Genomic DNA, 288,358 nt, shown 5'->3' on the forward strand with positions numbered 1-288,358 from the left:
GTCCGTCAAAGTTTATCTAAACAGCTTTTTAGGTCTGCGGGCTTCCTCAAAGAAAACAGAGAAGTAACTAAGATAAAACAAAAACAAAAAGAGTGATTTTGACATGATGATCTGCTGTTTACTGTGGGCACAAGAGGATACTTTTATGAGCCGAAGCACAGAGAGAAACAACTTCTACAGACGGCGACTCAGCGGGAAGAAAGAGAGGGGAGAGCAACTTTAGTGGAGATTGCTTAGCAGGAGAAATCCTGAGTTATCTGGTGGTATAGGTGTGGAAACTTAACCATATAAAGCAGATGGGTTTGCCAGACTCCATCTCTATCATCAGGCAAATCCATCTTGAAAAGCTCCAATGAACAACGTTTGTGCCGCATCGACACGGTTCAGACCAATCGGCATCAAGGAGAACGAGGAGGTAGCTGTGTGTGTTCTACACATTGGAATGTAGTTTGGCAACACTCACCAACTTAGCAGCATCAGTCAACAATTAATAAGCGATAAAAACAGTCACCCAAATAGTAAAATCAGTTTAAATAAAACCCAATACCCCTTCGCCCAATAAATGATCGTCAAATCTCATAAGTAATCATTCATTTGTCATCCAGGTAAGTTTATGGCTGTTGCTTTATTCAGCTGATAACCAGACAAGCTACAAGTTGAGGTGAAAAACTTAGATGAAATAACTACTTTTGGCTTATTTACTTCTTATTTCCTCTGAAAGCCTGCAGACCAAAACAGCTGTTCAGATATATTGAGAAACCCAAACCCATCCTATTTGAAGAGGCAATTCTCACTGAAATCACTGGAGGCTAATGCCACTGCTGTCACCAAGTGCCTTTAAAACCCCAACTTAAAAATACCAAAATATCCCTTTAGGTATGTAGGCTGCATTGCTGCCATTCTTGGCCAAGTCCCCCTTGAAAAAGAGATCTTTGATCTCAATGGAGCTAGCCTGGCTAAATAAAGGTTAAATAAAAAATAAAAAATAAAAAATAAAATAAAGGCTGACATGCTTTGTTTTTTCATTATTCCAGCTCATAGAAATGCTAAACCTTTGTGCCTGTTGTTGGATAAGTTTGTTAGGTAAAGGATTATAGTCAAACACAAATGTTTGACAACAGCATGTCTCAAAATGATTTTAGATAAGAACAGCATGTGAAAAATGAACATACGATAACAACTAGTTTATCTTGTTGTACTTGATGATGCTTGCTTTAGAAGGCAGCTATAGTTTATTTGTGAAGCACTTTTTAGAAAAACAAATAAAAGTGCTTCACATAAAAGAGAGAGCACTTCCAAAATCATTCACACATGGCATGATGTACAGACAGACCAAACTAACTTAGGAAAATCACTGACATATATGCCATGCAATGTTTTTTTCTAGAGAACACAGTCTCTAGGTTCAGATTTGTTTGAATCCTACTTGTGCAGATTTTACTGAAGTTTCATTATTTTTCTCCTAAACAAACACTCCTTTAATTGTGTTGTTGGTTGATTTCTGATGAAATACTCTGTCTATAAGGGAACTTGGCTGGGCTTCCTTCCCTGTCATCAGGCTAAGCTGACGTGATGGGGCTCGTTTGAAATCAAATTTCCACTTTAACTGGGACGACTGACACATGCGACATAGTCAATCTATGACAATCATTTGCAGAAGACAAAATGCAATTGAAGGTCAAAGTGACTGATCATACTAAGAATTAGAGCTACTATCAGAATCTCCTGTAAACAGAATTAATGTATATTACTGTATTTACATACTGACCAGTTTTCTCATACTGCAAGGAAATAAAATATTTGACATCCTGACTTTTAATAGCCAATCATATCCATCACTCTTGATCTTTTCTGGAGGAACTGTGATTACAAACCCTTTAACGGTCTAATTTGACTTTAAAGGTCAAATAGAGGCATCAGCAATATTGTCTGTCTGTTTCTAAACTAGATGAAACTCAGATGTTCAAGTTTCCAAAAACATCTTCCACACTAAGAGGGGTTAAAAAGATGAATATCAGACCCTAGGTGTTAATGAAAACAACTTCTTTTCCCCTGAAACTACAAGTGAGTTTAAAAGACAAGTTTAGAAATTGCACTTTAACTTTAAATTTCGGTTTAATATATTAATCCCAGAAGGGAAATTCACTTTTCTTATCTTAAATTTTGTTAATAACATAAGTCATTGAGTCATTCAATCACATTTGCAGTTTGTATGTAAGAACAATATTTGATTAATATTATAAATCAAGTGTGGTGTGAAAAAGAGAGCAGATTTTATCTTAAGGCCACATATCCAGCCCTATATTACAATCATCAGTTTTCTTCTGTATACAGTGGATCTCACTTCAGTTCCTTCCACCTGCATTTACAAAACGTCAGTGTTGTAGAAAAACATTTGGCAGGACCTCCAGCTTTTCTGGCCTCTACCCTGTGTACAGATTGATGTGTGTACCTTTATAAGAAAAACATACTTTGGCTACAGCTCAAGCATGCTCTCCCTGCTAGTCCAGCCTTATAGGTTGTGGTAATCCCTTATCTTAGTTGTCTTTGGCCTATTTGCCTCTGACAGTCCAGATAAGAAGGGAGGGAAAATGCACCTGCTCTTCCAGCTGAGCTGAACCACAGACTGTGTGTTACTTACCAGAGCTTGGACCCTGTCTTGATGCCGTTGCTGAAAGGTGGCATGGTCCACCTGCCCCAGCTCATGGGGGTCCAGGCTGATGAGCTCTGGCTGAATCTTCTCCAGCAGGGCCTTAACCTCCCACTCCTGCCTCTGCTTTGCGCTACGGTACGGGTTAGCATCCAGACCATCAAAGTTGGGCTCTCCTGCACCTGTGAGTTGAAATTGAAAGAGACCAAGATAAAGACATAAAACAGTTTGAAAGCTCTAAAAATGTAATGGCTGTAGTTGCTCGAGTATGGACTTGATGTTGGCACTGAGAGCCCCAAGGAATCTCAGTTAGGCCCCAAATAAAATACCCATTTTACAGCAGGAACAAGCAATCTGATACAAATTCTTTTAAACCCTGGAGCTCATAATCATCTCAATCAGCTCATCAAATACACAATCCAACAACTCCAAAATGCTCTCATGGACAAGTTGTGACCTGCACATTCACCACACTATGAAATAATAATGTATAATTATGTAACATTACGACGCATGAAGCAAACACTCAGAACTATTTCTTGAGTAAACCACTGGGCGGAGCGACACAGTGCAGCAGCCATGCCTGGAGTGTAGTTCCGGCTTTGCATTTAGCTTTAAAACATCTCCATCTCGTAATGTTCCATGATTATTTCATAGTGTGGTGAATGTACAGGTCACAACTTGTCCATGAGAGCATTTTGGAGTTGCTGGATTGTGTATTTGATGAAGGGAAAGCTGGAACACCGTCTGCTTACATTGAGTTGGCACAGCAGGTCTGAAGTCGGCAGCGGCCGATCTAAAAACAGCTTGCACTGACAACTGAAGGTAACAAACCCATTACTAAGACTACAGGAATTATGGCAATGGACGAATTATCCAAAATGTTTAAGTATCCCTTTAAGGCTTAGAGCTGCACATAATTAAGCATAACAGGGATGGTGTTGATTTGACTGACAGGCAGGTGCACTGCAGCTGTTCTCCAAGAGGTTAGGCTTCATTTTTGCCCAATTCATTGCTGAATTTAAACTGTTGGATTTATTTGTGTTGTTTCAATTGTTTTGAAAGCAGTCGGAAAGGTGCCAGACAATCTCCACGGGTGACTTTCAACAACTATGATAATCATATCACCTGCCTTAATGCCATCTCTATACCTGATTCTAGATTAATACAAGTAGTTGGGAGTCAGTACTGGTAATACGCTGACCGCCATTGTTAGGTTTTATGGTGCCTTTTCAGAAACCAGTTGGTGAAGGCAGTGAAACTCTTATCATGTTTTTACAGTCTATAATCAACAAGAAAGTGGAAGTGTTTTATATTATCATATTAACACTCGACTTTTGTCCAGCTCTGTTTTCTCCCATCAGCAAATCAACACCAAGCTTAAACTCCCATCAAATGTTCTAAATATGCAGGTATAAGGTACTTTACCTGGTACAAGCATGCTGGTGAAACCGTCTCCATGCCCCACCCCGAGGACATCCTCAAAGGGGCAGAACTGCAGCCCCCAAACAGTCCCCTTAACTCTGTGAGCCATGTAAGGCTTAGTCACTGGAGTGCTCCAAACGTCCCTGTAAATCTGCAGAGACAGTTTTCAAAGACATGGATGAAAGACACTGTAATGACTTTCTATTTTTCACTCGTTCAAACAAGTGACAGCTTCTCTTTAATGTGTACTTTAACGGAAAATTTTGATTAATGTCAACTATGCTTTCAGCGTTTTTCTTACTGATTCTATTTTAACCTTAAGTCACAACATTATTTCTCAGTATAAATATATATTAAGAACAAACAGAAAATGTTTTGCATCTGATGCAATGACAAAAACTGGAAATAATCACCTTTAAGTCAAAATTATTCACAAAACAACTGCAACTAATCAGTTTTCCCTATTAAACTTTCTGGATCCGGACTAGAAAATTGAGAAAATGTGACATTATTGTCCAGGACAAACTGGTAAGTATCATAAATTTAATCAAAATCTGAAAATTATGTCTTTATCAACTTACTTAAATTTTGCAGTTGCAACGAGGTTAAAATGTTGCAATATACTGAGTACTGCAACAACCAGTGAACAACATATGCACAGACACAAAGGCCAAGAGGAGCAGACAACTGGGACAATCAGTTTAAATTTCATATAAATAATGCCACTTTCATGCAGTTATTTTTGTCCAAATAGAATAATGATCTTTTCTTTCTATCTTTAACATTACTTTCATAATTTTCCCCTAATTTTCAACCCGAGTCAAATTATTTAACCACTTAATATAAGCATGTATCTCATAGGTAGAATCCTACTTGTAAAAAAGAGATACACGAAATGCATCTTTTCCTTTAGTCATCCTTCTGGGACAAATCATTATTCATGCAGTGTGGAAGTGATCTGGACCTGAACAATGTCTCCTGTGGCAGCTGACAGCAGCCCCTTCTGGCTCAGGGACAGACAGGACGATCCAGCAGGGAGGAAGTAAGACTTGAGGGGCTTGAATGCTCTAATGTCATACACTTTCAGCTTTTTATCCATTCCAGATGTTGCCATATACCTGCCAAGAGAGGAGAGCAGAATGAAAGACTGCTCTCTGGTGGACACTGGCATAAATGCAGTTTATAATGCTACTGGACATTTAACAGCACTTAGCCAGAGGTTGCACCTTGATATTTAAAATTTCCTCATGTACACTTTTTTAGAGGAAATGCTGGTGACAGCTGAGTAGATATAATTTCCTGAATTCTGATGCAAGGTATTTTATTTTCATTAGACACATTGTGTTTTCTTTTCTAGACAGAGGTGGTGGCCCCCTGTCAGGTCATGTATTAGCAAAATATCAAAAAGCTAATTATAAATTCAGAGGATCTCTGCATGCTTGCATGTAGTTGCAATCTCAGTTGATATAATTGAATCAGTTAACTAGAAGGGAAGAAAAGCATTTTGTATTGAACTAAATGAATCTTCCAAGTACAAGGGCCTTCTTCTCACAGCCTTATCATGTTGAAAGCCTGTAATCTAGATAGCTTTGACTGACACTGCTGCCAAAAAGCTCTTCACGTTAATATGGATGGTAAAACTGTGACAACATTTTTAAAAAATGAGAGAAAAAAGGCAGCCATGCCCCCTAAGAGGGACAAAAAGCTCTGAGAGTTAACTAAGGGTACTCTCACAACACAATCCAAGTACCATACCAAAGCCTATTTGACCCCCAAAGTCCACTAATTATGCATCCAAGTGTCCAGATTTTTCAGTCGTTCGGACCTTGTTCTAGCTCTTTTTTTTTGTTATAATAGAGAATAATTTATTTCTTGTGTTTGTTGAAAAATTCACAAGATGAGGAACTTCAAAAATAATCTCATATTAAATCACAATAGCAATGTTGGGGAAAAACAATCATAACTGATTATTTTCACAAATCGTTCAGCCCTAAAACCAACAATCACACAGAAGCGGGGTATTAGACGGCCTAGTATGACCAAAATGACTCAAAAAAAGCCACAAAGTGCATAAAAACTACTGTCATGCTGTCTTCCTATTCTCCATTGTGCTGACTCTGTGAGACTTTGCTCCTTGTACTCTGCAGGTATCATAATATGACTTGAAAATGAAATGCACATTTATGCCAGAGCAATGTATGTGCAGGCTAGCCTCAGCATTATTTCGAGCAACCAGCTTTAGTTCAAGTCTAGACAAAAGATCTGAATAAAGGAACTGTGTGAAAACATGGGGGTTGGATCAGACAAAAAAGATTAGTCTTTTTCTTTGAAAAGCCCAGCAGAGCTAACCTTGCAAAGCAGATGGATACGCCCATTTCCTTGATTTTCACTGGCGAATCCCTCTTGCAAAGCTCCCATCTGAACTGCTTGGGCCCGGTTAGAAAGTGACAGGACCAATCAGCAACTAGGGGCAGTACTTTCAGGCGCGGCAGAGTTGTGACGTAAACAAACAGCAGCAAGAGGCCGGTGCAATTATGGTGGAAGAGCTTGGCGTGGATGCTGCTAAAGCGCCAGTTTTATCAGAACTTGACGACATTTCTTTGTTAGAAGAGGAACAAAGAACAGCATTGAGTTGTTTTCTTTTCAAAAACAACAAAAGTCAAGTACTTACATGTCTATAGTCGCCATATTTCACATTATTCCTCGGTAGCTGTGCACACACAGCGCGATAGCGGCTACGTCACGTGTTTTGTTGCTCTGATTGGCCCGTAGAGATTTGACAGACAGAATGTTCATCCAATCACACTCTGAGTTTTTTTTCAAAGCCTCTGCCTTTTCTCAAATGTTTCCTATTGAAGCTTTCCCAGATGGATGTGTGAAACAAATCCCTCTGGTGTGTCAGGTTACACCAGAGCTAAATATGATGAATGCAGGCGCCACATACTGGACTTGAATGCACAGTGCCCGACTCCTCTGTACCTCTGGTTGTTCACTTTCTCTTGAGTGAAACACGCTCATGATCTCAGTTATATGTTGTAAACTAGCTTGTTCAGGTCACTGTTCGTCTAAGGTATAAGTATATTCAGGCCACTGAATATATATAAACATTAGAAAAGTCTTAGGGACGCCACAATTCGGTTACTGAAGGGGACTTGCCATATTAGAAACGCTCTCTAATCCCAACGTTTGGTCAACCTCAAACAAGGGAAAGAGCTGGAGCTGAGGCAGGGCCTCCTTATAAACGGCTACATGGTCAGTAAGATCAACCATATGCCCTATAAATAACTGTTGTCCTTCATTTAATCAACATGGATGAGGTAAAAATGTTTGTGACACTGTAAAAGTGGAGTGGTCCAAATGAATGATTTTAAGTGGAACTTGATCCACTCATAAACAACAGATCAAAACTCAGGACTGAACAGCATAGTAAGTGTTAAGTTTCAAAGATGACTCACGTGCCAGTCTTGTCTACAGCGACAGAGCGCACGCCACCCTGATGACAGAGCATCTTGACGAGAGCTTCTTTCTGGTTGGGTGACCAGAGGGTGACCGTGCCGTTGTGGTGGCCAAGATGAATGATGGCGTTATGGGGATTTTGGCACATCACGTCAAGTCGACCAGTCTTGGTGCAAATGGCTGCCACCTCCTTTCCCACAGATACATCCAGGTACTGCAGGAAACTCGTTGCACTCTGACAAAGAGAGAAACAACAGGGGAGTTACTAGAGCTAATAAGAGACGGTTCAATAAAGTCTGTGTTCAAGAAATTAACCTGAAAATTAGACTACATTTTTTCATTTGTAAAAAAGATCAGCCTGTTTTTTAAAACTATATTTCTATTATTACTGATGCACTGTTGAAAAGAAGGTTTTAGCTTTTATGCTAGTAAAACATTATGTTATGGCTAGAATTTTGTTAAAACAGACAAGCAATTTATATGTAAATCTTTAATGAACCTACCGCTGTGGCAAGCAAAAAGTGGTATGGGAGGAACTGCATACGAAGAACGTCATTGAATTTGCGGATACAGTGAAGCTCTATGCCATTGGAGTCATAGACATAGAGCCACTTCTTCTGAGCCACTGCATACATGGCTTCACTATGAAGCCACCTATATCAACGTAAAAATTGATTTTTATTTACAGAAAGACTGTACCGGGATCAGGTAGAGTGAAGCACGACAGTAAAAAACGTAAGCTGGATGACTTACTTTACATCATTGACCGACTCCATCACATTTATCTCACACATCAGCTGTTTGGATTGCCAGTCTATACAAGCAACATGGCCTCTCCTCCCACCGAGCAGCAGGTGACTGAAGTAAAGAGATCATAATGCTAAAAACTTACACACAGCACAAACATAAGACATTTTAAATCATAACTAAAACCAACGCAGCACTTTCTTTGAGCAGTGGAAGCTCTTTAAGGCAAACTTCTTTATGTTGACCTGCAGCAATGCTGTTTATATTGAAAAATATCTGAGGAATCCCCTCTATACTATCTTCATAAATATTACATTTCAAATCCATCTGGTGACTACAGCTGCGGGTGTAGTAGATGGAAATATGAAACACCAGGTGGATCCATACTGGCTCTGATTAAATGATAGTAACTACTAAATGAGTGAATTTAAGTTAACTTTAAATTTACTGTCAATCACTAAAGACAGAAATACATGATTTGTTATGGGAATGCTAAAGTGAAACAAATACCTAACTGTAATAAAGGGCTCTCACATGCAGGGGCCCTCCATATGCAGACACTTCATGCTAAAATAAGAATTAAATGATGCTGCAAAATTTTTTAGAGCCAATCAGGACAAAATTTGAGACTTTTGTCAGACAAAGTATTGACGATAGATGGGAAAAGGAGGGACATGTAAATCAAGACTTAGTTTTAAACACAAAAACAGTGTAGAGGCCTAACCAGGCAACATCCAGCTTGGTGGACGCTAAATTATACATGGGTTATTCATTTAACAAAAGGTCAAAAGATCTACTGGTTAAATAGGCTACACATCCCAGAGTTTTTAAAAATGTTAATACTTTGTTGGCACATGTTTAAAACAATAACATTGCTGCTTTTTCTGATCACATTACATTGACTCCTTAAACTGTTAAAGACAGCTATGGTGTATGTGGAGATCATATGGATTCATTATTAAAAATAATTTCATTATAAGCAGTTACAAAGTTGAATGATCTTTTCCTTGCTCAGTAGTAAACCATACATTCTGCCTTTTTCCCCCAGGCTTTACAGATAAAATCTGCTATAAAAAAAGTTCAACTCAAGTTTTTCATAATCCAACCAAATAAAGTTAACAGTCATCAAAGACATTTTCCTAAAAAGTCCATCCCTGATTAATTGAAGATTAGCAGTAAAGCAGAAAGATAAATCTTGTCTCTAAAGTTCCTGAGTGTAACTGAGCTTACAATGATCTTTTTCTTCTATTTAGATTATATTTTACATAGGACTCCAAGGTATAACTAACCAACAAATTAATTCGAACTTTCTTTTCTTTTTTTTAATAATGACATTATAAATTTGGAGATATTATGCTTTGTTATGTGAATTTATAAATGCAAACATTTGTATAAAGTCATTCTAATCATACATTTTTAATTTCTTTAAAATAATATTATGTATATCTTATGCATTTTCAAATATAGTATGTCTTTTTCTTCAATACATACTGTGTATTGAAGAAGTTATACTAATTGTATACTGTTTGAAATCATGTATTTAGATACACACCATTTGAGAAGAAAAAAGGAAAGCATGTATATTTTTGATAGAGGTTCAGAAATAAAGAATCGTTAGTAAAGAATTCAGATAAATATGTTAATCTTAAATTTATTATGCCTTTAAATGTATTTACTGTAAGATAAAAACAAATGGAAACGCGTTATTTTTGAACAATTTAAATGAAATTAATTGCTGACTAGGTTTATATAAATAGTTTTTTTCAATAATGTATTAGGGAATAGTGGGATTAAATGAGGACTTCTAAATATCTGAAGAAAATAAACCTAGTGTTTTTGCTCTTTTAAACATTTAAAATAATTGTTAATTTGATTAAATTCAATAATCTTTTGTTTTAATAACAGAGTGAACCTTTGAGAAAAGTTTATATTTTCAGCCTCTTACGTAAAAATTGCACAGATACTAAGCAACTATATAAGCTCAAGTAGGACTGAGTGCAGTATTCCATTTTTGTTGCCGTAGCATTGATAGAGGTAGAGATATCACTGTCTGACCTTTACTAGTACTGACTAACAGTTTTACTAGGATCATATTCTGGTACTGTTATGGCTGATTAAGTTACCTAATAACATTATTAGTAAAGTATTGTCCTATAATATGTGTTTGGTTCAAACCTCTTGCTCTGAGTCCTTATGTAACAGCCAATAATTAAATGACTAACAAAGGAGAAAATCTTTGCCAACATTGTTTTATTTGCACAGACAGTTTATACTAACCGGCCAGTCTTGCTGTAATCCACTCGATATGGACCAAACTGAGACAGCTTTAGGTTGAAATACTGAGGAAAGAGAGGAAGGGAAAAAACAATCAGAATAGGTGAATCAACCAGGGCAGTGACAACAGTTTATTTACATTTTTTTCGAAATGCTTGAAATTCAAATTTAATCATCCAAACATCATTTGTGCATGTGACTGATTCACACAATTACAACAGCAGGATTACATAAACTTTTATCTAAGTATAAAATGATCTAATTATAAATTAACTCAGGTTTGGCAGGATTAAAGAAAAGAACAGTCTGACACGGACAAAGTTGCCAGATGGCCCATTAAGTGAATAAACTAACTTTGGACCCTGCATTCATCAAGAACACCTCATTCTTTGTGAAGCCTTCGATGTTCTCAGAGTTTGTTACTGTGGAACACAATTAACTTTTCTAATCTTGTTCCATGAAAGTCTGTGAACCTGCAGCAGCACAGGTACCCAGCAAAAAATCCACATACATGTCTACACTACAATATCTGCACGGATAAATTCACTTCTTATAGCAGAGTAGTTTTTATACATTACACCTCATTAAAAGTAAAAAAGACGCACCTTTGCTCCAGATGTTATATCCACAGCATCTGCAATATCTTCTTGAGAGATCGTGCATGTGTCCTCATCTTCATCACCTTCCAAAAACCTGACATAGGGAAAAAAAAATTCTAATCAGCCCTTACAAACAGCTTAAAGCGACATTTCAAATAATTATGTCCTTCCTGGGCAATTTAGGATTCAATTAGATCACACAGCAGGCAGTTATTTTTTGCAGAAATTACCCAGCATCCTCAGGGAGTAGAAGGTCAAACCGGGCAGCTTGTTTCGTAGCCATTTCTGAGGCTTCTTCAGATCGGGTTATCATATCTCTCAGCTTGTAATGCCGGCGCCTCGGCTAGAAAGAAAAAGTAAAGAAGAACAATTTAGCTACTAGCAGCATCTAACTGCATTTGTTTGCTAGAACCAGCACAAAAGAAACATCTCTTACCTTTTTTGTTTTATCTTTCCTCTTGAACTTCTGGACTCTGTCTTCTGGAATAGGAGCAGGTCCAGGGAAAGGGTCTGAAATCTGAGGGAATGTGGACAAGAAGTACAAGAAAGAAACAGAATTTTTTGCTGACACTTTCTAGGTGAGGTATTGAAGATCTGGGATGTATGCTATCATTTATCTGGCTCAACCAATGAACATCTACAATATATGGACAAAAGAATCTGGCCACCCGCCAACTACGCCAACAAGAAGTGTAATGACATTGTATTCATATGCATGTAAAGTGCCATGCAAAAGGAATGGCTCCTTTTCTGATTGCTGATTATTTTTGCATATTTATCACACTTGAATGTTTTAGGTCATCAAAACAATTTCAATATCTCACATAGACAACCAAAGTAAATACAAAATGCAGTTTCTAAACGATGATTTTATTTAATTAAGTGAAACAAAAATACAAACCTATCTGGCCCTGTGTGGAAATGTAATTGCCCCTCTTGTTAAATCATTAAGTTAACTGTGATTAACCACAGTTTTTGGAAAGCTGAGTTTAATTTCACTGGCCACACCCAGGCCTGATTAATGCCAGATTTGTTGAATCAAGAAATCACTTAAATAGATGCTGTCAGACAAAGTGAAGTAGGCTACAAGATCTCAAAAAGAAACATATCATGCCACAATCCAAAGACGTTCAAAAACAAGTGAGAAGCAAAAAGATTGAAATCTATCAGTCTGGAAAAGGTTACAAAGCCATTTCCAAGGCTTTGGGACTTCAGCGAACCATGGTGAGAGCCATTATCCACAAATGGAGAAAAATGGGAACAGTTGTGAACCTTTCCCAGGAGTGGTCGGCCAACCAAAATGACTCCAAGAGCGCAATAATGACTCATCCAGGAGGTCACAAAAAAACCCAGAACCACATCCAAAGAACTGCAGGCCACACTGGCCTCAGTTAAGGTCAGTGTTCATCACTCAACCACAAGAAAGACACTGGGCAAAAATGGCACCCATGGGAGAGGTCCAAGACCAAAACCACTGCTGACAAAAAAGAACACAAAAGCTCGTCTCACATTTGTCAAGAAACATCTTGATGACCCCCAAGACTTTTGGAGAAATATTCTGTGGACTGACGAGACCAAGTTTAAACTTTTTGGAAGGTGTACAGCCTGTTACATCTGGCATAAAAATAACAGTATTTGATCAAAATACATCATGCCAACAGACAAACATGGTGGAACAATGAATTCTGCTGTCTACCAGAAAATGCTGAAGGTGAATGTCCAGCCATAAGTTCATGCCCTCAAGCTCAAGCGCTCTTGGGTTATAAAGCAAAACAGTGACCTGAAATATACCAGCAAGTCCACCTCTGAATGGCAAAAAAAAACCCAACAAACAAACAAACAAACAAACAAAAAAAAAAAAAAAAAAAAATGAAGGTTTTGAAGTGGCCAAGTCAAAGTCCGGACTTAAATCCAATTGAGACACTGTGGTGTGACCTTAAACGGGCAGTTCATGCTTGAAAACCCTCAAGCATGGCTGAATTAAAAAAATTCTGTGAAGAAGAGTGGGTGAAAATTCCTCCACAGTGATGCAAAAGCCTGATCACCAGTTATCGCATTTCAGGTTTTGCTGTCATGGGTGGCACAACCAGTTATTAGGTTCAGGAGGCAATTACTTTTTCACATAGGGCCAGAGAAATTTGGATTTTTTTTCCCCTTAATAAATAAAATCACAATTTAGAAACTGCATTTTGTATTTATTTGGGTTGTCTTTGTAAAATATATTAAAACTGGTTTGACGATCTGAAACATTTAAGTGTGATAAACATGCAAAAAAAAAAATCAGGAATCAGAAAGGGGGCAATTACTTTTTCACAGCACTGTATTCTTTTTCTTTTAGCCCGTTAGTTGAGATCCAGATGTTCTCTTTGTGTTGCGTGCTATCGGTTGATTTATGCTGAAAAAACCTACAAGCTGTGACGGTTGACATTATTAGAGTACTTGGCTGGGGCAATGTGATAAACAAGTTAGTTACCAGGAGGACAGATCTATAAGACCTTTCCCCGGTATTGTTATGGTAGACGGGATGACCGGTAGTGAATAAACATGTCCAGTCAAATCGCTTGGTAGGAATAAACTGTTGTATACTTTGACTTTTTGCATTGAACATTGTGAAAATCTGTTTTTCGAATAAATGCCACCGTTTTGACTAACACCAGACACATGGTGAGGAGAAAACACATCAGTCTTACCCCTGAAATAAACTTCTTTCCACCCTTTTCATTTTCTCCCTGTGGTCTTGTCTTTGCTTTTCTCTTCTTTTTCTCCGTCCGCTGCTGGGACTTTTCCCTCGGTTCCCCGTCTTTCACAACTTTATTTCCATCTTTTCCTTCCTCCTGCGGCTCCTGCCAGTAACGAGCTGGAGGCTGTTTTTTCGGCTAAAACAGAAACGACATAAAAGAAAAGACAGTTATTTCTTATGTATTTATTTCTTCCCAGGGAACAGTTAAACATGCTTTATATGGGCACTGTTTAAGTTAGCTGTAAGATGCTAGTGGACTACTAGCAAAAGCGACTCTTCGTCACACAGCTGGAGAAAAAACCACGTACGTCTTTGCCATCTTAATAAACTGACCGTTTGATCAAGTCACAGTAACGTCCTCAAATTTAGGATTTGTTTGTATTTACCTTCTTGTTTTGACCCACGTGTGGGGTTTCCACCGGTGCATCGTCGGGGGACGCCATCTTTGTTGTATACGTTTTTCACTTCCTCTGACGTCACTTCTGGAACGTTATGTGGAAATTTATTTAATATTTTGTCCGTGAAACTATTTCAGATCATTTATATCAAATTTCACTTTGATAATTGATCGACATAAAGTAAATAAATAAATAAACGAATAACTACATACATCAGCGTAAAAATATTAATTATACTGAAGTATTGTAAGTCTGTCTTAGATTATAAGCCTGTTTTTTTAAATTAATATGTTTGATTCAAAAATTAAGTTATTTACTTGATTTTCATCACTACAATTTTAAAACTTCCAGTTATTTCTTGTTGTGTTGTCCATGGATTCATTTATCCAATTTATACTCTTCTTTACTGATTTACACTAGTTTGTCTTTTAAGTTTGTTTAATTGATCACAAAATAATCAATACAATGTGTTCAAAAATGTATTCATCAAAACTATTACCTGTTTAGCTGCTCCACTGCACAAAGGAAAAAATAATAATAAAGATGCCTTTTTTTTTGTTTGTTTTATGAAAAATTGATTTAGTAATATTTGGATCCTTCCCCTAAAGTCTGATAGGATCATTGGATGCAAATATGATTTTAAGTATCCAGCAAAAGCATTTCCCAAAATGTGTCTCCAGCTTTTTGGGGTAGTTATTTGTTATTTTCAGCTTTTAAATTACTTAAATCATAGTAAATTAGTAAATAAATAAATGAAACTATGTGTAGTTCCTTTGAACTTGCGATTTGAAAATGCAATCTACATTTAAACCCTTGGCACTGTGAGATTGCAAATATTGAAAAAAAATTCTCACCGTTTTGTAACCTCTCTCTCTCTCTCTCTCTCTGTTACACAATGGCCTCAAAAATTTATTAAAATAAAACCATGTGAGGTTTTTGGGGAAAACCACCCCGTGGTGAAACTACTTTCAAATTTTGACTTCAAAAACCATGTGGCTAATGAGTCACAAGAAAGGACTTCCTTGGAAGAAGGTTGAATTTAATCTCTTTAGTTTATTAAAATGTTCCTTTGTGTGAAAAATTAATCTCAAAATGTTAGTTAAATGTAATGATGGAAAAATGTACCATACTACACTCTGATAAGATCTGAAAACTTATGAAGCTGAAAAATAGAAATCCTGGGAAAAATGTAATAAATACACATAACAAACAAACAAGCAAATAAGAAACATCAAATTTCTTACTCCACTGGCATAAGCACAATGTAGTCAGTTTTTACCCGTTAGTGTTCCTAATGCAAAATAAAAATCCAACAGATCAAGGCCCAAACACGAAAGCTCGAATCAAAGTTTTTTGAAAATAATCTACATGGTATTAGGCCTTTCACAAAGAATCCGTTGGCGTTGGGCCATTTAACAATATCAGTGCCCATCAATGTTCTCTGAGTGCAAATGCACAGTCTGGTATCATGCAGGCTGTTACCCTATACCCAGTGGATCACTTGCATTACAGTTGTTGGTAAACAGAGGGTAAGCATTGAAAGCCATGCCAGCTAAAAGGTTACAGTAATGCTGCAGACTTTTGCACAAATATGGCCATGCAAGCATCTGCAGCTTGTTCTTTGCAGACTCTTCGTATGTGAAGTATGCGTATGTGTTCAACTGTTGCAAAAACACTCATAGGCTCCAATTTCCAGTTTATCAAACTAACTTGAAGACTAACAAGGAATGAAAATAAATTGTATTCATTTATGTTAATGAAAGAGTACGACATAACTTGGGTTGGATGACTCTGCACCAGAGACAATGATGGGTCAGTGATGACTCACACTGGCGATATAGCCTCACATCTAGTCATCTTTAAACCATTTCTGTGTAGCTTTCACTGTACACTTCAGGTCATTGTCTTGCTGGGAAATAAATCTTCTCCCATGCCTTAGCTCTCTTGCAGACTGAATAAGATTTTCTGCCAGGATTTGCTGCATTCATTTTACCCTATACCTTGACAAGTCTTCCAGGGCTGGCTGCTGAGAAGCATCTCCACAGGATGATGCTGCCACCACCATATTTTAATCAAGCCAAATAACATATTGACCATGATTGATTTATAACATAAAAAGGGTAAAATATCCAATGGGGTGATTTTTTTTATAGCAATGTATCTTAAACTTTGTGTAATTGAGTGGTCTAATGATAATCTAATGCACCCCTATACCTCATGCAGTGCTACTGCAACCTACAAGCACATATACTTTGGATTGGTAGATATTGAGGAACCTTCATTTCTTAGCTCATCACAGCTCTGCCTAGTTGAATTGGAACTGTTTCAAAATCTTATGAAACTGATGAAAACTGTTGTGCGCTTTGTTTTCAAAGTTTTTTACAAATGAAAATCTAAAAAGTGTTGTGTGCAAAAGTATACAGCCCCCTGGAGTGGATACTTTTTAGAGCCACCTTTAGCTGCAAGTCTTTTGGGGTATGTCTCCACCAACTTTTCACATCTAGAGACTGAAATTTTTGCCCATTCCTCTTTGCAAAATAGCTCAAGCTCAGTCAGATTTGATGGAGAGCAATTTTCAAGTCTCACCACAGACTGGGCTAGTCTAACACATGAATGTGCTTCAATCTAAACCATTCCATTGTAGCTCTGGCTGTATGTTTAGGGTCGTTGTCCTGCAAGAAGGTGAACCTTCGCCCAAGTCTCAAGTCTTTTGCTGATTCTAACAGGTTTTCCTCCAAGATTGCCCTGTATTTGGTTCTATCCATCTTACCATCAACTCTGACCGTCTTCCCTGTCCCGGCTGAAGAAAAGCATCCTCACAGCATGATGCTGCCACCCCCGTGTATCATGGTAGGGATGGTGTGTTCAGGGTGATGCTCGATGTTAAAAGCTGTGTTAACAGAGATGTTTAAAGCTTGGGGTATTTTTTAATAACCTAACCCTGCTTTAAACATCTCTACCAGTTTATCCCTGACCTGTGTGGTGTGTTCCTTGGTCTTTATGGTGCTGTTTGTTCACTGATGTTCTCTAACATACCTTTGAGTCCTTCAAAGAACAGCTGTATTTATACTGAGATTAAATTACACACAGGAGGACTCTATTTACTAATAAGGTGACTTCTGAAGGCAATTGGTTGCACTGGATTTTATCCATGGGTATCAGACTCTAGATGGCTGAATACTTTTGCACACAACACTTTTCAGATTTTCATTTGTAAAAAATTTTGAAAGCCATGTATAATTTTCTTTCCACTTCACAATTATGTGCCACTTTGTGTTCATGTTACACAAAATCCCAACAGAATATATTTATGTTTGTTGTTGTAATGTGCAGAAATGTGGAAAAGTTCAAGGGGTGTGAATACTTTTGCAAGCCACTGTATCAGCCAACGTGCTAGGCTGGTACAAACTTCGAAGTGAATTCAATCACTACATGCAAAGGAGAGCATAGTTAATATATACTTAAAATTGCATCAATTCCAGTCATTTACACTGTTGCTGTTCAATTCTTCTTTAGTTTGCACTCCTAAATGGTAGTTCATCAAACAGGTAGTTGATGAACTACCTGTTGTTGTGCCTGTGCTCAAGAGACTGTACTCATATAACCTCAGAGAGGCTGAAGGTAGCTCGAGTGAGATTATGAATTGCCAGTAAAGAGTTTCCTGTCCAATTACTCCTGCTGTAAATCTCATAGACTGTAAATCTTTTTTTATGATGAACTAACATGCTGATAACCTATAACCAGTCTTTCAGGATGCTCTCAATCATGCATGGAGGCACACTGTTTGCATTAATGAGTATGGCGGTGTCTATGGGGGTCATTTTGGGACAAAAGTGTTTGAGGCTGAGAGATGAAAAATCCTTGTGAACCTACCGAAGAAAATCTAAAAGGGCTCTAAAATGATTGATCTGAACTGATCAGCTCTTTTGTTGTCACTTCAGTTCCTAGGTGAATATTAAGTGGATACTTCAAGGTTGCAACATATTCACATTTGTTTCCTCTGGGCCTTTGGGTTGACTTCCTTTGGTAAATGCATGCATAAAAAACACACACACATATGCTCACACTCGAACTCTGTGCAAAAGCACTTTCTGGAAATTGACCAAGAGTTTTAATCTGCAAGAGTGGTGCTTCATTCTGATACTACAGACCTAATGTTGCTTAGTTCAACAGAATACAGATTTAAATGTATTTTTGAACTTAAAAAAATGTAGCTTGCTGTCAGCGAGAAAAAGAAAGAATGCCAGATGGCTTTTGTTAAAACCATGAATGCCTCAGATGCTTCTCAAAGGGTGGGCAGTGTTTAAACAATCACACGAAATGTGTAACAGACACAAGATGTCTAAGGAAGACTATTTTAATTCTGAAGAGCAAACAAATCAGGGTGTGAAAAAAACTTTAACTAAGAATTATAAGATGATGCAAACACTTAGTAAAACCTAAATGTTTTTCTAACTTATTGGAGCAAGCCCCAGTATGTCAGTGTAAACTGGCCAGAGTTAAAGGGAAAGTGGCTTTTGAGCGACACTCCAAAAGGACGGGGAGGAGCTGGACTTTCATATCACATGTGTAATTGAGCCAGCAGTAACAGTGCACACAGAGTTATGTAAGGAGGCAGGAGAGAAAGGAGGGTCGCTTTTCCTAGAAAAGTGCAAGTGAAGACAAGAACAGTGCCAGCAGAAACACAACGGAGGAACAAGGATGGAGAAAACTTTTGATCCAGATAAGGTACATGTCTGTTTTATTCATTCTGAACATATTTGCTGTTTGCCTTACTTTAAAGAGGGTTTATTTCTCAAAAATGCTAAGCTAGAGTGATGAAATGTGGACATTGGCACAGACTCCAAAGATAGGCACTCCTGCAGCCAGGAAGTTTGATTAATCTCTCTCTTTTGTAATTCTATGCTTGGAATCTTTGGATTGTATTTCCTGTCTTTCTTTTTTCTAAAGATGGCTGCACTCAGACCAGAGCTGATCAATTTCCATGGAGTCTCAATGAGCCACTACTTTGTAGACAACTGGGAAAACGTTCAAAACTTTCAGGCTAGGCCAGATGACATATTGGTTGCAACTTACCCCAAAGCCGGTCAGTACTTGGGCAATAAAGTGTTGTGCATCAAAACACACGGGTATGGAGGTAGAGAGGTTCTAAACTTGATTGTGTCCTCTCTGTGTGTACATCTCTCAGGAACCACGTGGGTCTCCTACATCCTCGACCTGCTGTATTTTGATCAGACAGCTAAAGAGCGTCAGACGTCCATCCCCATCTATGACAGAGTACCCTTCTTAGAGATAGCCCTCCCATCAATGGATACAGGTAGACTACTCATTGTCAAGATTAGGGAACTTTGACCTTATATGAGTTTTACATCCGTTTTACATTCAAGTCACAAATCTCACAATGCAGACTTATCACGCTGTACGAGTCAAGAGACTCCTTAAGCACATTAAAGGATCAGAGTTTTGCTCACATCATTTTCCCCCTTTTGTTTCAGGAAAAGATCAAGTGGACAAGCTCCCAACCTCTCCTCGGCTCATTAAAACTCATTTTCCAGTCCAGTTTGTGCCAAAGTCCTTTTGGGAGCAGAACTGTAGGGTCAGCGAAAGCATCTTTTGCCACATGACACGTATCTACAAAATCACACACACGACATTGAGCAAAAATTAGGAAGTATCTTACCCGGAAGTGAAAAAAATAACAGTGTCCTTAGTCCTCAGCACATTGCAAGTTCTAGGACTGAGCATCTATACCCCGAATACAACTTAGCTTAAATGTATAAAATAAGGAGGCACTGATCAATAGTTAATTTTATGAATGAAAAGGACAATGATAATATGTACAATAAGTAGGTCAACGATCCAAAATGAAAATGAGATAAGACAAGTTAAAAATAGACATTTCATGATCAAAAAACAGTGATGACTGATAAACAGTGCATTCAGAAAGTATTCACCCTTCACTTTTTTCAGATTTTGTGTTGCATCCTCATGCTACAATCCTTTAAATTCATTGTTTCTCTTGAATCCTCCCAAGCTCAGTCAGGTTGGATGGGGACCGTCGGTGTACAGTCATTTTCAAGTCTCCTCAGAGATGCTGGATAGAGTTCAAGTCAGGGCTCTTGCTTGGTCACTGTAGTCTTGGTGATGTGCTTAGGGTCATCGTCACAGGAGGTTCTGAACACTGTGAAACAGGTTTTCATTGAGGATATCTCTGTACTTTGCATGATGCTGCCACCACCATGCTTCACTGTTGGGATGGTATTGGTAGGTGATGAGAGGTGCCTGGTTTCCTCCCTTAGCTTAGAATTGAGGCCTATCTCAGTTTTATCAAACCAGAGAATCTTGTTTCCCACAGTGTGAGAGTCCTCCTGGTGCTTTTTTTTTGCAAGCTGCAAGTGGGCTTTTGTATGTTTTGCACTAAGTAGAGACTTCCTTCCAGCCAGTCTGTCATAAAGCCCAGATTGACAGAGGGCTGTAGTGATGGTTGTCCTTCTGGAACTTTGGCCCATCCCCACACAGGATCTCTGGAGCTCAGTCTGAGTGACCATCAGGTTCCTGGTCACGTCTCCCCAGACTGCTTAGATTGAGCAGACGGCCAGCTCTTGGAAAAGTCCTGGTTGTGCCAAACTTTGTCCATTTGTGAACTATGGAGGCCACTGTCCTCCTGGGAATTTTCAATAGAGCAGATCTTTTTTTGTACCTTTCTCCAGATTTGTGCCTTGCAACGATCTTTTCTCTGAGCCCTGCAGGCAGTTTCTTTAACCTCATGGCTTGGTTTTTGTTCTAATATTCATTGTTAGCTGTGAGGCCTTATGTTTTTATTTTGAAAAGGTCCACCCTAAATACTGTGTATGGGTTGTTGCCAAGATAGATGTGATATTTATACTAAGCAATAAATATGTGATACAGTCTATCTGGCGTGTTGTTCTGCTACTGTAGTCCACTTAATACATTCATTTTCCCATTATTATTATTACGTTTTGATGTCTTTGTAAAGCACTAATTTTGGCTGTACACATAAACTTGCCTTACCTCACAGTGAGCTAAACTACCTCATTATAGGTAACAGGATGCAAAAGCAGATGGTACTATGACAGGTAGACAACTTAACAGAAACACTATGGTATGGACTTTGCTAAACACAGTGGAATTGTTGCACAGGAGGCCTTTAGCTCCTCTGGGAGATCAGTACTTTTGCCAGTAGGACAATAGGACTGAACGGTTGAAGGTATTTTATCCAGCTGACAAAAATGTTTTGGGTTTTCATCCACTAAAACTACATTAGAATTATAAAGTGCAAAAATGTGTTGAATATTAGCCACATTCTTATCAAAAGACCAAGAAAGACATACTACATGATTGCACGGACTGAATGCGCTGTTTCTGTTTCTCCCCTTTCAGATGATCTATGTAGCCCGCAATGCCAAAGACAACATGGTTTCCTACTTTCACTTTGACAGCATGAACAGTGTCCAGCCCCTGCCTGGAGACTGGAACAACTACTTCCATAGATTCATGGAGGGAAAGAGTAAGGCATATAATATATAAAGCTGATTTTATGGAACAATTGAGTCTACTTTAGCCTTAATGTGTCGTTTCTGTGGTCTCAGTGGTGTTCGGATCCTGGTATGAACATGTGTCCGGCTGGTGGGAGAAAAAGAAGACGTATCCAAAAATCCATTACATGTTCTACGAGGATTTGATTGAAGTATTTCATCTATTTCATCAGTTATTCATCTTTTCCAACTCAGACTACAGCTCTCCATGAGTGTGTTTCATACCATAACATCTGATCCTTTCACTTCTAGGACACTGGACGAGAAATTGACAAACTCTGCGACTTTCTTGGGCTGACTTCCTCTGTTGAGGAGAGGGAAGGAATTGTGGGACGAGCTCAGTTTAGTAGTATGAAAAAAGACAGCATGGCCAACTACTCCACACTTCCTGTAATGGACTTTAAAATATCTCCTTTCATGAGAAAAGGTAACTTGATAAATAAAACGTGGGTGATGTGACTCAGATTAGATCTTTACTCAAAATAAAAAACACCTGACTGACTCTCTGTGGTTTCTGCAGGAAAGGTCGGAGACTGGAAGAACCATTTCACTGTTGCCCAGAATGAAGAGTTTGATGAAGACTACAAAAAAAAGATGAAGGATCCGTCACTCAGGTTTCGCTCTGTAATTTGAAACCAGCTCTGAACAAGCTGTGTTCATGTGGAGACATATGACTGATGGACATGTTACATTACTTTAATAAAAGAAAATATAAATAAAATAGAAAATATATGTAAAGTCACCTCATATGTGATAGTAGGCAAGCAAAGTATATCATTTTATAATAAGCCTTGTGTTAGCTTGCATGTGTTTCATTAGAGACAAGCTGTAGTAGTCTTTTTTAATCTTTTATACTGACACTCTTGAAATCAGTCTGAATAAAAAATAGAGCTCATTCATCTCTATGTTATGGTTTTCAGTCTTTTCTTAGACCTTTTACATCAAAGTGGTTAGACTATGATGCATTTAAGTTAAAATCACTTTTCACTAGATATATAATTCCCTGCTTAGCATATGGCTATCTGGCGACAGATTATTGTGTTCATAAATGAATCATGCAGGCAAAATTCTTAATTTAAATGCTCTTTCTATGCTGCACAAAATGTGACAGTATTAAGAGGAATAAATCTTTAAATCTGACCATACATGAACAATCATCTTGCCACTTTTTTGTCTTTAATCAAGATTTTTTTTTTTAAGATTATTATCTGTCATTTGTTGAGAGTTCAGTTGCCCTGGTTCACCCCCATAATGCAGAACTCTACCCCCCAACCCCTGTTTCCAAGTCTAGCAGAGACCAGACCCAGTGCTCAGCAAGGCCAACTTCCACGGCATACTGGTTTTGAAACTCTGTTAATCTAAAACTGATCTCCACATGGTGTAATTACTAAAAATTAAACCATGTGTTTCTGGTTCGAGGATGTATTTCTCACAATGAGGGAGAAAGCTGTTAAAAGTGACCCTCTTGGTTCGTGCTGCAAACAAGTCCTGAATGCTTTGTGAGAAGCTTGCATTGTTTTCTAGTGTTATTATATATTTACTAGGTGGCATAGTGGTTCTACGCACACAGCAGGAGCAGAGGGATAGTGCTTTTCCATTGTAACTTTTTGCCGTGCTGATCCAAACCAAACCATGCTGATTTACTTGTCCATCACCAGTTTGACTCACTCAGTTTAGCCTCACTCAGAATGATCCTGCTCTGTAGCAGGGTCCAAGCTCTTCTGCCCGCCTCCAACCACGCCATGGTGATGTCTCACAGATGTGTTTAAGTAGCAACCGCTGCACCAAACTCTATTATATTTTGAAGAAGAAGAAGAAAAAACTTTGAAGTAGAAACAATGGCTAACACTGAATAAAACAACACTTGCAGAAGAGTAGCTATTAAAAGTCATCGACTCAAAATGCTGCGTCATCAGCTCTAGACATGCCCTAAAATGGGCTGTGGTTTTGGTCAAACCAATTTTGTTATTAGAAAGCTTGCTTGTGTTAACTTAGTGAATTTTGACTTGTTTAAAGTCATTATCAGTGGGAGACAGATCAATTATTCGTTGATTTGTCAATTTGATAACACTATTTTGGTTATCTTTCCATGCCAATCAGTTTGTTAGGCTAAATATGGTGCCATCTAATTCACTCTTAGGTATCTTTTTCTATATTCATGTTCATCCGCCTTTATGACAGTTGTGGTAAATAATCTTGTCTGTTAAAACTTTGATTAAAAACCTGTGGCTACATGAGATTTGAGTTTTACAGGGCTCATCTGACATGTCATAAGAGAAGAGAAATCTAAATGTACACACCTAGCCAGACAATCCATCATTTAAACAACTAGGAAGGTCACTGGAGCACAGGTCTCTACTCGCAATCTTTTGGTATTGTTTTGATTGAGAACCTCCTAGCAGCAGAATTTAAATACCCTGCATTATGGGTGAAATCATAAGACCTTATTTAGTTGTTCATGGTTTACAGCCAAACAGCAGGGAAGCTACTGTAAAAACAGATGATTTTAGATACTTTGTTGGGTTGCTGAAGCCAAGGGTTTATCCAGGGGGTGACCCAGGGGGACAATGCCCCTGGGTCTGGGCTGTTGCAAGCTTCTCGTATTTTTCTTTGCATGTTACATTTGCTTTTGTGAGTACTGGAGCTGAATTCTTCTTTTAAGTCTTTAAAATTAAACTAAAATGACTTACAGTATATGTTGCTATTCTATTGTGTTACTTTTAAGGGTTAAAATATGAATATACACAGGAAAATTTAGGAGAGTTATGTTTTTTGGTGTGAGTAAAATATAGCAGAGTTAATTATGCTCTGGATGGAGCCAAAATCCCCAAAAATATATTCTTAGTTAAAAGAGAGTTGAAGTTGAACAAGAATGTAAAAATTCAGAATCAGTCATCATTTCTGTAAGAGTCATTGCAGCATCTTTAACTCTGAAGTTTTTACTCTGAACCTGGATGTGACACTGGAAGCGTTATTTACCACGCCCCGTGTGATGAATGTGTTTAGACCAAATACAGCATCTGTACTGCATATTGAGACACCACGGTCATGTTGTTATGCATTGTTTTTGTCTTGTTTTGCATTTTTATGCACTTCTTTTGTCAGCCTACCTGAACATAAGAGTCACAACACTACTGGACTTGTTTCCCTCTTTTCTAATAATCCTTGGTATTACTGGACACTTTTAAAGATTAATTATCAATGTAATCCATTCGTTGCTGCAGCCCTGTAAAACGTGCTATTTAAAATTTTGTACTGAGTGCCAGAGAGCCATGTAGTCATGCAAACTGACGTAACCCATGTAAAACTATCCACTGCCCTTGTGTCTACCAAAATGTATGGCTACAGGTGTTTTAAGCCCCTGAAAAAACTACTTCCTGTTTCATGGCGAACAATGCATTGTCGCAACAGCATGCCATAAAAACACAGTTTTAGAGGGAATTGGGTGATCTAGAAAGAATGGCCCCTGTCTTTGAAGTAAAAGCAATTTTCTGCTCAATATTTCAAATCTGCTGATCCAGACACAACTCCCAACATACCTGTATGTCAAGGTTAGTGTGGAGAAGGTTTTCTAATATTAACAGCGGGGATAATACTAGATTCAAGAAATGTTTTTATTTGAAATTTGCTACGCTTAAAACTCATTTGTAAGGTGAATATAAGAAATTTTTATCAGCTGGCTTTGTGCACAAATTAATGTTTGACTGTTGACTGTCTTAGAAGTGCTGCTTTCACGTATGTGTATCAGACAATGTTAATGTTTGACTAGTCAGTATCAAGGCTGTTGACAGTCAAATAGCATCAGCATATAAGCACATCTACTGAATTCAAGAAGATGCAGAGCAGGATGTCTCAGTGAGTTCACATCAAATGGAATATTTTCAATCTGCTGACCCAGACACAACTCACAACCTACCTGTATGTCAAGGTTAGTGTGGAGAAGATTCTTTAAACTTGAATATTAACAGCAGAGATAATGTTAGGCCTAACGAAAATGTTAGGCTTTTTTAAATGTGCTACCCTTAAAACTTGTTTGAAAGATACTTAGCTGATCAAAATAAAAATTTTAAACTATTGCTTTGAGCTTCTTATGTTCAGGGTCATTTTAATCAATGGCTTCTACTCTATATAACATGATTATAAATCATTCACATTTTCATTTAACTGGTTTTGTGTTCTTCAACTTACAGTGCTTTAAACAAGCAGACAAACATTTGCTTATATCTCTACTCAAAAACCTGTTTTTCACTCTATCCTATTCAGTCTATGCACGACATTAAAGCTTCATTTATTCAGGATTTTAGGCTTTTTTCCCCTCAACTTCAAAAATTAGGAACATAATTTTTTGAGTTGTGTTGCACTGAATCTTAACTGATTTTTAAGTCATTCACTAATTTGTAACTCGAGTCCCAACGCTGTCATTTGGTGTGGCATGAGTATTGTTTTGTATAAGGAGCATTTACTCTTGTATTTTTTTTTCTACTATTTCTGTGGTACAATTTATTATTCCAATCAATTTTGTACAGCATTTCACTCTTCAATGTCATTGTTTGATTAAATAAAAATCAGGCATGGTCATTAATGATTCAATATATCTGAGATTATCTTTTGTTTGTATGAGGTTTAGCATTTGTCATGATCCCTCGATTCCTCTAACTTGTGTTGTTTTCAGTTTGATACACTGAAAATGTTCAGGTTTTTTGTTCACTTTCTTCGTGCATATTCATTAATTTATTATTTCTGTAGATGGATTCATGTCCTCGACCGGAGCTGTTTGATTTCCATGGAGTCTGGATGAGCCATCTTTTCACTGAAAACTGGGAGGATGTCCAAAACTTCCAGGCCAGGCCAGATGATGTTCTTATTGCATCATACCCCAAAGCTGGTTAGTAAAAGATAAACTGGAGATATAACACCTCTGAAATAATGATTTCTTAAATAGAAGTGTATGTGTAAATGTTTAACGTCTGATGAATTCTGTTTTAAATCTCCATCTTTATTTTAGGGAGCACTTGGCTCTGCCAAATCACTGACCTGCTGTATTTTAGTCAAACGACTCCAGAGCGGGAAAAAAAACTTCAAATCTATTGGCGAGTACCCCATCTAGAGGCCAGTTCCTGTTCCTGGATGAAAGGTTAAATAATGAAGAGTTTCTTCTCGGGATATTGGTCAGGATTTTTTACACTATTGTCAAAACATTTTGGCACTCATCTTAACAGCAGCATCACTGTTTTATAAAAGCCTGCGTGTCAAGAAATGCAATAACTTCACTAATAAGATAGTTTCTGATGTATTTAACCTCAGTAGCTTTCTGAGTGGTTATTAAAATCAGTAATATTACTTTTACTTGAATATACAGTGCTGTCTCTATTTACCTTAATATAGAAATGTAACACCAGGGTGGGTTGGTAAAATATGATTGTACATATGGATAGACTGTTTCAAAGAGAATCTGGCCAGTCCATCTACTCTGCAAGATTAAGATGACATCAAAACTGTTGACATGTGAGCACAGCGCTTTGAAAAAGTGTTTGCCCCCTCCTGATTTCTCATTTTTTACATGTTTGTCACACTTCAGTGTTTCAGATCATCAAACAAATTTTAATATCAAACAAAGATAACCTGAGTAAATTCAAAATGCAGTTTTACTGCTACATCCAAACCTACATGGCCCTATAAGAAAAAAGGAATTGCCCTCTTTTTTCTGTCATGAATTAACTTTGATTTACCACATTTTTGGAAAGCTGAGTTCAGTTTCACTATCCAAACCCAGGCATGATGACTGTCAGACCTGTTGAATCAGAAATCACTTAAAGAGGCTATATGTAACCTTTAGAAAAAATCAGTGTGGCGACAATGCCGGCCATTAAGCAAACTACAACAGTATTGTTTGCTTGTCCACGACAGCGCACTCCTTACACATGAACGGGCCTCTGGTTTATCAGCTGATACACATGCAGACCAAAGCAGCCTTCTCCATCGCCGTTTCTTTCCATTCTACACAGTGTAGCCAGGTATAAACAGAGTAGGGGGTGCACCTGACATCACATCCGTTGGGATTTCAAGGAAAATTTGGCCCAAGTTCTTTACAGATAAATGACTCAACAGGCTTATACAGGCAAACAAGGAAGAAATAAACACATTGGGATAAAGTGCGCACCAATATATACTCATAAATGGGAAGTGTGAAAGCAGAAAAACTTACATATAGCCCCTTTAAACAGAACCTGTCTGGCAAAGTAAAGTAGGCTAAAAGACCCCAAAAAGCAACACATCATGACACCATCTAAAGAAGTTCAAGAACAGATGCAAATATATCTGTAGGTCTGGAAAGTGTTACAAAGCCATTTCTATAGCTTTGGGACTCCAGCAAACCCAAGGAGAGCCATTGTCCACAAATGGAGAAAACTGGAAACGGTGATAACCACTGTTCCCTCTAAGGGGTTTTACTGTGCAATTTCGCACTGCTCTCCACCTCTCTGCGCAGAAGAAAAAAAGTTGTGTACTCAAATATCCCCGACGGGTTTTCACTGTTATTTTCTAATATGCACCGTGATCAAAGGCGCATTTATTCAGGCTAGCTAGTACTGTAGCCTAGAGTTTCTACCTCCATGGGGGCCTCATACCTGAGAAATGTAAAGTGCGACGCACTGATGGCAGGGCCTGATATTGACAGCCGCCGAATGCTGGTGGATTCCAGGAGGGTTCCTCAGTGAGGCACTTTGGTGAGTTGAATTTATTAGGGTCACAAACTCCACCTCACTGTAACTGTGCTCGGCTCTCAGTGTGTGGAAACTGGATACTTGCTTCAATGACTGATTTACACATAAAGGGAGGATTTTTTTCCAAATAACTGCCATATGGCAGAGTCTATCGATGCGTCCGTCTATATTTTATCATTACAGTACACCCTAATGATTAAACATCAGTATATGAGCTCATTATCAAAACATTTGATATGTGCCACGTTGCAGGAAATAATATAGATTCACTGTATATTGATAATTAAACAATCAAAAACATCATAAAATCTCCTAAATCCTGATAACCGATCAGCAGGGCAGTGAGAAACAGAGGCAGACAGGAGCCAGGATGAGAAAAGTTCTACAAGAATTAAAAGGACTTCAGCTGAAGAGAGTAAAGCTGTAAATTTCTCAGTTTCATCATTTTATTTATTACAATGATGAGAGTTAAAACAGCTGATATCATCTTTCCCACAAGTTAACTTAATTTAACACCTTCAAATAATCTATTATTTTAGATAGATAATTATTCATAACTTTTAACATTAAATGGATGTTTATTTTTATGTAAATACAGTGCTTTTAAAGAATGACTCTAGCTAAAATGATCTACCAGGACAGAGCTGATCTTCTATAATGGACTGATAACAAAAGGACTGAAGCCCTGATGTTTCTAACAGTGTGATTTCTCTGTAATGTGCTGTCAAATTTGTGCAGTCCTTTAGGAGACCTGACTGTGATTAGGTTGACAAAGCATGAGAACAGAGCATGTGTTTTGTCTCATTCATCATTAAGCTTTCTGCCTTTTTATATAAAACTAAAAACTTTGTTAATGTCTGTTTTCACCTGAGGAAAAATGCTTGTAAGTTAGAATCACAGTTTACATTTACATTTCAAAGGATTGTAAATCCTTGAAATATAAACCTTGATTATATTAAACAGGATTTCCAGACATCATAATTTCAGCTAGCTAAAACTGAGAGTGGCTTGTAAATGAATGAATGGGGAAATTCATGACTTGAACAGTGATTATTAATCATTATGCACTTGTAATGATATTTGGGGTTGGAGAGGTGATGCCATGGGGCTGCCATGTGGACATAGTGTATTCTTCAGATTTCGCCCACAGTTGATGAAGTAGGCGCTTAGGTGAGTCGAATGTCTGCTCAGGAGTTTTGAAAATTAGAGGGAACATTGGTGATACCCTTCCCGGTAGTGACCAAAATGACTCTAAGAGCGCACTGACAATTCATCCAAGAGGTCACAAAAGAACCCAGAACAACATCTAAAGATCTGTAGGCCTTACTGGACTCAGTTAAGGCCAGTGGTCAGGATTCAACAATAAGAGGAGACCGGGTGAAAGATGGCATCGATGGAAGCCACTGCTAACCAAAAAGAACACAAAGGCCCAAAAAAATCTTGGTGATCCTCTAGACTTTCAGAGAAATATTTTGTGGACTGATGAGACATGACTTAAACTTTTTGGAAGGTGTAAGTCCTGTGATATCCCAAACACACCAGCAAGTCCAACTCTGAATAGCCTAAAGAAATGTAGATTTTAGGGTTGTCTTGTCAAAGTCCAGACTTAAATCTGATTGAGACGCTGTGGCCTGACCTTAAACAGGTCATTCATGCTTAAAAAACCCTCCCATGTGGTTGAACGAAAACAATTCTGCGAAGAAGATTTACTCCACAGTGTGGGAGAGACTTTTGTCCAGATATTGCAGACGCTTGATTGTGATTGTTGTGCCATGTGTAGATTTAGGGGCCGATTACTTTTTTCACTTAAGGCCAGGTAGGTTTCGATGACTTTTTTCTTTAATAGATGAACTCATCGTTCAAAAAAGGAATTTTGCAGTTACTAAGGTTATCTTTGTCTTATTTTAAAATCTGTTTAATGATCTGAAATATTTAAGTGTGACAAAAAAAATATGCAATACATCATAAATCAGGAAGGGGACAAATACTTTCTCACAGCTCTGCATTTTTGAGGTAAGCATTGCAATTTAAGCATCAAGTACTAAGTAAAAATAAACACAAAAAGTCAAAACAAGAAGGTCTAAGCTTTCATTCAACGGCATGAAATTGACTTGTTAAACTCAGATTATTCATGACAGTGGTTTTATTGACCAGTACTTTGATTTCTCTTAAAGTTCATTCTGGTAAAAAAAAGTGACTGCTCTTTTACTTGAGTACAACAGTCTTGTACTCTTTCCACCTCTGGTATTTTGACAGAAAACTATGAGATTTACTAGCATGTAAAGTGCTTGATTAATTTACAGGCCCAGATTCACCTCCAACCTTATTCAAAGGGACAGACATGATAAACAATCTCCCCAGCTCTCCTCGGCTGATGAGGACTCATCTTCCTGTCCACTTCCTACCAAAGTCCTTTTTTGAGCAAAACTGCAAGGTCAGTCAAATGATCCTGGCTTCTAAGGCTAACACAGATGGGAATGTGAGGCCACTGGTCAGATTTTGAACAATTTTGAACTTTTTTTCCAGACTGGAAAGCTGGTTAAATCTTTCAGATATGACCACTAACAAAATAATTCAAGGTCGCTTGATGTTCATGTGTTATTTCTCATTGGTAGATCATTTATGTTGGTCGCAATGCCAAAGACAGCGTGGTGTCTTATTACCACTTTGAACGAATGAGCTTGTTATGTCCTGAGCCTGGAGACTGGAGCAGTTACGTCCAGAGGTTCATGGAGGGGAAGAGTATGTCTTAACACTTTAAAGAGGCTGTTTTAAGTAGTAAAATGTTCGCTTAATTGTATTGAACAACACTGAAGTGTTTCATGTGTTGTTTCTGTGTTGCTCAGTGGTGCTTGGATCCTGGTATGACCATGTGTCTGGCTGGTGGGAGAAAAAGAAGACGTATCCAAAAATCCATTACATGTTCTACGAGGATTTGATTGAAGTATTTCATCTATTTCATCAGTTATTCATCTTTTCCAACTCAGACTACAGCTCTCCATGAGTGTGTTTCATACCATAACATCTGATCCTTTCACTTCTAGGACACTGGACGAGAAATTGACAAACTCTGCGACTTTCTTGGGCTGACTTCCTCTGTTGAGGAGAGGGAAGGAATTGCGGGACGAGCTCAGTTTAGTAGTATGAAAAAAGACAGCATGGCCAACTACTCCACACTTCCTGTAATGGACTTTAAAATATCTCCTTTCATGAGAAAAGGTAACTTGATAAATAAAACGTGGGTGATGTGACTCAGATTAGATCTTTACTCAAAATAAAAAACACCTGACTGACTCTCTGTGGTTTCTGCAGGAAAGGTCGGAGACTGGAAGAACCATTTCACTGTTGCCCAGAATGAAGAGTTTGATGAAGACTACAAGAAAAAGATGAATGACCCGTCACTCAGGTTTCGCACTTTAATTTGAAACCAGCTCTGAACAAGCTGTGTTCATGTGGAGACATATGACTGATGGACATGTTACATTACTTTAATAAAAGAAAATATAAATAAAATAGAAAATATATGTAAAGTCACCTCATATGTGATAGTAGGCAAGCAAAGTATATCATTTTATAATAAGCCTTGTGTTAGCTTGCATGTGTTTCATTAGAGACAAGCTGTAGTAGTCTTTTTTAATCTTTTATACTGACACTCTTGAAATCAGTCTGAATAAAAAATAGAGCTCATTCATCTCTATGTTATGGTTTTCAGTCTTTTTTTTAGACCTTTTACATCAAAGTGGTTAGACTATTTATGATGCATTTAAGTTAAAATCACTTTTCACTAGATATATAATTCCCTGCTTAGCATATGGCTATCTGGCGACAGATTATTGTGTTCATAAATGAATCATGCAGGCAAAATTCTTAATTTAAATGCTCTTTCTATGCTGCACAAAATGTGACAGTATTAAGAGGAATAAATCTTTAAATCTGACCATACATGAACAATCATCTTGCCACTTTTTTGTCTTTAATCAAGATTTTTTTTTTAAAGATTATTATCTGTCATTTGTTGAGAGTTCAGTTGCCCTGGTTCACCCCCATAATGCAGAACTCTACCCCCCAACCCCTGTTTCCAAGTCTAGTAGAGACCAGACCCAGTGCTCAGCAAGGCCAACTTCCACGGCATACTGGTTTTGAAACTCTGTTAATCTAAAACTGATCTCCACATGGTGTAATTACTAAAAATTAAACCATGTGTTTCTGGTTCGAGGATGTATTTCTCACAATGAGGGAGAAAGCTGTTAAAAGTGACCCTCTTGGTTCGTGCTGCAAACAAGTCCTGAATGCTTTGTGAGAAGCTTGCATTGTTTTCTAGTGTATTGTGTTTCTCATTGCATGTTACATTTGCTTTTGTGAGTACTGAAGCTGAATTCTTCTTTTAAGTCTTTAAAATTAAACTAAAATGACTTACAGTATATGTTGCTATTCTATTGTGTTACTTTTAAGGGTTAAAATGTGAATATACACAGGAAAATTTAGGAGAGTTATGTTTTTTGGTGTGAGTAAACTATAGCAGAGTTAATTACGCTCTGGATGGAGCCGAAATCCCCAAAAATATATTCTTAGTTGAAAGAGAGTTGAAGTTGAACAAGAATGTAAAAATTCACAATCAGTCATCATTTCTGTAAGAGTCATTGCAGCATCTTTGACTCTGAAGTTTTTACTCTGAACCTGGATGTGACACTGGAAGCGTTATTTACCACGCCCCGTGTGATGAATGTGTTTAGACCAAATACAGCATCTGTACTGCATATTGAGACACCACGGTCATGTTGTTATGCATTGTTTTTGTCTTGTTTTGCATTTTTATGCACTTCTTTTGTCAGTCTACCTGAACATAAGAGTCACAACACTACTGGACTTGTTTCCCTCTTTTCTAATAATCCTTGGTATTACTGGACACTTTTAAAGATTAATTATCAATGTAATCCATTCGTTGCTGCAGCCCTGTAAAACGTGCTATTTAAAATTTTGTACTGAGTGCCAGAGAGCCATGTAGTCATGCAAACTGACGTAACCCATGTAAAACTATCCACTGCCCTTGTGTCTACCAAAATGTATGGCTACAGGTGTTTTAAGCCCCTGAAAAAACTACTTCCTGTTTCATGGCGAACAATGCATTGTCGCAACAGCATGCCATAAAAACACAGTTTTAGAGGGAATTGGGTGATCTAGAAAGAATGGCCCCTGTCTTTGAAGTAAAAGCAATTTTCTGCTCAATATTTCAAATCTGCTGATCCAGACACAACTCCCAACATACCTGTATGTCAAGGTTAGTGTGGAGAAGGTTTTTTATTGAACAACACTGAAGTGTTTCATGTGTTGTTTCTGTGGTCTCAGTGGTGTTTGGATCCTGGTATGACCATGTGTCTGGCTGGTGGAAGAAGAAGCAGACTTATCCACAGCTCCATTACACGTTCTATGAGGATCTGATTGAGGTCATTTAAATGCTTTCATATTTTTTTCCCCTCACGTGCATTTGTACGGGTGAAAATGATGTGAAATTTTACATATTACCTCTTTCTCAGGATACTGAAAGAGAAATGGACAAACTCTGCTGCTTCCTCGGTTTATCTCCTTCAGCTGAAGAAAAGAAAAGAATTTTCAGTAAAGTGCAGTTTGATGAAATGAAAACAGACAAAATGGTCAATATGTCCTCACTTCGCACTATGGATTTAAAGATTTCACCCTTTCTAAGAAAAGGTACAGTCTGTCGTAGAGTAAAAAACATGTAACGTGTCACAACTAAGATGTTCAGCCAAAATGTTTGACAAATTCTCTTTGATTTCTGCAGGAAAGGTCGGAGACTGGAAGAAGCATTTCACTGTGGCCCAGAATGAAGAGTTTGATGAAGACTACAAGAAACAGATGAAGGACCCCACACTCATATTTCACACTGTAGTTTGAAAAACAGATGAAAAAGCCATGTGGAGAAATATTTGACTGATGCATTAATGCAAATCAAAATATTTTAGTAGTTTTTAGTGAGATAGCTGAAGGGTTGGGTTTTCTCTTTACAGAAGGTAAAGGTTAACTCTATAATGTATGAGAGTAGGTATTCTTTTTGTAATCGAGTACTGTATCGATTAGAAATATTTCATACTCAGCATTTTTCAAATGAATAATTTTTGCCTCACTCAAGATGGGTCTCTTAAATGAACTACAGCTTGTCTATCTAAAATAGACATTATTGCACATGACACAAGTACATTTTAAAAAGTGCATTTAACTCTTATAAAACTGTATTTGAAGTTTGAGAGGAAAATGAGTCTAATATTTAAATTAAATATTAACATAACTAGATGTGGGGATCTTCTCCCAAGAGATTTTGAGTGCTAACACTTTATTTCTTACATGTTTATCATAACGTTTTCTTTATTTTTTGTAAAGGGCACCTATTTCATGAAATTATATAAACATCTGGTACTTTGTGCATGAGTGTAACATTTCTTATTCTGGCAATAAATAAAGCCCTATGTTCACACAGTGGTCTAATGATGCCTGAAAGCCCTACTCTTACATTACAGATATGCAGTCTATTTTTCATAGCATGTTTACATTTTATTTTTTTTTACCCACATATCTGCTTGTAAATTAACCCACTATAAAAATATGACCTTTTTATCCCATCTGACCTGAAAGGGGAACATATGTAAGGTGTACAGCTGCTTCTATGAGCTCTTGAATCCTGACTTTTTGATGATGGCTTTTGACCTATAACTGCCTCAGTCACTGTTTGTGGACATTAAGTTTCTGTTTGATTGGTATCTATTATCCATATGCAATCTTCATTAATTAATTGGGATGCCAAAGCCTTTTTAAAACACACAGTAACCATGTAGAAAAGGCCACAAAGCTACACTAAAGTTGTAGTTTCTGCTGTTCAATATGCAGAGATTGCTGTAAGGTTCTCTTAGTGAAGCGGGTGATTGGGGAAAGAGCTCCCCCTGCTGGCTACTAGCAAGTACTATCTGGAAAATGAGCAGTGCAGTGGAGAGTGCCATGTGGTCAGTGTGCTCTGGATGAACTCCATCAGAAATTCTCTGTGTGAATGAAAACAGTAAGTACTCATATGCTGTGATAAATGTGATATTGAGAGCTCTGTTGTGTAATTCTATGCTTGCTAACATTGTTTGGTGATGCATTAGCTGCATGCTTGTTAGCCAACATTGCAGCACAGGTACACTCATAGTTTCCTCAGTTTGCATGATTTGATTTTATGTACATAAGCTCTTGCTTTATCTTAGCTCTTTGTATATTATTTATGTAGAGGTGAGATAATGCATACTTACACATGGTTTCATGAAGTTACATTTGTTATGTTATATACAACCAAATCTAAATGCTCCTTATTGTCTACTTTGGAATATTCTGCCCGTAAGCACTGTTTTGACACCCTGAGTGAATCCAGTGAAAATATCCTCCAACCACTGTCCAAACAGAACCAATTGTTATTCATCCATTACATAAAATTGTCTTCCAGATCAAATGGCAAGTTCGCCTCCTCCCAGAAAATCATGCCTTGCTCAAGTTTGTTCAGTGAGATGCCAGCAAAGGAAAGCCTCCTGCAGTGTATGAGTGGCAGGTGGAACAATGTGTAGCCCCAGCTGTGCTACATTTGCCTTGCAGTGCCATGTCACAGATAACAGCCAGCCAGGTGAAGATGTGAGGATCTCAAGAAATGCTTTTATGTGAATAATTGTCTGCAGAGCATCCCCGCCATTGCTGAGGTGAGGCACCTTGTTGACAAGCTCAGAGCCCTTCTTGCCTCTGCAGGCTTTGAGCTGCGTTAGTGGGTGAGCAATGAGCCAGTTGTTATAAACCAACTACCAGAAAAAGCCCACTCCTCTGGTGTTGAGCTGTGGATAGCCCACGACAAGACAGATGCCCCAGAATCCACTCTAGAGCTAAGCTGGATTTTCCATAATGAAATGGCTATAAGCATTACCATGTTGATTATGGTAAACCAACGATGCACAACATATATAAGGTGCTGGCAAGTTGGTTCACTGCCACTCATTTTTTTTTCCAATTGTTTTCCCCTGAGAGTGAGCTCTTAAGGTGCCTGCTGTTGGAAACAATCCCAAGTTTTGGCAGACCACTTCTGGGCCCATTTCATCTGGCTGTATGTCCCAAGTCTAGAAGAAGTGTCAAGCAACATAAACCAACATTGCAGAGGACTGCTTGGCGATGATGACTGACCCACATCTCCCTAGGGCTCTTTGGCCAATCGTAAGGTGGGTGAAGACTCATTTCAGCCCAGATGGAGACATTAAGTCAGCTGATGTGAGATAAAGAAGAGGATTTGTACCTGGCCAGTTGCCAGACTGGTGGTCCTCCCTGCACTTCCTTCTGGAGAGGATAAGGACAATTCTACGCCTCCACCCTTAGCTGGAGATGGGAATCGAGAACTAGTATAATACTCTTATTGATAGTAAGTTACCTGTGAGCAGTTTTCTAATATCTCAACTACAGTGAAAGGTACTGTGCATAGAGGGGAAAAAACCCCAAAAGAAAAAAATGCTGTGTTACACTGATGTCCTTGTAAAGCTGGATTAATATTTAATCAGTCAGGCTGAAGGCTGACGAAATTCAAACAGCACCAGCATATAACCTCAATTACTGATTTTAAGAAGATTTAGAGCAGGATGTCAGAGTGAGTAGTTCGCATCAGGAGGAATATTTTAAATCTGCTGATCCAGACACAACTCACAACATACCTGTATGTCAAGGTTAGTGTGGAGAAGATTAATATTAACAGCAGAGATAATGCTAGATGAATGTTTGTATAAAAGATAATTTGCTACCTTTAAAGCTGATTTGAAAGGTTGGATAAGATATTTTTTATCAGCTGGCTTTGTGCCTCTTGAGTTAAGGGCCATGTTGACCAATGGCATTCATCTTATATTAAATGTTTTATACATCGTTCACAGCTTATTTGACTTGCTCTGTCTACTTGAATTGTAACTGGATTTTGAATTCATTCAGTGTTTTGTAACTTGTGTGCCCAAAATTGTCATATAGTGTGACATGAATATTATTTTATATAAAACGTTAATACTGTCAAAATTATTTGTTACTTTCTTTAGACAAGCACATCAATTTTTAAGTCATTACATTTATAGTATGTTTTTTTCATAATTATTAAAGTCAGGCATTGTCCTCAATCATTCAATTTTAGATTGTTGTTGAGGTTCCAAATTTGTCATGATTCCTAGATTCCTCTCACCTGTGCTGTTTACTGTGTGTTACACTGAAGATTTTCTAATTTGTTATAAAGGGACATGAAAATTTTCTTTATGTTTGACTCTTTTGGCCTCAACTTTGATCCTACATCATCAACTTTGACCTTAAGTAACTTCATGGGGTTTTACCTGATATGAATTAACTATTCTGGGTCATTCTGTCCAAGTTGATCAAGAAACAGATGACAAAGACAAACAAAAGTTTTACAAAGGTTTAAATTTATATCTTAGAGGTTTAACTGTTTACCTTATTACTCCTAAAGCTGATATCTTCACAAATGGCATCAGTTTTTAAACACTTTTACTCGTTTTTAGAAGGTAGTGCAGGACATTACAGTGAGTGTTACACAACAAACTCAATTTATCCATAAAGCTGATCCAGATTGTAACACAGTACTGTAAGTGTGGAGAAGGGTGCTTTAAACTTAAGTATTAACAAAAAAAGGTTTAAGTTAAGTTTTAGTTTTTTAGATTTAGAGGTTTCGTGACACTGAACCAAACAAGCATACTCAAATGTAGGACTCAAAAACACTGAGACAAAGTTCAAAGTCTATTTAATCACTCCAAGGTCAGTACACAAAAATTCACAAAAAACTAGGCAGAGGTATCCAAAAACAACAGGCAGAGACAGGGTAAATAAACTACAAAAACTGGTCAAAAACTAACTGGAAACACAAGCAGGTGGCTGGAGCGCTGACACAAAGGACGAGACAACCTGGCAGTGAAGGACAGGACAGGGACACATCCTTACGGTGCCATATACGTATCGTGCTAAAGCCCATTTGACCATCTGACCTGTCCCCCCTTTGGCCCACGCTCACACTGCTCAACGCATCCAGGCCTGAGCACGGATATGTCGTGCAACCTCATCACACAAAGCTTCCACTGTTGATGAATTCATACATGTTGATGACTCAGTATACATAAGTATTGATTTTTAGGCTGTACATAGCAACAGATTTATATGATATCTGACCTGACACTGGGATACTTCACCTGACCTTGGATCAGAACGCTACTTTAACAATACAGAGCCCATGGGGGGGGGGTTCATAGCAGAGCATATAATTTTGAGCCTGATCAGACTTCCAAGCACTTCTTCTGCTAAATGAAACACCACCTTTTGAACCTGTATGAGCCCCTACAGCTCTGCGAAATTTTGGATGCCTTTCAGTGCTGCACCAAACAAGCTCTCATGTCATACAACAACCTGTGTCCAGAGCAGGGTTAAATATTAAGTTGAAAGAGTTTATATCACTGCGATGAAAGCAATTTTAACAATCTGATGAGAGCAGGAAGTAAAATGCCACAGGATTAATAAACGATGTTCTGTTCAAACATCAGCGATCAAGATCACAATTTCACTTCTTGATGACTTGAAATAGAATTAGAGGGTTACTAATTTAGTGGATTATAGTTTGGCATTATAATTTCATAAAAATGAGAGGTTAAATCAGATGTGAGATTATGCCCGACACTTTTCTGCGTATTTGGCAGACTGTCCTTTATGCATGGAGGATGAAAGGTGTTTGTTAACCTGTGAGCTGCTGTTTGTGACTCAAACAAGGGAAGAAGTTTATTTCACAGACAAAAACAACCTCTCACATTCATTAAAGTCTGACTTTGCTAGAAACTGGTCAGAAATGTGGACTGGATTGGGATCCATTAGAACGAGGTCGTAGTGAAACTTTGCAAAATGAAATTCTTCAGCTCTGATAAAATCTTTGTAACTTGTTGAAATACAGTGATATAGTTCTCTCTATTTCTCAAAAAAAAATCCTGCTCTCTTTTTCTCTTTAGGACAGTGTGTCTTTTGAGCATGCAGCTGCTGCCTGGTGTGCTCTGTGCACTCTGAAGCAGTTCATTTTTTTGTTAATTCACGTTACGTCACATCCCTTCGCTTGTGCTCCTTCATTTGCATTCGTGCTGGGCCAAGACCCACCTCGTCCTTCTGTGCCAGGGCCGTGAAGCGTGCCACACCCAAGCATGGAATGAAGGCACTCTTATTGGTCAAACGTACTGGACTTTTGGGTCAAATGGGCCCAGGCATGGTACGGATGGCCTAATGTGTGTTCGCCCTAATGCTGCATTCCATTTGTCATCCTAACTCATATTCCAATTTGTTTTCCTAAATTACGACTGTAGGTGGCAAACTGAAAGTCTTCCAAAATTGTATTCACAACTTGTGAACTCATTCAATCACAGAATACCCTGACCTTGATGTCACAACATGGTGGCACAGAGCATTAAGTGTTGTAAAAACTTTGATTTTGACCTGTTTTTAAAACCTTTTGCTGTTTCTTAGTGCATTTTTAGAAATTGTAGACACAGCACTGTCCTGCAGTTGCATCTAGTGTGCAGCAGCCTTTTAATACATGAAGTACTGCGAAGTGTGTTGTTATAAAGGCCCATTGGCTAGCAACTGGTCAATGCTGCTAAAAACATTGACTGGCTAACACAAGAACAGCATCTATCATTTTTTTCCAACTCATCCTTGTTGTGACAATTGGAATGCAAACAATTTGGGAATCCGTTTTTTCAGATGAACAGGACGTCATTTCCAGTTCTAAAACCCAGCTTCCGAGGTGAATAGAACGCAGCATCAATATGCTGGGGGAAGGGAGACATTTACACACAGGTGAAACACATGAGGTAATCACAGATGCAGGGAATAGGTAGGATGGGCAGGAAGGAGCAATCTGAAGAGACACAAGGTAAGTATACAAAATAAAACAGGAAACGCAAGATAAGACACACACGGGACTAGAAAATAAGAATATACTAAAATTAACCTGTAGATGAGACTTTCCCAGAGAGGAGGCCAGTGGATAGAGTCAGAAACAGAGATGAAAGAATGGAGGGGAGTCCCATGTTGGAATGGAATCTCAGCCATCTTCTCCTCCACTAGTAAGTTTTAAAAATGTCTGTATTTCCTGCAGATGAATCCAGCTTCACGACCAGAGCTGTTTGATTTTCATGGAGTCTGGATGACCCACCTTTTCACTGAAAACTGGAAGGACATACAAAACTTTCAGGCCAGGCCAGATGATGTTCTTATAACATCTTACCCTAAAGCCGGTCAGTAAAAGAACCTTAAAGATGATATTGAAAAAGTGCATGTGTGTGAGGTTTGAGACGTCGTAGGTAATTGTTTGTCCCTATCTTTCTTCTAGGGAGTACTTGGCTCTGCCACATCATAGACCTGCTGTACTTTGGTCAGACAATTTCAGAATGTGATAAAACCATCCCGCTTTTTACAAGAGTGCCCACCTTGGAGGTCACCATCAGTTACCTGAGGAGAGGTACAACCACTAACCTGACATACTTAATTTCACCCTTGCAGTATTTAGAGCGGCTGCACGGTGGCACAGGGTTTAACACTGTTGCCTCACAGCAAGAAGGTCTCTGGTTTGCTTCCCGGTCAGGGTCTTTCTGTGCGGAGCTAGCATGTTGTCCCCGTGCATGCGTGGGCTCTCTCCGAATACTCCGGCTTCCTCCCACCACTAAAGACATGCTTGTTAGGTTAATTGGTGACTCAAAATTGGCCATAGGTGTGAATGTGAGGGTGCCTGGTTGTCTGTCTCTTTATGTCAGCCCTGCGACTGAGTGGCGACCATTCCTGGGTGTACTCCACCTCTTGCCCAATGACAGCTGGGATAGGCTCCAGCATCCCCATGACCACCAATGGGATAAGCAGTATAGAAAATGGATGGATGGATGTGTTTAGAGCTCTAAACATCATGGTCAGGAATTTCTGCAGCCAGATTAACCCTTAGAGCTCACAGCTGTTTGTTTCACCATCATATCTCGTCTGGACTTTTTGTCTTATAAAGCTTATAAAGCATTAGCCCTGTGGTGCACAGTCAAGCACCACACATCCTCGTTTCTCAGGACAAACTGGACTTTAAGAGTATATAATACAATAATGTCGCTTGAATTTTTAAAAAATTTATTGGACTCTAAAGACAAAAAAAAGAAATCAGAATTTGAAAATCACAGATTCTTATTGATAACACAGTTAACAATAACGACTAAGCCTTTTCTTTACATAGACTTGCTCTCCCATCTCTTGGGGAAACAATGGAGGAAAAAAAAACATTCTATGACTAATGCTTTTCAAAATATCTACATGTATACGTAGAAAAAGTCCATGCGATTTTTGCAGTTAGATTCATTTGTGCCATTCCTCTAAGCAGTAGAGATGCAACTGGTAGACTACACCTCCCACAATGCATTGCATAGCTACAAACATGGCGCTGCCCACTGAAGAATGCCAAAGTACATGATTGAAAATGGATTAAAGATGGATAAAAGGATGCTTATTATCAGATGTAATGCTGTGGATTTAATTTCCAAAGACCCCAAAAGTCACTAAAATGTCAGGCTCGCTACAACAGCGTCCTTTACAGCTATGGAGACATTGATGGTAGCAAACGAACGGCAAGTTCAAAAGTTATCATTTTTATAAACTGTGTCACTTATTGTTGCCTATATGACAATGCTGTCCTCAGAGACCCCGGATAATCAGCCAAGTTCCAGGCTCACTAGAAAATGTTCTGTAAGAGCTACGAATGCATGGAAGACATGATTAGAAAGGCACAACGAAGAGCTTTCATATGAAAAAAAAAAAACAACTTAGTGCCTGTGACTTACAGTTCAAAAATTACCAAGCAATTTACAAAGGGGTGTGCCTGTGGCATGAATCTCTGCTGTGTGAGCTCTAAGGGTTAAATGAAATATTTGGCTGGCATTAATTTGTATGTAAAAGATTGTGTGTCAAGAAATAAACTTACAATACAATCCTTCTCACTTACAAATCCCTTCATGCCCTTGCCCCTCAGTACCTCTCTGACCTCCCCAACCCAGAGCCTCTGGTCCTCAGAAAATGGTCTTCTCACTGTTCCCACTGTTCCCACCACCAAACTTTGCACCTATGGAGATGGAGCGTTCAGGACCACGGCCCCCATCCTCTGGAACACCCTCCCTGAAAACATCTGCAATGCTCCATCCTTGGACAAGTTAAAAACACTCCTCAAGCACCACCTGTTCACCACAGCTTACAGTCTCTCCTAAACCTGCCCCCTACATACACTCAACTTAATGTTTGTCTTTCATGTTGTCTTGTTTTCCACTTTTCTGTAAAGAGACCTTGGGTTTCATGAAAGGCGCAATATATATCCAAGCTATTATTATTATTATCAATTACTTTTGTAGTGATAATATGTTTAAGATGCATTCATCCCCACTGTATGTTAAATTATTAACTTACTTAACTTTTTAATGATTTACAGAATCAGATCCATCTCCAACCTTATTCAAAGGAACAAACATGATAAACGACCTTCCCAGCTCTCCTCGACTGATAAAGACTCATCTTCCAGTTCAATTTCTGCCAAAGTCCTTTTTTGAGCAAAACTGCAAAGTAAGTCAAATCATAACTACTAGGTATGCATAGTATGCACACACACAAATACACACATACAATGTTAACTGCTCAGCAGTTAGTGTGAAAACTTTTTGTTCACTTCTCTCTTCATTTGAACAACTGTCTAGAGAAGTAAGCGCATCAAATTTATCAGCTTCTGATGTGATCCCTTTGGTAAGCGCCCTGAAACAACCTTTATGCAACAGGGCAGAACAAGGACTGTTATTTTGATGAGGACTTTTAAATATGCAAGTGTAGCTTGAAGCACTTGCTCACCCCCAGAGACTGGTTTAACCACTGGAGCTGCTCCACACCTGAAAAAGAGGAGAAACAGACAAGGCAGAGATGCTAATGCTTTTAGAGAGAAAAACATGCATCAAACCAAGAAGCAGAGTTTGAAGAAGAGATGGGGAAATATCTGCATCTCACTGAGAAGTAGACTTAGAGGTAAGGCTGGGTATTATACCAGGATCTTAGAAAGAATTAGACTTGCATTCTTTTGTGAACCCCTGCTTTTATAAATTGTAGAATGTAACTTGGCATTGTCTTTCTAAACGAAGCAGGGACGTCCCTGAAGAAGACGTTTAGATTATAGCATCTGTTGCTCAAAAACCTGTCCTCTCAGTATTAACAAATCATTCACAGATGTGCAAGTTCCCCATGCCATAGGCACTAATACACCCCCACTCGATCACAGGTGCTGGCTTTTAAAAATCTGAACTACCTGACTGTAGATAGGTAAAATAATGCCATTTATGAGACACAGCAACAGTTATCATTGCTCTTAAACATTAAACCCATCTTGTGAACAGCTTACAGAAAAGAAATATTGGCACCACAGCCAAAATGATCTTAAATTTCATTTTAACAGCTGGTTAAGATTGGTGTTTGGATTGTTAAGATTACATATGTGAATCTCTCAGTTCTAATGAGACATTCGTTCCAAAACTATACCTGACAAATATGCCCACTGTTCCAGCTTGAAGCAAAGTCTGGGCTGAATGTCTGTGTTAGTTTAACATTACATGGACAGAGAACCTTTGCTTATACTTTTATTGAACATGATTGAAATATTACACCATGTTTCTTGTAAGACCTTTCTCTGTTAAAGTAGGGTTTTTTTTTTCTCATGTAGATCGTTTATATAGGTCGCAACGCCAAAGACAACATGGTGTCTTATTTCCACTTTGATCGCATGGCCTTGGTGCAGCCAGAGCCTGGAGACTGGAGCAGCTACTTCCTAAGGTTCATGGACGGAAAGAGTATGTGCATTATAGAAATTGTTATCATTTAGTTCAAAGATTTACTAGGTTCTTCATGTGTTGTTTCTCTATTGTATCGAGACTTTCTCTCCACCCCAGTACATAACATGTACGGGATACGTACAGGGTCCGTGGATACAACTTTAAGACACACTGGGTGCACGGTCATGCCCCACGGCTAATCTATAAAGCAATGGTGCCAGTGTGTCATCAATTGTTTGATCTCTACCTGAGTCAGGTTGACGTCTGTGTGAATATATGAAGAAAGCAACAGTAGTAGTGTGGGATTCAGTGTTATATCTGCTTACCTGTGTTAGACTGGGCATCTATCTACGGGCAGCCTCCATGGATTGCTGTTTCCCTTAAGCCAGGTGTACACTGTGTGATTTTCCTGTGATTCAGCCACGAATTTAGAGTCGCACGACTCACTCTGAAGTCGGACCAACTTTCAGTTGGACCAAGCATCGTTTGTCATGCTCTGTACAGGGGGCTACGATGGCCGGCCACGGCCTGACTATGACCTTAAGACCTGCTCCCAATTGGTCGGGAGAATTTCTGGCATGTTTGATATTGTGGTTGTACGACTCCAGACACTTCACAGTGAGAGCAGAAACACGAGCAGAATAAACAACGTTGGGGGTTTGTTTTCCTTTGTAAACTGTCAGACAATGTCCTCAATTACCATGACAAAAGCCGGAATGACTTTCTGATGTACTCCGCCATGATAAAAGAAATAAACAGGCAGGAAATATTCCTACCTGCAGACCTGCAGCTGACATAGATGTAATGCTATTTGTGTGTGAAACTAAGAGAGATGGCGGGAGAGATCGGGGGGGTGGGGGATGACTTGAAACACTTAACCCTCAGACCCTGAGTCTTTTTAAAAAAGGAAACTCTGCGGGTTTCTGGGACAGACTGTGAGCACTCAGGTTATGCACAATGGTCATGTGACGTAAGCGATTATGTCGCACAGTATGAGATGACATTCTGCCATGACTGTTGTATCGTCGGCTTGAAATCGCACAGTGTATGCCCGGCTTTACTCCATTTATGTCTGCACCATTTCTGGCAGCTTCCAGTAACAGTGCATTGTGAAATGGTCAGAATGGTGGCTGTAATCCCCATATCGGAGTATTGCTTATGGGCCATGAGCTAATGCGTCCAATGGGACCTGTGCTGAATGCAGATGTAAGTTGGCTAACAGCGGGAAGAACAGACATTGTTCCAGCCCAAATATGCAACAGCTTGCTGTTGTGGCAGGGCTCCCTTACCTATGTATTGCTCATGGTGCTGTGAGCTCACGCATCTAGGGGGTTCTTGCTGGTCTGGTGAGCTAACATGCTAGCCGAGAGGCTCCTTCTCTGAGAGGAAACTGGTCCAACACTTGGTCAGCTTCAGAGTCCAGGCTGGGCGCAGACAAGACCGGTTACAGCAGACTTCTCTCTCCCTTTGACAAGTAAAGGTTTACCCCCACCAGTGTATTTCTGGCGGTTCATGGGCTAACGCACTGGCTGGGAGGATAGCATGGTTGTCAGAGTAACAAAAGGAGAAGTGGAGAAAGGAGCAGATCCCTCTCTGGTGTTTGCTAGTAGCTCATGAGCTAACATACTTGACGAGGTGCTCCTATTAAGCGATAAAACTGCTCAAAATCTTAATGGTCCATTTCCAGAGTCCATGTTGGGTGCAGACAATGTGGGCTGAGACAGATGTCCCTCTCCCTCCTCTCATTTTTAGTGAATTAAAGTACCCTCACCAGCATATTGCTCATGGTTCGTGGGCTCATGCACTCAGGGGTGCATTCTGGTTTAACCTGGCTGTTGAAGTGCCCGCGGTTCGTGGGCTAACACTCTTGTTGTGGCTATCCAGTGTTGAACAGCAAAGGAGGAATAAAGATAATTGCAGATCCCCTCCCAGCGTTTTGCTTGCAGCCCTTGCGTAAACACACTGGCATAAAAACAAACTGTTAAAGTCCATGTCAGGCAGACTATGTCAGCTGCAGTTGGAGTCCCTCTTTTCCTCCTGATCACTGAAATAAAGTTCCCTTATTTTACTATCACTTTGCATTTTAATCATAATTTTCATTTCAATGCATTTATTGATTTAGAACTACAATAGAAACAACTGTGTACATATTTTTATTTTTATCTGTGCTATTATCAGCCAGTGATTATTTATTTTTAACCTTAATGATAATGATATAATCATTAGGAAAAAAGTCTACACGCACATCCAAACCAAGGTGTGCAGGTGCTGAGCCGAAATAGAGACTGACAAAGAACAGAAAGACATCTCACAAACTGCAGGGCTCCAAAGATGCAATTGTTTATTGCACCAACGTGACGTTTTGTGCAGAGTTGCTCTTCATCAGACTAACGGGACAAGTGCAGAGCGCCTTATTATATACAGGTGAAGGTAATCACATAGACAATCGTATGATCCGATCTATGAGTCATCACGTGAATATGTTTCAAGCACAAAAAAAAGAACATGTCAACATACAACCCAGTGACTATATGCAATATTTACAATTTTAATAAAATGTGAGCTTACCTTTTATTTTGCTCAAACAGCGCTCTGTTGATCCCTTGGCCTCCTTTCTTTCTTTAACTGACTGATGCTGTTAAGTGTGAACTTGTCTTAGTTTTTCACGCTGTTACAAACGTTATCAACATTCACATTCACCACTAACACTACTCTAGTCCTCTTATAGGTCGTTTCCACCGAGCAGTTCGGTTCAGTTCGGTGTGGGGCGGCACGCTTTTTTTTGGCGTTTCCATAGAGAAAGGGTCCCAAAAAAGTGAACCGTACCGTCCCACTTTTCGGCACCCTTCCGTAGGGGTGCCAATCTTACCTAACCATACCAAAAAGGTGGAGCTACACACACAACAATAGGGGCTGCACTGACGTCACGTCAGTGTGCGACTCAGCTGCTTGCCTCCGGGCTTCAAAGACAGAAGTCTGCTGCGAGAAGCGGGCGAAAATGGGAGAAAAATGGACCAATATCTGCCTAAATGGGAAATATTTGGACTTGATGGTGATCCGAACTGTTTCCTAGTCTATGGATGTTGGTATCTGGCCACAAGTCAGGTTTCCTGATGTTTAGCTGGATAATTTTAAGTACACAAAGCAGAGCCTGAAGGCTCACATCAGCCTGATCCATCCTCGCGATGGATGAGAAACTAAATAAATGCTTACGTTTTGTGAATACGAAGCCTTTGAACAGTTCATTCTCATCAGTAACTAGTTATTAATCTACTTCTTACATTAGGTAACCTGTGAAAACATCGCTCTGTGGTTGTTGAACGGGCTCGTAAAACTTCAGGCTGCAGACTATTTTAAAACGAGATCAGCGCACTCTGACTTAATCTAGCTTGATTTTAACACCAGCTGAACTTTTACTTTATTTTTAATGTGGTGAATTCTCACAGTACAGCTTTAAACTTTCATATTTTGTCGTATAAACTGTTCTAGACTAGATATATTCACATATTAACGTAGTGTTACAACTCAAACGTCTCTGTACACGTATTCCATCAGCTGAGGATCTTTACTGACAGCGGTTAACATCATTAAGATGTAATTGTTTTTTTAAAAGCACTTTCAGCTGAAATAAAGCTGTTTACTGCTTATTCCTGACTGATTTCTGTCACTCATCCTTTCTATAACTCTGCAGCTGGAACAGCTGACTCGCACTGTCTGTGACTTTACATGCATGCTTTCACAGCCCCGCCCACCCAAGTGAGAGCACGGGTGTCTGTGGAAACGCTAACTATTTTGGGGTTTAGCGTACCAAACCATACCAAACCGAACTGAATCAAACCGGACCCCCTGATGGAAACACGGCTTTAAGGTCCAATGGACGCACCGGCTTAAAATGAAACTTGTCAAAGTTGATTGTCGTTTTCACTTACCGACCTTCCCTCTTGCTGTGCTAAACAAGATTTCAGAAATTTAAAACCTAACTTGCGTGATGAGCAAAACTCCTGCTTCAGGTGTCACTTGTGACAAGACTGCATCTAGACCTTTGTTCCCAAGACAGGAAATCGCCAGTATGCGCTGTGTCATAGAGGCTTAAAATAGGCCTATTTAGTTAGAAGTAAATGAAAGAGCTGCATTTTATTTGATATAATATACAAGACTATCTCTACATAGCATTAAAAAAAATATTCGTCTAATGTAGAAAAAAAAAATCTTTTATTTCAAATTTGGCACAGTTTGGGAGGGGCAAAAGGGCAACATGTGGCTCCGGAGCCACAGGTTTCCGACCCCCAAGCTGAAGGATGGAGGTCACTTTCGTCCTTGAACTTAGCTATCCAGTGGGCACATCTACCGTTAGCACCACTAGGTGTGATCTAGCTTTCTATGTCTAAGAGATCACTGGTAGGGCATTGAGGGTTGGATATTACCCTCCCCAGGATCTAAAACCACAGGATCACCCTGGCAAGGATGAACGGGACTGCTTGCTTGCAATACCAGTAAACTCCTTGGCTATATTGGACCCTGTGCAGCCTGTTTTTCATTGCAACAGGCTACCCCCTGCAGGGATCCCAGAAGCCCAAGGCTCCAATATTTAGGTTGGTTAGCCTTAAGGGTGAACCGTGCAATGTCTTATGGCTACTCCCTGCAGTGAACTCAGAAATCCAAGGCTCCAACATTTGAGTTGGTTAGCCTTAGGGACGAACAATACCGTATCTTATGGCAACCACCAATGGCAGTGGACTCACCCCTCTTCTGCTCTCTCAGTGCAGCACATGTGTAGGTCTGTTATTCTTGATAAGAAATGAAGACAGCCTGTCGAGAGGAGATCCACACCCTGATTATTGGACACACAGGTTGTTAAGGAAGTCTGTACTACCAGCAGGACAAAAGTTAACCTGTTTGCATCTGGGGAGACATCCCTTGATGGCTCTTCTTCCAGAGAGCAAATAACCCTTTACTGGGATTGGCACATTTGTGGCCCAGGATTCTGCACTATAACCATCTCACCTTCATCCTGCTCCAACTACTCTGAAGGACCCTGTTGACTGATATTGGTGACACCTCTTCGTTCCACTTACTATGAGAAGTCCTGCATCAGAGATACTTGCAGGATTTCCTTACATTCATTTTGAGCAGGGCTATATCTGGTGGCCTGTCCCTGATAGCAACAGGATCCAGGCATTAGGCTACTAGAAGCTGTTGTGAGAATCATGCAGGCAGCTTTGGCACCATTACCCAGGCTGCTTGGAGTTAGACTCACTGAGTGCACTCCTACCACACCGTTCAGGATGGCCTACAGTTTTGCAGTCCTAACTGGAGGTTTGAAGCCTGCCATTAACCTGTGTGGTGTTCGGCATTGGGGGATCAGCACTACTGAAGACAGCTGGTCTTCTGTTTTGTGGTCCCTCAGTGATTCAGAGCTTATGCTGAACAGAATGGGGCTTCAGTCCCACCTTTGGGCTGCCTGAGTCCTCAGTGAAAATTGGCATCCTGCCTGGGGCCCTCTGGGATGGGGACATCTAATGGCTACGTCTTCTGCAGGTTTGCCAGATGGGTTGGGTGTGGTCCTCTGACCCACTCCAGCACTCTTACCCAGGTCCTGTCTGAATTCTTTCTGTCCCAGTTGGTCAAGCTCCATTTGCCCTTGTTTCACAAGGCTGGGAAAGGAGATTAGCAGGGGTAGTCTGTTCGTGCCAATCAGATTCCTGACAGGTTATCTGGTGTACATGGACCATATAGGAGTCTGATCAGCTCCTTATCTGTTGAGACTTGGGGCATCTAGACAGGACCTTGTTGAGAGTTGATGGTCTAAATGTGTTGTAGGGACTATCCAGCAAGCTAGATGTGTCCAGAGGGGCTGGTCCCAGCTGGAACTTGCTTTACACAAAGTGTGGATACCTAATGGGCCTCTTGACGACACGTGCAGCAGCCACATGGTGTTCTTGTCCTCCCTCCAGGTCCTACTATATTAATGTAGCAACCAGCCCTTCTTTGGGAGGTGGGGGCTTGGTGCTCTGCAGTGTTAGAGCAATATGTCCTCCCTTTGTCAGCCTAGCAGTTTGAGTTGACTTTGGTGGGTCTGCACATATTATGTACTGGGTTAAAGAACTATTCTTGATTCTGAGTAAGGAGACTATCTCTCCAACCTTTACTCCGCTCGGAGACAGGTTCTGATCAAACTATCAATGATTACGCGCCAGCGCAGGTGCTTTATAGATTAGCCGTAGGGCGTGACTGGGCAAACTGGTGTGTCCTAAAGTTGTATCCAGGGAGAACATATCCCGTGCATGTTATGTGCTGGGGTGGAGAGAAAGTCTCTTCACTTAGAGAACCACAGTTGCATCATAACCCCACGTTCTGTGGTCACAGTGGTGTTTGGATCCTGGTATGACCATGTGTCCGGCTGGTGGAAGAAGAAACAGACTTATCCACAGCTCCATTACATGTTCTATGAGGATATGATTGAGGTAATTCAAGTGTTTGTTTTATTTGTTTTCCCTTGGCTCCATTTTTATGGGTGAAAATAATGTTCAGTAGGATATTTGATCACTTTTTCCAGGATACTGCACAAGAATTCGAGAAACTCTGCTGCTTCCTGGGTTTGTCTCCTTCGGCTGAAGAAAAGGAAAGAATAATGAGTGCAGTGCAGTTCAGTGAAATGAAAACAAACAAAATGGTCAACTATTCATTATTCCCTGGGATGGATTTCACAAAGTCATCCTTTATGAGAAAAGGTACTGTAAGTAAAAACAGTGCATGACACAAAATAAGATCTTCAGTTGAAATATTTGACAGATTCTCTGTGGTTTCTGCAGGAAAGGTTGGAGACTGGAAGAACTATCTCACTGTGGCCCAGAATGAAAAGTTTGATGAAGACTACAAGAAAAAGATGAAGGACCCCACACTTATGTTTCGCACTGAAATCTGACTGCAAAAGCTGTTGACAGATTGATTTGTTGATAGATATACTGCATTTCTGTAAAAAAAAAAAAAAAAAAACATAGATACAGTGGGTATGTAAAGTATTCAGACTCCCTTAAATTTTTCACTTTGTTAATTTGCAGCCATTTGCTAAAATCATTTAAGTTGATTTTTTCCTTATTAATGTACACACAGTACCCCATTTTGACAGAAAAACATGGAATTGTAGACATTTTTGCTACCCTCTACTCAGTATTAAGTAGAAGCACCCTTTTGAGCTAATACAGCCATGAGTCTTCTTGGAAATGATGCAAGTTTTTCACACCTGGATTTGGGGATCATCTGCCATTCCTCCTTGCAGATCCTCTCCAGTTCTGTCAGGTTGGATGGTGAATGTTGATGGACAGCCATTTTCAGGTCTCTCCAGAGATGCTCAATTTGGTTTAAGTCAGGGCTCTGGCTGGGCCATTCAAGAACAGTCACGGAGTTGTTCCTAAGCGACTCCTTTGTTATTTTAGCTGTGCACTTAGGGTCATTGTCTTGTTGGAAGGGGAACCTTCGACCCAGTCCGAGGTCATGAGCACTCTGGAAAAGGTTTTCTTCCAGGATATCTCTCTACTTGGCCACATTCATCTTTCCTTTAATTGCAACCAGTCGTCCTGTCCCTGCAGCTGAAAAACACCCCCACATCATGATGCTGCCACCACCATGCTTAACTATAGGGATTGTATTGGGCAGGTGATGAGAGGTGCCCAGTTTTCTCCACACATACCGCTTAGAATTAAGGCTAAAATGTTTAATCTTAGGCCCCGTCCACACAGAGACGAAAACAACATATTGCCGTTTCAGTGCGTGTAAGCACAGAACCACTAGAAACAACTGAAAATGCTGTTGTGCATATGCCAAGCCTATATGTGGTGCTGCATTGCTGCCACTGAAATGCACCAAAAGAGGCAAACTGACAAACTTTATTCTAGTTGCCCTTCTGATTGTTCTCAATGTTGGATTTAAGAACATATGATGTATGCGTTTTGCGGTAGTGGTAAAGGAGCATAAGATTTTGCTGTAAAAGCCATAACAAGCTCAGTAGCTTCTGCAGGCCGAACACAACCCTGTAATCCACCCTTGTTGTTTTGGCCATACCTGCTCAGGCGTCTTAAGAGAGCTATGCTATGTGTGATGTAATTGTTTCAAGTTGGCCATCCACACAGAGATGAAACGGTAGTCGTTTACGGATTTGTACGTTTTCAAAAAGTAGCACTTACAGTCAACCCAAAATGCCCTTTCCGTGTGGATGAAATGCCGCTACGACAAAAAACTTTTGCATATACTTCTGAATTCATCTCCGTGTGGAGAGTGCCTTAGTCTAATTAGACCAGAGAATCTTATAGTCTGGGAGTACTTCATGTGTTTTTTGGCAAACTCTATGCAGGTTTTCGTGTGTCTTGCACTGAGAAGAGGCTTCCGTTGGGCCACTCTGCTGATTGGTGGAGGGCTGCAGTGAAGGTTGACTTTCTAGGACTTTCTCCCATCTCCCCACTGCATCTCTGGAGCTCAGCCACAGTGAGCTTTGGGTTCTTCTTGACCTCTCTCACCAAGGCTCTTCTCCCCCGATTGCTCAGTTTGACCAGACAGTCAGCTCTCGGAAGAGTTGTGGTCGTCCCAAACCAGAGTGAATTAGGGTGTGAGTTTGCAAAATATCACCGACTCCTCAATATGATGCTTCTCACACCAGCATCCACCAACACCACAATAAGAAGCATACAGAGGAATCATCAGCTTTCTGACAGTCAAGTTTTTTGTTTCATTTAATTATTGATCTAAAAAGAGGTTAAAAAAAAGTTATCAGCTGATATATATGGGTTATCAGAATTTTTAACTCCTAATATCAGCATCGGCCCCCAAAAACCCATATCTGTCAGAGCCGAGTCGTCTGAACTCACTCTCAAATAATCCATAAAATTACAAACATAACTCATGCATTCATCATATGTATTCTTTGATGTTATGAGTTGTGTTGTTCTTTTTCAAGATATTAACAAAGAAAAAAAGAACCCTCAATGTAATTGCATAATCTAAACAATCAAATAATTTATTTCTATTGGTGAGAGTTACACAATTTGATTACAACAAAATGAATGATCTTCAGTATTATTACCACTATACACCATTACTTTATTTGCAAGATTTTTCTGTTTTTCTTCATTTTTCTTTTTTCTCTCAGTTAGAGCTGTTTAATCATTGGATTTTTAAAAATGTGTTCTGTACATGTTTAATGCTATTTTTATGTTTTAGTTTGAAATACATACACATTCCTTTGTCTGTTACTGACACCTACTGGTGAAACTGTGTATTCAGCTAAATCGTCAGCCTGCAGTGTTCAAATGATTGAGACAAGCTCATGGGCTGCCAGAAACTGTTGACAGTATCAGTCACATGCAAGAGAGGATGTTTGTTTTTGGAGGAATATGGAAGACAGAAGGACTGTAGCAACTTCAACATTTCTGGTCAGAAGGCACACGTGGTAAGTGACTGTGTTTTGTTGTTGTTGTTGTTGTTGTTGTTGTTGTTTTGAGCATCTTTTAAGGTTTGTGATGTTGTGTTTCTTATGGCAGTATTGTTTACTTTAGTTTTTCACAGTGCTTGGTGTAAGTATAAGTACCTGTATAACCACCTGTCAAACATCAGTTGGAACGTGGCTTACCTGTACTGGAAGAAAAACTATGGGAGCAGTTATAACCTGTAATCTGTAAAAATGCCATTTGATACCCATTTAGCATTATATTTTCACTTCTTTACTTATAAAATCAACAGAAATAATTCAGTTACAGACACCTGAATGTTTTATAGAAAGCTTTGAGTGGGCTGCCAATGTAAAATAAAATGTGTTTATTGACTGTCCACATTTATATTTGAAGTTTCCTTCACATGACTTTGAGGTAGTCTTTATTACTTGTTAAATGAATGAATGAATGACAATGAAACATACATAGAATGTAAGACTGAAAGCTTGAAACAGCTCTCAGACTAAATATTCCATTAACATACATTATATGGTATGGACAAAAGTATTTGGTGACACCTGTTAATCATTGAATTCAGGTGTTTTACTTAGACTTGTTGCCACAGGTGTATAAAATTAAGCACCAATGCCTTTCACAAACATTTGTGAAGCAAAATGAGTCATTCTGAAGAGCTCAATGACTTTAAGCATGGTATTGCTATGGGTTCCACTTTTGCAGCAAGATGTTTTGTGAAATTTTGTCCCTGCTAGATATTTGATAGTCAACTCTTAAGCTATATTATAAGAAAGTGGAAGCTTTAAGGAACAACAGCCCAGCCACAAAGCAGAAGACCAGGTAAAATCACAGAGCCAACGACTGCTAGGACGAATAGCGCATAAAAGTTGCCAACACTGCATGCATATGGAGTGGTATAGAGCACACAATGCTATGTTTCCAACTTTTTGGCAACAGTTTGGGGAAGGTCCTTTTCTATTTCAACATGACTGTACCTCAGTACACAAAGCAAGGACTATAATGACATGATGATTTGATGAGTTTGGTGTGGATGAACTTGACTGGCCCGCACAGAGCCCTGACCTCAACTCCAAATAGCACCTTTGGGATAAACTGGAATGGAGATTGTGAGCCAAGCATTCTTGTCCGACATCAGTGCCTGATTACATAAATGCTGTGCAGAGTAAATTGCCACAAATCCCCACAGAAACACTCCAAAATCTTTTGGTTAAAAAAAAAAAGGGGGGGGGGGGGGGCATCTCAATATCAAATACATGTATTTAATACAACACATGCTGCCTGTCTTGGCCAGGACACTCTTGATTCTTAGTCCCACTTGGGAGTTGGGAGAAGATTTATTTTCAAGCAAGACAATGACCCGAGAGAAAGCTACACAGAAATAGTTTAAAGACAAGAAGATGAATTTTCTGGAGTGGCAGAGTAATTTTAATGCATGTAACCGCTGTCACAGCTAAGTTTCTGACAGTGTCACAGTATTAAAAAACTAAGACAATATCTTTTTGCTGGTTTTAAATTCTATGATCCTGGTCTTTTAAACTGTGTTTCAACTTAAGCATGCAAAACAAAATAACAGAGCCAAGGACTAAACATCATGGTTTTCTTTGTCGTCAAATTCTAAGACAACAAACACACAAATTCGAGAAAAAAACAACACAGTGTTACACCGATCTCTTTGAAATGGTGAATTAATGTTTGACTAGTCAAACATTAATTTTTTCAAAGAGATCGGTGTAACACAGTGTTGTACTGATCTCTTTGAAAAGATGAATTAATGTTTGACTAGTCAAGCTCAAGGCTGTTGACAGTCAAATAGCTTCAGCATATAAGCACATCTACTGAATTCAAGAAGACACAGAGCAGGATGTCCCAGTGAGTTCACATCAAGTGGAATATTTTCAATCTGCTGATCCAGATTCTTAAGTTCAGGGTCATTTTAACTGATGGCTTTTACCCTATTTAACTATTATTTAATAATATTGTCATAATATTATTATTTAATAATAATAATTTAACAATCATGCACAGGTTCATTAAACTGGTTGTGCAGGCTTCGGCTTACAATGCTTTGAACAAACAGACAAACATTTGCTTATATTTCTACTCAAAAACCTGTTTTTCACTGTTTCCTATTTAGTTTATGCACAACATTAACCCCTTAAAGCCTGTTGATACATACTTTTATGATACCTCTGTGTAAATAATATCATCAATAAATTACAAAAAAAATTCTGAATACAATCTGATAAATGATAAAAGTGCCCTTAAGTGCATTATCAGTTACCAAAAACACCTAATGTATCAAATGAGATCCAAAAATATATACGTTAAATTTTATGGAAATTTGGATTTTTTTGGATTTCAGTAGAAGGTGTAAAAAAAACATTTTAGTTCCAAATAATGAGAATTTTCTTATTATAATTTGTGTGTTCAGGCTTTAAGGGGTTAAAGCTTCATTTATTCAGGATCTGAATGTTTTTCCCTAAACTTCAAAAATTAGGATCAGAATTTCTTAAATTGTGTTGCACTGAATCTTAACTGATTTTGAATTTATTCACTAATTTGTAACTTCAGTTCCCAAAGCTGTCATTTGATGTGACATGAATATTATTTTGTATTAAGAGCATTTACTCTTTTTTACTCATTTTGTTATTACTTCCTTTAGATACAGCATTTCACTCTTCTAAGTCATCACATTTTTCCTTTTTTATCATCAAATTAAATCAGGCATGGTCATTTATCATTCAATATATTTAAGATACTTTTAAATTGTAAGGGCTTTGGAATTTGTCATGATCCCTTGATTCCAATAACTTGTGCAGTTTTCAGTCTGATGCACTGAAAATTTTCTGATTTCTTTTTTTTCACTTTCTTCATGCATATTCATTTATCTAATATTTCTGTAGATGGATCCACGTCCTCGACCGGAGCTGATTGATTTCCATGGAGTCTCCATGACCCGCAATTTTACTCAAAATTGGGAGGACATCCAAAACTTCCAGGCCAGGCCAGATGATGTTCTTATTGCATCATACCCCAAAGCTGGTTAGTAAAAGATAAACCGGAGATATAACACCTCTGAAATAAAGATCTTTTAAATACTAAAGTGTAAAGGTTTGAGGTTTGATGGATTCTGTTCTGAATCTCCATCTTTCTTTTAATGCCTTCAATGTTTGCATGCTTCTTTTCTTTAGGGAATACTTGGCTCTGCTACATCACTGACCTGCTGTATTTTAGTCAGACGGCTCCAGAGCGGGAACAAACCCTCCAGATCTATCAGAGAATTCCCCATCTAGAGGCCAGCTTCGAATTTGTGATGCCAGGTTAAACAATCAGACTTTTGGTCACATTTATCATCCTCATAACTTTAAGTGTATGGAGAAATTATACAGGGTCAATTAAATGAACTGTAGTACACTTTGAATTAGGCCATTATGTTGTAAAATGTTTTTTGTCAAGTGATGCAATCATGTTTTTTGATGCATTTACTTAATGTAAAGACAAGGGTCCAACTCCTACCTTATTCAATGGAACAGACATGATAAACAACCTCCCCAGCTCTCCTCGACTGATAAAGACTCATCTTCCAGTTCAGTTTCTGCCAAAGACTTTCTTTGAGCAAAACTGCAAGGTAAGTCACCTCATAATAACATTGAAGGTAACACTGAAGTACATATACAGACACATAATCTTTTCAAAGGTTTTAAAATTTAAATCTCATAAATTGCATCTAAACAAAATTAATATCATGCTTCTTGATAATTCAACTGTTTTTTCTAATCTAGATCATTTATATAAGTCGCAATGCCAAAGACAGCGTGGTATCTTATTTCCACATGGAACGCATGACGGTATTGCTCCCAGAACCTGGAGACTGGCGCAGCTACGTTCAGAGGTTCATGGAGGGAAAGAGTATGTGCTGACACTTTATAAAAGTTGTTTCCAGATTCATTGATGTCTGATGGCAAATGCCAAAGTGCTTTACTTTTGCTTCTGTGGTCTCAGTGGTGTTTGGATCTTGGTATGACCATGTGTCCGGCTGGTGGAAGAAGAAACAGACTTATCCACAGCTCCATTACATGTTCTATGAGGATCTGGTTCAGGTAAAATGAAATTTTGGGTGGGGGGGCTTTAGCCCCCTCACTTATGTTGTATCCTTGTGTCTGAGCTCCTCCCAGGGAGGAATGCAACAAAAGGACACAAGTACAAAGGATGATTATTTATCCAATGACAAATCCTTCACTGCACAGCTGATATAAGGAATGTTCAAGAAACCCCATATATATATTTTATTGGTATTTTGTTAAATTAAATTAAAAAGAAAACAACAAATGTCTACCTTATATGATAGACTTAAACTGGCTTATTTAGTTCTTTAGTCTTCCCTAATGTGGCATGGCTCACCAGCAGGTCTGTGGCTACCACACAGCTGATTCAAATTGCTCTGGCAACAGACTCAAACCCAATTTACCTTTGAACAAAGCCTTAACAAACCATCCTAACTGATTTGATCAATCATAGGATCAGTCAGAAAACACTCTAAATAAAACACAGCCATTTGAGAAGCACTCACCTGAAAATACCCACAGTTTTTCTGGAGCACAGTCTTACCTTCATCAAGCAGTATCTTTTGTAGCTCTGGGTCTCCTTTAACAGATTTTTTTATCCTGGGTGAGCCCCCATTTATGTCACGGCCTGGAGTGTGTGAGAGAAAAGGAGAGCATCAAATCTGTTTCTGATGTGTCCAAAAAAAGAGAAAAACAACCTAGACTGTGAGAGAAAAATGTGCTGCTTAAATCTAATACCTACATTGGCCAGATTTGACAAGTACCTCAAAGAATGTCAATAGGCACTTAAATAACAATTTTCCACAGTGTCTGAGAGGCACGGCATTGTGGGAAGGACACAATAACATGTAAAGTAATAAAATGAAAAGAATCCTGCATTTATATGGATGAAAATCATGTCTAATTTTATTTATTACAATGTTTTCAGGATACTGGGCGAGAGATCGACAAACTCTGCTTCTTTCTTGGTTTGTCTCCTTCGGCTGAGGAAAAGGAAAGAATTATCAGCAAAGTGCAGTTTGATGAAATGAAGACAAACAATATGGTGAACATGTCCTCACTTCGCACAATGGATTTCACAGTTTCATCCTTTATAAGAAAAGGTACAATGAGTCAAAAATAAAAAATAAAAAAACGTGACATCACATGGAAAAGATGTTCAGCTCAAGTATTTGACAGATTCTTTGTGATTCTGCAGGAAAGGTTGGAGACTGGAAGAACCATTTCACTGTGGCCCAAAATAAAGAGTTTGATGAAGACTATAAGAAAAAGATGAAGGACCCCACCCTTGTGTTTCACACTGAAATTTGAGACATTTCTGTAAATCAGGGAAATAATCAATACTTGTCACCTCTGATGTGAACTGATTTTTTCCACTGAGTCTCATGGTAACCCTGTTAGCTAAATATCTTGTTAGTCTGACTTTGTGCACTTAGGGACAAACTGTGATTATTTCATTGAACTGAAAATGAATTTTAATAAAATCATAGGGCTCAGGAATTAGCTATTGATATCAGAAGATTTAATGATTTCTCAAAAAATAAAGCAAGATAAATAAAACAATATTTAAATACTTGCATATCTGAATTTCTTAAATTGTACTTTTTGACAAACACTTGTACACAAATAATCTTCAGTGTAATCATCACAGTCCATCATTACTTTATTTGATTTTTTTTTTTTCAGAAAGATTTTCTCTCCCAACAGAAACGGCATTATTTCCAGTAAGTCTAAATGACCCACGTGTTCACACATTACTGGGGAAACTCAATCCAGTTCTGAACCTTAGTGTTCATATGATGTTTTTGCTTTCTCCTCCTCATCTTGCTCTCTCTCTCTGCTTTCTTCTCCTCCTCCTGAAAGCATTGAAGCCATGAACTATTTCCAGGTCTCTCCTGAGATGTTGGATAGGGTTCAAGTCAGGGCTCTGTCTGGGACATTCACAGAGTAGTCCTGAAGCTGCTCCTGTGTTTTCTTGGCTGTATGCTGAGGATTATCATTATATTAGAAGTTGAACCTTCAGCAGTCTGAGGTCCTGAGCTTTGCAAAAAAGGTTTTCATTGAAGATTTTTCTGTACTCTGCTCCATTCAGCTTTCCCTAAACCCTGACCAGTCTCTTGGTCCCTGCTGCTGGAAAAAAAAACCCCACAGCATGATGCTGCCACCACCATGCTTCACTGTTGGGATGGTATTGGGCAGGTGATGAGTGGTGCCTGGTTTCCTCCAGACATAACGTTTAGAATAAAGGCCAAACAGTTCAATCCTGGTTTCATCAGGCCAGAGAATCTTGTTTCTCACTGTCTGATAGTCCTTCAGAGGCTTTCTTGCAAACTTCAAGCAGGTTTCCATGTGTTTGCACTGAGGGTAGGTGCGCCCAGTAGCTCACCTTATTTGGGCCCGTGTATAGATATATTTCTATGCCATACCAGGGCTGTATGTTAACTTTTTTAGCCCATAGCATTGCTGCTTCAGAGGTTGGTGGTCTTGAGGCACAAGACAAAAACTTGTGGCACGAAACATATCACATCCGTTACATCTCTATTATCCCTAAATACCCTCTGCCATGTTTAGTTAGCTAACATACTTTAAAAAACAGCGAACATTAACAGCCATACATACAGTATAGGTGTCTTGGTGCTTGAAGAGGATAACTGCAATATGATTTCTAAAACAGACCTTGACTTGGAGTAGACAGTGGATTAAATAAGCACCATTCATGCTGCTATTTGTACCCGTAGTTCTTATGAAGTTTTAGGTCTGAACTAAATCTATCTGTACTGATATCAGCTAAAATGAATTTATAAATATTGACATATCACGCATCTCTAGTTAAAACTAAGAGTGTAAAAGTACAATACAGCACAATCCTCATGTTCTAATGTGGGCCTTATTTCACCTTATTTCATGAATTTACTAACCTCGCAAAGCAGATGGATATGCCCGTTTCCGTGTTTCTTACTGGCGAATCCATCTTGCAAAGCTCCCGTCTGAACCGTTTGGGCCCATTTAGAAAGTGACAGGACCAATCAGCGTCCAGGGGCAGTACTTTTGGACCCGGCAGAGTTGTGATGTATGCAAGCAGCAAGAAGAGGCCGGTGCAGTTATGGTGGAAGAGATTAGCGTGGATGCTGCTAAAGCGCCAGTTTTATCAGAACTTGTTCATTAAAAGAACAAAGAACAGGACTGAGTTGTTTTCTTTTCAAAAACGACAAAAGTTGTGTACTGACATGTCTACAGTCCCCATGATTCGCGTTATGCAGCTCTTGAGTTTACTCCTTTGGTAGGGGCGCAGCTCACTGGCGGCTACGTCACGTGTTTTGTTGCTCTGATTGACTCGAAGAGATGTGACAGACCGATCATTCATCCAATCACCCTCCCAGTATTTTTCAAAGGCTCTTTCCCAAACACTGTGTGTGAGAGGTTTCCCAGATGGATGTGTGAAACACATCCATCTGGTGTGTCAGGATATGAATTTACTGCAAGCCAATCAAAATCAGACCACAGGCCTCAGTTTGAACACCCCTGGTTTAAAGTAATGATGCTTAGGGAAGCAGATCTCTGACACTAAAAGACATCCAATAAAAACTGTAAAAGAGAACATCTGTTCTGTATACTGTGAAGAGCAAATGTATTGGGGGGGGGGGGGCTGTAGAAAAGGCCCCAGTGTTGCATTAATGTTATCATTTCTCCTGCTAAATATGCTGTTAGATTTCTGTAAGGTTACCTCAGTGCAGCAGGATTATTGGGGAAAGAGCTCCCCATGCTGGCTACTAGCAAGTAATACACAAACCAATCCTATCCACAACTCCTGCAGGCTGCATATGCGTCAGATCTGCATAATATGGCCCGTACAGTCTCTTTACTTTCCATGGAAAACTTTTTTCTTTAATATGAAACGGAGGTTGCAAGTTAGTTCTGTCGTTAATGTCGAGCACAATCATTCACACCTGACATGCGTTTTAATCAAATCACATGACTCACGTCCTCCTAAATTAGTGGGCTATTTGAGCTGCAAGATTTCCTGTCTCTTCCTCTGCTGCGCCTGGAACAACACTGTGCTCTCACCCTAGCGTCGCACTGTGATGGACGCCACCTTTGCAATAAGACGGTTTGTGAAATTTCATCCCTGCTGGATATTCCACAGTCAACTGTAAGTGATATTATTAGAAGGTGGAAGCGTTTAGGACTTGATTATTGTAATAGCATTCTCTACAGTGCATCCTCCAAAGTTCTCAATAAACTTCAATATATCCAAAACTCTGTTGCACGCCTCCTCACCCATACCAGATCCCGTGATCACATCACCCCCATTCTCCAAAATCTCCACTGGCTCCCTATCCCCTACCGATTTCAATTTAAAATCCTGCTCCTTACCTTCAAAGCCCTTAATGCTGTGGCCCCACCCTACCTCCCTGACCTCCTTCATCGTCACACTCCCACCCGTAGTCTTCGTTCTTCCGCCTCCACCCCCCCAAGAACCAAGCACCGAACCTGGGGGGACAGAGCTTTCTCCATAGCCGCCCTTTCCCTTTAGAACTCGCTCCCACCTCATATCCAAAACTGCACGGCCCTTCCTACCTTCAAATCACTCCTCAAAATGCACCTCTTTAGACAAGCTTTTAATCTGTGACTCTGATCTTCCTTTGTTTCTGTTTTGCTCGTGCTGACTTTGTCTGTTTTTGTGGTTTGTTTAATATGATTTTATCCTTTCTGCTTTGTACAGTGTCTTGAGTTTTATGAAAAGCGCTATATAAATAAAACGTATTATATTACAGCTCCTGTTGGTGTAATGGTCAGCCGGCTGAATAATTTTGTCCACACTGTGTACTTTATCTTTGTCTCTTGTACTTCTTTAAGATACGCTGCAAGCATTCAGAGCTGGTTTATAAACTAATTTCACTCTGGTTACTGAAGAATCTTTCCTTTATTAGAGAACACAAAAAGTCAATCATTTGTATGCATTATTTAATGTCTAAAACATGAGGGTGAATCCTTAAAATGTTAAACATAGACCACAATTTGTCCAAAAGATTTTTCACATAATGCAGTCATAATCATAAATGTAATCACAGTAAGTATTCTTCAATTAAAACCACCCTTAGTCAGTGACATAATCATGTAAAACATCTTTAAATGGCATTCAAGATTTTTTACATTTAAACTGTCACGTTTTGTAATATCAGTTGATGTTTTTCTTGAAGTCAACTTTATAAAGCACTTGAATTTCTTTAATTGAAATAGTTTTTAATCAGTTAAGATATCTGACTCTAATTGGTGATAGCACTGTAATTAAACTATTAATGCTTTATAATATTTTCTCTGGCACGGCCTGGAAAGGCCCTCTATACTTCTGTACGAAACTGCAGCATAGAATCTTTCATTTTCTGCTTGTAGAGTTCGTTGAAGCGTTCATCCTGGGCCACAGTGAAATGGTTCTTCCAGTCACCAACTTTTCCTGGAGAACACACAGGATCATTTAGGTAATTCAACAAAACCTGTGATCTTTTTTTTTTTTTTACCTTAAACTCAAACTGTACTAAACAACTTTAACTGTACCTTTTCTCATGAAAGGAGACACTTTATGATCCAAAACTGGCACAGAGGAATAGTTGGTCATTTTGTTTTTTTTCATACTGTCGAACGCTGCTCGAGTTATCACACTCTGCTTCTCCTCAGGTGAAAGAGACAAACCGAGGAAGGAACACATTCGGTCAATCTCTCGTCCAGAGTCCTAATAAAAAAAAAAAACAACACTCTGTGTCAGCGGTGTGAAACAAACCATAAAAGTGTTCACCTTTATCAAAATATTTAATCTTAAAATGCAATATTATTTCTATTCATACATCTCTATGTTGATTTTTGTCATATTACCATACAACTTCGTGATGTTCTTGGTCAACAGAACACTGAAAGGTTTCACCTTGCAGAAAGTAAGATAAGAATTGTAATACTGGTTTCATATTTGTTTAGTAAATAGAGCTTTGGGGCATTTAGCCTAGCATTAAAACTGGAACTAACCCAAATGTATAAAAAAACAACAATTTACACCTCAGCCATTCACAACTGACCACATTTTTTCTGATCAATCTCAACAAATATTGAAATATATAATTTCTCACCGCCACAGTGACTGCTTTATAATTTGATTTATGTTATCATTCTTATTTTCATCCTCCAGGTTTATTGAACTTTTAATCCTCCAGTTTACCACCACTCCACCAGATGTCCTCATACTTGACCATTTTCACAATGCCTGCCTTTTGTGCTGCTGACACACCTTAATTTCACATAAAATATTGAAGTATGTTCCCTTTTAATTAGTCAGCTGATTGCTTTGTACCATGAAATTCTTTATCTTTCACTGAAGTTGAATTTTTCCACACATTGCTCTAGCCCTAGTCCTTTAGACTTTTGGTCTGCATTATGTCCTCTTTTCATTTACAAATACACTTGTCCTTGCTGTTATGGTTTTACAGGGGATTATGCACCACTTTCCAAGTGGAGTCTCAGCTGCTTGTTTACAAATCACATACTTAGATATACTTCTAAGTTTTACCAAGCTTAGCCCCAATTCCAATTCCAATTAGATTACAAAGGGAAGGATTCTTGTCATGTTTTAGCTTATTTTTTTTTAAACTTTCTGAATTTTTGAGTCTTCCATTGCTGTATAGCTTATTGAAGAGGATGATAATGGAGAAAACTAACTAAGGCATTCTACAGAATTGTTAACAAAAATAACCAGCAGGTCAAATTAACTGAAGGTCTTATTTACTGAGATGGACTGAGGCTGCAAACAGCTCCAAAAATTGGGCATCATTTGCACCCACTATCTGTTCTGTCTCAAGATCTTATGCACAAAGCATTTAGCACTGTGCAAAAACTCATCCTGCTTAATGCAGTTGTGTCTTGTTTTGCACCTGAAAGTATCTGCACCTTTAGTACAGATGATAAGCTGGAAGGAAGGGAAAAGTCTTTTTTAAGTTTATTGTGTATTTCAGGCCTTTCCACACATGTGGATGAAGTGTTGAACCATTGACAACCCCACACTGATTTAACACCCAGTTACACTGATAATCATAAGGTCAAAATAATACAGACTTTATTTAGAGTTCATTTAGATCCAACTCATTCAGAGGCAGAATTGTTTTCTTGATCACTGGAAAGTTTGTGTGTCACATCTATTATTATACTGAAGTGCAGTTCCCACCAAGTCTAACAGATGAAGTTTATCACTCTGTTGGTGTTTGACAATAATGCAGTTTTTGCAGTAAGGCTTACCTGCATAGAAGGAGCCAATTTCTCCCCAAATGACTACATAACGTCTTTAAAAAAAATACATGTAAACAATACCCACACACAGAGTAGCTGCTTGCTCTGCAGCACTGTTGGAGGAGCATTTAACCTTATGCGTGTGATTTATAAAATACAATACATGGAGTCTCTTAACTCATTTGCAAAGGTTTAGCAGTTGCAAAAGCTGTGCAATCTTTCCCTTTTTATGACAAAATTAATGACAGACTTTTTAAGGTCCCTTTTAAGGTCTTTTTAAGAACACCTAAACTTACCTCAATCAGGTCTTCATAGAACAGGTAGAGAATCTCTGAGTGAGTCTGTTTCTTCTCCCACCAGCCTTTCACATGGTCATACCACGATCCAAACACCACTGAGGCCACAGGATATGTATTAGAGAACATTTAGGTTATGAGAGTACGTATGATTTTTAGAAAAAACAACCTAAACTGAGCTCACCTTTTCCCTCCATAAAATCCTGCAGAAAGCTGCTCCAGTCCCCGGGTTCTGGCTGGATCTTGTTCATTCGACCAAAGTGAAAATAGGACACAGCACTGTCCTTTGCATTGCGAGCGACATAGACAATCTAAAAGAAAAAGGAGAAAACAAAGAGAGCACTAAATAAAGGATTTATTATGATTTGGTATTGTTCAAAATTCACTTCTTTCCCCTGTTTTTAGTGCTTTATATGAATGGATTACCCTGCAGTTCTGTTCCCAGAAGGACTTGGGTATGAACTGGACTGGTAGATGAGATTTAATGAGACGGGGAGTGGTGGGCAGCTTTTCAGCCAAGTCTGTACCTGTGTAAACAGAAGCAAAAATCATTGGCTCTCTGCACATATAATTACACCTATCACACATACCAACATCATAATAAGATCAAACTGTTTAACACTGCTCTGAAATAGTTTACAAGGTATTTTGAGTTTATATACTGAAGAAATTATGTAACAATGACAGTAAATCATAGTAACACTCAAAGAAAATCTGATCTAAAAAAACATTACATTGTAAAAGTAGGTAGCTACTCTTTCCATTAACTCTGCACCTTGCTTTGGCTTTACAGAGCTAAAAGGTCAGTTTCAGCTCTTTGTTGGGCTTTCCAGCATGCATCTCCTCCCAAAAAATGTTTTTTTCTAATATAAAAGCACTAAAACGTTCTGCACAACCTGCTTAGCAAGAAGCAGCAGACAAAAGTATCTGTGACAGTCTCGAGCAGCATCTCATTTTAGAGTTTGCATCCTTAGAAGGACATGCGTTTTTATTTTGAAGTTTGATTGCAGCAGTTTGTCAAGGACTTTTATATTTAGAAGACTCCTTCAAATATGCCCTTCAAACGCATCCACAGGGGCGCCCCTGGCCAAAGTGAGGCCCTAAGCAGACTCTGGTATGACCCTCTTCACATAAAATTACCTTAAAATAACTTGGAAAATATATTACTACAATAATAAAAAAATAAAATGTCTTTGCATTAAAGCCTGATATAGTTGCAAAGATTCAATTCTCAGCTATAATTAAGTCTGTATCAAGGATAACATACCAAAAACTACCACAGACATGTGTCTTTGACCAAAACTAACTTTATCTGAAAGAAAGTCAAAAAAAATGATTATTGCTTTAAATGATATACCTTGTTGCAATAAATTTTTTTTCCTAAAATTTCCATCTGTTTTTTATTTAGAAATAATGTTCATCCCTTGGGGTACCTTAATTTCATCATAACATTAATCCTACTTTGTTAGCTATCTGCTTGCTCTTGCCCCCCTCATCCCCCCTCACACGCACCCCTGCAGGTCATACATTTTGCTTCCTTCTCTTCCTCACTGTGTCTCTGCTTCAGTGTTAGCAACAGTAGCCTTTCTTTCATTGAAACATCATACATCAAAAGTCTGCATTATTTGTTTTCACCTGCAACCTGATTTCAAAACAGCTGATTTGCGCGAGCAAGTTCGGCAACATCAATTAATTCCTGATCAGAACCAGCGTGGGAACTTTACAGAGTTTAATCATGAATTCACAAACTAAACAATGGTAATAAGTGACATTTGACAAGAGAGGATGCAGAACAGGAGGTGAACTTACAGGACAGACGTGATGAGAGTTTCTGTATAACAGAGAGAGAGAGCAGACAATGCGCGCACATAATTGATCACGGATGGCACCGATCTCAAAAAATAGATATCTTGAGGGTTAATTTACTAATGAGTGAGGTAAAGTTTATGTTTAGACAGTGTTGTATGTACAACCCTTGATCATATTTATCATACACACACCAGTCTGATGTTCAGAAAGAGAAAAAGAGAGAGAAGAAAAAACAGCTCAAAGGGATGCCCCCCCTGGGTGATGAGGCCCTACGCACTTTGCGTAGTCTGCGTATAGGCAGGGATGGGCCTGCACATCCAACTTTTTTCTGGGCCACAGTTTGGCATTCAATGCATCTTTTGTGGCTTAACATATCCAGAGAATCATTGTGTGCCAATTTAAATGAAAATGTGACTTTTCAAGCAACAGAGGATTACACTTTAAAATGCAAGTAACTGGTTTCAACTCAGTCAAAAAGCCACCAATACTGATGTCATGAAGGAGGCAAAACCCGTTACATACTGAATGTGTGCATCTGGACCGCAACACGGCTTGACTTTCAGTTTGTTTGCATGTTAACAAGTTCAGACTGCCTGCATATGCGGCACATCTCACGTGCCTGGTACACACAGCTCAGGCACGGAGCGTTTAGAGAATCAAGGTGTCATCTATTTTTTTTTTTGTGCTTTTATGGACCAAAACAGGCAAAAATGATGAATGGAAAGCCTTATTTACCTCATTGTAGCACATATGCAGATCCTCACACACATTGGTGGGATATGTTTAAAATGTGTTTCTCAATGACACTGATGAAGGTCACAAGCTTAAATGTGCCTGGTTTATGAAGTTGTTCTCTAAACTTCTTTTAGTAAAGCTTTCTGTTTCTATGTCAATAGAATATATTACAGGAAAGATAAAGAGTGCATGAGCATACTTCTGGTTTGTGCTTTTCAAAGTAAAAACCCAGTTTAGCATTTCTTTGAAGAAACGTCCTTGGTTTGTACAGAATGCTTCTATTTTGAATAGTTCCTAACATGCTTCCACTATACACTGAATCATGTCACTTGTACTGGGGGTTTATTGAGGTAAAACTGACAGAGAAGTACAGGGCTTTGACAGCAGGGAGATGCGTCCAACACCCAGCAAACTCACAGCTAGTGTAAAAGCTGCACCAGCAGGACGTGCACAGCAAAACACACAGCCAGTCTGAAATGGGCTCAAGGGTGGGAAAAGCTAATGATGCTGATGGGCATCCCCTGTTGACCAGACCATCTCAATTTACATTAACCTGAGGGGTCTACACAGTCTTAAAAGGCTGTGCCTTTCCCTGAATTGGGACACAACTATAGTTTCTCATCAGCTGCTGCACTTCCCAGAGTCTCCTGTCATTTCTGAGACCTACATAACACTGGAGCTGCGGCAACTACATGACCTGTTCTACTAGCTTGGCCCCTCAAGATTGTACTGAACTCAGCAAAACTACATTTGTTTTCAATGAGCTAATAACCTGACACGCCAGGTGGATGTCTTTAACACATCCATCTGGGAAACCTTCAATACTAAGCATTTGAGAAAGGGCAGAGGATTTGAAAAAAACTCGGGAGTGTGATTAGATGAACGTTCTGTCTGTCACATCTGTACGGGCCAATCAGAGCAACAAAACACGTGACGTAGCCATGACCGAGGTGCGTGTGCACAGCTACCGAGGAATAACGTGAACCATGGCGAATTAAGACATGTCATACATGACTTTTGTCATTTTTGAAAAGAAAACAACTCACTGCTGTTCTTTGTTTGTCTTTTAACGAAAAAATGTCAAGTTCTGATAAAACTGGCACTTTAGCAGCATCCATGCTAATGTCTTTCACCATAACGGCTTGTTGCTGCTTGCTTCCGTCACGACTGGGGCCACGCCTGAAAGTACTGCCCCTCGTCACTGATTGGTCCTGTCACTTTCTAACCAGGGCCAAACAGTTCAGATGGGAGCTTTGCAAGATGGGTTTCGCCAGTGAGAAACAAGTTAACAGGCGTATCCATCTGCTTTGCAAGACTACCGAAGTAATGGGACGCCAACAAACTGTAAAGAAAGAGTTTCTTCCTTCTCTTGCAGAAAGATGGACTTTGATTTCTAGCCAGTTTATTTTCAATTATGAATGTTTTGATTGATTTTTTAATATTTTTAATTTAAAGTATGTGTTGTTTTGTTTGGCCTATTCCAATGTGCTTTTAATCTAGACGGCATTGGAAATAAGGGAAACACCAATGTCCTTTTGAGTATAAATAAAGGTTTGAAACAGAGCCTTTCTCAAACCACTCCCTCCTCATTCACACTCATGCAAGGAGTGAACTTTGTCAGGCATCATATCTGAAGTGCCCTCGGTAAATGTGGAGGGTTGAAATACAGCTGTGGGCTTTTGGAATGAAGTCCCCTCACTCCCAAGGGAACAGGACCATCATTTAACGGTGATTTGGTGGCTCTACACTAAAACGACACAAAAAAAGTCTTTATAAATCAACTTTTATATACAGATTATGGTTCGACCTGACATTAGAAATTACTTTTTTTATCCAAGTTATCATAAACATAAGAGACTTCATTCATAGATCACAGATCCAGTCTGTGATGTAAACATTTTGATTTTTTCATCTTTTTGATAGTACTATTTTCTAAATTTGTAAATTGGTTTAAGTTTGTGCGCATGATCCCCATGGTGAACAATGACAGCTGTTACACAATCAGTAAGTCAGTATGGGTGTGGACTCACTGTTGGAGAGTTTAATAACACACTCTAACTCTGAGGTATTGGATGGCTCTCTAAGAAAGTATGCATACTGAGAGGAAGTGTTCAGAGAGCATTTGCACATGTCCTCAGACTTCCCCACCTTTTTAAAATCGTTATTCAGTGATACCATCCCCCGACATTCTTAATTCCACCTGATCACCTGTCACACCTTTACTAATCAATCCCATGCCTTACAACACATCATTTCCTTTTTTTTATTACAATGACCTTTCTATCACATATTCATGTGATTATATCAGGATGTTTCCCTCTATATCAACTACCTCCTGCCCTCAGAAACCTGTCTAACAGTTTAATTGGACAATAAACACTTTATTGTGTTGTTATGCCTGCGGCACCCCAGACTTTAAGGATAAAACACCTGGTAGACAAAGTGGATTTAGAAGCTCTTAAATCTTAGATTTCCTCAACAGTTAAAAAACAGAAAACAGAGCAAACAGTATGAATATTTTTTTATATTAGAAAGTTAGTTTCTGTAGTTGACAAGAATTTGGTCCTGTATAAACTTAAGCTATTCATGTGCAGTATTAGCAACTGGTAAAGTTTAAGTTTGATGCTTTAACCAACTATTGCTGGTCTCTCTGCTCACTTCTCTCAAAGATGATGAAATCCTAATGTTGTTGAGTATGAGGCAACAGTAGTGGCATCAGCCTCCAGAGATTTCAGTTAGCGTTTCCCTTTTAAGGTCAAGAAGCCAACAAAAAAGTGTGTGTTCCACAATTAAGCACAGATTACTACTGTATTTACAAAATCTGTCAGCCTTTTGATCATATCTAATTCATGGCTGAGTGCATGTCTAAAACAGCCCTTTGTCAGGACTTTGCACATTGTGTGAGGTAAATCTGTAATTGAGGTGGTCATAAGTATGCACTATGGTCATAATTAAGAAAACATAAAGACAAGGTTCATGTACAATTTGTTTTTCTTGAGTGTTTTTCTATTTTGCTACAATAATCCACTCACCTGAGAGGTGTGATACAATAAGAGCCTGTACTCATTTATCACATAAATACTGCAATGAAAGTTCATTTCCAAGTGCACAGCTGTAAACATAACACACTGGCAAAAAGTGCCGCTTCAGGGTTGTGACCCAAGATTGGTCCTTTTATTTGTGCATGGAAAAGATATCAAACATAAAGATAGATTTAAACCCACCTGCAAAGAGTGAGGGCACAGAGATCTCCAGAAATGGTACCCGCTCTTGTATAGGAACGGTCTCCTGACGTTCTGGACATGACTGCCCAAAAAAGAGAAGGTCCAGTATGTAAGAGACCCATGTTGTTCCTGGAAATACACAAATTATGTCTGTTCAGTGACCTGAATATCAAAAATACCTTTTCTCAGTTGATGTAATCAAAAATATTTTAAGTACACTAAGAGGAAAAAGTTACACTCTCTGTCACCCACCTGCTTTAGGGTAAGTAGCTATTAAGATATCACTGGGTCTTGCTTGAAAGTTTTGTATGTTGTCCCAGTTTTCAGTGAAGTATTTGGTCATAGAGACTCCATGAAAATCAAACAGTGTTGGCCGTGGTGGCTGCTCCATCTGTAGAAATTAATCATGTATCAGAATTTTGCCTGCATACACAATCATACTGGGGATGCATGATATTAGATTTTTGCTGATTTAGGATATCTCCACATTCATTTTAGCCATTGCTGATATCTATACTGATCTGTATAGTTCAGTGCTTCTTCTCCTCTCACACTGGTGTGCCCCCTGTCTTTGAAGACGGGCCTTCTATGTCCTTTAATGGGCATAAAAAAGGTGTTTCTCTATGTTAATTAGGAGCTTAAGAGCACCTGGAAAAATATTGTTCAGATATTTGTGAACGAGGCCCATCGTTGAATCGTTGGAGCTAATCAGGCAGTTCCCTGAGTAAGATGTGTGCCTTTACATATAAAAATCAATGCTGGCATCAACACAAATATACATGAAATAGTTTTGGGATGTAATTAAAAGCTTGCCAATTATTACTTATAACTTTAAGCAAAAAAACAGGAAAAAATCACAACACAATTCACGGGCAATCTTTCAAAAATCTCTTAAGGATAATATTTAAAAAACAAACGTTTTAACTTTAAATCATACTGTTACCTTAATTGAGCGTTTCAGATTGGAGTAGGCTGTCGAAGCTCATTTTACTAATATTTTACCACAAGTGGTTTTTGTCTGGTTCAGTTTGTTGCGTAACACCCTACACAACTTCCTGAAATAATCTACTTTTTTGTGACTGTACCATCGCTAAGCTTAAGCAAATATTCAAACCACTGTCATGAGAGTTATATTACAACATAAGCTGAACATACCCAGTCTTTGCTCGCGTGAGTCGACTCGATGAAATTCGGAGATTCAGAGGAGACAAAAAGAGTAAGCAACTTTCTGTGCGCGTTTACAACAACAATGCTGGTACTTGCGTCATTTGACGCTTCTTCCGTACAAAATGAAACAAGTCAAGAATGATGAAGAGGGACACTTGACCTAAGCCCAAAAGAGCGGACCCCAGTACAGGAAGCATTTTATCCCGAATGAAGTATTTGGTAAAAGCCCTGACAGACGTTATCCGGTTAATTCGGTAGTAAAATTTAGTCTGACATGAATCCTGCTTGCTCCATTATGACAGTTTAGATAGCTCACTAGGAAAACTAAGCAGAAAATTAAATAAGTATAAAACAAAAATTCAAAAGTAAACATTACTGTGGTGAAATTGTGTCAGTGATAAAGACATAGCATTACCTTGCTATGAGGTCCCCTGCTCTGTTTTTGCCAGAGGAGACCCACTTTGCCAGAGGTTTTCAAGAGTTACTGCAGCTCATCATATTGTGAATATTTCTTTCTTTCAAAATTGTAGTTTAATTTGTGTAGTGACCAATAGAGACACTCGTGTTATATTTCAACGTTTATGAGTTTAATTAATACTGTCAATTTTTTATGCATTTTCTTTTACAGAGGTGTGACCTCACCTGAAAACCTGGTTGGAGATCTATTCTATTGTTGTTCTTGCCAACAAGGAAAGACCATATTTTACTGTACAGCTCCTCAGTAGCTACTTAGTACTCAGAAGTTAAAGTAAACTTTAAATAAGATACTGGTTTTACTTGAGTTGATCTACAGACCAATACATTTGACTTAATTAAATTTAACCAACAGAACTAAGCTTTGACTTTAGCAACAACAGTCTTGTAATTTTTCCCCCTTTGTTTGAGAATCATAAAAAGTAACCAGCACAAATAGTGAAGTTTTAAGCTTTGTTTTATTGGAATCCAGACATGAAACTCAGCTAGAAATACAAAACAAAGTTCAATGAGCATAATAAACATATTAATATAACACTGTACTGTTGCACTGTGACAACAGACTGCAGGGGGCACAAAAATGCATTTTCAATGGCACATACTGCATCGCAGAGAGGACAACATGGGCACCGGGAGTACCACCCTGGGCAAAAAGGAAAACAGGTCATACCATAGAGTGAAATCTTATGAGTTTGTTGGAATGTAGACAACAACATAAGGCCATTGTACTTGAAATACTGAACAAGTCAAGCATCACACATCACTGGGAAGGTACTCAAAGTCACTTTAAGGTGACTGGAAAATAACAAATGGACCTGTTCTTATCAGGGACTGAAGTTGGAAGTTATTTTAAGTTTTTGAAAATATTACATCTTGAAATATATATCACAAAGTATATGCAACAAACACTGAAGATGACATTCCTGCAATAACTTTGTAAGAGACCCTTCAAATCTGATGTAAGAACAAAACTTTTCAAATGTAAGAGAACCGAGGCAACCACTGTGCTTTTGTAAGGATTCCTAAATAGGTTGAGAGTTGGTAAATGAAGTGTTTTTGCCTGTTATTTCCAACAACTCTGTCATTATTACATGAAAAATAAAACAATCAAAAATCGTGCTTAATTTCATCATCAACTTTTCATTTTGCACAACTTGCATCATAAAAATACTTTAACTATCCAAAAATGTCCTTGATAAAGCCTCTGTAAGTAACGTTCACAACTTTACTTGTCCTCAACAGGCCACAATCTAACGTCAAAACAGCAAAACTTTCTGCACAACTCAGACATTTAAGCAGTACCGCTTTGGATTGTCTTTCACAGTAAGAACTACAATGTTTCAAATACACCTTTATTCATGAACATCAAAAATAATATTATTTACACTGCTGCTTATACATCAGATAATTGAAATATATATTTTCCTATTAGGTAGTAAAATACTTCAGTCTAGTGCTCAGGCTGTACTGTTTAGTGCTCCATTACTGAGTAAGGTCTAATATATCTGAGGTTCATGCCAAGCCAGTCCTGTAAGGTGCAGCCTTGCAAAGCTGTGTAGCATCTCAACTGTAAACAAACTGATTCAATGCAACTAACAGGATCATGACAACATTTAACACTCCTAGACAAACTCTACAGAGATGCAGTCAGAGACTTTCATGGTGCATGACTGTTCTTTACAAAAGCTTTGACATACATCAAAATAACAAGATGGGATGCATTATTTTGAGAGGTGAAGCTTGGCTTTAGAATTAATTTCAGCTAAAAGCCCAAGCAACACTCTCATATGTGTGCCTGTTGTTTCTTCAAGGTATAAAACCAGTTTAACATTAGCAGACAATGCAGACAGGACAACAGAACAGCATGTTAGGAGCTTAATCTTTTGCTGAGTCACTACGATGCGGGTAAGACGCTACAGAGGGTTCATCCCAACAAAGGGGTTTATAGACTTATAAAAATAGCACAGAACCAACCAAGTATATGTATGGCACATGTTTACATCACAAACCAAATTGAAATGTGTAAGACAGCAAATTATCACTACAAAACCCATGAAATTCACACTTGTTATGCAAATACTTCTCACAGAAACAATAGAAAAGGGACCCACAGAGACTTAAAACCATGTTTGTCTTTTAGCCATCAAACTGGATGAGACTCTCAGACTGGAGCTGTTCCCAGACAGGGAGTTTTGTACCTAAAACTAAGACAGTATGATACTAGACTACAGGAATTCTTTCTGGTGTAATGTGTTTGCTTGGGAGAAAATCAGGATGAGAAATGGAAAAATAATGTGTGCTTGAGAAATAGATGGGAAGAGTTCTGAGTTTGATCTGTGCTATATCGCCCAGCTTTACTCCTAGAGTAAAAGTATACCATATCTGTTCCAAAAACACAGCTGTTTAACCCTTCAACAAGGTAAAAAGCATCTAAGAGATATCCTGTAAGGTCATCACCTAGAGACACTTTGAGATATTTCCCTTGTCTAGACGGTTCAAAGAGTCCGACATGTGTTGAAGGAGGTCTTTGTTAGGAACAGTATTTGTTAAATAGGTGCAGTCATTGGTCCTCATGTTTAGAGTCTGGTTCATAGATCGATTATTTCACTGCTGACACTGGCAGAGTCATCATGCCTGCTGACCTCCAGATAACTCCGTGAGCCCACGGGCCTCCCAGCCCTCCCACGCGCCCTTTCTGAGTCTGGAGTGATGAAAGGCCGTGTATCATCTACTCCGTCGTCCACCAGATTCCCTGTTGATGTCGTGGAGGGACGGAGTGACACAGGACAGGACACCGATGAAGGGACGCTTCCCATAGTGTTCCTGTGACCCTGGTGGGAAGGTGTTGGGGGTGCAGTCACCTGTCTGCTGGGCACACTGCTAAGAACACTGCCCCCCAATGGCATGGAAGACTCTGTCGGGGCCTCGCTGCTTTCAGATAGCAGCTGAGGATCACTGTTCCTACGAAGCCAGGGCCCCTGGCTGACCCCTGAGCCTGGGGAAGGGGACTGTGAGGGTAGGTTCAGAGGATGAAACAAGCTCCCTCCTTCAAGCAGGTGCTCCCGGTGCAGTGCTTCGTCAATGCTGCGGGTCAGATCAATGGGGGATGGTGGCCTTAGATCAAACTCATAAAAGGACAGAGAGGTGTCCCGATCCTGATCCAAACTTCCACTCACTGAGCGCTGGGGGGGGCGTCCAATGGCCTGCAGTCTCAGCAGGGAGCCTGTGGATCCGTCAGATATGCCTCGTTCTGCAGAGTGACCCCTATGGTTGCGTCCCCTGTTGCTGTCTTTGACGCAGCGAGGCTGGGCAGGGGGCTGCTCATGGTTCTGATTCCTGATCAGACTCTTACTGATGTCAGCTCCTGGACGCTCCTGACCAGCCCAGTTGTTAGGAACCTCTCCAGATCCTCCCCCTCCTCCTCCTCCACCTCCTCCTACCCCATTGCTATCAGACTTTCTACAGGGCTTTCCTCTCAGGCTCTGAACTATCTTAGACCAGCAGGTATGTCTTTGGGCGGAGCCTTGAGACTGGCCAGGGGACGGCAGGTCTCCTGCTGCTCTGCCTTCTTGACCAGCCTCATCTCTTCCCCGGCATCCTTCAGGCCTCCAGAACATCCAGGAACCCAAGACAAGCAGGGAGAAACCCCAGGCCAGTTCAAGAAGACGAGCCCAGAAGTGCACCAGCCACCATCCCCAGTTAAAGGTTGTCCAGTCCCCTAACAGTCCATAGAGCCACAGGGTGGCATGAACATGCAGCCCACAGCACACTGCCCCTAGAACTGAACCTACTGCCAGCACTCTCCCCAGGCTCACCCCCATTCTCCTTCTCCCAGTCCAAATCTTCCTCTGGGCCTCTTCAGAGCCTCCAGGGTAGGGATTTAGAGGGCAACGTAAACGTGGAAAGACATAGCAGAGAAAGCCCAGACAGAGAATCAGACCCCAGCACAGTGACAGGACCTGAAGTGTGACTGGCACTAAAGGGGACAGGGCTGGCGAAAGCAGATCAGCTGCCAGCAGCAGGGTACATTGCAGCACAGCTAACACGGCCACAAGAGGAGGACGCTCCAAAGTCGAAGGTAACGCGCTCACTCCTTTCACCCTCATTGCAAGCAGTGCCAGGGCAGCTTGTGCCCACACAAGCAGGTGAAGAGGCAAGTTGTAGAGGGCTGTTACTGCAGGACGGGGGAGGATTTTCCTTGTGCCATATGGGTCGATCAGAAACAAAGTCGCCCTAAGACCTCCGACCAGAAATAACAGAGCATTGGCGAGTGCAAGAGCCCCCCTATGAGGACAGTTCGCACTAGGGGATATGGTGAGGCCAAGAGCAGCTCCAGCAAACAGGAGGAGGAAGAGGCTGGCTGAGCCATACACGTGCAGCTCCCAGGCAAAAGCCAGAGTTCGACTCAGGTCATTCCAGTACAGAAACGTGATATTAGGCGAGGGACTGGGACTAGGTGTGGGGGCTGGATTGAAAGTGGAGTGGGGAGCTTGGTGAGGATGTCCTAAAGGCATGGAACGGTTCCTCTGGATGATTCCAGTCTGATATGTTGGGCTTAATCTGGTCCTGGCAATGGGTGCAACAATGGTGGCACGGAAGGACGAGGTCCCTATAAAAGAGAAAGAGACAGAGTTTAGAGGTTTGCATTTCACATTTTTAAAGTGAGTGTAAATTTGTTTCTTTTGTTTGAAAAGCAACAAAAATACTTGAACTGCTGTTTGTGCTGTGATGGCTATGTGGTAAGGTAGGTAAGGTAGAAAATGTCTCCATGCTGGCTCTTGGATGCTGGAGATCACTGGTCACCTTTCTGAAAGTTCCTTTCTAGGACTAACCGAATGAAACACTGGTGAAGGGGGATCTCACTTGACAAAGGGCCGTCTTCTTGCTGCCCATCTGTGTTCACTGTTGACTTGTGGGGGCCAATATCAAGGGCTTAACTGTAGTCAGGGAGCTTCACACTGAGCACTTATACTTTTAGTAATCTTGTTACCAATCATTCAAACAGCAGGGTTATAGTAACAAAAGGACATGAAATTATATTTTACAGCCACTAGAGGGGTGTAGCTCACCTTCATAGTCAGGAGATGAACTGTTTAGGCTTCCTTGATCATTATTGCAGCTTACACAATGACTCAATGTCCTAGCTGTATGCATTTGTTACAGATAGACCGAATACAATTAGAGCTTTAAGTTTCATTATCTTGTCTGTTGCACATCCCTATTAAGTTTGAGTTAGTTCATCTCCTTTCTCCTCTTGTGTCCAGTTAATTTAGTTTAGATAAGTTAATATGCTGCTGTAAAACTGACCAAAATCACATATATTTAAATATCTATACATTTTCTTGATAATTTCACCAGAAAATGTGAAAAACATCACATAGATTATATGACTAAACTGATTTAAGCAGAAAAGGCTCACAGATGCACGAAAGTATAATAAAAATGTTATAAGGTTATAAACATGACCACAAATCACACCTATTTTACTGTTAATACCTTAAAGATTTCTGTAAATTAGTTAAATTTACCAGTGGATTATTCTTTAATTTTTTCACAAACCTGTGGTAGCATTCAGCAACACTATAAAGTACTGTTGTCCCACATTTTAATGAGTTATCTGTCAAGAAATACCCTTAGTACGACTTGCTATATGAGTTGGCCATAAGTTTTAATATAAACATTTTACACCCCTAAAAAGGCATATGACCATTTATGGTGTCACCATTTTTCACCATAAAATTCAGTTATTGCTATTGCTATTTATAATGTGTAAGTTTACACACTTATCGTGATTGGTTCATGGGCTCAAACGGCTCTTGCAGCCAATCCATGGAGGCTTCCATATTGAAATCGCAGTCTCAGCTGAACCTTGGCTAAACCTAATGGCCCGCCCACTAAGCGCAACTTCCTGTCAGCCTGCTAGCTAGTATTCTGGTTGACAGAAACATAGCCTCTGCCTGCCGAGCTATCTGTCAATCAAATGAGACGCGCCAATCAGCTTTCATCCTAAATACAATCCAAACGATCGTGGTACAAAAAAATTCACCCCCCATACAGTGGGAGCACAATAAGACACTAGCTAATGAGACACGTTTGGTGTTTTGAACCAGGCTGTAAACCAGTCTATTTCTAGTGTCAAAACCGGCTGTTTAACAGGTGTCCAGACGGGACTTCTGGTGTTCCTGCAGCCAGCCTCAAGTGGACACTCACGGTATGGCAATTTTTTGCACTTCCACATTGGCTTCATTTTTCAGGACTGGAGGTTGCTGCTTGGATTAGTTAGGATTGTAGGGGAATTCGGTTGGGACCAAAAGAGATGTTAAAATGCATTTTGCATGTTCTGGAGGAAACAGGAAGTTCAAGATGCTCTGGGCTACTGCTGATTGGACAGATTGCGTGATGTCACTTTAAGTGATGTTCACTGATCTGCACTGATTGGCTGAAAAAAAATCTACGTGACCATATATGGTTACTTGCCCCATTAAAGGGTAAGACACACAGGCCTTGTGTAACAAAAAAGTCACAATCATCTGACAACGTACTAACAGTTTTTTTTGTACATATTTAAGCCAGAGCATAATAAGGTATTGCTTTAATTTGCATTTAAGAATTGAAAAGGAAATGATCTAGAAACAGACTATTCACTCATGCCATTATACACAATCAAAGACTAACGTTGACTAGAATGCCCAAACACCAAATGAATGATGATAAGTAAGAAACCCATTATGCTGGACAAAACTTATCGAAATAACTGAGTGGTAAATTCGTTGCTTAATTAGATTATGGAAGGGAATATCTAAATTATGTAACATAAAACAGTGTCAAGGTGCATCCATGTTCAAAGAAACAGTTGGTTCAGATCTTCATTTTACAATCCATGACCACCTCATAAAAAGAGCATTTGATGTAATATAATCTTTCATGGCACTAAAGGTCACCTTACCTTGTGTGAGATCAGTAATTAAACAATAAAACAAACAGGTCATGGGACAAAACACCTTGACAAAGTATCATCTAAACCCTTTTCTTTCTTTTCTCTCGCTCTCATTCCTTCATACTTCTTCTCTCATGCTCTCACATACTTCTGTTTGTTTAAGGCACTCCACCGTATCCTCCTACAATACCCTGGAAACACCCAACACCATTATAGTCATGGGCCTTTCATCACCAGGGAACAGCAACAGCTTAAAAAAAGGTAACACATCAGATGTGAACAGGCACAAAATGATCCATTTTAAGGCAAAGAACACAAAAATACAATGACTGATGGGGTACTTTAAATAAAGTGGTTGCTAGAGGGTGTTTATCTAGAATCACATTGAGGGAATTGTTTTACTCAATTTCCCTGCATGTTGACTTGATGGATGGTGGAATAACACGATTAATGTTTAACCATCAGCCTTTTAGAGGACTCAAAGCCATCCTCTCTCCCTGTAGAAGACATCTATAAAGCTGACACACTGACTAATGACTCACTCCAACATGTGTTTCGCCTCCTGGCACCCTCCCTCGCTTCGACCCTCATATCACTGACACACACGCACACACTGATTTCACTTAAAGCTAAAACTGCACACATATCACAGACACACTACTTTATTTATTTTAAGGTACGTTTTACTTCCTTCCCTTCAACTTTTTCTTTTACAGGAGCAAAATCCAGACACATTCCAGATGTTCTGATCAAATTTCACAGCTGGATACACTTAAACCAACTCCTACCCTTGACTTTTTTCACTTAAACACACTCAAATACACGCTGCTTTTACTGCCTTATATGTCCACATGTTGCAAAGTACAACAAAAATAAATATCCTGTTCCATCTCAAAGGACGCACATTTATTTATGACGCGGATCCAAATGTGGACACATGTATGTATGCAATGCAAGCTGGTACCAACATGGATCCAGGCTGTTTCAAAGTAAAAGCTTGTGCTCATGGAACAAGGAAGCCTGAATGGCATTAAGATGTTTTTCTCATGATATCTTAGAGACTGCTTCATATGCTCCATGTGTCATGCTTTTCCTTTTTCCTCTGCTTTTCCCCCCTCCCTTCATCCCTTTCTTCTGGCATCTGGTTTTCATTACCATCCCCACTCCCTGCATTTCTATGCTCATACCTTTCCTCTACCACACTTTCACCCATCCCAACTACTCTCATCTGTATTCCCCACAGTCTCTGTTCAGACCCTTGTGTCTATCTCTCTTTGCCTGGCTGAGATTCTTCCCGCCCCCTCTTGAACTCTCCCTTTCACCTCCTACTCAAACTTTCTTCCCTCGCTGTGTCTACCCCACACAGCTACCACCCCACTTTCCATGGAAAAAGTTTGTTTCTTTCCCCCTTTGAAGCTGTGTCCAGATTCTTCCAGTAAAAAAGTAGCAGCTGCACAAATATTTCCATTTAAAATTGTCAAAGGGATAAAGGATGCTCTTAAACAAGTCAAATATGAAGAATGAGGCCTTTATTTTTTTATGTGGGGTACATTCTACTAGGTGATCAGGACTGTTTTGGGTCTGATCCTCCAGAAGAAGACTATTAAACCTGTTGTTATTTGTTGTCATGTGTGGGATCTCTCTAAGTGCGTGCCAGGCTTTACCTGTCTTTGACGGCTGTATTGAGCCGGTTGTATTCCTCCCATGATGTGCTGTTTTGTTAGGTTGCTGCATTGCTTTGACGGATGTCACCACAGCCTCTTGTGTCGCTGTGAGCTTCCTGGTTGTAGATGCGGTTGTTGTTTGCTGTGTTGTGGTAGTGACTGGTTGTCCTGCAGTCTGTGCCAGCTTATCAGTCGATCCAGTGGTGGTAGTTGTTGTTTGGGGTAATGCAGCAGATTCCTGTTTCGGAGTAACTCTGGCAGTGGGAGGAGTGACTGCAGTCAGCTCACCTGTAAAAATGGTGAAAAGACTTATTGGTGTCATGGTGTATAGCAGGGGTGATCAACTACATTTTTACATGGACCAGCTTTTTTTTATAGCAGATACTTTGGGGAGTTGACATTCAAATAAATTTAAATTAAAAAAAAAACATTTTGGCCTATATAACATTATTGTATCAGTATTTTTGAAGCTAATATGCACAATCAGGAAAAAGGTCTGCTGTTTTGATTCTCAGGCAGGAAAATTTTACTCTGCAAGAGACCTATGTGGACTGAGAGGTATGCGTTTATTATGCATCATGTTTACTAGGGGTGGATGATCATTGGCCTGGCCAGTGATTGAGGCTGATATTTAGCATTTGGCTGATGATCTGCATTTTATCTTACAGGCAATTGGTAAAATTAGTCAATAAAAAAAGCTTGATTTTGATTCTCTCACCAGATGTCCTGTATACAACACCGTCTGATTGGCTAGATATCACATGAGTATTAGCCAATTAACACTTAAGCCTGGGTGCCAATGACACAGTGAGCTAATGGCATCAGTTCCTGTTGTCCTGCTGCTACTGTGTTGCTACGTGCCAATTCTCATGCTGATAGAGCTAGGGCTGAATTGTTTATTCTAATGTTTTTGATAATGCAATTTTATTTTGCCAAATTAAGTACATCTTGCATGCCATGATATACTCATTGGTTCTAAATATTGGTTATTGGTCTCATGGACTACTAATACCGGTATCAATATCAGTATGGGCTGTGAAAAAACAATATCAGTTGACCCCTAATGTTTACCAGTAATGGCTGACAGGTACATTTCTGTAAAAAATGAATCCAACATTAAGCCAAACCTGTTGCAATGTCAATCGTCTGGTGTTGATTTAAGAAATAAACCATCTTTTTTCCCTCTTCCCACTTTCTAAATCATATCATCGTTTGGAGGCCAGATGGGGAGCTCTGGGTGCCTTATAACAGTTGATGATCACTGATGTATAGCAGAGATCCTTCAATAGTTGCCCTTTGGCCAGTGTAAAATTATGGGAAGGGCCCACATGGATCCTTACCATAGTTTTCGAAAATTAAATAGGTCATAATTTTATACAAAGAGTCAAATAGAGTAATTGTAATTAAATTTGACTGCTTTGCCTATTTTCTTCCACCTCTACACACTGTCTTTTGATTTTGCTTCAGTTTTTGTAGTCTTGCTTGAAGCAGAATCTGAGAATGTTTAATACTCTACCTTACTATATATTAGAATTATAAAATAATGGTAATTCAGGCAATCACTGTCAAGTAACTAAACTGTGAGGGGCAGCACTGCTAACTTAAGCCCCCTTCCTCACGTCAGCTTTGCACCATTACAGTCTTAAGTGGGTTTACAAAATGTGTTTCCTTCTCTTTAAACTAGTTGGCTAAACACATTTATAATTTGTGGTACCCGATGTGACATTATTTGCCTCGAACATCCCTTAATAATAAGTTTAAAAAGTTGTACTTTGGGGCGCCAGTAGTCGAGTGGTTAAGGCACATGCCATGTACGCAGGCGACCCGGGTTCAAGTCCAGCCCGTGGCACTATTTCCTGCATGTCTCTCCCCGCTCTCTCCCCTGTTTCCAACTCTATCCACTGTCCTATCAAATAAAGGCAAAAAGGCCAAAAATAAATCTTAAAAAAAAAAAAAAAAAAAAAAGTTGTACTTTAATTTGCTATAGCCAATCAATTTCATACTGCTGGGAGAAATAATCAACACTTCACAATTCTATTATTTAAGTTTCCTGACAAAACTTTAATTTTCCTTTTCTTTATATTCCACTTGAACTCATCATCATGACATTTTATTTACATTCACCTAATAGTTATTTTAATGGGCTGATTTTTCAACACATCATAAGTGAAGGTGAACTAGTTAAGTCAACTACAGCCGGGCATACACTGCAAATTTTGTGTCGCACGACTCACTTGGAAGTCGCACCGACTTTCTGTCAGATCAGGCAACTTTTGTTGTTTGTCGACACCCAGCAACAACCCAGTCACAGCCCAACCAGCTACTCCCAAATGGTCACATGGATTTCTGACATGTTTGATATTTTGGTCATATGACTCCAGACACTCCCCCAGTCAGAGCAAAAATGCGAGCGGAATAAACAACTTTTTTCCTTTGTTAACTGTCAGACTGACTGGAAACACTTCATCCTCAGTGTCTGAGACTTTTTATTAAAAGGAATCTCCGTGGATTTCTATCACAGTCTGATTTCACTCGTACAGTGTGAGCCCTCAGGTCAGGCACGACCATTGGACCGTATAGTGTGAGCACATGCGCGATGGTCAGACGCACAGTATGAGTTGACAATCTGCCACGACTGTTGTAGGGTTGGCTTAACTAACATCTATCCTGCTAATTTCAACACAGATTTCTAAAGCAGACTCATATTTTTAACCACGAGGACTGACTACAAAGTTTGGGAGCAGTCTCATGGCTTTTTGAGCAGATGCAGAATGTAACTGTCCTGCAGCAGCTAATGACAATGCTAAGTCTTTATGCTAGTCAAAGCTGCAGATGCAGATTTTTTTTCCCGAATCTGAAAACAGCTGATGGAACTGCATTTTGGTTTGAGCTTCACAATGCTGATGTTCTTGGAAATGGAGTTCCCCTCTCTTTCTGCAAAACTGATGTTTGTGCATTAGCGATGTGTGTCACAATCCCAATTTCTAATCAGTGGGGAATTACTCAGATTTTCAGCCCATATTTGGATCAGTACATGTCTGAATTGCACCAAAAGTTCTGTGCAGAAACAGTTATTTACAAATATGCATATCTTTACACTCCTGGTTTCATTACAGTGATATCTTACCTGTTAACACTGCCTGAGGTGTAGTCTGTGTTATTACAGGGGATGGTGTGACTGTGCTCTCAGTCTGTAGCGTGGTAGAAATATTGACTGTTGTGAGAGCAAACAGGCGAGGCTTTATGTTTGGACTGTCTGTTGGTGGCGTTTTCACTTCAGAAACTTCAGAAACCGATATTGCAGTCTGTGCATTTGGTCGATACTGTGCCATTTCATCATCAGCTGTTGGAGGAGGAACAGGGGATTCCTCCATCATGGTGGGACTTCTACCTGATCCTAGCTCCTGTGAATCACCATCCTCTGTATCTCTGTCAGACCCCTTCTGTGGATTTCCTGCTTTCACAGGTTTAACACCTGCAGACTCAATGACAGCAGAGGAGGACAAAGTGGGCGCAGGTGGAGTTAAGCCCTTTGTAGCCGTATCTCCTGTTGCTAAAGCAGTGATCATTGCTAAACTAGCTGTATCAGTCCTAGGCCGGGAGGCAGTCGGTTGAGTTAAAACTGGTCCAGTGCTGAGGTTCTGTGTAGAGAGAGACGATATAAAAGTACTAGTGGACTTTGCTGTAGGACGGGATGTTCTTTGCCCCTGTGTCACTGCAGCTGAAGTTGTCACTCTGTCCCGGGATGAAGCTCTGATAGGCACATCGCTGCGCCTTCTGGGAGGCAAAGAAGGCCAGAATCTAGGACTCTCTTTGGTTGGCTGAGATGATGAGTTAGTCGGGAGGTTTGAAACAGAAAAGGAGGGGGATGAGCCAATGATGGTCTGGGCATCTGAAGGATAAAGGAGGGAGAGAAGGAAGCCAAGGAAGAGGAGAGACGTGGCCATGGTCTGCCTCCGAGTGGTTGGCAGTGACTGGTCCCTTTAGCTGTCCGTCTGTGTCACACCATTCTTCCACTGGGCTTCTGCCGACAAAGAAAACAAAACAGATTTAACCATTTAGAAAAGCTAATAAGTACAAAAAGTTCTGGACACAACTTGAAACCTGTTTTAGCTCAGACTCTGAATTAATTCAGGAAAAAATCAGCATGAGTTCATAATGATGTCTCATAGGAGCGTGTGCGGAAGCAGGCCAGTGCGACTCCTACAAGGTTTTAGCAGACACACAGGGTGTGGTAAGGTGTACAGTTACAGCATACATGGCACAAATGACGAAGCACACTGACGCATATAAAGACAAGAGCTCAGTATGTTAGTTATATAACAAGCAAAAGCAAAATGAACCAGACAAAAATTGCAGATGGTTTTCTTTAGAGGCAGATGGACACATTCACGTTTTTGATCACTATCCCTGCCTGGAATATTATTTGCCTCATCTCAGGTTTCTTCTCTTCAGGAGTCCTACATTTTTTGTTACGTCTCATTTTGATGCAAGTTTTGTTTGACTCATAGATGCCACAGCTGCAACACACAGAGTGGTGAAGCTCCAAGAGACCAGTGACACGCGGAAGCCTCCAGGGCCCCTGAGGATTACGCAATCCCACGAGTCATCTATCTAAACAGCTGTCGGTCGCATACCCTCTTCTCCTCGACATGCCCCTCTTATCAAAAAAGAAACTTTTTTTCCACTTTTTCAACCTCTGACTAACATGAACCTCACTCCAGTTTCCACATATGACTCACTGTGGGAGATAACCTTGAAGGGGAGCAGCCGGGATCATGCTGAAACTTCCGCTGAAACAGGAGGAGGGAATGTACAGAATATAGAAATCAGTGCCTATGGGAGAATTCATTGTGCTGCTTATGACTCATCGAATGCCCATTCACAGCAGCAATGTTAAGCTATCTGAAAAATCCCTGCCGCTGCACACTATGGTTAGCATGTACTTGTCATGCTCATGAACACGTACAAAGTAAGAAATCTGTGTGAGAGTAACATGCTTTAGTACAGTGCCTATATAAAGTGTTCATCCCCGTGGATGTTTTACCCTTTTATTGATCTTATAAATCAATCATGGCCAATATAATTTGGCTTTTTGACAAAAAAACTCTTTAGTGTCAACGTGAAAACAGATTTCTACAAAGTAATGTCAAACAAAAGTATGTAAGTGACTTGAAAGTGACTGACCTAACTGAACAAAGGACCAGCCAATTTGTAGTTGTTATCTTACAATTGGCGAAATGGGTATCACCTGAGTGCAGTAAATCCGTCTTAAGTGATTGTAGTGTAAAGACACTTGTGTCTGGAAGGTCCAGTCACTGGTTAATCAGCATTCCTGGCTACCATTACACCATGAGGGCAAAAGAACACTCAAAGAAAAAGGTTATTAAAAAGTGTAAGTCGGGGGATGGATACAAAAAAATTTCCAAGGGAGTGAACATCCCCCCGGAGTTCAGACAAATTCATCATCAAGAGGGAGAGATGGGGGAGACTCTGTGTACAACAACTGTGCCCCAGGTTCTTCACCTGTCAGAGCTTTTAGGGAGAGTTGCTCATTGAAGAAAACTCATACTAAAACTCAGCTAGAGTTTGCCAAAAGGCATGTGGGAGACTCCATGGTCAAGCAGAAGAAAGTTCTTTGGTCTTATGAGACCAAAATGGTGCTTTTTGCACAGTAGACACAGTAGCCCACAGCAACATAATGCTGTGGGCTGCTTCTCAGTAGCCGGCTTGTAAAGGTAGAGGGTAAAATGACTGCAGCAAAAACAGGAAAATCCTGGAGGACGATCTTATTCAGTCTGCAAGAGAACTACGGCATGAAGGATGATTTATTCTCCAGAAAAACAGTGGCCTGAAGCATACAGCGAAAGCTAAACAGAAATGGGTTAAAGACAACAAGGTGAATGTTCTGGAGTGGCTGAGTCAAAGCACAGACATCAATCCAAAAGAGAATTTGTGGCTGGACTTGAAAAGGGCTGTTCATGCCTGATCCTTGTGCAACCTGACAGAGCTTGAGCAGTTTTGCTTAGAAGAATGGAGTAAAATTGTAGTGTCCAGATGTGCAAGCCTGATTGAGACCTATTCACACATATTCAGGGCTGTGATTGCAGCCAAATGCACATCTACTAAATACCGAATTGTGTTTTTTTTTTTTTTTTTTTGGGGGGGGGGGGCCAAAAAGCCAAATTAAAATGACCATAGTTGATTTATACTTTTTATAGGCATTGTAAGTGAGTGTGCACAAGGAAGTCTTACTTAAGGTATTTAAAGAAATTAGTGCACACAAGTCCAGTCTCATTTGACTTTTTAGGCTTGTTTTGTATACAGCAATGATTCGTTTTCCATTTTTACTGTTGATATTGTTACACAAGAGCAGCTGCAGAGAAAAACCATCCATGAGTGCAGTAATAGAGGCGGTAGTCTATCTCAATCTCCACCTACTCACAGAAGCTGCTGTGTCTATTTTCTTTTGTCTTTGCCAGCTTTTCTAATCCAAGTCTAGTAGGCTATTGGCCAATCCAACACCTGATTAATCACTTTTTTCTCTCTACTCTTGTTCACCTTTAGAGATGTTTAGTTCAACACGGTCCAACAGCATGCTCCTTGGCTACAGAAAGATAAGAAGGTAGAAATAACAAATACAGCATACACAGAAAAGAGGGGATAGAGAGATGGCAGGTTGGAGAAGATGGAGGAGGCACAATGATGGTAATGAAGCTGACAACGGAGGGTACAGCGTAGGGAGGGAGCAGGAATTGAAGCAATTGGTGACAGAATTAAAACTGAGAGGAGCGTTGGAGGCAGTCAATATTAGCAGCTGTGGAGATTGCTCCTAGATAGAAGCTGACAGAAAATAAGAAGAGAGAAAGATGTAGTCACGAGGAAGGTGTATTTCAGGATAAGCAGGTTTGTTGTGGTCAAAATGAAGACATGGTGGTCTGTCCGGGTAGTCATGCAAGGAAACTGAGCTTGTTTCACCCTTCCCCTGAGGTTAAGAGGCAGGTGGGAAGTCGTTGGCAGTCATGGATAAACAACTTGACTATTGAGAAACTGCTTTGAGTCAACAGACCCCTATCTTGATCCAACATATTCCAGCATGCCTCAGCCAACGTATTTGTAATAAGAATGAGATTAATGAGCCTGATAAGGTTTAGTGAAAGGATAGAGACATGCTACTGCTGTTCTGAAAACGCTGTCATCATTAATCTCATCTACACATGGGTCATAAGCACAGACATGCAGCCACACACGCTGGCAGTACACCAAAATTTTGACTGGATTTGAGCAATTTGGCCTAATTTTCCCTTGTGCTCCTACAAATGGAGTAAATTTAAGCTGCTTGGTGGCTCCATGTGCAGTCTAAACAACATGCCAAGCACACACAACCACATACTACAAAGACTAGGTCAGTGTAATCAGCTATTTTTGGCATTTGCCTTTAAACATGAATGCTTGTAGTCGACTAAACCACGCCATTTCATCTACATCCAGTGTAGCAGGCACAGACGTGCTCACATATAAGACAGTACGACCCTTTATGATTGTCCCAGAGGGAGAGGGCAGATGGGTGCAGGGTCAGTGAGAGTATTTTTATCATGTTCAGCTCCTCTGGGTGGATAGGCGCATCACTCTGTATTATATGAGCGGTTTGCATGCTGTGTGGATGTCGTCACCCTCTCTCTCTCTCACAATACGTTCTTTATCCAGAGCAGGAAATGCCAACGGATAATAACCAATATTGCAGCTGCAAGCAACAATCTGAAGATTACTATAAACTCCTTGCCCACAGCACAGACTTGGGGGTTACACAATAACATGACTCAGTGCAACACAGCTGCTACTTATCTATTTATCGTAACACTACTGATGTCATGTCTGCACTAATGCATTAATATGGACAGCGAATGCCTGTTTAAAATAAGGAAACGCAATGAGGACATTGGCTGGACGTTTTTGGAGGGTAACCTTTTTTTCAAACGTGCTCCCTCTTCTCAGCCAGATCCTTAAAAGTCTGGCAGTGAATATTTTCCATCAATTTGTGTGAATGTTTCCAGAGGTAGGCCTGAGTCTGTACATGGACAGAGGGATCTATGTCTCTTCAGCAGAGACTGGTGGAATGTACACTTGCCTACATGAGGACAAGATATCCATATTTGATGAACAAAATATATCTTAAAGTGATAGTTCTGTATTTAAATTTAACACTTGAAACATGTCTAAATCAGTCCACACTACATGCAGTTAAACTACACTTTTGTTCAGTATTTCACAATATGACAGAGCTGCAGTTACTCTTGAAAATCTGTTGAAAGGTGAGTCTTCTCTGACAAGAACAAAGCAGAGAGTCAGCCTCATAGCAAGGCGATTCATACTGATGCAGAATACACACTAGGGGTCCTCCAGGAGCACCCAAAGTCACAGATGGAAACTCAAACTCTGTGGGTAACTTCACTCATAGTGCAAATGGGTCCCGCATCAAAAACAAGTCTTCATCAATCAATACTTAAGAAGAAGTAAAAGTAGTGATTTCAAAATGTATTCAAAAAATTACAAGTACCCAAAAGACTACTCAATTACTGTAATTAGAGTAAATTCAATTAGCTTCTTTCCACCCCCGACAAAATGAATGGTGGTAAACACGAAGGACAGAGTAGACAAGATACAATAAATGTAAATTTGAATGGCTATTGGGATCCAATGGCCAACAAGGTAATCATAGAAATGATGACTCGTCTAAACAGGGTTCAGCATCATAACATGGTAAAATAGTTGTAGGTGCATGTGTGCACCTGTTTAGATTCTCTCTGTCAAACTGGACCAACCATACCATCTTGTTCTTTACATAGTCTGAAGTACAAAAGACAACCATTTTTCTATCAGTGTTTTCCAACCTAATGCCAAAATACTCTCAGGGTTTGTTTTCACCCAAATGGGGTGTGTTCAGTCTGTAGAGCAGGAAGTGACATCTAGGTCTGCTCGGTTCTGATCATGACATTGGTATTAACAAGCAGAAGATAATTTACAACATTTACTGTCACACAACTATTTGTTTACTTACTTTTATTTACATGCCCCTGTGGTTTTTAGGTTGAGCAAGTTCACCTGACACTGCTCAAAAAGACTCACATTTGGCTGGTGGCAGGTGCTAACTTCAAATTTGTTTGAATTATGCCTGTTGTATAGTGATCCCTGCTGGGGTTCTTTCTGTAATGTTTCCAGTGGATTGTTGTTTTTTTTATGTGAGACACATTTGCTCCATGGGTGAAGTTACCCGCTGAGTTAGAGGTTACGTCTTTGACTTTAAGAGCTCCTAAAGGGTGCATATTCTCCATCAGCATAAATTGCTTTGCTATGGCGTTGACTCTCTGCTTTGTTCTTGTCAGAGGAGACCCACCTTGCCACAGATTTTCAAGAGTTACTGCAGCTCTGTCATTTTGGGAGATATTTAACACTTTGAAAAGTTTAGTTGAACTATAAGTAGTGTGGACTGATATTGAGTGTTAAAATTAACTATATGAGCTTAATTAACTCTGTAAATTTTGCTGTGTATGTTATTTTTTTAGAGAGGTTTGACTTTACCTGAGTAACCTGGTTGGAGATCTTTTCTCTTGTTCTTCTTGCCAATAAGAAAAGATCATATTTTACTGTATGACTCCTCAGCATCTACTCATTACTCAGCACTTAAAGTAAACATGAAATTAAATACGTTTCACTTTCACTTGAGTAGATTTATCAACCAGTACTTTTACTTAAGTTGAATTACTGTAATTTTACTAGTCATGTACTTTTCCCTCACCTCCGAGGGACACTTTGAAGTTCCACTCTTCCGTTAGTGAAGTTCAACAAGATAAATCAAAATAAGATAGCACCTTCTGCTGGTAAGAGCGAGTATTGCAATATACATTATGGTTAAATAGATTTAAATTTTCCACACTGTATCAATTTTAAATTGTACTGCAAAGTATCATTACATCCCGTCCAAAAGATGTTACAGATTTCAACTACAAGCCTGCAAACCAAATACACCATAAAACTGAATATTTGGCTTGTATCGTTTCAAGGCAGCCATCCAATATTTATTAAGAGTATATAAACCACAGTTAGTGGCTAAGAATGCTGCTATCTTGGTATCCATCAGTGCATGTGACATACACCTGTGCATTCAGTCAGAATTAGTGATTTTTTAAGGATATATTCTCAACGGAGTAACCGAGACCTGACCTGACCTGACTAATACCAAATGTCATGAAGTCCCTAGTATAAGGAAAGTCACATATGACCAGAGGGGCTCTCAGCTGAGAAGGAAAGCCTGTTTCATGGCCACAAGGAAGAACATGAATGGGTGAGGAGAAAATAAAAGAAAGAAAGGACAGGAAGAATCAGATTACAACGTGAGAGAGATAAAGCAGCAACATTTTTGAAGTGAGAGCACAAATAGACAGACACAGAGGGCCAAAGATAAAGAAAGAGTAAAGACTGACATAGGAAAAGAGTGGAAAAGACAGACACAGACTGGAATAAACCAGCAGAGAGCTGGGTGTCACTGTAGTCTTCACTGCAATGCTTCCTCAGCCCAAAAGAGCAGTGAAGTATTACTCGCCATGCAGATGTATAACTTGTTTGTACTGCGCTATGCAGGGGGAGAGGTGAGACTGTGAAGCCGTGTATGTATGTGAATTTGTGTGAGGACGTGAGACACACTGTGAGACAGAGAGAGTGGGAAATGGGAGTATGTGTGGTTAACTTGGTATGCGGATAGTGGGGGAGGTCGCTGAGTTGACCGTTACAAATTCCACACCTTGAAATAACATATGGATTGTAAACAGCACTCAATATGCTCTTACTTATTTATTTAATAACAGCATCTACACTAAAATCATTCCATAAAACAGGAACTGGAAGGAAGTTTATTTATATAGCATGAGATATATGAGCTTCTCAATCAAATTCTAGATTCTCAAGAAAGTCTTTAAGCAAGGTCACCCAACTTGTACACCTCTGCCTCAGACCAAAGCTGTCCATTTAGCTCTTAAGACAAACCAAAGCCTGTTAAAGATGCCTCTCTCGTGGCACTTCACTGCCTCAGGGGCTGCCAAAACTCCAGCAGAGCAGCCGACCACACAGCGAGGGCATGCTGTATGAAGAGGGGAGGCTCCAGAACCAATCGTGATCCCCAATCCCCCTGTTGAAGAGGATGTCCAGCTTGAAAGTGCTGAGCTGCAAAACATCTTTGAGTGATGTTACGCCCTCATGCAAGCCACAGATCAAAGGCTGAAGGTCAGCCTTTAAGGGTGAAGCATTTGAACTGCGATGTGGATATGCCACACACACATTCTTAGCAGACAAAACCCTCAGCATTCAGAGGTAAAACACAGGCTACGATTGGTGAAATATGATAAGTGACTGGGGACGGAAAGTTCAGCAGATGGCTTGTATTGTCTCCCCTGATTTGGTGGATAATGATTGATCAATCACACAGTCCCACCCAGAAACACACCCTATGAGATGGTAAATCTTGGGACTGACATAGACAGCTGCAAAACCGCTTCAAGCCACAAAAACACTCTCAGTAAAACAGATTACAGGCATGATAAGTCATAACTGTGTGTCTGCTCCAAGGAGTAAACCACAGCTCAACTTCAACCCAAGACTCACACTGTTACAGCTGGCTGCAATAAAACGCCTGCTGTGTTAAATGGGGTGTTGTGTGGCAGTCGTTGAACTTGCAAACAGATTGTATGTGCATAAAAGCAACAGCATTATTTTGTAGACCTCCCTGTGTATCACATTATATTAGCCACAGCCAAATAGGTCCAGTGCCATTAAAGAGCTTAGAGACACTTCATGTCAAGAGCTTAGTGGTTTTTGCTTCACGTGATTTATGTTTTAGTTTCCATTCTGTTCAGGACGGTCTGTTCTGGGAAGTGTGTTATGTCTGTGTTAACTGGAAGGTTTTCCATAATTTAGCTCTGCTGCCAGCTTGAAAGTATCTGGCCAATCATGTGTGATTGATAACTCCTTTTAAACAGGATTTAATCATATCTAAAGAGGTCTAAAAGGGTACTCACAACTTAAGTATGCAGAGGATGATCACCTGTTCTTACACTGATGTACCTATAAAACCTTGTGTTCAAGCAGTCAATAAATCTCTCTTGCTTTACACATGGGTATGGCTTTTCTCTATTGTTAGTGAATCATGGTGTGCTGTGTTTCTTTTGAATCCCAGTCAGCTGGCAGAGCTCTGCCTTACATCCAGTAATACCTCAGACCAGCTTTGTCCATGCACTCCTCAGTGAGAGGCACATTTCCCCTCCTCCTTCCTTTTTGCAGCTTTCCACAGCTGGATGCGTTCAAATAAGGCACAGGTGTTTTCAGATCGTCTATGTGTAGCATCAGGTTAAGGTCTAGCCTTGCAAATAAAACACACACCAACGAACACAGAGACATGGTTAACAGCACACGTGCCAGCAGTTGCCAGACTGGTAAATAGATACACATTCACTCAATTGTCAACATAGGCGTGTTGAGTTGCAATGCAAATTTGTGACACACATGAGCTGCCTACTAAGCGTGGTTTAGTTTAATACAAGAAAGGGTGGTTGAAAAGCTATCATGCTGAAATAATGGAACTCAGAGGGTCCACTTTCTGTAAAACTTGACTTCAGAGGTGAATATTATTCATAGAAAAACAATTGAGACCACCATGAGAGCAACTTAACACTATTAAAACTGGTTGTTTGGTGTACTCAGCTGGCTACCTTTAACAAGCTAAAAGGCTAGCTTTAGTAAGAGAGTAGCTACTTTGGTGTAAACTCTGTTATAGTAAAAATATATTTGTAGGTTGCCTTGAGGGTGAGTGGTTAAGTAAGTTAAGCAGAGAGATATTTTCTCACTTGGCCAACCATCAAGCAGAAGCCGGACTTTGTAATTCATGAGATACGGAAATGACAAAGCTTTTGCTAACATTCATGTTTTACTAGTTTTCATGTTAATTAGTTTTCTATTCTATTTTTCATATTAAGCTGGTTTTCATGTTTTGCTAGTTTTTGTCATTCTTGCTAGTTTTCATAAACATGTTAACACCATTAAGTTGCTCCAACTTCCGATGTAAGCTTGACTGTTATACAGTAATTTGACAAAAACAGTGTAAAAATGTTCTGTTCTTTAATTTTTGGAAGTGCTGTAAATGCTTTAATGAGAGAAAAGGGATTACCTTGCGATTTGTATAACCTATGTGTAGCTTGCTATGAAAAGTTCCCAACCACTTTGTGTGTTCATATCTCTAATGAAGCACTAAAATATTCTTGGATATCCTGGATTTTAAGTGTTTACCTTTTGCTTGTTTTTAGTTAGCAAGCCTGCTTGTCCACTTTAAACTACAACGCCTACAATTAGTTACTTGGCCTTAACTCTATAAAAAGTTTTAAATTCATTTTCAATTTTAAGCACTTGATTACAGCAAATATAAAAATATGATAGCCTGAATCTAAATGAAATGTCCCAAACACTCAAATGTTAGCCTACAAGAAAAAAAAAAGGTGGGACCAGCTCTAAAGTGTGGGCCATGCCTTTTTGCAACATGTAGGGTGTACATGTCCATGGAGAGGTAACACTGATCTCACAGATGTATCATGTGTTGATGGGGTTTCTCTTTAAATTTGTGACTTTAAAGTTAATAGCAGACAGGAGTATCCTAGTATCCCTGAATTCAACCTATGTGGGCAATTCAAAATCACAGTGTGATGCCTTGCAGCGTTGGTCTCGAAAACGCACTGTGTAATTTTAGGCTGTTACTATCCTAACGGCAGGAAGACGTCGTGATGGCTTCACTTGACAGGCTGTGTTCTGCCCTCTTAAGCTGCAAGTTCACTTTCTTAAGCTCTCATTCATTAATCAGGCAGCTACACTTCATTAGGAGCCCACCGGTCATGAAACCCCGTACCGGTGAAAATATTAAACGTCTGAGTGAATTTAACAGCCTCTAAACCTGAACTATCGACTGACAGTTGACACGGCACAGGTAGAGACGACGTCACTGCGCAAAGTATAGCCGCATAGCAGCCACTCTACTACAGTTATCTTAAGTCCATCTGTTCTCATTAAACATACCTGCAGGTCTATGCAGCTCCTCGCCGATGGCGTCCTCTGCGGCAGTATATGAGGATTAGGGATGTACAGGGAAAAGGAGTATCCTTAGTCCAGGTTTGGCGCTTATTTCCCGCTGTGTACAAAGCTTAAGATCCCCCGTGGAGGTGAACACACTCTTCGCTCTCGAAATACTGTGAGGTTGTGATCAGCAGCCTTGCTCTGCCAGCCTTCGAGCCGTGAGCGTTTACAAAGATGTACGCCCCCTCTAACTGCTCCATCTCTCTCCACATCTCTCCCTCCTTCTCATTTTTTTTCTTACTGCCGGATGTACACGATTACCTTTCTACCTACCTACTACAAACCTACCGACTGGCACGTTTGTTGCGTAACAGCACAGCAGTCCGGCACGCTCTTTCGGACTGGGCACCCTCTCACCTTATATACCTCTCCCCAAAGCAGCTTTCTCATACGGAGCCTGGTTGGAAATATGACGACACTGGCATTGACATCATCACACAGCGTGCAGCGTTACTATCCAGGTTCTGGGGTTTTTCTATCAGATTATAGCTGGGAATAAGCTGCTATGCTAGGGGCAGGGTGGTATAAGTAGTGTGAAAGCAAAGTCATGTGGAGACAGGTGAGGAGGCACCTGACATTTCTGGCTCAGTGTTGCAGCAGTAGCGAGGACAATGAGCTGGGAACAGAGCGGTGCATGAAACTCTAGCTCCCTGCCCTCTAACCAGGGTTTGTTGAGGGGAGAGAGCCAGCCCGGGCCAAGATGATACTGCTCCTCATGCTGCACCTTGGCTCAGTGCCTCCCTTTCATCCCCTCTGTCTGATTGTGTCCCTGTCTTGCGCAAGAGACAACAATCTGACTTGGGCATGCTGTAGAGACCGCAGCTTTGCATATAACTAAAAGAAAACTGACTATATGAAGGCCAGTTACTTGGTAAAGAATGAATCATTAATCTCTGTATGAGCCACATTCATAATATCGTTGCTAGGTACACCTAAGTCTTAAAATAACCAGTGCAGCTCAGAGGATTGTCCTAATGCCATTACATTACTACTGAGCCAGCAGCACCAGTAAATGATGGGTGGAGTGGGAACACTTCATGATGGTAATCACATTACTGCACATGGATTATGACTTATTCCATAAATAGGGTATATAGAGCCAGATACTTAAAGACACAGATTAAATGGAAAATTCCAGTGAATGGATGTTTATATCATGTTTGCATTTTCTTAGTGTGTACAGTGTTTGTAATAGGAACTGATTATTACCCAGTTATGCCTCTGCAGTAATAATAATGTAATCTACTGTAACACATCCTTGAATAATATTTGAAAATGTTTTCCTTATGGTACAGTAGTAAAATAGCACAGGGGGAAAAGCTGGGAAGAAGAGAAGTGGATGTTTAAAAAAAGAGAAAAAGATGCATGTCCCAAATGTCAACAGAAGAAAAAAACATATTTTCAGCAGTGATAGAGGGTGATAGAAAAATTGAAGTATTTGTCTGACTATTTAATCGGCAACTTCACCAGTTTTCCAGTCCTTTCTAGACTTATTCCAATTAGAAAATCAGATGCTTTTTAAATTAAGTGGGGTTTACTTTGTACAGTTTCCTGTTCCATTAGGCAATTATGCTTATTACAGAGTGTAACTGCTATAAATGTGCACATAATAAAGCTACATCTTACTCTTTACATTAAATATCAAATAGTGTCCACTGAAACACGTGAGAGACACTGTGGTAAAGTGGAAGGAAGGTCTGTGGTCTGATTGGACCAAAATGGTGCTTTTTGGCCATCAGACAAGATGCTATGTTTGGCAGACATCAAACACTGCACATCACCACAAACACGACATGCCCACTGTAAAGCACAGTGGTGGCAGCATCATGCTGTGGGGATGCTTTTCTGCAGCCGGCCCTGGAAGGCTTGTGCAGGTAGAGGGTAAATGAATACAGCAAAGTACAGGAAAATCCTGGAGGACAATATTATTCAGTCTCCAAGATAACGGGGGCTTGGGAGAAGATTTATTTTCCAGAAAGACGATGACCAGAAGCATGCAGCAAAAGGTACACAGAAATAGATTCAAAACAACAAGGCCAGTCAAAGCACAGACCTCATTCCAATAGATAATTTGAAGCTGGACTTGAAAAAGGCTGTTAACGCCTAATCCCCATGCAACCTGACAGAGCTTGAGCAGGTTAACAAAGAGGAATGGAGTAAAAATGCAGTGTCCAGATGTGCAAACCTGGTTGTGACCTATCCACGCAGGTCCTTGGTGCTGTGACTGCAGCCAAAGGCGCATCTACTTAACACTAACTTGAAGGGGTTGGACAAAAAAAAAAAAAAAAAAGTCAATATATATCGGCCGTGATTGATTTAAAAAATCAACAAAAGAGTAAAACATCCAATGGAGGTGTACACTTTATATAGGCACTGCAGATGCCCCTCCTGTGTCAAAAAAGGGTCGAGCAGTAACTCACACTCACTCTATCTCTCACAGACAGCTCTTGATTCATATGTGGGAATTTTTAGCAGGCTTTAAATAATTTGAACTGCAAGAAGTATTTATGGCTTGCTAAATGAACAAATTCTTTAAAAGGAGGTCGTTATCCGACGTCCACCGAAACACGTCATAGCAATCATGCCCTCAGAGCCCATATATACTGAGGATAGTGTTTCTATACCATCTTTGTCCAGGAATGTGGTTTATACATTCCACTTAGTCACTTGAATTGATACTGGTAGGGGCTGTGAAATCCATCTCTGCACAGACGGAACCATTTCCTTCTCCTAATCTATACGGCGTTGAACCTTAATCTCGGCCTAGCCAACAGGGGATCCTATCAGATGGTAGAAAGTATTAATTTCTCCACAAAATAAGCCTCTTTCATTAAGAATAGCCAAGACCTTCATATGCTAACGTCCATCCTCTACACAGATATGAGTCTAAAAAAGCCTGGGATCTCCCTGCCAGCTCTGTGCTTTCTCTCGTTCTCCCTGAGGCTTCCTCACCCCCTTCACCCTATAGTTGTCTAGACACCACAAAATAATCTCCCCAACTCAGGGCCCCATAGACTGACTTCCATGTGGGGACCCCCTGGCTTCTCTCGTCTCGCAGACTTCTCCACAGCTGACTCCAGCAGCATTGGGTTTCACCACATCTAAGGTGCATTAACACAACTCTCTTTAAACTTTACCCATCTTAGGAATTGTATTAAATACAGTTATATAATACATCTGTTAGGATTCAGGAATAATAACATCCATCATTTTAAGTAGATGTCAGAGTATTAGCTGTTCTTGGAGCTCATGAAGGAGAGAAAGAACTTTTAATCTCTTTGACTTAGTTAGGTTCAGCCAGGAATTTTGTGTTAACATAAAGTGTACTATTTTACTACACATTTTCCTCTGATTTGCTGACTTGAAACACCTGTTGGTAGATACAGTACCTATGAAAAGTATTCAGCCCCTTGGATGTTCTACCCTTTTATTGATTTTATAAATCAATCATGATCAATATATATTGGCTTTTTGACAATTACTTAAAACATCTTTAATGTCAAAGTGAAAATAGATTGACACGATATAATGTCAATTAAATAAAGGCATGTTTGTAAAATAAGTGACCGCATAAATATTCGCCCCCTTCAAGTCAGTATTTAGTAGATGCACCTTTGGCTGCAGTCACAGCACTGAGTCTGTGTGGATAGGTCTCACTCAGGCTTGCACATCTGGACACTGCAATTTTCCTCAAGCAGTTACTGAAGAATTTTTGTGCATTGCTCCCAGAGTTGGTGCTACAAAAAATAGAATTGAAAACATAGGACAAAATGTAAATGATCAAATAGATGCAGCTTTATATGTCCACTTTTGAATTATTTTGAATATTCCTTTGAATCATAGGAGGCAAACTACTTTTCATCTTGTTTACCAAAATACTACAGTCTATCTATCTACAGGTACATCTCAGAAAATTAGAATGTGATGAAAAAGTTTAATATTTCTTGTCACCCATTTCAGAAAGTGAAACCCATATATTATATAGACTCATTACACATAGAGTGAAATATTTCAAGCCTTTATTTCTTGAAATTTTGATGATTATGGCTTACAGATAATGAAACTCAAAATTCGGTGTCTCGGAAAATTAGAATATTACATAAGATCAATAAAAAAAGGATATTTTAAACAGAAATGTCAGGCTTTTTGAAAAGTATGTTCATTTGCACTCAATACTTGGCTGGGCCTCCTTTTCATGAATGACCGCATCAGTGCAGCATGGTATGGAGGCGATCAGCCTGTGGCACTGCTCAGGTGTAACGGAAGCCCAGGTTGCTTTGATAGCGACCTTCAGCTCATCTGCATTGTTGGGTCTGGTGTCTCATCTTCCTCTTGACAATATCTCATAGATTCTCTATGGGGTTCAGGTCAGGCCAGTTTGCTGGCCCTTAAAGCACAGTAACACCATGGTCATAGAACCTTTTGGTACCTTTGGCAGTGTGGGCAGGTGCCAAGTCCTGCTGGAAATGAAATCGGCATCTCCATAAAGCTTGTCAGCAGAAGGAAGCATGAAGTACCCAAAAATGTTGGGGTAGATGGCTGCATTGACTGTGGACTTCAGAAAACACAGTGGACCAACACCAGCAGGCCGTGGCAGTCCAAATCATTACTGACTGTGGAAACTTCAAACTGGACTTCAAGCAACGTGGATTCACACAGATATACCTCCTGAGACCTGGTGATTTTAATGGCCTAGCTGCTGTTTTTAACTGTTTCAAAGATATTAAATGTTGGATGGCAAAATGTTTTTTCACAGTCAAATGAATCAAAGTCAGAAATCACATTCTTCAATTACCCAAATCCAATCACCAGCCTGATTAATAGTTTTCTTGGCCTACTCTCTTCTAACATCACACCAACTGCAAGAAATTTTGGAGTTACTTTTCATTCAAACCTCACATTCAAACAACACATCAAGGAAATAGTAGTCATGCTTCATCCAAATCAGATCCATATCCCAAATTAAATCCATACTGCCCCCTGCTGACCTTGAAAAAGTCATCCATTCATTCATCTTCTCTCACCTGGACTACTGCAACTCACTCCTTTCCGGTATTACAAAAAAATCACTCTTCCACCTCCAACTAGTCCAGAACACAGCAGCTAGGCTGTTAACTGGTTTTAACAGATGACATCACATCAACCCTATCCTCGCTTCCCTCCACTGGTTTCCTGTTACTTTTAGAATTGATTTTAAGATTTTACTGATCACTTTTAAAGCTCATACGGGTCTAGCACCAGGTTACATTTCTGAAATGCTGACCCTTTATGAGCTAGAGCTACAGTCTTAGATCTTTGGGCGGGGGCTTCCTGGTTGTTCCAAAGTCGAGGCTGAAATCTAAAGGAGACAGGGCTTTCGCTGTCAGGGCTCCTCAACTTTGGAACGACCTGCCTGAGGAGATAAAGCTGGAAAATTCGGTGGTATCTTTAAAAACACTCCTTAAAACTCACTTTTAAAAACTTGCTTTTATGTGATGTCCCTTCTATGTATCTATTTTATTACTTCTCTTTTATTTACACTGCTACTGTTATTCTTTTTATAATTTCATACCCTTCTTTCTTATCTCATGTTCATTTACTTTGTTATCTCGTGTTTACCTACCTAAATTTTACTTACCTGTCCTTGTTTCTATTACATTTCTGTCTTGAATCTTATATTTGTTTTATGCCCACTGATGGGATGTCATCATCTTCATGTATTTGTTTGGTTGTTTGTTTGAATATATGTATTTAACTCTCTCCTTCTCCCACATCCTATGATATCTTTCGGAATATTATCATAGGAATCATATTATTTTTCACTGACTCCATTATATTTTAGATTTTATAATCTTCTACTGTAACTGCCATTTAAGATCTACTTGTGTCATATTCATTTTTTGTTATTTTTCTTCTGTGTCCACATTATGTTCTTTCCTTCTTGTTTGATTTTACAGAGCTCCTATTCTGCTCTTATTGTTGATGTTTATTTTTCCCTGAGTTTTTGCTCGTGCTGTGTGTAAAGCACTTTGTAAACAACTGTTTTTAACAGTGCTGAATTTTGGGTTTTCATTATCTGTAAGCCATAATCATCAACATTTCAAGAAATAAAGGCTTGAAATATTTCACTCTATGTGTAATGAGTCTATATAATACACGGGTTTCACTTTCTGAAATGAGTGACAAAAAATATTGAACTTCTTCATCACATTCTAATTTTTTGAGATGTACCTGTATATGTCCAAACTTTTTTCACTGAGGCCCACAACATATAGGGATGTTGGGGCCACTTTAATGTCCACATGGGCCATATTTCATTTTGTTTCTAGGATTTACTGCGGGCCAATCAAAATTGGACTGACGGCCGCATTTGCCCCCGTGTCTTAGTTTGGACACCCCTGATCTATACTATCTATTCCATTCTACTAGTTACAAAAAAGAAACATTGAAAAACAAAGTGCCAGTATCATAATAGATAGCATTATGTAATGTTTCTATTAAACTACACAGTGAAAAGGAGCTTCATGAGTATCATCCACTCTCTAAGTGCACTCGACTGTAAAGCACACAAACACTCACCCTTTAAATTATGTTCCTCACGTTTGTCTCACTCAGCAGAATCTCCACTCACATCCTGTCACTCAGAAACAAATTCATTCAATCTTGCAGCTACACATCTGGAAACAGAAAGCTGCATTTTCCTTTTACCGGAGATCCAAAGTGCTGCCCCCTGGTGCCTGCAGGAGAAAAGTCAAACTCTTGTAAGAGAAAACAGACACGATGGGAGATGTCCTTTGCAATGAACTATTCCCCAGGCTATCACACAAGCTGAGACCCATCTCTTACATAATACATTGTTTGTGCTACTCTATGTGTTAACATGCATGCACACAATGCTTTATTTCTTCCAAATTTCATGTCCTCACCTCCAGCACACTTCCCCCTCTCCCTGCCTTTTAAAAAATTGTATTCCCCCATCTCTCAGACCTACTTTTTTCCCCCTGCTTTCCTCTTTGCTGTGACTCTGCCCTGGAGCTGGGCCTCAGCTTCTGTCCAGCTTTGCTAGAGTGGGGATGAAAGCTGACTCACATATTCATTAAGACGCATGGCTGCACACACTCCCACAAATAAACAAGGCTTATGAATGTAATACATGCATGCATAAACCTGCACTAATGGAGGAATACATGCATGATGCACCTTCTCACATACACCAACATGTAAAAATATGTGTTCAAATTATGGTATTTTTGTTTTAAAAACCCATATGCTTCTTTTCTCACAAATAGAAAAAATTCCACATATTTCAGACAAATTATAAATGGACTGCTTGGTTGCAGCCATAAAGGGATGGTAATAGCTCAAACCCTTGAAGAGCCATATCTAAGTTGTCACCAGAGACAGTCACGCTTGCCTCAAGGAGTGACAGCAGATAACTGCAATCCCTGCTATAAAAAGAACAGCTGACACAGTCAACTAATGCCTATAGATAAACATACAGACACCATGGCACTTCACTGACACTCAGCCAAACAGTTTTTTTATGATGCAAGACAAACACAGACTATTTTGATGCAGTGTACTAAAGAAACATGCTAGAATGGCTTTCTTTGACCTTTTCAGACATGTGTGCAGATGGTGTGTTGGCACATGGTGTAACAGTAACCTGGGGGCGTCACAGAGTATTCACTCAGTGATGTATTAATATTTTCCTCAAAATCTACAGAAAAAGGCAGGCTAAATAAAAATGTAATGTTATTCATGTTGTTATTCACTGTACCAACTGCTGATTTACACCGCCACCTAGAGGCCTTTTCTGGTAACAGTTAGTTTGTGCACCTACTTGAAAATGAAATCGGTGATTTTCAAAAGAACATGGAGAACAAAATAAGCTACAAATATGCACACAAAAGTTAAAAGGAAATGTTATTTTGTCTTTATTGTACAAAAATACATTTAAAGTGTTTGCACTGACAATAAGACATGGCAGAATTCACAAAAAGAGACACAAACATGTGTAAAGATGCCCTGAGAATATATTTTTTCATTTTTTCTATACCATGAAACCGACTAATACATCTTCTACTTATTTCATTCAAGCTCATTTTTAAAAGAGGTTTTAAAAATTTATTTTTAGATCAGTGCAGAAGTGTTTGCCTCTCTTACCACTCTCCCATTTTACACAGAGATCTTTGCTGACTTTGTTTTGATGCTCTTCACATTTCCATTTTTCTCCTTCTTGATTTTTGTTTTCTTGCACATCGCTCTCATTTCTTCCTTGCAGTCTTCCTCTTTCTTCAGCTGTGGTACTTCTTTCAGCTTTTGAAACTTTTTAAGGTCAGCACAGAACAAAACCTAAACACAGGTGAAGACACTATGTGACATCAGCAGACAAACTGTGAGAGACATGACACCAACTAACTGACAGGTAATGAATGAAAACTCACTGACTGAGCCCAACCAGCATAAGGACCCCAAAGTTTTCTGAAAAAATCCCCTACAAAGACATATTAAATGGAAATCTGAGTGAAAAGTTAAAGAACATTGTACCGTGTGTTTGATATTATACACAACTGCAAAAAATAAGTCGAAAGAATACAAACCAATATCCCTGTGAAGTTTATCTGTGATGCTCTTTTGTCCATTCCCTGAAGCATAGCTGTAGTCACGTTTAGCAATCTGCCACACATGTGTGTCTATGGGGACAACCTCTGGCTTATCTAGGGACATCAGACATACACAGTCTGCAACCTGCAGGGTGACAACATGTTTTAATTATTAGTAGGACTGTCAAAAGATTAACTTTTTGAATCATGATTAATCTCAGAATTTCTGTAGTAAATCGTAATTAATTGCATCCGTTTTACTGCATTTTAAAATTAGAATATTTTGCATTCAAACCTGTTTTTGTGTCTTCAACTAAGGATAACTGACTTCCTGTTTGGATACAGACTGAACTTAACCAAGGAAAAAGGAACTCGTCATGGATTGAAAAGGAGATTTTGGGAACAGTAAAAAGGTAAATGATTGATGCAGATGACACCTGACTTGTCCACTGAGCTGTCTGTGACTTGTTTTTATTTTATGTTATTTTATTTTTTTAAAGAAGATAGGATATTAAGGAGTAGTAGTGAACTTATTTTACATCCCTATGACTGCAGGGAAACACAGACATGGTTGAGCCAAAGTGTGCTGAAAGGGAAAGTAAAACATGCAAATAATCATGATTTTAAAAAATAAGTGCACTAATTGTGATCTTTTGTTAACTGCAATTAATGCGATTAATCTTACCAGCCCTAATTATTAGTTTACTTCAATTCAAAATACATAAGAGGATAATATGTGTACTTTTTATTTACCTTGGTGCCCACACCAGGTAGAGTGCGCAGAGCATCCCGCGCTTGCAAATATTGGACGTTGCGTAAACCATCGAGCCAATCGTGTCCATGGGTGTCCAAAATCTGTTTTGCACTCTGCTGAAGGAAACGAGCCCTGTATCCAAAACCAAGATCCCTCAGACATGCCTCTACGCTGATATCTGATGGTAAGAAGGTAGAAAAAAAACATAGTTACCGTGACAACATGTAGACCTGCTGTGCTTGAAAATCAACAGCAATGCTTTGGAAACACGAATCTGATTTTTATAACTTAACTCTGTCTCTCATGATCATATCTCCCTTATAGAAATATACACAGTCATGGACGAAAGTATTGGCACCCCTGGAATTTTTCCAGATAATACACCATTTCTCCCAGAAATTGTTGCAATTACAAATGTTTTTGGTATACACATGTTTATTTCCTTTATGTGCACCGGAACAACATAAAAAAGGAGAAAAAAGACAAAATTGACATAATTTTACACAAAACTAAAAAAAATGGGCCGGAAAAAATTATTGGCACCCTTTAAAAAGTGTGGGTAAATCATTTTATTTCAAGCATGTGATGCTCATTTAAACTCCCCTGTGGCAGTAACAGGTGCTGGCAATATAGAAATCACACCTGAAGCCAGTTAGAATGTATAAAAAGTTGACTCAACCTTTGTGTTGTGTGTCTGTGTGTGTCACACCAAGCATGGAGAAGAGAAAGAGGAGCCCAGAAGCATCTGAGGACTTAAGAAGCAAAATTGTGGAAAAATATGAACAATCTCAAGGTTACAAGACCATCTCCAGAGATCCTGAAATTCTGTTGTCCACTGTGCGTAATATAATCAAGAAGTTTATAACCCATGGAACTGTGGCTAATCTTCCTGGACGTCTAAGGAAGAGAAAAATTGACAAAAGAATGCAACGCAGGATAGTTGGAATGCTGGATAAACATCCTCAGTCAACTTCCACACAAATTCAGGCTGTCCTGCAGACTCAGGGTGCAAAAGTGTCAGCTCGGACCATACGTCATCATCTGAATGAGATGAAGCGCTATGGCAGGAGACCGAGGAGAACCCCACTGCTGACAAAGAGACATAAAAAAGCCAGAATGGAGTTTAAAAAATGTACCAGCGTAAGCCTCAATCCTTCTGGGAAAACATTTTGTGGACAGATGAGACTAAGGTAGAGCTTTTTGGAAAAGCACATCATTCTACTGTTTACAGAAAATGGAATGAGGCCTACAAAGAAAAGAACACAGTACCTACAGTTAAACATGGTGGAGGTTCAAAGATGTTTTGGGGTTGTTTTGCTTCCTCTGGCACTGGGTGCCTTGACTGTGTGCAAGGAATCATGAAATCTGGAGATTATCAAAAGATTTTGGGCCGCAATGCAGGCCTAGTGTCAGAAAGCTGGGTCTGCGTCAGAGGGTGTTCCAGCAGGACAATGACCCCAAACATACCTCAAAAAGCACCAAGAAATGGTTGGAGACAAAGCGCTGAAGCGTTCTAAAGTGGCCAACAATGAGTCTGGATCTAAATCCCATTGAACACCTTCGAGAAATCTCAAAATTGCTGTGGTAAGAAGCACCCTTCAAATCTGAGAGACCTGGAGCAGTTTGCAAAAGGAGAGTGGTCCAGTAATCCAGTTTAGAGGTGTAAGAAGCTTGTTGATGGTTATAGGAAGTGATTGGTTTCAGTTATTTTTTCCCAAGGGTGTGCAACCAAATATTAAGTTGAGGGTGCCAATAATTTTGTCCGGCCCATTTTTTGAGTTTTGTGTGAAATTATGTCAATATTTTCTTTTTTTCTTCAGATTTTTTGTGTTGTTCCAATGCATATAAAGGAAATGAACATGTGTATACCAAAAACATTTGTACTTGCAACAATTTCTGGGAGAAATGGTGTGTTTTCTGGAAAAATTCCAGGGGTGCCAATACTTTCGTCCATGACTATATAAAGCTAAAAGACATATTTAGCTTGAAGAGGACTTTAACACAAGAGACAGAGTTAAAACAAGTAAAACATCTTTTACTTCATGAGCATCTAAAGTTGCTGAAAAGTATAGGGTTGCTATATGTTGCACTTCAAAATGTGCCATACATATCAATAGAAGATAGGTCATGGCTGCATACAGGGTACTACCAATGCTCTTTACTGCCAAGCGATGCAATTGTTATTTGTGCCTGAATGTGTCTTGGCATTATTGTGCTGACATAAGCAGGGATATCCATGAAAAGATATCCTTTGGATGGACGGAATTGTTGCTCCAAAACCTGTATGTGCCTCTCAGTATCAATGGTGTCTTCACTGATATGCAAGTTACCAATGATGTGGGCATTAATACACCCCTCCATACCATCACAGGTACCTGACCTAGTAGCACTTCATAACATGCACTTTAAAACATGCACTTTGATCCATGCACTTTATTCAGCACAGTTTACATTAATATTGTAACTATATGTTTGTACATTGTAAGTAATGTTGCAGACAGAAAATTCCAAACAAATGTTTATTTCCAGAAAAACAATGCACTTTTATCAGTTTGAAGATTAAATATATTTTCTTTGTGCTGTATTCAATCAAATCTAAATTTGAAAGGATTTTAAATCACAGCACTCTCTCTTAATTCTCATTTTACACAAGATCCAGACTTTTTGGATTTGTACACTCTGAACTAAAAGCAAAAGTGGATAGATGATAAATATGTAAACACAAATTAACTGATATTTACCCTCTTAAATAAACAGAAAAAAGGTTGTAAGTCTGTTGAGGAAGAATTTTGTACCTGCAAGCGCAGAAAGTGAAGGAAAGTTGTAGTAAGAGGTTTCATCTAGTTGGCACAATGGGTCACCAAGAGCCTGACATAGCCTCTCTATCATCCCCTGGATTCGAGAAATGTGGTTGTTGGAGGTGCAAATGAAAGAAAACAGGCATTCAGTGGGGTCCTGTCGCAGCATCCTTACACCTGGAGAGAGCAAAGAATATATCACTCACAGATTTCATGATACAAATATCAATGATAAATTCTATAATCCAATCATGAAATGACCTGTGAAGATGTCTGCAATGCGCTTGAAATGGGGGTCTGCTGTTCCCCACTCCTTGTACAGGTCACCCAATTGAACATTTAACTGGAAGTAATCTCTCAGCAGCTCTTCTTCCTCTTTGGTGTCTTGTGCTAAAGTCACAGCAACAGGCTCTTCATCTTCCTTCTTCACATCTCCTTTAAATCTCTTCTCAGATATGTTTTTCATTTCAAGAGAGCCACTAGCTTTTCTCTTCCTGTCACTTCTATCTCCTTGGCTGTCCTGGGATTTGTAAACATGGTACCAAATAGTGTCATCTGTTTGAGTCAAAGTCCAAACTCGTCCTCCCATCACTCCAGTCCAGTGACCTCCTGCAGTTTCTCTCCAGCTGTGGAAACGTAAGAGACACGTAAAATGATCATTACTTACCACAAAAAGTAAGGAGATTTGTGTTTGGTGGATTATTTCTTTTTTGTAACAATTCTTCTTAGCAATAACTCTTATACAGTTGGAAAGCCTGCTTATTTATACTGATGCCACATTTGTAAGGATCATGCATTTGCCAAGAAGCATTGTTACAACAAAGAAATAATCCACCAAACACACATCTCCTTAGTTTTTTGTGCTAGATTTATAAGGACCTGTACAGTAATGTAATGTAGTGTACCTTACGATGCTTACTTGATCACAGGTGAGGCGGAGTAACCTACCGGAAAGACTGTCCACAGGAAAGAGTGAGATCCAGGCGAAGCTCTGACTTTAAACAAGCCAGAGACCTCCACAGTTTGGCTCCAGATGACAACACTGCATGTTTTGCCATAACTGTTTAGATGCAAGCAGCTTCCTAGCTGAATACTTCTCGGGAAAAATGGGCTCACTTTCCGGTATTTATACGATTCATCTTATCGCATCCAGCCGATCAAAATTACATTTAGTGTCAGGAAGACAAGACGTGAAAAGCAAATTCAGATTACATCTCATGAAAACAGCTACCACTACATAAGACTTTCACGGAGTTTTTTCAAGCTAACTCCTGTTGATAATGTTGGACAACAAAAAACTTACTCTACGTTTCGAAATAGCACTTATTTTAGGAGAAAAATTGTTTAATTGGGCTCAGATTATTTGTATAGGGTGTGATGTTTAATCTAATATAAATAAAACAGAATGGGATCTTAACTTCATTGTCATAATAATCATGCTCGGTAACTCAAACTGTCAATCTGATGCAACATTACCCAGATTCCGGTAGTCCACTCGGTATGTCAATACAGCTGTTGATTGGCTGACACGCTCGTAGTAGGCGGTACCTTCAGCTAAACTCGTCTAGGATTGGGCTAGTCCGTCCTTCCCAGCGGCGTTCGATTGGCTAGATTTCATTGTCTGAAGTGGACAGGAAGTTGCCCTCACACCTTCTCTCTGAGAACCGAAGTCGTGTGTGGTGGTGGCGTGTCTGGGTGGCTCTGAGTTAGCCGGTGAAAACAGTGAAACATGGCGGATACATTGGCACTTTTCACTTCCATTGGACTCAGTGAGCAGAAGGCGAAAGAAACTCTGAAAAATGAGGCGCTGAGTTCTGCCCTGAAGGACGCTATTGTTCAGGTATAACCGGCGTTTAAGGAACTCGGCTGCCTCAGGGGACAGCTGTGAAGAGTGATTGACATCTACTTTTTTAGCTCACTTGTATCTACCTTCACAGTGGACTTGGCTTCAATTAGGCTATATTAAAATTTTAATAGTTATTGTGGCAGTCGTCACTTTTACTTTCGTTTTGAAGCTCCCAGAAGGAGCTGTTATCTCGCTTCGATATTGTGACCAATTTGGACAAAGTGCTGCTGTTTCTTTGTAGAGAGAGTTCTTTGCATGTGTAAATCGTGTTTTCTGAAAACAATCTCCGATGTCTACTTTTAACAGTTAAATGCATTTCTCAGTTTGGAAATTAGCGTTGAAAATGCTGTTTCTGTGGCATGTAAATATTCTAGCAGCTGTTGTGGTCTTGTTTCGTTTTGTAAGTCAATATCCTAAATTTCATCCTGCTTCTAAAAACAGTTAAAACTCCTCACATGAGCTTAAACACCCCTATGGTTGTTTTGTTAATACATTTCCAGGGTCAAGATGACTCTTGTCACACTTTAACTTGTTAAACACTAAATTTTGCTCTTCTTCCCCTCCTTTGATAGGCCCAGAATTTTCGTGGGGCATCAGGAGTGGACAAAGCCATGGGTACTTTGCTGTACAGCATGACATCTCGCCTTAAAGATCCCAAGCGCCTGGCATTCCTCTCAGACAGCATAGCCCAGGGCAAAATCTGCACAGAGCTGCAGCTTGCAGGTATTTCTGACATAACTGTAATGTTGCAACATGAACTTGACTCATTCTAGCAATTACCAGTGTAATACAATGATCTGATCAGTAAAGAGGGTATCCTTTCTTTTTTTCATTTCATTCATCAGAATATATGTTGAATGAATTTTAGTCCATAAAATGTGATGACATTTTGTCAAAACTTTTAGTCAAAATATTCACTTTCTTTGCTTGAATCGGGGGCAGTATCATACTTAGCTGGCATCAGGCCAAAACCTCCAATCTCCAAAATCGCCATTTTACATGGAATGAGAAAAAACCCTGCTGTATTATTCTATTAATTTAACACTGGATGGTCTTTTTATTGTTTGAAAATTTGTTAAAACCAACTTACAGGTCTAAAAGGATTACCAATAACACTGATTTATTAAAAAAATCAAACCATGAAAAATGGATATACAACGTTTTGGCCCAAAGCCACTGACTTCTGTGTCTTGTGCACCCTGCAAAGCTGGGATCCCTGCTTTCTACAGCTGAGAGGCAGTAGAGCTACATATGTGTTGTGATGGCTTTACCCACAGTGGAAAAATATCATGGACTTTGAATGTCCGAGGACAATAAAATCAAGACAAAATGCATTTTAGTTACATTTTAGTTTTCTTAAAGAAAACAGAACGTACTTTCCTCAGATTTTTTGTCATCAAAGATAGATTTTAGCTTGTCTGAGTCTTCTTTGAGGAAGGCAGTTGACTAACATTTTCAGTCATAGTTTTAGTCAACAAATTGACACAGGAGCAGAATGAATGTAAGCAGATAGGGATGCATGTTATTAAAGGCAGGATATTTGTATTGGCAGGTATGAAAATTGCTGCCGATAAGTACAGCCAATATTTGGCTATGAAATTCTGCCTATATCATCTGAAAACGTTATTCTGTACAAACAAATACGTTTGTGGCGTTTTAGGCTGGACCAACAGACCTACATGAGCTGAAGTCTTTTTCCTTATTTATCATCATTCCTTACACTTGAAAGTGTGTTTAAGGACTGATATTTGTTTATTTGTTCATCCTTAGACTTTTAATTGTGTATTTTAAGGACTGAAGTTTTAGGTCTGAGCTACATTTAAATATCAATATCCATTTTGTATCAGCTCAAAACTATGAGATCTGATCATATCACTCCTACTTAAAGAATTGATTTCAAGATTTTACTGATACCTGTTAAAGTTCTCAGTGACCAGGCTTCCACCTACATTTAAGACCGTTTAACCCTGTATGAGCCAGCACTTTCTCTGAGGTCCTTGGGCAGGGTTGTTTTTGCTGTCTCAGGGGCCTGGCTGAAATCTAAAGGGGACAGAGCATTTTTAGTCTGGGCCCCGAGGCTCGCTCCAAGGAATACCCTGCCTGAGATGTACTTTTACCTGAGAGCTGACCCTGATTATACTTGAGTTTTAACTGCTTTGATTTGTCAGCTTTTATTGAGTTTAACATGCTGTAATCTTAATTTCCCTGTACCCACTTTGCTGCCTGATTTTACTCGTGTTTTAACAACTTTGCTGTCTCTGCGATTGTGAACCACTTTATAATTTTGTTTTGAAAAGTGCTCTATAAATAAAGATTTGTTAGAGAGGTTTAATTACTCAGTGTTTTTAAAAATTGGCAGCTGCTCTGGACTTTGTGAAGAGCCACCCTCAGGACCCCATCAACCAGGAAGAGTTTGAAGAAGCATGTGGAGTGGGTGTTGTCATCACACCAGAGCAGATAGAGGATGCAGTAAGTGCATGACCTCACATTTCCACGAACTTTTACCAGCTATACTGTAAAACTGTATTTGTTCAGTGACGTTTAAATGTATTTCAGGTGGAGAAAGTGCTCAAGAAGCACAAAGACCAGCTGTTAAAAGAGAGGTACCACTTCAACATGGGGCTGCTAATGGGTATGATCACATAGTGGAACACCTTTAAAAGCATTGAAGCTTGTCAGAAAGCCAGATTGTCTCATTTAGCCTTTTTTTCTGTTGCAGGCGAGGCCCGTGGTGCCTTAAAATGGGCTGATGGAAAGGTCATCAAAAATGAGGTGGACATGCAGGTGTGTTTTAAAAGGGAATATTGTCTGATCATATTTTCATACTGGTTTAAGGTCACATTTACTCTCTTTCTTACCTAAATATGGCTTTTTTTCTTTCAAGGTTCTGCATCTTTTGGGACCAAAGACAGAAGCAGACCTGGAGAAGAAATCTAAAGTAATATTCTGATAGCTTCACATTTCCAATATTTCTTTAAGGGTAGTACTAGGCTTCCTGTACAACAAAGAGTACAACTTTATTTGAAAATGTCTCACATTTCCTTTAATCACTGTGTTGTAAGTGTTTATCTTAAACCTTTGGTTAATCTCTAACTATTTTGCAGCCTCAGAAAGCTAAAGTCGCAGAGAACGAGGCAAAGGTGAAGAAAGAGGAGGTGGCAGTAGATGGTAAGAAGCAGGCAGAGAGGGGAATTCGATCTGTTATGTTTGTCTGGTGGTGTTAAATTATTTTTTCACCTTTGGCTGTTGTTTGGTGGTCGTGCAGGTGAAGCAATGCCGGGGGAGGGAAAGTCACTAATGGAGCAGCTCCGAGGAGAAGCGCTGAAGTTCCATAAACCAGGTGAGAAGGAAGGAAAACACCTCCACAGTGCTGATGCTGATTTCTCTCTTCCTGTTGCTTTTTATTTCATCATATTCTATAAACTTATTTAAATGATTTACAAGCAGAGGATTTCCCATCCTTGTCTAACAGGAGAAAACTACAAAACTGAGGGCTATGTGGTCACACCAAACACAATGAGCTTACTCAAAAAGCACCTGGAGATCACTGGTGGACAGGTAAGACACTTTCATACTGAACATTTTAAGGAAAAATATCTGAAGTTCAAATGTGTTTTTTCCCCCCCTTTTTATCCTTTAGATACGCACTCGTTTTCCTCCAGAGCCCAACGGTATCCTCCATATTGGACATGCCAAAGCTATCAATTTCAACTTTGGTTATGCAAAGGTAAAAATCCTCCTACCTTCTATCACTTCCATCTTTGTGCAGCTGTTGCTTAAACCTTTTTCTCATTCCATAGGCAAACAATGGAATTTGTTTCTTGAGGTACGATGACACAAATCCAGAAAAAGAGGAGGAAAAGTACTTCACTGCTATCAGAGACATGGTGGAGTGGCTTGGTGAGTTTGACTTCAATGATTGAACCCCTTTTTCTTAAAGCTTGAATCACCAGCATTGTATTTCATCAGTAATTCTGTATCTCACAGGCTATAAACCTTACGCTGTCACACATGCTTCAGACAACTTTCAGCAACTCTATGATCTTGCCGTGGATCTCATTCGAAGGTGGGTATGCTAATTCAGTGTGTATTGTTGACACTGTACACTGGCATGATGATCTTTGAGCAGTTTCTTTGTTGTTCTTCAGGGGTCATGCGTATGTGTGCCACCAGAAGGGGGAGGAACTGAAGGGCTACAACACTCCACCATCACCGTGGAGAGACCGACCTATCGAGGAGTCCCTGATTTTGTTTGAAAGAATGAAGAAGGGCATGTTTGCCGAGGGAGAGGCTACGCTGAGGATGAAGATGGTCATGGAGGATGGGAAGATGGACCCTGTGGCGTACAGAATCAAATACACTCCTCATCATCGGACAGGAGATGAATGGTATGAAAACCAGCTTGTTAAACTTTTTTTGCACAGCTCATTTTATTTAGATGCATTTTTGTTACAATATTTTTTTTATCACTCATGTCTGCAGGTGCATCTACCCTACATATGACTACACCCACTGTCTGTGTGACTCTATTGAAAATATCACACACTCACTCTGTACCAAAGAATTCCAGGCCAGGTATACTTCAGTTCTTTTGTTGTTGTTTTTTTTTTTTGATGGCATACCAGTCCTTGTTTATGCTCACCTTCCTTTGCTGTTTTTTGGACAGGCGTTCGTCATATTTCTGGCTGTGCAATGCTCTGGATGTGTACTGCCCTGTTCAGTGGGAATATGGCCGCTTGAACCTCACCTACACTGTTGTGTCTAAGAGGAAGATCATCAAACTGGTAGAAACTGGCGTTGTCAGGTACAGTAGCCTTTCTTCTAGCCATTTTACTATCTGTTAGTTATTCAGGAATATTAACAGTCTGTCATGTGATGAATATATTAAATAGGCAACAAAGTAAGGCAACACTTTGTTTCAAGAAGTATGCATAATCCTGAAATGACACCTGTCATTCACATTACAAAGGCTTTATGATATTTCACTCTTAATGCAATGGATTATGAGCATACCCACATCCTCCCACATCTGCACACATCACTACACCTCTGGACATCCCAAATCAAGAGTGAGTTTTCAGTGTACCTTGCATTCTGTCTGGTTGCCCTGCAGATTTTTTTCTTTCTTGGAGAGCCACATTAGTAAAACTGGATCTTACCCCACTCTCCCCTATTGTTTCCAGTCTTTTTGCTAGGCTAAGGCAGCTGGCTGCAGCCTTACGTAACTGTTCAAAGAAGCAAAAGGGGATTGTACGATGTCAACTTTGCATCAAACGTCACATAATTAATCAAATGACACCTTATGAATGTTTATGGATGTTGTCATTACGTCATGTGATCGACAGGTGTCATGATTGTGACAGTGTCATGGCAGTCTTGTGCATACCCCTTGAAATAAAATGTTACCCTTTACATGTGAGTTTAGACATTCTTTAATAGTAGAGATGCACCAGTTGTGACAAGTCAGGGCTGATACTGATGTTTAGGAACAATTTAGCTGTTTGCTGACGATGCATTTCTTTTGATGCAAGTCTGCCACTGTGCCAACAATTTGGTAGCTAAGTGTGCTGGATGCCAGCTTCAAATTGGTGCAATACAAAAGATAAAGACTGACTACTGGTGTTGCTTCATGACACATGGTTCGACTGTAGATGTATCCAATACCAATGTTAAACTGATGCATTGTTGCATTCCTAGAGGATAGTGGCCTAAGTTTTCTGTCATTTGTTATAGTTAAAATGAAAAATAGCAACTGGAAAGTCAAATGAACTAATTTCAGTTGTAAATTTCACATCTTTGAAGGTTTCTAATCTTCCCAAACCTATCAAAGGCTAATAATACTTCCTGTAATAACACAAAGAACATTTCAGGTAGGAGTTCATGTGTTGTGTTCTGATTTCAGAGACTGGGACGATCCCCGACTCTTCACTCTGACTGCACTCAGGAGAAGAGGTTTCCCACCTGAGGCCATCAACAACTTTTGTGCACGGGTATGCAGAAACAATGTGGAGAAGAGTAAATAGATGGATGGAGGAAAAGGTGACCACATGTACGAAGACAGTTCTGCTTTGTTCTGATATGTTAATATGCTGTGTCCTGGCAGGTCGGAGTCACAGTTTCTCAGACAACGACAGAGCCCCACCTTCTGGAGGCATGTGTGAGGGACGTGCTCAATGAAACAGCACCCAGAGCCATGGCTGTGCTGGAGCCACTCAAAGTCACCATAACTAACCTTCCTGAAAACTCAAAGGTTTGTCTGTGGCTCACAAATAGCATTTTAAAGTTCTCCTGAAGCACTTGTAATATTATGTTTATACGGTTTGTATTATCAAAAGTAACATCATGGATGCTGAATCTTTCTTCTGTTGTCCTCTTCTCTCTCAGACAGATGTTCGGGTACCTGACTATCCTGCCAATGAAGCAAAGGGCAGCCACACGGTTCCATTCACAAGAACTATCTTCATTGAACAGAGTGACTTTAGAGAGGTCAGAGAAAGAGATAAAAGTAGAGCTCAACAGTGACCACCTTTTTTCAGCAGCTCTGGATCTGGCAGAAAATATCCCCATTCACATCCTCATTGGCATATCATAAAATCAGTCACTCACCATTTTTAATCTGGGAACCTAGCCAACAAGCTACCCAAATACTCATGACTGTTAATTCTTTGCTAAAGATAGCTTTTCAGACTTTTGATTTTGTGTCACCTACAGGAGCATAAACCATCATTTCAAACTTGGTTATTCTGCCTTGTATAGTTGGGATATTATGGCTAATTATATAAAAAATAAAATAAATGGGATTTTCTTCCAGAACCACACTGTTGAGCTATATAGCCCTTTGTAATATTGATCAGCAATATTTAATTGTGGACAGTGGATGATGATGGACTTCTTTTGCAGGTGATGGAGAAGGGCTACAAACGTCTGACTCCAGATCAGCCTGTAGGCCTGAGACATGCTGGATATGTCATCTCTGTCCAAAAGGTCATCAAGGTAAGGCTCTAGATGTTTTGAGGTACAATTAAACCAGATTAACACTGGAATTTGTCTGTATGAATAGAAAGTAAAAACGAACTAGTACAGCTAGATTGCTAAAGCCTGTACTACACTTGAAATATGAGGGAATCTCACATGATAACAAATAATGATGGTATAAGCAGTTTTTTCTCATAGTTTGTGGAGAGCAATGATAAAACCAAAACAATACACAGAAACAAATCTGATTTTCTAACAACCTGGCTCTTAAAGTAAGAAATCTCCTGATTCTTAATGGTGAACAATAGCTAACAATAGGCAGAAGGAATTAGCTACACTTTGTGGCTTATTGACAGAAAAAAATCACAGAAATAAAAAGGAGAAAAGCTGAATTTAGCTGTGAAGATGGCCTGACCCTGTAACGTCAGTTGTAGGCATGTATAAAACTGTTACAGTTGCCATTCCTTCCTCTATCGGCTTTCTTTCCAATTTGCTATTGTTTTGCTGTACACGATGGTTCATAGATTGCATGCTCTACTGTCCTCAATGATTCCCTACACAACAGAATATCAGATAATAAATATTAAACATGTCCAATATTTACATTCTGCAATTTGTGCAGCTCTGACTTTTGTTTAAGCAGATCAGATTACCCTCAACACCTGGTACCTTAGGAAAATCTGGCACGGATACACTCAGGTGGAAAAAGTACACAACTAGTACACAAGTAAAGTAAAATGTACTCAAGTAAAAGTACTGGTCTAAATGTTTAACCCTGAGATATCAACACTCCAGTTTTCGCTGTTTTGGGATGTGATGTGTGGGATCTTTCTCTGGCTCTGTGCCACTGTGTCGTCAACAGAGGTGAAAAAAAGTACAAGAGTGTTGTACTCAAGTAAAAGTACAGTTACTTATACTTAAATAAGTAGAAGTAGAATTGCTTATTTTGAAATGTACTCAAAAAGCACAAGTACACACAACAAAACTTCTCCGTTATAATAATCTGAAAAAATGTAATTAGTTACTTTCCACCCCTGGTTATCTTTAGGACCATCTAATTACTGAGCTTGGCAGTCAGAACCACTCCATCTACCTTTTACCTAAAAAGTTGCCTGTGACCAGAGGTCACTAAGTAACTAAGTACAAATACTTCGTTACCTTACTTAAGTAGAAATTTTGGGTATCTATACTTTACTTGAGTAATTATTTTTCAGCCGATTTTTTTACTTCTACTCCTTACATTTTCACGCAATTATCTGTACTTTCTACTCCTTACATTTTAAAAATAGCCTCGTTACTGCAATTTCATTTCAGCTTGTTTTCACTCCGGCTTGGCATCGTTCAAAAAAACACAAATAAAGAACCCAAAAAACTATCCAGATAAATCATGCCATCCGGATAGAGTGAATTTAATTGTGGTTGGATGAGAAGTATAAACATAATACCATTCTGACACCCTATTGGTTTGATGCGATCCATTGCACCTTCGGACATTACACAAATCGCGTCACACTCCAGCAAGGAAATAGCAGACGTATGTAGCCTAGTACAAAGATGTCCGTGGTAGAGACTCAAGAGAACTCAAGCTAAATGTCCCAACCAAACACCAGCAAGGAGGTTGGTAGTACACATACTGTATATGGTTCTTGAATGTATTTGCATTGTACTAAAATGCGTTCATTTTCAGTGGGCATAAATACGGCTGAAACAGGTGCATCCCAAATTTTTCAACATTAACATTTTAATATAACATTATAGTCATTATGGCCTTTAGAAAAATGTTTTTTTGGGGGGAGGTGGGGTAGTGCACTATGGTAGAATGGAATGCAATGGAATGGAATGGTAGAATAGAATGGAATGGTGGAATGGAATGGAAAGTATAATGAAATGGAATGGTGGAATGGTAGAGTGGAATGGAATTGACTGGAATGGAATGGTAGAATGGAATGGTAGAATGGAATTGGCCCCCTGTGGCGCGGCATAAGCTTTTGTCCTTTATGGAATTTTTTCCCCTTTACATTACTTTTACTTTTATACTTTAAGTTGTTTCAAAACCATTACTTTTATACATGAGTTAAAAGCGTGAGTTGATACTTCAACTTCTACAGAAGTCTTTTTAGATACCCTAGTATCTATACTTCTACCTGAGTAATGAATGTGAATACTTTTGACACCTCTGCCTGTGACCTGTAAGCCAGTTTGAGTTGCCCAGAAATGAACGCTTATGACTGAAAGTGCAGCCACCACCGTCACCCTCTGCGGTCACCTGACACTACTGAAAATTAGTCCCTATTATCTGTCTATTGCAAGTGGTTGCTTCATGGCTCCCAGCTTGCCATAATGCATAGCAGTTCTGATCAGGGTAGCAGGGGTTGGTGTCAGTTTTTGCCATCTTTTCTTCATCATGAGATCTTAATGGTGCATTTAGATAAAAACGGTAAGTATTGATAAGTTTTCAAACCTTGTAGAGTGCTGGTTTAATTGAAAACTCCTTGGTTAAATACCAGTGACAGCAGAGGCAGACAGAGCAACTCATTCCCTTTGTCCCGCTACAATTACAGCAAACACTGAGAGCCCAAATACTGTTTTATAGCTAGCGAGGTGCAAACTCTCGATTGTACTGAAAGAGCCACACAGCTGCACAGAAACAAGTCGTTGTGGACTTAACTGAATATTTTTACAGTCTTGGAGCTTCTGAATTATTTTTTGGGGCAGATGGTCTGTATCTCTAAAAAAAATTCCTGTTGATGTCCACTTTTTTGTCAGGATGCTCAGGGTAAAGCTGTGGAACTGGAGGTGACATGCTGCAGCTCTGAGACAGCAGAGAAACCAAAGGCCTTCATCCACTGGGTCAGCCAGCCGATAGTGTGTGAAGTGCGTCTTTATGAAAGACTGTAAGTAGTAAAAAGTACTCAACCTTTATTCAAAATCACGACCTGTTTGGGAAAATCCCTTCAAATTAGTCCTCCTTTTTTTGTAGATTCCTGCACAAAAATCCAGAGGATCCATCTGAAGTGCCCAAAGGCTTTCTGAGTGACATAAATGCTGTGAGTAACTGAGCACGGCAGTTTAAAAAGATCTTTCTGGATTAACCATTGTATTTCAATGTATGAAGGGATTCTGTTTGTCTTGATTTTCAGAATTCCCTGCAGACCATCAACAGTGCCTTAGTGGATACCTCGGTAAAAGGAGCAAAAGTGTTTGACAAATTCCAGTTTGAGAGAGTTGGCTACTTCTCCCTGGACCCCGACAGCACTTCAGACAAGGTACGGATAGACACCAGATGTGAAACTTTTATGAGTTTAAATTTCTTATGTTATTGAGATTACTAAATGTTTCTACCTGCATAAGTATGATTGTATGCCTTTCTTGTTTTGCAGCTTGTCTTTAACAGGACAGTCACCCTCAAAGAAGACCCAGGGAAGATCTAATTGGCTGCACTTCTGTTTTCTAAGAGCCCACAGATACATGTCCAAATTGTTTGCATCACTAAATGTGTGATACCAGCAGGGACACTGCCTGCTACATGTTGGATGGTTCAGATACTGTAATAGATACATTTAAAAGGATCATTCTCTTGAAATTTGGTCAATATAGATTGCTGGGAAAAATTCAGAAGTATCATGTTGCGAAATCTCAGCTTTGGTCAGCCAGTGCAAGACAACATTTAAATTTTTCCCCCCATATCAGCTGCAACTTTATTCATATGCAGGGTTCTTTCTTTGTTGAATGTATGCAACTTTGGACTTCAGTTTTCAACAAGGATCTTCTGTATGTTTTGTTAATATTGACTCTAGGCTGATGTTACACAGAGGAGATGCTTTCAAATGCCATACATGACTTTCTTACATTGTGGTTGTGAGTCACAGCCAAACTACTGTGTTTTTTAAATACTCAGAGGGGTTACCATCTGTCCTTTTGACAGCAGGTCAGAATAAATGCTATATAAAAACAAACAGCAGTGTGTCTGTGTTCATACAATATGTTTTTCCTAACATTAGAGGGGTGTTTGGGCTCTTAATTTTGGGAAGGGGGGGTTTAGAACCCAAATAGAAATAGATTAATAACATTATTTGAATTAATATCATATCTAAGGTGTTAAAATTCACGGTATTTAAGAACTTTTTTTCTCTTTCTATACTAATTTATTTAAAAGACATTTGAATTTAATGAAAGAAGAACAAGGGAGAGTAATAATAATGTTACTAACATTATTACATTTTATCTGCCATCATAATGTGCAACACATTTTTCAAGCTACAGAAAATGTCATATGGGGATTATTGGACTTACAGAGTGTGTATTATGGTACATTAGAGGTTAAAAAGTAAGTTTATTTTTACAATATCTTTTATGAACAAGAACCACGTTGTGCTATGGGATGAAAATATTCAAAGTTAAAGTGGATCCCTGCCCTTCATTGTACTGTTAGGGTCATGGTTAGCACTAAAGTCGAGGTCAGACAAGGGATTTGGGACTTGTGGGCCCTGAAGATCTGTCATTTTCTCCCTTCTGGTTCATTTCAAAATAAGGGTTTGTATCCAAAGAAAATTGTGCTTCCTTTGCCTTCAGCTTTGGAACAATCTGTCCAAGAAGACGTCCAGAATCAGACATCTTTTAAAATATTTCTTAAACTTTTTTATGGGATGTGGTTTTTCTCATGACTTTTTATTAGTTCCTTAAACTTTTATTAGTTCTTGCTTTATATCTGATTTTATCGTAGTTGATTCTTATATAATTTTTTTTTTTTTCTGTTTTGAGTCTTTTCCTGTTGAACCTTTCTTAATTTCCCTTTATTGCTTTTACCACCATTTCCTTTTTCCTGCTCACTTTACTGTCTTTGAATGTTTTGTTGCTGTTACCTTTCTCTGTTTTTTAAATCTGCGGTTTTTTGATTATTTTCTTTTTTTTTTCATTTTGAAAACTTGGTCTCAGGTCTATTGCCATGCTGGAAAAAATGTTTTGAATTTTTAAGACTCATGTATTAAATCAACCCAAAAAACACTGCAAGAAATCAATGCAAGAGTTCTATCAGGAATGGCTTAATGTTTGGTTTTTTACTGAAATCAACTTGTCAGCCTTTATTGGTACACATGATGCATGATGAATTCTTCCCTGATTAAATCAACAGTTTTTTGTGTTCACTTTTCCACACCAGTCTCTTGCACATTGCAGTTTTCCTGCCTGGGAATCAAAATGGCTTACCTGTTTCCTGATTGTGCATAATAGCGCCAAACCCAGTGATGGAAAACATGGCAGCCCCAGAAATACTAGTATGTAGCAAAACTATTTCAATCACCCCATTGTTGCTGGCTGCTATATCAGCACTGATCTTACTGTAAATGCCAAAAATGACTTATATTTTAAAAGAAAAGACAGAAACTAATACAATGATATGTTAATTAGACAAATATATTTACTTTATCTGAGTTTATTTGACAATCTGGTCCCAAAAGGTTTGCTTAGAAAAAAGCCAGCCCATGTTCAAATGTAGTTGATTTCACAACTCTGCCACGCTGAAAGTCCCTCGATGCTGATTGGTCCTGTCACTTTCTAACTGTGCCCAAACGGTTCAGAAGGGAGCTTTGCAAGACGGATTCGCCACTGAGAGACATGGAAAAGGGCATATCCATCTGCTTTGCAAGGTTATGAGGGAAATTTCCTTGCAAAGTAAATGTGAACGCAGCATGGAGAGAAGACCCAAGTGTTATCTGTCAGCATCTACAAAAACAGACTTATATGTATAACCATCGCCCAATAAGAACAACTGAAACAGCCAACTTAATATATTACGTTGACATCTGAATAATTGGTGTGTTAAAATAAATATTAGCTAAAGTGTTGTTGAAAGATTTGGTTATAGCAAGTGTGCAGAGTTTGCTTTGGTTTTGGGTGAAAGGGGCTGGCACACGTTATCATGGGGCCCTGAATCCCTAGTGACACCCCTGTCTCCTCGAGAGCACCACCCAAATACGCCGCGCATCTCTCTGGGACTACCTTAAAAGATTGAGAAGCCAGTGAACCACTAGGAGCCTCTGCCTGGTATAACCGGGTTTTAAGGTGGACTGATATCTGCCCAATCTGTTCGGCTATTTTGCCCGTGTGTGACGCCTTTAAAGGGCTAGCCGACAACTCCCAAGCATCGCGGTATCATGGCGGTGAATTATCGCGACAAGACGACAGAGTTACAAATCGCTTGCTTATTGGTCTGGAGGTACTGTTGTAAGATGGCGCCCAGCGAAATATGAGTGGTTGAGAAAAAGAAAAGCTAATAGCTTGCCATCAAGAGAAAACCACACAAAATAAAGAACACAGCAGTCTCGTGGAAAGGTCAGTAGCACTTCACCCGCGTGCTCGTTGGAAGAAGAGCGCTGTTTCGAGGGTAGAGAAGCGCTCGTGGGCGGCTCGAGCCTCGGCCCGGTTGAGGAAGAGAGGTAGCTAACGCGCCTGTTGGTGTTAGCTTGCTAGCTTATGAGATACCAGAAAATACAGTATTTTAGCGTTAACGACAGCAGAGAGCAGCGCCCGTTTATACTGCTTCCTGCATAGATGCAAAGTACCTTCTATATTCAGCATAATCCGCACATAATTGCGTTGTTACACCTTGTTAAACTAACCATTGGCTTGGCTTTATTTACAAAAACACGCGGCTAGATAGCAAGACACCTGGCTAACCTAGCTTGTTGTGTAATCAGCTGTTAGATTAGCTTTTATAGAGCCATTGCACCACGCACATAATCGTAACCTGGCTGTTGTGTAAAGCTTGCATGTTTTCATTATGCAGCACTTTCCCCTGCAGCTTGAATACTGCATCGGATTTGGAAAGTGGCCGCGCTTTTGTCCCTGCTCGTACACAGACAAATTAACCCTTTCCTATTTCCATTTCTGTTCTGCCACTGGACATTCATCTCTAACCCTAACCCTATCTCCATAGTGCAAACTAAAAGCTACAAACAGATCTCACTGCAGCATGTGCTCCTTTTTATCAGTTCTTAAATTCAGTCCTTATATTTATTGTAGACGAACTTATTTATGTCAATTATTATTGTTTGGCATTCATAACTTTTCTAAATATAAACGTTGTTTCTAATTACAGTACATTTTTACTACTCTCCAGGTCCCCCTCACAGAAGTTATTGTTGGCAGCAATGAATAACTCACTGGATGGTACAGGCTCCTATGAGGAGCTTGTGAGGCAGAAAGCTCGGAGCATCCCTCAGCATCGCATGAAGGAGTTCCTTGAATCCTTGGCTAGCAAGGGTCCAGATGCCCTGCAAGAGTTCAGCCAGCAGAGCGGAGATACTACAACTACCACCACTACAATGGTCTATCAACAGGAGGCTAACTGCATCTACACAGACAGCACAGAGGTGGCAGGGTCATTGTTGGAGCTGGCTTGTCCTGTAAGTTCAAGCACACTGAAATGCCACAAATAAACTGGTAAAAGAGGACTTCTCCTTACATAAAGCTTTGACAAATGTTGTCCTCTCTTGCAGGTTCAGGTGCAGGTCCAGCCGCAGCAGCAGATACAGGAGTCAACGTCTCAGCAGCAAACTGTACAGCAGACGACAGAGCAGCAGATAGTGCAGGTTTGTATTTTCTCCACTGTCATTTGAATTGTATTTATCATTAAACAGCCTTCTGCTTTGCTTGCCTAGTTAACCAGTATTTGATTATTTTGGAATTACCAAAAGTTACTGACATAATGCAGAAAGTTGCAACATGTTATTGTGTCACCATGTTTTATTTAACCTTTCACAAGTGTTAAAGATACAAGTCACATGGAAATCCATTTTTGAATAAATTATGCTACATTTAGCTAAGATCATCTTATCTGTTTTCAGGTGCAAATCCAGGGCCAGCAGCAAGGCCAAATGCTGGGCCAGGTCCTTCAAGTGCCCTCTGGCTCCCATCAACAGCTTCAAGGTGTGACTACTGCACAGCTGATACAGCCCGGGGAGCTCACAGAGGAGCAACAACAACAGGTATATCTTCAAAAAAATCCTGGTTAGTTGCTTATTTTGTCATCAGACTGAGTTTAAGTTTACTTACTGGTTAATTCTTCTCCCATGTGCTAAAGCTGCAAGCTCAGTTGGTGGCAGCTGTTGCAGGAGGACAACAGATTCAAATCCAGACAGTTGGTGCTCTCTCTCCCACCCAGCAACAGGACAACACTGAGAGGAGGGTACTGGGAACAACCGTTGCCACATCGCAGGGAGCAGGCGTCCTCCAGCCGGCCAAGAAACGCAAGGTTGACATGCCCATCACTGTGTCCTACGCCCTGCCTGGTCAGCAGGTTGCAACAGTCCTAGCTATCCCACAAGGACAGGGCCAGCAGCAGAGCTACGTGTCCCTACGGCCAGACCTTCTAACTGTGGACAGTTCCCATCTTTACAGTGCAACAGGTACCATCACCAGTCCCACAGGAGAGACCTGGACCATCCCGGTCTATTCCGCTCCCGCTGGTTCTGGAGGCCGTGAACAGGTCACACACATTGCCATCCCCCAAGAGGCCTATGGCACAGTGCAGGTGGCTGGGGCAAACACTACAACAATGACCACAATGCCAACACAGGTTACTGTCGAGAACGATAAGCTGAAAAACCCAGCCAGCCAGAGTCAGACAGCACAGGCTGTTTCCAGTATAACAAGCTCTGGAGGAATGGGAGGCCAGGAGGAAGTGGTGCACACACTGGCTGCAAATACACTTTTCCCTGCCCAACTAATGAATGGAAACATCCACATCCCAGTGGCAGTACAAGGCTATTCCAATGCCACACAGTCTCTTATCTGGGATCCACAACAGCAGGTGCTGCACACACAGGGGCTAACGGGGCAGGATGGGCAACAGCTGCAGGTAATAACACAGGTGATGTCTTTTGTGATGGCAAAGTATACACATAAAACAAAGATTTCTTTTAGCACTAGGTAACAAGGTGTGTTTGTGTCTGTGCAGGGTCAGACAGTGGTAGCAGAGGTAGACGGTCAAGGCCAGCAACAAGTGCAGGTGCAGGAGCTGCTTCTGCCAGCAACTCTGAAGCCGGAGGAGGGACTGGATGTGTGGCGGCTTTGGGCTCAGCGGAAAAATGCAGAGATGGACAAATCAGATAAAAATAAATTGGCACCAATTGGCCGTGAGTGAACAAAACACATTATAATAAGTGTTTAACATTGTGTTATTATTGACTTACTCATGGATATTGCTATTATAATGTAAACAATGACTGTTTTCTTCTGTCTAGTCATTTGCTAATATGTGTGAGTCTGTTTTGTGTGTTTGTCTCAGGGCGCCAGGCATTGCGTTTCCAGGAGGACTTGGTGTCTTGTGCTGTAGCTGAGCTCTGCATGGGTCTCTCTTTGATGACAACAGAAGCTCGAGGGCTGGAAGGGGAGTCGTATGAGGCCGATGTTCTTTACTATGTATTTCTGTGCATACAAAAAGTAGGTTTACTTTACACACATGCTCTCTGTTCTCATCATGAATTCAAGCTCTGTTGGTGCATGGATTTGATGTGGCAGCACTGTCTGACGTCATCTTTCCCTATCAACCTTTTTCCTGCAGTATCTGTTTGATAACGGTCGTGTGGATGATATTTTCTCGGATCAGTACTATACCCGCTTTGCTCACAGCCTGCACCAGATCCTGGATCCTTGGAGACCATCTGTTCATCCACTTGGTAAGGGCAACATTTTTTTTGTCAAAACTAGAATTGGCCTGCATTGTGAGCTTGACTTTAATCAAACTGAGGTGGTTAGGAGTTTTATACATAATCTGATACTCATTTTTACCTAAATTGTTCAGCTGCAGTGTGTCAAGTGTAGCCTAGCAAAGGCTGATATTAAAATGAGATAAAATAGTTGGTCCCTGTCAGGAGCTCACTGCTTGGACAAAGCTTTTTAAGTTTCCTATAATGTCTGTAAGCTTTTTTTTTTTTTTTTAAAATCTTTTAAGATTTATTTTTTTGGCTCTGATGCCTTTATTTGAGATGACAGTGGAAATGTTTTTTTTTGTTGTTGTTGTTTGTTTTTTTTTTTTCAGGATATATTTATGGCCTTTATATGCCTTTATTTTTTAGAGAACAGGCCAGTGAATAGAAACAAGGATGAGAGAGTTGAGGTGAGACATGCAGGAAAGAAGCTACAGGCCAGACTCGAACATGGGGCGCAACCTAACTGCTAGGCCATCTGTGCCCAAGGAGCCATGGTTTTTTTAACCCCAAAATATAGCCTCTGTAAATGGGTTTAGCCTAACTGCTAGGCCACCAGAGTGCCATCTTTTTGCTTTTTTGCTTTTGAATTCATAACATTTACCAGTATAGTACAGCTGTTCATAGCACAACAGTGTTATATGTGGCTTCCTTCTTTTTTGGTGCTTTTTCTTTGAAATTTTGAGTTCAAGAGTGTGATAAATGTAATTTATATCTGTTCTGTGTCATATCATGATCAAAATTTAAGACCAAGAAGACTGATTTTGAGATTGACTTCAGGTTCAAAGCTAAAGCTGTAGTTCTGTTGGTGAATCATCTGTTACTTTGACTTTCATCATGTAATTTTTTTTTCTTGTTACTTATAATGTTTTTGCTGCTAATTATATATGATAAACTGCCTTGCAATCAAATTTTACTCTCTTTTTTACTAGGTTACGTTATCCCTAGCCATGTGACAGAGGAGATGCTGTGGGAATGTAAACAGCTGGGAGCCCACTCTCCCTCCACACTGCTCACAACTCTCATGTTTTTTAACACCAAGTAAGTTTTGCCTCTCTGAGCATTGTTTACAGTAAAATCTGGTGCATAATATGCACTTTTAATACCTACTTTTTCATTAAAAGTAGATGCCCTCCTATATACTGATGCAACTAATATACAAGTGTAAAATGCTGATATGTGCTGTCATGTGCTAGTGCAGCCACCACCATCACACATTGCACACAACCTCATGCTTTTGAAAATTCACCCCCATTCTGTGTCTTGCAAGCAGCTGTTTTACTGCTGAAAAGGTTCAGGCTGACAGTGCCGCTTTTTAACAGCTTTTCTCTCTCAAAAGGTCATAATCCATTTAATTAAATGGTGGTATACTATGACATAAATAATCCTTGTGGAGTGATTGAAAACCTACAAAAGTGGGCTGTTGGTTTGTACTTCACAACTTTCATCATAGGCTGAGAGCTCAACTATCATACCTGTTGCTAGTTTGGTAACATTACTTGCGTGGTGTGAAAAGATGGTAGAAGATAAAGCTAAACAGCTGACAGACACTGCATGTTTTAGACTATGGTGAACACAATATGAATTTTTACCTCCGCCAAGGAGGTTATGTGATCGGGTGGGTTTGTTCGTTTGTTAGTTTGTTAGCAACATAACTCTAAAAGTTGTTGACGGATTTTGATGAAATTTTCAGGAAATGTCAGAAATGGCATAAGAAAGAACTGATACGATTTTGGGAGTGATTCGAATCACAGGCTGGATTCAGGAATTTTTTTGAAGGATTCTGTACTATTGGGAAATAGGGCTAATGGCGGAGGTCTGCGCTGTTACCACTTTACACCAGGAGATGGTGGACATGAGTCACTTCAATCCAAGCAGCATTTTTTGGTGTGTATCTATTCAAAGTTTTGGAGTTTATAGAGTTTGAAAGATGCACGCCCGGTCGAGGAGACGAGTTGGAGCGTAACAGAGAAAGACAGTGAAATGTAGCAAGAATACTCACAATGCTGGGGGGAATAGAGGAATATTCACCCTCTGCCATAACTTCCAGTTGTCCAGTGAGACCATGGGTGAGACTGTCAGTGCATCTGTTGGCACCAGCAGGCAATGTCTCCACCATGACAGCCCACCTAAAGCGAAGCCAATGCTTTGCCTCACCGTGTTTCCACCCCACCAGGGAGGGAGTAATGCCGTGGGTAATACCGGTGAATGCTGTGGTGGGGGGAGCATGGGGATAGATCCAGGAATTTTTTAAAGGATTCTTCACTACTGGGAGATAGGGCTAATGGTGGAGGTTTGCGCTCTCCTAGTGCTTTTCTAGTTAATTTAGCAGTCAATTAAATTTTTTCCCGTCAGGGTGACCCCCTTAAAATCATTCATCTTATACACCTGTTTGATTTAAAGTCCAGATTCTGTGCTGCTTCAGTCATTATCTGTTAATAGTTTTTCTGTACTGATTAAACAGCATGTCTCAAATCTGTCATCCTTTTCATTTGTAAATGATTTCTTTTCAACAGGTATTTTCAGCTGAAGACAGTGGACCAGCATCTAAAAGTTGCCTTTTCTAAGGTTCTCAGACACACTAGGAAGAGCCCCAACAATCCTAAAGACAAGAGCACCAGCATCCGATACCTAAAGTCAACAGAGAGGTTCATAGGGCAGAAAGGTTAGAGTCCACATGAATTTGATTTGCTCCCTGGTGACTGAAAATTAATCCTGGAAGAAAAATAAGTAACAATTTTATTATTTTATTATTTCTCTTTAGTTACAGATGACATGTATTCAGAGCAGCTGGAGGACCCAGAAAACCCACTGAGATGCCCAATCAAACTCTACGATTTCTACCTCTTCAAATGGTAAATACAAAGTTTAAAAAAACAACTGATGTGATTCAGTTGAGTAATTTTAAGTAATCCCTTTAGGAGCAGCTACATCAGAGCAGCTTGTAAATTTGACAAAAATAAAACAACACATTACACACAAGAGCTAAAAATACAAAATTTGACCTGAAAAAGAAAACTGAAAAATTGTATTGATAAATAGACTGAATACAAACTACAAGATCAATCTAACAGAAAAATTTAAAGATTTGTGGTAGTTAAAGGTTTAAAAGTCTGTAAAGATGTATAAAGTCTGAAGCCTAAGACTCATTTAGTGATCTGATTGTGGAGATGATGATCGGTTAATGATTGTGGTTAATTTTACAAGCAGGTAGTGCACAACAATTTCCAGATGGCAATAGAGAAAATTTACTTGAAGCACATGTTCAGTAAAATACCTTGAGCCTTCTGTAGATCTGCTAGTTACATAAGGAATTCAGATCTCATTGTTTCACAACAATAATCTCACAACAGATTTTAATGATATTATTCAGGCTGTTTTTGTCCATAACTGAGAGGCTGTGAAACCAACAGATTGAGGGAAAAACAATAGAAGACTCTCAATTAAAACGGCAGGATTACAGGATAGACAGCAGGAGTTCAGTGAATTCTCTGTTGTCCTCTCTTCACAGTAGTCTTAGTGTTGACATCGACTTTAAATTTGATCCTAATACGCACCCAAGTAGTAATATGATCCAACAATTTCCACATTTGTCAATGTCCTGATTTGGTTGCTGCATCCCTGGTTGTTGCTTTAACGCTGCGCGCTTACTGATGTTCAAGCAGAAATGGATTTTCTACTTCACAAGAGAAAAAAGTGATGGGGTAATGAATTAGACACTGAAAATGGTGAATTTTATGAATAAAGGATTTCAAGCAATGAGCCTGACTCTAAAATAAAACACAAAGACAGTGTGGAACACAGAGTATTAAAACAAGGACAGAAATAGCAGTAAGAGTTGATTTTAGAGAAAATCTGTGAAAAAAATGAGTCCATAATAGGGGTGTAATGATCCATCAATCTATATCGATAGATCAATTGGTTGATTAATTATTCCATCAAAAAACGGAGAGGGAAAATGCATTATTTCATGCCCCCTTTGATACACTTATAGAAGTCCACTGTCTCTAATAGATTTATAATGAACTTTAGACTCACCTCTTTCTCTCTTGTTATGTGACTGCTCATAACAAGAGTTGACATTAAAATAAAACTTTGTCACAGCCTCTCCATTGATCAAGATTGCAGTAAATCAGACATGTCAATTCATCACTTTAACATCACATGCCACAGATTGAATGTCATTAAAATCTCATAATTTCTTACAAACTACAAATGAACTAAACATAGCAGAAAAATTAAGGAAATTTGTGTTTGGTTGATTATTTCTTTGTTGTAACATTGCTTCTTGGCAATTAATCTTATACCGCTGGAAAGCCTGTTTATTTCCCTTTTAAATGGTGCAACATTTGTAAGGAACATGCATTTGTGGGATGAGCAGCAGAGCTGAGTATTAGGTTGTTTCCACCCCGCGGTATGGCTCAGTTCGGTGCAGTATGGCACACATTTTTTTGTGTTTCCAAAGAGCAAAAGTTGGAAAGGGTCCCAAAAAAATGACCCATACCGTCCCACTTTTTTGCACCCTTCTGTAGGGGTGCCAATCTTGCCTATCCATACCAAAAAGGTGGAGCTACACACACAACAATAGGGGCTGCCCTGACGTCACGTCAGCGCACGACTCAGCTGCTCACCTCCGGGCTTCAAACACGGATGTCTGTGCTGTTAGAAATGGGTGAAAATGGGGGAAAAATGGACTAATATCTGCCTAAATGGGAAGCATTTGGACTTGACAGAGATCCAAACTGTTTCCTAGTCTATGGATATTGGTATCTAGCCACAAATCAAGTTTCCTGATGTTTATCTGGACCTGATTTTAAGTACACAAAGCAGAGCCCAAAGGCTCACATCAGCCGGTTCCATCTGTGATGGATGAGAAACTACATTAATGCTGAAGTTTTGTGAATACGAAGCCCTAGAAAAGCTCATTCTCATCTGTAAAAATTCATTAATTTAATTCTTACATTAGGTAACCTGTGAAAACATCACTCTGTGGTTGTTGAACGGGCTCATAAAACTTCAGGCTGCAGACTATTTTAAAACGAGATCAGCGCACCCCGGATTTCTGACTTAATCTAGCTTGATTTTAACACCAGCTGAACTTTTACTTTATATTTAATGCGGCAAATTCTAACAGTACAGCTCTAAACTTTCATATTTTGTCGTATCATCTGTTCTAGACTAGATGTATTCACATATTAATGTAGTGTTACGACTCAGACCGTCTCTGTACACGTATTCCATTAGCTGAGGATCTGTACTGACAGTGGTTAAAATCATTAAAATCTAGTTATTTTTTTAAAAACCACTCTCAGCCGAAATAAGGCTGTTTACTGCTTATTCCCGACTGATTTCTGTCACTCATCCTTTCTATAACTCTGAGGCTGGAACAGCTGACTCGCGCTGTCTGTGACTTCACATGCATGCTTTTACAGCCCCGCCCACCCAAGTGAGAGCACAGGTGTCTTTGGAAACGCGAACTATTTTGGGGTTTATCATACCAAACCATACCAAACCAAACTAAATCAATCCGGACCCCCTGATGGAAACATGGCTTATGAGGGTTGCACCCATTAAAAATGTGCCAAATCTTCTCTGCCAATGCCAAACAGCTTATTCTGCCATTGACTCTTGTTTGGTGTTTGGTGGATTTGATGATTGAAGTTTGAAGAAACAAGACATACTGGCAATTTAACAATTTATTCATTTAGTAAACAGGAGCCTCAGTAGCATGTGGAAGAACCATCCACAGCCAGAACAGCCTGGCACCTCCTCCTCATGCTGGCCACCATCCTGGTCACACACTGCTGTGGGATGGCATCCAAATCATCAACCAGCATTTATCACAAGTCAGCCAACGTGGTTGTGTTGGTCACTCTGGCACAAACAGCATGCCCAAGCTGATCCCACAAGTGCTCAGTGGGGTTGAGGTCAGGACTGCTGGCAGGCCATACCACCCTCTCCACTCCCAAATTCTGGAGGTAGTCTCTGATAAACCCCGCTCTGTGCGGGTGAGGGTTGTCGCAGGCGAGGGTTGTCGCAGGCATTGTCATCTTGGAGGATAGAGTTCGGTCCCAGACTGTGGAGATATGGGTTTGCCACTGGTTGCAGAATCTCATCTCGACATCTCTCTGCATTGAGATTGCCTCCAATGACGACAAGCCTTGTTTTTCCAGTGAGGGAGATGCCGCCCCACACCATCACACTGCCTCCACCAAAAAAATTTACTCTATCAGTGCAGCAATCAGCATAGCATTCTCCATGTCTTTTTCACACTTTGACCCTACAATCCAACTGCCATAGGCAGAATCTGGACTCATCACTGAACATAACGTTCCTCCACATGTTCAGGTTCCAGTGTACGTGTTGCAGACACCAGTGCAAACAGGCCTGACAGTGAAAGGCAGTCATGGCAGGCCTCCTGGCAGCCCTATGAGACCAGAGATTGGCAGTGTGCAGTCTGTTCCAGATCGTCTGGGCAGAAAGCTGTCGGCCATATCTGGAACTTGGCCTTCAGTTTGGAGATGGTTCTAGGGCTCTCTCCAAACAATGCCACAACTTGGTTTTGCAGAACACCAGCTTGAAGTTGCCCTATCGCACAGGCCCTATCCAGATCAGTCAAACGGGTCATGCTGATTCTTGGAGCAGACACCGACTAACCACTGTAGCAGGGCCCATGCTCACAGGTCAGCACCTGATTGGCAGCACCTAGGGGTACCAGAAGCTCAAAACAAGAGTCAATAGCAACAGCAAAATAAGCTGTTTGGCACTGGCAGAGAAGATTTGGCACATTTTTCATGGGAGTAACCCACATACTCAGCTCTGCTGCTTATCCCACAAACGCATGATCCTTAAAAATGTGGCACCATTTAAAAGGGAAATAAACAGGCTTTCCAGTAGTATAAGATTTATTGCCAAGAAGCATTGTTACAACAAAGAAATAGTCTACCAAACACAAATTCCCTTACTTTTCTGCTAAGTTTATATGCTACATTAATAGGCCCCTATGTAAAGTATGAAGGGCTTATATAGAGTAGAAAAACTATTTAAGTTCACATGTGAGTAAATGTGTTTTAGAGGAAAATCTTAAATTGGAAAACATAGTCTGAAAGACTTTATGATGATTATAAAACGTTTTCAGAAAAAGTACATAGTGGGGCTTGAGAGTGATAAGAGTACATGAAAGGAATTAAAAATGTTGCTACTGTAAGTTTTTACTGTTTTAAAATCAACATGTTTTAACACAAATGGCCATATTATGTTCCCAATTGAAAGGTAATCAGCAGCCCTCAATTTAAAAACATTTAATGCTATTATATACAACTGCAACACAACAAAATGTGACCGTAATGAAACACATTTCTTTACTCTTTTTTAATTTATAAAACCCAGAATCCTTTCAGTGATTAAATTGCCAATAACTCGTTTTTAAGTATCAGTGTGAAATTTGTGCATGAAGTCGCTTGGTATCGATAGCTGCCTCTAATGTTTAATTGTACTGTAATTTTAATGTGGTAGATTTTGTTATATCTGAAAATATTGTATCATTGCCTGAAATATTGGCATTGTGTTGTGTCATTATGAAACAGGAGATTCAAACCTCCAGGGTATAAAGACCCAAACCATTACTGTAGGAACTTGTATTTACAAGATTAGGTGTGGTACATCTGCAAGTGTATTTGAATTATTCTATGACAAATGCAAGCATGAGTATAGGCATAGCCAGTGCAGTTAGTCTTTTGTATCAGACTTCCAAAGAAAGAAACATACCCATTTAAGGGCACATAGCAACTAAACAGTCGCTGAAAATGTCCCGAAAAATGACGACAGTGAAATCATGATTCAGGGGAGAAAAAGGTGTTCCCGTTGTAAAGCTTCTTTTTTAACTTTTGTTTTCATGTTATTGACATAGGATGTGGAATTCAGGCTGTCCTCAGTGTTCTCAGAACACAGTTGCTAGGCAACTGACAGAAACATGAATGCTGTATAACTCTTCCCTGTTCGTCTTTTGAAAGCAGTGAATAATTTTTGTTTTCTACTTTTTACCAATTTGGAAATAAAGGTGCAACTTATTTTCTACCTGAAGGCGGTTGTAATGTCTGAGTGCTTCACAACTCATGACATGGAGGAAAAAGGCTCCTTTTAAAAAGCACAGGATTTATCAACTGTTTTAGCAATCCACTAATTTTTCAGATAATTTTGAAGTGATAATACAGATATCTGCTTGACCCAGCTTTCCTTTTTTGCTGCCCTTCGTAAGACATGATTTTGATAAAATCTCTTTGGGTGTGAGATTTTAAGGCAGATAAAACATGAAGAAATCATCTTTGCTTCTGACAGTCCCTGGCTTTTCAATAATAGATTTGGACATGATTACATTATGGGAAAAAGGAACCAGCTGATTAATCTCTTAGTGAATTTTATTTTTTCATTGCCCGGGCAGATTATCCAAAAGCTTTTGCCAAATTTTGAGCCAAGGCCCGATGTGGGCCTTTATACGTAGGATGTGACTGGTTATTCCATCTTTCTACATCAGAAACTATGATGCACAACAGATGCTAAAATACAGTCAAACATCCATACTGTTAAAGCCTTAAGAAATGTAAAGATTCACTGGCACAGACAGGCATAGCTTTGCTTGCTTTTATCAAGCACTTAAGTTTTGTTGTGAGAAATCATATATCAGAGCACTTGAGCTAATGTCAGTAAGTAATGCTTTCCAGAACTGAAAGCTCTTACTGAAAAAACCTGGTATTCCAAATTAGATTTATCCCTGTCTTATTACATCTTAGAAGATGGTCTGTGGCTTGAATTGTACATTTCAATACTTAATTTGAGAACGGGAAAAAATGACTCAAGCTCTTTTTTTTAAATGTGAGAGGGATGCCAGAGGGCTTTTTTGTCATCGAACTGTTTATGTAGGATAAAGGATCATTCATTACCTACTATAATGATGTGTAAAAAAAAAAAAAACACAAGCACAAAAATAAAGTTTCTGGCTGACATTTTTTTTAATAATAAAGCATGTCTTTTTTTAAAAGAATTTTTATTTCCAAGGAAATATAGCTGAGTGTTAGATCATGCAGGACATTGAAGTCATACGCCCAGCAGTGATCAGCTGACAGCCGGTTGATCCCAATTATCGCCTCCAAACTCCCACAGCCAATCACAGCTCTTTCATTTAAATATGCCGTACTTCCCACTAATCCCTGCTTACATTTGTGCTGATGCACCACGCTGCTGCTGGCAAAGCTTAACCTCCTCCACCTCAGCCTTCTCCTTTATAGCATAAGGCTTGTTGCACCCTCATATTCAGATTCACAATACTGTGAATTAATTTCTTTTGAATTAATTTTGTTGTTTTTAGTACACATTGTCATAACTGCATCTATCCATATGGGGGTTTCTAGCTATGCACTCCCTGGAAAGTTGGAGCACGACACTTGTTTAACACTGGAGCATCTTTTGAGCAGAGCCTTCATGAAGTAAAATTTTGCAATAAAATGGTTAAATGTATGATGAGTGTTTCTGAATTAATTTGGGGTTGACTGCAAAAAAAAGCATAGGGCTCTGTCTTTTTGGCATATTTCTCACCACTGTGTCATGTACAGGAGTTTTAACAAACTTATACTGAGAGCAAAGAATCTAACAGCCTAGTACTTTGACATCTGGTAAATAAATGCTTCCTGAAAGCGCACTCACATTGTCATCTCTGCTCTTCTCTCAGTCCACAGAGCGCTAAAGGTCGTAATGACACCTTCTACCTGACTCCTGAGCCCGTGGTTGCTCCCAACAGCCCCATCTGGTACTCCACTCAACCCATCCCAAAAGAACAGCTGGAACAGATGCTGGCCCGCATCCTCGTTGTCCGTGAAATCCAGGAAGCCATTAACATGTCGGAGAGTGTGCACTAGAAGAGAACAATGAACGGACTAGACTCTTCCTCTCTCTCTTCACCCAGCCTTTGATTGCTCAATTTCAGTAGTTTTCTATTCTCTCACACCCTCCTGTGGTCTTTAAGGGTGGCATGTATATGTTTATATCCATTATGTGTCTGCATATCTTACACATGGACTGTACATACACATACAACTGACACAGATATTACTTGGTCTTATTGAGGCAATCTGTCTACCATTACCACAGTTTTTTCTTTTGTTTGGCCAAAGGATGTAGTGTCTAATCTTTTTTATTGGACCTGAACTCTAATTTAAATGTTTTAACTGTTGGTCTTCCTGAACCAATAGTCTGGAACAGTAGTTATTTTTCCTTTTAATCTGTAATATATTTCATTTATATATTTTCACTGGGGTCGGCCTGCGCTATGCTGCTTTTCCTAGACACAGCTCTTCTCTCCCTCATCTGCCTTTCTCACTGTTGAGTCTCAGAGTGAATACCTTTGTGGTATTAAGACTGCAATATGTAGCCAAAAATCGGCTAAAAGTTCATTTTCAACATGTGTGTATTTTTCTCTTTCTTTGACTTCACTTTCATCCATCTCAAGTAGAAATCAAACACTGCAAACTCTGGGGATGACTTGCTTTGTTAGTGAATGCTGCTTGGGCTGTAGTGCCCCCCTTTGGACTAGCTGAGCGGCATTAAACCACATCAGGACACAGACTTTCTCGCAATACGTTGTCATTACATGACATGCAACCACTAGCACTTGCCACAAGGTGGAGATGTGTTAGAGGTAGGACGATGCTGACTTCTGCTGGAACCAACTTCCCCCAAACTCACCCGATGAGGGATCTATTGTAATATACATGTTTATTACACAACAGATGAAAGACTAAAAAAGTGGGTTAGCCCTTAATGTTCTATAATGTATTATACTCATAGCTCCTTCATGTACTGTAAGAGGTTTCAGTCATCTAAGGAGAAAGGCAGTGCCTGTGTGTTTTTGAAACATGACCTTTTTTGTACAGCCACTACACCATGTGTCTGCCTTTGTAGCATCTCTGCTATCAACTCTGCACATGCATCTTTACATACTAACATACTGCATTGTGTGATATATAATGATGCACAGTGAGTTTTTCAGAAAAAAACTGAATAAAAGTCATCTCACATCATTTTACCAGGCAAACAAAGTCACAAAATTGAATTTTACAAACATTGTTTAAAACAAGACAAGGTATATCTGTACACAGCAGGTCATTGTGGTTAACGGTGTCTTTTTCCATTTATAGGGACCTGTCTGACAAACTTGTGTGCTCCTCAGAATTTCATTTTATGCACAAGTGTCAGCCTCATTATTGTTCCCATGAATCTCAGGGTAAGTGATTCACAGAAGAGAAACCAGTTCAACCTGACTGACAGTCGCTCTCCTTAATCTTTCCCTCTGGTAACAATAGGAAGTGCTGTGTCTGTGGTCTTTTTCCAGCTTGTATCTGCATGTTGTCAGGCCAGTTTTCTGCCTGCAGGGCCCTGGTCACAGAACACTGCAGCATAGCTGCAGCTTTTGCCCTTCCTGTCCAGGTGCAGGTATGAGGGCATTTTGGGGTCTTTTTCCCCCATTTTCATGCATGTATTTTCACTTCCATTTGGCGAGTTCAGGAGTTGTGTGAACCTGGATTGAACGCCAATGATGATGGCAGTAACCTTCTCAGTAGGTTCCCAGGATGTAAACTCTGCCTTGTACTCTGGGGCTGCCGATGATGGTGGTGATGTTGCCGCCCTGCTTGGTTGCCCCGTCCTGAGGAGCTGCTGGGTCGCTCCTGACTGTGGCGGCTCAGAGTTGAACTGGCTCCCTGAGGTTGAGGGCTAATGGAAAGGACAGGGCAAATAATTCTAACAAACCCACAATACTAACACTTAAATCTTTGTTTCCTCTCAGTGGGTGCTAATTTCTGTTTTCGTACCTTTGTGATGTTCCTCCATAAAGCCAGTGTAACAGACACTGATGGATAAATATGTACTGCTCCTGTGTACACACAAAAGAATGAGCAGGTGATGAGGATACTGCATCTTGAAAGTGAAATGTTGGCACACATTGTTTATGAGTGAGGTGAAAACAAATTTACGAGTAAGTCAGCAATGAAACACATACCAGTGGATTGCACCCAATTCTTCATTAAAGAAAGTACAAATGTGGGCAGTTCAACCAAAAAGTATGTAAGCAAACAAGTAGTCTTCAGGAAGTAAAATTTTACTTCAACAGTATTATCTGCTCTACTGTTACAGAATCTTAAACATTTGGTCCATCACTACACTATGGAAGCTCAAAGCAGACATAGCCATTTATTTTATACTGCTTTGATGCTAGTAATTCAAGATATTGATTTTTTCATTACATTGATTTAAAATTGCTCTTTTTTGAGGATAAAGTGTTGAATTTCTCAAGATCTTGAGATAAGTACTCATTAAATTAACTCAGTACAAGAAAATTAGTGTTTGTTCCCCAAGATAGGACAAAATCTTCAGAAAACACCCAAAGTGTATGGCAGTGTATTAGGGCCACTAAAAAAGGAGGATCAGTTCATTTAAATTAAAAAAAAAAGTTTAACATTACAAAATCATATATTTTATAAGAGAAACAAAACTTAGAATACTCTAATTTGAGATGCACAAAACTTAAAAGAAGAAAATGAAATTTTCAAGTTGAAAAGTGGTAAATTTCAGTGAACATTTTTGTGATTATTAAATCAAAAATGACCCTTATGTGGAAGGAAATCAGACTGGGTGAAGTCATTTGCCTTACTCAATTACAACACTGAAGAGCCTTAAAGATACTCTTATCTGGGACTGAGCAATTAGGAAATACATGCGACTTTAGCCCAGATTCATCACATCATCATTACTATCTAGACTTTCAAGAAACATTTCCCTTAACTGGGGTGATTCTGAACATTCAACAGGATTGAAGTTATTTGGCACCACCAAAAACACATTGTTTTGAAAAAGAAATGATGCTGTTGGACTTCCTGTTGGGATTTAGGCATGGGTCCAAGAGACTTTTTTTGTAGGTCTGATAATGACCCATATGCACACCAAAATCCTAAGCCTAGGGTGAAAGGTGTGTTTACCTGAATGTTTTTCATGTAAAAAGTAAAAGTCAGAGGAGTGTTCATCTGGCAGAAGGGGGCACTGTGACAAAATAATGATATTTGCATGGGTGCATTGGGCATCAGTGTGCGGTCACGCTTGTGAAGTCTGGTGAAATAAAAGTAAAAAGTTACAAGGCACTTTTTTTTTTTTTTTTTGCTTTTTCGCTGCAAGGAACACAAAGTAGTTACAGTCTGTGCTCCTATCACAGCCCAGTCCTAAGGTAAAAATCCAAGCCACTGATAACTTTAGATCTCAGTCTTGTCTAGTTTGCACAAAAAAGTTTGGTGTCAATCAGATAAAATCTCTCAGACTTGTATGTTCAAATGTGCAACCAGCCCATCGGTGAAAACTTGAAAATTTGACCTTTAGCTGTTTGTAGTTTTAGAGAATCGTCCCATGAGACTATTTTGGTCGTCTGGATCTGATACATATGTGTTCTGAGTTTTATGCCTGTAGCCCTGTCCCCTATCTCCTGTTTGGGGCCCATACACCATGGACTTGCACAAAACAACTATCAGATAAATCCACACTGGGAAAAAAAATTCTAGATAAATTTTGTGACTTTTTGAGCATGTTAAAACTCCCAAAATTTCATTCAAATGGCCAAAATAATTATAACACTTCCTCTAATTTCAAGAAGGTCATTGAACTGAGGTCAGTGCTTAGGCCCTAAATATAAATTAAGAGTATTCACTTCTGCACACTTATCCACAATTGTCCAAACAAGATACTTTGAGCAGCTCAGCCTAGCATCCACATAAACAGCGTTTCCTGCTATTTCCAGAATTTTCCTGACAGTCTGTGCTAGATGCTAGTATCCTCAGATTTAGCATACAGATGTAAGGCATTAAAACTCAACTAAGAAAGCCATTGAGCTAAAAATGTTGAACTGTTGCTGCTTTCTTTTGCTTTTAAGTTCATTTTTTCAGCTCAGTTTTGTTTTTCCTTTACTGTATGTATCTACTATTATTGTCTGAGCAAAAGTCTCCTCCTGCTTTCTTTTAACTAGCTGACATATCACTTAGAGTGAAACTTGGCTCAGGGAAATGAAAACAAACAGTCAGTGTGAGCTGGAATCTGACCTAGTGACACTAAACTAAAGTATGCCTGATAATCTGGTTTGCATCAGTGTTGGCTTTATTGCAGACGTGAGTGAACATCTTACAGTTTAAGGTTTCAGACTTCCACCATCTCTGCATGTCTGTGTCTGTACTACTGACCAGATTCTGAACCATCCACATCCGATGTAGCCGCAAGTCTTCCACAGCTGCTCGGATATCAGGCTTGATGCCCCTCGCACAGAGCTGCATCAGCCACAACAGTGTGACAAATGTCCCCGAACGACCGACACCTGCACTGAAACACAACGAGGTAACACGACGGGTGAACTTCTGTTAACTCTCCACAGTAAGAACAGAACTCAACAGGCACGTTTTAATAGAAACATGACATTTTTGTGGAAGACAGGGAGAAGATGTCTGACCTGCAGTGCACCACAGCTGGCCCTAAGCGTGGTATGGTTTGCAAATGCTGCCGGACATGTTCGGTGAAGATACAGAGGGAGGATGGGTTTTTCGGGACGCCCCGGTCAGGCCAGGTAGGGTAGTAGTAGTGTGTGATTATCCTGTCTGTTGGACAATCTCTCTGCAACACAAATCCACACCTTTCATTCAAACACAAACACATATTTCTTTTATCTTAAGGAGCCATGGGCTGGATTTGTACCCTGGCTACCTGCCTTGAGTAGCCTACCACATCCTTTTTTGCATGGGCTGCACTGATATAACCTATCCCTGCTACACACTTCCTCTTTGACTGATTGTTTGTTGACACAGTGCAGACTGAAGACAACAGCAGCAGTCAGGAAAGATGGATGCGTCTTTGTCTCTTACCTGTCTGAGGTTAATGGTGGTGATGAAATAATCTGGACCATGTTTACGGGTCAGTGTCGTCACTTGGATCAGTCCGTGATAAACTGTCCCTCGATTCAGAGGCCAGTATTTGTCACACAGCACCTGCGCATAAAGATATAAGAGAGGCAAGATCAATCCTTTAAGGAGAATATACTGAGATTACCACGTATTTAAAGATATATTTCACTATTAAATGGGCTGATATGCTTTAGCCACCATCAACAGGGTTGCTGCTTAGCACAAAGACTGGGTTCATCGAGGCCCTGTGATAGTCCAGGGTGCACCCTGCCTCTCACCCAATGACAGCTGGGATAGGCTCCAGCATGAATGATTTTTCCTCAGCTTGTAGTTGCTCTTTTCTTATTGTGCTTGCTGATGATACCAACATGATTTTATGTCACAGTGGCTTACACACTATTATGAGTTATGACAAGCATCATGCTAGATTAAATATCAAGTATGTTTTAACTTCCCCAATGAATAGTGAGTATTTGTTATCATTGCTGAAAGCAGGATACAGCATGTCTTTGCTGCCCTCCATGGGCCCACCTCCCCCCATGGGCAGCCTATGATGTCAGTTTCTTGGGCTCTCGAGACAAAAATTGGAAAAATCAGTGTTGTTATCCTGATAAATCAATACCTTGACAAAAGAACAGCATGCTCACCAAAACCACACTGCCATCCTTTGTAATGCGATGACATGACTTCCTCTTTTTCTGTGTAGCTGCTGGGAGGCTTTGCCACATGGACCTCTGCACTATTGTTTTTGAGCACATGCTCATTTCCTTGTCGTGGGAAGCCAAGCCTAATTTTGTGCAAACCCCCTTTTTCCTGTCTTGCTGCAAAGCTAAGGGAAGCTAACCACCTCCGGGCTGTAGATTCTCTACTCACGTAGAGAGGCAGCTTAGGCCTGCCTGCAGAATTGGCTGGGCTCCTGAAAACCCACTGAATGGGCCCTCCTCAGTTTTGATTGACTGATAATGTCAATACATGTATGTTGGACCAGTAGCATTGGGGGCTCACAGTTACCCCTTTTTGGGTGCTGAAAGCTGTTTTTGGATCTGATGTTAAAATAGTTTAATTCACTTTTCAACCACTTTTTTAATCACCCATTTTTGCCACTAGTAACCATGTTTTTTGCCACTTTAAAGGCCCTTTTCCAATTTGAACAGATTTTTGCCACTTTTGCCACATTCAACTAATTCAAGCCACCTTTTTCTCTTTCTGCAACATTTTTCGAAACTTTTCACATTATTGTTGCTACTGTGAAGGCCTTTTTGCTACTTGTACCATTTTCGCCCATTTGTTGCCACTTTAGGTCCATTTTTGTTGCTTTTTGCCACATGTAAGCCACTATTTGTTGCTTTTCACATTTTCCTGCCACTTAAAACCAAGCATGGCCTTTTTTTTTCCCCCTTTTGATCGATTTTCACCATGTTTTGCCACTTTTTTAAAGATCACTTTTTGCCACATTAAACCTATGTTGCCACTGCCCATTTTCACAACTTCATGCTATGTGTAACCAATTTTTTGCCACTTTTTCAACGTCTAGCCCATTTTTGCTAATTTTTGCCATAATTAACCAATCTATTTGCAACTATTTGCTCATTTTTACCACTTTTTTTATGCTAATTTTTATTGCTCTAAAAAGAGTGATTTTTATGAAGTTGAAAAATAAAATATGGTTCTCACAGCTTAACTTTAAAATGGATTATGATCTCACAGACCTCCATGGGCCCCCCATGTGGCAGGGTCCTAGAAAAAGATCTCCCCTTTATCCCACCTTATGAGCGGCCCTTCCTAAAAACTGTTTTATGGATCCATTAATATAAGAAAAAATATTCTGAAATGTTTTGAATAAAAAGGGATAAAGAGCATGCTCACTAACACACACAAACACACAGAAGCTGATATTATCTTTCTCACTGTGTCCTTGTGTTTCAGCGCTGTCACCATGATGATTATCCTGACATTTTGCTCCCACACCATCCTCCAGAAGTCAGCCATGGTGCTAGGTAAGGGTCCCTGGGTGCAGATGAAGTCTCTCTCTGATCCTCCACCCTGAGTGCAGAAACACAACATTAAAAGACACAGGAGGGGAAAACAAGATGAAAATAAATAATAAAAACCTTTAAGATGAAGTGAATCGGCCCTTACAGGAACAAAATTAGCGTTGATGTAGTCGGTGTGTGGATAGGAGTTCTGAACAGATAGCCTCACCCGACAGTGGTCATCTAAAGCAGGCGTTGTCAGAAATAAAAATTTAGAAAAGAATCACACAAACATGCCAATCTGCTTTAGTATGAAGACTTCTGTACTTACATGGTAATATGTAGGGGTATCTATTCTTCTCTCTGTTGGCCTCCAGGTCGCCCGCTCTGGTGGGGAGGTCTTTGCCAACATCATTAAGGTCCTTCACAAAGCCAAAGCACACATTAACACATTAAGCATCACTAATCACTAATCTAAGTTAAAAGTTAGTTTTCAAACATTACCTCAAACTCCTGTTTGAAGCCTCGGTTGTCGTTGGCTGCGAGTGTCTGGCAGTGAAATTGAAACTCCTGTTGAATTTGTGCTCTTGAGAAAGTTTGCACCCTGTGAAACAGAATTAAATCATCTTTACACCAATACAGCACCCATACATCAGGGACTTTCAGGTTTGTGACATTTTTCTCCATCAATTAAAAGGCAAGGCCAATTAAGTATTGATTTCGGTGTGTCAACACCTCTATGAGCATGAACTTTCCAACTCATTTACAGTAAACACTGGCACAAAATTACCCTACTTTCCCCTTCCTGCTGCAATAAATACTCACAAATGCACCAGCCTTGAAAAGAGATATTAATATATGTGATCTGTTGTCAGGTTTGAAGAAAATTTTATGTACAATAAATAATCAAATATGCTATTTTGATCTTCTAATGAATGGTTGATTTAACTTTCTGATCATTAAGTTGTACTTTAGTTTGGAATGCTCTTAATTTTATTGAGTGATTTCTGATTTCTACTTCATTTTCACCATTTAGTTTAGGCTACATAAAAGAAAGAATATACGTGCAAAACAATTTAACAGCACAACGTATGGAATCCAAAATGATTAAAATAATAGATTCAATAAACAACTCAAACAAATTCAGTTATAATTGAACTATAAGATTGCTTTATTGCAGTTTTGAGTATCTAACAAGCTGCCTGTCTTTTAACCATCCTTGTTCAGCCTGCATGATACCTTGTGTGAATTCTGGGTGTGACTTCTTATGCCTTCTATCACTGAATATGGACCCAACATTTTCCAAAGTAACTAGACACTAATCCTGATCATCAAGGTGAATCAGAGATAACAACAAAAAGCTGTTACACCTCTGTTACAACTCAAATGGGAAATTGTGATTATTCCTCTGCCTTTTATTTTGAAGGGATGGGAGGACAAAGGGCCTCAGGTATTGTACCCTAGCATACTTAACATGTTTAGCTCTGTATTGGTATTTACACCAAATAAAGGTGTTCAGTTTTGTTAAAGATGACAGGACATGGCCTTATACACTTTAAAGTATCCCTGGAGGAGCCTTAACATCACTAAACATTGGTTATAGTTTCAGGGTGTGCTGTTAGCTGCTGGTTAACAGTGTATCCTACTTTGAAGTACATGCACAGAGCTCGAGGTGAATTCCTCTCTAAATAACTGCCTATAGTGGTTAGCCACTTTGGTTAGCCGCTGGTGGAAATTTGTTCCTACGTCTGCTACCATCACTGGAAGCTTTGTCCATCAAATCTACAATAGCACACCCAGGAATAAGGTGAATAAAGATGAAAATATCCAGTACTGATCTATGGATCAGGCTTTTCAAAGCAATGTAAAAGTATGATATAATTGTTATTTTCCTTCGATGCTACAAGTCATTTTCTCCTTACCTCATGTCTGTTTTGCAGTCAGCCTTGTGCTTTAATGAATTCAGCCTGAACTCTGGGTGTGCAGTTTACCAAGGGAATTTCACTGCTGATGCCTTAAAAAAGAGAGGTAATAAAGTAAACTGCCCTTAATGTAAATCCAAAAATCTTCTGATAAGTGGTGATACAAAGTTGAAAAGCTTGCAGAATGGTCTACCTGATGTTTGTTCCTCTAAACAGAGAGAAAAAAAACTGAAAAACACACACATGCTAAGGGGAAAGAAAAACATCTCGTGTTACATAATGTTTGCTCTTGCCTTAAAGCTGTAAATGACACTTTTTACCCAATTAGAGAAAAATATTCCCCCAATGTAACTTAAATGTTCTTCCTCCTGTGTTGTTTTGATTGTAGATAGTTGCTGACAAGACCAGGCCAACACACTCAGCACAAGTAGTACTGACACGAAAAGAGCGAAAACCTGCCCCAACAGGTTTTTAAACCACAAACACCAAGAGGAAGACAAACCACGGTCACAGAAGCTTCAGTGCCATATGTTTGTTTCAGGATTACCTTTTTAAATGCTGCTGTGTTGGTTAAAGATGGCCAGACACTGAAGTAAAAGAGTCCGAGGCTGCACTGCTCCAAGCCATCTTAAAGTTGTCTGGTTATAATTAAAGACTTTTTTTCTCTTTCCACAGAAGAGTACGTGTAATGGGTGGAGACAGTGGGTGGAGAGAGGAACTCTTAAGCTCTGGGAGGGATGTCAGGATCTGATGGCCTCACCTTTTCTGTCTGCACTCTGCAGTCTGCACACCTTGAGAGAAGTATTTTCCACTGCCTTTTCAGTCCATGTAACACTGGAGCCCTTCTCATTCTTGAATCAAATTCAACTCATATTCACGCTTTTATTTATTTATTTATCTATCTATGATAATTTTTTTTCTAAATGCTGGATGTTGACTCCAGGTTCCATTTTAGAGCTTAACTTTTTAGTAATCAGTGAGTTTAAAGTACCTTTGAGGTAAGTAGTTTGTTGGCGTTTTCACACATGTACAAAACTAATGAAAATTTCCCCCATTTTTTTAGGTGAGTTGCTTGTGTGAATGCAGCACTACCATTTTTTTTAACCCCAGCTTTCCTCATTCTTATCCTGCAAACCCCTCTTTTAAAATTTACGTGTGAATTTGGGGGAAGGAAATAGGAGATTTTCTGGAAAAAATTACTACAAGTGGGGAAAAGTTATTCATTTTGTACTGCTTTGATCTTTGTGCACATTGTTTTGAGCTTCATATTACATTTAGCATTGACATAAAGGCAAAAAACATCTTTGCGTCAGTCTCTATCTCGTTGTCTGCCATCTTGGATTTCATGAATGTCTTTTTTAAGACATGTCTTACGTCCCCCTCCAATCCCAGAAGGAAACCGTTTTGCTGTGAGGCAGTGGTGTCGTGGCTCCTGAGGAAGTGGTCTCAAGTTTGTTTGTTTTTTCTTTTTCTGAGCGAACAATACAACAAAGGATAAAACAGCCATATAAAACTACTCTTGCACACCTCATATATGCCTTTTATATTGAATGTTTTACCCTTTTATTGATTTGTTTTTTATAAAAGAAAGAAAGAAAAACCCTTTCATATCAAAGTGAAAACATATTTCTACAAAGTAATACCAAATAAAAATATATAATGTAAGATAAGTGACTGCATGAATATTCTCCTCCTTCAAGTCAGTATTTAGTAGATGCGACTTTGGCTGCAGTCACAGCACTGAGTCTGTGTGGATATGAAATCACATATTTAATATGACATATTTTTTTAACTGACATTACTTTGAAGTCTGTTTTCACTTTGACATTATCATGAGTGTTTTTGTAAGAAGAAAAAAGAAAAATAAATTATATTAACCATCAGTCAAAAGGGCAACACATTTATCAGCACAGTACACTGCCCATTAACTTCTACTGTTGTGAGATATCCAAGAGGACCTGCCCTGCTCTTCCTCTGATTGGCTCATCCTGATATTTTTACTAGGCCAAACAATGAAGGTGATAAAAAGTACCAACCAGTGAGATGTAGGGTAGAGTCAGTCATGTTTTCGCCATCCTACGAAAGAAAAATGCTGAAATGATGTGCATCAGAAGGGACAGAGAGGTGGATATACATTTTGGAGACTAAAAAATAATCGGGTGAACTTTATAGGCTATATCCACATATAACCTGCACTACTCCCTGCAGGGAGGAACATGTGGGAATCTTCTAGATATCATCAGTAATCTGTAAAAATTGTTATGGGTTAGAGCTGAAACAGAGAATGACTCAGAGGCTCAAGTTTTGTGTTTAAAAAAACACTGTTTGAGGGGGAAATTAGACTAGAAAAAGATAAAATTATTTGTTTGCATCATAGCTAACATTTTCTTGTCTGGTAAATGTCAATTATTTTTTAAAGTCTTCATTAGCGTAAGACAGAATTTTTGAGCAGTTTTTGTGCTCTGACATTTTTATATCATCGAAGGGACATTTTCAAAAAACACTACTATTGCTGGACAACACTATAACTGTGGGTAAGTCTGTTATAACCAGCGGGCTTTTAACATCTGTATTATGTCATTTCAGTTCTCAATTTTCCGCCAAAATTGAGTTTGAACTGCGCCATCATTTGGCCAAGAATATTTCCCACATAACGAAGGCTCAACTTAACTTCAAAGGTAAACTGGTCGCAGGACATACTGTGAGGGAAACTGCGCCTGCGCATCCGCAGGAGGACAGCCTGACTGTTTTCGGTTTTGATAAGTTTTATGACAGCCTCATCTGATTGGGTGACCGTTGAAAGGGGAAGTAAAACTATGTTGCCTTGTTTTTCAGCGTGAATCAGCCGAGTACAGACGTTGTCGCACGGCAACGTTTCATATTTATCTGCAGGGAACCTTTCAAACTTGTCAAGGTGGAACCCGTGGAGAAAAAAAAAACAACAACGAGGGGGACAAAAATGCAAACATTTAGCTTTCCAGAACGACGGTAATTTGAGAGGTCGCACGCGCTTCCTGGTCCGTTGAACTCGAGACAGAAACAAAGTCCGCGTGCAAGTTAAACAGAGCCAAACAGACAGAAATGGATCATACATCCACGCAGGACGCACACCAAAGCAAGGTAAAGAGGGTTTCATGGGTTAAAGGGCTGCCGAGGCAATGTCAGTTGTCTCCGAGGGTCAGTGAGCTAAATGATTGACAGTCAGTTGGCCCGCCCCCTTCTCTGACCGTTGAAATATACTTAAATTCAGCTAAATCATTAACTAAGCGCAAGACAGGGACAGTAAAAGTAGTTCATTAATCATAATGAGTTTCAAAGATCACAGCACACATTAAAGGAGCAGAACTGGAGATTTAAAGGCACGTAAGATACACGGTACACGCTATAAATACAGGAAATAATTTTAAGCCCTGCACACTTCGAGCTCGAGCTACATGTCGCTGTGGTTTTTCTTATATTTTTTTCAGTTTTTATTCATATTTTTAAAAATCTAGTACAGAATGTGAACAGAGAAAATTTTGATTGCTTGTTGTGTCTGCCTCACAACCCAAGCCAAAGTAGCTATTTTTCCAAATATTTTATTTCGCTTTTAAATAACTGGATAAAGAAGTTACAGATCATTTTAAATGCTAGCAGTGATTTTCTAATAACATGACTGTTTTGCTCTGGTAGTATCATATATATATTTCCAGTACGGAAACACAATAATAACTGCAAATAAATTGTTACTTTCTCCTTTCAGGGCTCCTTGTCTCGGCACAGAGAACATAGCGATGAGGCTTTGGACATGAGGCCCACTGACAGCTCAGTGCCTCCCTCCCAGGTACCTCTCTGCTTTTTTATCAGAAGACCTCGATGTACAGCTCATTGCAATCTGTTTTAGTTTGACAAAATTGTTTTCCCCTGTTGATTCAGGATGAAAAAAGGGTGATCAGAAGAGTACGAAGTCCATCCAGACCAAGGGCGTGGCAGTCCAATTCTTACAAGCCAAAATTTGGAGGGCGATACTACAAACCTCGGTAAAGTACAAGTAGACTACAGGTAGCTTAACATAACCATCTTCTGTCTAGTTAAATACCTACTACATATCTGAGAAAAGGAAAAGGTTAAGAGCTTTCTGGCTCCAACAAGCTTTTTTCTTCCTCTCAATTCAAATGCTGCAGTCTTCCAAGAGACGACAACTCATTCTACAAACCTGGCTTTAGCTACCACAAGTACCACCACTCCTCTCATCGGGGTTACTTTCCACGAAGAGATTATCTCAAGCCTAAACCTTACCACCCTGAACTGAGGGAGCGGGAGCGAGAGAGGGAGAATGAGCGGTACGAGCAAAAAAAGAGTGCTGAAGGGGATTCGCCTCCAAAACAAAACAGTAAGTTAATGTTAGCATTAGCAGTCTGTAAAAACACAAATACAAAAGCAATTATTACACACAAACATCTCTTTTGAATCACTGGGAGATTTATGAAGAAAATTGGGTCTTTATGGCATATAAAGATGTTCCCTGTAGTGGAGGACGTGAAAGAAGAAATGAAAGTGCTCTGCAGAGACCTGACATTAACAATATCCATTATCATTTGCTTTAGATATGATGGTCTCTAGTCTCCTCACATTTGCTCTCATAATCCTGTTCAGTTGCAGTGACAGTAAAGTTGATCCCAGATTTTTTACTTGACTTTTTCACCTTTAGTCATGTGCACAATCAATGCAAAATACACAAACACTTGGCAGCGCAATAAAACAAACAACTGAAATGTTTGAGGACTTAAGAAATGCAAATTCAAAAGACATGACAACCTTGTAATGTTTAAGGTGAAGATTGCAAAAGTTATTCTTGAAATGTTGCTGTGTGGCACCACTTAAACTTCTTACAAAAATCATGTTTTTCTGGCATACTAAAAAAGGAGTAAATTTTGGCATGTTTTAATGGAAAATAACACATTTTAATAAATGAATTAATTAATGCTGAACTGAATTATAAATGCTGAAATGCTAAAAAAAAGCTTGTGCTTTTTTCTGTTTGGACATATCAAAGTCTATTGTTGAGAACATACTGTGCTGTTAAGTTAGTTCTCAATACAGTTGGTCCAGACTTTCTAAAATAGCATATTACACATTATGCATCACCAAGTGCTAACAGTCTTACAGCTATCTACAGCTTCAATCATGCAGAAATCAGAATAGTAGTTTGTCCTTTTGTGTGCTGCTTCTGCCTATTTAATAACCCATTTGTCTGTAAAGAATAACAGATGATCTGACCTTTACACCTCTGTATTCTGCCGACATTCTGACAACAAACTGGGCGGATGCATCTAGTTTTAAATCAGCTAGTTTGGCATGCATAGTGACACAACTGTCGGTTTACCTTCTGCTGGTATGCAGCCACCTGCTCAGAAGTAGGAAAGTAAAAGAAACAGTACAGATGCTTCTGGGATTTTCTGTTTTTGTTATGAAAATAAGGAGAGGGATAAACTGCAACCTTTTCTCCAGCTTTGCATTACTTTTAATGAAAAAAGTAGCTCAAAGACACATTGTTTGGATGCAAACCTAACATGCTATGTTACTCCTTAGAACAAAAATGTGATGTAAATACTCCAACACTATTTATTACTGAGTCCTGAAAATGCTGTAAGGCAGTTATTGAGTGCAGGTTTAGCTCATTTTCACCGTTTCTCTCTGAATACTAAGCCAATCTCCTTCTGCTTGAAGCTTTATCCCCCAAACTTTTCATTGTTTTGCATAATCATCAGTGTTGGGTAATTATTAAAAAAGTGATGCATCACACATTATTAGTTACTTTTTTTTTTCCAAAGTAATGCAATTTGTTACTGAATTCCACAAAACTGAAAGTAACTTTGGTAGAATTCAAGTTACATTACTTTTGCATTACTCTATAACATCACTTAAGGTGCAAAGTCATGTCACTGGCAATTAAAAATATAAACTTTTGCCAACTTTAGCACAAATCCTTATTCAAATAAGGAGGAATGAGACCAGACATCTCTGTGATGTTTTTTACATATATAAAAGGCAACAGCAGGGTGGTAGAATTCATCCCAAACAGCACTTGAGTCACGTGCACAACAGTGAAGAGTTGTTTCTGGCCTGGCCACAGTTTACAGTCACATTTTGTCCTTTAGAGGAACCAATTTCAAGTAGCGTGCAAATCACCAAGCCTTAAAGATATTTTGATATCTTTGAACCACTCTGACATTTTTGTCTTCCTCTTCCATGGACTCGAGCCAGCAAGTAAGGCCAGACAAGTGTTGCATAAGCTTGAACGGAAAGGACACTTGATTTGTTTTTTTGCACATTTGTTTTGCAGATAGATAAGGAGCTTATAGTAACACAAGTAGTGGGGATGTTTAATTAGCAATGGTAATATTACAGAAAGTAACAATAATAATGCCATACCTTTATTTATTTATTTATTTAATATAAGTTTATTTCATTTAACAACCAAGCAAAACAATTACATGTGATTAAAGGTACATGCCTATGACCCCCAAAATAAATAACAGTCCCAGAGAGTGGGGACCCCCCCTGGGGGTGGTTAAAGCAAAGTTACACTTAGCCGTTCACATTCAAGAATAAAATACAGGTGCCCCTCACAATTGGAATATCATGTAAAAGTTATTTTTTCCCGTGATTTACTTCAGAAAGTTAAACATACATACATTCTAGATTTATCTCAGACAAAGTGAAATATTTTTTGTTTTGATCTTGATGATTACAACTTACAGCTCATAAAATAAAAAATCCACTATCTTGAAATATTAGAATGTTGTGAAAAAGTTAAATTTGCAAAGATTTCTTGAGCCTTTATTCTCGCACTCTGGTTCAGTACACACAACTGCAATCATGGGGAAGACTGCTGACATGACAAATGTCCAGGTACCTTTGGCAGTGTGGGCAGGTGCCAAGTCCTGCTGGAAAATGAAATCAGCATCTCCATAAAGCTTGTCAGCAGAAGGAAGCATGAAGTGCTCTAAAATGTCCTGGTAAATGGCTGCGTTGACTGTGGACTTCAGAAAATACAGTGGACCAACACCCGCAGATGCCATGGCAGCCCAAATCATCACTGACTGTGGAAACTTCACACTGGACTTCAAGCAACGTGGATTCTGTGCCTCTCCACTCTTCTTGTCAAGAGGAAGATGAGAGACACCAGACCCAACAATGCAGATGACCTGAAGGCTACTATCAAAGCGACCTGGGCTTCCATTACACCTGAGCAGTGCCACAGGCTGATTGCCTCCATGCCACGCTGCATTGATGCAATAATTCATGCAAAAGGAGGCCCAACCGAGTATTGAGTGCATAAAAATCAACATACTTTGCAGAAGCCAGACATTTCTGTGTAAAACATCCTTTTTTTATTGATCTTATGTAATATTCTAATTGTTTGAGACACTGAATTTTGGGTTTTCTTATCTGTAAGTCATAATCATCAACATTTCATGAAATAAAGGCTTGAAATATTTCACTCTATGTGTAACAAGTATATAATATATGGGTTTCACTTTCAGAAAAGAGTGACAAAATCTATAGAACTTTTTCATGATATTCTATTTTTTTGAGATGCACCTGTATAGTACCATTTATCTTGTAAGTCCTCCATTATCCTTATGCAATTCATACAATGTCCATTGGGTGGCAGTATAGGCAAGCTGAAGCACTCATGCACATTTTCATGCACACTTTGCATTACAAATATATTTTGAGGGCATTTGCTCATCGTGGTATCTGCTGGTTGATAGGTAGTCACTCTGTGGTAGCAACAAACCAGTGTTACATAACGCTGATCACAAAGAAGCTTTTATCCATGGATTATGTCAACGTTCTCACAAGAGAATTAATAGTAGCCCGGGCGTTGTATACAATATGCCTCATTTAAAGTGTGTAATTTAGCAACATGAGGATAATTTTCATACTTGAGAATTACCTCATCCTTTGTGAGTGGAAGGAGAAAACAAGGATTAAATATTTGTTACGAATATGTTTCCTTGGTTTGAAACTAGCTGTGAAGTCCCTGTTTTTGTTCTTTTCCTGGAAATAAAGGGCCGTGTTGCTGTGTTGTTTTTGACGACTGAGCTGTTGGTACTGTATGTTTTTATCTTCTTGCACTCAGGCACTGTATGTGTGCGCACACTGCAGCACTGTGGAGGTGTGTGTTTGTGTATGTGTGAGTGTGGAACAGGTTTTTTGTGTGCCTGAGTGATGGTGCGATGATGGTGACTCATCGCTGATTTGTGTGTATAAGAGAGTGAGAGAAAAGGAGAGGAAGAGGAAAAAAAGAGAGGGAGAGACTCGCCACCAGTATATAATGCTACATGAGAAAACTATGGTTTCACACTCAACAAAACAACGCTGTAATCCCAAATATCAGCACATCCTGGTTAAAGATGTATTGATTTTAAGCCCTGAAAAGATTTCTCTAACGTAAGGCTGTGGCGATAGGGGTAATTAGGAGGGTTTGAACACTGGTGGTGACCTAAGGATGCACCTATAGGTACCTATAGGTATGGTTTAAAGAAAGAAGGCCCTCTACTGTCTATAAATTGCTCTGGATGCTCACAGAATCCTGTTGTTGTACTGATGTGAGATTTGTCTGTTTTCCAGCTTCCAGACCTTTCTTACCAAGGACCTCTTCCAGCAGAGACAAGGACACACAGTTCAGTGTAAGTTCACAAGCTGCTCAACAACTGCTCTGCTTTCCCTTCTGGTTTTCCTTTTTTGCCATAAAATGTGGAAAAAATACAACAAGGATGTACCAGTTTGTCTAAAAAGACCTAGTGTCATGATTTACAAAATAGTGCTAATGTTGCTTTTGGCAGCATTTTTGAAATTTTTATTCTCATTAGTAAAAGAAACATTTGAATATGATAGCGGTTTTGATTGAATACGATTATCCATCATTAGTGACAATACAAATAGAAAAAGATTTTCTATAAAAACTGCAAATGGCAACTGTTTTAATTTGATGGTTTTTAATTGTTTCTACCCTGTGGATGCTTTTCTTGTTTGTTCATTAGAAGACACAGACTGAGACTTAATGCAAACAGCCCAGGTGCTGCAAAAGAGCTGAAATCAGATGATCGCACACATTTCTTGGCTGACCTAAAGCAGAGCAGCACATGATGAATCACAGCTGGTCTCTGCTGCAGTGTGGATAAAGTGAAACCAAGGAGAAAATATCGAAAAATGAATTCCTCATATCAAGTTTTCAGTATTCTTTCGAGTGATAAGCCAGAAATTGAAGACGAGGGCTTTCTAAATAATGGTTAAGGTTTAAATGGTTTGTTAAGACACTGGATCAGTATTTCCTAATTCTGCTTTTTCATAATGTTTATTATTACATCAGTAACACTAACCAAACCAAATCTGTAGCATGATTAACACTTATAAAGGCGGCGTATAAGAGTTTCAGTGTGTTTGAAACAATAGAGTTAGTTTAAAATACTTCCACAATTAAGAATATTACCCAAAATATAACCAGAATAAGCAATCCCTCAGTGTAGTAATTAAGCTTTTTTATTGTGATATTTTCTAACAAGATTCTTTATTTATGCTCCATATATCAAATCCTGCTTGCTGATTGCTAATTAAGGAATTATAAGCCCCCCCCCCAAATATCTATTTAGCAAAATCCATTTTGTTTCCGCTCCCCTCAAGTAATGAGAAATAGAAAACTGCTCTCTGAAAAGGCAAGCAAGACTGACATAGAATGTCAATTTCCACATCGAACATGGATGTTGGATCTTCATTTGGTGTTGTGTTTTTGAGCCGCTAGAATGGAAAGAGACTATTCATTCTCAGTTTTTGTTTAAACCAACATCAGAGGTATAGTGTGGTGATAAAAGTATTTTCACCACACTATACTCCCTGATTGTTTATTTTCTTGCATATGTGTCACACAAACATGTTTCAGATCATAAAACTCATTTTAATAATAGACAAAAATAACCTGAGTAAATACAAAATAGTGATTGCCCCCACTTGTTAAATCATAAATTAAAAGTGATTAACCATGTTTTTTAGAAAGCTGAGTTCAATTTCACTAGTGCCAATCAGGCCTGATTACTTCCAGACCTGTTGAATCAAGAAATCACTTAACCTGTCTGACAATGTGAAGTAGGCTTAAAGATCTCAAAACACATCAACACATCATGATGCCATCTAGAAAAATTCAAAGAAAAAATTAGATACAAAGTCATTGACATCTATCAGTCTGGAAAGGGTTACAGAGCCATTTCTAAGGCTTTGTCAGTCCATCAAACCATGGAGAGAGCCACTCTCCACAAACTGAGAAAACCCGGAACAACAGCGAACCTTCCCAGGAGTGGCAGGCCAACCAAAATTACTTTGAGAGTGCATCGACGACTCATCCAGGAGGTCACAAAATAACCCAGAACAATATCTAAAGATCTGCAGGCCTAACTTAACTCAGTCAAGGTCAGTGTTTATGATTGAACAATAAGAAAGAGACTAGGAAAAATTGGCACCCATGGGAGAGTTCCAAGGTGAAAACCACTGCTGACCAAAAAAAAAAAAAAAAAAAATTCCTAAGGTCTCACGTTTACCAAAATCATCTTGTTGATCCTCAAGACTTATGGGAAAATAATTTGTGGTTTCACAAGATAAAAATTGACTTTTTTGAAGGTTTCTGTCTCATTCCATCAGACGTAAAACTAACATAGAATTTCATTAAACAAATATCATACCAACAGTCAGACATGGTGGATGGTCTGGGGCTCTTTTTCCTGCTTCAGGACCTGGACCACTTGCCATACTTGTTGGAACCATGAATTCTTATTTCTACCAGAACTTTTGAAGGAGAATGTCTTTCCAGTTCAACTTGGGTTATGCAGCAGGACGATGATCTGAAAGTAGCTTTGGATTTAAAGCTCATAGCTGAAAGTACCTGTTACATCTGGACAAAACATGATTCAAGCAGTAATAGTAAATGAAAATACAAGAATAACAGTCTGAAAAATTAAAGCACTGAAAGGTGCTAAGATCTTTTAACAGCTGAGAGGTATTATTATTTTTACTGATTGTTTTTAGATGTAGATTTTAGCAACTTTAATAGGAAGTCATGGATATTTAATCTAATTCAATTAAAAAAAGATACTAGTGGTTTTCGTCTTCATGACGTAATGGTAGCCAGGAATACTGATTAATCAGTGGCTGGTTTTCACTTTTTACTTTCTTTTTTTGGCCAAGAAAAGATGAATTATATTGACCATGATTGATCCCCCAAATCAGTAAAAGGGTGAAACATCCAAGGAGGTGAATATGTTTTATTGGTACTGTATCTGTAAAAACACGCATATATGTGTTTGTCATTTACATTTTTAAGATACAAATGGAAGATGTATTTTCAAAGTCTGATTTAAAGATGTAATGAATAGAAATGCACCACATTGAAATGCAAAAAAGGAACATGTAACCTGTTGTAAGAGAGCCAAAATAATTGATTTTGGTGTTATAACCCTATGTCTAGGCAAATACAGTAGCTAATCATAGTTGTTATTTTGGAGTTACTCATGGGTGAGTTACTCAAGTTTTTCAAAGTGAGATATAAATCATTATAAATTATTTCTAAGTCTTTTGTGAAGTTACAGGAAGATTACTGCTTGTCTTTTGTTGCTTAACATCCCTTTACTTTGCATGTTTTGTACTTCAATGCATATGCAGTTGGGACAAATTCTGAATTTATTATTCCCTCGCCTCAGTGTTACAAGCAGACATGTGGAGCTTCACTTTAGTCATTAGCAGCTCAGTCATCATCAGTGTTTGCACCCATGTTTTTGGCCAGCTGTCTGATAAATGCCTTCCAACTTTTGTCTCGTTTTTCCTTTTTTGCAGGTTTTCCACAGTGACAGGAACCAAAGCAAGGAGAAAGATCACAGAGGGAGCAGGAGCAGTGAGAGAGAACGGAGCAGGGAGAGGGATCTCCCCACGTCGACTGCCAGCCAGACTATGGCACGAGACCGAGCCATCCAGCAGAAGAGGAGGGAAATAGACGAGGTAGAGGAGTCTCATTACACAGACGCACTCATATCTAGGGAGAAGGGTTAGTAATAAGCAGATAGAGGAAGAGCAGAGATAAGAGAGCGTAGGATTAGAGGAAGAGTGACAGAGGAACGATCTTGGAAAGTGCTGGGAGACATGAGGCGAGAAAAAAACGATGTGTTTTCTGTAGACTAAGCATTAATTTTGAAATGCTGAGCCGGAGGCAGCTTGAATGTCATTATTGTCTACACTTTGTAGTTCCCGACAGAGAAGGTCTTATTCATAGTTTGACATGATTGATGGTGTTATCCTTTTGGTCTTATAAGTGAGCTAAAATGCAAAGTGAGGCTGTTTATTCTGGCTCACCTGTATCACAGGAGGCTCCAACACGTGCTTTAATGCTGTCTTCAATGTGACAGACATCACATGAGGCTCTGCTCATTGCCTGTGTGTTTGTGTGAGAGAGTGTACTGTATGTTTGTGTGTGTGTGTGTGTGTGAGTTTCCACCCACTAGACAGAAAAGATGGCCTCTTACTTTTCATATCTCCATGGTTTCAGGATTAGAGAGGCATTCTGAGAAAGGCAGTCTGGCAACAGGTAGACAATGCAAAAAAATGTCAAAACTCTGCATACAGGCACACAAAACACCCAGGAACATTTTGCATTTGAGCATTTTGTTGATAGTTTACTTATTAAGTGGTAATTGGAAATGCATGGGAAAACTTTTCTCTCAGCTCATTTGTTCTATTCTCCTCTTTTGGCTGCACTTTTTCTATCATGATTATCTGCTTCCTGCCTCATCTCACTCTTAAGTCTTTTAGGGTGTTAATACAATGCATTAACTATCCGTTTCAGGCATTCAGATACAAAGTGACTGCACTTTGTGCATCCATATTAAACATTAACAATACATTTTCATTGGTGACCTGATACCTGAACTCACTAGCCTGCCTCTTATGCAAACAACAGCTCATACATAATATCTGTTGCCCTCCTGTGGCTTGCTATCCCTGCATGCTGTGAGGCAACTGGTGATATGATTGAATAAGGGTAAACTAGATATGCTTCTTTATGCTTTCATAAACATCCCTTTAAAGCACATATTGATGTGCTATTTAGCAAATAAGTCTGACTGTTGATAAGCTAGTTCCAGTGTCACCCAGGCCTGGGCACTTTGGCCTAAATATTGTATCACAGATTTTTTTGTGTGTATTTTTTGTAACATGTAATATCATAGTGTTACAAAATAAAAACAGATAATGCATTCAAATAACCTGGCACACTAGAAACAACTCATACACAGTGTTTGGGAAAGGGCAGAGCCTTTAAAAAACAACTCAGAAGGTGATTGGATGACCATTCTGTCTGTAACATCTTTATGGGCCAAACATAGCAACAAAACACGTGACGTAGGCACCAGCGAGCTGCGCCCCTACCGAAGGATTATAGCTGCATAACGCAAACCATGGTGACTGGAGACATGTCAGTACGTGACTTTTGCCATTTTTGGTTTACCCTAACCTTGCAAAGCAGATGGATATGCCCGTTTCCATGGTTCTCACTGGTGAATCCATCTTGAAAATCTCCCATCTGAACCATTTGGGCCCGGTTAGAAGGTGACAGGACCAATCAGTGTCGAGGGGCAGTACTTTTAGGTGCGGCAGAGTCGTGATGTAAGCAAGCAGCAACAAGAGGCCGGTGCAGTTATGGCGGAAGACATTAGTGTGGATGCTTCTAAAGCGCCAGTTTTATCAGAACTTGACGACATTTCTTTGTTAAAAGAACAAAGAACAGCATTGAGTTGTTTTCTTTTCAAAAATGACAAAAGTCGTGTACTGACATGTCTTTAGTCGCCATGGTTCGCGTTATGCAGTTCTGTATGGAGTTTATTCCTCGGTAGCGGCGACGACATCGCATGTTTTGTTGCTCTGATTGACCCGTAAAGATGTGACAGACAGAACGCTCATCCAATCACCCTCAGAGTTTTTTTCAAAAGATTTGCCCTTTGCCTAACGCTGTGTATTGAAGGTTTGGCTTGTCAGGTTAGGTTTACCCCCCACCACTAGCATCACTACTGTGTTTTTTTAGGGAAATACATTTTTGCTTAGATTTTGCTTTGCCTAACTTCAACAAAAATAATTGTATGTCCTTTTTTAAGTTTTGTTTTTAAGAGTAAATTTAGGCTGTATTTGAAATTAAGCTGCTGCTTAGACACTTTCATGTTAAAAGCAGATCTGATTAGTTTGGACAGAAAGGGTAAGTAATCGATGACCCCTTGTGTGTACCCATACATGCTTCATGCCACCCCTGCTTATGTCAGGCCCCCAGACCCGAAAGTAATTGCAACTACTCTTGCTAGGTTCCACAAAGACAAACAGTAAAAGTCCTTGTAGATTACAATGATGAAAGTCCAAACAGGAGAACCATACAAAATGTTAAAACCAAAATTAAAGTATGAATGAAAATGACAGCACAATCACAGTTACAATAGACACCACTAAGACCAAGATAAACCTACTGGCAGTCAAAAAGAAGGTCTCTTATTGGCCTATATTGAATATTGTCTGAGTAACATCTAAATGTAATCTTTCCTCTTACAACAGAGAGTACAGTAACTTCATAATGCCATGGAGGTACATAAAAGGTAACTTCCAAAGTTGTAATCAGATATTTAGAATTTGATTGTTAAACCTACAAGCACGTCATGGAGAGTGGGCTCTGCTGATGGTAGAGAGAGGAGGTAAAAGACAGTCAGCAACTCCACTTGTATGGTACAAATCAGAAAACTTCTCAAAAAAATATGTCAATCTTTCCCACATCGATTAGAAAAACTCATAGTCAGTACAGCCCTGCTTTCTCTCTCCCTTTTTGAAAGTAGATCCCCACCATCAGCGATACATCTGTCCACTTTAAATATAAACCCAACGTAGTCATCATGAAGAGGGAATTTTTTAAAGTCAGAATCAAGATTGCAGTGATTTTAAAACTGCTGTATTGTCTACACTAGAGATGCACCGATTGTGAATTTAGGGCTGATCTCTTATGTTTGACCATGAAAACAAATCAGTTTGTCCACATGAACTCTCTTCTCTAAATCAAAATTTAGGTGTGCTGATTGTCAGCCTCAAATTGACGCAACATGAGACAGACATCTGCTGCTGTTCATACCCGCATCATTTACCAATGGCTGATGTTTGGCAAAAAGGACTATATTGGCTGATACTGATGTATCTGTGCATCCCCAATCTACACGATCTACAGCATACTGTTATTGCACTCTAAGAGCAGCATGTTTTACTCATGTGTATCAAGTAACATATCAAAAATAAGAGGGGGAATTAAATCTATTTCAGTATCATAATGGAACACACAAGCAGTGCAGGTACAATGTTAAAAGTTAAAGGCATAAAATGCACACATGCTCTGTTGAAATAAAACAAGTAAATTACATACGTTGATGGTATTTTGTGCCTGTCATTTTGAGGCTGAGAGGTCTCGCTGGAGTGGCAGGCGTTTCCTAACTGCACTAAATGTGAGCAAGCATCAGCCGCTCCTGTTTTCCTCTCTGTCAGTCTTGCGTTGAGATGGGCAAAGAACAAGGAAAGAGGGAGATGACAATGTATAAGAAGTGTAAGAGGAATAGTTTTTTTAATTTGCTTTTATTCTTTGCAACTTATTTTTATTTATTTATTTTTATTTTTTATTTATTTTTTTAACAAAGCGGAGATATTGTGTTTTAGCAAATCTAAACCTACGGATGTCTGTGTGTCCTTCAGGTGTACTATCAAGAATGTGAAATGTTTGGCCTTGTGGCAAAGATGCTGATAGCAAAGGATCAGTCCTTGGAGGGTCCAATCCAGTCGTCACTGCAGGAGAACCTAAGGGACATCGGCAAGCGCTGCGTGGAGGCCATGGAGAAATTTATAGAGGACTATGACTCAAGAGAGCTTTCTCACTAATCACACTCATGCCTTTCTTCTCAATATAACTGATAAAGCTTGTATGTGATTTGATGCTGCCTGTTTGTTTACAAGTAGAAAACATGTATCTCTACTCCTTTGTTGCTGCCTGGATGAAGTTTCCCCTTTTATGTTGAGCACTGCACAGCACTGTGAGGAAAAAAGGAGGAAACAAGCACAGTGAGGAAAAAAAAGGAAACTTTGATTGTGATTTTGAATGCTTGATACTGCTTTCAGCCTTGAGAATGTGATGACTGCTAAATACACTGGTTGTTATTGTTTTTATGTCATTATGAAGAAGCCAAAAATGTGAATACATACTTCTTAAATGCTGAATTATGATCATTGCCGTTATATATTGAATTTTTGATAACTTTGTATTAAAATATGTTTTAAATGTTGGCAGTGAATTATTTAAAACTACACAAAGATGCTTCATCTTAATTCTGACTTATGAATTAGAAATGCCAATTTAGCCATAGTTTACAATTCCACTCTTGCATGGACAAGTTATGTCTCTAAAACAAAACAGCTGGAAATGTTTATCTAATTATCTGTATCTCACCCTGTTCTGTAAACAGCTTGGTCATATCGCATTCATTGTTAATTTAAGGTGTTTGCTTTTCATCAGGACCAAGAGGATGCTTTAGTGATGTCAGATTTAAAAATAAATAGAACACAAAGGTTAAAAAAAAAATAAACATGTTGAGTAGGCAAGGAATGCAAGACATCATTTAGATGTTGGGAATGCAAGGGCCCTAATCCCATTCTGAGAATGCACCTAAGAGCTTGGTCTTTAAATGACCATACTCATCCTTTTTTCCTTACCGTCAGCTACGGATATCCATGAAGGTATATGGAGTACCACCACCAAACACTCCTTCCTCCTCATCCTTTATGTTTCTATTTTTAACACCAGAGGTTGAATGAGTCGTGCCGTTTCAAATATATGCCCTTTTCTGGTGAACTTCTTATAAGGCCTTTTCCATTCAGCAAGTACTGGAAGAGGACTTGAAGCATAACACCAGAGAATCTCTGCTTGTCTGAGACAGGATTTGGTCATCTCTATTGTAACCATGGCCTTTTCTACACATAGGCAGATACTTTGAAAAATGGAGGACCTTCTGTGCATTTTGACCTTCCATAGTCATGCCAACAGAGTTTAAGGTCACTGAAAATACACCTTTTGGAAAAAGTGATGAAGATTTTTAGAAACTCTGCTTACAGCATTTGTGAGCCCAGATGTCCCAAAACTGATTTTTGGGCTTGTAACATCACACTGTGTGCCCCTATTTGATGTCTTGTGTGTGATGTCATCAATATAGTTTCCATGGCAAAGACTTCTTCAAAATTATGCCAAATAAATATAAATATGTAATGTAAAATAAGTGACAGCATATTCATCCCCTATATGTCAGTATTGAATAGATGCACCTTTGGCTGCAATCATAGCACTGTCTGTGAATAGGTCTCCATCAGGCTTGCACATCTGGACACTGCAGTTTTACTCTATTTTTTTTTTTTTTTTTTTTTGCAAAACTGCTCAAGCTCTATCAGATTGCACATGAATCAGGAGTGAACAGTCCCTTTTCATTTCCAGCTACAAATTCTTTGCTGGACCAATGTCTGAGGTTTGATTTAGCCACTCCTGAACATTCACCTCGTCGCCTTTCAACCATTTCTGTGTAGCTCTCGCTGTAAACATTGGGTCATTGTCTTGCCAGAAAATATATCTTCTCTCAAGCTTTCGTTCTCTTGAAGACAGAATATGATTTTCCTCCAGGATTTTCCTATATTTTGCCACATTCATTTGCCCTCTACCTTTACAAGCCTTTGAGGGACTGCTGAGAAGCATCCCCGCAGCATGATGCTGCCACCACTGTGCTTCATAGTGGGAATGGTGTGTTGTGGTGATGTGGACTGTTTGGTGCAGAAATCTGTTTTCACTTTGACATTTAAGGTTTCTTTATGGTAAAAAAAAACAACTTTTATTGACAATGATTGATTTATAAAAACAATAAATGATTGAAATATCCAAGGAGGTGAATACCTTTTAGGCTGCACCATTTCAGAGACACAAACCCCAAATGGCAGGGAAATTTTCAAGTTAAAGATGTTGCTGTCTGTGAGTGACGTTCTTATTGAATGTTGCTGTTTTGTTTTTATCATACAGCATGATTACTTTTGAAAATGGAGCAAGAAAACCTCCCTTTTTTGTAAATACCTGCCTACATATGACCAACATATTATTTTCAATAACATTCATAGGACTAAACTTACTCCAAGGAGGGCTTATCTGATACAGCCTTCATCATCTACACACAGATAGACTCTTGGGTTTCTTTGTGCAACTTTAGCATCATCACTGCTGTCAGAAAGATTCTAGGTTAACATTGAACACCTTTCTTCTGTATGTATTAGGATCCCCATTAGCACTAGCAAAAGCATTGGCTATTCTTCCTGGGGTCCAACAGGGGTCTTTCCATAGGTATTGATATATTTAACTATCAGTGGCAAGGGTGCATTGGGCTGGAGCTGAGACTATTTCAGCATGGGAAATGATCACCTTAAAACAAAAGACTGCTTTACTTTTTTGTGGTGAGATTGTGTTTATGTGGATATTTTATCCTGTGCATATAATTATTCTATAAATACAGGGATCTATGTGTGTGTGTGTGTGTGTGTGTGTGTATATATATATATATATATATATAGTGCTTAACAAATTTATTACACCACTGAACCCTAACTAAAGTAAGGTTTATGCCACAGCTGCCCTAAATTAACAGCATTGGTAATCACCAAAATCATTTTTTATGTTTCTGCAATGGTTAATACACCAATATGTAGAAGCTCTTTAACCCAAATTATATTTTTAATGCTAAAATATAATTATTATTGTTATTCATGAATTTTCAAATTTACTGATTTACAAAAAAACTGAAAAAATAGTAAAGCACATTAATATTTCTTGACTAATGTGTCAAATTATAGTTATTCACTTGCATTCCTGAAGAGAAAAATGAAATGAGTTTTAGTGGTTGAATGTTATGCTTGATTAATTTCTGACTTCTCAGAGAAGCCCAGTGAGCCGGCTCAAATTTGGGTGTCTTCAGTTTGAAATTCCTCATTCCTGTTCAAAATGGTAAAAGGTGGAGAGCTCACTGAAAATGAAAGAGTCCGCATTAAAGCACTTCATGATGCTGGATGGTCTTTGACACAAATATGACAGGGGGGTCTAATAAATTTGTTAAGTTATATATATATATATGTTAATCAAAAAAGAGCAAAAGTACCCTTTAATTTGGCATATAACTGCATCCCTGTTGAATAAGATGGAAGTTGTACTTTAAAAGTATACAGTATATGCAATAAAATGTTTTAAAACACATGCCCACTCATGCTGTCACATCTTCACAAAGTGATGGCCTCATATATTTGCTCATAATTTCAGTCCTTAGTATTGACATTTATGAGGGTAAATGGCTCAGCTTTCCATCAGTATCCTCTGATGATTGACAGCTGTGACAAACCCAAGTCATCCCTGCTGTGCTGGTGCCAAATATCTTAATGTTGTGATCACTTTCATTTCCTGTGATATTGTGTTGTTGTGTTAGGTTGGAACACATCTCCAATAAAATCCACTGCAAACATGATCCTTGCATAATCAAATCTGTAGCATTACTTAACTCAGCATGATTCAGCTTTTGGAAAGCATTTCTGCTCTCCCCCCATCTCTCTGCAATTTTCTCTTCAGCTTTGACAAACTCAAGCCTCTTTAAAGTCTGCCTCACCACAGCTTTGCACCTTAGGAGCTTTTGCACCTTATGTGCTATGATGATTTGTGAATAACTTTCATCTTTCCAGGGATCTAGTTTGAACTGAAAAGGGGAATTATTTGAAAAATATCATGAGTCGATGAATTTTCTCAGAATTTTACCACTTAAAGCATCTCTGTATGTAAGGAAGAAAATTAGTATGGAGCCTATATGACTGTTTTCATTATGCATGGCGTCTTTTACTTTCAGGGTACATATTATAAGATAATTGTGACATTCTGTGGCCTGATTATCCCATCCCTGACCTGTGTGTTAAGAATGATCTTTCCCTTCCTGATCTGCTCCCACAACAATTGTAGCCACATCGACTGAGATTATAAATATTAAACATTTTTATAACAGCTAGCCAAATCTAATTTGTTTACAGATGAACGGATGTAGCTAACATCTAGCCAAGTTTAGCTTGTTTACTCATCACTAAATGTAGTAGGTAAATAACAGCTAGCCACATTTAGTTTATTTACCAATGAATGGATGTTGCTAACAGCTAGCCACATTTAGCTTGTTTACTCTTCAGTGGATGTAGCTAGTAGCTAAAATCTAGCCACATCTTGCTGGTTTACTCATCAATAGATGTAGGAGGTAGCTAACAGCTAGCCACATTTAGCTTGTTTACTCATTAATAGATGTAACAGGTAGCTAACAGCTAGCTTCATTTATTTTGTATACTCATCATTGGATGTAGCTTAAAGCTAGCCAATTTAACTTATTTACTTTTAAAAGAATGTAAGAGGTAGCTAAAAGCTAGTCACTTTTAGCTTATTTGCCTATCAATTGTTGTAGCCAACAGTAAGCCAAATTTACTGTGTTTGCTCATTCACTGACGTAGCAGTAGCTAACAGCTATCCAAATTTAGCTCGTTTGCTCTAAAGTCATGTATCATGCTGCTTGATTTTGAGTTTTGGGAGTAGACACTGGATGTTGGTTAGCAGAATCTGTTAGCTGCGCATAGTGTTGTCATCTTATTGTACACCACTCAATTTGAAAAAGCAATCTGTTATTGCTTGTCATCATGGAGGGGTCACTCATATTTTCTGATTTTCAACTTAAACCTGGGTTTCATGCACACAAAGAAATATCAACATTTATCCCCTTTGGTTTTGAATATAAATGTCAACTTAAAGCAGTGTTTTGACCTCAACCTGATCATCACATACGCCGTCAATTCCAAGACATCCAGTGTTCGTTGTTGAGATCTAGGCAACGGTTGATTTGATGTCAAGCTGGTTTTAATTTTCACCAAAGTTTAATGTGTCTGTCTAATGACTTTCAACATCAACCTCATATCCAGCCAGTGTGCTGCCTTTCCACTGATGTCCAGAGGCAGTTCTTGTGCTTCCCTGGGGTTATTTTAATGAATTATGTGTTTCTTGTACTCATTCTTTAGCTCTATTCAAAGTTAAGCATTTTAAATGTGTTCAATTTTAAACAATTCTAAAAAAATTATATTTAGATGAATGAAGTTTCCATTAGACTCAGATCTACTTTATGGACAGTAGTTTTTGCTTCTGTAAAAACTGGTGGACATTTGGCCATATTTGGTTGTGGTCATCATTCTGATTGTCTTGTCAAATCTCAACACCTGCCAAATTTTTGGGTTTGTGTCAACAACCTGATTTCCATATTCAACATCTGTTGGGTTTATGTGTTGAAGCAGCATTGGGTTTGATAACGAGTTGGTTTCTATCAGCGAAAAGTTCACCATTTGTTTACTTTTTGTATGTTGATGAAACCAGAAGTTGCCTTTCATAGTCAACCTTATTCTTATTCCCACCCAATATTCTGCCTTTACCTTGAGCCTAGTACCAGCACTTCTTGTTCTGTGTTATTCTGTTCTCTTTCTTTGGCTCTATTAATAGTTCAACATTTAAATATGTTCAGTGCTTCATTTGTGACCAAAAGCCACTAAAATCAATGCATTTCCCATTAGACCCAGATGTACTCTGTTGGCAGTACTTATTGCTACCATGGTGATCCCATCTCCCATTGACCTTGTTCAATGAATTTTATATCAATAGACCTTTCTCCCAGCATGTTAAGGGAGAAAAATCATGTATAAGATGTAATTAATAAAATTAAAGATAACTATAGTCCATTCAAGACAGCCAGTCCCCACAATGTGCAGACCTAATAGCACGTCTTACTGGGACAATTAAAGGCCCAAGGATACCATGCCATTCCTTTCACCTGAGTTTTCCTGCTGTGCTGCATAGAAATGCATGTTTAAAAAAAAGATCTTAAACCACCACCAACAAAAAAGGGCTATAGAATTTTTTTCAGTACTTTTTGATGACGTATCCTGTATATGTGGCCCCTCCCCATTCCCAGCTGGGGAGCCCAGCCTGGCCCAAGCATGGTTCATCTTTTGTAAATGCGTCATCACACTGCATTACAACCCATGCTCCCTTTGTGGAAGGGAGCAGAAAGTGTCTGCGTCAAAACGTGTACAACTTACAGAGACAATGGGGTGGTTGTTCATTGAAGTACACTTTATTTTCAATATGAGACAACAACGATTGAACATGCAAGTCTCCCTATCTCTACATCATGTTATACAAATAATGATTCTTTAGTTACAAAATATATAAATATTTAAGACAATATGTACATAACATTTACATTACTACAACCATTACTTTATTAATTTTATTATTATATATACATTTAACAGGTATTATTCTTTAATACTATTATAATTATTATTTGCATTTCTATTATTATTGTTAGCATTATTATTCTTACTCATCTATAGGTAACTCTCAAAATACAAAGCATGTTGCAGAAGAGAAAACGGGACCATACCTGACGTTACTGTGCCTGAATGGTCAAGGAGCAGAGGCTGTCTGGCTCTCTGTCCTTGGTTAAGCATGGAGAGATCTGGCTATGTAGAGCACAAAGTTCAACAGACTATTTATACAAGGTGATAACAGGGCTAGCGAGCCAACACTATATTCCAGCAGCATTTGGATTCCACTGAGGTAAACAATGACATAGCTTGGAATCTAGCACGTAACTTTCACTATCCCAACACAATTTCTGGTTTGTCCACATAGAATACGTTTTAGTGCCCAGGGCTTGGATCCCTGAACTGTGACATGAACAGTCCGATCGCTGCCGTTTGATCAGTTTTACTTCCCTTTCTTGGACTGCAAAGGAATTGTTCATTTGCTCTGTAACACGAATACACGCAAAGACACACATACATCTTATTTTTCCTTGACCACAGAGAATCTTGTAGTCAAATTCATCAGTGCATCCTGGTGCCATCAGAGGAGTTGATTTCTATCACTGTAAACATTCCTGTTGTGTAAGCCAGCTGAGCTTCCTCTTATGATTAGATCATTCTGTGTAGGTGTACACAAACACTACCCAGTGTAGAGTTGTGTAAGCTCACAAGCACATAAAATAGGACTTTTCTCTCTTCAACCCTGACACACACTCTCATGCACACACACATAAACACACAAACATGTTCAATCTCACTGTCAACTGTCTCACTCTCACCTTCCCACTCCCTCTGTTCCACCTCTCTGTTCCTGTATCTGTCTCCTTACCTCTCTCTCTTTCACTCCCCTGCTCATCTCTCACCATCCTTTTGCTCTATATCTAGGAAATAACGCAGTTTTTGCTCTTCCTCCTCTGGCGGTTGTGCATCTGGCCATGAATCGGTCCATGCAGAGGTCCGTGATGGACTCCGGTGGGAGTGTAGCGATGGCGCAGCTCCTCATTGTTGATGTAGCAAAGCTGTACAGGCCGAGGGATTGGCTCGCCCAAGAAATAACCCTCGTCTCCCTCTGACTCAGAAGAAGAAGAGCAGCTGGAGCACCAGGGATCTGCGGCCTCCACATAGCCGTCACCCCAGCATGGCCCACCTAGCCCTACAGGCTGCCAGCCAGCATTCTGCAGGGTGAGATCCGAGGTGGTGCGGGGGCATGGCCGGTGAGGCGGCTGTCTGTACCCTCCCGCTTCCAGACCGAGAAACTCCCGAGCAGCACTACCAGAGGGGAAGCGATCATAATCCTCCTGGACGCGACGATAGGGCAGCTCTACAAGTTGAGCTGGCCGGTCAGCCACAAGATGTAAGGCATTGTCAGAGCGGGAGCGACGAGAGCGTTTGTGGTGGCGGCCGCTGCGGTGCTGCCCGTGTCCATGATTTCCACGATGGTGTTTGCGGCATCTTGGCTGTGGTTGTGGTTGCTGCTGCGACATGGATTCTTGTGCGCTGATGCGTCTACGGGGCATTCTGTCACTCATGGGAGCCATTCGCAGGTTTCCACTGCTGCCCATCACCCCAACATGACCTTTCCCATCGAAGCCCAGTGGTTGCGGGCCATCCCAATACTGTAGGGGGTAGCCCACCCTCAGTGGAGTGTACATGTTATTGTTATAAGGGCGAGATGAGGATAGGGACTCTGTGCTGTGGAACTGGACTGAGGAGCTGAGGGTGCCCATGTTGCTCTTCTCTGAAACGTTCACACCTGAGTCTTTACTCAGGTCAGGCATGGAGAAACGAGACAAATGCTCCTGCCTCTTACTGACCCCATCCAGGGAATTACCTGCTAAAAATAAGGAATCAAATGTCAGATTTCCATTCAACTTGGCAGTATTTCATTTTGTATGAAACTCTGTTAGTAAGATCAGCTTACCTGTAGCATTGGACATAGTAAGGGAGTCCATGGATCCACGGGGGGTCTGTTCTAGAGGTGTTAGGGGCTCATTGAAGCTCATGGCATTGATGGGATTCCTCCTGGTTAATGGAGGTCTCCCATCTCTCTGGAATCCATGCAGGCTGATACTCCTCTTGTCAGAGAAGCCCTGACTCTGGCTGGACATCTCATTGAAGCTCATCTGTGTGCGCAGCTTATTGGGCCTGAACTCATCCTGACTGAGGTGGGTCCAGTTCTCGTTAAAGGAGTGCCCCCTCAGAGCAGCCATAGGGGTCCTCTTGGTGTTGCCTTGTTCCTTCCCCCAAGAATCTGGCCTTTTAACTGGGTTGGCAGGACTCTGAGCTGGAGGATGGGCGTTTGCATTGGGATTGTAGCCCTGCCTGAGGTTACACTGACCCAGCAGATGAATAGGTGCTGGTGTGGGGGAGGATGCCGGCTGGGGGCCCTCATAGGCACCAGGGACATAAGGGTCGTCCCGGCTCATCCACACCTGATTAAGGCTCGGGGCACGGCTTGGAGTGCGGCTGGGTGTGCGGTTAGGTGTCCTGCTTGGGGTTTGGCTGGAGGAGAGGCTTAGACGGTCCATCTGTCCAGAGAGAGGGTCGCTTTCAGCAGACAGACGGTCCGGCATGGGTGGAGGAGCTGACTGGCGTGCCTCTCCACCCCTTCGCTCCTGCTCTGCATTTCGACGCTCCTTTTTCCCAATCTTGGTGCTGTGGCGGGATTCACGGGAACGGGCGCTTTGGAAGGCGGAATCTGAGGAGTCAGACTCATCTGGATCCTGATTGGTTGTTTATAATAAGACAGTATAGAACAGTCATTTATGATTTACAGGACCATATGATACAATAGTATACAATATGAAATGATATGATAAGGCACATTATTGATGGTAAAAGGTTAGTACAGTTATTTAGGATAGTTACAGTTTGTAAAACAAATCCTATGAAGGTTGAGATATGCTTAGTGATCAAAGAAATAAACTGCCTTCATCACAGCTTTTCATTAATGGCTGACAAGGCAAATGGCCAATCACTGCTAGGGAATTTGGGGTGGCCAGACAGATTTCAGGGGCGTCCTGGTTGGCCCTGGCTACCACGGGATCCACCCCAGGTCAGGATGAGAACAACTCTCCATGGAGCAGAGAGGGAAGATGCTGATGGCTCATCTCCACATTTAGACAAAAGCTACCAAACTTTATAAGAGTGGTAGTGAGTTACTGCATAAATATTCACCTCCTTTAAAATGACTGACAGAATTCAACAGCTTTCTAGTCAATTAGTGCTAGCAATCTCACAATTGGTGAAATGAGGATAACCTGAGTGCAGTGAATGTATCTCAAGTGATTGTAGTATTAAGACACCTGGATGGTCCAGTTGGTGGTTATTCAGTATTCCTGGCTTGAAGGCAAAATAACACTCCATCAACTCAGAAAATGTTATTGAAAAGTATAGTCATGGATGGATACAAAAAAAAATCCAAGGCACTGAATATACCCCAGGGTTCAGATAAATCCATCATCAAGAAATGGAAGGAATATGGAATGTGTAGATCTGCCTAGATCAGGCCTTCCTCACAAACTGAATGACCATGCAAGAAGAAGACTAGTGGGAGAGACCACCAAGACACCTATGACTACTACAAGCCTCAGCAGCTGAGATGGGAGAAACTCTACCTACAACAACTTTTGCCCAGGTTGCTCACCATTCAAAGCCTTATGGGAGAATGGCAAAGAGAAAGCTACTGTTAAAGAAAGCATACATAAAATCTCAACTAGAGGTCACCAAAAGGCATGTGGGAGACTCCATGATCAAGTGTTTTTTGGTCTGATGAGACCAAAATGGTGATTTTTTTGGGCCAACAGACAAGACGCTGTGTTTGATGGACACTAAAAACTGCACATCACCATCTCCATTGTGAAGCACAGTGGTGGCAGCATCATGCTGTGGGGATGCTTCTCAGCAGTCAGCCATAGACGGCTTGTAAAGGTAGAGGGTCAAATGAATGTGGCAAAATACAGGAAAATTCTGGAGGACAATCTTATTCGGTCTGGAAGAGAACTATGACTTGGGAGAAGATTTGCTTTCAGCAAAACAACAACCTGAAGCATACAAAGAAAGCTACACAGAAATGCTTTAAAGACAACAACGTGAATGTTGGTGAGTGGCTGAGTCAGAGGTCAGCCCTCAATCTAACAGAGAATTTGTAACAGGACTTGAAAAGGGCTGTTCATGCCTGATCCCTGTGCAGTCTGACAGAGCTTGGGCAGTTTTGTAAGGGGGTGAATATTTATGCAGTCACTTATTTTACATAATTTCTATTTAATTGACATTACTTCGTTGAAACCTGTTTTCAGTTAGACAGTAAAGAATTGTTTTGTCAAAAAAGCCAAATTATTTTGACAACGACTAATTTATAAAATCAGTAAAAGGGTAAAACAAGGGCTTAATACTTTTTATAGGCACTGTAACATGGTAATATAACACTATGCTTCCATACTATGCATGTTAGTTTCTATAATGTAAGAATTCAATATATTTTTTCTACCTACCTGCCCGGCACTGCAGGATCGTGAGCAGAAAATCTGCCCCTGCTTTGGCAGGAAGGGGCGACCCAGCAGGGAGCGCTTGCAGTGGGCACAACAGAAACATTCTTCAGTTGCATGCCAGTGCTGCCCATCGTACGTCATTTGGCCTTGGTCAATACCTTTGGTAAGATGAGAAAACACAGAAAAAAATCTGTAAGATGTATAAGAGACAAGTTAATTAATTAATACACACGGGTTCACGCTCTAACAGCTTAATTATGATAATGTGATTGCAGCTACCTCTAACACTTCTTTAAAAGTGATATTCTATTAAGTCTGGTCAGGTACAGTATCAAGTACACCCACTGACTGATTTTAGCCATTACAAGCTAGGCTGAGCTCATATTTGTGAGACTTAATGCTTAAATGATGAATGCATAAGCAGAGCTTCTCCTAAAGGAGAAATTTCACCATCGTAAACCCAGGCATGATCACTTGATTTGCAAGATAGTGTGAATATATTTCTGCAGCTCTTCTCCCCAGCTAGAGGAAGTAATCATCTTTCACAGCCCCCATCTGGATACAACATGGGAGCATCCTCTGAAACACTCTCTTTCACTGTTACTGGAGCTTGGGATGATAATAACCATGCACATCTGACTGCACTGACTCTGCCTCCCCACAGCTGTGGCCCACAGAGCTGATAACGCCTACACTTAGAATAAATGGCAGTTAGTGTTAGAAAAACACATCAGTGTGTTTTGGTAACAGTTAATGCATGTTAGCAGAGTTTGTGCAGCAACAAGGAGGGAAAAGGAACCGTACCTATGTGCTCTCCACATGCATCACAGTACTCAGCATAAAGGGACTCAAAGCAGTTGCAGCAGTGGGGCCGTCCGTCTTTCATGATGTAGCGCTGGCCGCCAAGGGTGGTCTCGCACTCGTAGCAGCAGAAGTGCTTCATGTGCCAGTGCCTGCCCTCTGCCTCGGTGCATTCATCAGCAAAGATTATCTGCATGACCCAGACATTACATTAATCAGCAACGATACTCAGACAGGTCAGAAGTTGAACTGAGGTCATGAGTTCATGTTGAATGGAGGAAGATGTTTGGGGAGCCTCAACGCCTCTTGATTAGATCATTATTATTGCATTATACTTTTTGATTTTCCCTCAGGACAGTTGTTCTTATCCTTTTAACCCAAGGACCCTTAGAATAAATGTACAGGGCCTGTAACAAGTACCCCCCCTTGGATATTTTACCCATTTACTGATTTCATAAATCAAACATGGTCAATATAATTTGGCTTTTTGACTATAAAAATTACAAAAAAACTGATCTCTACAAAGTAATGTCAATTAAATACTCCAGAACATTCACTTTGTTGTCTCTAAAGCATTTCTGTGTAGCTTTCGCAATATATAAATAAATCATCTCCCAAGTCGTAATTCTCTTGCAGACTGGATACGATTTTCCACCAGGATTTTCCTGTATTTTGCAACCTTCATTTTATCCTCTACCTTTACAAGCCTTCTAGAGCTGAATGCTGAGAAGCATCCCCACAGCATGATGCTTCGAACACTGTGGTTCACAGTGGAGATGGCGTGTTTGTGGTGGTACGCAGTGTTTGGTATCCACCAAACAAGCGTCTTGTCTGATAGCAAATAAGCACCAAATTGGTCTCATCAGACCAAATAACTTTCTTCCACTCGCCCATGGAGTCTCCCACATGCATTTTGGTAAACTGTAGTTGAAATTTTATGTTTTCTTCAACATTAGCTTTCTCTTTGCCACTCTTCCATAAAGCTTTGAATGGAGAGCAACCTGGGCAACAGTTGTTGTATGCAGAGTCTCTTTCATCTCAGCTGCTGAGGCTTGTAACTCCTTCAGAGTATTAATAGATGTCTTGGTATTCTCTCTCACTAGTCCTCCTCTTGCATGGTCACACGTATGTAAGGATGTCCTGATCTAGGCAGATTTACACATGTCCCACATTCCTTCCATTTCTTGATGATGGGTTTAACTAAACTCTGGGATATATTCAGTGCCTTGGAATGTTTTGTTGCCATTCCTTGATTTACACTTTTCAATAACCTTTTCTCTTAGTTACTTGGAGTGTTCTTTTATCTCCATGGTATAATGGTGGCCAGGAATACTGATAAACCAGTGACTGGACCATCCAGACACAAGTGTCTTAATACTACAATTACTTGAGATACATTCTCTGCACTCAGGTAAATACCCATTTCACTAAATGTGAGACTACTAGCGCCAGTTGGCTGGACCTCTGTTGAATTAGGTCAGTCACTTTAAAGGGGTGAATATTTATGCAGTTACTTATTTTACATCACATATGGTAATTTAGTTGACATTTCTTTGTATAAATCTGTGTTCACTTTGACATTTTAAAGTTTTATTTTTTTATCATTTTAGTTAAAAAAAAGTTACATTATATTGACCATGACTCATTTATACAATCAATAAAAGGATAAAGCATCCAAGGAGGTGAACAGGTTTTATAGGCACTATATCTTTGGTTACACACCATTCCATGTTTTCTTATCAGCTTTGTAGTTGTTTGTAATTCAGTTAAATAGGTATTTCCCTCTTATGTGTCTTTTATTGGTTAATGTTAGAAATTAGATAAAGAAAAACTATTTTAAGTGTGTGAAGAAATATCATTTTCCCTATATTATCAACCTCCCTGAAGTCTTGGCAGGTTTACAGTTAATCTACAAACACTGCTGATGTAGACATCTTACTTATTTGTACTTCCCACCTTTTGGATGTGTCAAAATGTCCAAATCTTAAAAAAAATCTCAATTTTAATGTAACCAGCAGGTAGAAATGTTGGTGTCCTCTTAATTAGGTGTCAGTGTCAGCGGTACAAAAATGCTTCTGACTCAAGGAGAATTAAATGATCTGATTAGAATAATACTACTCATTGATTAATAAATTGTCCACCAGCCTCTATAGTAAATAAACAATACCAGGCTTCTTTTACTTGCTAGCACAGTGTCCAGAGTTATTATTATTGTTATCGCTGGCTTGCTTGTCACACATTTTGGTTAGATAACAAGCAGACTCTCTGAGACATGGCCTGACAACGAGACATATTTTCTCTCCAGACCAGTTTTAACTATATCCAAGTCTCTGAGCTGTGAACCATTCTGCCATGTCCAACCCTGAGAGCTCCAGGCCCTGACAGGCACACCTCATCACAGGCGCAGCAGCGGGGCTTCAGCCTCTCAGCGTGGTGCCGGCCACAGTAGATCTTTCCATCTTGGTAGAAGTAGATGAGATCCACCAATAGCTCCTCACACATGCCACAAACAAAGCAGTGAGGGTGCCAGCATTGTCCGTGGCCTGCTCGTGCTGCAAAAACCACAATGTCCCCTCCATTTATCTGACCACCGCACTGTGAAGAGGAGAGGGGAGGAGATGGGATTTGTTCAAAGAAAAAATAAAAGGAAAGACATAGGAGAAATGTTGAAGGGGAAGAAGTAAAAGTCATGAATACAAACTGCAAGTGAAGAAGAGGGTGAGCAAGAGCGTGGTACTTGAAATCAGCTGTATCTTTCTATAATTTTTTTTTTTTTTTTAATCTCAGGTTTATCCATCTGGTGAAACATTAAAAGACCCCATTAAAGCAAAACCAGAAACGTAATTTAAAATGGGCTGAATTACACAGATGGAAAAGAGAAAGACATTTCTTGAGAAAAAAGGCTATAAAGTTTTAAAAGGCCCATTGATATCATTTATGTGTGGAATGGAGGATAAGAGGAAAGAAGAGGATTGAAGGGTATTTGCTGATTTTACCTTGTCACAAATGGCCCCATTGATGGTGAGAGGAAAAGGACGAACATTGCCTCTTCCCAAGTTGTCCTTTTTCCGCTGGTTGCTGAAGAGCTTCAGCTCTCGTTTCTCCTCCTCATCCAACGCGTTGCAATAACGGACCTGAACAACATGATTCATCATCAGGCATCATCGGAAAAACTGAGGACACTTCCTGACTGCAGCATTTTACACCCACAAAGAGAAAATGTGGGCCTGATTCACTAAGAACAGTTTGCAGCTGCTAATAGCTCCAAAAATTGCAGATTATTTCACTTTCTGCTGTCTAGCTCTCAAAGCGTATATAGCTGATGATATTCAGGTGCAAACTCACCAGTGTAGTTGCCAGCTCTGTGCATTTTGCTTTTCCTTTGAAACTGAATGTGAAGAGAAGCTTTCTGCACCTTTACTGTGTGCAGATTTGAAACACTGGCATCATCATCAAGCATAATGGCTCGAGACGTCTCCATATATGTGGATGAAGAGTTAAACTGACGATTCTGACCTGATTTCACCCTTGATTCTGATGTCAAAGTAATTCTTACAGACTTTATTAAAATGGTTTTGTTCACTGGAAACTTTGCATGTGACATCTTTTATACAGCAGTGCAATTCTCACCAACTCTGAGCAGTCATTTTTTATGATATGATGAGGTTAAATCTGCACAGAGAGTGGCCAATTTCTCCCAAGCTACTTCATAATGGCTCATTCAAATACACATAAAGAGACGCTGTTTTCTCTGCAGCACACTTAGGGGTGTGTGTAACCCTTTGAGTGTGTATGTTTAATCAGTCAGTCTTTTCTCACATCATTTGTGCAGGTTAAACTGATGCAAAAGGCACACAACCCTATTTTGAGTCAGGCTTTTTGGTCAAATGTGAAGCTCATTGTGCTGGTTTACCTCATTATCATGTGGTGGCAACTGGTGCAGCAATTGTTTGATGCGGTATTTCTCTCCAGGGCTGTTTATGTAGGGGACCTTCTCTTCTGGTAAGGAATTGTAATACTGATGCACCTGCAAAAAACAACCACAAACATACATTTCAAAAGCTGCCCTTAAGTATTAAGGCCTACTCTTTTGGGAGCTCTGGTTCCAGAAGTAAATTTTCCTTTCCAATCCTTCATAATCATGACAATAAAACATTTGATTTGGCACAAAAACAGCATCCAAAACTAGAAAAAAAGGACAAAGGTAAAGGGCAAGCTGGCTCCACAAATAAGAGATGTCTCTGTGACTCTTTGGAATTCTGGTTAGTGTGGTATTTTCGAGCTCGAAGAAAGTATGTTTTTCTTAAAAATAAAAAAGTTGATATCATATGAACTTGTGTTTTCTTCAGGACTATACTCCATGGATTCACACTCAGGAAATGATTGTATTACTGCATTACTGTACATTTAAATATTGCAGTTTTGCAAATTAAGAGATGTACCCCTTGAGAGACAACTGAAAGCGGCATGTGTTGAGGTTCTTCTAGAATCTGCCAAGCACCTCTAAATTAGGACTGTTGATTTCAACAAGAAACTGCATCCATGTCTGCCTGTCGGAATATAAATACTGATAGTTTTATGGGAAGGGAGGCACCTGTCTCTTATTTTTCCCAACACATTTTTAAGTCTGACTTGGATGTTGTTCTGCCTCACACAGTAGTTTAATTGTTCATTTTCCTTAGATATAGCGTACCGGCGCCATCTGGTGGTATTCAGGATGATTATTTTTTGCTCTCGATATTTTTACCTGTACTTCCCATCTAAACCGCAAGTAGATGGATTCGGCCGTTTTGTAGTCTGTGGCTGCACAATTCTGCTTCGATTATTTCTTTTCTGCATGCTAGAAGCAATGTCTGTGGGTATATACATTGTTTAAAATATGTATGCCAACTTACCTGCTGTTGTGCAAGTTTCTCTTAAGTTTATTTGATGCTAGCTATAGCGACATGCAGCTGACAAATGAGCTAATGCTAACATGCTAATATGCAAGCACCACATAGCTAATAGGCTAATGGTGTGTGATTTACAATTAGACATGCATTATTTTATGTTTTTGTTCAATTTTTGTGGAGCAGTGTTTGTACTGTTGGTACATGAAAGAAGACTGTAAAAGGATACCCTAAGTAAACTTCAAACTTCAGATATTTTTCACATTATGGGGAATACTTTCCTGACAGGAAGAATTTGATCTTGAATTTCACGTTTTAAAGAACAATTCCCATATTACTAACCACTCATATGAGAAGAGAAATGAAAGTTTATTTCACGTGAATTTTCAAGCCACCAAGTGAAGGTAAGATTGTCCCCCCCCCCATTTTAGAAAAGTAAACAAATAATGAAACAGCTTTAGTTGGATTCTCAAAACATGAGGTTCAAGTCTGGCCTGTGGATCTTTCACTATGTCATTTCCCCCTCTCTCATCCCTGTTTTTGACTCTGTCCACTATCTTGTCTCTCTTAAATCAACACAGACAACACAATATCACAGCAGTTCTTGAAATAGTTCATAAAGCACTCATTAATGTTGCGTAGATGGCCTAGCGATAAGGTGCTTCATGTACGTGGGGGGTCCACATTCAAGTCTGGCCTGTAGCTCCTTTTTTCCACTTGTCTCTCCCCGACTCTCTCATCCCGTTTTAAACTTTAGTCACTGTCATCCTCTCTGAATAAAGCAGTTCAGTGTATGCTCTTTCTGATTTCGGTAGCATTGTTAGACTTCTAACACATTAGCTGCTAACATGCCAACATAGGAAGAACTATGCAAAGACCATGTTGAAGAAGAGGAAAAAAGCAGTTATAACATGTGGCTAGACTTGTAAATGAACACACTTTTTAAGGTTAAGGAAAAATCAAAATATTTAGGAGTATAGTAGTTTGTTGACTTTTGTTTTCACAGCAATGATTGACCTTTGCAGTTGTAGGACTATTTGGGTAGTTACATAATGGACCATGTTTTAGTGACTCATTGCGACAGGTTCACCTTAATTAATCTGAAATTACTTTCAAATTAATTCATCATGGTCTTCATGCAAATAGAATTTGTTTTCGCTCTACCCTCCAATATCTTTGCCCTTGGAAATTAGTGTCTGGGATGTACAATGAGCCACAGACATATCCTTGAACAGAATCAGGTTCTTAAAAATTCAATGGCTAATATTCACCATGCTTTGAGGAAATGTCAGTTACCCATACTGACACTGGTATTAGAATTCATGAAGCAGAAGCCCTTTATAGCCCTGGTGTGAACCTTTTTATATATGCATGTTAGTGAGTGAAAAGAAGAAAACCTTGATTGGTAAACACTCCAAACGATGGAAAGCAATCTTGTCACTTGTCTGTGATTTTCAGCAAAACAGCCTTTGACACAAAGTGGACTAGTTTCAGTTCAGTGTAAAGATCTATTCTGTTGGAGTTGTTGTGATCTAATTTCCATAATCAGTGGGGTGGAGAGTGAAAGGCAGAGGAAATGTGTATCTCTAAGTGCTGCCCCTCGTGCTTTCTATGGCCCACCCTCTTGATTAATACTACACTTTGGAGGGTGACACTTAACGTCGTGCCCATTTTCAAAGTCGGGGTCACTCTGGGTGATGAACTTCTCTCTAGAATCCAAAATCAATTACAGAAAGTTGGAAGGACACAACTGTAAAAGTGAGTGGATATTCACACTAATGCAACATTTTCCCTTGTGCATCATGCTGCAAAAACAGTCTAACTGAAATTCCTGCATTACTCGATCTAATAGATTAGCCAGCAACAAACCTTTCTTTGCAAAATTGCTGACCGTACGCAATGAAAAGACTATGAAAAATTATCCATCAATAAAAGTGTATTATTCTGCTCTAAAGAATCAATATTTAATCAATATTTTGCAACTTAATTCAGAGTTGAATAACAGTTCAAACTTATGCAAGGCAATCCTGTCCTCCCTTGCTCTAGAAATAATCTGAATAGAAACCAGATAGTGTTGCTTTTCACAATGGAGCAGAACAAAGAGAAAAAATGTGCTCCAATTTTAGGTGTTGCAACCATTACTTATGCAATCTGCTTTAGTATCTACTCAAAAATAGGTCAGAGGTGTTTAGCAGTCCACAGTTTAACCAGGGGCACCAGTGTGGTTTACTTATGTCAAAAATTTGGGAATAAACCTGTCAACGAGCTACAAAGATGAACCTTTAAGTCACAGGGAATGTAGTTCAAATGGGGTTCTTCAGATCTGACAGTTCCATGAACTGTGCAGCATGAGGTGTTGTCAACATTAATGACATTGTGCAGAAAGAAACTCAGAGTGGCAGGCTAAAAAATCATCACATTCAAGCATATTAAAAAAGCAACAGGCAGCCTCAACTGCCTGCACCCCCTGTTGGATTAGAGAGACTGCAGCCTCTTTCAGCATCCTGTCAAGATGGCTGACTGGAGAAAATGACTGTTATCAGCCCGGCCTGTCATCTGTTAACAGAACCCTGGGAGGCCTGTTGTATTAGAGTGCTGCCCTTACTTAATAAAGACAGTTCTTTTTGTTAGTCCACAATGTAGCTCAAAAGAACTGTGTTTATCTTATGGCAGAACAGCACAAAAAAGGTAAAAAAGGGGGGGAAGTGAAGATCTGCACTATTAATTACATTAGCTTGGTCATGCATGCAATTAAAAGGCCCCTAAACTGCAAATGAGTCCAGACAGGAATGTGAAACCTGGATTTAAAAAAACATTTCCAATTAAATCCATTGAAACATTCACTGACTCAAATTACTTTCATTCCTTTTGGTTTCAATTTGCAACAACATGAAGAAAAGACAAAGGCTTGGCAAACTAAAGTGTCATTAAACAGACATTCTACTGTATATCTGCTCTGTTCTTTCTTTCATCATTTATGTTCAGACTTGAATACATTCAAATATTCTATACCAAGTGTTATTCAGTACAAAAACAATAAGAAACAATGATAAAAAACACTATGACACAATATGCTATAACACAATCTGATGACAATGATACAACATGATACAGCACAATGTAAAACTGAAGGATATGATAGCACCGCATGATATAACATGACTCAATATTATTAGGAATGTGCGCCGTTAAGCGCTGACATACTCTAAAATACTGCACAATATGATATGATACAATACAATGCTATACCATAGGATACCATAGGATATCATACCGTATCGTGCTATACCGTACCATACCGTACTGTACTGAACCATGCCATGCCATGCCATGCCTTACCATACAATACCATGCCATACGCTAAGGGACAAGGGGATACAATTCAGTATGATACAATGCAAAACAATACAATTATACAAAATGCATAAGATAGGATACGATAAGGTATCACATGATAAGACACAATGATAGAACACAAAAAGATTATTATGGTATGATACAATATGATACTGTAGGACATGATGAGGTAAAATGCTAAGATGAAATAGGATGAAATGCAATGTAATAGGATAGGATAGGATACCATACCATACAATATCATATGACAGAAAAAAAATAAAATGTTTAATGAGGGGAATAAGGCCAAATCCATACAATAGAACTACCTAACTGTTACCTCTTTTGGCCTTTTGTTTTCCTGCCTTCCATCTGACTTTGGACTTGTTTCCTATAGTGAATTTCAAACTGACAGCTGAAAATGTCCTTGCAATCATTTCTTTTTTTCCCATAAAACAACCTGACAGCTATCTTATGTGTCATCCTTGAATTCACCTTCTCCTTGAAAAGGGTTAACTACTATGAAGTGATCAAAAAACAGTCATGATCCCTTTGTCTTGCTTTCAAATCAGTTAATTTTCCACCTCAGGATTATTAGGAAAATATCACAGATGTTTTATCATCCAAATAATTCAATTCTTCAGAGTGATTCATTTCAATTTGTTATGGCCTGGCAGTACTGGACAAAAACAGCCCTGAATAATGAGAAAATGAAGACTGACAGAAACACGTGGTGAATAAGAAAGTGAACTAAAGTGGTGGAGTTTGTTTACCTGTTCAGGACTGAGACCTGGAGGAACCCAAGCATACTCCTCCAGCGCACATCCGGAGTCATCATCAGAGGTGGAGTTCCTCTGGAAGTCGTACATCAGCTTGGTGATGGTCTTCTCCATCTCCAGAGACATGGCTGTCACAACATGCTCCTCTACACAGACAGATTCAGAGGACACAGGCACACCTGGAGAGGAAACAGGCAAGAAGGTGTGAAAGGAAGTCTCAATGATGTATATTCATGTTGACATTCACACCTTGAGGTAACGTGAGGATAAAACTAACTCTGAAAAGTTGTACAGTGCCTGTAAAAGTATTCAACCACTTGGATGTTTTACCCTTGTATTGATTTTATAAATCTGAAATGGTCAATCTGGCTTTTTGACAACAAAAAAATTACAACACAAGCATACACCATACTTAAATATTCAAACCCTTTAAGTCAGTATTTAGAAGATGCACCTTTGGCTGCCATCACAGCACTGAGTCTGTGTTGCTAGGTCTCAATCAGGTTTGCACATCTAGACACTACAATTTTACTCCATTCTTCTTTGCAAAACTGCTCAAGCTCTGTTGGGCTGAACAGGAATCAGGCATGAACAGCTTTTTTCAAGTCCAGCCACAAATTCTCTACTGGATGGAAGTCTGGGCTTTGACTCAGGCACTCCAGAATATTCACCTTGTTGTCTTTGAACCATTTATGTGTAGCTTCCCCTGTATGCTTCAGGTCATTGTCTTGCTGGAATAAAATTCTTCTCCCATGCCAAAGTTCCCTTGCAGACTGAATACAATCACACTCCATGATTTTCCTTTATTTTGCAGCATTCGTTTTGCCACCTACCTTCACAAGCCTTCTAGGGTCGAATGCTGAGAAGCATCCCCACAGTATGATGCTGCCACCGCAGTGCTTCACAGTGAACATGGTGTGTTTTGTGTTATATGAAAACCTTTTAAAGATTAAATTGCATCCACTAGTGTTCAGGACATTCCAGTCAAGACCAGGCATTGCCATCATTTGAGCTATATAAACATTAGCATATAGAAAATAAAATACATTATCAGACCAGCAATGCAGTCCGTATAGACATGATTATCAGCAGACGCCGCTCCATCTGCATTCAGGGCTTTACTTGAATGTCTGAGTAGAGATCAATTTAGTTCTCTCCTCCCTCTTGCTGTTTGAGAGGGGACCAGCTGTGCACATTACTGACACATGAATAATTAACAGCACAAGGTATCGCCTCCACCACTAAAGTATGAAAATGAAATGCAACTCATTTTACATGCAGCTACGATAATCTAGTGAGCCAGCAACAACAGTAAGAATAAGCTTACTTTTCATGGCTTATGTTGAAAGCTGGTGAGTGAAGAGAAGTGACAGTTAATGAGTGTAAAAGAGAAAGAAACATGTTGATTATTATGCTGTCAGGGCTAATACAACATAAAATAAATGCAAAAAGGGATTACTGAGTTGTCTTATATTGTTAAGTAATCTGAGTGTGAAACTGTTTGATGTGGAGTTGGCCATTTCAGCTCAGAAAACAGAGACATCAGATAGGATGGTTTTTTGTTATCTGTAGGTCATGTATCAAGGTCACTGCAGTCCACTAACTAAAACAACACCCCATGATGTTAGTAAGAAAGTGCAAACAGGCTCTGACATTTCTGACTCAAAATTATTTCTGCTCAAAACCGCAAGACAGGTTCTTTACAGGCATTATCAGACAGCAGCAGCATTTCCACAGCAGATTAGAAATCAGAAAAATAGAGCTTAAGCTGTGGCCAAGGAACAGCAGACATTTCCACAGACTGAGCCAGTGAGTCAGCCTCCATCCAGCAGAGCTGAGTACTGTTTATCTCTCTAAGATGGGTGCTGCTGATTTCTTTCTGTGGATACATCACAGGTATGTAACCTTGAGCCTCCAGCCAGGCCTGAGGCTCTTCTTCATTAGTATACGGCACTGAGTGATAGGAGGCCTGCTGGGAAGGCTGTAGCCTGTTGCACCAGTTAGCCACCAGTTCCAACCAGACAAATCTTGGCAATAAGAAATCTGATCAGGTTCAAATAAAGCTTTGGCTCATACGGAAGCTGTTGTTTGTTTTTATCACCTGGCTTTTGTATCTAAAACTCACCTGATGTTTTTTTAACACATATTCTGTTAAATCTGTTTCTTGTCTAGGTAGTTAGGCTATATGAAAATATTGATATTAAGGAGTAAATACTGGGCAAGTTTTCTGATTTCTATTGGTCAGTTTACTTTCTTTTTGACAATTTAGAGGTGAGCTTATAAGTCTAGCTGATAGGAAGGATAAGAAGACGGATGCTGGAGCCTAGCCTATATGTCATCGAAAGCTAAGTTTAACTAGCATTGATATCATAAACACTTTAAAAGACCACCTTTATTGTTACAGATTTGTGATGATTTACTGCTGTAAATAAATTAAAGTGTTAGTACTTGGATTTTAAGAGGAAGGGGTTCAGTGTGTTACAACTAGTACAAACTAGTGATCTTAAGGGTGTTTTGCTAAAGGTTCATTTGAACAGGTACTCAAAATATTTAGTTTATTCATTATTGAGTGCAACAAAAAATGTTAGGGTATAGTCTAGCATAAAGAATGAAAAAAAGTGAAAACAAAGCTTTCCTTCATCAAAATGGAAAAACACGTCTTTCAGTTAATCAAAAATCAATCAATTCACCTACATATTTAAGTTACACCACTAAAGAAGCTAGCCGAAGACTACTGACCTTCTACACTCTTGTAAATCTCCTAACCCCAAATTTTACTCGTGTAAAATAACTCCCAAGCTAACACAGCTAAAGCTAACCAAGCTACAATAGCTATATTAGCTTATTCTGCATTTGCTAAAGCTAACATAGCTACATAGCCACATTACCTAATGCTATGTAGCTCACATAGCTACATAGGCCTTTGAAGAGACGTTAACTACGTAGGAAGCGTAGCTAAGCTAAAGCAGGCACTGTTTACTTAACTACTTCTATAACATATACACATAATTGAATCCTGGATTAGACTGCTGATCTTTTTTCTGTTTTATTTATTGAATGTTGCTTAGTCTGTAATGTTTGCATCGGGTTTTTTCATGGATGCAGCTGCCCCACTTTGTTTATGAATAATTTGAATGTATAAAAAAAAAAAAATTCTAAAGCAAAGAATTAGGTCACCTCTGTCCGAAAGGAGACAGCGTCTCACATTAGTGTTCTGCAAGAGGGGGTGTCTGAGAACTGTGACCAGACCCCTCTCAAAAAAACACAATTGATGAAGTCAAGTATGCAAAGAGCATATGCATAACTGTACTGTTATTGACTGTTAGGTTGGTGGGCCGTATGTAGTACGTAATGTTTTAGTATGAAGCGGCAAAATGTTTCGGACTCTGGCGTTGTGTGTGTCAATAAGATCTGTGGTTCAGGAACTTAAAAAAGTCACAATTAAGCAGAAAATTGTTTGTTTTGTGTAAAAACAAGTGAGACTAATCTTATGTTTGTCGGAATTAGAACAACTATGAAGCATGTCACATTCATTTTACACATACATTGTTAGAGAGAATCTTTTTTATGCACCAGTGCTTGGATTAATGGTCCCTTCACACCCCGCTTGTTAAGATGTTCTGTAAGTCTCTACTGTGCATTGTTAAACAAAGACACAGCTCTGGTGTCAAACTGTTCCAATGTATTAAGTAGTCTCTGCAGCCAAACTTTTGACTGAACGCACATTCAGCTGGTGCCGAAGGCTGCTGATGAGTGTGTGACTTTATGACGTAATACACACATGCTAGGCCGACATGGTTAGTCACAACACACTCCTCTGTTCTTCCCCAGCAACACAAGGAGAGAGGAGAGACGAGCTGTGAACTTCTGTTCCCTGGAGGAGGCATACTTTTGGGTAATTAATGTATCACAAAATTATATTTAGGGAGAAATGAGATATTTCAGTTATCTCTTGTTTGTGATATTCTTGTATTTTTTGCTCTCCTGGAAAACTAGATGGTGATGGTGAATGATGCTATTTCCTTCAATTTTATTTCCTTAACAGAATATGTGATGTTGAAAATGTTAAAAACTCCACGAAAAGCTCATTTAAGATGAAGTTTAAAGAACGGCATAATTTGTTTAAGCAGAGCTTCCTTTTATCGACACTCTGCAAGAGTCTAAAGCAGATCTAGTCAATCTCTAGCTTTTTTAGGACTAGCAGATTGCTCCTAGTCTTCCACACAGATCGATACACTCTCACGCAGATAAGAGGAACTAATCAGTGATATCACCTGGAGGAGTGAACAGCTGAAATGAAAAGCTGCAGATTCTCTGCCCCTCTGCTGAACATCTAGTCTGCAATCATTACAAACATCTGTTTTCACTTTCTCACTGTTTCATTCAATATCTGACCTTTACACCACAATGACATTTTAATTAGCATCAGTAACATTTCTTTGGAGGATTAAATTCTTGTATTATCAACGTTATAATGTGAAAGTGATAGCAAATTCTCTCTGGGGTGTGAATAACTACATCATAGTTTATTAGAACAGTGTAATATTAAGAAATCTGCAATATACTGTTTTAAACAATATGATAAAATATCCTACATTAGTGGCAGTAGCTTAGATTGGAAATTTGACTTGCTCTGGTTGATGTAGAGGCCATCTCACTTCCTGAACGTAACTGAGGTCAGTGGAGAAGCTATAAGAGTCAAAAGTCAAGGGCTTAACCCAAACCAAGGAGGCTCCTGGGGCATGCACTCCTGCACATTTAATGATAAGGAAATGCCAGTACTGTCTTTTACATCTAATTGTTCTCAAGGTGTAACCTGACATACCAGATCAACTGTTTCAAATATCCATTGCATTGATATATTTCCCATTCATCTGGGAAAGCTCCAATACAAAGGGTTTGGAAAGGACAGGACCTTTAAAAAAATTCTCAGAAGGTGACTGGAGGAGCATTCTGTCTGTCATATTTGTGATGGGCCAATCAGAGTGACGAGACAAAATGACATTGTACACGTGTTTTTCTTGAGCTGATGGGTTACCGCTGCCTTAGATTGTTAATGGCTGAGCATCTTGGTGAATTAAACTGATGCCAAGGCTGGTCGGGAGATGTGCAAAAACGTCTTTCAGTGTGGCTCTAATTGTTTTTAAAAGAAATGTGGTTCAGTTCCAATTAAACTGCCACTTTCCTACAACTACATCCAAGCTAATAGCTACCACTGCAGCAACCACTGGATACATCAGCAACCGGCTGTGGTGATTGCAAACCCAAGCTGAAAGCTTTCAGTGTGACTCTCTGCCCTTGTTATAATAAAGAAATGTTTCTCCTGTTCCAACAAAACTGCCGTTGTAGCTAAGTCTGAGCTAATCACTCTACTAACAGCCATTTTATATACCCACTCACACAACTAACCATTTCCCCCTGTAATTTTCACAAACTCATGTCAAAGCAGGTTGGAAGAAAACATCTTTTCCATCATGAAAAGCTTTTAGTGTTGTTTTTACTCTTTACATCATGCAAAAACGTGGTCAAGTTCTTTTAAAATTGATGCTAAACTAAAGTTTTTTCAAGCAAATCACCACGCTGAAGGCAGCCATTGCGAACAGCTTGGAGTATAACTAAACCCAGCCCGTAGCTACCACCTCATTCTCCTTAAATAACGCTGATTAATCCAAACAGTGTTCGGTTCGGCACAAATGTTGTAAACTGGATCTTTTCAAGATGGATTTGCCTGATGACAGATGGAGTCTGGCAATCTATCTGCTTGGCAAAGTTACTTAAAGTGCCTTCTTGTTCCTGAAAACATATGGTTGAAGAGAAATCCTTTTTGGTCTTCTAAGGATTCAACGATGCAATGGCAGTTCAAGTCCAAGACAACGTCTGCATTTTAGATTGGAGTGGAAAGGGAGAACCCACTGTTAGGCAGGAGAACCCTGGCTACACTCCTTTCTTTCGCAACATCCTACCCGTGTGAGATTGGGTTTTCTGCTGTTGCATCAATCAAGACAAAATACAGATGAAGCTGGAAATTGAAAATGAACTGAGAGTGGCAGTCTCACAGCCGCAGAGATGGTTGGAGCTGAGTAGCATGTCTCTGCACCTTGGAAATCTCTAGTGGAGGCCTCATCATTATATGGAGGGGGCGAGGGGATGGGTTTTACATTACAGGGGGAGCTTGGGTGACAGAATGATGGCAGAGAATAATCTTGGTTAGTCGTGAGTAAGTTTCACAAAACATGAATGAGGTACAGCAACAGAACAGCAGCAGGAGCATTTCACACTTCCTTATGTTGCAGTCTTAAAATAACAAATTATTTTTATAATTCCATGGCAATGATCAGTATTGCTTGCTATAAATCAGTGCTATTGGTCACCCTTTACATCTGTCAGAATAAAGTGAAAAATACAGTGCTTTTTTTTCATTCCCTAAGAAGTGGCGATTTTGGAGATAGGTTTTCACCCTACAGCAACAATAAGTTGTTTATTAGTGGCCACCATGACAAGACATACCCAACAACAACTTTCAAAATTAAGAATATCTCTGACTTTGAAAACTGTTAGAAATAATTGAGGCAATGTTACTCAACTAAAAAATATTCAGCATAGCAGGGGTAGGGCTTGTTTAATTGTTGCATCTGCTTATAGTTTTAAAACATAACGCTAGATCCACTTTCTAATACAGCCTGTTTTTTAAAGTAGAAAATAATCTAAGTAAATTCAAACACTTTGACAACACACTGCTAATTTAAACATACATATCATGCAACTGGCTGATAACTTGTAACCTGACATGCCAGATAGAGTCTTTCAAATATCTATTGCATGAATAAATTTTACATCCATCGGCGAATCCTCACATAAGCGTTTGGGAAGGGAAGAACTTTTCAGGAACATCTCAGAAGGTGATTGGACAACATTCTGTCAGTCACATTCATGACGGACAATCAGAGCCAAAAGACAAAATGAGGTACTAGTAGGCATGCACAATTCCAGTGCTAACATGCAGGCTTGTTGTTATCTAAATTCTATGTCGAAGCCTATCAGGCTCTCTGCTAAGAGAAGCTTTCTGTGTGGCTCTGCTCATGTTTTAATAAAGAAATGTGGTCAAGGTCTGATTAAACTGCCGCTTCTTCACAGCTACATCCAAGCAAATCCCCACCATGGCAGTAGACACTGTGTACACCAGCTTACGGCACAACCTGAACCCACATGTAACAATAGCAAACTCATGCTGAAGCAGGTTGGCAGAAGACCAAAAGACATCTTTTCGGTCATGAAAGGCTTTCAGTGCTGTTCCCTTATTAATAAAGAAATATGGCCCAGTTCTGATAAAACTGCTGATTCACTATACTGTAGATACAGCTGTGCTAATTGCTATGCTGGTGGCGGCCATTCCTATTGATAGCTTAAACCCTTCAGGTAATTTGCCTTAACAATGCCAGTCCCACCTAACCTTGCAAAGCAGATGGATTCACCCGTTTCCTTGTTTCTCACTGGCGAATCCATCTTGCAAAGCTCCCATCTGAACCATTTGGAGTTAGAAAGTGACAGGACCAATCAGTGACGAGGGGCAGTACTTTCAGGCACGGCAGAGTCGTGATGTAAACAAGCAGCTGCAAGAGGCCGGTGCAATTATGGTGGAGAGCTTAGCATGGATGCTGCTAAAGCGCCAGTTTTATCAGAACTTGATGACATTTAAAGAACAAAGAATAGCAGTGAGTTGTTTTCTTTTCAAAAATGACAAAAGTCGAGTACCTACATGTCTATAATCACCATGTTTCGCATTATTCCTCAGCTCGATAGCGGCTACATCACGTGTTTTGTTGCTCTGATTGGCCCATAGAGATGTGACAGAATGATAATCCAATCACACTTAGTTTTTTTTCAAAGCCTCTGCCTTTTCCCAAACGTTTCCTATTGAAGCTATCCCAGACGTGTAGGGATAAGTCCCACCCCTTTCTTGGTGAAAACATCCAATCAGAATGAATTGAGGTAAATGGTAAAGTCTGGGTCATATGTGATTTAAAAGCTTAAAATACGAAAACCATACACATTGTAGGTGGTTTATGCATAAAAATGCAACATTTCAGAGTAATGACTGGCATCTTAAACTATAAAATGAAGTTTTAGGTTTATAAGAGTGTCGGTTCAGGCTCCCTTAGTCAAACTGGACAAATGGCCTTATATATGTATGTATTTTAACCTTGGTGAATAAGCTGATTCTCAGCTTTTAAGATGTCAGTAATACGCTGGTCAATGTGAGGAAAAATATGTTTATCGGCAAGCAGACTACAGCTCCTACAGCAATTGCTGGTTTAAGGTCAGTAGAAAAACAACAATGGTCCAACATTTGACCACTATAATCCTCTCTGGTTTCAGCCCAAAGATAAGAGTAAAAAACATGTGGTGAATCATGTTTTATCAATTATTTGATGCTTAAAATGCAATGGCAATAGTGGTTAGTTGCTTTGCTACCGCTGTATCCCAATCTACTGCAATTCAAACACGGAGCTAGTTTTCACCCATACGAGGGTGTGGTCACTCTGGAGTATGGGAAGTGACGTTGCTCTGGTTCTATAAAACAGCTCACGGAAGAACTAAACCCTGCCTGTAGATCCTCAAATGACACTGGTTAGCCTTTTTAGGCTCGTGACAAACCGTGAAGATTGGAGCTTTGCAGGATGGATTTGTCTGATGCTAGTCTGGCAAATTTGACTGCTTTGCAAGGTTAGACCATTTCAGTCAGACATGCTTTTTGCATTTGATACTGATGTTACACTTTGGCCATTTTGGAACTATCCTTTTGTTAAAAAACAAAACAAAACAATTTAACAGTCTTTATCTGTCAATCATTGTTCAAAAAGCCTCATAAAACCTACTTTGAAGTAGTAAAAAAGGAACCAAGGCAGGATAGTTTGTATTTTGGTCCCTTAGTCACCTTGCTTTGAGGTCAAACCTGTTCATGTTGGCTTAGAAATAATCTCTACTAAGGTGAGGTTTAAGCAAATATACAAGAGAAAATTACGTGACAGTATTCCTTTTAAACAGACTGCAGTGACTAATATATAAAGAAAGAGATAACTCATCTAAAATGTACCTCGGTGAGGCAGCAGTCAGCCAACTCTAGGTCAGCTGGAGAAAACTCTGCAAGTTGCCATGGCAACCAATTGTGTGCAAAGTCTTGAACAACATCCATTTACTAGTGTCTGAAGAAATGATTTTATTGATGTAACAATAAAGAATAAGCACATTTCTTTTCTCAGATGAACTCCTGTGTTGGGAATCATAAATCTTCCTCAAACTAAAGCACAGTTATATAATGGACAACATCCATGCTTTAGGCACAGCATGTTTTACACATCACCAGCTATCACTGCATCTGAATTGGGTTTTTTCCTTCAATTTGCTTCTCCTTTGGTTAGATCCAATTAGCACTGTCTTAATTTACACATAAATTAGCTGAGATTAATCAACATCTCTGTGCCTGAGGAGAGAGGATCTGTGTTCCTGGGTAATTTTGAGAACAAAGAGAAGATACTCTGCTTATAAAATCACAACAGCAGCGCTTTCAGGGAGAGAAAGTACCCTTTTTAACACAGAAACAGACGGAGAAAGAGAGAAAACACGGAGAAACAATAGATAGAGGGCTGTAGATGCAGTGTTAAGAGCAACGCTTCTCCTTTTTCACGTGTCATGCTTCACCCACCTCCCTCCTTCCTCCTCCCATCCTCATGTGCCTCTGACAGGCTCTGTGTGGGTGTGCATGAGAGAAAGAGAAGGAGAGGGAGTGATGGAGAGAAAAAGCTCTTATTTATGTAAAAGCTGACATTAGAGGAGGTGCTCGGCTGAAGCACAGTGCCTGACCGAGGCTCCATTAACTCTTTACAATGAGAGCGAAACCCGTCAAAATCAACTAAAGGCCCCACGTGAAGGCCAAAGCATCCTCATCTATCACTGCTTCACGCTATTACAACAGGAATTAAAATGTCTCTTGGTTGACAAATTTCCTGAAACACTACAAGAGAAAACAGAGTTTAATGTGCTCGCTCCTGTGAACACAAAAGCCAAACAAGAGAGTACTAATCGTCTCAACAGGTTCTTCGGTTGTTCGCTTATCTCTGTGCTGTGCTGTATGTAGGCAATTATTTCCTTGTAAACAAACACTGTGTGAAATTATTATTCCAACATGCAGTCATTAATCATCCTTTGCCTGTTGTGGACTCGGCAGCAGCACTGAAGCAAACAGGATTTATGAATGGAGATACATTTACTATGTGCAGGGCCGCCAATGAGGGGGGGTAAAGGGGAGAGCTTTCTGGGGCCCGGCCAAATGGGGGTCCGTGGAGGTCGGGAAAATCATGGTCCATTGTAAGGTTAAGCATAACTTTAACCATATCTTTTTTCAACTGGAATAACAATCACTCCCTTCAAAGCAACAAAAAATAAACTGTGTTCATTTATGTTCTAGCATCATATAGCAGTTTCAAAATGTAAACCCATTTTTTCTTGAAACAAAATTATGTATTTTATTTGTAATGTTAAAAATGTGGATGGGCACACTGAACTAAAACATTTCAAAGGTAATATAAAGTGACAGAGAATTCAGTAGAAGAATCTCAAATACATTTAAGAGAAAAATAACCGAATAATTGCAGAATAATGCCAAAAAATGACAAAAATATGGTAAAGATGGTAGAAATTGGCAAAAATAAGCGGTGAAACGGTGGCAGAAATGGGTTAAAAGTGGCATAAATGAGCAGTTAAAATGGTGAAAAGCAGTTAAAAAGTGGCCAAACAGGTTAAAAGTGGCAAAAGTGGATTAGAAGTGGCCAAAAAAGGATTGTAGGGGGAAAACTGATTAAAAAAAAGTCACAAAATTTGGCAGGAATAAGTGGTGAAAGGAGTGGGGGTTAAAGGGTTAAACAGCAAATATGGGTTAAGAAAGAAAAAAGGGACAAAAATGGCCTGTAAAAAGGGTGAAAAGCAGTTCAAAGTAGCAAAAATTGACAGAAACAAACATGGAAATAAGTGAAAACAGTGCTGAAAAGGGGTCAAAAAGTGGTATGGATCAATAATTTGAACATCAGAAACCAATAATTGATTGACACACATTTCAGAAAATGAGATAACTGTAAGGTAACTGTTAGCCAGGATGCTAACAACATGTTACCACACATGCAACACACATGCACTGATATCATCAATAGATCACTACAGGGAAGAGCCCATTCTCTAGGTTTTTCAGGGGCCCAGTCAATCCTGTGGGCACGCCTGACTACGTGCGTGAAACAGCTCAAATCAGATGTAACTCTGGATAATATTACTCTCTGTTCTTCGTGGGTAATGGCTGCACTTTACTACTTTCAACATGCTCAAAGACTCGGCACATCCGATGAAATATTAAAGCCAGAGTACCGGGAAAGAGGTTGGAAGATTTTCTACTTTATCCGTGTGTCTGTATGTGAGTTAAAAATTGGCTCCTAATGTAAAAGAAGTGGTGCTGATGTATTCTGCCTACATCCTCCTCTTCACCAAACAATCCAACAATATGTCCCCTGTCGATTTGGAGAATAGTGCCAGACAAAGACATGATGCCATGAAGTATGTGAAGGTCAATCATTGGACATTTGAAATGCTGATTTTCTGTGTTAGCTGCAGGCTTCAGTGTCACTCAGATGGAGAATAAAAGGAATATTTTTGATATCCTGGCGTGAATTGTACCCTTTATTCAACAGATAAACTGCTTTCTATCTAAATGTAAAATAAAGAGCACAAAAAGATCAATACAGTAAAGATCAATAGCTGAAAAAGACAAAATATTCTGCTTTCTCTCCTGTTTGTGTTTCAGGTTAACATATAGTATATAATGAGGAAAACATTCAAAGTTGGCATCTTTTTTTTCATTTACACTCCTTTTCATCCTTAGAGCACTTCTAAGGCTCATAATTTGTAAGCGCTGTTGCTTCTCCAAAATCCCACAAGTGTTTTGAAGAGGAACAAGTGGATTTGGAATCAACTATACTTCTAAAACTTAAGTTAAGAGGCTGATTTGCTGTGATATCTCTAGAGGCCCTAATTGCATCTAAACATCTTTTTTACTATGTTGTTCTTTGATAATGAGATATTTTAGATTGTTTTTTGAAAGCTAGGTCATTTGCTCTTGTTAGTTTGGTATAACAAAAGTGGTATTACCATTTAAACAGATCTGCATTGTTTTCTTAACTTTGCAAAGCAGATGGATTGGCCAGATAAGATGTCTGTCATCAGGCAAATCCATCTTGCAAAGCTCCAATCTTGTACTCAAAGGTTTTTATGACAGAAAAGGTTTTCTGCTTTTCTCCCAACCTACTTTGGAGTTTGAGAACGATTTTTTTTTAACTCTCTAGGGTGGATCAATAGCGTGCTTTCAGGGTGTTTCCAAACAGTTTTGATCAATTTCATCGTGTTACTACGGCGTAGAAACATGGTTGAACGTTTTCTGAATCTGCAGACTCTGAGATCTCCACTCTGCCCTCTCCTGTGTGCAGTGTCCATTTAGGACATCTTCATGTCCCAGACTCAGGTGTTAGGGCTCAGGAAAAAGCTGTCAGGTCTCAGGAAAAAGCTGTCAGGTTTAGGAAAACACGAGTCAAGTCTAAGGAAAAAAGACATCAGGTATCAGGAAAACATGTCAGACTGATAGATTAAAACACGTAAATCCTGTTTTTGTTAAATTTTACTGAATGCATGACATGCATGTTTCAGACAGAGTGTTCGTTTAATCACCCTTCAAGAATCTCTTTTTAAAGTCCTGCCCTTTCTAGATGCTTTCTATGCGAGGTTTCCCAGATTGATGTGAAATATATCCATACTGGTGCTCAAATGGTAAATAAAAAAAAGTATATATATATATATATATATATATACACAATCTTAAAAGTGCATTAACAAATGTTAAACTCAGTGCTTTTTTTATTTCTGAAAACAGGGAATAATTCAAGTGATGTATGAAAGATGCTGGACATATTTTGGAAAAGCTAACACTTTGTTGCTAATGATGTGCCTTTTCTAGTTAAATAATAAAAGTGTTCTTATATTTATTAGACGTTTCCCTCATAGTATCAATTTTTACTCGTTATCACTGGCAAATGCATTTTTACCACATGAGGCAAAGGTTGGTCATTGTCTGGGGCCTCACACTACACAGGGCCTTAAGAATCACTACAGGTATGCATCAAATATATCAGTATAGATATAAAATTACTTTGTAATTTTAATGGTTTAGTTTGAATTTAAACTATTGGCTGAGAATCAATAAAATGGAATTAAAATTGATTTGAATTTGTAAAAAAAAAAAAAAAATCCATGTAATGGATCCCAACATTAATTTTCCCACGTTGCTTTCACATCACATTAATGCAAATAATCACTAGAAAGATCACTATATGCATAATGAACAAGGAATTGGTGGATTACTGTGAAGTAAAATTTCATGCAGTCAGTAAAAAAAATATGATTTGTAGCTGGAGAACTGATACCATATCAACCTTGAATATATTTGTTTTAAAAGTTACACCTGGCTTGGAGACATGTTAGACTATTTAGATGTGGTGAGTTCAATGTTGATGCTCCTCTAAGAAATGATGAGCAAGCACTGCTGGGTATTCAGGTATTTATAATTCAGATCTGGCTATGTCCTGGAGCTCTCTGGTTTTGCTACCTGGAGGGTTAAAGCTTCTATAGATATTCAGTATATATACCCAGCGCTAAACTATAAAACCATGACTTTATTTACATAGAGAACTATACAAAAAATTAGACACGCCTTTCTGATAAGAAAGAAAAACAATGTAAAAATGTTGACGTAAAAAAAGTTCTAAGTTAGCTGAATTCACTTACATGGATATCTTGCAGTTTTACATATTTGAAAGACTTGAAATTTAATCCTTATTCTATTATTACAACTTCACTATGAAGGTATAGTTAAAAAATTTAGTCACACTGATTAGACTTGGGTTGTTTTACTTAAAAAACATCTCTTTGATGTCAAATGGAAAGCAAATTTCTACAAAGTAATGCTGATTAAAAATATGTGGTAAAATAAGTGACTGCATGAATATTCACCCCCTTTAAAGTGACTGACCTGATTTAACAGAGGTCCAGCCAATAAGAGCTAGTAGTCTCCAAATGAGTGAAATGGGGATCACCTGTGTGCAGTAAATGTGTCTCAAATGACTGTAGTATAAAGACAACTTTGTCTGGAAGGTCCAGTCACTGGTTTATCAGTATTCCTGGATACCATTACACCATGAAGACAAAAGAACACTCCAGGCAACTCAGAGAAAAGGTTATTGAGAAGTATAATCCAAAGGGTGAATACAAAATAATTAAATTCATCATCAAGAAAAGGAAGGAGTATGGCGCATGTGTAAACGTGGGAGACTCCATAGTCAAGTGGAAGAAAGCTCTTTGGTCTTGTGAGACCAAAATGGTGCTTTTTGGCCATCAGACAAGACTGGCAAACCCCAAACACTGCACATAACCACAAAAACACCATCCCCACTGTGAAGCACAGTGGTGGCAGAGTCATGCCGTGGGAATGCTTTGTAGCAGCTGGTCTTGATTCCCATGCAACCTGACAGAGCTTGGAATCTGTTTGACTTTGACATGAAAAGAGGTTTGTTGACAAATCATTTTGTCAAAAAGCAAAATTATATTGACCATGATTCATTTATAAAATCAATAACAGGGTAAAACACCCACGGAGTTAGATACCTTTTATAGGCATTGTACCTTTTTGTTAATGATGAGTAATTTTACAGGCATCATTTCTTTACTTTTAAGACCCTGTGAAGTGAAAATGAATCTGTATGTAGATTTTTTATATGACAGGGCACTTTGTAAATCAAATTTCAGTCAATAAGACTTTTCTAAGTTTATGAAATTAAGCTTTAAACTTATTAAAAATGAGGCAGTAAAATCTGCTCCAGAATGGTGTGGGTGTGTCTGTTGAATGAGCTGAAGCTACGCCCACTCAGGAGAAATACAATCCTCAATGCAGGAGAAGAGAAAAAATTGGTTTTCTGGCTCAAGTGTCACTTTTACGGTACTTTAAATGACCCGTAGGCCACTGTGGCTGATAGATTCTGCAAATGTAACTCACAATGAACAAAAAAACAGCATTTAACTGACTTAACTTTCAATAAAGGCAGTGGCATAAGCTAACAACAGACTGTACTGAGATGAACTGCTCTGTAGCAGTGTTGTTTGTATTGTACTGTAGTGTTGGAGGGATGGGGTCATCCCTTACTGTGGGCTTGTGACAGCATGAGTCCACATATTTGGCCCGCCTAAATTAAACCAAGCCAGGAAAGGGGTCAAAAACTTTCAAACAGTCTAAATCCAGAATTCAGTCACATGTAGATCTCAGTGTTTTCACGTTCACAGCAACCATATTCCAACATATCTAGTGTGTTGAGACACAAACTTTGGATTTCACTTTACAGGGTCTTTTACACATGATAATGCTAATGACTTACAAATGGTCACACAGTTGATTGACACTCCTATAAGAGTGACAAATCTGAATTAAAGGTGGTATTCCTGTTTAGATCAGCCTCATTTTGATGTCGTCTTGCAGATATTTAAATGAATTTTCACACATTCACAGCGCAACAACAAAGCATTGTGGGCAGGAATGAAACACTAACCTACATCTCCACTAACAGGTGAGCGAGCCTCCCTTCTGGACTTACAACAGCTCCAAATGTCAACCCTTGGCCTCTTCCTCTTCCCCTGCTGACCTTATCCATGATTAATAAAAAAGGGTTACACACACCAAAGACTGCCCACACACACAATCACTCGTCTCGTCTCTGAAGCCATCTCCCCTGACATCAGGAGAATTATATCACGTAGCGAGAATGGGTGTGCTGGAGCACAGTTACCACACAGGATAATGGCACAGGCGCGCTCAATGAGAGAGAAAAAACAGCCAGGAAATGCGTAAAATAGGAGTATGGATAGAAGAGATGAAATGAGGATTTCTGCAGGTTTGAATCTATGAAATTCAGTGTCCTTTCTAAATAATCTAAATAATTATCAATCTTTCTGCAAAAAGCGCAAATTTAAAGGCGAACATTTCAGTCTGAATTTGGCTGTCAACACACCATCAAATCCAGAATTATGTAAGCCTTAATTCCAGCGTCAAACAGCTCTCTCACAAGCGCCAATCAGCTCATAATCCATTTATGAGGATTAAATTCTTACCGCGGCTTATTTGGATCAGGACTAACAAGAAATTAATTGAAAGGGGGTTGACCCTATAGGAATGATGCTCGGCGGTTCAGCTGGTAGAAGCGTCTGAGAAAAAGCTCAGAGTTGGTGACAATGCGGCTGATATAATCGGGAACATAACACACACTCAGATTGGTCGTCTGAATTACTCACACAGTCATCAACAGTTAGAGGGACATCATATTAACGTGCTGGAGCTGTGGATCCTGAAAACACAGGCGAATAAACCCAACGCTGCTTTTTCATGCCCCTGATGTGTTAATTGCTGGAGGTGTGTTCCTGAAATCCAAAGCAGGCCTCTCTTACCTACAGATGCACAAAATTTCACAAGGACCTGAAAAGCTGTAATTAAAGGGTGACACATTTCTGCTCCTCTCTCTCCCACTGTGTGTGGGATGGCCTGAAATAGAATTGCAGGCTTTCAACAGGCGCTCACACTGCTGCAAAGGCTCCATCGAGAGAAATGGATACTGCCTCTGTGAGCTAGGCTGTCTATATGTTTGCTGAAATTACAGGAGAACGATGTGACGGGCAGGCGTGATTGGGTGTGATGACATGCAGGTCAGAGGAGCAATAAGCTGTCTAAAAGGGCGACTGGCTCTGAAATGAAACACACCTAAACGTTCTGAACCGCGTGCTTCACAAACTGAGGCTGATTCCTGCTGTGCGCTGGGTTTTTACATCATTTCCCTGAGGGTATAATCTTTAATACGGGCCATTATGAGGCTTGTGTGCTTCATTCCATGCAGATGTGTATTTTATTTGTCTTTGTGTTAATGTGCCTGCGTAAGAGAGGCACAGAGAGAGAGAGAGAAGAGGAGAAAAAGAGTCTGTTGCTATGCATTTTTACACGTCCTCCCACTGCTCTCTTCGAATCATGGCAGAGAGGAGCTGAACACATCTACCTGAGCCATTTTTTCTCTGTGACACAACAGCGCTTTAGTAGTAAAAGCACTAAAAAGCCTCGGCGTTAGTGGCAGAGACTCGGATGTCCCCCTAAGTCGTCTTGATGCTGTGAGGGTGAAAAGGCCCTGATCCCCCTCAGATTGCTTGTTGTTTCACCAGATTGCTCCATTACTAGGATGGAGTCCTGGTTAGAGTGATGGATGCTGTATGTGTGCACTGTTTTATGGTCCAATCATTTTATTTTGAAGCTTAACCTGTGTTGCAGAGTCCTACTATACAGTATGGGTTATTATGTAACTTTTATGTTATGTAATGGCTCAAGGTGCATGTTTGACCAAAGACTTCCTTTCTTTCTCCCACTTACTATAAATAAAGTAACATGTGGGGTTCACACACACACAGACACTAACCTACAATGTCATTTTTTAGCTTTAATGTTAAAAGTCTTTAAAAGTTCGGCAAATCACAAGAAACATTAAACCTCTCCAGAATGAAACATGCCAGCATTTTTCAATTTTTGACACTTCTGCTGGCAAGAGAAAATGCTTGTTACAATTGGCCAAAGGAAAAAACATAAAAATATGTTTTTTAATAGTAATAATAACTTCAAATCCAAGTTACAGACATCGTACTTCACAAAGGAAGCAAAATAGATCAGTCAGAAAATCAAAAATTTGCAAAGAACCCCACAATTTTTCTTATAAATAAAGATGAAAGACATACAGTTATCATTCCCTTCATTAAAAAGAATATCAAATTCTTAGAATTGTTCACCCATAGTTCAATCTACCAAATACTGTGTTGTTTATTATATAGAAGGATTCACTGTTTGTTTTTTGAAAATACAGTCGTGTGCATGTTTTAGGCATGTAGGGCGCTAAGGATTCACCACAGGGTGTGTCAAGCCTGACACATTTTGACACGAGTGTGCCACTCAGCAACAAGGTCGAGCTTGAAGGCATTTCTTTTTGTCCGGGCTTTTTCCCACCTGGTAATATGCCCTGAGACCGCCGTCTATTCTCAGGCCCTTGGGACATCCACAGCATGACCAGGGGCTCATGGCAACCGGCCTGGACAGCACCTTTGGCTGTTCTTACTTGCTACCTCCACCTCTCTGTCTACAAAGGTTGGGACTTTTTTTATTTTTCCCATGATCCTGGTAATATGCAAGACATCCAGAGCGCAGCTGGGGTTGTGTCAATCCTCCTTCCCATGGCCATATTTACGCCACAATTCTGCCACAATTTCGGGCCCAAACAAGTTCTGCACAGTACTGTACATAAGATGGAGAACTTCAAAAAAATGCATATTAAATCACAGTCGCAGTATTGGGGAAACCTCTTTACAGATGAATAGGAACTTGATTGAAACTACTTACTCATATTTAATCTGATTATTTAACATGCCACAAAGTAAGTGAAGACAAAGGATGCATGCGCTACTACCAAGGAATAACGCGAACCATGGCGATAGACATGTCAGTACATGACTTTTGGCGTTTCTGAAAAGAAAACAACTCACTGCTGTTCTTTGTTCTTCTATTAATGAAGAAATGTCGTCAAGTTCTGATGAAACTGGCGCTTTAGCAGCATCCACGCTAAGCTCTTCCACCATAATTACACCTGCCCTCTTGTTGCTGCTTGCTTCCGTCACGACTTCTCACGCCCAAAAGTACAGCCCCCGTCGCTGATCGGTCCTGTCACTTTCTAACCGGGCCCAAACAGTTCAGATGGGAGCTTTGCAAGATGGATTCGCCAGTGAGAAACAAGAAAACTGGCGTATCCATCTGCTTTGCAAGGTTAATACTAAGGCAGAGACATTAAAGGTCAGTGGTTGACTTATTTTACATGAGTCTATCTGCTGGGTCTATCTGCACTGGCTTTACCTAGGTGTGCTTTAAAGGACAATAAAGCAGCCAATTACATGCAATTTGAAAAAAGTAATGCACTAACTATGGACCATAATGTGATGCTGACAGCCCTAATTTTCTTTACAAAACAGCATATTTAGTAGTTTCTGCCGATCTGTGTGCATGGTAGCTGTAATCAAAGTCATCTAAATGAACTTGGTAAAAATACAAAATTATTCCTTTTCAGTGGAGCGTTTCTGTGTAAACATGGTCAAAGTTTCTCTACCCTGCCTCTATGCCAGTTTTTTCTTGCCCCTTGTGTCAGTCTAACCTTCTTACTAATGTTTCCTTGTAGTTTTGTGATCCGACCAGGTTTTTGCCCTTTTCCGACTTCACCTTTAGCCTTTCATTTTCGATCCCACCATCTGTGTGTGTTTGGACTCCCATGTTCTGAACTCTTTTCTGAATAAACAGACTTTTAAACTTTCTTGCAGTCATTTAAGATTCTGCACTTCATTGTTCAGCATTAAAGATATAGATTATTAAATTTAAGTTTAATTATCCCACTTTATATTACTATCTCGATATAAAGTATATTTTTCTCATGTCATTCATGCCAAAGAAAATAAAGACCAAAATGATTAAAATGAGGTTTGTATGATTAATTTGTTACTTGCCTTTATTCAGGCAGGCTCTTTTCATGTATGTGGGTTACTTTTTTCATAAAAGATGTCATACATATAACAGAAAGAAAAAAATGCAATGCCAGTCTTGAATGTCAGTAGGAAACAGCAGATAAAAGCATCCTCCTGTATTTAAATCTGACATTTTCTGGCAAAATCGATCTGTCCTGACATCTTTTCATACAGACTTCCCATATCTGAACACCGGCTAATCTTCTCTTTCCTCTCATAATACTTCCCTCCCATTATTTTATATTTTTCTCTAGTAAATACCTCAAACTGAGAGGAAATTTTATCTTTCATGGGAAGATGGTGATGTAATGAAGTGCTTGTTACAATTGGCCAAAGGAAAAAACATAAAAATATGTTTTTTAATAGTAATAATAACTTCAAATCCAAGTTACAGACATCATACTTCACAAAGGAAGCAAAATAGATCAGTCAGAAAATCAAAAATTTGCAAAAAAACCCCACAGTTTTCTTATAAATAAAGATGAAAGACATACAGTTATCATTCCCTTCATTAAAAAGAATATCAAATTCTTAGAATTGTTCACCCTTAGTTCAATCTACCAAATACTGTGTTGTTTATTATATAGAAGGATTCACTGTTTGTTTTTTGAAAATACAGTCGTGTGCATGTTTTAGGCATGTAGGGCGCTAAGGATTCACCACAGGGTGTGTCAAGCCTGACACATTTTGACACAAGTGTGCCACTCAGCAACAAGGTCGAGCTTGAAGGCATTTCTTTTTGTCCGGGCTTTTTCCCACCTGGTAATATGCCCTGAGACCGCCGTCTATTCTCAGGCCCTTGGGACATCCACAGCATGACCAGGGGCTCATGGCAACCTGCCTGGACAGCACCTTTGGCTGTTCTTACTTGCTACCTCCACCTCTCTGTTTACAAAGGTTGGGACTTTTTTTATTTTTCCCATGATCCTGGTAATATGCAAGACATCCAGAGCGCAGTTAGGGTTGTGTCAATCCTCCTTCCCACCGGAAGGTGCCCTTAGGCAGTTTCATGGCCATATTTACACCACATTTCTGCCACAATTTTTCGGGCCCAAACAAGTTCTGCACAGTACTGTACATAAGATGTAGAACTTAAAAAAACTGCATATTAAATCACAGTCGCAGTATTGGGGAAACCTCTTTACAGATGAATAGGAACTTGATTGAAACTACTTACTCATATTTAATCTGATTATTTAACATGATGCATTTTTAAAAAAAAAATCAAATTATATGACTTGTGCTGATAGACCTGGTGTTATCATGCAACCTCCAGCTGACCTCATGGGCTACGTCCAGCTCTAATAAGAAAGCGCAGCATCCACACACTTCCAGTGTGAAAAACTATAAGAGAAGAAAACGAATAAAAGAGATTGGAAAATATGTCAGTCATTTATGTCTTTGTAAAAATAATTCTTTTTACTTCTCTGATGGATATCAGCTGGGCTTCAGTGTGACAGCACTGTGTGAATTTTAGAATCTCAGCACACTCTTTAAAAATAATGTTATAAATGGAAACATATTTCCATAATCTCTCTTATATGAGAAGAGTACCGACAACAAACTTTAAAAAGTGAGAAGATTCTGTCTAATGGGAGGTATTAACATCTCTCTATGCTTGTGTAGAGGGTTTTTTGCCTTTAATGAATGGGACAGCTGAAGAGAGACAGGAAATATGGGGAGAGAAAGTGAAGGGAAACATGCACCAAGCGGCAACAGAATTGGGATTTTAACTTGTGACCAGTGTGCTGAGGACTGTGGCATCTGTTATGGGTGCCTGCTCTAACAACTGAGCTGTTGTATGCTGTTAAGTGTTAGATTTGTTGATGAGAGTGTTTTATCCAAGAGGAAGATCAGACTAAGACTAGCAAAAAAATCTTTGGTGATAAAAAAAATCTGATGAAAAGTAAGTTTAGTTTTCATCAGTGAGACTAAAACAAGACTAAAATGTTAGAGCTGAGCATAAAAAATCAATAATAGTTCACCACTGTGCATATAATCACTAAAAATACTAGAATATATTAGAGTGCAATAATATGAGTGATTTACATTTATTTTTATTTCATGATATTGCTAATAAAATTAATTCAAACAAAATATTTTTTGATTAAAGTTAAGACTAAAATTTAAGGACTTTGTGTTGACTAAAACTGGAATACATTGTTTTTTTGTTTTTGTTTTTGTTTTCATGGACTAAAACTAGACTAAAACTTTCAAGCAAATAGCCAAAATGGGAATGAAACCAAAGGGCATTTTATCAGAAGACTTAACCCTTTATGATGTTGCCTGTAAGCAACATACCACTTTTTGGCCTTGTGGACTCACATAATACATTCCCAAGTATGATCAGATATTTTTTAAAAATGGCAGGACCTTAAGTAACCCATAAAAGTGTTCTGACTTGTCATATGACTCTCTGGAAGCCATATTGAACCGTTCTGTGCAGACACTGTCACAAAACAGCTCATCCGTTTTGCTGCAAAAGAACTGCAAGAAAATATGTTTTCCAGATATTTCTGAGGCTGGAAAAAAAATGGGTACATAATTATTGGTGGGTAAAGTTTAATTTCCAGTTGTTAAATGTTGCTTTTTTGAAGAAGAAGAAGACGTTTAAAATGACAACTGCACATGCCCACAGCTGCTCCATTGTAGTTCACCTTCATAGCTTCACATTTTGGTGGACTATCCTTGAGCTAAAAGAGGTAAGAGAAAGCTTCTTTAAATCTGAATATTTTTCCTCAGTGCATTTGTTCGTATTTTTTGTACGTTTTTTTGAGACAGAATGAATCTTTGATTTTGGAATGTTTAAAGCGAGCCTTGCATCGACTTAAAAATTGTTTCCTTTGTGAAACAACTCTGTGGAGCCCGTTATTTTAGACGTTAAAGTCTGTTCAAATGAAGCTGGTGATCTGAAAACAGTCGAGTTTGACTGAAAAAGCTGCTATTTCCCTACTCCAATTATATATTGACTGATTTATCAGGCAACATTAAAATAATACTGTCAGTCTCAGCTTAAGACTCCATTTGGCCCAGTTATTAACACTTTCCAATTCAGCTGGTGTTAAATTCCTCAGCATGAACATGTAATATCCCTGATATTTCATCTCATTTGGCAAAAACACATTAATTTGATATCAAATAAGCTGTTTTTTAGTGAAGGGGTCCTGTCTATCAAATGAGTAACTAGTGATAAATGTTTGATATTATTTACACGTCAAGTGACTAAAAATGTAGAAATAAAGTACCAAACTGTTTTCTGTCTGTATTTGTGTCATTAAGCTACAGGTACCCAGTATGGCATTAGCAGTAAGAGACTCAGCTGATGGAACAGGGATCAAGCAAACATGATTTTAAGATAATATATTCAAAAGCCATTTCATGTTTTGTGTTTGTATTTGTCTATGTTTGAATTTACCTGTAGAATCACATTTGTGATATACCATGAACTCAGTTGAACTGTTTACTTAATGAAATTAAGCTCAGTTTGTTTGCTATGCCCTGCTGGATGAGCTGGTTTGTAAACATATATTTAATTCTGTTGTTGTAACTCTTGACAGTACAGCCACAGAAGAAGGATTCTTGCTGATAGATGGAGTAAAATCTGTACTTAATATTTTATCACTCCCTCCAAGGCATATGTTATTATGAAGAGGGCGAGCTGTGCTAGCAGGCTTGCCTATCTTACCAGAGGTTAAACAGTCCAACCCAAACCATCCAGCAAGAACCACAGTGGAAACCAAATCTAGCCTGCAGTTCATCAGAGAGGAGAATCTCCCTGCCATTATCACACCTCTCCAGTGTCTGAGGCTCCTAAGAGAACAGCAAACTGAAGGTACGGTAAATTGCCAAAAGTATTCACTCACCCATCCAAATAATTGAAATCATGTGTTCCAATCACTTCCATGACCACAGGTGTATAAAATCAAACACCTAGGCATGCAGACTGTTTCTACAAACATTTGTGAAAGAATGGGTCGATCTCAGGATCTCAGTGAATTCCAGCGAGGTACTGTGATAGGATGACACCTGTGCAACAAGTCCAGTCATGAAATTTCCTCACTCCTAAATATTCCACAGTCAACTGTCAGTGGTGTTATAACAAAGTGGAAGCGATTGGGAACGACAGCAACTCAGCCATGAAGTGGTAGACCACGTAAAATGACGGTGCAGGGTCAGCAGATGCTTAGGCGCATAGTGCGCAGAGGTCGCCAACTTTCTGCAGAGTCAATGGCTACAGACCTCCAAACTTCATGTGGCCTTCAGATTAGCTTAAGAACAGTGCATAGAGAGTTTCATGGAATGGCCAAGCAGCTGCATCCAAGCCATACATCACCAAGTGCAATGCAAACCATCGGATGCAGTGGTGTAAAGCACGCCGCCACTGGACTCTAAAGCAGTGGAGACGCATTCTCTGGAGTGATCAATTGCGCTTCTTCATCTGGCCATCTGATGGATGAGTCTGGGTTTGGGGCTGTTTTTCAGGAGCTGGGCTTGACCCCTTAGTTCCAGTGAAAGGAACTCTGAATGTTTCAGCATACCAAGAGATTTTTGACAATTGGTTTGACCATGGTCCCAACTTTGTGGGAACAGTTTGGGGATGGCCCCTTCCTTTTCCAACATGACTGTATTAAAAATTATATCTGTAAAATTATACCTCTGTTTATGTATGCAGGCATGGACACTTCATAAATGTAGGAATTTTGAGTCTGATTGGACAATGCACAGCTTAGGTATAAACAACTTCCTGCTTTTAAAAAAAAACTCCAAATTTGAGTTCTTGTCCTGGCCATGCCCTTTGTCTAATGGAAAAGTTTATCATAACTTTTCCCAAGCAAGGTCTCATCTAGCAGTATGCCAAACTACTAGAAGATCAGATGAACATTCGAAGTTCAAAACATATGACACATGGAACAGGCTCAAGATTACCTAATTTTGGCAAAAATTATTCAAAACTGCAGATTTCCAGTTGGAGTCAGAGACATGGATCCACTATATTTCTGTAGATCTCCCCAAGACGCATCTGCTCACAAAATAAGGAATCTACAACAAAGTCAAAAGAGGGAGATTAACCATTAAAACTGCTAGGGGGCACTATTGAGGCAGTCTGGAACTTCCCAGTGTACCTGCAAAATTTTATGTATTTTTGAGCATGATAAGGTCCTCAAAAGTCCATCAGATGGCAGAGAAATCTAAACATTGACAATCTAAGCCAATACAGTTAGGTCCTTGTACCTTTCAGTGCTCAGGCCCTGACTATACCACTGAGTATACAATCATCTTTGATAGCAATCCCCAAAGTTAAAGCTCCAAAGTTGACAGAGATGTGGAGAGGGTGGTAAAAATACATCACTCTTAACACACCACAGAATAATCAAGACAGTCTTTAAAAACATATGATAATTGGGCCTATACTAACTTTGGCTAGGAGGGGGAATCTGACCCAAATCTAGACAGTTATCTTGTAGTATGTACCAGGCTTGAGACAAACATGTTCTGGTGTTAAATGCTGAACAAGAAATGTTTTCTTAAGTGATGTTTGTAGATCATTTTGTTGTTGCAGCCATGACTGGACTGCATGATTAAGTATTAGTTGTACATCAGAGAATAGTGGCTGTTGTTGCTAAGTGTTCACTCTGTTTTCTAACAAACAGCAGATGGACCCAGGAGGTTTGAATTGGACTGAACATTGTTTTAAATATTGCTTTAACACTGCAATGTTGTGCATCATTGTGCTGTAAACAAAAAGCACAGCTCAATTTTCACTGAAAACACGATGTACTCTGGTAAGGAAACTAAATCAAGGAAGACTTCTCTGGTGGAAATCCACCTCTGATGACATCTGTTTGCTGCTTAAAGAAACCCAACGCTGACTATGTCGAGTTGTGTGACACCCTATATTCAAAAGAGTGGGGAGAGTAGCCACTGTTGGCATGAATCATTTGACACCCTCTGCCTTTTTTTTCCCTATTATTATTTTTTTGTAAAACCAGCGCTTTTGTGAAATCAACAATGCACAAGTAATGACTCACAGCAGATGCGAACAAAGAAATATAAATTGGCCTTGGCAGTACAAAAGATGCAGACAATGCCATGGCACAAATCGATCAGATCTTGACAGATCAAGTCAAATCCTCTGAAAGGAAACAATCTGAGCTTGTATGTGACAGTGTGACGCTGCTGCAGGTGCTCCCTACGGATTGGTAAATCTGTGAATCACTCACACACCCATAACAGGAATAAGACATAACATGCTGAGAGGAAAATTATATTGAGTGACCACCAGGAAGAGAGTCAATACATATAGAGCATTAGGCGCTAACACTATATCAGATAGATGCTTTTTACTGTCATCTGACCTCAGGTATTATGTGATGAGATGCTGCAGAAAAGCTCAATGGAGTTCAAACACCAACTCGTCTGCAGGCTCTAATAAAGAAGACATATTAGATACACATGATGATAAAACAAGAGCAAAAACAGGATGATTTTGCTGTGCACAGAGGTGATCAGTAACCATTAGCCTCAAAGGCATTCAGCTAAAAGAAAGCTGCGGACTTTATCACGAAACATAATTAACTAATGAGAGAACCTGGTGGCCATTAGCTGAGAGTCTGTGCAGACGAAGGGCAACGACAAGATGTCGCACCTAAATGGGCTACAGCACAGCAACAGTGGCGGTGAACGTGTGTGTCTGTGTGTGTGGGCTAAGGCGAGGTGGGATAAAAGGAGCAATTATGATACCCACTCATTTTGTGATAAGAGCTGCTTCCAAGCTCCAGCAAGAGAAATAAATATATTAAGTGTCTTGATAAAGGGTAGATGCTGGGGAAAGATTTGCTGTAAGAAAAAGCAGAGAGTGAGATGGAGATGATGTGGAGCAACATAAAAAAGGGATAAAAATGGATAACAAAGGAGGTGAGGAGACAAGGGGTCCAAGGGGAGAAGTCTCTGTTCCTGACTGAACTGCAAATGGAAAGCAATCAGCCTTGAAGACGCCGAGTTTTCACATTTAAACCACAGCTTCAAAGTTGTTGATCTGTCTGGGGCAAAAGAGAGCAGGAGGTCTGCCAGAGTTTAAAATACCCTTCTTTGAAATATAAGCCTTTTTCTTAGATGTTCAAGCCAATTATTAAAGCTAGTGTCTAACCTAAGGCAAAGATGGCAACATCTTACATTTAAAACGATAGATCAATTAAAACAGGGATGATCAAACCTACATTTTAGTGCTTTTGTCACAAGGAACTTCACTTTTCAGGTTCAACAGGTTGTTTTCAGGACATGCACACAGCAAAAACTGGAGTGTTGAATGTTAAACATTTTAGAGTTGATTTTAACTCCCAGTTTGACAGTGTTAATTATCAGTGTTAGTCCAACTCTGTAGAGACTCAACTGATCTGAACTCTGCCCACTGTCATTTAGAATCAGAGCAGGGGTTTTCCCATTATACCCTTGAGCAGAGTGTTTAAGATGTATTTAGATATGTTTAAACGATGCCTGATGTACAGTGATCACTGTATTTTGGATATTAGACATGTCTACTCCATGGGTGAAGTCATCCAGTGAGTTAGTCATTTCTCACCTATTGTATAGTCTGCAGTAAAGGGTGGTGTATTGATTTTCAGACGTGACTCTACCTTAGGTGTTCAAAAAATGATGGCAATTTTTTGGTATGAAAAGAGCACTTAATAACAGTGTCGTGTTTAAAATTACATTTTAAGTCCCTGTAAAGTGATTAAAAAAATCTTTATTTTAGATTGGTTGTATGACAAGCCACTGTGTTTTAACCACCGGGCCAAATTTCAGTTATGAAAAACATCTGAGTTATAAAATTAAGCCTAAAAAATGAGGCAGTAATATCTGCTTTAGAATGGTGTGGCCGTGTACACTGAATGAGCTGAAACCACACTGTCTCACGAGAAAAACAGTCCTCTCAAATTAAAAAAAAAAAAAAAAAATGCTTCTGATTAGAGCCCAGCTGCTTGGCTCTGTGCCAGAGCAGAGAAGCAGAAGTTGGGGATTACATTTACTGTTTTCTGGCACAAATCTCTCTGTTATGATACTTTTAATGACCTGTAGGCCACCGTGGCTGATTGATTTGGAAAATGTACCTCACAATGGATAAAAACACAGCATATAGCTCAGATTAGCAGCTCTGTGGTTTTATATAATTGTAGTGTTAAGGGGTTGGGTTAATTCCTCATCAAGACTGGGGATGCCATGTGGGTGAGGTGAACAACTTTCTAATGGGACAAATCCAGAATCCAGTCACACGTAGATCTCAGTGTTTTCACGTTTACAGCGACCTTATTTCAACATATCTTGTGTGTTAAGACACAAAGTTTGGATTTCACTTGACATAGATTTTAACTCCAGAAGTATATTTTTAACACCATTCTAAGTGAAATGGCTTTCAGGGTTGGAGTTATTTGGCAGTATTAATCAGTAGTGTTCATCCGACTCTATGGAGAGTCAGTTGATCTGAACTCTGCCCACTGCCGTTTCAAATCATAACGGGCATTTTCCATCATGTCCTTGGGCAGAGTGTTTTAAATGTATTTATATATGCTTACATGTTACCTGATAAACAGTGATCACTATATCATTGTTGTTTTGGATGCTAGACCCTTCTGCACTATGGGTGAAGTTACCCGGCAGGTTGGTCACTTCCAACCTTCTGTGTTGTCTGCAGTAAAGAGGGGTGTACTGATTTTCAGACATGTCACTTTGCCTGAGGTGTTCAAAAAAGGTGGAAATCTTTAAGTATGAAAATTGCACTTCAAATGTACACCCAAATGTACACCCTTTTAGCATTTAGCATTTAGCAACACAGTAGTTAAACACTTACCAAACAGATACATCCTGTGCTGCTGGTTTTATTCCCCCTCTCTCTCCAAACTATCAGGGTCAGACTCTGGGTCTAACACATATCAAACTTCGCCATAACTTACTCATTCGGACCGGTTCATTCAAAGTTTACAAGTACTAGCCCAGCAATATAGCCACATTGGAGGGGGCGGACACAAAGTATTGAGTCCTGTCGCCGGCCAGCCTCCGGAAAATCGGCCAATCGGAGGAAAGCAGGTACGTGGAGCGGGGGGAGTTAAAGAGACAGCAGTGAAAATGAAGCGTTTCAGACGGAGGTTAAAATAAGGGCTTTTCAGGACGCCAGTGTGAGAAACAGGAGGAGTTTTTGAGCTGTAAACCATGTAAAGCTACTACGTGTGTATCAGAGAGATGGTGTAAAGCCTTGAAAAAGGCATAATACCCCCACTTTAACTTTGAATCCATGAGTCATAAAAACTCTGGAAAAGGGTTAAATCTGACACTATGGGAGTTGAACTGACAGTGGGGATCATTCAGTGTAGGAATCACTGGATTGAAGGCTCTTAATCTCAATAAGACAACTCATACACTTAAATATGAGGGTGTAAAACATTAAACCCAGCTAATTTGGATTTATAGCACCTAATTAGGTTTTAACAATGAGGCTCTCATCCAAAGGCAACAGATCTGTGAAACATCTGTTAAATGACGGCTAAGACCACACAAAGTGGAACAGCTCTTTACACGTATGGATTAACAAGTGCTATTTAATCACAACTGTTAGGAGAGTAAGAGATACTTAGCTTCTCCAAATCCATTATTGGATGATTGAGGGCCTCCTTAGTGTCACACCGTATGAGGTCATGCATGACACTTCAAGCCTGGAGTAAGAAGTTGGGGCAGGTGCATCACGCACGCACCCATTAGCTGAAACCTCAGATTCAATTACCTCCCTGGTACAGCATCTCCCCTGATGGTCCTCTGGAAGACTTTGCAGCAAACAAAATAAGTACCATAACTCCCCCTCTAATGTGGCGCTGGATGAGAGAGCGGGCATCTGGGCTCAACGTCAGCAGAGTGACACAGCAAGACACACTCAGAGGCAAAACAACAGGGAGCTCGCAAGGAGCAGTGAAAGTAAACAAATGCATATCAAGCTAGAATAATTGGGAGTGATTTGTTGTGCAACAGAACTGAGTGACCACACAGCAGGAGGACGCACACAGAAACATGGTGAGGTTTTAAACACTATTGGCTTGTAGATCCCTTACTTTGGTTTAAAGTACAAAACGCAATAATATAGTCCTCAATTTAAGGAAAATCCTAATAATTAAATAATAGTTTTTATCAGTTATATTTATATTAGAAAAATAAAGCTCAGATGAGGAACTTTGTTTTTTGATTTGTTACTCTTGTGGACAAGGAGGTATGTCTTATCTCTTTACTATTCTTGTGTAACAGCTGCTTACAACAAAAATAAATCCTTCTTTATTTTATTCAATGACCACTTGTGGTATCTGCTTTGGAAAATGTAAAAATATATCTTAAAAAGTGTTTAAATAGTGTGCTGTTACTGAAAACTGCTCATTGACACCTACCCCTAGCAGACGTTTCAGGCATTAGAATAATTAAATAGATATTTCTATATTGTGGTCTTTTTTGGCTTTAAAATGCATCACCATTATTTTCAGTTTGGTTCATGACCAACTACAAACTCCTCAGGAGCTTTAAAGCAGCATTATGATGCATTCTGACCCAGAGAGCGCTTATCTACCGAGTTTAGCACATGTTGAAGTTGTTCCCACAGGTGGGACTTCTCTAACTGAGAGAGTAACTTCACTCATGGTGCAAAGGTATATACTGCCCAAGGGAACTCTAGGAAAACTTTGCAGATTAAGGGATGATTGTCAAATAATTTTAGTACAATGACAAAAAAGTACTTATTGATCGAGAACTGTTTACTTTAAACTAAAAATGTGACCTTTTGACTCCGAAAAACAGAGCGATATAAATACAGTCTAAGGTTCAGTTATGAATACCAGCAGGGATATACAGTTTCGGTCCAGCTTCTTGCTCAGTCACTCACTGTGTCTCTCCTCTTTACCTTATCTGTCACCATCCTCTTTCTTGTCTTAGCTTCAGCCATTGTATCAAAAGGTACCAAAACAGGATAACTGGCCTTTTATTAGCTGAAGGCTGGTGTGTGAACTAGCGTTGTACAGCTGGCTTCACATGAATCATGGCCCGGTGCCAAAGTTTCACAGTGTTATTAACAGATGAGTGACGCTCTGTGGAAACCAGATGCACTCCGTTCTCCTTATTTAAAGGGTTTGTACTGTCAGATTGACTTTCAGACTATTACTCTGAGGGGAAACTGTGTTGCTTTAAATAACCAGAAGTAAATGTATTGGGTATTCATAAAATGGTGCTGGGAGCTGAAATATTACCATACAAGACATTACATTTTTGTTGATTCTGATGCAACTGTGTGTAAGAAGTATTTTAATGTTGCAGTAAGTTATCTTGAAGGTTGTTTGAAGAATATACCTTAGTATAGTGGTATCAAACCAGGGGTCAGGTCTCTCCAATGAATTTAAGGACAAATTATGAGTCACACGAAGAACAATTCTGAAGCAAGGCAAAGAAAATTACAGTTATGATACACAAATCTGTATACATTTTCTCCTTTTTATATCAGAATTCTTCTGGTTAAACTTTTTTTTATTAATTCACACAAGAATTTAAGATGTATATTTGTCTTCGGAGTGACAGCTAACAGCATGGAAATCTAAAATAGCCTATGTTAAGCTGCTGGCTTTGTTGAAGAGGACAAAAAGATGAGTAATATTTTGTTTATTCCCAACCCCTATGCTGCATTTGAATGACTATTAAATATAGTAACATACTTATCATCATTTATTTTATTAAAGTCCTATGTAGTGTAAAATCTTAAAGGTAACTCTAAATTGTTTTAAATTGCACTTATGACTTAAGGAATGTTCTCTTTTAGGGAAATTTTGCACCATCAGTGTTGATTTTTGCAGATTTTTTTACTACAAAGCCTGAGAGAAACAGTAGAATATACTATTTCACACTAATTAAATCTCTGTTGTTTTATAAACCCATAAGGATAGGGCACTTTGTATGCATGACATGTTGATAAAGTACAATCAATCTATTAATCAGTGTTTGATGGAAGCACCCAAAACATGCATGAAAAACAACTGAAAAAGAGGCCAGAGTTTTCTGAGCTGTTGGAGGAGCTGCTAGGATGCAGGCCAAAGAGGACATCTCGCCATCCACTGTAGCGGAGGCGGGCATGCTCTTGTCAATAAGTCGATTTCCCTTAGTGCATGTATGCTGGGACTAGTGCAGCAGTTAGATCAGGCCTTCATCAGGCTACAGCCGTAGCTCGACCAACTGTGCATGTGACTTCTGGACTTTACATGTAAGATACTCAAACTAAGTCTATGTATCTGAAAATTGTATGGAAAAGAGCATTTTACCAAATGTACTGGAGTACATTCCTTGACTGAGCACCACCTGAATCTGCCTGGCAGTGAGACAAGAAGAGAGCACAAACAGTAGGCTATGCTTGTGTTTTTAAAAGAGAAAAAAAAGTCAGAGAAGGTGAGCTACAAAGGCAGCGTGTAGGCTGTGAGCACCATTTTTTTTATACTCTCTGCTTCCAGGAGGCCCAGAGGGATCAGCTGAGCCCTGCAGAGGGAGCCGTGTTAGTGCGCTACAGGCTGGGACGAGTGGATTAACGGGGATCTTATTGTGCCTGATGAGGGGGTTGATGAGAGGCAGGTGGTGCAGCGATGGAGAGGATCTGTTAGTATGAAGTGTGTGAGCGTGTGTTGGTGTGTGTGGGGTTTTCACTAAGGAGGTGTAACAGTTGACAGCTTCACCGCGTCACGTTCCTCATCTCGTCAGAGCCTTTTAAAGTGACGCAGAGCTCGTCAAAGAAAACAGAAGATTCTAGGTCTTTATTAAAATACCCTGACACCTTTAGCGAGAGCTTAATGGATCTGGTAGGCATGGCTGATTTACTGACATCCTTACTGGGGTTTGGTGCTTATTTTGGCATTACTTACTGTACATAGCATACATTTACTTGCTAGACAATTAGAATAAATCCAGCTAAAGTTATGCATAGCAGTTGTTCTATAAGAGGAATGGTTATTTGTGGAGGGTTTTACTTAGTTTCAGAAACACTCTGTGGACGCCAACTCTGCTCTGACAGTTGGTGGCCCACTTTGGTCAAAACTGGAAAAAGCCCACAACTCCCTGATGTAATAACATGACCTTTCATACTGACATCTATGACCCCTAAAGATGCTTTTCTGGTAAATCTGGTGGTCGTTGTCTTTGTTTGAACTATGAAAGTCCAGTTGAATTAAATATCTCAATGTTGACCTAGAAAAGATGCCCTGGCAATGTTGGTGATTTTTTAGTTTTTGAAAATAGAAGACTGTTCTGCTATACTCTTATGGACTTGGTTATGTGTTAATTATGTATCCTGAAAAATACAGTATTTAAGTGGCACTAGCGATACCTGATTAGCCAGCTAAATGGTTTAAGCAGATTGTTGGGAATTACTAGTGGGTTAATTCTTAACATTTTTTCTACCAGTTCAGGCCAAACTGTACAAGTTCAGTCAACTTAAAATTTTAAGTCAATCTGATCAGTAACTTTTTTAAGATCAAACAACTAATGTTGTGTTCACACCAGACGGGAATGATCATCCATTCGTGCATATCTGAACGCGTAGATATAGGGAGTGAACCCGCGTAATTTTTTAAAATTCACATGAATAACTTACTCCACTCACACGACAAATCGCATGCATGCAAGTCCCCACAAGACGCAATGGAGAGGGGCTTCCTTCTCCCATATCCAGCATTTCAGTCAGTTATCAACAAACATGGCTGAGCTTGACTACATTGAGAGAACTGCTGCTTTGTATCTGCTATGACAAAGTAACAGATCAATGTTTTCACAACTTACTAGGCAATCTGATATCCAACTTCCAAACTCACCTCAAAGCGAGCTCCTTTTTATTCCTGTGCCGCTAGAACAGGCATGTTGTGTCGTATAGCTCTGGGTAGCCATGGACAGACAACACAGGTTTCTCCTGTGATTTCTGGTTATAGAAATATGATGCCAGAGAATCTCTATGCTGATTGGCCATCACGGCATGAGTGATTTACTTTAGTTGAGGTTTTTCAACTCTCAGGAATATGCAAATGAAGCAAACAGCACATTGAATGCAGTGCATATTTGCCTTATTCACTCTTATTACAATTCCTACTTTGTGCGATTTGCACCTCAAATTTGTAGCGTTTATGCCACCTGATGCAAATTCACGTCTTCTTATAGCTTTACATCGACTTAACATGAAATTAACTCACATGGATGAATTCACCCACTTCTGGTATGAACACAACATAAGACAACTAGTTTTTTCTTTTTTGCAGTTGGCCGGGGTTCTTATAGTGCAGTTGTGCAAAACCGCGGTGACATCCAAAACTACTGTGATGAAGGATTTTGACGTAGTAGTACCTGGCTCTCAGTTTTCAGCTTTTAGTCATTGCACGGGGGATGAGTTTTGATCTTGATATGACTGCAAGCAGAGAGAAAAAATCTTATATAAAAGTAAAGACGAGATCAGGTATCATACAACATTATGAAGATGATGGCAAGAGGAGTTTGACTCATGTGTTGGACATCTCACGCATGATGCTTCAACTGATGATACTCTCTGACCACTCAGGGGTGTCTTGATGTCATGTTTTAGCTTCAGCTTATAGAGGTAAAGGGTTGGGTATCGTTTGGGTGTTTTCTGATACCCGTGCTAAATCGATAGTTCTTGTTACGGTGCCAGTGCCTGAATCGATACCAATGAGGGACAAAAGTGGATTGAAAGTCGACGGGAGAATCCAAGCTGTTTGAGTATCATAAATGATTTGCAGAAATATCTTTATAAGATGCAAAGTAGCACATAGGATAAGGAAAGAAAAAACAGTGCACTGCTTCTCTTTGGGAGGATTCTGAACTTTGGGTAACTTTTTCATAGTAGCCATAATGTTTTCATTGCATGGCAGTATCAAACTGACCATAATGCTGAGAAGGAAGATTGAGAGAGGGGAAAAATACTTCTATATAAAAGTTACCATGACTCCTAAACCATACAAGAGTCAAAGTGATGACACGAATGTAAGTGTCCTTTTTAAGGATAGTTTTTGTAAAATATAAATCAATATAAAATCACAGTGCTTTCTCCAATATTTTAAATCCTTGTCTTAGAGCCATGGTTGGCTCTGAGGAGCCAGTGGAAATCTGAGGGGGACTCGAGGAGATGAAAGAAATAGCAAAGGCCACAGCTGGATTGGTATTCCTGGATGAGTTGGGATTCTTTCCAATTGCTTATTTATACATCACTGTCCTCTCATTTCTCTGTGACCTGTAAATCGATTGAGGTCAGCCATCTTTAAAATCATTCCAAATGCTAAAATGCTTTTTGGATTTGGCAAACGGTGTGAATCTTTCCAGAAGAGCTGGGAGGAGGCAGCAAAGGGCATCTTCTGCACTTTTTCTATTTTAATATTGTTATACTTTTGCATAACTGCAGGTACTGAGAATACCAAAAGGAAAATACATCTCTTATATCCTCTATATAACATTAATACTCATAAAGATGGGTTAATAAACATATCTATATGTAAGCTCATAAAAGAAAAATGTATAATTGTACAAAGACATTTGTCAAGTAAAACTAAAAAAGACTGAATCATCAGCTGTATTTACATTTATCTTAAAGAATGGCGAACAAGAGAAAGAGGCTGTGGGGATACAAACATAAGAGTTTAATACTTTTCCAATGCTGCTTTTGAGAAATCTTAATTTGAGGCTTTTAAAGACATGCAGAAACCCGTGTTTATGTCTAAAGATAATCAAAGACTGCTTCAGAATACAGATCCAAGTTGAAATTCTCCTGTTGGTCATATTGTCAGATTGCGTGTGCTTCTTTTATCAGACATCAGCTGGTCGATGGGCAAGAAATCTTATTTAGCAGTTGGAAACTGCAGCTGATCCCACTGTAGTGTAAAAGCCAACAAAAGATGTTGATTTGAAATGGGCTGGGTATCCGGTTATAAATTTAATGTTTTATTTTCAGTTCTGGCCTTCACACACTCCCTATTTTCCCATTATTTTTTATTCCTCACAAGCTTTGTTATATTACAAATCTGATTGTCACATCTGCCATTATGTGCACTGATTAAAATTCAGAGCAGATTAGAAGAATTCTTCCTTGAATTGGATTTAAATATGAAGAAAAACTGTGAAGCAGTTCTAAAATGTGTGAAATAACATCACTTCAGAGTGACCCTGTTTGGAAGGATGTCCTATTTGGCAGGTACATGTTGTGCTAGTTCTTCCATCCTTTCAGATCCTCTCAGTTATCTGGATGAAATGTAGGGAAAAGATCTCTCAGAAAGGAAATTGTGCAAATTGCGGTATGCACTGAAAACTCTGCACACTTCATCTGGTACATAAAATCCATTGGAAAATATCATTCTGAAGAGAGAGATTTTTTGTTTTGTTTTTATTAAAGGGATACTTCAACGTTTTGGCAAATTCGCCCATTTCCATAATTCCTATAGTCTTATAGTATATATGAACCTATCACTAAGTAATAGGTTTGTTTCCTTTAGTTGTCGGTGCAGGCTGTTTCTAGATCTGGGGGGACTGATATACCAGCTGCACAGCTAACGCTATGGAAGCAGACGGTATTTTTTGCTTTCCCTCATCCAACTCATCAAATACACAATCCAACAACTCCAAAACGCTCTTGTGGACAAGTTGTGACCTGCACATTCACCATGCTATGAAATAATAATGTATAATTATGTAACATTACGACACATGAAGCAAATACTCGGAACTATTTCTTGAGTAAACCACTGGGCGGAGTGACACAGTGCAGCATCCATGTCTTGAGTGCAGTTCCGGCTTTGCATTTAACTTTAAAACATCTCCGTCTCGTACTGTTCCATGATTATTTCATAGCATGGTGAATGTGCAGGTCACAATTTGTCCACAAGAGCGTTTTGAAGTTGTTGGATTGTGTATTTGATGAGTTTGATAAGGGAAAGCAAAAAAAAAAACATCTGCTTCCATAGCGCTAGCTGTGCAGCTGGTATAACAGTCCCCCCAGATCTTAAAACAGCTTGCACCGACAACTAAAGGAAACGAACCTATTACTAAGACTATAGGAATTATGGCAATGGGCGAATTTGCCAAATGTTGAAGTATCCCTTTAAATGGGCAGTTTCTATAGCAATCATCTGATTAATTATGTTTTCTCTGCGGTGTTTCTATGCCCGGGTGGTTTTAGTCATTTAGAGGCCTCTGGCAAAGATCAACATGAGGTCCTTTCCCAGTGTGGTTAAAGCAATTACAGCAAGTGAACAAGAGAGACCCAAATATGAAAAATGAACACCCTAACAGCCAAAAGTACTCACTCATCACCTCTTAGAATAATGTACAAAGACATCCAGAGCACCTGGATTGTGTCAATCCTCCTTCCTGCCTGATGGGGCCCTCAGGTGGGTGCACTCGTCATTACATGCCTTACTTCAGCGTCTACATCATGTCTCAAACTCAAAAACACTTTTGATTTTTAACATGTCTCCAGTGCTGGTGTGCCTTATATAAACATAAACATATATACATATATATATAGTGTAACCATGTGTGTTGCTCAGCAGCAGCCAGAAGGTTGAGCTTAACAGCATTTCTTTTGTGCAGGCCTTTGCACCTCTGGTAATACGCCCAGCAACCACCAACAGTTTGCTGTGGTTTTTGTTTTGTTTTCATTAGATTATTTTCCCATGCCCTTGGTAATGTACAAAGACATCCAGAGCATGACCTGGGTTGTGTCAATCCTCCTTCCCGCCTGATGGGGCCCTCAGGTGGGCGCACTCGCCATTACACGTCTTACTTCAGCCTCAAATTTCTGCCCAAACATGCCTAAAACTCCTGCACAGTACTGTATATATATATTTGCCATTTTACCACACAGTTATCTTCCAATTCCTTATCATATTATGTCTAACAGGATCTACCCAACTGCAGACCATGTGGAATTTCAAACAACCCAAAAATTCTAAAAAGTAATATTCAAAAATTGTTAATTGAAAGACAATGGGGGTTACTTATGAGGGAAATTTCATTTCAAAGTGTGGGGAGGGAAAGTTTAAGTATTTCAATATTCCTGTGAAACTTTGGAAAAGTGTAAAAAAAAACTACACAAACATAAATTTGTTAAAAAGATCCATAATGAGATGATTTCCAGAGCATGAAGAGGGCACTATTTGACTGTCACTGGTTGAATACTGGTTATCTAGTTTTCGACTGCAGATCGCAGCTCTCAGGCAGTGCCTCTGTCAGAGCGGAAGTGAAGTAATTTACTTGTATAATGTAATTGCATTTTTAGATTGTTTTATAAAATCAACATTATTCATAAACAAAGTCTGAAAGTTATATTCACTAAATGACTGCACTGCAAACATTAAAGACGAAGCAACATTTCATAAATGAAACAGAAATAAAGGTAATAAAGGTATAATCCAGGATTAGATTATTAATAGACCTGTTTTAGAAGTAGTTTCGCAAACCGTGGCTCGCTTTAGCTAAAGCCAACGTAGCTATGCTAACTACAGAGTTTACATATCTACTTAACCTAATGTAGCTATGTTAGCTTTAGCAACGTGAGCTTTATCAAACATTGCTAAAGCTACCATTGGTCTATTAGTTATACACATAGCAAAAGCTAATGCAACTAAGAAGCTAATGTAGCTAATGGTAGCTTTAGCAAATGCTTATCCTGCATCTTCTTCCGCTTATCCGAGGTCAGGTTGCGGTGGCAGCAGCTGATGCAAGTCAACCCATCCATTTCCACTGGCAAGATTTCCAAAATGTAGCATAAGCTGATGTAGCTAACCTAGCTTTGTTAGCTTTAGCTACATTGGCTATATTGCAATATTATCCATTTAGCTTACCTTGCAGGCATAGCTTTGTTAGCATTAGCTATTTTAGCTGCGCTAGAGAGTTTTCATGGAGAACAGGCTTATGTCCTGTTAGCAGAGTGTTTACTCTGCTTCATGAAGGGTTTGTAATTATGTTTAGTGAGGCAGCGTCTCACAGTGGTGATGTGCAGAGCTAGGTCAGTGGGCCTCTGCATAAATTTATTATGATGTATCATATACTGTACATGTTTTTAAATTAACATTGGTTTATATGTATGTTGTAAATATAATACATTTGGAAATTAAAATACATTTGAAGATGTAAAACCTATCACATATAAATTCAAGTTTCATAAGATTATATAAATAAGTAATTTTGATATGGATTGTATAACAGTAATGAATTTGATCTTTTAATAATAGTTTATATATAAAACGTTTTTAACTTAATTTTGAAGAATATCATGTAATTGATTTATTTCTTGTGGTTAGACTATGATTACTGGTAAATGATATCATCTAGTATATATGAACTAGTCTTTAAACATTAATGACTGTGTAGGTTTACATTAATAACAATCCAAATTATGGAAAACAGTTGAGATCAAATAAGTTTGCACTTCTTCCCACTCTTTCTTGAACATCATCACTATTGGGTACAAGTCACTTATGTCAAAAATCACGTTATTTTAAGGAAATGAAAAAAAAAGTTGTCTTTTTCTTTTCAAAGCACTGCAATCCGGCAGTATGTGCCATTTAATGTATTAATACTCTGCTAATATTAAGCTAGAATATACAGTTCTTGCAAGGTTTTTGACCAGTTTTAGCTTTTTTTAAAGTACCTCCAATTGAAGTAGATTTTAGGCACAAGTTTATGGTACTTTTTACTGGTTTAAAACTTGACAAAGTGACAAATGAAGAGGGTGACCAATAGAAATGATTTGTGGGAAACAATAAAAAACATGAAAATGGAGATTCAAGGTTTCTGCTAGACATTGACAATATGTAAACAAAATCATAATTTAAGTGTACTTGAATTTTGTTTGTTTGCTTTTTGCTCTTTACTATTTTGTACATGCACTTCTTTTCTATGCGATTGTGATTGTATGACTCTTTTTCTTTTCGCATGTGCTGATATGATGGCATATTATGTTTTTTGGGGGCTTGAGCCTATGGTTTTGGGGACAATTGGGGCAAAGGTCTATTTTGATGCTGTTCTATTCATGTTTGACCTCTTTTTTACATTCAAAAACACGTGCTTTAATCATTAAAAGTACTTTTAGACATATGTCATTATTTGACACAAACCTAATGACGTTTTCCCGAAGCCCTTTGGAGCACAAGGCCCATCACAAACGCCTAATGGTAAAACTGCCTGGGACTATTCTTGTGCGCACATGATTAGGTGATGTGCTCAGAGAGAGTGTGTATGTGCAGATTCTGATGAGTTGAAAATACTGTTTGAGAAGTGCAGTAATGATGCCAACAGTATGGGGATGGAGTGAGTGCTCCAGCTCAGAGCGGCAGCAGCATCACAGATGATTCCCCTCGGGTTAACGGTCTTCCTATCCATCAGTCAGCGAGGCCAAACTAGCACCAGGACCCACACCAACAAAACCAGCAGCAGTAGCGATATTAAAATCATGCTGTCACTCTGGAAATAATCCATATACTTGCATCATAATGCTTGTCCCTGTTCCCTCTTTTCACCTCTCTGGGTTTCACTTTTAATTTAAGGGAAAGAGTGTTCTGACTAAGCACAAACTTCATTTTGTTCTGTTAGTGATCCCCATCGTAAAACAGTCAGCGTTTTTTAAGGATACACACTCAGTTTGGGTGGAAACTGCTGAGGCACACATGCGCCACGGTGCTAAAGAAACACACTGTGGTAAATCAGGACTAAACCCCTTTATGAATCTCTTTGTCTCAGAGCCTCCTCTTCTGTTTACCTGCTTTTATTTGCAGGTGCTGTTTTGAACTAGAGGCCTCACATCTGTTTGAGGGGACAGATCGACAAGTGAGCGGTGAAGCAGATGGCAGGCAGAGCGGGTCCAGATGGGAGTTTTTGGCCAGATCAGCGAGGTTAGCACAGAAATACCCTGTCACTAAGTACAGAGGAATCTTCAGACGCCAATGCTGATAATACATGAAAAACAACGCCTCATAGGGAACAAGAACACAAGTCTACTATGATGGCGTCACAGTGGTCTCAGCTCCACGATAAGCTTTAATGAGCAAGTTAATGATTGGTTTATTCTCCCCAATTAAGGGGCTTTAACACGACACTTGGGAGGAGATTAGTCATCCGACAGCGGCCAGTCATGGGGGAATCATCCAGAATCCACTTTAAGAGGAGCCTGATTGTGGTAAGACCAGTTGGAGGCAAAATATTTTCTTTTCACCGTGTGGAAATCAATTGTCTGTCCCTAAAATATTCTAGACAGCAAAGTTTAACAGACTATCCCTCGGCCTATTTTGGACAGAGTATGCTCCTTTTAGCCAACGGATTACAAAAGCCATTATCTGCAATAATTACTTGCGCAAGCTTCTCTGTTATCATTCCTTCAGTGGAACAGTTCACTTAAAAGTCAGCGCCAACTTATTAGAAAGATCAATCTTGGTGGCTGCTGAGTGAAGGAAGCAGAGAGTCAATAAAGGACGAAACACTCGATAGTTATTAATGTGCTTGAAAAAGAAAAGGAGGAAACCTCCCTGCATGGGTTCCACTTCTGAGATTCATTAGACTTGCTCAAGAGTGCAAAAAACTTTAGATTTTTTTGGTCTTCAAAATATCATACAAGCCCAATCAAAAAAAAAAAAAAAAATCTAAGACTACTTTTACAAGAGTCTGGCAGTTTTTCAGTCTTTAGTGTGTTTTTAGGGGCCCATATGCTTTAGAGGAGACGTTTCTTTAAAAACTCCAACATAGTGTGAATAAGTCATAGGGGCACGATACAATACGACATGACACTTCATGACACGATACGACACAACACAAAAATGATTCAATACAATGAAATGTGATATATTTAGGCAGGGTGCTGAGCCAGGTGTGTTAAATATCCAGAGGCTAAGCCCCAACAAAGGACTGCCCAGGGAGGCTGCTTCCCTATTAATCAAATACACTATTTTGACGCAAATAAAAAAAATCAAAATGCCAAGAAATCTATGCATCATATGATTAAAATGATGCTGTTCAACATAAAAAATACCTAATTGCTTACATCATTTTTTTTATAATCTAACTGTGCTTAAAGTGTCAGTATCATTGCAAAATCATGTTGAAATTTAATAATTTTAACTTCTGCACCTAAAAGTATATTTTTAAAGTTACATTGTATAGGTAGGGTATGAATTTGGTGAAAAAGAGTTTACAATTGAAACTTTGCATTCTCAAACAACAAACATAAAAAACAACATTTGGGGTTACAGATATCGACTTATTCACAAAAATGTTGAAAATTATATCTAAGAACAACTCTAAAAATACTTTTTCTACTGTGGTGAGTGCGTAAGTACAAAAATATCTGATTTTTGAATTAGGTTTGCCTTTAAGAACTGCATTTCCATGTTGTGATCAGCAAGGCCCAAAAACTCATTGCTTATTTCTTTTAGCATTTATGTATCATAAACGCTCACAATCGACATACTTTTAACCAACCTGGAAGATTTGGGGCTTTTAAGAAAACATTATGGGCTTCAGCCCCATGAGCCACCCTTCGCTCCGCCCATGTAATTAGGGTTGTCAGCATAATGCATTAATCCCAATAAGATTAAGGCTCATAAACTGTGCATTAATTTTTTAAAATTGCAATAATCAAATGCCTCAGTCTCTACTTCATCACACTTTGGTTCGGCCACTGCAGCATCTCCCTGCAGCCTCAGTGATGTAGAATAACTCACTGCTCCTGAATGTCTCATTTTACTTTTTAAAAGAAAATCGCTGGCAGCTCAGTGGACAAGTTAAAATTCTTCAGCATGTTGTGTTTTCCAAAAATGTAGCTGCTTACTGTTCCTTTATTTCCTTCCCCATCCATAACAAGTTCCCTTTTCTGTGGTTAAGTTAGTGCCATAGTCAGGCTTTGTCTGCTCTGTTTGTCAAATTTAGATTGGTAAATATTAAATAAAAAACATGGCAAAACTAACTTAAATAGTTTACACAATTGCTTTTGGTATGATATACATATTTTTGTAGGGTTTTGTCCATTAAACAGTTAAAATTGATGTCAATTTTTACCAAACCATACTATACAAGAGATGCATTATAATATATAAGATACCAAATGTTGTCTGCCATTACTTCATGAAAGAAAGAAAGAAAGAAAGAAAGAAAGAAAGAAAGAAAGAAAGAAAGAAGTGGCCAATAATAATCTGCATTTAAATAATCTGCTTTAAAAAAAAAAAAAAAAAAAAAAGAAACAGTTTCCGGAAACAGCTGGCCGGTGTAGTTTTTAATGAACCTTACAGTGCTCCGACAGGGGTAAATAGTGCATTACTTTAGGACTATTTCAAGCTGCAAATTTGATGCTCTAGTGAGCATTTATAGCAACTGCTGGTGTTTGTGAGATTGACTGAAAGACAGAAAAAAACCCTACAATCCCCATGTTCACGGTAATGCAGGAACACATCAATGCTGTGCAATGATGTGGTTCATTGATGTGGTTTTGGGAATAATGGGGTACTGGCACAAAGGATTAAGCTGCAACAGGCTTTAGCTGAAGAGTAAATACAAGCAAGTGGATGAATTTTGGGTTAGTTTGATGGTGTCATGGGATTTAGTAAGAGTATGAAAGGAAGTTTTGTTTCTCTGGAGATTCGTTTACACAAGGTCTGAGGGAACGGTTTGAAGCTGTGGTTATTCCGTGGTTGTGCATCTTTATTGTCATTGTAAATCAGGTTGATGCTCCGCCAACAGTCTGTGATACTGCCACATACTGCTTTTCTGTTTTCCAACAATAGATCTTTCTTGGACGGTTTTATTTTGCCTGTTGTGATTCACAAACATGTTTTATTTCTTGTATGTTGTAGCTCTGGCTGGTTCATAGTGATGTGTCACACACTCCATGGACCAATCAGCTTCTTAAACCTGCTATTTTTAATTTTGTGTGACGTGAGCAGGAAGGTTGGAGCGCCTCTGCTCTTTGGAGTCTAGTGAGAAGAAGAACAAGGGAAATGGTTGAAGAAGGCTAGTGCTTTGTTGGTTTTATATATAAATTGTCGAAATACAGTATAGCCTAAATTATTTCAGCATCCTTCTTTATGTAAAGAATGTATTGTGGAGCCTTTTGAGGAGTTCTTAAAAAACATGTTAGCTTCTGATCTCAGTTTGCTGCAGTGTGTTGATCAGCTTTAGTAATTTCCTCGAAAACAGATTCAGTAAACATTTAGAAGCCTGACATTCTGCTTTAACTCTTATAAATAAGCTTAAAAAGAGACATCTGCTCCTAATCCTGTTTAAGTGTTACTCCTGGGTGGATCTGTGTGCCTAAAAGTTTGTATTTTTTGTTCACTTTGGTAAATGCTTGAAAATTCCCATTTGTGTGGCCTGCTTTTAACAGCTATTTAAAAAAATATATTATTTCTTCACCTTAGAAGTCCACATGCTATTTTTGCTAATACTTTTCTTTTGACGATAAAAAAAACACTCAGAAAATATACACCATGCTCATGTTTGGGATATTTCTTTCAGCACTAAGTCAACTTTATGAAATGAATTCTATTTTTTTCACTTTGTGAATTAATAAACATTGAACTTGCTTGTGCATATCAGCTGATTGTGGATGAAAACAAATAATGAAAACATATTATTTTCATTTTTATTTCAACACTTATGCAGAAACACAGTGAGAAAGAAGAAGAAGCAAAACAGATGAGCTCCTGATAGTGAGGACAGGGAAGGGTGCAGGGGGGTGTGTGTGTGTGTGTGGAGGGGCAAGATGGGCTGATTTTGGTTTGTTTTATTTTGAGGAAAAGACATCAATTAAACAGATATCTAATAAAGGGAAATTCATGTTATGATGAAAATAATTATCCCACGGTGATGACCATTTTCTAAATAACAGACACAAATGGAAATAAAAGCTATGATCCTTATAATATAACTTTTTTCATATAAAAATTATTTTTCCTTTTTGTATTATTATTATCATAATTCTTAAAGTTATCTTAAGATAATTCTGAATTTTGTATGAGTAATGTTAGGTGAGTATGTTGGAACCATGGTGGTCCAGGGGGTATGGGGGCCCCTTACCAGAGTCAGCTTGGGGCCTGACTTTGGCCAGAGGCAGCCCTGTCGACTCACCACACATTTACAGCTTCACGTGCAAAAGTCAAAGGGAGAATATGAACAGCTAAACAAACTAAAATCTAAAGCTGCATCTGCTGTGCTTTCTTGGGACATTGTCTTTAAAACGTATCCTGATAAGCCACTCAGGGTCTCAGCACACGGCGTCACACTCTCCTGAGCTACACTTCTGTGATGTTTTGGTGAAAAAGCTTCTTTAGTGTGATCATCCATGTTGAGATTTTTCTCTTAGATGACAGTGTGTGCTCTTTGTTCTGGCTGAGTCTTGTGACTGGTCTGCAGTGTGCTGTGTGAGTCTCAGGCTGCGTCACCGCTGACTGTAATGGCTGAACACTGCAGGGTGGAAAAAAAACTGCAGTCTGTTTATATTTGAAGCTTTTTAGATCACATCCGTTTTATTTGAGGTATTTCCATTAATAGAGTAAAATCAAGATGTGTTCAGAAGATTATCAAGATTCCCTGTCCTCACTCCTTTTGAGACAATCGCCAATGAGTAACTTTTGCACCAGTTAATTTATTGGAGGTGGAAAAATGACACCTCTGATCAATAAAGTCTATGTAAAAAGACAACAAAAACATCAGAAGAACAACACTTTGGACCATGCTGGTCCTCATCATCACCTCCTCTGCGAATACAAAATCCCATTTTAATTTAATCAGGCACAGCAGGCCGAGCTCATGGGGTCCTTGCTTGGAAATGACTGCGGTGCAACACAGCTTTTTCATTTCCTGCTCAGAAGCATCTTTTAAAGGCGCTGTTTTTAAGCTACTGTACACACTATCACCATGGCAACATGGGCTTTTTTTTCCCATAAATACGCCACGAAATGGATAACAAAAAAAAAGCAACTTCTGGTGAATTCGAATCCAATCACGGAGGTAAAATCCAGCATTAGCTGTTATGTGTTTGAGTGGGAGTTGTACCAAAATAGTTGGGTTGTTTATTTATTAATCTTTTCAATCTATCACTTTTACTCTGCTTTCTCTACCCTATGTAAGAGAAAGGCCATGACATATCTATTATTAAATGAGTCGGTCATGCTACATTATTAATCACCTCAGTGTCGTCTCTAAACACGCACACAGGGAGTCTGACCTGGGTGTCATGTATGTTTTAAGCAGAAATAGGCATGAAATCCCTCCACAGTTAATTAGCAGGACGGAGATTTGCGTCAGGATCATTTACCAGCCATGAAGAGTTTCCTAGTGTTTTGTTTTTTTTTAACCACAGCTAAAAGAAAAAGTGAACATGAATGACAATGTAACTCTAAATAGCGAACACGTCCTATGAGGGAAGTGAACAAAACAGCCTTTTGCGAAGTTGATACGATTGTGTAACATCTGACAGAGCCACCTGAACTGTCAGCATATCAGGGGCCGCAAAAGCAGCACAGAAGCAGAAATGTACTGTGAAAGCACCGCATGGGGCACAGCAGTAAGAGCTCTGAGACACCCGCCCACCCTTCCTGAATCAGCCGTTTCTGTGGCGACCAACGCGTAGGGAGGGAGGGAGAGGGGGGGTGAGGTTGAAGCAGGGAGGAAGGGAGGGAGTTGCTCAATGAAAGTGAAGAGACAAGCATTTGAAGCCCGGTGGGGGAAACATGAAGGGAAGGATGGATGGATGCGAGGACGGATATATCGAGCGATGGGTGATAAAGGGATGTGGCAGGGTCAGTTGGGAGCTGCGGCTGATTCCTCTACATCACACTCTGTGACAGATTGACAGTCGGAGGCAGACAAACAGCAGCATCCACAGCGAGGAAGACAAACACAGAGGGGATTTTTTTTTTCCTTCTCAGTGGCAGCCGAGATCACGGTCATGGCTCAGGGGTTTAAAGCATCTAGACAGTGACAATGTCTCTCTGTGAAATTTCATTCAGCCATATGGTCCTACTCAAAAAAAGCCTTGTATTTCTCTGTCCTCTCTGTAAGCAAATGGTGCACACTTGAAGGAAGTCGTGGCAGATTTAGAGTCACTTCACAGACAAAACTTCAAAAGAGGCAAAGTGGATTCAACAAGTGGTGCACTGAAATTTTCGATTCCCAGCAACCTGCTGCTGATTCCCTGCAGTAATGGGCTGCCATTACACACAAATTACATGTGTACAGTACAGGTGTCAAGTGGTTATACCAACATGGAGGAGCAGGTGCTGCATCCTGAAAATCTGATCATTTTTAATGAACTGAAACTTTCATTTTCAGACTTGAAGAAAAAAAATGTACATTACATCTCCCTTCTAGCCAAGCATTATCCTGCTCATTAAAATGAGCTATTTTTGAACTCCTTCCAGTATTTTGGAGCCGTCTTATGCAACAGATTGGACCTTAAACTGCGGTTTTGTCACACTGTCAGTGCCACAATAACTAGTGGATGGATGCAGTCGTTCTCTTGCGCAGTTGAGACAAAAGGCTCACACTAAGCCCTAGAAAAGCAGAGTAGATCAGAAATGTAAACACCTGCAGATTTCCTCGACAAATTCCCCTCCAAACACACCACCGAGCAAAATCTGCATTCCTTCAAACACTCTGTAGTCCGCCTAAACCGCAGCATCTGAGATGGCTTCATCATGTTTTTTATTCCCTCTCTCCCTCTCTCTCTCTCTCTCTGTTTCTAAACAAGACTGAGATAACAGAAGCAGAGCTGTTCCCACTCCACCCACTTTCTCCTTCACTGACACATGGATCCACACATGTGGGGGTGAAACCAGGCGGATTTACTCCTAACAGAAGTGCAGTTTTTCCCCAAGTCCCAGTGGTCTTTTTCACCTGTCAGTCAGGAGGTAAACAAGACTTCACACAAAGTAAGACATGAGGAAACACGCATCCGTCACACCCACATCCACGCACACTTAATGATAGACACATAAACTTTCTGAAAATCCTTCTGAGTGTAATCACACATGAAAGCGACAGGTTGACATACAGTAATTAGAGATGTGTGGACACTCACCTGTTTGTGTGGCTGGAGTCAGAGTCCTGGTGATGCGAAGATGCTAAGACGGCAGCAGAGGTGCGCAGGGTTGTTGACCGAGTCACTCACTCACTCACTGGACACATACCAGAGCACTGGCTGTCTCTTGCTCTTCACCGCACAGCTCGCAGCGTTCTCCTCTTCTTCCCCTCCGAGTGTCAGAGACGAACACCAGTTTTGCCTCTGCCGCCTCTCTCTCCCTCTCTCCCCGCCTTCCACAAGTACTGTAGCAGCAACAGAGGGAAGGCTGGGGGCTGCAGATCAACACTCTCGCTCTCTCTCTCTTTCTCACTCTCTCTCTCCTCCCTCCTCCAGGCTCTGTGTCTCTCCTTAAGTCTGGCTACGGGCAACCATAGCTGTAGAAAAACAGTGGGAAAAAAGTGCATTTACATTAACTTGGCTGCCTTTGTAAGTATTTATTCTATTAGTGTGTGTTTTTGTGTATGTGTGACAAAACAGCCTTGTGCACAAGCCTACAAGCTGTGGGAGCAGAGTCTTACTAACGCCTTCCTGCTCCCCCTTTTCACTACCACCTACCCATCTGCCCACATCACCCACCCGCCCACCAACCCAACCTTTTCTTGCCAAGCCTAACACCAGCCTGTTCAAATGAGTCATGAGCCGTCAGCCAATCATACGGCAGCACACAGCCCGCTATTAGAATAACAGGAGTATTTATGCATGGCTGTTTTTGAAGAGAGAGGGACTGAAAATGGAGAATTGCCTGAGAGGCCTTGACACACTTTGCCCTGGATGGGGAAGATCAGGGCATGTTTGAAGAAAATGACGACAGGATTTATAAAAAGATCAAAACATTTTGTTTTTGATTTCACTCCTCATCATTTCACAACACGAAGAAGAAATTAAGGAATGTTCATTTCAGTCTAACAAGCTTTAACCACTTAAACAGCAAACATGAAGATATCATACCATTATAAATGTACAATGTTCTCTGCATCTGTGTGAGCTCTGACTCACTGAACATGATTCATTCTATCAAGGCTGGAACTACATTTGAGTACAATCAAGTCTGACCCCACTAACTCCCCTGTACAAAGGAAGGTATTAACTAAAATAGAGCACAACTACTACCGTGCTGCAACACTGTGCTGATCTACGCTATGCACCGCCCGCCATGACGAGTGCTCTTCAGTGTAATGCAGTGGGAAGAGTTATTCTGGTCAGTTTTGTTCCAGGAGTTGTATTCTTGTTCGTTTTTTGTGGAGACAATGTTTAGTGGCTGAGTGCTGGAGCAGGATTAAATGGACATAAAGTTCCTCTTCTAAAGATAATAAAATGATGAGGAGCTGCACTGAGGAAAACAAAAGTTTAGATTGAGAACCCACATAAGTCCGTCCATGTATCCATCCGTCTGTTCATTCATTGTTCAGACCAACTATCAATCAGTTGATCAAAAGTCAGTCTGTCAGCCCATCTAACAATGATCCATTCCTACATCCATCCATCAATCTATATGTCCAACCATCTGTCCATCTATTTATCTAACCATCCAACCATCAGGACATCCATCAAGTTTCTATTGAACATCCATCCATCCTTAAATTATCCATCCAGCCATCAATTACATATCTGTTAATCCATCCATCCACCCATCAAGATATCCATCCATCCATCCATCCATCCATCCATCCATCCATCCATCCAACCATCAAGATGTCCATCCATCTATCCATCCATCCATCCATCCATCCATCCATCCATATGTCCATCCATCCAACCATCAGGCCATCCATCCAACCATCATCCATCCATCCATCCATCCATCCATTTTACTTACCAGCTCAATATGAATAGCTGATCAAACTGACCCAGTTGTCCTTTTTCCCTCTCTCCAAACCTCCTTCAGCTCTTTCTGGGGAATCCATAGACCTTTCATAGGCCAGATGGAAAAGGGTTCCATCCAGTGGACATCTTCAAGTTTAATGTGATTAAAAAAAACAAAAAACAAAAAAAGAGAATCCTTAGGAAGAATTCTTATCAGATTCTCACACCACCTGAGTTTTTTCCTTCCTACTCTCTAGGGCTGATCCAACCATCCCTTTGAAGGACATACTTTTGGCTGCTTATATTTGTGACCTCTTTCTTAAGGTCAATGCCAGCTCCAGCTCTGGTATGACACTCAAACACTTGCCTTCTTGAAGCTATGTGTCTTTGTTCCCTATGGAAACCTTTGGCTGGAACTTCCAGTGTAGCTCCTGGTGATCAGATCAACCAAAAACAGTGAAATCTGCTGTATTTAAAAGGCACCTGCTCTACTGGATTAGCCAAAGTAGCACCCCTGTAAATCATTTTTTGTCTATACTATAGAAAGAATATTGATTTGATTAAATTACATTTTATAAGTACACACTCTACTACAAGGCAAGACTTGTAAGCATACTCCACTGAGTTTAAATTTGCATTCATGATAAAATATTCAAACCAAGGAATCAGAACTAGATATATCGTCAATATAATTCCACACATTCCTCCTCCTTGTCAAAACCAGAGGCCTACATTTCTGTCAAAGCAACTTGATCATGGAGTGTTCTGTGGGAGTTTCAGATGTGTTGTGCCAGTAGTGACTAATGTAGCCTCAAGCTGCAAGCCTGGAGCAGAGACAAGGAGCAGGCTACAGAGGTCCGGTACGCTTACTTCTCCCAAACTCTATACAAGCTTTTTTTTTTGTGTACAAGCAATTTTCAAACTTGTAGTTCTCAGCTTAAAGTCACACTTGGCACAGCTCTGTCTGTAGTCACAAAGGCTTTATACAACTGTAAACAAGTGTTAAAGACTCCTCCAGCCCTGGTTCTGTGTCACATTCTGCTTTATCACTTAAATGCTGGTGACAGTCATTCTGGGACATTGCGGATGTTTTGACACCTGTAGCTAGCTTGCTTTTTCCTATTTGGATAAGATGACACATTTTCCCTTTGGATCTTTCAGTGTTCACACTGCAGTATTACAGACATTCAGTAATAAAACAACTGGAAGTTCTGTCTTTGGATGACATGTATGAAATGTCTTTTTTACAGTCAAACCATGCCTTTTCTGCAATTCTAAGAGCTACAAACAGTGCAGTAACAACTAGGGAGCTTTGTAGAGCACTGAATAAAAATGTGACCCGTTTTATAGAGCTTTCACTTTATCGTTAGAATAAATTCTCCTAATGAAACAACAGGTTTAACAGCAGGGTACTTCATTGAGACAATCCTGACAAAGAGCTTGAGATAAAACAAAAATCCCATTCATTTTCTCAAGTGTAAAAATTTAAACTTGTTTTTGTTCAGACCAAAACCTTCAGTCATTAGGAAACACTTTGAAGTTTAAGAAACGAGGATGAAAAAACACAAAAACCTCAGTCGACGTATGGCTGCTGCTTCTGCTAAAGCCTTCACAAATGTATTCATACATTCTGCTGATATTTACTGCAGATCTACCCATACTGAGCCACATTTCTAACTAAATTAGTTTGTCTCCAGGAGGATGTCCCTTGTGCTGTATATTGACTTTACTTCTCTGAAGTCACTTGATGACACTTTTCTGATCTAAGGCTTGCCAAACAGCCACACTGGTTTTCAAACCTTAAACGATCTTGTGGGAGACCATAGACATGAGGGCAAATCCAAAAGATTTTTCATCTTATATTCTGCTAAGTGCACCCTGGAGACCACCGCCCGACCAGCCTGTGACATGACAGTTAAGATTCCAAACATGAGATTTCACTGAACCTCATGTGATCATACGTGACTTCAGAGGAAAAACAACCATGGATGGCTGTCCGTGGCCAGCTGACACTCCACAACCAGCTGTCTGCTCACTAGGGGTGAGGGAGAAAATCGACACAGCATAGTACCACGATATTTTGCGTGGTGATACATCATATTGTATCTTCCACCAAGCATCGATTTTTTTTCAAATTAATTGCTAATATGTCTATGATACTGGATAAATAGCATCAGTTGCTTTTCTGTCCACTTGATGATGCTGTTGCGCCCTTTTTCCAGTGAGGTCACAGAGGTGATGGTCATAGAGCAGGAGAAAGTTAGTAGAACCAATATGGCAGCACCAGAGAAAAGACATTAGCAATGCAAGCAGGGCATGAACAACATAGACATGACACATGGGGTTTGCAAGGAGTGCTGCATGAAAATAAAATACTGCAATAACTGGAAAAAAATGAAAGCAATGCTAATGCTAAATTAGCTGAGCAGCTGAAAAAACTGTACAGACAGCAATATATTGCAATATATGATATCACAATACCCTGTGTATTGGAAAATGTTTAAACTGGCATTAATATCGAATCGTGGCATAACTATCGCGATAATATCATAATGTGGGTCCACTAGTGATTCCCACCTCTACTGCTCACTCTCATTGGTTGTTGTGGGTATTCCATCAGAAATCGGAAACCTCCGTGCATCAGACTAAACGTACAGTAACAAAAGCATCAAAATAAGCAGATTTAATGGATAGTCCTGTTTAGTAAGCTTGTGGTACAAAGTGTTGACATTAATCACTTAAAACCATTTAAAAAGGAAAGACTTTGAAGCTTTTAAAAGCATTTGCAAGCAAAGAAATTACATATTAGGCTAGTCAGTAGGCTACAACTCAATGAAAGTCTACAGTTTTACACCCTGAACTAATGTCGTTAACAAAAAATTTAATGAAAAATGGTTAACGACCTTTTTTCCACTAGGAAAATGGGTGAGGGCGGGCTAAAAATAAATGATAAAAACTCTAAGGAAAAGTAGATTACCTTTTGTTACAGAGACGAGACGAGACTAAGCGCGACAGAGATAGGAGCTGATAGGTTGATGAAACCTGTTGCTCTGGCGGTAGTCTTTACAAAAGAATTAAACTAAAATGCAGCCAGCCTACCTTTGGATCGTTCAAACTCTCCCCCAGCTGTTTAGTAGCATAGACTCCTTATATTAGCTTCTGGTGGTCAGTCCTGGTCAGAGTTGCAGTGATAACCAAAAAAAAAAAAACAAAACAAAAAAAAAACATATTAGCTAAAGATATCATTCCAAAGTTAAAATCCGCTTTAAAATCAGCAAGACAAGCTCTAATTAGCTAGCCAAAGGCCTGCTACATTATGATGTGTTCAAAGACGGCTCAGACTTCTAATAATTGAGGAGGATGGTTAAAACCTTATTATGATGTGTCCAAAGTCACATGGAGAATATGGGATTTTAGTTTTTGGCCAGAAATCTGAATAAATGCAGACAAAATGCAAGAAGAAATGTTTATTTCATTAGCAATTTGGAAAAGATAGAAAGCATAAGTTCAGTTAAAACAAATTGTATTATTTTTCCACCCTGAATGCGCCAATATTCCTATCAATGTTTCTAATGTTATCAATAAAGCCACCACCTTTAGCACGTGAGATAGCTCAGACCTTACCTCCAAAACAGTATTAAGCAAAACATCATTTAAATATATGGCTTAGAGCTTAGACTGATAATCACTGCCACTCTTTGACTAAAATTCACCAAGTACTCAAGTTCAGTTTTTAGGTTTTTATTCTTAATATTTTGAGTGTTAAAGTGGTTTGTTTCTTTTACTCCACTTTATTTCAGCAGGAAATTTCCTCTTTCTTTTCTACAAATATTACCTGACAGCAGAAATCATTGGCTCTGTGGAGGAGAAGAAATAAATATAAAGTTTATATGAACACTGTGTTGGTTGACCTTAAAATAATGGTGTTCTGCTCTATTTCCCTTGGAAAAAAGCAGTAAACAGTGTCCAGCCAAGGTTAGCTGTCTAAATCTTATTTCATTTATCACCCCAGGCCTCTTAGGTTTATGTACTTTTTTTTAATTGGTTAGACTGAACTCTTATCAATTTCTAAGATTTTATGTTGATCCAAAATCTACACAACTTTAGGACACTTTGTTGGTGACTGAATGATGGTATGTGGTCAGTAGGAGGATTCTGATAATGTTGGGCCCTAAGTTTGTTTATTTTCTCTTTCTAGATGGGAGTTGGGATTGTTGCTCAAAGACTCAGTTTTGTCTCTTGGTGAAGTTACACCAAACCACACTGCTCATGGTAATGGTAGTAGTGTCACATGTGATGATCTTGGGTGCAAGCGAGAGAGAAGGAAGCAGCAGGTGCATTTTTTTTGTTTGTTTGTTTTTTTAGATTTATTTTTGTGCCTTTATTTGATAGAGGAGGATAGTGGACAGAGTCGTAAACAGGGACAAGAGCGGGGGAGTAATGCGGTAAAGGGCCTCAGGCCGGATTCGAACCCTTGCCACCTGCGTACACGGGGCGTGCTTTAACCACTCGGCCACCTGCACCCCAGCAGGTGCAGTTTTGAAGCATCAGTCACCATCTCAATGACTTGGACTCAAAATTAGCATAAAATTAAACCCGTTCCAAACATAATGATGGACAAAAGTTTCACCCTGAGTGTGCAAAAATGATTAGAAAAACATTAGATTGATTTTCTTTTTCAATGTGCGAAAAATTTGGACTAAAAAAACAGACCCAGAGTGTAGAGGCCTTTACTCTGGTCTCCCTCATGATAAAAAAGTATGGCGACAAACATTCTTAGTATTTTTTTTAGTCAACAGAATAAACAGAGGCAGGAAGATCTATCAGCCGACCTGATTTGAGCTGCGACTGACCCAAAGTTTCCCAGTCATGACCCTTCTTTGACCTCTAATACGTGTGTTTATGCACATGGATACAGCACCAATACAATATGAGACGTTTTTAATATCATGGTTTTTCAAAAGATGTATTCTAATTTAGACAAAATTTCTATCAATTAGATAATGACAGAGATTACATTAATTATCTGAACACATTCGAATACCTGTAGCTAAACCAATATTTGTGTTTTTGTAGCTCATTTTGAGGAGAAGTACTGACAGTTAGACAAGATCAGCCAAGGAGGCCAAGAAGCAGGTTACACCGGATTCCGAAAAGCAGATTGGATACCAGTAAGTATCGCAGACATATTTTCACTGCCCCACATTCACTCACTTAATAGGTAGGAAGCTATGCATGTATCGAACAATATATGAAATGAGTGATGACAATGGCAGCAGCTAACTTTACTTACTTTAGATACTGAAACTAAAAATATGGAGAACATTCTTGTCCTTCTCTTTCATGTTTGTGTCTTGTAGGTGGCCATTAAATACGTCAAAGTCAAGGAATCTGATGTCCAACCGGGGGGGAAGTGAGTAAACTTTTCCTTGCCTCATGACCTGCATTGTGTCTGTTAATTACAATCATCCCATACAACCATGTTTCTTCTTTATAGACCACACTGACAGCTTATTCTAGCTGTCAGCTGCGTCAAATTCCTAAGGAAGTTGCCCTGTGTCAGTAAGCCATGAGCGGACCAGTGGAGTCTGCAGTTATCCGGCTTTTGAAGTGGTATCTCCTGGGTTCAGAGGTGGTCATGGTTATGGAGCTACCCTTGCCATGCACTGATCTCCTGACCTACCTCAAGAGCCACTCCCGTGCCTCAAAGGAGAGCAAAGCAAAGGTACTGAGACTGGACGTTACATTTCAATCATACTTCTTCATGTACATTGTGATTTATTCTTGGAATTTTATTCCATTGCTCATGTGTTGCAGATCTCAAACATGCAAGAAAACATTTTTTGCTTTCTATTTTTCTAATTTAATATGAGCATAAATATAAATGTGTCTCTCTCTTCTTCTCTTGTCAGACTCTCATGGCTCAGCTGATCGAGGCAGTGATAGAAATGCACCAAAAAGGTGTATTTCATAAGGATTTGAAATTGGAAAATATCCTGGTGGATCTGTCATCTGGGAACTCCGTATAAGAATAATTGACTTTGGCTGTGGGACATCCCAGATGTTGACAACATTCTGGTTTTACAGCGGTATGATATTTAGCTTCAGCAATGAGCAGTTTATGTGATCTTTACTGTCATGTTGGAACACAGCTCTCATGTTATTCTGTTTTTCACTGTCCTCCAGGAACCCTATCAATCGCACCACCTGAGTGGCACACATTTAGATTTTACGAGGCCACTCCAACCAACTCATAAGAATCAAGACGGCACCTCCACCCCTCTGAAGGATGGCTTCCAGACATCCCAACAAAAAAAATCTAAACTTGAGTCCAAAATAGTTTCTAAAAGAGTAGGTTGAGAGGGGAGGCCTGGAGGAGGGACTCGCTCAGGAGGGACTACAGGTGGGTGGCCAGGGGGAAGCCAAGAGGGGCATGAGGGTTCAGGTGGGAAGCCAGGGGGCCAGTCATGAAGGTGTGTGTCAGGACCTCCAATGAGGGAGCCAGTAACAGGGGTCTTGGTCAGGAAGTCCGACTGGGAGCCAGGAACAGGAGTCTGGGACAGGACATCCGATGGGGAGCCAGGAACAGGGGACCCAGATAGGGAGCCTGGGGCTGTGGTTTGGCCGGCCTTCACATGGAAGCAGGAGCTGCAGTCGGGATGGCCTCCCATATGGAACCAGGAGCTTGGGTGGGAACTGCCTCCGAAGAGGATCCAGGGTAACCAGTGTCAGAGGATGGCTGAGGCTCTGGGTCACAGGAGACTTAAATCTATTGGTCACAGAGGCCTTGAGGCTCTGGGTCACAGGAGACTTGAGGCACTGGTTCACAGGAGCCTTGAGGTTTTTGGTCAGAGGAGACTTGAGGCTCTGGGGCACAGGAGACTTGAGGATCGGGGCAGAGGAGACTTGGGGCTCTGGGGCACAGGAGACTTGAGGCTCTTGGCCAGGGGGCATCCCAGAGGTGCACAAGGCTACAGGTGGGTGGCCAGGGGGAAGCCAAGAGGGGCATGAGGGTTCAGGTGGGAAGCCAGGGGGGCCAATCATGAACAAAGGTGTGTGTCAGGACCTCCGATGAGGGAGCCAGGAGCAGGGGTCTGGGTCAGGACCTCCAACGAGGGGGCCAGGAACAGGGGACCCAGATAGGGACTCAGGAGCTGTGGTTTGGACAACCTCTACAGCCGGGATGACTTCCGAAGGGGATACAGGGTAACCAGTGGCAGAGGAAGGCTGAGGCTCTGGGTCTGAAGAAGACTTGAGGCTCTGGGGCACAGGAGACTTGAGACTCTTGGTCACAGGACCCTTGAGGCTCTGGGGCACAGGAGACTTGAGTTTTGGGGGCCACTGGAAACAGGAATCTCGTGCGCTAGACAAGAATCTCTGGGTCCTTCCAGTCCATAGTACTGAAATAAAAAGTCAATCGAATCAAGAAGTTCATCACTGATGTGTGTTCCTGCCGGGTCCATTATTGGTCAGTTCTTTCTTTCATTTATCAGTAACAAAAATGAAAGGGAAAGAGGACCCAAAAGCAACGACACTGATGCAAAACAAGACTAGGTAAAAACGTAGTATATGGCTCACCACAACCATCTGGGATGCCTGTTGAAATGCCTGACTGGCAGAGTGATTTTGTCATTGTTATTGCTATTTTTTTGCGAACAAAATTTATTGTGGCCACTTAAATGTATAGCTACATGCTGCCCTCTCTCTCTCTGTCTCTCATCTAAATAAAGCTCTTCTTTGTGTACATATGAAACAATACAGGGACATGTGTCATATTTCACTGATAGAGACAGTGTCACTGGAGATTAAATGTTTCTATTGTCAGATATATGTTTTTAATGGTAGTAAGCTTCTACTAACAACAAAACAGTAACTGTTGATTAACTGTTATTCTGAAATAAAATAAAAACTGCCTCAGGTTTCATGAACATTTCTAATTCCTGCTCAGACAGGTGCGTAAGGGTCTTTATATGTGTAAAACGAAGCTGAAGTTTTACTTTTTTCAGCTGACATCTCCTGGACTCCTAGGTTACTTAGATTCTTATCTATCTGTCTCTGTTTCTCACTGCCTCAATAAACATTATTTACAGTTTCAGTGATTGTCTTTTATATCTGTAACTATCAATAAACATCATATTTATCATATTCCCTGCAAATAAAGACGTGTCCAACATTTAAGTAGCGTTCTCTTAACAACACAAATGCAGAGATTTTAACTTTTGTTTGCCATAATCATCTAGTATTAAGAGAATATTTACCAAACATTTTTTTAACATTGGGCAAACCCCTGGGTCACACGGGCTACAAAGAGACACACAGCTGGAGTGCACACACACAGCGTTCACGTGCTGGTCCTCCGTGGTCAGAGAAGAGCTTTAGGGGAGAAAGTTCAGATGTGTTTGTTGGGGATGCTGTTTATGTGTGTGAGAAATGGCATGAACCTAGATATCAAACAGTATACACATATTCTCCAAATATGCCAGATGTTGAAGCACGCTTAACTTGACCCTGTTATCTAACATCTGTTAACCCCTCTCCTTACTGACCAGATTATATGACTCACTTAATAATATCCTTCAAGGTGCCCTCAGAGGCAGCCAATGTCCACAAAATACTGATCAAGCTTCATGTGATTATCTTAGTAGAACTGATGGGCTCTTTTCAAGGATTACATTGGAAATCAATTGTGACCAGCACTTATGTTGAACACCAGATTTATACCGGGTCTAGACTTTAAAGAAATCCAATAAAGTGTGGGCCATCTGTGAAGTGTCAGACACATAATCCAATAACTGTAACTCAGTAAGTGTCACAACAAAAGGTTTTTAATAACTACATCTAAAACTGTGGCGGTCTGCTGCCATGATCACACATCCAAATAGATTTCTGTCATCCCGGATCCAGAAGGAAAAAGGATTTGAGCCAAAGGGTATGAAGGTGAGGAAACACAGGGTGAGAGGAGGGACAGTGAGATAAAGGAGATCAATAGCTGATGATTAGAGACAAGAGCAACAGTACAAGGTGTGATGTGAAGGGAAGAAATGGAGCCTACTCGACATGACTCAAAGGAAGACTGCAGTGTAGCTGTTAGAGTCATTTCCTCTCCACAAATTTGTGTTGCAGGCTGAAAATAGACTTTACCATCAGATGCAAAAAATAGAATATCCTGATGATTATAAGGATGATCCACACTCATTAGTATCCTGTTATATTTTCTCAATTATCTCTGCTAAAATTCTATGACGGAGGGAAAAATTTGATAGATAAGAATTTTAGAGTATACAAACGATACTCATACAACAGATACAGTGGGACAATAACAGTCACTACAGTGACAGTATTACAGCAGATCCCTTACTTCCTGACTCATACATTTTTCAGGTATCAAACTAAGACCTGATAAACCCTGCTTCTTTGACTATCACATGAGCTTATACAAGCCCTATGGTTTATTTTATATAAATGATTCTCTTTACACTACTTTCTTATCATTAAACATCACATACACTAAGTGGACAAAAGTACTTAGCTTCCTGACCATTCACCAACAGGGACTGTAATGACATTGTACTCTAATGTGGCTATAAAAGCCTCCACCCTCCTTGGAGGGCTCTCCACAAGATTTCTGTGGAAATTTCTGCCCATTCATTCATTCTGTAGAGCATTTATGAGGAATCATAAATGCTCTAAGGAATCATCAAGATGTTGGAAACTTTCAGCACCTTGAGCCTCAGCAGTTGTTGATCCTGCTCTATGATTTTCCATGGTCTTCCTCTTCGTTGTGGATCTCCTGTTGCCGTAAACGCTTCCAGTTTCTATTAATATCCCTTACAGATGACTGTGGAATATCCAGCAGAGACGAAATGTCTCAAAACGTCTTATTGCAAAGGTGGAATTCATCACAGTACCACGTTTGGAAGTCACTAAGCTCTTTAGAGTGACCAATTTCTATCAAATGTTTGCAAGTCAAGTAGAGGTTTGATTTTATACACCTGTGAAAATGGGTCTGATAGAAACACCTGAATTAAATAATTAACAAGTGTATCCAAATACTTTTGTCCATATAGCGTAGTAGTGGCATTGTTCAAAGCGTTGTTCACTGCAGGTCACACTTAAACCTAAAAGACAACGGTGCTGCAGCAGAGTGGCGTATCGTCTCATATGATGGCAACATTACATCAATGTTTAAACTCCTCACCAGCCACTGCTGGGCCAGGTGCTTGATACCAGAAACAAGCCTGCTCAGTGCCTGCCTCCCTTGCTCACTGGGTAAGCGAAACACAACAAGAGCAGGGGTTTTCACATCTATAACCTCATACACTATGTTATGTTGGTAGTATCCTGTATAAAATCACCATGCAACACACTTTGCTACTGATCGACAATACTGTAAGTTAGCTGTTAATATTACAGCCAGTTTACAAAACTCAAGACCCAATCAGTAAACTCACTGGAAAGACACAACAGTGGATATCTCTCTTTCTTGATCTGCTGGCTCTCTCTCATTGCTGGTGTTGGGCCAAAATCTGTTACATCTAAAATCAAAACTTTTTGATGAATGGGAAATTTTTTTTTTAATTTTCCACTAAATAGTCAAAGTCAGCATATTTTTGAAACTTTCTTTTTGTGACACTTTACAGATGTAAAGGGTGACCAATAGCACTGATTTATGAAAATAAGATTAAAACCAGAAAAAAAAGGTGATACTAGATTTTGGTCCAACCCCGGCAATATGTAGCTTACATGCAATGGCTGGTAATTTTACTGAAAACAGACTGATTGATGTGACTTGAACTTAATGATTTTTGCTGACATCATTCCCTTTATGATTTTGTATATTTTTTGAAGCTCCTTTAGACTTAAAGGAACCACAGCTTGTCACAAAAGAGCCACTTGTGGCTCTAGAGCCACAGGTCGAGTACCACTGGGTTAAAGTGTGTTGCTCAGGAATACATAAACAGCAGGAAAGAGATATAGGCTCTGTGTGCCATGACCCCTGCCAGTCTAAGCCTATAGCAGCATACAGTATTCACCCCATGGATGTTTAACCCTTTAGTTGATTTTATAAATAAATCATGGTCAATATAATTGGACTTTTTTGACAATAAAAATAAAAATCCTCTTGAATGTCAAAGTGAAAACAGATGACTACAAAGGAATGTCAATTAAATATAATTATGCAATGTAAAATAAGTGATTGCACTAATATTCACCCGTTCTATGTCAGTATTTAGTAGATGCATCTTTTGCTGCAATCACAGCACTGAGTCAGTGTGGATAGGTCTCAATCAGGCTTGCACATCTGGACACCGCAATTTCTCTCCATTCTTCTTTGCAAAACTCCTCAGGCTTGTCAGGTTGCATGGGGATCCAGTGTAAACAGCCCTTTTCAAGTCCAGCCACAAATTCTCTATTGGATTGAGGTCTGGGATTTAACTGGGCCACTCCAGAACACTCACTTTGTTGTCTTTAAACCATTTCTGTTTAGCTGTCTCTGTATGCTCTGTATGTTCTGGTCATTGTCTTGCTGAAGATTAATCTCCTAAGCCATAGTTCTCTTGCAGACTGAATAAGATTGTTCTCCAGAATTTTTAATATTTTGCCACATTCATTTTACCCTCTTTCTCTATAAACCTTCCAGGGCCTACTGCAGAGAAGCATCCCTACAGCATGAAGCTGCCACCACCATGCTTCACAGTGGTTATGCAGTGTTTGTGTGCCAAATATAGCGTCTTGTCTGAGCACCATTTTGGTCTCAACAGATTAAAGAACTTTCTTCCACTTGACCATAGAGTCACCCACAAACCTTTTGGTGAACTGTACAGGAGATTAAATATTAATTTTCTTCTACAGTGGCTTTCTCTTTGCCACTCTCCCATAAAGCTTTGACTGGTAAAGAACCCTGGCAACAGTTGTTGTATCCAGAGTCTCTCCTATCCCAGCTACTGAAGCTTGTAACTCCTTCAGAGTCTTGATGGCCTCTCTTATTAGTCTCCTTCTTGCACAGTCACTCAGTTTGTGAAGACGGCCTGATCTAGGCAGATTCACACATGCACCATACTCTTTCCATTTCTTGCTGATGGATTGAATTGAACTCCGGGGGATGGTCAGTGCATTGAAATGTTTTTGTATCCATCCCCTGACATTTACACTTTATAACCTTTTCTTTGAGTTGCTTGGAGTGTTCTTTTATCTTCATGGTGTAATGGTAGCCATGAATACTGATTAACTTGTGACTGGACCTTACAGGTGACTTAATACAACATTCATTGTACTCAGGTGATCCCCATTAAACTAATTGTGAGACTGCTAGCACCCACTGGCTGGACCTCTGTTGAATTAGGTCAGTCACTAAAGGGAGTAAATACTGTTTAAAAAAAAAGAAAGAAAGAAAGCCAAATTATATTGACCATGGTTGATTTATAATATCAATAAATGGTAAGGGGGTGAATACTTTGTATAGGGACTGTAACAAATGGCTAGTCCAGGCTTAAGCCAGCTCTGACTATGAAGCCAAAACATGGGCATCAACCACAAGGACATCATTTGTGTAAGTTCTCATGAGAGATGCAGGTGCAGAAAGCATTGGTGTTCTACCCATGTGCGAAGAGAATTGGGATGACCAGAAATGCTGCTGGAAGGCTTATCTAAGGATTAACAACAGAAAACACAATATAAATCATACAGAACCTGAAATTAAAAATGAGATTGTAAATATAAAGCAAGGTTCTGCAACACATACAAAACTCCCACTTGTATTCCCTCAACCCTGAATTACTTCAGTAAAGTAGGAAAAGATGAGGTGAGTGGCTAAATCACAGGATTTAGCACTTTCCTAAAAGTGTGGTTCAAATTTTCAGAAGACACGAGTGAGAATCCTTTAGAGCTGTCTCTTTAAAGCAGAGATATACTGCTGCAGCACATGGCCTTAAATAAAAGTGAGGAGGGAAATGCAGCGTTTCATGGTCAGATATGAAGCAGGGAGCAGTTTTCTGCTCTTTCTTTCACAGTACTGGACCTTGTAAAAGCAGCTGTATGCAACCAAGAGTGATAGATGGCATGACAACCACAAAAGACTGTTTGACATTTACATCAGAGACTTGAAAATATCAAGCTTGATGTGAGGACATTACTCATCCCAATGGACTGCCTAATATGAAGGGAGTTGTTTTTCAATTGTTGATTTACTTTTGGAATGTGTCAGAGAAATTTTGTTATAGCAAAGATATTTCTGCATTCGCTGAAAATATAAATGTAATCAGATTTTATATTTCAATTTATTTTTTCTTCAGATCAGAGTACCACTCCAAGCAGTCAGCCTTAGCTTTTTCTCCCTAATAATCATGTATTCATCAGTAGCCATTGTGACCCCACAATAGCACAATCATATCATTTGGCTAGATACTATTTTCACCTCTCTGTGGTTTGCTCATGATCAACTGCTTCTTTTGATACATAAAATCACCCTCACTCTCACTCTCTCTCTCTTCTGGTCTTTTTGTCACGTTTCTGTGTGAGTAAGATGACCTTAAAAAGGACTTCAGTTATTACTGAGTGACAAAAGGAGATGATTCACTGGGCAGGAATAGCAAGGCAGAGCTTCATAACGTTTACAGAACTGGATCCAAAATGAGACAAAAAAAAGGTAAATCTGATCCAAAAAGGGACCATTGTGTCCAGTGTCTTTGTTTGACGTCTACACACACCTCATATGAGGTTTTTCTCTGTCCTCTGCTTCTCCAAGAACGTACACAACTGCTACCAGCTCACTTAAATGCTCTGAGCAGTGCAATCCTGACATATAACCTCTCAGTTACTGAAATCGTCTTCACACTGGGGACTGTAGGTAATGCATGCTGGAGTTTAAATTCTCCATCACTGTGCTGCAATAAAGATGTCAAGGCCACGACCCTGGCAACCTTTTTTTTTTGAAGAAGTTTAACTGTATTCTGTGGAGCTCAGAGGGTGCAGCTCTACATAGATTAGTCAGTCGGTCATGCTCAGTGGAGCAAGGAGACTAAACACTCTAAATCCCACGTCAGACTGCAAGCCAAAAGCACCATTATAGTCAGGGATGCACATAACTGGTACTGGTACGTGCTGCCTTTGTGTACCTGACTTTTGGTCACCTACACCCATATTTCGTTTACACTTGTGACTTTTCTTCACCTAGTGGAGTAACCTTCAGTGAGCTATGTCTAAAAAACAACAGAATTTAAGCAGTTTCTTTTCGCCCTCTCCAAAGAAATGGCAAAACGAGCCGCAGCCAGTGTTAATTTTTACAGCACTTATTAATTTAGTTTTAGTTATAGTCTTTTGCCAAAAATATCTTTTAGTTTTAGTCATAATTTAGTCATCTAAATTGTTTTAGTTTTAGTCTAGTTTAGTTGACGAAACTTCCCAACATTTTAGTCGATGAAATTTACAGTAAATTTAGTCGACTGATTGGCTCTCTCCCCATCTTACCCCGCCACCACGCAGCAAAAGCAGTCGTGATTGGATCTCCCTCGTATCTCATCCCACCTTTCCACACAGCCAAAGTAGCTGTGATTGGATATATGCCTAACTTGCCCCTACCTTCTACATGACAAAATTAGGTCTGATTGGATAAAGTCTCTTTCAAACATTTTCGTCTCGTTTTTATTTGTTGACTACAATGTCAGTTAATTTAGTTGTAGTTTTTGTCCATGTGCACTTGTTTTTATTAGTTACTGTCTCGTTTTCGTCAGGGGAAAAAAGGCTATTAACGACAACTATAACGAAAATAATTAGTCAACAAAATTAACACTGGCCGCAGCAGAAGAAAAGAGTTTTTTTCTGAGAAGTGGCTCCAAGATGTACCGTGGCTCTGAGCTAATGAAATGTGGTGCAAGATATGCCGCTCACATCCACACCTAGCAGACAAAACAGGTGCGTTTTTCACAGGCTCAAAGAATTTTAATCATCCTTTGTTTGACAAACACGATAAGAACAAGAAGCGCGTGAATGTGACACAAGCTATTGCCAATAAAAAAGCTAGTCATGAAGAAATGTCTAGCCGGCACCTGGCAAAATGGCGAAACAGACTAAATGAAAAACAGCAGCAAGCTCTGAGTAATATTTTAATTCTTCCCTTCCATAAAGCTAAACATGCACGTCCTTTGTCTTCTTATGCTGAAGACATTCCTTTCCTAAAGGAAACACAGATAATACAGACCATCGTGCACACTTTCAGCAGGGAGTTTAGCGCAAAATTGGAGTCTGCTGAACTTTGGGGACTGCTTTTTGACAGATCTGAGGACATTTCAAAATCCGAGCACAAGATTGTCATTGTGCCTGTGTCCAGCAAGGGAGAGTTTTCCTCAGACTTTCTTGGACTCATTGAACTAGGTGCTGACCAAACCGCGCAGGCCATAATGGATGGACTTGTGAAGCTATCCAGGATGGAAAGACAAAGTTAGCTGCCGTTTGCACAGGCGGGGCTGCTGCCAATGTTGGCATATACAACGGCCTTGTGCCAAAACTACAACAGCTGAAGAGGGAGACTCCCTCATGCACATTTTGTGCAAGGCACAACACTGGACAACTTGATCAGCTGATCCAATTTCCCGTACTGTAAGACCTTTAATCGCTTTGTTGTCAAGCTGCTGCAGTTTTATTTACTAAAAGGAGGATCAGAAAACACTGCTGTGCTAAAGAAGCTGTGTGAAGAAAACAGGATATACTTCGTGACACTGGGTAAGTTTTACAACATTAGATGGTGTGCTTGGAGGCAGGAGACACTGTTAAAAACACCAAAATTATTGCCAGCCATTAAAATTCAACTAGCTATGAGTGATAGCAGTGCCTGGCAGCATATCTGCACAGAACGTTTTCAGTGCTTTTTGGCCAACATGCTTATATAAGCAGCATTTTAAAGGCAACATCCATTAGGTTTGAGAGGGCAAAGCTAACCATTGGAGAATGAAAGGATGAGCTTTTGGTAGCTATTGGACCGTCACACTTCTGCTTGATGGTGAAGGCCACTACAGGACACGAGGTTTTCACTTCTGATGTAGACAGGGGCAAGACACACTTACTAAGGGGGCTAACTGAGGAGTTTGAAATTAGATATGACTCCCTGAAGTCATGTGACCATTTCTTAGTATTTGATCCTTCAACTAGGCCTCATGATGTACAAGACCTCCACCATGACCTCCATGAGAGAATGGATGTGCTTGAAGCAAGCAGGGAGACATTTGGCTGCCTTCCTGTGTATGACTCGGTCCAGATAATAAATACAGGAAATCCAGATGTTTACTTAAATATCATCAAGGTGGTGAAACTTTCTCTTACCTGGCCTTTGCGCAGTGCAGCCTGTGAGAGGGTTTTTTTCAGGGCTGTCAATAGATTAAAATTTTTAATTGCGATTAATCTCACAAAATTCCATAGTTAACTCACGATTAATTGGAAATTAATCACACTTTTTTGTCTATTCTAAATGTACCTTACAGTACTATTTCTCAAGATTTAAATACCCTTATCAACACAAGTGGACAAAAATGCTTTCTTTATGCAAATGTTTGTTCATGCCAACATCCCAAAACAACAACAGATAAAGTCCAGAAAATTCTATAGTCTGAGCTTAAAGATACTGAATGCTGCAAAAATATGCTGAGAGCATAACATGGTAAACTCAAGCCCAACAAGCCACAACAGATGGAGAAACTGACCTTAATGTAACATTACTGAATAATACCACAATGTAGAGTCAAACTTTAGACTTCTAGAAGTAAACTCCTCTGTTCTCAGCAGTTGAACACCAAACAACAGATCTCATCATCACACATGGACATAAAGAAGTCAAGTCTCTGCTGAGAGCTCAGCAGTAAGGCACAGACACATCTAATGGTGCTTCACTATTCTGATGTGAGTAAGGTGGACACATCTGCCTTGCTCAAGAGAAAAAGCAAGTAATTACTTAAAAAATGTCTGCTATTATTTATCATATTTTTACTTTCAGACTAAAAAATGTAGTCCAAATGTAAAATAAATGCTGACAGTAAGAAATGACTGAGAACTTTTAAGGTATACGAAGAGGACTTAACCATCTCTTCATTCTTCAGATCATAGAAGAGCTACAGATTTAATCTAAAACCATTTTTTCTTCCTAAATAAAGGAGACCTATAGTCTAATAATGCTTTCAGCTTATATTATGATACTCTACAGATCTCATTCACTAACCTCTGCTCTCCTGTCACACACCAGCCTCTGCTGCTCTGTCTCCTCCTCCTCATGATGCAGCTGTACATTCACCATGCATCAGACTCCTGCAGAGTCTTTGACGGTTTTGCAGCATCTTGATTGACTGTTATTTAAATTTGGCGTTTATTCACAGTTCCAGTCGATCGTTTTAGTAAGTTTCGGTTTTTCCCGAATACTTTCACCTTCAAGCAGGAGCTGCTTGGGGATGGGAGCGGACCTTTAGGAGACGTGATCGGACCAGTCAACAGTTAAGAGCGCAGCTGTGGTGCCGATTCATGGCAGATATAACAGCCTAAATAAATAAATAAATCATACTGGCCCAAAAGTAAGTCAACACACCAGGAAATGCTCGGTGTGCCAGATAGCGAGTCCATCCCTGCAGGGTTGTCTGAGTGTCTCCATTGTAAACAAATCCAGCATGGTGAGGGGGGCGGCTCTCTGTTTTAGCGGTGTGCATGGCTAGCGAGTGGTGCGGGTTATATAAGACTCTGCGAACGTCCTGTAACTCCGTTCATGTCGACAGTAGGAGAAAATAACTTCAATTTTATCTGACATAATCTGAAAGCTGAACCTGTCATTCAAAAGTCTCTGTCCTTTATCCATTTCTGCTCGCTTGTACCGTATCACGACGGCGCCGCTTCCTGGTCTGGCAAACTACGGGATGGGTCTAGGGTCATACAGAACGCGCATGCGTTAATCGTGCGACAAAAACATTTGCGGCGTTAAAAGTAATTTGAGTTAACGCGATATTAATGCGTTAACTTTGACAGCCCTAGTTTTTTATACATCTCAATATAACAAAAAACAATTACAGATCTCGTCTGTCACATGCTCATCTCTCTGCCCTGATGCACATTCATCTTGCAAAGAAGACCACAGACACCCACAGCCAGCTGTTGATTTGTGGATGGAGACAGCTGATTGGAGACTTAACCAGGGACAGGGAGGCACATCTGCAGCACCATCATGAAGGAGGCTGAGGTAGAGGACAGTGATGGAGAAACCGAGGAAGAAAGTGAGAAAGACTGTGCTTAGACCTTCCTACTTATGGGTGAGTACCAGACACCATCTACTGGTACTGACCTGAGTAACTCATTGAAAAAAAATTATAGCCCGATTCAACAGTCATAGGGTCTCAGGGCCTATTAGCCCCCCAAAAATGGATTGTTTACTCCTCTGTAGAGTGTCAGAGTGAATGACTATCAACTAGGCCACACTTGCTGGGACACCTCACAACCTCACAACAGAAGGCCTGGCATCAGGTGGGGCATTATGGGTGGGCCTTACGTGTCTGGGTCCACCTGTAATTATCCCATTTGGGACTTATACCCCTGACCAATTAGGAGACAACAGATTTCCCTTGCCTCTACTTTTATTGAATTATGTTAAACAGCTATTTTTTCACGCCATTTAACACCTAAAATGCTGTTTTAAATTTCCTCAAAATTTAATATATTTTGCTTATGCAACTATCATGTTTGAAGCCATAACCAATCATATCAGACCGTTTTACGCTGCCCAGGCTTGTAAAACTAGTGCAGGTGTGCTTGTGCATCAACAGATGGATTCATGAGGAACAGAGAAGACAGCTACTGTAGATATGAAAGCAAGAAACTCAACTCTCACCAGAATAAAGTCAGAAAACCTCTCATGGTTTCATCAACACCTTTCCTTCATCGATCTCATCCACAGGCGCTTCCTCTGCTGTAGGAGTCACGTCTGATTTCATAACTGGATTGATGTTTCTTTATGACATGACAAAAACTGACAAATCCAAAAAGAAAAGGCACAAGTCAGTGCTGATCATTCCTGTCTGGTCTAATTTTCTTTACATTGTCTGAAAAGCAAAAATCAGACTGTGTTGTTATAAGCTCAGACAGACAACACAGTATGCAGCTGTCCCATTATCTCTCTTTCAGCTAACAATATAAACGAACATCGATTAATTTTCAGCATTAAAAGGAGTTTTCTTACGTGTTAGTTTAAGAAAAGCGTTCTGAACATTGAGTTATGGGTTTTTATTTGATAGTGCGGCTCCGTCTAATTTCTGAAAGGCCCTCTGTGGTGACAAACCCGAACATGTAGTTGACGTGTGTTTCCAGAATAAAACGCCACAGTCTGTGATCTTCCTTTTGAGGAGTTTACTGGGAGGTTTGTAGCATAAACAAAATTACTGTGCAATAAATAAAACAAAACCTCAGTTAAACACTGTGTAAACACGGTCAAAAACGGCTGTGCTCTCCAGGTTTCATAGCTGCACAAAACAAGTTGATAATGCATGCGTGTCACATTACATGTCTCGTCCAATAGGAGAGCTGCAATGACTATCAGCTACAAATAAAGATTTAGAATAACATTATAGGACTTTTTAAAGTCTCCAAATTCTAATCAGGTCAGATTAAACAAGATTTTCTATAGCGTACACATGGCTCTAACATTATTATAGCAAAAAATTAATATAATCAGATTTTCTGCATTTGGTAGTAAGGACTGTGTACTCATGACACTTAATTTAATGTGTGACTTATGAGTTGTCTGTGCGTAAACAAAAGGCTGTCATAGGCTGAATTTTTCAAATATCTTTTGCGTTTTCTCTACAGTTAGTTGTTTGGTTGAGTCGATGAGCTCTCATCCCACCAAAATCCCCTTGGTCAGCCACGTTGCACACATTTGTTTGTGTGTGAGAGAAAACAGAGGGGCCGTGCAGATGAGTGAGTGAGAGACATGCAGCAGGAGACAGAGAGGAGCAATACAGCTCTGGGCAATCCAGGTAGAGAGAAGCAAACAAAGTTCTGCAGAACATGTTATTTTCTGATTGTTTGACAGTGGTTACACTGTGAAGGTCTTCACACACTGGATCTGTTATTTTCGGATGCATACTTTCAGACCACAAAGCTTAAATTATCCCAAACTGGTTTCTTGAACATGATAATTAGTTCACTGTTCTCCAGTGCCCTCACCAGATCTCAACCCCAAAAAACCCTTCGGATGTAGTGGAACAGGAGATTGGCATCATGGATACGCAGTTGACAAATCTGCAGCTCTACTAGCAACGTGTACCTAATAAAGTGGCTGGTGAGTGTATGTTAATGCTGCAGCCATGTCTAGAGAAGTTGGGCCTCTTTGATTGCTCTATATTTATCAACCCTCACTCTGTCATCACCTGCTGCTTACACACTGTAGTTGGTCAGGATGTTGAATTCTAGGTCTGAAAACCTCTAGATGTTGCAGCAGTGGCTACATCTTTTGACATCCTATGGATTAGCTGAACACAGCTGATATATTCCAGTCAATGTCAGACATGCATGTTATATTTGTCTTGTCTACTGAGTTCATTCAGCTATATCTGAGGCTATGAATCAGCTTCATAGTGAGAAATAATTTACACATGAATAGACTAATGACCCATTCTACTATGCGTAGTGATTCTGAGGTGATGAGGTCAATAGAGATTGGAGGTAATGAGGGTGACAGTGATGTGTTGCCTTTATTAGACTCTGTGACATCCTACTTGCCCTTTTATCTGATCACACACCTACTTCAAAAGTTTTCAAGAGGCTTAACATCAAGACTTTCTCCACAACAGGACTAGTCATTGGTAACTACAAATATAACTAACCTTTATGTCTAAACTGACTTTTTCTCCTCCCACTGAGAAAAGGACAGCCTTTAAAACAATAATGTTAAACTTTAGAGCACAGAGAGGTTGAAGGCTGGTGGGCTGTCCTTATGTATTCTACATCTGTTCTATTACTGTCAAACAGGGCAAGCTGTGTACACAAACACAACTCTGAATGAATGCTAATGTTGCTCTGAATCCACTGGATGTGTAAGTGAACAACATGCTCATGTTCAAATTGTGCGTGTGTTCTAGAGGAACTTGGAGTTTATAAATGTTTAAATAAACTGAAAATTTGAAAAATGTTTGTTTACACTGTTAGTCGAGTAAAGTAAAACAAAGTCACAGTTAAGACAATGTTTGGTCTTAAATAAGATTACATAGGAATGGAGCTGTAATGTGGGTAAATCACTGGGAAAAGTTTTTTTAAGCCTTAGAAAAGCAAACAAAATGTGTTATTATTTGATTCATTTCGTCCCATGACGCTGGGAAAATGTACATTTCCCTTTCATCACAACTCTTATGTGGACTCAGGGGCAAGCAAGGGGGCAAATACTCTCCTGGCACCCTTACATTTGAAAAACTTTGCAAAAGTGACCTCTTGGATTCCTCTATGGTAGATAAAACAGGATGAAATGCCCTCTGTGGTGCCCTCCCAGTGGACAATACATCCTCGAGCACGCTCTTCCTGTGACAAAATGCCCTGAGGGGGGCCTTCATGAGGACAAGACATGGTAAAGCGCCCTCTAGAGTGCCCTTCAATTTGAAAAATGACAAAGTGCCTTACATGGGTGCTCTCATTGGATAACTCATAAAAAAGTGCCTTCTGGACCGGCATTTCTCAACCTCTTTTTTTCTGTTAAGACAAAATTTGGAAAATCTCAAGTCACTCCAGTCAAAATGTACTCATAGATGAACATTACATTCCTCTGACTACCATAGTAATAGAGTTAGGATAAATGGCACTTTGGTCAAATAGACCTCAAAAACACACTTCAATGTGCTTCGGCATCCCGCATCAGGAAGTCATGTTTACCTCAAAAACACACTTTGGTATGTTTTGGAACTCCTGCCTAAGTGAAACATTACACGGCACTGAAATTTGCTGACTCTGGCATTGACGTGATTTCAGGAAAAAGGCATCTGAGACAATTTTGATTATTTATGCCAGGACAGCTCTACTTATTCGTAGTAATTCCTGGTTGAATTTGAAGCATTTTGAAGGCACCCCTGACAATGCCAGAAGATAGTCTTTTCTAGACTATCCTTGCAGTGAACTAACGATTAAGTTTCTTCTGGAGTTGCTTTCTAGAAACAGAAAAGATATATATTAGCTTTATTTGTATAGCACCTTTAAAAATTGAGGTTTACAAAGTGCTTTGACAATAAGCAGAATCACAGAATAACGCAACAAGAATGACAAAATCCCAACAAACGTAACAACCCATGAAAAAATACAGCCAGCATTGTAACCCCAACATCATAACAACCCAGGAGGTACAGACATAATAAAAAAAACAGGAACAACAAAACTGGATTGAAAAAAAAAAAAACAAAAAACAAAAACCAAAAAAAAAAACAACAACAAAAAACTAGAACAAAATTAAAACCCAGAATGACCTTGACTAATCCAGGCAACACAGGAACCCAACTACATCAGAAAGACCCAAGGACCAGCGATGTAAGAGCATTTAAAATATTAGGAAGAAATGGAATAGAATAGAAATCAAAACAATAAGAATAGATAAAAACAGATTCAAATGCATAGTGATTATTAGATTGAGTACAACAATTAAAAAGGTAGAGATTGTAAGGTAATGATAATAATAATTGAAATAATAAAATAACCAGTTAAAAAAGAAGTAAAAGGGGTATAACAATCAAGGTGTAACATACAGAATAGAGCAAACATAAAGCTTGAAGATAAAATAAGGAAACTAGGGAAATTAGAGGCAGAGAAGTAAAGGTGACAAAATAGACCAAAAGGAGGAGACAGTATAAGACAGAAGATGACATCACATAAAAGCCGGTTTATAAAAATGAGTTTTAAAGAAGTCACTGATTCTGCATGCATTTCCTCAGGAAGTTCGTTCCAAAGTTGAGGGGCCCTGTCATCTTTGGTTTTGAGTCTCGGCTTTGGAACAACCAGGAAGCCCCCACCTGAGGATCTAAGCCTGCGGCCTGGCTTATAGGGGTTTAAAAGCTCTGTCAAGTAGCTTGGATCTATGCCTTTAAGTGCTTTAAAAGTAATGAGTAAAATCCTTCAATCAATTGTAAAACTTACAGGGAGCCAGAGTAAGGATGCTAAAATTATCATGGAACATCACAAGACGGAGATGTTTTAAAATTAAATGCAAAGCCGGAACTACACTCCAGACATGGCTGCTGCACTGTGTCACTCCGCCCAGTGGTTTACTCAAGAAATAGTTCCGAGTATTTGCTTCATGTGTCGTAATGTTACATAATTATAGGTAATTATTTCATAACGTGGTGAATTTGCAGGTCACAACTTGTCCACGAGCGTTTTGGAGTTGTTGGATTGTGTATTTGATGAGTTGATGAGGTAAAGCCGGGATACCATAAGACTCCATTGCGTTGGCAGAGCAGCTCCTAACTCAGCATCGCCAATCTATAAATAGCTTGCGCTGACAACCAAAGGTAACGAACCTATTAGTAAGACTATAGGGATAATGGCAATGGGCAAATTTGCCAAAATGTTGAAGTATCCCTTTAAGTCTCTCCTGATTGAAATATATTCATTGCTGTAATCCATCCAAGATTTTGTTTTAACATCTGCATATAAACAGGAGGAGTAAGGGTCTGTTGTAGGTCTCATATTCATGTTTCTGTCCAAACAGAGCAAAAATATTGAAAAATCTCTCTGTCAAACTGCAGCTATTCATGTGAGACCAGATACAATTCACACATGTTCGAAAGGTTGAAAGAAAACAGCAACACTCCTCCAATACCGACAACATAACATACACAAACATGAAAAGATGTTTTTCCTCGGGGTGAAAACACATTTGGCTGAAGAAGGCTGACTTGAGAAGCATGCTGTGTTCAGCTGTGGTCCACTCTGCCTTTTATAGATGACCTTATCCATCGAAACAAAGCATCGCCACTTCAGGTAGTGCTATTTTGTGCGTCTAAAGTGTGAATATTTACAAGTCATTTCAAGATTGTGATGGAGTGATTACCTCCCAGTGTCCCTTTTCCAATTACCAGGCCTGTTTTAAGATGGCAAAGGTCTCTGTGTGTTTTCTTCCTGGAAATATCAACCTCTTCCCTGGAATCTAATAAAGTCACAACAAACTGTTTTATTACAAACTATGCTCTTTGAAGCCCAGTTGAAGAAGACATTTTTCCAGTCTGTTAGATATTCTCATAAATGAATGCCCTTCTGAGATTGGGACTTTGCCAATGCATGGAATATTATGCAATGAATCGGGGCTACGTCTAATTAGCAGCAGACCCTTGGGATCTGAGTACAAACACTTATAAATGGAGGAAAATAACCATCCTTCAAAAGTAGTTTGATTTACGGGGGGTTGAAGAATTGAGTTGTAGCATTTCATTAATTATGCCTCTGAACTTTCAATGTTTTATTTAAGAGCATGTGCATTAGAAAATGTTATGTAATTGAGGCTATAGAGGATCTTATCTGTACGAAGGTATCCAAGTGGTTAACAATCGGTCATAACTGCTCACTCATATGGGAGCACTCAGAGCTTTCAGGAGATTAGCCATCGATTCCCTGACGGCTCAATGCTAAAGTGCACAGCGACGACATAAAAGGAAGAGAGTCACGCAGCATAGATACATGTAGTCCTTTATGAGCCTGAGAAAGTATATGGAACAAAAACTATTTAAATACAGTTAAATTAAAAATAGAAGGCTATTTGTGCTAAAGCAAGGAATGTACGCATTAAAACAATGTGAATTATCTCAACATGTGGGGAAAGGGCATGCCATTTTCTTGCTCTAGAAGATTTAGTCAATCTCTTTTCTCTGTGCATGTCCAGACCTATTCAATCCATTCACATCATCTCCTCCACATATCCCCCCTTACACCTGTTCCTTTTAAAGCCCCTGACTGATAAACAGCTCTCCTCCAGGGGGACTACGTGTTATAATGTTGCACAGAAGAAGATGTCAACCAGCAGACATCTTTATATGTTATCTTTCTCTATCACAGCTCCCTGGGTACAGAGCTGTCATTTTTTTTTTCCACCTCAAAAGACTCAACTGAAGGACAGTCACAACACAGACACATGCATGCGCATCCACGCAGAAATGCACACATACTCTGCAGGAGTGCACCCTGGCTGAAAATACAGTTTCACAACAGGAGGAGACAGAGCTGCAGACACAGAGCATGCAGTTTACACTGAGCTAGGATGTCTTTGTTAGCTCCAGCTTTTAAATGCGAGATATTGGCTCTTACATCGGAGACAAAGGAGAGCTTAATGTGAATGGAAAAATGAAACTGAATAGTGTGGGGATAATAGGCAAGGTCTCTGACGGATTTCTTTCAGAAGTCACTGCTTTTCATCCTGATCTGCTTGCAAAAAAACTGCAGCAGTTTCAGAGTTTAACTTGATCAAAAACCAGACAAAAACACAATTACAAATTGTACACAAAAATGTTGGTTCCGTACACAATAACAATAAAAAACTTTAAGAAAAGTGCATATCCATTTATCGTTCATGAGTGCTACAGCAGACACTTTGGATAAGTCATGGACAGCATCAGCTTTTGTCTGTTCATAAAGGGCTGTTATGACTTTCAGCACTGAAATGCAGACTAAAAGGAGTTTTCCAGTGCCTACGACAAAACTGACTGAGTAACTCTACTTTCAGAGCCATACCATACAGCAGTAGTGCTATGGGCGGGGTTTCGTTGTACAGAAAACAGTCAAAATGGCTTCCTCCACTGAGGTGATCACCGTATTACTCAAACTGGACCACATTTCTGTATGAAATAAGGAATAAAAACATCTCTAAGAGATTTTCATGTTGTGGAAAGTGTTTTTGCTCTTCTGCCAACCTGCTTCGCCACAAGTATGAGGTAGGAGAAAGGGTTACTTCTTGTGTGAATGCTTGGATACAATGCCTGCTGGTGGAGTGATTAGCTCTGAATTAGCGACAGTGGAACTTTGGTCAGAACTGGACAACGTGTCTTTATTAACAAGCGCAGAGAGCAGCACTGATGCTTTCCATGACAGAAAAGATGTTTAAGCTCTTTCGACATGAGTATGCAATCATTACAGCGACAGTGTTATCTGTTATGTCCAGGGGCTGCTGCTGCGGTAGCCTTTAGCTCAGATGTAGCTGTATGAAATCGGCAGTTTAATCGGTCTACAAGAGTCACACTGGAAGCTTGTCTTGGCACAGAAGTTGTTTTTGCATGTCTACCGAGCGGCCTTGGCATCAATTTTTCATGAAGCTCCACCATTCATGATCTAAGGCAGTGGTGGCCTGCACACGAGTCGTGCATGCGCACTACGTCATTTGTCGCTCTGTTAGCCTGTCATGAATGTGATGGAAAGAACGTTTCTCCAATCACCTTATGAGGTTTTTCTGAAAAGTCCTGCCCTTCCCAAAATGCATTCTTTGGGTGCATTCTCAGATGAGTGTGAAATATATTTAGTTGATCTGGCGTATTAGGTTCTCTGTTTCCTTCTAACAAGGCTTTATGTTTTAAACTTAAAGAGCTCTTCAATTCTTAACCCACAGACATTAGGGACAGCACAATTAAACACCCCAAAAACTAATAACTCTGCAAGAACACACAATTCAGTCTGGCATTTCAACAGACATCCCAAATCATTATGGTCAGCCATATAGGTTTTTCACCCTAGTTTTGTTTGTTGTCAAAAAATCCAAATTATATTAACTATGACTGATTTATAAAATCTAAAAAGGAGTTTAACACCCAAGGGTGCAAATATTTGTTATAGGCATATAAATCCTGGACCATCTTTCTTTACTAAAGAGGAGAATGGCATTAAAAGCTTTTCATGGCAGAATCATGCAAGACTTCCGGTCTGAGCGAGCCGGTTGCTCATGTCTACCCAGCAGTGCAGCTTCCGCTGCATTCGTAGTGGATATGTGAATTTGTTTTGGCTTTCAAAACATTAAGGAGGGTTCAGACTTATACAGGAGTCAAGTCATTTGTAAGATATGCCACGCCAGAGTGAAATATTTGGATGACACGCCGCTGGTTTTTACTCATGTAACCATAATTATCCAGTCAATACTTTGTTTTTTGTAAGGAGCCGTGCCATCACAGTGCCATTAAGAATGACGGCTTCTGTAGTACATAAAAAAATAAAACAATGGCCCGTCACATCATGCCCTCCTCACAACACAGTCCATCAGTCCTTAAAGCTGGGTATGAGGATCAGTCTTCCTCCACAAGCACCTTGTCTTTAAGACATACAAGCTGATGTACCATGAAATATGAAAGATTTTAGTACATTTACTCTATATTGATTTATTTTTCTACTTTTCTTTGGGAAATCCTGATAGCATTTTTAATTCATGACAACAAATGGGAAAAATCCTCATCTTCAAATTGCACAAAAGGAGTTAAAACTCTAGATGATGCAAGACCAAGACCATATATTTTATAATACACCATATAATTTTTAATTTACATACTATAAATATAATTTTAATAGATTTTTAGTAATAGCTTAATTCTGTTCTGTTATATATTTCATATTAACTTGAGATTACAGATATTAACATATATATTTACACACCCACAAATACATACAAATTTATATATGTAACAAAAATACCGCAATACATTGGCTTGCTCTTAGTATCGTAATATATCACAATATATCGATATTGGCATTCCTATATCGGGATACGTATCGTATCGCCATTCTCAAACGTTTCCTATTGAATCTTTCCTAGATGGATGTGTGAAACACATCCATCTGGCGTGTCAGGTTATGCTGCTGCACCTGCAGAACTGAAACCTTGCTGACGGATGAAGCGTGAAGGCCAAATAGCACAGTGAGGCTTCTTCTGCAGGTGTTGCATTGCCATCTTAGAAAGACGGTGAAGGAAAAAACAATAAGAGACTTTTTGGGTGAACTTTTGAACCCTGCATTGCTGCTGACCTAGTGAACTATTGAACTCTCATCTTCCGTGAACTTGGTGAACTTGGTGAACCCTCAGTTTCTGCGAACTTGAGAACTTTGTCCAAGTTAAAGAGACAGGACTTTCCATGACAATACGTCAGCGAAACCAGGTATAAAAAGGGGCCACAATTTGCTCATTGGGTCTCTTGCAGACTTCAACCTGTTGGCTCGATTTACGTGCACATGTTCTTCAGTCCTTCTGTGGGCAAACGGTGATAACTCCTATCAGTGAACAAAACCGGTTAAGGGTCATTACTACTTTTAAGTGGAAAGGAAACCCCTCTGCAAAAGAGGGTATGGATAGAAGTTAACAAGTACTACCCAAGGGCTATTAAAAGTCAGGAGACCCATACTGGTATTTTGCTCACCGAAGATAGCGTCAGCTGATCATAATTACAGTTTCTATGGTCCGAGATGGAAAACTAAATTAAACCAAAAGCTATCTTTTGTGGTTTCAACCTTTCAGTTTTTTGACAGTTGGGGATTTTTACTACCTATTTTCTCATGTTGAACCAATATGTGTTTTTTTTTTTGTTTGTTTGTTTTTGCTTCTAAATTGATTTTTACATAATTTTTCATCAATGGAATCATTCAAAAATGTATATGTAATCCATTTTTGTTGGTGATGAATTTACTTTTGCATGTAATCTGTGAAATCTGACAACTTGATTATCAATCTGGCGTTTTGAGTGATTTGATATATTTTTGACTGAGCTGCAAATAAAATAAAAAGGTTTTTAAAACCATATCTTAGACTCTGGTGGGACTTTGTCACCAAAACTGCTGGAGTAACCTTACACACTTTCAAGGATTTAATTTATTTCTTTTTCTTGTGGGATTATTGAGGATGCATTTTCAGGAGGGTTTTCTCTTCGGACCACACAAGGCCCCCGTAGGTGAGTCTCATGAAATCGACATGGCTTCTTTCTCTCTTCTTTTCTAAAGTACAGCAGGTCCATTTACAAACATTCAAGGGGGGTCGGTTAGAGCAGTAGAGATATTTTGCTCTGAGTTCTTGCAGGCTGTAAGTGACAGGAAACCATGAACCCTAATACTACAGCATATACAAGTGAGTAAGGAGCTGCACATTGAAGTCAGACAGGATTAGAACAGTCCTTGTAACTTTTCAATACTCTTTTTTTATCCTGGATCTCGTAACAATTCACACTGACCAAATGGAACCAGACCTCTGTACTCAAGTGTTCTTGGATGTGGGCCCTGGTCTCCTATGTGAAACCACTCATAATTACTGTGATATTCTAGCACATGAGGTGCTGTAACAAATACACAAAGTTGGACGTGTTGACAGAAAAGTACCTGATCCCTTCTAAATAATGCCTCTTTCATCATGTACACTTGTCTGTTGTTGTATTTCAATGGGAAACCAACTTTTTCCAAAACTGAGATTTTAATGAAAGCAAAGGATCTTCAAGCTCTTGCTTCTCATTGATTGTGGCCATGATGGTCTTAACATGCTGACATTGGTTCTTCACACACTGCACTATATTGGAAGCCTTGAACCAAAATAGCTCAGTCAGAATGTACCTTTACACCCCAAGTACATTTTCTGTGCCACATCCCATTCTTATGATCAGAAATCAATTACTCTCACACTGTGCCTCTGACAGACTACATTAGTGTCTACAATCCCCTTTAGATTTAGCAGCAATGCATTCTATCAATAGTATGGAGCCCAGAGGAGGAGGTTTCTAAATCTGCCACATCCACTTTGGCTGGAGGTAATTATGTAAAACACAGACAACACATTTAATCAATGAGTTGGAAACCACATGGAGAGAGCAGAACCAGCCCGATAATTCCTCTTATTTGTAACCATTTTCACACTCAAAAGAAACACAAGGGGCTGTTAAACATTCACCAGCTTTCAACTATGACACAAACTAAAGTGGTAGATCTAATAAAGGCACATTTAAAAATGCTTTAACTTTAATCTATAAAGACACAATTCAGCTCAACAAACAGCCAAAGTACTGATAACTCCAAACCTCTCTCTGATGCTGAGGTAATCCTTAGTAATGCAAAGTACAGAAGACGAGAAAGTCACATCTGGGGATCAGATTGCCTGTTTTATAACACAGCCATTTGCCTGCTCTGTGAGGGCAGTAAATCACCTCTAATTGGGTCTCATATACAGCATGTGTTTAGAGACTGCAACATCAACCCCTCCAAACCCCCGCTGCGGCATCATATTGAATAAAAAGAGAAACACAAAACCTCCATACATTTATTTGAGCTCTCCATGACTGATAAGGTCCTTTATAAAATGTAAGCTGCCTGTATATATGTTCCTGGAGTCAATTTTCAGCTATTACACTGGATATTAATTAAGCTCAAGGCACAAATGGAAAACATGAAAATGCTTTTTGATAGCTTTTCTAAAACAAGCTTGCATAAAAAGGATGTGGAGCATAAAGGAAATCAAAAGATCAAGAGAATGATTTCTATACGAGGAGTTATGAAACTGTCACCATTTGCATTTCTATTTCTGGATGCACTCAGACATGCCTCCATGACTGTTATGGATTAACAGCCTCAGTCGGATGCTACCTCATTACACAGGAGGGGGGCAGGTCACCCAAACATTGTTAGCTACAGGGTGGAGGGGGTCATATGATACTGATCGGTGCTATCATCTGCCGAAAAAAAAAAAAAAAAAAAAAAGCTGTTTGATTACATTTTGATAACTGGGTCCTCTTTTGGCAAAGGATAGAGAGATAAAGTTCATGGAAATTCATCCCACATTAGTCACAACACTCAGCAAATAAAGGTTGAAGAGATTCTTTTTTTGTTTAGGCCTGTTGTCAAAAATATAAATAGTCATTGGTATATCATTTTCTATCAAACAGGAGATTTATATCTTGTTACTTATGAAGACAATCAAACTCTATTACATGTACACTGTAAAAACAGATTTTGACTCTTAGTATTTATAACATATAATTATTAAGTTTGTTTCACTAATTTGAATGTGTAATTTAATCCTTCTTATATTTTTTGACTAATTTCAAAATGTGCTGTCTCCATTTCAAATGAATTTATTTTAATTGTGTAAAAGTAACATAATAAAACTTTGTTCAAATAAGTTGGTTTGAAATGTGTTAAAATAATGTAAAAAAAATTGTGTTCAACTAAAATGATTTTAATTATGTAAAAGTAATCTTAAAAATGTGTTCAGGCTAGTTGATTTAAATGTGTACCAGGAACATAAAAAAATTGTGTTCAAATGAGGACCACATACTGCCCTGTCTGAGCATGTGCAGGGAGAAACTGCCATTTTGTTCTTTCCTGGTTGGGATTTACACTTTTCCAAGGACATTTTCAGTGCTGCAGTTACCCACCCGTTTGGGATTTACTGTTTTTGGTGGTGAAGCTCGTGTCAGGAAGTTAAATGAGTTTCTGTTCTAAGTATTTTTTGAACACATATAGCTGTTTTTATAAGGTTATAGCCATAGATATCAAGACGTAGCTAACACTTGGTTATTACTCAAATTATTTGAGTTATGACAAATCTGCAGTTTTCCCAGAATGCCTTTGGGCACTAAACCTGTATGCACGCAGTTTGCTGCTACTGTCTTGGTGAGGACACCCTTGAAAGAGAGATTTTTAATCTCAGTGAGGTTTTCTTCTGGTTAAATAAGGGTTAGATAAAATAATTAAACAGAATGCACCATGAGTGAAGTGAGTTAATTCAACTCCATTCATTTGAGTCTGGTTAACCTAGATTTAGTTGACCTTTCTTAAAAAAATTAGCACCTTCTACACAAATTTATTAAGTCAAACTTGTCTGTATTATTCATCTGTGTTTACTTAAAAATGTTAAGTTCAGTCAACACAAAAAATATATCTAGATCTAGATAAACATATTGTGTGCAATCTGTTGCCTCAATTTTATTGATTAGTTATGGTGTATCTTTTTTTACAGTGTAGAAATAATGATATAACTACACAGACCTTCGTTTTTTGGTCAAACTAATGCTTCCACGGTCGAGTTAACCTAACTTTTCTACAAACTTGATATGAATGCACTAAAAAGATGATTCTTTTTCCAACATGTGCATAAAAACCATTCAGTTAAAAATATATTTCATCAGTGTCATGTGAAAGGTAGTGGGGCCCGAGCACTGAGAGTGTGACAGTCCTATTGTAATCGTAGCTGTTTTGTTTGTCGTTCCCACTCCCCGTTTTTTGGGGCATTAGGCATGCAACAATCTGCATGGAAATTGACACACACTTAAAACTCTGAAAATATAAGAGCTTGACATAGGTTTCAGAATGACCCCAGGTATAGCCTCATGGTACCATGCTTGTATCTCCAACAGGAAATTGCCATTTTGAATAAATTAGCCAAAATTTGAGTGTTTTGGGCCTATTGGGCAGAATTTTGAATTTTTCTGTGTTTGATGTATGTCTCTGAAGCAGTGCAATTTAGTGCATGTGTCACAAGACTGACATACATCAAATCCTGAGGTGCATGAAGGTGCGAGGGCCCTTTCAGTGCTGTTTGAAGCCTTAGTTACCTTTGCATTTTTAGTGCTGCTGAATGGAGACGAAGAGCTGCCTAAATCAAATGCTGAATATACATTTAAGAATCTAACAGGTGACGTGTGAGGTGAAAACTGTGACGTTCAGAGAAGCAACATAAGCATAGCTGTAAATTTTAAAGGTGGATTAAATGACAAATATGGCTCTCAAAAATTCTAAACTTAAGGATTTGGACAGGTATTAACGGTATTGTCATTTCAAGCCTGAGAAAAAGAAGAGAACAAGGCCACGTGCTAACAAAAATTTGTCAAGAGGTGAGTTAACTGTTAAAGCAAAGACCAATTTGTCTGTTTTGTTTGGTGCTGATGTAAGAGGGTCTCCTGAGGTAATGTAATTTCTAAAGTCTGATGGGGCTCATAGGAAGGAGAAACTTATCAGTTTTTCAGCCAGTCCAAACAGGGTTGCTTTTAGTTTAAGTTTGTGTGTTACATTTAGAAAAGAAATATTCTAGGTCCATATTTAGCAGAGGTGTCAAAAGTATTCACATTCATTTCTCAGGTAGAAGTATAGATACTAGGGTTTTAAAAGACTTCTGTAGAAGTCGAAGTATCAACTCAAGCTTTTTATTCAAGTAAAAGTATAAAAGTACTGGTTTCAAAACTACTTAAGGTATAAAAGTAAAAGTAATGTAAAGGGAAAAAAATTCAATAAGGACAAAAGCTTAGGCTGCGCCACAGGGGCTATTTCCATTCTATCATTCCATTCCATTATACTTCCATTCCATTCTACCATTCCATTCTATCCTACCATTCCATTCCATTCTATCCTACCATTCCATTCCATTCTACCATTCCATTCTATCCTACCATTCCATTCTACCATTCCATTCCATTGCATTCCATTCCATTCTACCATAGTGCACTACCCCACCTCCCCCAAAAAAACATTTTTCTAAAGGCCATAATGACTATAATGTTATATTAAAATGTTAATGTTGAAAAATTTGGGATGCACCTGTTTCAGTTGTATTTATGCCCATTGAAAATGAACACATTTTAGTACAATGCAAATACATTCAAGAACCAGTATATACAGTATGTGCACTACCAACCTCCTCACTGGTGCTTGGTTGGGACATTTCGCTCCAGTTCTCTTGAGTCTCTGCCATGGACATCTTTGTACTAGGTTACATATGTCTGCTATTTCCTTGCTGGAGTGTGACGTGATTTGTGTCATGTCCGAAGGTGGAATGGATTGCGTACAAACCAATAGGGTGTCAGAATGGTATTATGTTTACTTCTCATCCAAGCACAATTAAATTCACTCTATCTGGATATTTTTTTTGTTTTTTTATTTGTGTTTTTTTTTTTTTTGAACGATGCCAAGCCGGAATGAAAACAAGCTGAAATGAAATAGGAGTAACGAGGCTATTTTTAAAATGTAAGGAGTAGGAAGTACAGATACTTGCGTGAAAATGTAAGGAATAGAAGTAAAAAGTCGGCTGAAAAATAATTACTCCAGTAAAGTATAGATACCCAAAATTTCTACTTAAGTAAGGTAATGAAGTATTTGTACTTAGTTACTTGACACCTCTGATATTTAGAAATAATAGCCATATTTTAACCCTTTACTTACTGAGTCTAAAAATGGGGTTTTGGACATATTTTGTTATAATGGCTGTAAAATAGTCAGGGTATGCCCTAAGTCTGAGAGCTTTGGATCCTTTACCCAGGAGTACTTGAGCTTCACTTTTCATTATTCCACATTATATGGAATTGTCAGCAGTTTAAAGTGAAAAGGTTGCAATACAACGAGTGTCCACTTGAGGCTGGCTGCAGGAACACCTGAAGTCCCGTCTGGACACCTGTTTAAAAGCCGGTTTTTACACAAGAAATAAACTGGTTTACAGCCTGGTTCAAAAAACAAAACGTATCTCATTAGCTAATGTCTTCATGTGCTTTCACAGTACAGGGGTGAATTTTTTTGTACCACAATCATTTAGATTATGGGAAAACCTCACTGCGGACTGATTGTTGTGTCTCAATCGATTAACAGATAGCTCGACAGGCAGAAGCTACGTTTCTGTCAAGCAGAATGCTAGCTAGCTGACAGGAAGTCACGCTTAGTGGACGGGCCATTAGGTTGATCAAAAGTTTGGCTGAGGCTGCGATTTAAATATGGAAGCCGCTGCGGATTGGCCTACAGACCTGTTTGAGTCCACCTACTGTAAGCAGCAGGCTGTCATCACACAGGGTTCGTCCTATTCTTTCTACAGTCTATGGTCTGGGTAGGACTTTGCATAGAAGCGAGATGCTAAACGTGACTATTAGAGCAATTTGGAGATTAAGATATGTAAACTTCATCTGTTACACCTAAAACGGAATATTATTATTTTGCCACCCTCTGCTAGAGAAGAAAAGTGAAGAGATTGCCTCAGATAACCCAGACAAGCATATTTAGTTAACTTTGTTAGCTTCGTATCAGTATCCAACTTATTCTTGGGGGTCTACTGCAGCTGCCAATTTGGGTGGAACTTCTGGTACAATAACAAAAATAGCAAAAACGCGATTCTTCCCAGGGATGAAGGGATATAGCATCAAAAGTGGTTGATTTGAAAGAAATGAATATTCGCTGTTGTAAACACTGCTTCATTTTTGTTAAATCAAACATCTTGATAAAGTTATATCAGCTGAAAGCTATAAATGATTTTTTCTGTAATGCTCAGTAGGCTACTTGTTGCTCCGTTTGTGGTACCAATAACTCGACAAAGTCAAATATATGTCTTCAGTGACAATGTTTTAAACTTGCTGTTCTCTGTCTAAATGCATCGGGGATGTGATTCTTTCGATATTCATTTATTTTCAGTTCTTAATACAAAATTTGAAATTTACCAAACTGAAGAGTTTTCAACTTGAGTCATGGATATCAATATCATTCCCACATTTAAGAGAAATTAGTTGGTGAAATAAGAATTATAGCAACCTCACAAACGAGAGAAATGTTAAAGCTCTGACTACATCATATCTGAAGGTGGTGTACCAACTCCTCTAACAAAAAGTGATCGTCTACTGGTAAGAAGCTAATAAAGTAAGCTGAATATGCTTGTTGAGATCATTTCTTCACCTTCTCTTCTTTAGTAGAGGACAAATAATGGATAAATAATGATATCCCGGTTGAGGTGTAACAGACGAAGTTTACCTATTTTCATCTCCAGATTGCTCCAAGTCACTGGTAATATTGATACCAGGGAAATTGCTTAACCTGTGGAAAAAAAATCCCCCTGTTTTTAAAAATATATATTATTGTGCTATTTTTATGCCTTATTGATAGTGGAGGAGTGGATAAAACAGAAACATGGATGAGAGAGTGACCAGTCTTGAACATGGGCTGCCCACGTACATGGGGTGTGACCTAACCCCAAGTCCATCTGCACCCCAGAAAATGTCCTTTTTGTGTTACAGTGCAGTGGATAATATCTCATACATGCTGACCTTTTCTGATGATAACAGCAGCATACAAGTCCACAGAGAGCTTTAATGTGCTAACTTTCCTCCATTCTTATTGGTTCCTAACCATTGTTCTTGCTTGGCATCGGGATCACATGACTGCTAACAACTCATATGACTCTTAGTGTGTCCTTTATTCCTGCCATATGTGGACATAGCATGTACAGTAACAGAAATCCTTCCTTTGTGATTCATAAACTATATTTTCTTGTAATGGTGTTGGACTAGTGCATTTACTGCCTGTTGATAATAGCGCTGTTATAGGGAATGTTTCTAATAACAGTATCGGTAAAGACTGTAAGACAGGCAGTAAATATTATATTGAGTTAAACATTTGATCAGACATGATGAAAAGTTTAATCATGCTGTGGAGGGATTGAGTCTAGTAGATTAACATGGGTGGCTGCAGTCCTTTGCAGATGCTAGCCTTCAGAAGCATTTACTACAGGGCTTGTTTTTCTTGCTGCATGACAACAGTCAGCATATTTTGCAGCTAATACTGCACACTGAGACTTTTCTCCACCCACGTAGATAGGGCAGTTTCTGAGGATCAGGGAGATGGATAAGCTAAGGATACTTTTTATATGTTTTATTTTGAAAGAAAACCTTTCTGAAGGTTATATTTTTTCAATGTATTGTGGGATTCAAAGAAGAAAAGAAAGTGTCTCACCCTCTCTTTTCTTAAAAAGATGGTTTTCTTTTCTTTTTCTCCCTCATGCACACATTTTTTCTTAGCTTTAACAGAAAAAAAAAAAACACATTTTAATGCAGTTAAGTCAATGTTTTATTTCTTGCTAGTCAACACCAGAGCATTGTACTACCACTGAGGCTGCTGTTACCACGGGAAAGGCTTAAGTGGAGATGAATTATTTCAGATACATTTCTAAAATATGCCTGCTTCAGAGACTTGTCCTTCAGTTTGTAAAAAAAAAAAAAAACAATATAAATATTAATCATGGGAGGATTTGACATTTGAGGTTAAATTCCAGTGTTGCTCTTAAGAGGTTTAACATTCATGTCATAATTAACATTTAAGGATGCTTGCAAACCAGCTAGTCTAGAAGCTTTGGGGCCCTTTAAGTTCTGTTTTTGAGATAAATACAGGATTAATTTTACTGTGTGAAATGGATGTTGTAGGCAGATTTTAATTAGAATGAAAAGAAAATGATTGAAGGATCACAGGGACTGATCTACTGTGTTTTGTCTTCTGTTTCTTCTATATCACAGGGACTTTGCTGTGTTCTTCTGCCAATTATGTTTGAGCCACATGATCCAGTCAGAATCAAATGTTTTGTCATATTTTGTTGAACAAAACAAACAGGATGACTTTGATTCATTGAGTGTGGAACAGAAACCCACTGCTGGCTTGTTGAAATGCCAGGATCAGGCCAGAGCAAGGCATGAATCAAGGCCATTTTACTGGCAGGAACTCATCTGTTGGGTCCCTCAAATGCTAAACTGGGTAGACTGGGTGCTGCAGTAAGACCCTGAGCTCTGCAGACATGAGCACAATGTTTGGCCATGCTGTGTATAAGACTGTCATTCTAGCAGACGGTGAGGAGCTGAGGCTCCTGCGTGAGCGCGAGGCTTAGTGAGGGTGTTGTGCCAGCATCTCTCCTAGACAAGAAATGAACAAATCCTGAAAAACACAGACGTTAAACTGTGCAGCAGCAAAATCAAAAGATTCAAAAGATCAAGGGTGAAGGACAGCAGCACCTAACTGCTTTTGAGTGCCAACAGTTATGTAACTAAGCACTGGATGATCATGTTAGCGTTTGGGTTATTTAGTTCTATTCCAAGCCTTGCAAGGATTACTGTCATATTTTTGGCAACATAATTTAAGAGGAATTATCTTAAAGGGGGTTCTTCATTTAAGGAGTTGGATGAGACAGAGGTGGTATATTTTGGTGTGTGCATGTGCATGTTTACAGTGCATCATTATGTTTAAAATAGCGGTGGTAAAGCTTTGAACTACACATGTACACATAATAATGATGCACATACCAGCATTAGTTGTATGCATCATGACACATGCACACATGTACACATCTTTAAGTGTATATATATATATATATATATATATATATGTTTTGATCATTGAGTTATAAATACATTAGGGGTTCTGTAAAGCACTTATAGTCCCAATAAAAAGTATTCACCCCCTTGTTTCACCCATTCTTGATTTCATAAATCAGTCATGGTCAATATAATTTGACTTTTTTGAGAGGAAAAACCCTTTAGTGTCAAAGTGAAAACAGATTTCTACAAAGTAATGTCAAACCAGAATATATGTATATATTTTAGGGGTTTATTTTTGGGCTTTTTGTGCTGTGATGGGAAGGTATGTGTGTAGAGGTAAGGTATCCCTTGTTTTCATGGAATGTGAAAACTTTAATCAGGTGTTGTGTGCTTAAAAAGTATGTTGAGTCAGGAGTTCCCTCTTGGGGAAGTTTCAGGGCAAGCAAGTGTGGCATAGCCAAAGGTCCTCTTGTTTATGATGGTACCATCTGTGTTTTGGACAGGTGACTGTAAATGACCTGAGAGGTTAAGCATGGAGATTCATGTGGGGTTGAGCTGAGGACAGATTTTTTACAACCTATTTTATAATCTGTAATCTGTGTATAATTGTAGGCATGCAAATGAGTGTTGTTAAATGGAGTATAAAAGAGCACTGGACGGAAGGTTCAGGGCACATTCTGCCATGGCCACTCTGTGGTCATGGTTGGTGTGTCCACTTGCGCAAGTGTGAATAAATCCAGAGAGTTTCTCTCCTGCTGACTTGATTGGTCTCTTTCCTTCTTGTCTCTTAGATTTGCCATTACAGTGCCTTTATTCCTTAGAGGTAACCTGAAAGGAAAACCTTCAAGCATTTGGGAAAGGGCAGAGGATTTGAAAAAACTCGGAGTGTGATTGGATGAACGTTCTGTCTGTCACGGGCCAATCAGAGCAACAAAACACGTGACGTAGCCACGACCGAGGTGCGTGTATGCAGCTAGCAAGGAATAACACAAACCATGGCGACTATAGACATGTCAGTACATGACTTATGTTGTTTTTGAAAAGAAAACAACTCACTACTGTTCTTTGTTCTTCTTTTAACAAAGAAATGTCATAAAGTTCTGATAAAACTGGCGCTTTAGCAGCATCCATGCTAAACTCTTCCGCCATAATTGCACCGCCTCCTGTTGCTGCTTGGTTACATCATGACTCCGTCGAAAGAACTGCCCCTCCTGATTGGTCCTGTCACTTTCTAACTGGGCCCAGATGGTTCAGATGGGAGCTTTTGAGAAATGAGGCAACGCGCGTATCCATCTGCTTTGCAAGGTTACCTTAGAGGAGAACAGTGGATAGAGTCGGAAACAGGAGAGAGAGTTGGGAGAGACATATGGTAAAGGGCCACAGGCCGGATTTCAACCCGGGCCGCCCGCTTACATGGGTAGTGCCTTAGACCGCTAGGCTATCTGTGTGCCCCAAACCAAAATACTTAAGGTAAAATGAGTTACTGCATAAATATTCACCCCCTTTAAGTCAGTATTTAGTAGATGCACCTTTGGCTGCAATCATAGCTCTCAGTCAGGCTTGCACATCTGGACACTGCAGTTTTATTCCATCCTTCATTGCAAGATGAAGCTCTGTCAGGTTGAACAGGGATCAAGTATGAACAGCCCCTTACAAATCCAGCCACAATTTATTTCTCAGATTGATGTCTGGGCTTTAACTCGGCCACTCCAGAACATTAACCTTCTTCTGTTTAGATTTTGCTGTATGCTTCATTCGTTGTCTTCTGAGAAGCCTCCCCATAGCATGATGCTGTCACCACTGTGCTTCACAGTGGGGATGGTGTGTTTGTGGTGATGTGCAGTGTTTAGCATCTTGTCTGATGGCCAAATGCTCCATTTTTGTCTTATCACACCAAAGAACTTTCTAACACTTGACCACAGAGTCTCCTACATGCCTTTTTGGTGGACTCTTGTCAAGATTTAAGCTGAGTTTTTTCTACAGTGGCTTTCTCTTTGCCACTCTACAGCTTTGACTGATCAAGAGGGCTGTATGCACAGTCTCTCCCGTGTCAGCTGCTGAAGCTTGTAACTCCTTCAGAGTAGTCATAGGTGTTTTGGTGGGCCTCTCTCATTAGTCTCCTTCTTGCACGGTCACTCAGTTTGTGAGGACGACCTGATCTAGGCAGATTTACACATGTGCCCTTTCCTTCCATTTCTTGATGATGGATTTAACTGACCTTAGGGAGATGTTCTGTGCCTTGGATCTTTTTTTTTTGTGTCTATCCCCTGACTTATACTTTTCAATAACTTTTTATCTGATCCCCATTTCACTAATTGTGAGACCACTAGCACCACTAGCTGGACTTTTGTTGAATTAGGGTTAATATTAATGCAGTCACTTATTTTACCTTACATGTTTTTGTTTAATTTACATTACTTTTTAGATATGTTTTCACTTTGATATAAGAAGGTTTTTTTGTATTTCTTTTTGTTAATAAAAGCAAATTTATATTGACCATGGTTGATTTGTAAAAATCAGTAAACCCATATTCACAGTAGAAAATAACACACAAGGTTTTGAAATTGAGAGATTTTACCATTTCATGAAAAATATCAGTCAATCAATCAGTGTTTTAATAGCACAAGTTCATAACCGAACTAATCTCAAGCCACTTCACAGAGAGGGCAGGTCTAGACTCTTTGATGTATCACTAAAGAATTTAAAACTTTGTTTTGTATGGATGCCTTTTTCACTGATATTAACTGGCCATTTGGATAAAAAATACATGATTATCACTTCCTCAGAGTCAATCTTCCAGCTGCAGGGGTGCAATGCCAATTATCAGACCCCCCTTGTAATTCTGTAGAAAGGCCTGCAGCCCTCTGGCCCTGCTGCTTCTCCAAGAAACCTGGCTAACTAGCAGACTTCAATCAGCTCTCAGACTGGAGCTCAAGCTCCTCAAATGTAGCTGTCAGACTTTCTAGCCTTGAGAGATATAATGGAGTGTTTCATAACGGCTAGGTAGCAAAACATAACATCCTCTTGCCACTGAAAAAGGGTTTGATCAATTTTAGCATTGCCTCTGGCATTTAGAAAAACAGTCTCAATTTGCACTCACACATACAAAAATGCTTCTTATTTGCTAGTCTTGCAATTGTAATGGTATATCTTCTCTGGAGGAGTCAAATCAGGTTTCCTAGCAGATGGGCTGTAAAGCCTGCAGACTATTCTCAGTCACACCCCTCAGGAGCCCAATCTATCATCTGCTGATCTGTCTCAGCACTAGTCCCCCCCTCTCATTAAAGAAATGAAAGCCTTAATTGGAAATTGTGTTAATTCTCTGACATGTCTGAAACTCTATCTCTTCTTAACTTCCTCTAAATTGGAGACACACTTGATAAATTTGGGGTGGCAGCTCCAGTGATGCATATCCTGTTTAAATGTTTTTATCTTCCCCCACTTTCCACTGTTCACACCACATAATCAACCACATGATTAATGACTTAAAACTTAGAAGCATGCTGGTCTTCTAGCTTATCCATGCTGAGTAATGGGATGTAAAGTGCTGCATTATTGAACATTCATGCATGAATGAGAATTTCATTCTTAACTAAAGATGATCTTGTTGATGGCTAGAAGATAGACATTATGATTACTTCTCTGTTCATGAAAGACAGGTATTATTAATATTAATGTGACCACAAATGTGAATAGGACCAGCTTCAAATAATCCTCTGCGTTCAAATATAGCTCACCCCTCATTTGACAAAGCTGGCTCCTCTTTTCACCTGTAATGTCTGATTAAACACAAAACACAATCAAGCTTTGGGCTCTCATTCTCTTGTTGATTCCACAGTGATGGGTAGAAATGTAGCTTACGCATTAGATTAAAAAAATAAATAAATAAATAAAAAAAACAACTCCAACTGTTTTCATGCATTGACCATTTGGAAGCAGTGAGGCACCAGTGGCTGATGGTGGTGGTAGATGCATCTGTTGTGATATTACATTCTAATTATAGCAAAATAAGATGATGAGGTTTGGAAGGCACTCAGGCCTAGTTAAGTAGCAGCACTGCTGTTAGGATTTTTGTCTCATGTTATTTTTTAAGCAGAATTTTTTTTTTTTTTCAAAAACATGTGATAACAAGTCTGCTGGATCACGGCTGGCTTCTGGATATGTGTTGTGTGTTGTTTGTGTCGTGTTTTTATCTGCACTGGTCAAAAGAGACAAGAGCAATGTTAAAATGAATTTCAGATGTCAACCAAGGTTACCTGTTAACCAGCCAAATATAGACTCGAATGAGAGTGTTGTTGTGGAATCAATGAAAGGGTACAAACAAGAAATAACAACTGTTTCATTACCAAGAATTTGGCTACATAACAGTGGATAAAAAAATAAATCTGTGGCTTTTTTTTTTTTTTTAACACAGTACTGTGCGGAACTTTTAGACATATTTTGGCCAAAAACTGAGGCTGAGGTAAGGCATTGACACCTAGGAGCATCATGGCATAAGGTACTGTCCAGGCAGGTAGTAGGGTTGCCACAAGCCTGTGGTCATGCTGTGGATTTCCCAAGGGCCAAAAAAAAAACAAAACAAATAAACAAACAAAAAAAGGTAATCTCCAGGAGCATTTACAGGGCTGAAAAGGCCTGAACAAAAAAATTCAGTCCAGAATGAACTTTGTCGCTGGCAGCACTCACGTGTCGAGCTTGAGTCTGCCAACTGACCGTTTCACCAACAGCGACTGTATGGCATTGTATTCAAATGTATATGGAGTTGGCCCCCTTCTGCAGCTATAGCAGCCTCCACTCTTCTTGGAAGGCTTTCCACAAGATTTTGGAGTGTTTTTTTTTTGGAAATTGTGCCCATTCATTCTGTTCAGCTTTTATGAGGTCAGGCACTGATGTTGGACGAGAAGGCTTGGCTCACAAGTTCCATTACAGTTCATCCTAAAGGTGCTCAGTTGGGTTGAGGTCAGGGCTCTGTGTGGGCCAGTCAAATTCCTCCAGAACTTATAAAACCATGTATGTATATTCCCTGCTTTGTGCATTTGGCACAGTCATGTTGGAATAGAAAAGAGCCTTCCCCAAACTGTTACCACAAAGTTGGAAGAAAAGCATTGTCCAAAATGTTTTGCTATGCTGAAGCATTAAGATTGGCCTTCACTGGAGATAAGGGTCCTACCCCAAACCCTGAAAAACAGCGCCTCCTCCACCAAGCTTCCCCCGGCATCCGCCAAACCCAGACTCACCCATCTGACTGCCAAACGGAGAACCATGATTTGTCATTCCCCAGAACATGTTTCTACTGCTCCACAGTCCAGTGCCAGTGCTCTTTACACCACACCATAAGACACTTGGCACTGTACTTGGTGATGTGAGGTTTTCTTGCTGCTGCTCGGCCATGGAAACCTATTCCACGAAGTTCCTGCCGCAGTTTTTGTGCTTACATTAATGCCAGAACACTTCAACTGTGGAATCAGCAGTGTTGGCACGTGTGTCTTAGTCTCTGTGATTTTATGTGGTCTTCCACTTTGTAACTGAGTTGCTGTTGTTCTTAAACGCTTCCACTTTCTAATAATATCACTTACAGTTGATTGGAATATCCAGCAGGTATGAAATTTCATAAACTGTCTTATTGCAAAGGTGGCATCCATCACAGTACCCTGATTGAAGTTGCTGATTTCTTCAGAACGACCCAATTTGTATCACAGATGTTTGCAAATGCAGACTGCATTGATTTTTATACATCTGTGGCAACAGTTCTGATTGAAACACCTGAATTCAGTAATCAGCAGGTGTGGCCAAATACTTTTGTCCATGTAGTGTATGTTTGAATGAAGAGACAGGGCAAAAAACATGTTTAAGCATGCATATGAACATTTTATTGTACATTTACTGTGAATTTTGATCTTGATGAATTTACAGATTATCAAGGGAGAACCAGCTTTGTTATCCGATAAAAAGAGATAAATAAACCAAGATCTGAGGAAAATGGAACGTTTGCTCAGGGCTGCCATACATCATTAACATTTTTCCCTCAGTTTCTTTGTTCCAGGCACACAATCATGACCTGCTGAGCTGCAATCTACTTTAAGGTCCTGACCCACCAGTTGAGAGCCACTGATCTAAAAGATGCCTTAATTAAACTCTTTGTGTTTGTATTAGAAAGTATAGCCTGATATATTATTATGTGATTTTGAGAGTGTAATATGATAATTCTTTTGGCCTGGAAGATGGGACAAATTGTTCATGCTTTTGCTTTGGCAGTCAGAGACCAAATACAAGTTGGACTGTCAGATTTTTGGATATATATTTGGATACTTCATTGCCAGGTTTGACTCTGAGATTTCAGGGATGATTTAGGCGGACAATCAGCTCCAGTTCGCTGCATTGGACTGGTTTTAACCCAGCTCGCAGGCTGATTTTGGCTCATCATGCATGCCTAGTCTGGCAGTCAGGACTGGTCAATTTTGGCTACTTGGCAAAAATGTGCTCACTACATTTGAGAGATTAAGATTGGAAATGTACAAAGTGATCCTTTAAACGTGCAGCAAATGTGAGGCTTGTCATTTATGAGCCTAACAGTTTAACAAAAGCTAGCATGTGTTTACCTTCCCAGCTGCCATGTTCAAGTTTAGAAGCCTAAAATCTGTGTGGCTGTTTAGCATATGAATGATGAGATATGATAAAAGGAGTGTAGAGAAGGCTGATGAATATGTGTGGCTTTGAAGCGGTTGTTGTGTGATCGTGTGCAGATGAGAGCGTGGGAGGTGTCGTGTGTGGATGTGTGTGTGTGTGTCTGAAAGTGTTTGCTGATAAGGGTGACATTTGTGCGCACAGTGAGAGGTGTAACCACCAGCACCTGGGATTTATTTCTCTGAACCCTTAAACATCCACCAGGAGAGGTTTAACCCGACTTCTACCGCATAGTCACTGTTTGTGTGTGAGAGTGAGGACGCCACTCTCCACACACTCCACAGGATTTCAGCATGCTGCACATTTACCGTGGATTCATCACCTTAGCAACCAGTCGATTGAAAGATGATGAATCATGCCAAAGACTGCAAATTTCTTAGCAGTTGTCAAACATGAACAATGGGTGGTAAGATGGAGTCAGAGAAACGTCACCACAGACAGAATTGTTTGTATGTGAACATTAAAGATCGCCATGAAGAGACAGAAGCGAGAGAGGTAAAATCAAGGCTGATCTGAGGAAAAAAAATAAACCTCTATGTGAAATGTATTAAATTTGCTGTTCATACATCTAGCTCTGATAAACAAAACCTCACTGCACTCCATCAGAATAGCACAAAAGTTCATTTTAAACATGAAACTTTGAGGCAATTATGTACTTGCACTCTGCTGGAGAGGTCTATAACCAGCAGGTTTCAGCTGTTGTATGTTTTTCATTGTTGCCTCAGTCTAGACCTTTTACCCACCTACTCCATCAAGCAGAGGGGCTGGAAAAAATATTCACACCAGAATCACAAATAATAATTTCTACAATTTTGAATAAATTCAAAATGTCCAAAAGTCAATATTTTTAAGCATGCTTTATTTTAGTGCATTTTCAAAAGCAGGCAGTTTGAGCACAAACCTGGTGCCAGCATTTTCTTTTTGTATGTCTCCACCTTCAAACAGTGGGGTCTGTAGCTTGTAAGCTGCACTGTTAGCATTAGCAGAGCAGTCTGGGGCATCATTAGTAAAAAATGATCCTCCAATTCAGATTGATTCTTTCTATTTTAGATATCAATTTGTAGAGTCCAGAGATTGACCTTTAAATAGGTCAAGCCACAGCAGAGAACTCCAGATGGGGGATAAGAAGTGGTTTCTGCACAGAAGAAGACTTTTCGAATAAAATGTTATGTACTGTGTATGGCTGTACCAACTGTTTAACTGTTCTTAACTACCTTTTCTCCTGAAAAGTACTAACAAATTTAGGCAAAAACAATTTTAAAGCTCACAGCAGGCATGGTCTAAAAGCCTCCATCCAAGGCCTGGATGAGTGGCATCACACCTTTCTCATTTACGATCCATTCCAACACAGTCTTTCACAGTTTAGCACATAAAACCCCAATCTTGTCTGAATTACCTCAGCCGATGTCCACCCAGCCTTGCTTGTTGTGACAGGAAATCTGTCTCTTTTAAGAGATATGGATCGTTTGGCTCAGCTCAGTCGAGCTGTTGGCTCCCAAACAGCTCCTTATTTGGTACCAGTTTGGCTTTTAAATGCAAATTAGATAGCAACAAAAAAGGAGGAAAGAAAACTGGAACTCAGATGACAGCTAGCTACCATGGTTCACATTAAAAAGCTGTTTCGTAGAACAGGCTATTTCATGAATGGAACATCATTACTGCACCACCTACCCCACAAAGCTTATTCAATAAATAGCATGTCACCTTTTCCATAAAATGCATGTTAGTGAAAAACAAGGTTTTTTTTTTAGTGCTATCAAAATTTCGATAAATTTCGATTTGATTTGCTAATCACAGAGGTGAAAAATGCAATTAAAAAAGGAAGATTAGTCACACTCTACTGCCTTCATACAACTGGCTAAAATAGCTTTGTAACTTTAATTTAAACACGAAAAAATTCTCTTTGCTCTTAATTTTTAATAATCTTGTGGATAAAATCCACATTCTGTAGATCCTTGGTTGGCCTGATGGCCTGTCTGCTCCGAGGCTGTTAAAATTAGGTTCACTCAAACTACCTAAAATCATGATAAAACCCATATGAATGGTTCATACCAAGGTCTTTTGCTAATAACACTTGTGGTTTGGGCAGTTATGTTTAGCTTTAGACGATGAAAATAATTCAAATGTATGTGTATTTTTGACAGCATTATGTCACTTTTTTCAGGGTGGGTCCTGGGGGTGCACAGCTCTTCTTAGATATGTGAAGGGGGGGCGCTCAATGGAAAAAAGGTTGGGAACCACCGCTACAGATTAACACCATCCTAGATCAACAAGAAAGTGGACTATCTGTTCTTGGTTACCACTTTTCCTGTTTCAGAAGCTAGTAGAAGGTTTTGATGTTATCTGCTCTTTCAGATTTTTTGGTACTATTGTTATTTAATCTACCACTAATGCAATCTTTCTGAAATTATCAACATATGCAATTAAATAGCACTTAATTAATTGCAAACCCTTCAATTAACTAGATTATTTTTTTAATTGACTAACAGCACTATTTTTATGCTACAGAGGCGCCGCTAGCCTCTTAGCTCAGTTAAAGACACCTGAAGACTCATGTCTCCCTTCATCTGCCTAGATGAAGACGCTAGGAGGTCAACAGGAGTAATTTGTGATATTGATCACCTTCACACAGGTAAATCGGTTAACCTTCGTTAGAAATCACTTTTTTGTAAAGTGTTGGAATCGTACTCAATGTATGAAGAAATTTTCTGCAGCACAGAGATCCATTTGGAGCTTAAATGTGCTTATTCTTCTCTGTTCCCACTCATTCTTAACCCTGTTCTTCACTTCTAGACCCCATCTGACATTCTCATGTCAGAGGGACCATGTGACTGCAAACAACTTATACAGCCATGCTCCTTTTCCTATTGACTCTTTTTGTGCACCTTGGACTGATGGAGCTCGTATGCTACTTTAAGACCTGACTGCATGGGTGGCTGTGGCTCAGTAGCAGAGGTGTCAAGTAACTAAGAACAAATACTTCATTACCTTACTTAAGCAGAAATTTTGGGTATCTATACGTTACTGGAGTAATTATTTTTCAGCGGATTTTTTACTTCTACTCCTTACATTTTCACACAATTATCTGTACTTTCTACTCCTTACATTTTAAAAATAGCCTCATTACTCCTATTTCATTTCAGCTTGTTTTCATTCCGGCTTGACATCATTCAAAAAAAAAAAAAAACACAAATAACAAACCCGAAAACCTATCCAGATAAATCGCACCATACGGATAGAGTGAATTTAATTGTGGTTGGATGAGAAGTATAAACATAATACCATTCTGACACCCTATTGGTTTGTATGTGATCCATTGCACCTTCGGACATGACATAAATCACGTCACACTCCAGCAAGGAAATAGCAGACGTATGTGGCCTAGTACGAAGATGTCCGTGGCAGAGACTCAAGAGAACTGGAGTGAAATGTCCCAACCAAGCACCAGTGAGGAGGTTGGTAGTGCACATACTGAATACTGTTCTTGAATGTATTTGCGTTGTACTAAAATGTGTTCATTTTCAATGGGCATAAATACAGCTGAAACAGGTGCATCCCGAATTTTTCAACATTAACATTTTAATATAACATTATAGTCATTATGGCCTTTAGAAAAATGTTTTTTTTGGGGGGAGGTGGGGTAGTGCACTATGGTAGAATGGAATGCAATGGAATGTATTGATAGACTAGAATGGAATGGAAAGTATAATGGAAGGGAATGGTGGAATGGAATGGAATGGTAGAATGGGATGGTAGAATGGAATGGTGGAATGGAATTGGCCCCTGTGGGGCAGCCTAAGCTTTTGTCCTTAATGGAATTTTTTCCCCTTTACATTTCTTTTACTTTTATACTTTAAGTAGTTTTGAAACCAGTACTTTTATACTTTTACTTGAATAAAAAGCTTGAGTTGATACTTCGACTTCTACAGAAGTCTTTTAAAACCCTAGTATCTATACTTCTACCTGAGAAATGAATGTGAATATTTTTGACACCTCTGCTCAGTAGGTAGAGTTGGTTGTCTTGCAATCAAATGTCGATGTGTCCTTGGGCGAGACAGTAATTTTTGCATAATATGTCCCCTTTAAAAGAGGATGTATGGCTGCATTTTTGGGTTTAAAACCCCAGATACTCTGGGTTGAAGTCACCATTCAACATGGTCACTTGTTAAACCGTAACACCTGCTTCTACAGCATTGCCAGCAGTGAAGGATTAAGCTTTATGATTCTTTCACTCACAAGTTTCTGATGAACACATGTCTTGATTAAGCTCACACATGTTATTCATGTAAAATTAATTTGCAGTTTAAGCACAAGGGAATGTTATATAAGTTTTCCTCCATGCTTTAGCATTATTATTATCAGCTGATAAAGAAAAACCTCCTTTGTTTGACATCATGACAAGGCTGGACAGTTTCTATGGTCATAAATCATTCGATCCAGTAAATGCTTCGAGGAAACTATAACCACCAACCAGTGAAACTGTGGTGGGACTATTGGTAAACAACAACTATAGCGACTGTCCATGTTAACATTAGCAGTGTTAACTGCATGTCTGAGAATTTTGCTTACCATGACTTATCATATTTTTGACCACATCTCTGGCAGATACTGATACTGTTGTTTGTATCTGATCAACTCTTCCTGTCAGTTTTTTTTTCTCAACCAAGAACTTAAACCTTGGAACAAACTGTCAAGCAAAAGCTTGGCATGATTACTGATTAATGTTGACTGAAAATTACATTAGATTGAGGCAGATCGAGTGATTGATGAGGGAAGAGTGTATCAGCCTCCTACACAGAAGTCAGTTAGAGTGGAGGCAATATCAGAAGATACAGACTGAGTAGACAGTTCCAGTATTTCCCACACATAGATGGTACTCGGGCAGGCCGCCCAGGTATATTCATGGCTGTCGAAGTATAACTGCCAAACTTTTTTTTCATCCAAACATGATCGCCATTAGGAGTGAGAAAGACAAAGAGAGACAAGTCCACTGAAGGGTCCTTCCTGTAAATATATCTCATATAAGACCTAAATTTCCTGTTGCTCTATTTGAATTATTTTCTGCAGCTGCTTGCTGACAGTGCTGTCTGCTTTTGTCTGCTTTCAAACCCTCCATCCACTGATCATTTAAGATGAGATTTGACATGTTGGTGTGGTATAATTTGACAACGACTCTGACCTCACCTTCTCTGAACTTGGAACTGACTGAATGGACCTGAATGTTTTCCCTGACATATAACAGCCTTTGATAAGAGGGGGTGTGTTTCATAGGTCCATCTGATAGACATTACTGCCCTCAGAGGGAGCTGACAAATCTCCCTCTTCACTATAACAGCAGTGAGGGTGAAAAAACATTGATTTTATTAAAGAAACATGGACACGCATCAGGATTCAAAGAAGCTCCGCTGTTAGAAACACTGTGAATAATGTATAAAGAAAAGGCTGATCTGACGCCTGAAATCTTGCCAGCCTGAAATGGTGCGACTTATTTAGCAACAGGATGCAAACATTGCTTCAGTCATTTGCTGTCGAAGCAGTAATAACACAGACCATGAACAATGGCACAACAAGCAAGAAAAGTGAAGGTTAACAGCTCCCACTGCTGGTTAACATTGTGAAAGCATGAGCAGCATCAGAGATGGCTGCCTTTTTATGAAGCTTGATTCATTTACAGTCCAAATCCAGCTTTGAGGTGCTAGTGGTTAGAATCTGTGGATGGGAATAAACTTGATCTCATTTGCACCTTTATGTGTAGCCATAATATTTCATCATAACTGATTTTATCTGAGATTCCAGAAAGCAATACAAAAATCAAAACTGTTGAGATTAACTTAATAAACAGCATTGTAAATTAGATTTTTAATCTTAATGAGTCTTTCCTGGTTACTGTGAATAATTTACACTCACTTTTATGTTAATCACAGTATTTTGGACTATGTTAGACATTTCCAGTGCTGTCCTTTTATTTATGCAAGCATTTTTTGAAGTGGCATCAGTACTGTGTAAATCCTACAACACTTGTTGTCTGAATGTGACTTAAATCGGTTTAGTACAACCAGTACAATTTGTTTTTAGCTCTTTGTGTAAACTGTGTGCTAAAATGAAGTTATAAATTGATTTCATTAAGTTCTTCTAACTTCTTCCTTTTAATTTGATCATACCTAAGGACTTGCATGGGAATTTCTGTGTATTGTCCAGTTTAATTCGTTTAAAATAACTGGTTACAACTTTATGGTCAGACTTTTATCATAAGATATGTAGCCCAGACTTCTGTCCCCTCAATCCACATTTGCACTGGCTGGATCAGAACAATCTCAACATTCTTCATCCAACACTTCACCACAGTGGCAGGCTCAGGAGGGGAAGGGGTAAAAATTATGAAAAGGACACCTACTGTGTGCAGTAGGGCACCATTATTCAAAAAGTTGACATTTATAGTTTAATTTTTGTTGGAGATCTTGGTTGTGATTTATTTTGATTATACCTATTACATTTCTGTAAAAACAGGCCACCAACTGATTTATGGGAGGATGTCAGTGAAAATGAACTTTATTCCAAAGAGATTATAGCATCTTATTGCATTTTCTACACTCTTAAATGTGGTTTTAGCCACAGAGAGGAGACCCAGCTCACTAGAGGACAACCCTGGAGGGAACTTTGTCACTGATATTCCACTGAAAATGCAGCATGGAGAGAAATGTATCATGTTTTGTAGATTTAAAAGGCAACCTTTGTACACTTTGTCATATATTGTCCACATAGAGGGCCCTTATGAGGAGACCTTATCGCCTTTTGCCTATTAAGAGGGAGCTTAAGAGCACATCTGTCCATTTTAGTCAAACTAGAGGGCACTTAAGAGGACAATTTGACATAGTTTGTCCACATAGAGGGCACCAAATCATGCACTTTGCCGAATTCCCAATGAGAAGGCACTAAAGGGGCACTTTGTTGTGTTTATTTTCTAAAGGGGCATACAAGTTTCACTTTTGCAGTAATTTCTTTCGACACTAGGGCACCAGAGGGGGCACTTGTCCCCCTGCCACCCCCCCGGAGTCCACCAGTGCTTCACCATTCTGGGGGCAACATGCTGCTTTTCTAAGTCTTCATAGTTTTAAACAAAAGTATGTGTGTCTAAACTTCAGTGTCTTGTTTTACAGTTTTTGTTCTTGGAAGAGAGTCTCCTTGTCCTCTCTGAGATGCACCACCAGGTAAAGGGTAACCCGATCTCTCCTCATTTCCACTGAACAATAATAAAGAAAGGGAAAAAGCCTTTTAAAACAGATCCTCCCTCAGGATGTATTTTTAAAATACTGGGCCTAGAGGACAGAAAGGTGAGAATTAGATAGTTTTTATTCCTATCACGTATTAATGAATTAAGAAGATAAAATGAAGCTATGACAGTTACATTCATTAGGGATTATGGAGCAAAAACAAAATATTGGTTTGTAATATTTGACACACAAAAATGATTTCAATGTTCTGCCTTGGTGATAGCATCAACTTGAATCCAAAAATATCTTTCATCTTGTCACAGGCTGCCAAACTTCCTACCCACACAGCTGATGACCAAACATCACTCAACCCAGTGCCAAATAAAAACAAAAACAAAAGAATCACTTGTCTTAGTTTTGCAGTGTTACAACTAATGCTATTTAAATAGTGTGCTTAGTAAAGGATTGAAGCTGCCACTGGAAAACACAACAAACTAAACAAGCATGGAAACACTTTAGTTAGCTTTAAGTGCAGTTCCAAAAACGTCATGAAAATGAGGATTGGACGGTAAGTGGACATGCACAGGCAGTTACCGCTTATGATCACTAAGTGGCAGCATCGAGTAACAATAACGTCACTCAACCAAGTACGTTATTGTTCTTTTCTTCCTGTTTACGCCACACATGGACAACCTGTAGATTTAAATAAATCGCTGCATTTTTATCTGTGCTTAGAATAAGTAAAAAAGCAGTAAGTAAGTGAGTAGATATGGCTGTAGTAAAATGTTTTCCTTCAGCACTGTAAAGTGTATATATTAGTATTGTTTACACTTTTAACTGGTCAGTTATATTAAATTTTATTGCACATTTAGCTGAATATGGAATGTATATGTGGTGGTCTGTGAACATCTTTAGTTTAAGATCTATAAACAAGTAGGTCAATGGATGTTTTTTGTTGTTGATAGATGTAATAGAGAGGTGGAACCAAGACTATTTTTTCCAATTTTTGCTTGAAAAATGACTGGATAAGTGATTTCTTGATCAACACTGGTCAGCTGATTTGGCATCCAATGGTAACATCCATGAAGCCAATCTGAATGAATCGGATGAATCTTGTCATCCTGGACACCAGCTGATGTTATTTTTGCCCTCCCAGCCTGATGATGTATAACCTTCAGTGTGAAATGTATGTGGGAGCGGGTGGTGTGCGATGTGCCATGTCCTGGTCACAGTGTTCCCTCCTCTCTACCGGTCACTCAGCAAGAGAGTTCCTGTGGGCAGAGTGAGAGCATCACACTCAGCCCACTCATTTGTCCTCTAAAATCCACAGTCATCTTCAAATGAACAAAAAAGCTCCAGTCAGGAAGTGGAGTTATGGCTTGTAGAGCAAGTTTTATTTATAAGAACCATCAAAAAGGCTCATTGTTATGTGCGAATGTAGCCATGACTGACAATTACAGAACCAAAGATGGAAGCATTCAGCTACAAATCTAAAAAATAAAATACTGGAGTAAAATAAAGTTTTGTAATACATAACCTGCTTGTGTGAGTTACAAAAACTCACGCTGGGTTTATTCTCTGTGGGTTTGATCGAATTTGAACAGTGTTTCCTCAGGACTATGCCTACTTTACACACCTGCAGGCAGTACATCTCAAGAGCTATTCACTTTGCTGAGAAAACCATGCACTATTTATAAGAAAGGAGCTGAATATAAGACTCTTTCTAATGACTAAGGTCACTGTAGGAACCATACTGGCACAGACAGTGATCCTATTTCATTGGTTTTAAAGGAGTAAATTATGGCCAAGCAGTAGAAAGAAAAATGGACTTAAACTGACATATTAAATCAACAGAAAAAAAATCATAATCACAGATCATCATTCTGTATCAGACTTATTTTGATAGCAACCAAATCAGACTCTTGGCCTGTGTTTCAAGTGTAATTGTTTGTTCTGCCTGAGGAGGGCAGCAAATCACCATTGGAGCTTCCTGAACAGAGTGGAGGGATTTAGGACTCATGTCTGTGCTTATCTCCTTACGGTGGTATAATTCCTGTTCAGCATGTGAATATCTTCTTGACATCAGAGCTCTTTCCATATACCTTTCACCTGTTTTGTCGTGAACTTTAATGCAGCCATCAGCTTGCTTAAATTGAAATACAGAATGTAGTGACTGGTGAGGTACTTTACTACAACACAATGATGTTTGTGTCTCTACAGAGTTGCGTTTACTTATATTTAACACCTGACTTTGATGGTATTTTACAAGGAAATTATTCTTCAATGTGTTGCAACTCCATGTTAGACCTAAAACAAGAGACAGGAGCAAGCAGCAACCTCCAGTGTTGAAAAATGAAGCCAATGCAGAAGTGCACTGAGGCTGATAGAGAAGCACTTTAAGTCTCATTCACACCTCATGTGAAAATTTTGACTTGGCCTGGCCCAAAAATGACTTTGGACGGAATAGTTCTAATATTTTAAGGTACATGCTGTACAAGGGGATAATTATTTAATAACTAATCTGTTTTTGGTTTAAAGGAGGATATGCAAAATCAGGGACAAGCCTGCATGACACCAAGCCAGAACACTGTAGCAGTTTGTTAGGAGGCTTAAAGGGATATTCTGCTGTTTTTGAAGTTTGGTCATATACTGTAAGGTACTCGGTAAAAGTAGTGGCACTAGCCTCATGTGATTTTACTGCACCACTCTCTGTATCATTCTCCATCTGGTGTTTCACAGATCAACTCCTCAAAGATAGATTGGAGAAACCAACACCAACTAGAAGAGTTGAATGGAAATTTGTCATCCAGGTAAGTTTATGACTGTCACTTTATTTGGCTGATGACTTGACAAGCTACAGTCAGCAACATGTGCTTTCATTATGAAAACAACGCGCCAGCTGTTGAAGAGTAAAACTGAGCTAAAATAACTAATTCTAGTTTAGTTGAAGTTGTCTCTGTTGAAACTGGCATGCCTGGACATCTGATCAGGAGATGAAGGCACACTGTGGTGGAAGAACACGTAGCCGAATGTTGCATTGCAAAATAGTGCCAAACAGATGTTTTCTGGGTCAAAGATGAAACGTCACAAAAATTTTTGATATAGTGCACATTAGAACCAACATTGTTTTTGGGCCCATTCTGACCAAAAACTTGCTTAACTATGCTGAGAAGCTGTCCCCATCTGTTACACTGTTTGACCTAGCTTCCTTCTTAAAGGGGCAATGCTCAGTAAAATTTCTGGAGGCTTTTTTCAGCCCTGCTTAGAACGAGCTGTTCCCGTGTCTGTAGCTTTAAATGTTAATAAGCTTCCGACTCCACCCCTGACCACACCCCTCTAAAGAAATGGATGTGGCTTAATGGATGTGACTCTCCTGATCCTCGAAGATCAGGAGAGGAAGGCAGAACTTTCTTAAAAATGGGGAGGGCCAATTGAACCTGAGGGCGGGGCTAACTCCCTCCATGACATCATGAGGGGAAAATCTGAGAACTGCTTGTTCCAGCACACAGTTTCTTAAAAGTAGAGAGGGGGGAGGGAATAGATTTTTTGGATTCTTGTGGGGATTGTGGACAGGCCAGGGGCATATATTTTTGTTAGAAAAGCCTGAAAAAGTGTATTTTGCATATTAGGTGACCTTTAAACTGTGGAGACTAGAAAACAAGAGGGGAAGGCGCACCTTGCATCTGAGCCAAAGTAGTGCATGTTAAATTAACCAATTTATCTGTGATCAATAAAATCAAACACTGCCATGGATAATTGGCCAAATGCTAAACCCCATTAATGGGCCTGGTCGGTAACTGGTAAACCTCAAATATAAACTTGAGGGTTTCATTAGAGAAATACCAGAATTTCACAGAGGATGCTTTCACATGGCTAAAACATTTCTTTGACCTTCACTGATTGGGGCTGTCTGTTAAACTTTAAATGGAAATTGTTTCCTTTTGTTTCCTCTGTCAGGGTTTTGCTTCTGATAATGTTTAATAAAAAACATGATTTTTTTTTTTTAGATATCAAGCATTCTGTATTCTTCATTTTCAGAAGAGTCAATTCTCCATCAGTCTTTATATCCTGGCATCTCTGTGCAGTGGCAATCACGCTCTTTTTTCAACCGTTACATTTACTTCATGTCTTTTCTCTTTACTTTACACCAGCTCAGGTGCTCTATCATCTCCTTTGACCTGCAAGACTTTACAGTATTTTCCCTCTCATGTACAAACTTATCTGTGTTTGAAATTAATTTAATTAAATAAACAGACTCATACTGGGTGTTGTGATTTTGTGAGTTAGTTGTTTTGTCACCCGTCAGTGTCATTTATTCTCCACCAGAGAGCAATGTTTACCCAGAAAACAGAAAATTCATCCTCCAGTTACAGATGGAGAGGAGAAAGTGGAACATAAGATACACCAGGAAAACATAAAAGTCTATGGACATGACGTGACATGCAGTATTAGAATCGGGCTAAAACAAAGGTCATTCAGTGTAACTGAAATTATTATAAAACACATTTTATCAATCACTTGTTAAACTCTTATAAAGGGGAATGCTCAAAACATATGGTTTTAGCATCTGAAATTAGAACATTTTATCATTTACTTATTTTCTTTAAGGTTTATTTTTTAGAAAGCAACCAGACCATGGGAGTTTTATGGTGTTTATAGTGAATGCTAG

At 39.4% G+C, this 288,358-nt stretch overlaps 13 protein-coding genes and 1 long non-coding RNA gene across 26 annotated transcripts in view; 8 read left to right on the forward strand and 6 right to left on the reverse strand.

Annotated features, from left to right (window-relative positions):
- The window catches only part of wdr46 (WD repeat domain 46), a 16,221-nt gene extending 1,873 nt beyond the window's left edge, over window positions 1-14,348 (reverse strand). Inside the window, exons 1-12 of one of the 2 annotated variants that reach the window (XM_041800048.1) lie at window positions 14,278-14,348; window positions 13,842-14,027; window positions 11,588-11,668; window positions 11,382-11,494; window positions 11,158-11,245; window positions 10,556-10,617; window positions 8,285-8,389; window positions 8,035-8,185; window positions 7,531-7,766; window positions 5,040-5,193; window positions 4,079-4,226; window positions 2,642-2,832 (exon numbers count right to left, since the gene is read on the reverse strand). In XM_041800048.1, the coding sequence (XP_041655982.1) occupies window positions 2,642-2,832; window positions 4,079-4,226; window positions 5,040-5,193; window positions 7,531-7,766; window positions 8,035-8,185; window positions 8,285-8,389; window positions 10,556-10,617; window positions 11,158-11,245; window positions 11,382-11,494; window positions 11,588-11,668; window positions 13,842-14,027; window positions 14,278-14,334 (1,572 nt within the window). In that variant the 5' untranslated portion in view covers window positions 14,335-14,348. Of the gene's footprint in view, window positions 1-2,641; window positions 2,833-4,078; window positions 4,227-5,039; window positions 5,194-7,530; window positions 7,767-8,034; window positions 8,186-8,284; window positions 8,390-10,555; window positions 10,618-11,157; window positions 11,246-11,381; window positions 11,497-11,587; window positions 11,669-13,841; window positions 14,028-14,277 lie in introns of those variants that run through there. The other variant, XM_041800049.1, reaches the window with a different exon arrangement.
- Window positions 14,349-18,886: 4,538 nt separating this feature from the next.
- LOC121517930 (cytosolic sulfotransferase 1-like) lies at window positions 18,887-22,733 on the forward strand. The gene is made up of 8 exons (XM_041800050.1): window positions 18,887-19,017; window positions 19,240-19,375; window positions 19,478-19,606; window positions 19,785-19,885; window positions 21,691-21,817; window positions 21,900-21,997; window positions 22,098-22,272; window positions 22,366-22,733. The coding sequence occupies exons 1-8, from the start codon at window positions 18,991-18,993 to the stop codon at window positions 22,476-22,478; spliced, it is 906 nt and encodes a 301-aa protein (XP_041655984.1). The 5' UTR covers window positions 18,887-18,990; the 3' UTR covers window positions 22,479-22,733.
- A 3,858-nt stretch (window positions 22,734-26,591) lies between these two features.
- LOC121517702 (cytosolic sulfotransferase 3-like) lies at window positions 26,592-31,992 on the forward strand. The gene is made up of 7 exons (XM_041799672.1): window positions 26,592-26,730; window positions 26,851-26,979; window positions 30,901-31,001; window positions 31,183-31,309; window positions 31,414-31,511; window positions 31,612-31,786; window positions 31,880-31,992. Exons 1-7 carry the CDS (start codon window positions 26,592-26,594, stop codon window positions 31,990-31,992), a joined length of 882 nt encoding a protein of 293 aa, XP_041655606.1.
- Window positions 31,993-37,199: 5,207 nt separating this feature from the next.
- Window positions 37,200-54,306, forward strand: LOC121517853 (cytosolic sulfotransferase 3-like). 3 transcript variants are annotated; one of them, XM_041799923.1, is made up of 8 exons: window positions 37,200-37,305; window positions 40,758-40,896; window positions 40,992-41,120; window positions 43,110-43,240; window positions 44,379-44,505; window positions 50,854-50,951; window positions 51,044-51,218; window positions 51,300-54,306. In XM_041799923.1, the coding sequence occupies exons 2-8, from the start codon at window positions 40,758-40,760 to the stop codon at window positions 51,410-51,412; spliced, it is 912 nt and encodes a 303-aa protein (XP_041655857.1). In that variant the 5' UTR covers window positions 37,200-37,305; the 3' UTR covers window positions 51,413-54,306. The 3 variants fall into 3 exon arrangements, with proteins under 3 accessions (XP_041655857.1, XP_041655858.1, XP_041655859.1); XM_041799924.1 differs by having other exon boundaries at window positions 37,236-37,295; XM_041799925.1 differs by lacking the exons at window positions 37,200-37,305; window positions 40,758-40,896 and adding an exon at window positions 42,660-42,836 and having other exon boundaries at window positions 40,991-41,120.
- Window positions 54,307-56,263: 1,957 nt separating this feature from the next.
- Window positions 56,264-59,542, forward strand: LOC121517854 (cytosolic sulfotransferase 3-like). Of its 2 annotated transcripts, none has more exons than XM_041799926.1 (7): window positions 56,264-56,987; window positions 57,137-57,265; window positions 57,443-57,573; window positions 57,728-57,854; window positions 57,948-58,045; window positions 58,938-59,112; window positions 59,208-59,542. In XM_041799926.1, the coding sequence occupies exons 1-7, from the start codon at window positions 56,849-56,851 to the stop codon at window positions 59,318-59,320; spliced, it is 912 nt and encodes a 303-aa protein (XP_041655860.1). In that variant the 5' UTR covers window positions 56,264-56,848; the 3' UTR covers window positions 59,321-59,542. The 2 variants fall into 2 exon arrangements, with proteins under 2 accessions (XP_041655860.1, XP_041655861.1); XM_041799927.1 differs by having other exon boundaries at window positions 57,479-57,573.
- Window positions 59,543-62,055: 2,513 nt separating this feature from the next.
- Window positions 62,056-63,762, forward strand: LOC121517309. The gene is made up of 3 exons (XR_005992549.1): window positions 62,056-62,159; window positions 63,404-63,489; window positions 63,686-63,762. It is a non-coding gene; the product is annotated as an uncharacterized LOC121517309 (long non-coding RNA).
- On the reverse strand, window positions 62,942-72,610 carry LOC121517308 (cytosolic sulfotransferase 2-like). 2 transcript variants are annotated; one of them, XM_041798995.1, is made up of 8 exons: window positions 72,498-72,610; window positions 71,595-71,733; window positions 71,343-71,471; window positions 66,001-66,101; window positions 65,759-65,885; window positions 65,575-65,672; window positions 63,566-63,740; window positions 62,942-63,464 (listed from the first exon to the last, which is right to left on the reverse strand). In XM_041798995.1, the coding sequence occupies exons 2-8, from the start codon at window positions 71,731-71,733 to the stop codon at window positions 63,352-63,354; spliced, it is 882 nt and encodes a 293-aa protein (XP_041654929.1). In that variant the 5' UTR covers window positions 72,498-72,610; the 3' UTR covers window positions 62,942-63,351. The 2 variants fall into 2 exon arrangements, with proteins under 2 accessions (XP_041654929.1, XP_041654930.1); XM_041798996.1 differs by lacking the exon at window positions 72,498-72,610 and adding an exon at window positions 72,286-72,378.
- An 812-nt stretch (window positions 72,611-73,422) lies between these two features.
- Window positions 73,423-96,099, reverse strand: LOC121517306 (proline-rich transmembrane protein 3). Its single transcript, XM_041798994.1, has 4 exons — window positions 95,694-96,099; window positions 84,712-85,608; window positions 81,585-81,872; window positions 73,423-77,592 (listed from the first exon to the last, which is right to left on the reverse strand). The coding sequence occupies exons 2-4, from the start codon at window positions 85,529-85,531 to the stop codon at window positions 75,572-75,574; spliced, it is 3,129 nt and encodes a 1,042-aa protein (XP_041654928.1). The 5' UTR covers window positions 85,532-85,608; window positions 95,694-96,099; the 3' UTR covers window positions 73,423-75,571.
- Window positions 96,100-103,680: 7,581 nt separating this feature from the next.
- Window positions 103,681-108,975, reverse strand: ogg1 (8-oxoguanine DNA glycosylase). 2 transcript variants are annotated; one of them, XM_041799592.1, is made up of 7 exons: window positions 108,836-108,975; window positions 108,149-108,513; window positions 107,885-108,064; window positions 105,089-105,267; window positions 104,333-104,480; window positions 104,177-104,226; window positions 103,681-104,084 (listed from the first exon to the last, which is right to left on the reverse strand). In XM_041799592.1, exons 1-7 carry the CDS (start codon window positions 108,943-108,945, stop codon window positions 103,908-103,910), a joined length of 1,209 nt encoding a protein of 402 aa, XP_041655526.1. In that variant the 5' UTR covers window positions 108,946-108,975; the 3' UTR covers window positions 103,681-103,907. The 2 variants fall into 2 exon arrangements, with proteins under 2 accessions (XP_041655526.1, XP_041655527.1); XM_041799593.1 differs by having other exon boundaries at window positions 108,807-108,934.
- Window positions 108,873-120,664, forward strand: qars1 (glutaminyl-tRNA synthetase 1). Of its 2 annotated transcripts, none has more exons than XM_041799591.1 (23): window positions 108,873-109,009; window positions 110,306-110,456; window positions 112,093-112,202; window positions 112,290-112,365; window positions 112,453-112,517; window positions 112,618-112,671; window positions 112,838-112,901; window positions 112,999-113,073; window positions 113,206-113,291; window positions 113,374-113,460; window positions 113,534-113,633; window positions 113,721-113,799; window positions 113,882-114,121; window positions 114,216-114,308; window positions 114,400-114,537; window positions 115,636-115,723; window positions 115,837-115,983; window positions 116,118-116,219; window positions 116,634-116,726; window positions 119,475-119,602; window positions 119,689-119,755; window positions 119,849-119,974; window positions 120,089-120,664. In XM_041799591.1, exons 2-23 carry the CDS (start codon window positions 110,345-110,347, stop codon window positions 120,137-120,139), a joined length of 2,181 nt encoding a protein of 726 aa, XP_041655525.1. In that variant the 5' UTR covers window positions 108,873-109,009; window positions 110,306-110,344; the 3' UTR covers window positions 120,140-120,664. The 2 variants fall into 2 exon arrangements, with proteins under 2 accessions (XP_041655525.1, XP_041655524.1); XM_041799590.1 differs by lacking the exon at window positions 108,873-109,009 and adding an exon at window positions 109,531-109,727.
- Window positions 120,665-122,903: 2,239 nt separating this feature from the next.
- On the forward strand, window positions 122,904-136,871 carry LOC121517819 (glutamine-rich protein 1-like). 3 transcript variants are annotated; one of them, XM_041799870.1, is made up of 12 exons: window positions 122,904-123,038; window positions 123,826-124,111; window positions 124,205-124,297; window positions 124,553-124,693; window positions 124,789-125,577; window positions 125,665-125,842; window positions 125,995-126,149; window positions 126,271-126,385; window positions 127,348-127,456; window positions 128,932-129,080; window positions 129,180-129,270; window positions 136,140-136,871. In XM_041799870.1, the coding sequence occupies exons 2-12, from the start codon at window positions 123,857-123,859 to the stop codon at window positions 136,324-136,326; spliced, it is 2,262 nt and encodes a 753-aa protein (XP_041655804.1). In that variant the 5' UTR covers window positions 122,904-123,038; window positions 123,826-123,856; the 3' UTR covers window positions 136,327-136,871. The 3 variants fall into 3 exon arrangements, with proteins under 3 accessions (XP_041655804.1, XP_041655806.1, XP_041655805.1); XM_041799872.1 differs by having other exon boundaries at window positions 124,789-125,565; XM_041799871.1 differs by having other exon boundaries at window positions 122,911-123,142.
- A 148-nt stretch (window positions 136,872-137,019) lies between these two features.
- Window positions 137,020-145,911, reverse strand: LOC121517820 (receptor-type tyrosine-protein phosphatase V-like). 3 transcript variants are annotated; one of them, XM_041799873.1, is made up of 11 exons: window positions 145,836-145,911; window positions 145,289-145,380; window positions 143,871-143,970; window positions 143,698-143,788; window positions 143,533-143,609; window positions 143,302-143,436; window positions 141,355-141,477; window positions 140,946-141,106; window positions 140,683-140,818; window positions 138,277-138,338; window positions 137,020-138,178 (listed from the first exon to the last, which is right to left on the reverse strand). In XM_041799873.1, exons 2-11 carry the CDS (start codon window positions 145,291-145,293, stop codon window positions 137,968-137,970), a joined length of 1,101 nt encoding a protein of 366 aa, XP_041655807.1. In that variant the 5' UTR covers window positions 145,294-145,380; window positions 145,836-145,911; the 3' UTR covers window positions 137,020-137,967. The 3 variants fall into 3 exon arrangements, with proteins under 3 accessions (XP_041655807.1, XP_041655808.1, XP_041655810.1); XM_041799874.1 differs by lacking the exon at window positions 145,836-145,911 and having other exon boundaries at window positions 145,289-145,527; XM_041799876.1 differs by having other exon boundaries at window positions 138,067-138,338.
- Window positions 145,912-148,081: 2,170 nt separating this feature from the next.
- Window positions 148,082-161,667, forward strand: LOC121517638 (periphilin-1). Its single transcript, XM_041799577.1, has 7 exons — window positions 148,082-148,408; window positions 149,031-149,111; window positions 149,204-149,307; window positions 149,452-149,660; window positions 153,911-153,969; window positions 157,160-157,321; window positions 161,084-161,667. Exons 1-7 carry the CDS (start codon window positions 148,370-148,372, stop codon window positions 161,264-161,266), a joined length of 837 nt encoding a protein of 278 aa, XP_041655511.1. The 5' UTR covers window positions 148,082-148,369; the 3' UTR covers window positions 161,267-161,667.
- Window positions 161,668-167,644: 5,977 nt separating this feature from the next.
- Window positions 167,645-231,850, reverse strand: LOC121517059 (prickle-like protein 2). Of its 2 annotated transcripts, none has more exons than XM_041798564.1 (10): window positions 231,778-231,850; window positions 229,959-230,335; window positions 182,120-182,304; window positions 177,035-177,148; window positions 176,118-176,255; window positions 175,513-175,716; window positions 173,125-173,311; window positions 172,324-172,478; window positions 169,752-170,553; window positions 167,645-169,661 (listed from the first exon to the last, which is right to left on the reverse strand). In XM_041798564.1, exons 3-10 carry the CDS (start codon window positions 182,249-182,251, stop codon window positions 168,712-168,714), a joined length of 2,682 nt encoding a protein of 893 aa, XP_041654498.1. In that variant the 5' UTR covers window positions 182,252-182,304; window positions 229,959-230,335; window positions 231,778-231,850; the 3' UTR covers window positions 167,645-168,711. The 2 variants fall into 2 exon arrangements, with proteins under 2 accessions (XP_041654498.1, XP_041654497.1); XM_041798563.1 differs by having other exon boundaries at window positions 167,645-169,664.
- Between the last annotated feature and the right edge of the window lie 56,508 nt (window positions 231,851-288,358).

The sequence above is a fragment of the Cheilinus undulatus genome, linkage group 11, assembly GCF_018320785.1.
Source record: "Cheilinus undulatus linkage group 11, ASM1832078v1, whole genome shotgun sequence".
NCBI classification, from domain to species: Eukaryota; Metazoa; Chordata; class Actinopteri; order Labriformes; family Labridae; genus Cheilinus; species Cheilinus undulatus.

Coding starts and splice junctions, on each gene's coding strand:
- LOC121517306 (XM_041798994.1), bottom strand. CDS start 85,531: ATGGCCACGTCTCTCCTCTTCCTTGGCTTCCTTCTCTCCCTCCTTTAT. Junction 81,873..84,711: donor ACCTCAGGCAGTGTTAACAG/GTAAGATATCAC, acceptor CCATTTTTACAG/GTGAGCTGACTGCAGTCACT. Junction 77,593..81,584: donor AATACAGCCGTCAAAGACAG/GTAAAGCCTGGC, acceptor TCTCTTTTATAG/GGACCTCGTCCTTCCGTGCC.
- LOC121517820 (XM_041799873.1), bottom strand. Junction 143,789..143,870: donor GCTTCAAACAGGAGTTTGAG/GTAATGTTTGAA, acceptor GGCTTTGTGAAG/GACCTTAATGATGTTGGCAA. Junction 143,437..143,532: donor TCAACGCTAATTTTGTTCCT/GTAAGGGCCGAT, acceptor TTCTGCACTCAG/GGTGGAGGATCAGAGAGAGA.
- ogg1 (XM_041799592.1), bottom strand. CDS start 108,945: ATGGCAAAACATGCAGTGTTGTCATCTGGAGCCAAACTGTGGAGGTCT. Junction 108,065..108,148: donor CATTGCAGACATCTTCACAG/GTCATTTCATGA, acceptor TGCTCTCTCCAG/GTGTAAGGATGCTGCGACAG. Junction 104,481..105,088: donor TACCTGGTGTGGGCACCAAG/GTAAATAAAAAG, acceptor GTCACCCTGCAG/GTTGCAGACTGTGTATGTCT.
- LOC121517702 (XM_041799672.1), top strand. CDS start 26,592: ATGGATTCATGTCCTCGACCGGAGCTGTTTGATTTCCATGGAGTCTGG. Junction 26,980..30,900: donor TTCCTGTTCCTGGATGAAAG/GTTAAATAATGA, acceptor CCTTATTCAAAG/GGACAGACATGATAAACAAT. Junction 31,787..31,879: donor ATCTCCTTTCATGAGAAAAG/GTAACTTGATAA, acceptor TGGTTTCTGCAG/GAAAGGTCGGAGACTGGAAG.
- LOC121517930 (XM_041800050.1), top strand. CDS start 18,991: ATGGAGAAAACTTTTGATCCAGATAAG. Junction 19,376..19,477: donor TGCAACTTACCCCAAAGCCG/GTCAGTACTTGG, acceptor TACATCTCTCAG/GAACCACGTGGGTCTCCTAC. Junction 21,998..22,097: donor TCTACGAGGATTTGATTGAA/GTATTTCATCTA, acceptor TTTCACTTCTAG/GACACTGGACGAGAAATTGA.
- LOC121517819 (XM_041799870.1), top strand. CDS start 123,857: ATGAATAACTCACTGGATGGTACAGGCTCCTATGAGGAGCTTGTGAGG. Junction 125,578..125,664: donor AGCTGCAGGTAATAACACAG/GTGATGTCTTTT, acceptor GTGTCTGTGCAG/GGTCAGACAGTGGTAGCAGA. Junction 129,271..136,139: donor GATTTCTACCTCTTCAAATG/GTAAATACAAAG, acceptor CTCTTCTCTCAG/TCCACAGAGCGCTAAAGGTC.
- LOC121517638 (XM_041799577.1), top strand. CDS start 148,370: ATGGATCATACATCCACGCAGGACGCACACCAAAGCAAG. Junction 149,661..153,910: donor TTCGCCTCCAAAACAAAACA/GTAAGTTAATGT, acceptor TCTGTTTTCCAG/CTTCCAGACCTTTCTTACCA. Junction 153,970..157,159: donor ACAAGGACACACAGTTCAGT/GTAAGTTCACAA, acceptor CCTTTTTTGCAG/GTTTTCCACAGTGACAGGAA.
- LOC121517308 (XM_041798995.1), bottom strand. CDS start 71,733: ATGGAGCAGCCACCACGGCCAACACTGTTTGATTTTCATGGAGTCTCT. Junction 71,472..71,594: donor AGCTACTTACCCTAAAGCAG/GTGGGTGACAGA, acceptor GTGTATTTCCAG/GAACAACATGGGTCTCTTAC. Junction 65,673..65,758: donor GGATTTTATGGAGGGAAAAG/GTGAGCTCAGTT, acceptor CTGTGGCCTCAG/TGGTGTTTGGATCGTGGTAT.
- LOC121517854 (XM_041799926.1), top strand. CDS start 56,849: ATGGATCCACGTCCTCGACCGGAGCTGATTGATTTCCATGGAGTCTCC. Junction 57,266..57,442: donor CTTCGAATTTGTGATGCCAG/GTTAAACAATCA, acceptor CTTAATGTAAAG/ACAAGGGTCCAACTCCTACC. Junction 57,574..57,727: donor TCTTTGAGCAAAACTGCAAG/GTAAGTCACCTC, acceptor TTTCTAATCTAG/ATCATTTATATAAGTCGCAA.
- LOC121517853 (XM_041799923.1), top strand. CDS start 40,758: ATGAATCCAGCTTCACGACCAGAGCTGTTTGATTTTCATGGAGTCTGG. Junction 41,121..43,109: donor CATCAGTTACCTGAGGAGAG/GTACAACCACTA, acceptor AATGATTTACAG/AATCAGATCCATCTCCAACC. Junction 43,241..44,378: donor TTTTTGAGCAAAACTGCAAA/GTAAGTCAAATC, acceptor TTTCTCATGTAG/ATCGTTTATATAGGTCGCAA.
- qars1 (XM_041799590.1), top strand. CDS start 109,617: ATGGCGGATACATTGGCACTTTTCACTTCCATTGGACTCAGTGAGCAG. Junction 113,292..113,373: donor TGGAGATCACTGGTGGACAG/GTAAGACACTTT, acceptor TTTATCCTTTAG/ATACGCACTCGTTTTCCTCC. Junction 115,724..115,836: donor TCAACAACTTTTGTGCACGG/GTATGCAGAAAC, acceptor GTGTCCTGGCAG/GTCGGAGTCACAGTTTCTCA.
- LOC121517059 (XM_041798563.1), bottom strand. CDS start 182,251: ATGTCTCTGGAGATGGAGAAGACCATCACCAAGCTGATGTACGACTTC. Junction 177,149..182,119: donor CAGGTCTCAGTCCTGAACAG/GTAAACAAACTC, acceptor TGTTTTTTGCAG/GTGCATCAGTATTACAATTC. Junction 169,665..169,751: donor TACTATGTCCAATGCTACAG/GTAAGCTGATCT, acceptor CCTTATTTTTAG/CAGGTAATTCCCTGGATGGG.